Source organism: Lutra lutra, chromosome 6, assembly GCF_902655055.1.
Source record: "Lutra lutra chromosome 6, mLutLut1.2, whole genome shotgun sequence".
In the NCBI taxonomy this organism is placed as follows: Eukaryota; Metazoa; Chordata; class Mammalia; order Carnivora; family Mustelidae; genus Lutra; species Lutra lutra.
In genome coordinates, this window is record NC_062283.1 from 129,976,878 (window position 1) to 130,245,235 (window position 268,358).

General features: G+C 39.3%; 1 protein-coding gene and 1 non-coding gene across 4 annotated transcripts; both read left to right on the plus strand.

Annotated features, from left to right (window-relative positions):
- Positions 1 to 2,743: 2,743 nt before the first annotated feature.
- AFG1L (AFG1 like ATPase) lies at positions 2,744 to 234,382 on the plus strand. Of its 3 annotated transcripts, XM_047734093.1 has the most exons (14): positions 2,744 to 2,827; positions 2,952 to 3,095; positions 46,438 to 46,661; positions 79,866 to 79,917; positions 92,810 to 92,911; positions 94,092 to 94,222; positions 110,487 to 110,586; positions 138,652 to 138,710; positions 174,342 to 174,424; positions 199,889 to 199,959; positions 200,216 to 200,316; positions 228,234 to 228,374; positions 231,697 to 231,810; positions 233,999 to 234,382. In XM_047734093.1, the coding sequence occupies exons 2-14, from the start codon at positions 2,960 to 2,962 to the stop codon at positions 234,125 to 234,127; spliced, it is 1,443 nt and encodes a 480-aa protein (XP_047590049.1). In that variant the 5' UTR covers positions 2,744 to 2,827; positions 2,952 to 2,959; the 3' UTR covers positions 234,128 to 234,382. The 3 variants fall into 3 exon arrangements, 2 of the variants coding, with proteins under 2 accessions (XP_047590049.1, XP_047590048.1); XR_007128171.1 differs by lacking the exon at positions 233,999 to 234,382 and adding an exon at positions 207,188 to 207,317 and having other exon boundaries at positions 2,770 to 3,095; positions 231,697 to 231,808; XM_047734092.1 differs by having other exon boundaries at positions 2,773 to 3,095.
- A 26,218-nt stretch (positions 234,383 to 260,600) lies between these two features.
- Positions 260,601 to 260,703, plus strand: LOC125103423 (U6 spliceosomal RNA). The gene has a single exon (XR_007128413.1). It is a non-coding gene; the product is annotated as a U6 spliceosomal RNA (small nuclear RNA).
- The last annotated feature ends 7,655 nt before the right edge of the window (positions 260,704 to 268,358 follow it).

Genomic DNA, 268,358 nt, shown 5'->3' on the forward strand with positions numbered 1-268,358 from the left:
GGAGTGCTGGGTGAGACAATTTTATATAGGTAGCCAGGGAAGGCCTTAAGGCCTTAGCTGAGAAGATATAAGGAAGTATGGACATGTGGAAGTGAACTAAGTAGATCTCTTGCAGGACAGCATTCCAGGCAGAAGGCATAAGAAACGCAAAACCTCTAGGGTGGTAAGCAGACTTGTGAGTTCCAGGAATAGCAAGAAAGCCAATGTAGAATGACTGAGGGAAGGTAAGGAAGAGTGGCATGAGATGAGATCACAAAGCTGGTTGGGGGCCAAGTCATGAGGCCTTGTAGGATGTTTTAATAATTGAGTGACAGGGGAAGGCATAGTGGATGTTAAACACAGAAATGGCATGATTCAAGTTAACATTTTATTTTTATTTTTATTTTTTTAAAGATTTTATTTATTTATTTGACAGAGATCACAAGCAGACAGAGAGGCAGGCAGAGAGAGAGGAAGGCAAGCAGGCTCCCTGCCAAGCAGAGAGCCCGATGTGGAGCTCGATCCCAGGACCCTGGGATCATGACCTGAGCCAAAGGCAGACACCCAACTGACTGAACCACCCAGGCATCCCTTATTTTAGATTTTGATCTTATCCCCTTTCAGTTTCTGTTTACAAGTATATTTTATTAACCCTTTGTGAATATACGTTATCTCATTTAATTCTCACAAAACCTCTGGAAGGTAGTTAGGATAGACATTATCTTAATTTTATAGATGAGGAAAACAAAAGCAGAGGTTAATTTAGTGACAAAATCAGAACCCAAATATACCTGACTTCTGTCATAGTATGTTTTCTATTAACCAAACCACTTTCTTTCCCATTTCATTCATTACTTTATTTGTCCTTCTCTGGGTACTTTCAGCTTGGTTTTGTCCTTGAGATTAGATGCCAGAATACTTGGCCTTTTCTCTAGGGAGGTTTTTAAAATAAGGATAAGATAATGTTTTCTGGTTTTCTCATTTGCTTCTATAACTTTTTCTGATAATGTTAAAAATTACTTTCATAGTTATTTTTGCTTTTTCATTTGTTTTAGCAATTGCAGGAAATGCAGGAATACAGGATTGATGTTTTAATAAAATGGTTTACAATGGCTACTAAATTAGTCTTCTAGTCATAGTGAATTCTCTTGAATACAACAAATGTAATCTAAGTTACCTCATACTGGTACGCAATAAAGTTCATTTGCCATGTTTCTTTTCTGTTCACTTGCACAGCCATGTGAAAATTTCTTGTAGATGTTCCTGCCAATTTGTCATTATATTGTCTTTGAATGCTGTTTCACTTCCTAATTGTTAAGTTGTTGGAATCCCTAATAAAAAGTAATTTCATTGACCAATGCAAGCACCTATTTTCCCAAAGCAAACAAAATGACACATAGATAATTTCTGAAAGTGCTGAGTGTGATCGATATGTAAGTCAAGGAAGAATAGTTCAACCTTTCCAAAAGGTTTTTCACAGAGTGTCATACCTCAGATTAATAACAATAAAGAAATAAAGAAACATTCACTATAGCATGGAGGAATAGTCATGTCAGACAATAGAATTAAAGATGGAAAACGAATAGTGTAAATTGACTTATTTTGAAAGATACAATCAAAATAACTTTTCATAAATTGACAGTAGAGTCTTCAAATTATACTGTGATATGCTCTCTTTTCCCTGTTTCTTTGGAATTTTCTATTGTGGACGAACTGCTTAACTTCCTGGAATTCTTTCTAGGGTAGTTGTTTTAGTTTTCACTCAACTGGATTGTGGCTTTGTCCTTCTTATAATTCAGACTTTCTTGCTTGACTGCCTGCTCAGTCTATTTCCTGTTCTTGAAGGGTCTTCATCTCCTGTTAAAAGTAAAGCTTCTAGGGGCGCCTGGGTGACCCAGTGGGTTAAGCCTCTGCCTTCTGGGATCCAGCCCCGCATGGTGCTCCCTGCTGAGCAGGGTGTCTGCTTCCTCCTCTCTCTCTGCCTGCCTCTCTGCCTACTTGTGATCTCTCTCTGCCAAATAAATAAAATCTTAAAAAAATAAAATAAAATCAAAGCTTCCAGAAGTCCTTCCTGATTCCCCAAAGTGCTCTCCTTTCATTGATTCCACAACATCTGGTAGAATCTTTTGTTGCTTTATTCATTCCTCATCCCGGATCGCCAGCCTCTTCTGGACTCCAGTTTGTATTCTCAATGCACTTATACTAACTCAAATATTTTTTTGTTTGTTTGTTTGTTTAATCAAATTAGGGCATCCACTTAGGATTTCGTTTTTGGATACACTATCCCATGGCCACTCCATCCACTAATTGTCCATCTCGGGCCATTGGCTTTCCCATGACAGTTAGAAATACTTTAAAAACATGTGAGTGCATACCATATTGAAAGTGATTTATGCTTTTCAAATATAGAAAGTAAAAGTGGAAGGAGCACATTTCAGATACTCTGCCAAAGATGAGTTGGGCGCTGGAGGCAAAAAATTCGGGCTACCATTTAAGGAGTGTGACCAGGTAACACCAATATTTCCTTAAAATATGAGTGCTCAGTGGGTCACCCACATTTTATTTAGGTCTCGAAATCTCGGCCAAGTACTTAAACTGAGAAGACTCAGGCGTTACGTGACTACACATCATAATCACGTTCCAAATCCCCGAAACGTTTTTGGGATCCTTCGCGGGGAATTTGGGCCGGCGCTGGGCGCAGGATTGCCCTTCCCCCAAGCCCATCCTTCGCCGGCTCCCCTCCGCCCACGGCGCTGCCGCACTGCATGCTGGGAGTCGTAGTTCCGCCTGGAGGCGCCCAGAAGGACGGAAGGGCCTCGGAGTCTAGCCAGCCTTCTCGCTAGTAGAGGTCCGGTCCTTCGTCTGGCTCCCTTTCGTTCTCTGGGGGTAGCCTTCTGTGAGCACGCCTTTTTTTGTCTGTGCCACCGTTTCTGTTTTGGGTTTCAATAAAGTTTTCTTCTTCCCTTGTACAGATCTCAAGATGGCGGCCTCCTGGTCGCCCTTGGTTACCCTGCGCTTAGTGCAAAGCCGGCTGAGAGGGAGATGTATTGGGTGCGGGGCCCGGGCTGCTGCTCTCGCCCCTCCGGCCACCGCCCCTGGAAACACCTTTTGGAAAGGTCAGTGACTGTGCCATGAGTAGGCGGAGCCCAGTGCAAATGACCGGGGAAGCCTCGGGTCAGTTACCCTACCTACTCTGTTTTCGCCCAGTTGCCTCCTGGTTTCACGATTTTTGGAGCTAGGGCCCCTTGGAGAGAGGAGTTTCAGCCTCTCTTGTCCTGTCTGGCAGCTGATGAAGGAGCCCTGAGTACTGAGGAAGCTGACCCAGGACGGCTTTCATTTTGGGATCAGAGGTCCACTAAGAGTTTGTTCCCTTCAGGCAGTTAGAGTTAACACCTGCTGAGCCCAGTTGTGGGAGTGCCTGGCTGAAGGGGTGTAACTGTGGGATAGGGGACTGGGGGCCCTTATAGTTGGCCTTCCCTGCTCTCCCGAATGGTGACCCTGCAAGGCATCTAAAAGCCAAACCTCAGACTTCTGCTGGCCAAGCTGGCTCTTGGGGGTTCTGGGAATGCAGGTGTGCAAGTATTTTCAGATTGAGGAATCAGTTCTTGTTCTTTTCAGGTCACTAGAGGCTTCAGTGGGGTGTATTTTGTCACTAGGCTTGCTCCACTCATTCATTCAAATCGTTACGTGTTCATGAGTGAATGGTCATATGTTGTCCCATTAAACTGCAGGATACTCAAAAGCAAGGACCAAGTGTCTTGTTTATTCAGCACTTGGCTCAGTGTTTGGCGCCTGACCCTTAAGGTCTATTTCCTGAATGAATGAATGATGTTATTCTTATTGTCTTTTCCAAGCATACTTATGTTTTCTTTTTTCTTAATTCCAGCACCCCTTCTCATTGGCTTATCTGGCTAAAACCCTATCAGTCTTTAATTATTACCATCAATAGAGTTGAAATTAATACTAGAACTCTGATTAAGTCACCTTAGATTTTTCTGCAAAGTCTAGCATAATTCACTATATATAATGGGATATTTTTGGTATCATAAGGGTTGAGTCATAATATAAACTTTATTTTTTTTAAAATTTGTGAAACAGGTAATAAAAGCAAATGATACAAGAAAAAATATGGTAAAATGTTCCACCCCTATCCCTTGGTAGTTTTCCTCCCTAGAGGCAACCTCTGATATTAGTTTCTTATGTATTCTTCGGGACATTCTCTGTATGAACAAATATGTATGTATTTAAGTAAGTGTCTGTATTTTAAAAAGTGGTAACGTACATATCCTCCTGTACCTTTCTTTTATTTTTTGTTTAGTATATCTTAGAAATCGTTACATATCAATACATAGAGAACTGCCTTATTTTATTTTTTAAAATTAATTCATTTGATAGCATAAGCGGGGGGTGTCGCAAGTGGGAGAAGGAGAAGCAGGCTCTACACGTAGCTGGGAGTCTGATGTGGGGCTCCATCCCAGGACCCCAGGATCATGACCTGAGCCGAAGGCAGTTGCTTAACAGACAGAGCTACCCAGGCACTCCTAGAACTGCCTCATTTTATTTATTTTTTTATTGAACTTTTAAAAAAATGTTTTTTATTTGTTTGACACAGAGAGAGACAGCGAGAGAGGGAATAGAAAGAAGCAGGGGGAGGGGCAGAGGGAGAAGCAGGCTTCTCGCTGAGCAGGGAGCCTGATGCGAGGCTCGATCCCAGGACCCTGGGATCATGACCTGAGCTAAAGGCAGACGCCTAACGACTGAACCACCCAGGTGCCTCATAGAACTGCCTTATTTTAGATGGTTAAAATAGAATTCTATTCAATGCATATACCATAATTTATGAAAATTTAAGATTTAAGGAATGTCATCATAATAACATAAGATTTACTGAATGCTTATTCTGTGCCATGCGGTATGCTAAGTGCTTTCTACACACGTTATCTTATTTAAATTCCTATTATCCTCATTTTGGGGATGATGGATCCAAGGTTGCAGAAGTTATATAGCTAGTGAAATGTCAGAACTTTTGGCTTCAAGTAAAGGCTATACTTGGATTTACATCTGACCATAAAGGCTTTGCTATTAACCTGTACTCATATTTTTAAAAAATTAAATCAAGGTATTATTGCTTTCAGAATTATCTCTTAGAATTTCAGAACTCACCCGAAACCAAAGGGTTAATGGAACTAATTGCAGCTGCAACTTTTCCTCTAAACCTTTCTCATTTGCCTTTAAATTTCTCTCCTACTTCAGAGATGTGGATTTGAGGCTTGTTTTCCCATCTTCTCCTTTGCCTGCCTCTCCAGTAAACCCTTTTCCTGCTGCCTACTTGATGCTCAGTGATTGCCTTTGCTGCACATTGGGCAGCCAGACTTGGGTTTTGTTACAGATTTGGCAAGCTAGCCAGGAGTTCTTTGCCTGCCTGTGGGTGGTTTGTTGGCCTGCAGTTGGGGATGGGGGCCTGGCGACAAGTCCAAGCAGCTGCTCAGGTTCTTTGCCCTAGGGACTGTCCCTGGGGCCCCATCCCAACTGGGTACCTTTGAATTTCAGCACCTCATTTAACCTTTGTGGCAGGGAAACGTTTCCTTGGATTCAGTTTGGACAGATGTCTCTTGGTGAGTAGTATTTCTTGTGTGATGGCATGTGAGTTTATTTCTTCCTCCTGTTTGGTTTGGCTCTCAGATTTCTCCTCCCATTCAGTTGCCTTCAAATAGTGGGTTTTGGTTCTCTTAGTCTCCTTTTCTTAAGAAAAGGCTTGGCTAGGGAGCCACTTGGTTCAGTCTGTGGAGCCCCAACTTTTGGGGAAGAACGAGGTACTCTGGGCTTCATTTTGTTGTTGTTGTTGTTGCTAAAGCTTTTGGTATTTTAGAATAAAACAAGCTGTGTTCTAATTGGAAAATGGGAAATGACAATTTCATCTCCACATGCAGCCCTTTGGCCTGTATTCTCCAAAACTGGGCAGTCCTTTTTTGGCAACACTGCTTGGCTGCGTCCATTAATTATAATACCATCTTGCAATTAGATTTGTGTTGTAAAAGGGGGATATCTAGAAATTGGACCTTTAAGATTTTGTTTGCATCTTGTGTATTTGTGTGTCCTTGTATGTTGTAAATGTGAGATATTTTCTCTACCTCTGGGTGTTATTCCTAAACTTAATTTTGTGGAAGAGCTTTATTTAGTTGGTTCCAAGGCAAGCACTTGTAAGAATTGGGCATTCTGAAACTGAGAAAGATGGAAACTAACCCAGCTGTTTTTTAAGTTCACATGATCTTGGAAAATATTCAGTATTAAGGCTAATTCAAGGTTATTGGTTTAAATAAAAGGGACACGTCTTTAGAATTGTTAGCATTAAATGTAAAGGTTTTATTCTGCCTGTCTTTACTGAAAGTCAAATAAACTCATGTTATCACCATTGCAAAATTTGTTAGAATTTCCTTAAGAACTTGTTCTTATTAAGTTGTATGGGCGATCTAAGAATGAATAAACAGATGTAAGTACTTTTAACAGATGTAATTAAGACTACTGGAAATAATAAGGGTAACAACTCTATATGCCAGGAAAGTGAGCCTGGTTACGTAAAGAGGACAAAATCTGAATGTGAAAAGTAAAATTGTGAGATGTTGTGAGAAGTAAAGTTTTAGAAGTTCTGTGAGAAGGGGATTTTTGGAAATGAATTTTGTGGGGATTAGTTTTTTAATGGAGATTAATTATGGAGATTAGTATTTAAGAAGTTTGTTAGTGATTAACACCAGAAAAAGAGAAGGGAGCATAAAAGAGCAAGAGTAGGCAGAAGTTGAGCAGTGATATGATATCAGCAGAAGCCTTAACTGATTCTCTTGAGGAGTTCCAAAAGTTGGTTATCCTTCAGAACCATCCTAAATTGAGACAAAAGGGCTGGACTTTTGTAACAGTGATTGGACATGACCACTTGGGAAGAGGACATACCCTTGGTAAGGCAGCTAGCTGTCTTCAGTCAAGACAATCCTGATGGTGTCTGAGAGCTGAGGACTGTCCGGAGCATTCCTACAGCTGAGAGTCCTTCGTTCCTGATGGAGATATGTTTATGGATGGGAGCAGTTTTATGGATCAAAGACAATGAAGAGCTGGATGCAATGGTGACCATAAACTATTGTCCATTGCTGAGGACACCAGAAATTGGACTGATTGCTCAAGGGAACAATAGGCAGATTAAGCTGCCAGTTTGGCAAAGACTCCAAAAACCTTTTGTAATGACTTTAGTGCCAGACATGGGTTTAACTAAATATTAACCCAGTTTTCCTGGGAGGACCTCAAAAGAGCAAGAAATGAGAATTTTTTAAAAAATTTTCTTTCTTTCTTTCTTTTTTTTTTTAAGGAACGGGAATTTGGCACCAAATTGGCACTAAAGCCTGTTGGAGCTAAAATGAATCCTTATCCCAGAACATCTTATGGAAGAAATGATTAACCATATTCTCCAAAGCACCCATTATGGTTAAAATACTACTCTTTTTTTTTTTTTAAAGATTTTATTTATTTATTTGACAGACAGAGATCACAAGTAGGCAGAGAGGCACGCGGGGGCGGGTGGGGGGAGTGGGCTCCCAACTGAGCAGAGAGCCCTGAGCAGAGAGCCTGATGCGGGGCTCAGTGCGGAGCTCGATCCCAGGACCCCAGGATCATGACCTGAGCTGAAAGCAGAGGCTTTTTTTTTTTTTTTTTTTAAAGATTTTATTTATTCATTTGACAGAGAGAGACCACAAGTAGGCAGAGAGGCAGGCAGAGAGAGAGGAAGAAGCAGGCTTCTGAGCAGAGAGCCTGATGCGGGGCTCGATCCCAGGACCCTGAGATCATGACCCGAGCCGAAGGCAGCGGCTTAACCTGCTGAGGCACCCAGGCGCCCCGAAAGCAGAGGCTTTAACCCACTGAGCCACCCAGGCGCCCCAAGATACTATTCTTAAGTGGATCCATAAGTATATTGTGGGTCCCAGTTTTCAGAGCACCATTAAAAAATGTGACATTTGTGCTAAAAACCATTCTAAAACCGGCCCCCACCAGTTTTAAAAGGTATACAATTTAGAGGTACCGAACCTGGAGAAAATCGGCAGGTAGACTTTACTATTATGCCAAAACAACAGGTAATTTTCAATATTTCTTAGTCTTTGTAGACACCTTTACAAATTGTGCTGAAGCTTTTCCATGCTGTTCAGAGGAAACCTCAGAAATTGTCAAAAACACTTAAAAAAAAGATTTATGTATTTGAAAGAAATTGAGAGATTGAGAAAATAAGTGGGAGGAGGGGCAAAGGGAGAAGCCGATTTCCTGCGGAGTGGGGAGCCCGACGTTGCAGGTTGCCATCCCAGGACCCTGGGGTCATGACCTGAGCCAAACGAAGGCAGACGCTTAACTGACTGAGACATCTAGGTGCCTTGTCAAAAACACTTTTAAGTAAGATTATTGCCAGGTTTGAATGGTCACTAACAATTCAGAGCAACAATGGAGTGGCGTCTGTGGCAAAAATCATACAAGTAGTGTTCGGTGCCTTGGCCATTCAGTGGAAATTACATGCTTTCTGGAGAAGCCAACCAATTGGAAAAACAGAAAAAAATGAACTTTGGCAAAAATATGCCAAGAAACCAACTTAACTTGGGAAGAAGCCTTGCTGGCTTCTCTGCTTTGGCTAAGAGTGGCCCCTGGAAGTAGGCTTGGTTTAGGCCCTTATGAGATGTTATATGGAAGACTCTACACTCTTCATGACTTAGGAGTTCCTGATGAAGCTTATGTTAGGGAATTGAATACTACTGGCTATGTTCGCTGTGTAAGTTTGCTTCGAGGTTGTTGTGCCCTTACACTGCCTGAATCCTGGAGACTTGATGGTATTAAGGACCTGGAAGAAAAAGCACTTGGAGGGCCAGCTCCATCCTCATTAGACAGGACCTTATGAAGTACGGGTGACCACCCATTCTTCAGTGAAACTAAAGAGAATTAAGCCATGGATTCATTACACTCGAATTATAAGAGTCCACAGGTTCCCTATACCCTGTCACAAGGAGAACATCAAAAAGAGCCCTGTTTGGACTGGCAAGCCTTTGATGGACCTGAAAATACTTTTTAGGGGAGCTGGTCTGAAGAAATCCATAAGTATTACAAGCTGGTTGGTTACAACAAATCTCTCCTAAGGTCTTGATAAAATATAGTACAAGAACTAATAACCAAAGTACACACATCTTGGTAATGTAGGATGTTGGGTTTCAACCTGGAGCTAAAGAATATTTCTAGATTGCTGCAGAAAGGTTCCATTCCTCTAACCCTGATTTTTACTTCCGTGTCAGCAGGAAGTAACTAGGATGCTCATCATCCCATTTCTCTCAAGAATGAGGAATGATCAAAAGTGGGGATTGAAACCAGTAACCAAAGGGTTAATGGGACTAATTGCAGTTGTAGCCTGAAAAGTGCAGCAGCAACGTTATACCCAGACCTTTTTTCCTTTACCTTTAAATTTCCTTCTCTCCTCCTCTGGAGAGGCGGATTTGAGGCTTGCTGTCCTGTCTCCTTGTTTGGCTCCATCTTTAATAAACCCTTTTGTTGCTACATACTTGGTACCTCAGTGGTGGTCTTTGCTGGGCATTGGACAGGTGAACATGGGTTGTTATAATACTGCCTCCTATACTAAAAATCTAGCCAGTTTTAGGGTTAGAGATTTAATGAAAATACAGTTAAGGTAGAGGTTGATTTAATTGTAAGTAAAGGTACTCCCTCCCTCTCTTTAAATAAAAAAATTTAAGTTGAAATGCTTTTCAGTATTTAGAGTTCAATTTTATTTATTTATTTATTTTTAAAGATTTTATTTATTTATTTGACAGAGAGAAATCACAAGTAGGCAGAGAGGCAGGCAGAGAGAGAGAGGAGGAAGCAGGCTTCCTGCTGAGCAGAAAGCCCGATGTGGGGCTCGAACCCAGGACCTGGGATCATGACCTGAGCCGAAGGCAGCGGCTTAACCCACTGAGCCACCCAGGCGCCCCTAGAGTTCAATTTTAAAATGGGCCTTGTATCCCTCAATTTTGGGGGAATATTTACTGTTTACATTTATATTTGCATTTTTTTCATCTTTTCAAGTGTACTCTTTACTACAGTGTAATGTGAGGGAAACATTGACTTAATGTTAAACAGAAGAAGGAAATAGACCAAGGAAAGGAATAAGGGGAAAGGAAGAGCATGTTCATTGTTTTTATGTCTCATCTAAGCTTTAGTGCCAGCCCTGGCTCCAAGATGTTTGGGAAGCCGAACTATGAAGAATTTAGGGGTCCTAAAAAGCTCTTCATGCAAATCAGCCTACCTGATTGCCCAATTTAAATTCCTTAGGAAATAGAACATTATGAATTCCATTTTGGGATATGTATATTTCCATTATTTTTTTGTTTTTGTTTTTCGTAAGATTTTATTTATTTCACAGAAAGAGAGAGTCCAAGCAGGGGGAGTGGCAGACAGAGGGAGAGGGAGAAGCAGGTTCCCGCCGAGCTGAGTAGGGAGCTTGCTTGATCCCAGATCACAACCCCAGCCGAAGTCAGATGCTTAATCGACTGAGCTACCCAGGTGCCCTTTTCCATTAGTTTATTAAAAATTTAAATTGAGTGCTCCATATCACTCGGCATCAGGGAAATACAAATCAAAACCACAATGAGATATCACCTTACACCAGTCAGAATGGCTAAAATTAACAAGTCAGGAAATGACAGATGCTGGCGAGGATGCAGAGAAAGGGGAACCCTCCTACACTGTTGGTGGGAATGCAAGCTGGTGCAACCACTCTGGAAAACAGCATGGAGGTTCCTCAAAATGTTGAAAATAGAACTACCCTATGACCCAGCAATTGCACTACTGGGTATTTACCCTAAAGATACAAACGTAGTGATCCAAAGGGGCATGTGCACCCGAATGTTTATAGCAGCAATGTCTACAATAGCCAAACTATGGAAAGAACCTAGATGTCCATCAACAGACGAATGGATAAAGAAGATGTGGTATATATACACAACGGAATACTATGCAGCCATCAAAAGAAATGAAATCTTGCCATTTGCGACGACGTGGATGGAACTAGAGGGTATCATGCTTAGCGAAATAAGTCAATCGGAGAAAGACAACTATCATATGATCTCCCTGATATGAGGGAGAGGAGATGCAACATGGGGGGTTAAGGGGGTAGGAGAAGAGTAAATGAAACAAGATGGGATTGGGAGGGAGACAAACCATAAGTGACTCTTAATCTCACAAAACAAACTGAGGGTTGATGGGGGGAGGGGGGTTGGGAGAGGGGGGGTGGGGTTATGGATATTGGGGAGGGTATGTGCTATGGTGAATGCTGTGAAGTGTGTAAACCTGGCGATTCGCAGACCTGTACCCCTGGGGATAAAAATATATGTTTATAAAAAATAAAATTTAAAATAAGAGGAAAAAAAAATTTAAATTGAGGGTCACCTGGCTGGCTCGGTTGAGCGTCTGCCTTTGACTCAGGTCATGATCCCCCAGGGTCCTGGGGTGGAGCCCCAGTTGGGCTCCTTGCTCAGCAGGGAGCCTACTTCTCCCTCTCCCTCTGCCTGCTGCTCTGTCTGCTGCTCTGCCTGCTTGCGTGCTCGAAATACACGCTCTCTTTCTCTCAAATAGATAAATAAAATCTTTGGAAAAACGCTTTAAGAAATTTGAATTGAAATTTGGTGTCCTATATTTTAAGTATAGATGCTCAAATTTTATTTTATTGCCCATTTTCTTTTCAGCCCAAGTGTATCTTCATTTAACGTAATGGTTGCTCAACTTCCAAATAGTGAAGGGGAAACATTAGAGATTAGAATGGCCACGGTGTGGGGTGGAAAGTGCCTCAAATTGGCTAATTCAGTTGAAGCCTTGTATTAAGGGTATGTGTGTGTGTGTGGTGGTGGTGGTGGTGGTGGTGGTGGTGGTGGTGGTAGGGGAAGTGAATGAAATTGAGCCCCAGCCCTTGAATAGCTCACAGTCTTGGAAGAGTGATGAAATGATAATAGCTAACATTTATGGACCTCTTTCTATGTTCCATGTGATCTGCTAGCAGTTCCTTTCTCTTCCATAATTTAATCTTCATAAAAGCCCTATAAAATACTTGTTACCTCCATCTCATAGATGGATAAACAGGCATGGTCACCCAACTGGGATGTGAAACCAGGCACTTTTTGCTCCAGAACCACAAACTTCACCATTGTCTTCTAGCTCCTTAATATAACAATGGACATTGATAACCTATCCTGTAAGCTCATCTTAAGTGTTGCAGGGCTGTGGAATGAAAGCAGCTCTGCTTGGAGAGGGGAGGGTGTGGCAGCACAAGTGTAGAAGTGGCTATAGATGGCCCTTTTACTGGATTAGGGGCCCTCAGGGAGAGCAGCTAGAGATGAAGCTGGGAAGTTGGCCTGGATCTGCTTAAAAGTACTGTATAGTGCGTGAAGACGTCTAGGCTCAGCAGGGTGCTGGTGGAGGTTGTTTTTTTTTTTTTTAAAGATTTTATTTATTTATTTGACAGAGAGAGATCACAAGTAGACGGAGAGGCAGGCAGAGAGAGAGAGAGAGAGAGGGAAGCAGGCTCCCTGCTGAGCAGAGAGCCCAATGCGGGACTCGATCCCAGGACCCTGAGATCATGACCTGAGCCGAAGGCAGCGGCTTAACCCTCTGAGCCACCCAGGCGCCTCTGGTGGAGGTTTTATAAGAAGAAAAGTTGTATTGGTTTTAGCATGGTTATTCCTATTGCTGCCTGAAATGCAGATTGGAAATGCCTGGGTGGGGGATACTGGAAACTCGGTGGTGATTTAGAAGGAAGTTGTAGTTCTGGAGAGAGCGGTTCGGTTCGTAGCCTGAATTACTGCTGTGGTGAGGTGGGAAGCAGGGCAGCAAGGGAGGGGATTCAGAGACTGTTCTTCTGTAGAGTTGCCAGGTTTTTTGTGAGACAAGGAAAGAGAAGAGTTAGGATCAACTTAGGTTTCCTAGTTTGGGTAATTTGATGGGATCACATCCGCCAAGGTAAACAAATCAAACACACAAAAAAGTAGGGCCAGAGGCATTTTAGGGAGAGCTTCCTTTTTGGACTTGTTAAATTTGAGGTGGTTATGACAGTTCTGGATAATTAAGTTTAATTAGTTGTAGGAAATATGGGGGTCTGAGACTAAAAAAGGAAAAATGAGGTGTCGAGAGCTATGAGAGTGGAAGAATTAGCCTGGGAATATTTGTAGAGAGAAAAGGAGAAAACACCGACGGTGAGTCCTTGGTCAATAAAATTGACATTTTATGAGAAGAACATGACCTTGTCGGAGAACATTAAGAGAGGCAATAGGAAAACTAGAGGAGAAACCAAAGAGGAGAATGTTTCTAAGGTTTTCTAAAATTGAACATTAGCATATCTGAAAATTCTATTTTATTTAAACTAGCTTTTATAAATAAATTGTTTCATGGAGGCAAGGTACTGTTAGAGCCACATCTTGTGATTTTTTTTCCATAGTGTCTTTCTGTATCTCAATGTTGTATTTTTATTATTTATTTATTTATTTATTTTTTTAAAGATTTTATTTATTTGTCAGAGAGAGAGAGGGAGAGAGAGCAAGCACAGGCAGACAGAATGGCAGGCAGAGGCAGAGGGAGAAGCAGGCTCCCCGATGAGCAAGGAGCCCGATGTGGGACTCGATCCCAGGACGCTGGGACCATGACCTGAGCCGAAGGCAGCTGCTTAACCAACTGAGCCACCCAGGCGTCCCTCTCAATGTTGTATTTTTAGGTGTCTTTATTAAATGATGACTCATGTTCACCCTTGGTTCCACAACCTCTTTACTATATGTATACAGGAGATCTCGATTAGGCATTGATATGAGAACTAATGTACCTCAGCCATATGAATTGATACAATTTATTGTTAATATATATTAGTGGTTAAGAAAATGGACTTTGGATTTTACTACCCAATTAGATGAATACCCTTATGCGTAAGTTCATGTTTCTTGGATTTTCATTAACATCTATTGTATTAGAAAGGAATGTTCTTGCCTACTACTGAGACTGATAACTTCATGATAATTTATTTTCCAATTAGTGTTTGAAAAGCATAGCACAGCTTATTCCATAGGCAAAGCTGGTGCCCTAGACATAGTTCTAGGGGCTGGAGGGGCAGATAACAAAGAGTGGGTCTAAGAACAGAACTGATAGGAAGGAATGTAAGAGGTCCAGAAATGGGTGATTGATCTACTGTAGATTAGTACTACTTTATACCTCAATAGCTTCATTTTCTTTGTTTAAGAAAATCATATTGAAATAGGGGTATAACTGTTCCTTTGATTTGTCTTTTTACTAAAAGTACTGCAGAAATAGTAGGTGTTAAGATTCTAGAAACTGGAAGGTCAGCCTTGGGCCCAGTGTAGTAGTATGTTCCATCTATAAATTCTCTGACAAGTGATCTAGCCTCTGCTTGAATGTATCTAGTACTTGTTTTCCTAGGTCACTCATATTTTTCACTGACCTGTAACTAAGATTTTTTTCTAATTTCTCTCTTAAAAAACCTTTTTGATATGTCTGTTCTTCCTGCTGTGTTAGGTCTTCCTTCCCTAAGGTCCTCAACTGAGGTCCCGTTTCTGCATCTACTTTCTTGGAGGTTCTGATATTTTAATCTCCAGAATCTTTTTCATAGCTTTTGTTCACTGTCCTGCTCCTGCCCCCTTATTTCTTCTCTTCATGGAGCCCATTCTAGGAGTTACTTTCCAACACATCATCTATTCGTATTCTTGCCAGGGTAGCAGTTTTCAACAACTTTTAAAGCCTGAATAGGTAATCCTTAGAATAGTTCCTTCATAGCTTCATAATGCAACTCCATCTTAAATGTAAACTATGTAGATTCCATTAAAAAATTCTTATGTGTATGAGTATAGAAAAAATTTAAATGAACCTAAAAAACGTTATTTTTCTTTAGCACTTGAAAGAAGATAGATCCCTTAGATCTCATTATTAAATAGTGTATGAACAGGGTGAATATTAAAGAGTTACTCAGTATGCTAGGCCATGCCTATAATTACTTCAGAATAGCTTTATTCAGATTTTTAGGCGGTATTTTACTGATTTGTTATCATGAAATTTAAAGCACTATTTTTTTCCTTTTGTAAAGTTATACACTGGCACATTAAGATTAACCAGCTTCGAAAGGAAAAGAATGATAACCAGCAAGCATTTAGTTTTAATTTTCATAATTTTTCTATTTAAATCAAAAGCACCCTTTTAAAGCCCCCAAATCAGCCTTTTATAAATAAAGTAAATCATCTTGTGATGCATTCCTTGATGATGGCTTATGTTGTTTTTCTAAAGAAAGAGTTTAATTAAGATTTGATTTTCTTCTATTCTGCACTTTGTTTATTCATCACTGAATCAAACATAGGTCTTTAATGTCACTGGTAAGTCTAACTTTTTGGGTCATTGATGACCATTGCAGTTTTCAAAAAAACAGCTGAATATTTATATTTGGGGTATGATTAGAACATAATAGAGCATAAATGGGCTGCCTATGACCTTAGTATGGGCTTCTGTCATTGTAGGAGAACATTTCTGGTCAGTGGCCACTGTTTACAGTTTGTTAAAATCAACACAAATGTACAAATAACTCATGAATAATTGTGAACACAGTATTTGAATGGATGTTTAATAAATATGCATTAAAAATCTAATTACAGTAATGAAGTTTACAGCTGAAATTTTAATCCAGCCCTTTAGAAATATTAAATGTGCTTTTCCTGATTGTGCATTTTTCTCACAGCAGTTGGGTAAACATTTTAAACTGGAAATCTAAATTCCTTATATAATTTTGATTTCATTTAACTAAGCATGTGTTCTTTTTGGCAACAATCTTCTTCCTCTTTGTGAAGAAGTGAACCTCCTTTTATTCCATAACTGTTACTTTGAAGAATTTTGATCAGTTCTATCTTAGGACTGATGAACATATGGGATACCAGATGAATAATAAAATGTGACCTGCAAAGACTGGATTGTGATTTTGGTTTCATTGATCGTATTGGGACAGTCATTTAATTTGTCATTTCCATTTTCTCATCTGTAGAAATGGGATTAATTATCCTAACTCTCCCTTCCCTGTAGGTCATTTACGAGGCTCAAATAAGTTATTATGTGAGAAAGTATTTTGAAAACGTTAAGAATTGTTATATGAATGTGGAGCTATGCTAGGAGTAATTTAAATATTAAAATGCCAGAGTTGGTAGATTCTAGTCAGTGAGTAGAAATGGAATGAATTCAACTCTATACAGAATTACTGAAGTAATTTTAACTTTGCGGGGGGCAGGGGGGAGGATTCATTAAATTAATGGCAAAGGACCCAGTCTGATTTCAGTGCTTTGAATTCTAGAAAATGCAGTTTTGATTTTCTTTTCTTTTTTTTTTTTTTTTTTTAGATTTTATTTATTTGTTAGAGAGAGAGAGAGAGAGCACGTGGGAGCAGAGGCAGACAGAGTGTCAGGCAGAGGCAGAGGGAGAAGCAGGCTCCCTGCCAAGCAAGGAGCCCGATGTGGGACTCGATCCCAGGACCCTGGGATCGTGACCCGAGCCGAAGGCAGCTGCCCAACCAACTGAGCCACCCAGGCGTCCCTGATTTTCTTTTTTTTTCTTTAAGATTGTGCAAGGGCCTCTGTAGGTAACCAGTGATGGTTTTTGTTCTTCTGGATTTAACTACCTTTTCTCTGGATACTCTGAATACGCAGAGGTTCTTTGTCACGATGTTTCAATGAAAGCTGTGAAAGTTTGATTTATAGTATGCAAGTGATATATCTTCATTTATTTATTTATTTATTTATTTATTTATTTATTAAAGATTTTATTTATTTATTTGACAGAGAGAGATCACAAGTAGACGGAGAGGCAGGCAGAGAGAGAGAGAAAGAGAGAGAGAGGGAAGCAGGCTCCCTGCTGAGCAGAGAGCCCGATGCGGGACTCCATCCCAGGACCCTGAGATCATGACCTGAGCCGAAGGCAGCGGCTTAACCCACTGAGCCACCCAGGCGCCCCTTCATTTATTTTTTTTTAAAGATTTTATTTATTTATTTGACAGACAGAGATCACAAGTAGGCAGAGAAGCAGGCAGAGAGAGAGGAGGAAGCAGGCTCCCTGCTGAGCAGAGCCCGATGTGGGGCTCGATTCCAGGACCCTGGGATCATGATCTGAGCCGAAGGCAGAGGCTTTAACCCACTGAGCCACCCAGGCGCCCCTATCTTCATTTAGTAAAAAATTGATACTGTTGGCGCCTGGGTGGCTCAGTGGGTTAGAGCCTCTGCCTTCAGCTCGGGTCATGGTCCCAGGGTCCTGGGATAGAGCCCCGCGTCGGGCTCTCTGCTCGGCGGGGAGCCTGCTTTCTCCTCTCTCTCCCTCCGCCTGCCTCTCTGCCTGCTTGTAATCTGTCTGTCAAATAAATAAATTAAAAAAAAAAATTGATACTGTTTTCAAAAGTAACTCAAGTATTTGTGAATTATTTGCTGTGCAGAAAGATATAAAGATAATATTTTATAGAGTCAAAGAATATTAAAGCTGAAGAGGGCCTGGGTCATGTAGTCAAACGATGTTATATAGGTGTGTAGTTTCTGCCTTAACTGTTTCTTTCATTTTTGGGTGCCCTACAGTTAGAAAAGTGTTTTTTTTTTTAAATTTGATTTACTTATTTTAAGTAATCTCTGTACCCAGCATGGGGCTTGAACTCACAACCCTGAGATTAAGAGTCTTGTGCTCTTCAGACGGAGCAGCCAGGTGCCCCTAGAAAATTCTTTAAGTAGAATGAAATTCGAGCTTTTCTTTACCTTCTTTACATTCATCTTGAAACTTTCCTCAGGCCCAGCATATATAACTCTAGTCCGGATTGCACATATGACAGTTCTTTAAATATATCAAGATTGATAATATCATTTACTTATTTACTCATTTATTCATTCATTCATCATCCTTGTCCTAATTCCATTTGACAACCTTTCAAATATTAAAGACTTAGATTTAATTAATTAATTCATTCATTCCCCAAACGTTTCTTGGTACCATCTATATGCTAGACATAGGGTGCTGGGATATTACTATGTCTCTTCTCAGTGTCAGCTGCCCCTTGTCCTGTTAGTCAAATCTCATGACATGGTTTCTAGATCCCTAGAACTACTTCCATTCTTGAGATTACAATCACTTTCTGAATATCGCTCTGAAAATATGGCCCCCATATCTCAATATATTCCTTCAGCTATGTCTGGCTAGAGGAGTGTTGTAGTTACCTTTCCTGTGTCCTGTGACATTCATGTCTCACCTTAAGACTCCTAGGGCTTTTAAGATAAGATCTCTCCAATTTGTATTCGATTAATTTTTTTCTTTTTAAAAATAAATATTATAAAAATAGTACATGTGCATAGTAGAAAATACAGAAGAGACAGCTATTAAGTATACTTAAAAAATTAAAAAGTTGTGGGGCGCTTGCCTTTGGCTCAGGTCTTGATCCCAGGGTCATGGGATTGAGCCGTGCATGGGTTCCTTGCTCAGCGGGGCATCTGCTTTTCTCTCTTTCTCTGCTTCTGCCCCTTCCCCCACTCATGCTCTCTGTCTCTCTCCTAAATAAATAAATCCTTTTAAAAAAACTGAAAAGTTATTGAGGTATGATGTTCATTTAGAAAAGTACACATGATAATTGTAAAGCCTACCGAATTTTCATAAAGAGAATAGATCTGTATAATACAACCTAAATCAAGAAATAGAACATTTAGAATGCCTGAGGCAACTGTTGTGCACTCTCTGAGTTGCTAGCCCTTTACTTTGCAATGGTAATCAACATCCTGATATATATTACTATTAATTTATTTTGCCTGTTTTTAAATTTTATATAAATAGAATCATGATCCTTGTTTATTTCACTGGACATTATGTTTGTGAGGTTCATCACTTCTCCGTATAGTAACAGTTAATTCATTTTGCTGAATACAATATGACATATACTTAGACCACAATTTTCTTTAAAGTAGCTTCTTTCTCTCTCTTTTTTTTTTAAAGACTGTATTGTATTTATTTATTTGACAGACAGAGATCACAAGCAGGCAGAACAGCAGGCGGGGTGGGGGGGGAGGGCAGGCTTCCTGTCGAGCAGAGAGCCCAATGCGCGGGCTTGATGCCAGGACTCTGGAATCATGACCTGAGCCAAAGGCAGAGGCTTTAACCCACTGAGCCATCCAGGTGCCCCAGACCACAACTTTCTTAAAGGTCTTTTTATTTTTTTAATTGCAGTATAGTTCGCACACAACATTACAATAGTTCAGGTGTATACCCCATAGTGATTGGAGAACTCTGTAGGTAATGCTGTTCTCGCCGACAGTGTAGCTACTGTTGGTCACCATACAACGCTATTACAGCACCATTGATTGTATTCCCTATGCTGTATCTTTCATCTCCATAACTTACATGTTCTGTAACTGGAAGCTTGTACCTCCCAATCCCCTTCACTCATTTTGCCCGTCTCCTACCTCCTGCTGCTTTGGCAATCACCAGTTTGTTCTGTGTTTTATGGGTCTGTTTCTGCTTTTTTTGTTGTTCATTTGTTTAGATTCCACACATAAGTGAAATCCTATGGTATTCGTCCTTCTGTCTGACTTATTTCACTTAGCATAATACTTTCAGAGGTCTATCCATGTTGTTGCAAATGGCAAGATATTCTTTTTTTTAGAGCTGCACAGTATTCCATTGTACATATATACCATATCTTTTTTATCCGTTCATCTGTTGATGGACACGTAAGTTGCTCCATATCTTGGCTTTGTAAATAATGCTGTAATAAACTAGGGATGCATATATTTTTTTCCAAATTAGTTTTTTTTTTTAATTTTTTTTTTTATTTTTTCAGCATAACAGTATTCATTATTTTTGCACCACACCCAGTGCTCCATGCAATCCGTGCCCTCTACAATACCCACCACCTGGTGCCCCCAACCTCCCACCCCTTCAAAATTCTCAGATCGTTTTTCAGAGTCCATAGTCTCTCATGGTTCACCTCCCCTTCCAATTTCCCTCAACTCCCTTCTCCTCTCCATCTCCCCTTGTCCTCCATGCTATTTGTTATGCTCCACAAATAAGTGAAACCATATGATAATTGACTCTCTCTGCTTGACTTATTTCACTCAGCATCATCTCTTCCAGTCCCGTCCATGTTGCTACAAAACTTGGGTATTCATCCTTTCTTTCTTTCTTTCTTTTTTTTTTTTTTACAGCTTTATAAACATATATTTTTATCCCCAGGGGTACAGGTCTGCGAATCGCCAGGTTTACACACTTCACAACACTCACCATAGCACATACCCTCCCCAATGTCCATAACCCCACCCCCTCTCCCAACCCCCTCCCCATCAACCCTCAGTTTGTTTTGTGAGATTAAGAGTCACTTATGGTTTGTCTCCCTCCCAATCCCATCTTGTTTCATTTACTCTTCTCCTACCTACCCCCTCAACCCCCCATGTTGCATTTCCTCTCCTAGTTTTTGTTTTTTTTGTGGTAAATACCCACTACTGGCTTTACTGGATTGTACGCATTTCTGTTTTTCATCTTTTGCGTTATCTCCACGTTTCTGACAGTGGGGGCATGAATTTATATTTCCCCCAACAGTGCATGAGGGTGCCTTTTTCTCCACATCCTCACTTAACACTTATTTCCTATCATTTTGATACTAGCCCTTCTGGTGTAAGGATTCTACCACAATTTTTTTTTTTTTAAAGATTTTATTTATTTGACAGAGAGAGAGAGAGATCACAAGTAGGCAGAGACAGGCAGAGAGAGGGGGAAGCAGGCTCCCCGCTGAGCAGAGAGCCCAATGCGAGGCTTGATCCCAGGACCCTGAATCATGACCTGAGCCAAAGGCAGAGGCTTTACCCACTGAGCCACCCAGGCACCCCCTACCACAATTTTTAAATCCATTCTACAGTTTTAGGTATTAGACTTGTTCCCAATTTTTGGCTACTGCTATTTATAATACTGCTATGAAAGTTTGTACATATATTTTGGTGTGCCTACCTGTGCTTTCTGGTGGGCAGATACCTGAGAATTGCTAGATCATATAATATATGTTCATCTTTAGTAGACAAGACCAGTTTTCCAAAATGGTTACATTGAAATATATTTCTACTAGCAGTGTATGAAATTTCAGCTGCCATGTGTCCTCATCGATAGTTGTATTCGGTTGTAGTCACTCAACTAAATGTGTAGTGATATCTCATTGTGGTTTATTTTGCTTTTCCCAGATGACTTTTGAGGTTGACTACATTTTTTTTACATATTTATGGGACACTTGGGTAGAATCTTTTGTGACACACCTTTTCAGGTGTTTTTGTCTTTTTTCCTAGTGCATTTTTTTGGTCTGTTAATAATTGTAATTCTTTATATATTCTGGATATTAGTCCTTTGTCACATGTATAAATTGCAAATATTTTCTCATGGTCTGTGGTTTGCATTTTAGGTTTTTTTTTTAAATTAGTTTTTTTAGTGGAGTTTTTTCACAAACAGCACTTAATTGTAATGTCTATTAGTCTTTTTTTTTTTTTTGTATCCTATTTAAGAAATCTTTGCTTACCTTAATGTCATGAGGATATTCTGATATCTTTTAGGAGTTCTATTGTTTTACTTTTCACACTTAGATCCGTGGTCCATCTGGAATGCTACTTGTATGTTATGTTAAACTGTAGTCAAGGTTCATTTTTTTTTCATGTGGGAAATTTTTTGCATTTTTTACCAGGCTACTGCAGCACTACCTTTGACATAAATCCGTGACTCTATGTATATGTGGGTTTCTGTTTTTTTCCTTTGGTCTGTTTTTGTGCTGATACGACAATATCCTAATTCTTTAGCTTTATAATTTTAATATCTATCTGTATGAGTCCTCCAACTTCACTCTTTTTCAAGATTAACTAGACCTAAGTGAGCTCTCTGGTATCAAAACCACTAGCCACATGTGGCTAACATGATTGGGGAGGTAAATCTTACATTTTATTTAATTTTAGTTAAATATAAGTATTAAAAAGGATACCAGATTCAGATATTGGGAAACATTTAAAAAAAAGACTTTTAGGGCAGTTTTAGGTTCACAGCAAGATTAAGCAGAAGGTACAGAGATTTCTCAGATACTTCCTGCCCTCACACTTACATAACTTTCTTCATTATTAACATAAGTATTCTTGGAACAACTTAGGAATATGAATCTAATTTCTCAGCTATAGATTTTGTGAAGTCTAAGCACAGATAAAGTATTTCCAGTGAAAATTTAGCATCCAAATTGTGATATAGTCTAAATGCAAAATACATACTGAAAAAATAAGATCTATAAAAATGTAAAAATCGGAGTACGTGTTGATTACAGTTCTTTTTTTTTTTTTTTTAAGATTTTATTTATTTATTTGACAGAGAGAGAGATCACAAGTAGGCAGAGAGGCAGGCAGAGAGAGAGAGAGGGAAGCAGGCTCTCTGCTCAGCAGGGAGCCCGATGCGGGACTCGATCCCAGGACCCTGAGATCATGACCTGAGCCGAAGGCAGTGGATTAACCCACTGAGCCACCCAGGCGCCCTGATTACAGTTCTTGATGTCAAGAACTGTGAAGGATCTGAGATTTTATCCTGCTTGCAAGAAACACGTTAGCTTGTTAGGATTTCGTGAATGTTGGCAGAAGATGTGAAACCCTGGGTCAGAAACAAAGAATTTTATTACTCATGACCCAGCAGGCAATGTGAGTGTCATGTTTGCCTCCATTCCCCTTGCCCCTCAAGCCCCATGGGGGTGATGCAGAGATTGGCCCAGGTGATGCTGGCATACTCATACTCAGTGGCTTTGTTTCACAACTGAGAAGCCCTGAGCTTAGAAAACCCTATCTTTTATAAGGGTGTTGCAAGCAAATCTTAGGTTTTTTTTTTTTTTTAAAGATTTTATTTATTTATTTGACGGACAGAGATCACAAGTAGGCAGAGAGGCAGGCAGAGAGAGAGAGAGGAGGAAGCGGGCTCCCCGCTGAGCAGAGAGCCCGATGCGGGGCTCGATCCCAGCACCCTGGGATCATGACCTGAGCCGAAGGCAGAGGCTTTAACCCACTGAGCCACCCAGGCGGCTCCAAATCTTAGGTTTTGACCTGTAGGGAGACATTATTATACTAGACAGCAACTACTATTGTTGAAAAACTATCTAGAACAAAGGCTGTCTGTGCCTCTACTCACAGGTGTGCAGAAATAGAAAAGATCTACTATAAAAATAATCTAATAATTGAATTAATATTTTGGATATGTTGGATGAAATAAAATGTATGATTAAAATTAGTTTCACCTCTTTTTTTAACATAATATTTTTAAAAAAGATTTTTTAAATTTATTTGACAGAGAGATCACAAGTAAGCAGAGGGGCAGGCAGAGAGGGGGGAAGCAGGCTCCCCGCTGAGCAGAGAGCCCGATTCGGGGCTCGATCCCAGGACTCTTGAGATAATGACCTGAGCTGAAGGCAGAGGCTTAACCCACTGAGCCACCCAGGTGCCCCAGTTTCACCTCTTTTAAAAAAAACTTATTTTTTAAAAGATTTTTAAAAATTTATTTATTTATTTGTAAGAACACATGAGTGCATGAGCTGGGGGGAGGGGCAGAGGGAGAAGCAGACTCCCTGCTGAGCAGGGAGCCCAATGTGGGACTTTATCCCAGGACCCGGGGATCATGAACTGAGCTGAAGGGAGATGCTTAACTGACTTAGCCACCTAGGCACCCTTAAAAAACTTTTAAAAAAATGTAGCTCTTAAAAAAATGTGAATTCTATATGTTCACATTATATTTCTTTTATATAGCATTAGTTTAGGGTATTCTAGGTCCTGTGCATTGCTATATAAATTTCAGAATTGATTTAGGAATATCCTCAAAAAATGTTTTGGGATTTTTTAAAAAAGTGAAGTAAAATTGACCTAGAGGAAATGCACAGATCTTAAATGTATATTTAATGAGTTTTAGTAAATGTATTCACTGTTACTTGCACTCAATGAAGATGCAGAATAGGGGTTGACATACTTTTCCTGTAAAGGGCCAGATAGTAAATATTCCATGCTTTGTGGGCTGTAGGGTCTCTATCACATTTTATTCTTGCCATTGTGGTGCAAAAGCAACCATAGAAACTGTAAATGAACACTGCTATGTTCCATTAAAACTATTTATAAAAACAGGCAGTGAGCTGATTTGGTCCATGGTCTATAGCTTGCTGACTTTTTTTTTTCCCCTTTTTAAAAAAGATTTTACTTATTTGTCAGAGAGAGAGAGAGAGAAAGCCCAAGCCCAAGCAGGGGGAGTGGCAGACAGAGGGAGAAGCAGGCTCCTCGCTGAGCAAGGAGCTGGATGTAGGACTCATTCCCAGGAGCCTGGGATCATGACCCGAGCCCAAGGCAGATGCTTAACTGACTGAGCTACCCAGGCGTCCCAGTAGCTTGCTGACTTCTGATAAAGAACATTTCCATCACCCTAGAAAGTTCATTCTTTACCGTTTTATTCATTCTTTGTATCCTATAGGTGATCACTGTTCTGATTTCTGTCACCATAGATTAATTTTTTCTATCACAATGACTTTTTCTGTTCTTGGAATTTATAAATGGAATTATATAGTATATATTTGTTTGTGTCTGGTTTCTTTCACTTTACATGTTTTTCAGATAAACTGCTAAAACGTGAAATCACATGTGTTTATTTTTATTGCTGAGCAGTATTCCTTTATATGAATATACTACAATTTGTTTATCTATTCTTCTTTCAATGGACTTTTGAGTGTTTTCCAGCTGCTACAGTCTTGTATTAGTTATTTTGGGGTATTTTTAGATTTCTCTTGGGTATATTCCTAGGAATGGCATTTTTAGTTCATATAAGGAGTATAGTTTAACTATAAGAAACTGCCAAACTGTTTCTAAGTGATTTTACTATTTTACACTCTCAATAATGTATGAATGTTCTGGTTGCTATGTATCTTTACCAACAATTGGGGTTGTCAAGGTTCTAAAATTTTCCCATTTTAGTGAATGGAAACGGTATCTTATTATGGCTTAAAGTTGCATATACTGGGGCACCTTGCTGGCTTAGTTGGTAAAGCATGTGACTCTTGATCTTAGGTTTGTGAGTTTGAGCCCCATGTTGGGTGTAGAGATAACAAAAAAAAAAAATTAAACACAAGAAAAATTTGCATCTACCTAATGACTAAAGATGTTGAGCAATTTTTCATGTGTTTATTACCATTAATGTATCTTATTTTGTCAAGTAATTGTTGATACTCTTTTCCTTTTATTATTTATTTACTTATTTTATTTATTTATTTGACAGACAGAGATCACAAGTAGGCAGAGAAGCAGGCAGAGAGAGAGAGAGGAGGAAGCAGGCTCCCCGCTGAGCAGAGAGCCTGATGAGGGGCTTGATCTCAGGACCCTGCGATCACGACCTGAGCCAAAGGCAGAGGCTTTAACCCACTGGCCACCCAGGCGCCCCTACTTATTTATTTTAAAGATTTTATTTATTTATTTAGAGAGTGAGAGTGTGAGTGGGGGGAGGTAGAGGAAGAGAGAGAATCTAGAGCAGACTCTGCAGTGAGTATGGAGCCTGATATGGGGCTTGATCTCATGACTCTGAGATCATGGCCTGAGCCAAAATCAAGAGTGGGCCGCTTAACTAGCTGAGCCACCCAGGTGCCCCACTTCTGTCCCTTTTAAAATTGGGTTGTTGGGCTTTTTGGGAAATAATCTTTATATTATACTGGGTACAAGGTATTTTTTTTAATACATATGTATTGGGAATATTCCTGTTAGAATTTTCCTTAGAACTTTTTAATTAAAAAATTCATATTCCCTAAAATTCATAATTCATATACCCTAAAATTTATATTCATATTCCCTAAATTTTAGGGAAAAATTTCTGTTTTTCCCTAAATAATTCATATTCCCTAAAGTTTTATTAGGGAATTCATATTCCCTAAAATTTATTCCCTGAATAAAGGGAATTTTATTCATATTCCCTAAAATTCATCCTGTTAAAGTGTGCAATTCAGGATATTTAGAATACTCACAAAATTGTGGAGACCTCAGCACTAGCAAATACTCATTAGGGGCCAATACCTGTTCCTCTCCGTCAGCCCCTCCTCCACTGCCCCCAGCCCTTGCCAACCACTAATTTACTTTATGTCTGTATGGATTTGCCTACTGACATTTCATATAAATGGAACCATAAAAACACACGGTCTTCTTCTGCCTTCTTTCTCCTAGCAGAATTATTTTGAGTTTTATCCAAGTTGTAGTATCTATCAGTACTTCATTCCTTATTATGGCTGAATAATATTTCATTGTGTGGATGGATATACCATGTTTTATTCATCAGTTGATGGACTTTTCACTTTTTGGCTAATACGAACAATGCTGCCATGAACATTTTGTGTATACAGTGTGTGGACGTGTGTTTTCATTTCTCCTTGGTGTGTACTTTAGAAGTAGAATTGCTGGGTCATGTCATAACTCTTTTTGAGGAACTGTTACTGTTTTCCAAAGTACCTGTACTATTTTACATTCCCACCAGTAATAGGTTCTAATTTCTCCATATCCTCTTCAACACTTACTATTGTCATTTTGATCTTCACTCTCCTAGTGGGTGTGAAGTATCATTGTTTGTGGTTTTGAATTGCATTTCCCTATCGATTACTCATGTTGAACATCTTTTCATGTATTTATTGGCCATTCGTGTATCTATGTCTTTTCAAATTCTTTGCCTACTTAAAAAATTGTGTTATAAAATTGAGTTGTAAGAATTTATATATTCTGGGCGCCTGGGTGGCTCAGTCAGTTAAGCATCTCCCTTCAGGTCAGGTCATGATCCAGTGTCCTGGGATTGAGTCCCACATTGGGCTCCTTGCTCAGTGGGGAGCCTGCTTCTCCCTCTCCCTCTGCTTGCCTACCTGCCATTCCCCAGCTTGTGCTCTGTCTCTCACTATCTCTCTCTGTGTGTCAAATAAATAAATAAATAAATAAAAAATCTTAAAAAAAAAAATTATATATTCTGGAGCCAAGTTCCATAGCAGATACGTGATTTGCAGATATTTTCCTCATTCTAGGGGTGGTGTTTTTCACTTTCTGGATAATATTCTTTGTATAAAAGTTTTAATTTTGATGAAGTTCAGTTTATTTTTTCTTTGGTTGCTTTTTGATGTCATTTCTAAGAATCATTGCCTAATATAAAGTTGTAAAGATTTACAATTATGTTTTCTTCTGAGTATTTTATGGTTCTTTACATTTAGGTTTTTGATCCCTTCCTACTGGCATATATATATATATATATATATATATATATTTTTTTTTTTTTTTTTTTTTTTAAGATTTTATTTATTTGACAGAGAGAGACACAGTGAGAGAGGGAACACAAGCAGGGGGAGTAGGAGAGGGAGAAACAGGCTTCCCACTGAGCAGGAAGCCTGACGCAGAGCTTGATCCTACCCCAGCTCAGGACCTGAGCTGAAGGCATATGCTTAACAACTGAGCCACTCAGGCTCCGCACCCCCCACTGGCATTTAACTGGAATTCATTAAGTCTGAGTTTCACAGGTGATTGTGATGTCCAGACAGGATTGGGTTTAGAAAGTCCACAGCTATTAGGAGAATGGATCAGAGATTGCCAAACTTTTTTTTTTTTTTTTTTGGTAAAAGAGCAGATAACAAATATTTTTGACTTTGCAGGCCATATGGTCTTTGTTGCAACTACTCAACTCTGGTATTGTAGTGTGAAAACTGTCATAGACAGTACATAAACTAATGGGAATGGCTGAATTTGGTCTGTAGGCCATAGTTTGCAGATTTAAATACTAAATAAATATTCATATGTAGTTTCTTGTTTGAATATAATATTTATATTTTAAAACCACCTGGAATTTATTTAGGTATGTAGTATGAAGGGATAATCTATTTTTTTTCCGTTGTCTTCCAGTGGTCAGGATGTTACTTGTTGACTAATTTGTTGCTTCCCATTGCTTAATTTATTTATTTAACAATTATTTATTGTTGTGCCTATCATATGCCAGGCATTGTCAGTGCTAGGAATGTAGTGAATTGAACAACCTATCCTCGTGTAGCCTGTAGTCTATTTGAGAGGGACAGACAAGATGAATAACAAAAATGTAAGTTAGATGATACAAGAGCAGTGATTTATTATGCTTCCCTCTTTTATTATATATTTATGCCATGAAGACTTTTTTTGAGTATTCTATTCATTTTTTAAAAGATTTTATTTATTTATTTATTTATTAGAGAGAGAGAGAGAGATCACAAGTTGTCAGAGCAGCAGGCAGAGAGAGAGGGGGAAGCAGGCTTCCTGCTGAGTAGAGAGCACAATGTGGGGCTCTATCCCAGGACCCTAAGATCATGACCTGAGCCGAAGGCAGAGGCTTAACCCACTGAGCCACCCAAGCACCTCTCTATTCATTTTTTTAAAAGATTTATTTATTTTAGAGAGTGAGCGTGTGAGTGCATGTGTGCACATGTAAGGGGGGAAAGGGCAGGCGGGGAGGGAGAGAAAGAATCTCTAGCTGACAGAGCAGAGCGCAGATCCTGAGGCGGGCCTTGAGCTCAGGAGCCCCAAATTGGACTTGAGTTGAAGCCAGGATTTCGATTCTTAACTGACTGAGCCACCCAGGCGCCCCTATTAATTTATCTTTTGATCATAATGTTTTATATTTCACATCTGGTAGGCAAGATTCCCTCATTACTTCTTCACAATTTTCTGAGGATTTTTTAATTTTATTTTATTTATTTATTTGACAGAGAGAGATCATAAGTAGACGGAGAGGCAGGCAGAGAGAGAGAGAGAGGGAAGCAGGCTCCCTGCTGAGCAGAGAGCCCGATGCGGGACTCGATCCCAGGACCCTGAGATCATGACCTGAGCCGAAGGCAGCGGCTTAACCCACTGAGCCACCCAGGCGCCCTTTTCTGAGGATTTTTAATGGAACTGTATTTAATCTGTAAATTGTGAAGAATTAAAGAATTGGCAATGTTGGTAAAGTTGTGTGTGTTTCTAATAATATCATGTCTATTTTTCCAAATTTTCTTTTATGCCTTTGAGATTTTTTATATAAGTCTTACAAAGATAATACTCATCTTTTTCCTAGACCTTTTATTGTAATTGTAAGTAGGATCCTTTTTTTTCTATTGTATTTTCCAACTGGTTATTGCTAGCATGTTAGAAAGATAAAACTGTTAAGATATTTTTCCAGTGAACTTTTTTTGCTTAAGAGGGGACATAATCCAGCTACTGCATTCTTTAAAACTCATAAGTAGCTTCTTACTGTCTTCAAGGTTAAATTCAACTTGCTTATCATTCAAGGCCCTGTGTCACCTGGTTCCTTTATAATTTCTCTAATAGCTCATCTCTTGGTTGGTTCCTTTCCACTTTGTAGCTCAGTCATACTGAACTTGTTTCATTTTCTCTAGTGTTGCATTGTGTTTCAGAGCCTTCTTTCAGGCCAGTGCCTCTCATTCCCTCCCTCCCTACCTCTCTCCCTTGCCTGGCTCACATCCATTTGTCCTATTACTCTTTTTTTTTTTAATTTTTTAAAAAGATTTTATTTATTCATTTGACTGATCACAAGTAGGCAGAGAGGCAGGCAGAGAGAGAGGAAGGGAAGCAGGCTTCCCGCTGAGATCAGGACCCTGAGATCATGACCTGAGCTGAAGGCAGAGGCTTTAACCCACTGAGCCACCTAGGCGCCCCATGTCCTATTACTCTTGACTGAAATGTCGTTTCCTCCGAGTACCCTTCCTTACGTCCCTAGGTTAGATTACTAGCTCCAGCTCTATGATCTCCTAGCATCCTCCTCTTTCCTTTACTACCTCCTATACTTCATTAGACATGTTGATCTGCCTGTTTGTATCTCTCCCAGTGCACTGTATTCTGAGAGCAGTAACTGTGTCTTTCCAGCTCACCCCGGATTGTATTAGAAGTTTTTAGCACAGACCTTTGCACTCTATAGATGCCTTATAAATATTTGTCTAGCTGCTGACTGAATTCAGTTCTTTTATTTCATAGGTTTCTCATTGATTCTTTTCAGTCTAATTAAACTTTTGAACTTAAATGCACCTTAGTTAAATTTTATGTTGGGAGTTTCATCCAATTTTTGTAGCACGTCAACATCCTCTTGAATCAGGATTGTAATCCAGCACAGATTTGTGTCCCAGCTTTGTGTCCTCTTCATGTTTGAGGGCTAGGCCATTGTCTTATTTAGTGCCAAATATATTCATATTTTGTCATCAAAGCTCAAAAAGGTTTACGTAAGTCTGGTTTGTCAAAACCATAGAAGCCAACAATGTGAAATATAAGGGCTTTTTGATTCATAGAGGGAGAGGAGTTCTTTCCTCTAGCACTTCAGTTTGGGGCATTTAAGATTTTATTTATTTATTTGAGAGAGAGACAGTGAGAGAGAGCATGAGCGAGGAGAAGGTCAGAGGGAGAAGCAGACTCCCCATGGAACTGGGAGCCCGATGCGGGACTCGATCCGGGTCTCCGGGATCATGACCTGAGCCGAAGGCAGTCATCCAACCAACTGAGCCACCCAGGCGTCCCCAGTTTGGGGCATTTAATAGGAAAAGCTGCTGCTGGTGGGTTTTGGAAGTCCTGTTTCTGAGCAGAGGCAGGCTGACCCTAGCGTGCATTCGGGGCAGGGCTCTGGCTGGGCTTGAGGAGGATGGAGATCCAGGAGGAGAGGGTGTTGGTGGTTGCTCCAAGAGGCTTGAGTACTCAAAGTGGAAGGCCTGAAAGAGGTTTGTGTTTTGATTTTCTGTTGCCTGGCTACGATGAGTGGGAGCACAGCCTTCACTTATCGATGGCATTATGGTTAATGAGAGTGACATCCTGGTGGTTTGGGTCACTTAGCTTCAGATCCTGGCTTGAGTTTTCTAACCTTTTAAGTTATTTTAGTTTCCTCATTTGTAAGGAATAACAACAATAGCTACCTCAGGTTTTTTTTTTAAAAGATTTTATTTATTTATTTATTTATTTGTCAGAGAGAGAGAGAGAGAGAGAAGCAGGCTCCCTGCTGACCAAGGAGCCCAATGTGGGACTCAATCCTAGGACCCTGGGATCATGACCTGAGCTGAAGGCAGTTGCTTAACCGATTGAGCCACCCAGGCGTCTCCAGATTTAAAAAAAAAAAAATTATTATTATTTTTTTACCTCAGGGTTTTTTTTTTTTTTAAGATTTTATTTATTTATTTGACAGAGAGAGATCACAAGTAGGCAGAGAGGCAGGCAGAGAGAGAGAGAGGAGGAAGCAGGCTCCACTGAGCAGAGAGCCCGATGTGGGGCTCAATCCCACAACCCTGGGATCATGATCTGAGCTGAAGGCAGAGGCTTTAACCCTCTGAGCCACCCAGGTGCCCCTACTTCAGTTTTTTTTGAAGAAGATAATGTACAGAAAGTGCTCTGTGCTAAGTACATAATAGGTACTTCATAGTGTTAGTTTTCTTTACCGTTCAGAATTCTGTCACTTGTGAATTTTTTTTTTCACTCATGAATTTTCTTTTTCTTTGCTTTTATTTATTATTTGAGAGAGAGAATGAGAGGGGGAGAAAGAGAGCATGAGGGGGAGAGGTCAGAGGGAGAAGCAGACTCCCCACTGAGCAGGGAGCTTGATGTAGGACTTGATTCTGGGGGTCCAGGGTCATGACCTGAGCCAAAGGCATTCGCTTAACCAACTGAGTCACCCAGGTGCCCCTCACTCATGAATTTTCAAACGAATCCAAGTTTTACAAAGAAAACTTAAAGCTGTTAAAATGAACAACTTATCACCTCCCAGTTTAAAATGTCCTAATGGCCAGCACTGTCTAGATCTGCAGTTGGGCTCAATGCATTCAAGCATCAGTACCATCTCCTTTGATTTTTAGTTTTAACTTTTTCCCAGAAAATCTGCTTAGTCTGCTACCATAGCCTCTCTGCTTCCTGTAATAAGGCTGATGCGGCGAACAAAGGCAAAAGAAAAAAAATTAAGTTTCTTGAGATAGGCAGAATGACCTTCGTCTAGGAACTCAACTGCCTCAATGTTAATACTTTGCTAAGGACAGAAGTCAATCTCAACTTAACATTATCCTGACCTCCAGGATCCTAAAAGTCTGCTTTAACATACAAAAATCCCTTTGGAAACTTCCTTTTTCTCTACCCCTCCCCCCCAAGATATATGTTAGCAATCATCCTCCAAGAGTATGGCCTAGTGATATACATCTGAAGGGTCTCATGACTAAGGTTTTACTAGACAGTAGTAAAGGACCCCTCAAGGTTCTGAAAACCTTGCTTCCAAATTCCTTCGAGATTTACACCATCTGTAACCCCCTCCCAATTTGAAAGTATATAATCAGCTACTCCTCACGACCCCAGTGCAGCTCTTTCCTGCCTACGGGTCCTGTCCCTGGGCTTTATTTAATAAGACCACCTTTTTGCACTGAAGGCATCTCAAGAATTCTTTCTGGACTGTTTGCTCCAAACCCCAACACCTCCACATCGAAGGCCACTTTCTCTGGGTATACAGAGAATCTTTGCCCTTTTTGTCCCTTGTCACTCTGTGCCCCACTTCTTATACGAAACGTCATGGTTTTGGGGAATGTTCACCATGTTTGTTTGCTGGGGCACTATTAGCAGGGAAAGCGACTGTTCCCAATTTCTTTTCCTTGGTTCTAGTTCTGCTTTGATAGAGTAACATTTAAAAACAGACAGATATCCAGGGAAAAAAATAAAGCAGTATAAAGTATTGAGAGCATAACTGTGCTTTAATCTGGGTCTTCAGTTTCTAATTTAACAGCAATCACACTTCTCAACAATGTCCACAGCTCTGCAAGCACGTGCAATGGTGACATTAGAATTATCTGGAATTGTCAAATACCCACTCTATAAATTCACCCTGTGCTGCATCTGGGTTTTTCATAAGAATTGAGGCATATCTACGATTCACAACTAGAGTCAGGTTTCTGAAGACTGAGATATGAAACACTGCCAAAATACTGTCAATTTGCTTCTCAAACGGAGTTTTTAAAAAAACAGCATAACTTATTCTTTAAAGCAATTTTATGGACATGGGCAGTCTAATTAACTTCATAGTGATGTTGGTTGACTATGATACAAAGGAAACAAGTATTTTCTAGGACAATGGGATAGGTAAAGGACACTAAGAATTCATGGCGGGGGGGAGATAAAACCTAAAGTTTTTCAGATATTTTTAAAATTTCTAAAAAACCTTTTGTTCCAAAATTAATTGTTTAACTATGGTATATAAAATATATTGACTGCATTGCCTGGCATCAAGATGGGAAATCCTCTAATTTAATAAAATTGTCTTTTCTGGTCCATCTTGCCCAAGTCCCAGTTGTCTGAAGACAGACTTCTCTTGAGGGGCCTGCAGTTGTAATACAAAGCATTGTGTTCATCTACTGGTTTGTATTCTTGTTCAGTTTCAGTTAGGAAGCCACGTCTAGAGCCACTTCCACATCCTGATCCAGAGCCAGATCCCAAATAGTCCTCAGGAAGAGGGAAGACATCATTCCAGCTCCGGGATCTGGTCATTGAAGAAGGGTTGAGGGCTTGGAGGGAAGATTCTGTTGGATTCACCCAGAAGTAGGTTGAGTATCGGTCCGTCTTCATCAGTGCAGTTTGCAGAATTACTTCTAGGATTGCAGCATGCCCGCTGGTAGCTGGCTCTCTGCACAGGAGAATCTCTCTCTGGCTCTTGTCCCTGTCTGTGTCTTGGCCCCGAACTGCATTGCCAAGGATGGGGGCAGAGCAAGAGTTGGGTTTCTTCTCCGCCAATTCTTAAGTTTTCATTTTAAAGCTAATTTGGAAGAAAAAAAATTCTTCTGAAGTTCTTCTGTCAACAAGCTAATATGCTCTGGTTAACTAATCTCACCACGTTAATAAATAATATACAGTCATGCTTGTCTTAATGGCACATGGGAGCCTATAATGCAGAAAGAAGAGTCAACTGAACAGCACAATTGTAAAAGAAATTAGAAAAAGGCAAATTGTCACCAATAGCCCTGGCAAAAGTTGTTATATAACATACAGTTCTTTTTTTTAAAAAGTCTTAACATATGATCCATGAAGGTCTGGGAGCCTACTTAAAGAAAATTATGTGTATGTATATGAGTTACTATGTATTTTTTCTGAGGCAAGATCTCTAAATATATTATAGCCTCCTTCAGATTTTCAAACAAGTTTGTGAACAAAAACTGGTTAAGAACAACTGTTTTAAAGAACTGCCAAAACTTAGAGTTTTAGAAGGAAAATCTATTAAAAGTAGCTCACTTTTATTGAGCAGTCACTGTGTGCCAGGGACTAGGGTAAGTAATGACATAATTATATTTATTAATCCTCATAATAACCCTATTATACAAATAACCAAAAAAATCCGTGGATAAATTTGTTCACTCATTCACTGTTTATTGAAAACCAACTATATCTAAGGTACTATCAGTGGAAAAAAAAAAAATTCTTTTCCTTGTGGAGCCTTCACTCCAGTCAAGGGGAAAGACACAAAAAATTAAAGAAAGGAACAGACAGTGATCAGTATATTGATGAAAATAAAAATGATATCCTAGAGTCACTGACCAAGAGCATGGGCATCCCCAGGGAGTTTAACAGACAAACAGAATCTCAGGACCCACATCAGGGGTCTGAATCAAAATGTGCAGTATGACAAAAAACCTGGGCATTTCATCTGCACATTAAGGTTTAAAAAGCACAATGCTAGGGAATGGCTGAGGACTCCTAAGAGTTGTAAGAAAAAGCCTTCCTATGGAAGGGACATTTACCTTGACACCTGAATGCCAAAAGGAGTCCGCCCTGAGAACGATCTGGGAAAACACCCCCAGATAGAGAGAAGAGCTCTGGCAAAACCCTTAAGTGAACATGGAAATAAGCTTTACATTTTTGAGGGAGAAAACATAAGTTTATGTGGCTGATTTACATGAACAAAATGGGATACATTTTAAGATAAAGTCGGAAAGAAGAGCAAGGACCAGATCATTTAGGATCTTATAAACCATAGTAAACAGTGGAGACTTACAAACAGGAGTAAGAATAAGTAGGTTTTGATCAACAGCATGACATGATTTTTCAAAAGATTACTTCTATAGAAATAAGATGGTAGGAATGCAAAGTAGAAGCAGAAATGGATGGATTGTATGGTGTGTGAGTTATGGCTCAATAAAATTATTACATATATATTTTTTAAGTAGAAGCAAAGAGACCAGTTTGGAAACTGAAGACCCAGATTAAAGCACAGTTATGCTCTCAATACTTTATACTGCTTTATTTTTTTCCCTGGATATCTGTCTGTTTTTAAATGTTACTCTATCAAAGCAGAACTAGAACCAAGGAAAAGAAATTGGGAACAGTCGCTTTCCCTGCTAATAGTGCCCCAGCAAACAAACATGGTGAACATTCCCCAAAACCATGACGTTTCGTATAAGAAGTGGGGCACAGAGTGACAAGGGACAAAAAGGGCAAAGATTCTCTGTATACCCAGAGAAAGTGGCCTTCGATGTGGAGGTGTTGGGGTTTGGAGCAAACAGTCCAGAAAGAATTCTTGAGATGCCTTCAGTGCAAAAAGGTGGTCTTATTAAATAAAGCCCAGGGACAGGACCCGTAGGCAGGAAAGAGCTGCACTGGGGTCGTGAGGAGTAGCTGATTATATACTTTCAAATTGGGAGGGGGTTACAGATGGTGTAAATCTCGAAGGAATTTGGAAGCAAGGTTTTCAGAACCTTGAGGGGTCCTTTACTACTGTCTAGTAAAACCTTAGTCATGAGACCCTTCAGATGTATATCACTAGGCCATACTCTTGGAGGATGATTGCTAACATATATCTTGGGGGGGAGGGGTAGAGAAAAAGGAAGTTTCCAAAGGGATTTTTGTATGTTAAAGCAGACTTTTAGGATCCTGGAGGTCAGGATAATGTTAAGTTGAGATTGCCTTCTGTCCTTAGCAAAGTATTAACATTGAGGCAGTTGAGTTCCTAGACGAAGGTCATTCTGCCTATCTCAAGGACTTGTCAATGGGCCGTAAGTTATAAGGAAACTTAATTATTTTTCTTTTGCCTTTGTTCGCCGCATCAGCCTTATTACAGGAAGCAAAGAGGCTATGGTAGCAGACTAAGCAGATTTTCTGGGAAAAAGCTAAAACTAAAAAGCAAAGGAGGTGGTACTGATGCTTGAATGCATTGAGCCCAACTGCAGATCTAGACAGTGCTGGCCATTAGGACGTTTTAAACTGGGAGGTGATAAGAAGAGAAAGGGTCAAATGACCCAGTTCTAAGTTTCATGTCTTGCTTAATATGAAGACAGTAAAATCTTGAGGTTATGTTCACTCCCCCCCCCCCAAAAAAAAAAGTAATCACAAATGCAGTCAAAGGCTGGTGAAACTATTTTTCTTGGGGGTGGGTGTATGTAGATGGAAATAATTGTCAAAATACTATCTAGGAAGTTGTGATCATTCAGACAGGAGGACATCATGATATCGACTTAAGTCTTGCGGCACATGGGCTTTGGAGTTTCGTGGAATCTTCCTAAAACTTATTTAGGAGAAATTAGTAAAATAAGGTACAAAATTGAGATAGTAGCCTGTGCAGGCTTTATGGGCCTCTAAAATCTTCCATTTATGTTTGTAGATCAATGTGTGGAGCTTCAGAATGGCATTTGCCCACTGTCCATTTGGAGTACAATAAGACAGATTAATACAAATCAAAATAATATGGCAGCAGCATCCCATAATTTGTGTACACTGATGTAGTAACAGATTTCATTTAGTGCCGCTTTTGAGAAGTCTTTTGTGTTTCAATCTTTACAGCTGCTCTCCAAGCCTAAGCGGGCCAATCTCTCAGCCTTGAGTGTCTTGTCTGCCTGATTTTCTCTTTTTTAGACTCCCCCCTCCCCCACAAGGTCAGTTTTAGATTCATAGCAGAATTGAGAGGAAGCTACAGAGATTTACCATATTCCTCCTACTCCCCTTCCCCCAAACATGCATGGATTCCCCCACCAGAGTGTTAACATTTGTTAGAACTGATGGATCCATGAGGACTCATTATTAATAATTACCTAAAGTCCATGCTTTACCTTTGGGTTCACTCTTGAACAAAATGAATGAAGTGTAGCCATCGTTACAGAATCATACAGAGTATTTTCACTACCCTAAAAATCTTCTGTGCTTTGTCTTTTCCCTCCTCCCTGCCTCCCACCCTTTGTCTACCACTGATCTTTTTACTGTTCCCATCGTTTTGCCCTTTCCAGAATGTCATATAGTTAGAATGTCTGACCTTGGGGCGCCTGGGTGGCTCAGTGGGTTAAGCCGCTGCCTTCGGCTCGGGTCATGATCTCGGGGTCCTGGGATCGAGTTCCGCATCGGGCTCTCTGCTCAGCAGGGAGCCTGCTTCCCTTCCTCTCTCTCTCTGCCTGCCTCTCTGCCTACTTGTGATCTCTCTCTGTCAAATAAATTAAAAAAAAAAATCTTTAAAAAAAAAAAGAATGTCTGACCTTATAATATCCAGCTTTTTCAAATTGGCTCTTTCACTTAGTTATAGGCATTTAAATTTTCTCCATGTGTTTTCATGGCTTGGTAGCACATTTCTTTTTAGTGCTGAATAATATTCCATTGTCTTGATATACTAATTTATTTGCCCATTTGCCTACTGAAGGATGTCCTGATGGCTTTCGAGTTTTGGCAAATATGAATACAGCTCCTGTAAACATCTGGAGGCAGAGTTTTTTGGTGTATTTAAATTTTTAACTCCTCTAGGTAAATACCAGGGAGCATGATTGCTGGATTATATAGTAACAGTATGTTTATTCTTGTAAGAAACTGCCAAACTATCTTCCAAGGTGGTTTTAGGATTTTGAATTCCCACCAGGAATGAATGAGAGTTTCTGTTGCTCCACATTCTGGCCAGCATTTCTCAGTGCTCTGAATTTTGGCATTCTAATAGGTGTATCGTGGTTTGCCATTGTTGTTTCAGTTTGCATTTCCTTGATGACATACCATGTAGAGATTTTTTCATGTGCTTCTTTGCCATCTGTATATTTTCTTTGCTGAGGTGTCTGTTAAAGTCTTTGGCCCATTTTTATTTATTTATTTAAATTTTATTTATTTATTTGACAGAGATCACAAGTAGGCAGAGAGGCAGGCAGAGAGAGAGAGAGAGGAGGAAGCAGGCTCCCCACTGAGCAGAGAACCCAACGTGGGGCTCAATCCCAGGACCCAGGGATCCTGACCTGAGCCTAAGGCAGAGGCCTTAACCCACTGAGCCACCCAGGCGCCCCATTTGGCCCATTTTAAAATTGGACTGTTTGTTATCTTGTTATGAGTTTTAAGAGTTCTTTGTATATTTTGTACAACAGTCCTTTATCGGATGGGTCTTTTGCAAATATTTTCTCCCATTTTGTGTCTTGACTTCTAATGATGCCATGACATTGGCTTTCACAGAACAAAGTTTTAAATTTTAATGAAGTCCAGCTTATTGATTATTTGTTTCATGGATTATTCCTTTGGTGTTGTATCTATACAAGATTATTTATGTAGGTTTCTTCTGTGTCTTTTATGTTTCTCCTATGTTGCCTTCTAGGAATTTGATAGCTTTGTGTTTTAGGTTTAAGTCTATGATCCATTTTGAGTTGGAAGGGTGTTAGATCTTTTACATTTTTCTTCAGATTTCTTCTTTGACCCATATGTTAGAAGTGTATTGTTTAATCTCCATATATTTTAGAATTTTCCTGTTGTTTTTCTGCTACTGATTTCTTGTTAAATTCTGTTGTTGTCTAGAGCAGACATTGTATGATTTCTTTTAACTTTAAGATGTGTCTAACAGCCTGGAATGTGGTCTATTTGGTGAATGTTACATGTTATGTGTTAAATCAATTAAGAATAAGGAAAGTAGAAGTTTTATTTTACCTTCACTTATTCCTTCTTAAACATTCTTTCTTTATGGATCTGGCTTTCTGACTCATATTATTTTTATTCTTTCCGAAGAGCTTCATTTAACATTTCTTGCAAGGCATGTCTTCTGGCAAAAAATTCCTTTAATTTTTTTATTTGAGAAAGTCTTTATTTTTCCTTTACTCTTTTTTTTTTAAAGACTTTATTTATTTATTTGACAGATAGAGATCACAAGTAGGCAGAGAGGCAGGCAGAGAGAGCGAGGAGGAAGCAGGCTCCCCGCCAAGCAGAGAGCCCCACGTGGGGCTCGACCCCAGGACCCTGGGACCACGACCTGAGCTGAAGGCAGAGGCTTTAACTCACTGAGCCACCCAGGTGCCCCCCTTTCCTTTACTCTTGAAAGGTAATTTTGCAGGATTCAGAATTCTAGGTTGGTAGGTTTTCTTCTACCAATAATATTTCACTCTACTCTCTTCTGGCTTGAATAGGTTTCTGAGGAGAAGCATAGGTTAGGTATATTTTTCTTCGGCTTCTTTAAGGATTTTTTTTCTTCTTTCTTTCTTTTTTTTTAGAGGGGTGAGGGGTAGAAGAAAAGTGAGAGCGAGACTCTTAAGCAGGCTCCATTCCCAGCATGGAATCCTGTTTGGGGCTTGTCATGACCCATGTCAGGATCATGACCTGAGCTGAAATCAAGAGTGAGATGCTTAACTGACTGAGCCATCCTAGTCCCCTAGGACTTTTTCTTTATCTTTGATTTTTCTGTAGTTTAAAAAAGTTATATGTCTAGGTATAATACTCTTGGCATTTATTCTACTTGGCTTCCTGGATCTGTGGTTTGGTGTCTGTCATTTATTTGGGAAACTTCTGTTATTATTGTATCCAGTATTTTTTCTGTTTCTTTCTCTTTCTTCTTCTTCTGGTATTCCCATAATGTATATGCTACACCTTTTTTTTTTTTTAAAGATTTTTATTTATTTATTTATTTGATAGAGAGAGATCACAAGCAGGCAGAGAGGCAGGCAGAGAGACAGGAGGAAGCAGGCTCCCTGCTGAGCAGAGAGCCCGATGCGGGACTCGATCCCAGGACTCCGAGATCATGACCTGAACCGAAGGCAGCGGCTTAACCCACTGAGCCACCCAGGCGCCCCTATGCTACACCTTTTGCAATTGTCCCATAGTCCTTGGATTTTAGTCCCTGCCGCCCCCCCCCCCCCCAGCCTTTCTTTGCCTCAGAGTTCTGAAGAATTCTATTGATACGTCCTAAAGTGCTAAGATTCTTTCCTCACCTGTGTCTAGTTTACTAATCTCATCAAAAGCATTCTTCATTTCTGTTAACAGTGTTTTCAATCTCTAGCATTTCTTTTTGGTCCTTTTTTTTCCGTAGGATTTTCATCTCTCTACTTATATTGCTCAGATGTTTTTGTATGCTATCCACTTTATATATTAGAGCCCTTAGCATGTTAACCATAGTTGTTTTAAACTTCTGGTCTGGTAATTCCAACATCCCTGCCATGTCTGGTTCTGATGCTTGTTTCATCTCTCCAAATTGTTGTTTGCCTTTTAGTATATCTTGTAATTTTTTCTTGGGCATGATATACCGAGTAAAAGGAATTGCTGTAAATAGGCCTTCGGTAATATGGTGAGACGTGGGGAGAGGAAGTGTTTTATGGTCCTATAATTACATCTCCATGTTTTAGGGAGCCCATGTGTCTAGATTATGAGCTTCAGAAATGTTTTTTCTTCCCTCTTTGGTGTGATAGCACGAGTGGGCCGGAGTTGAGTATTTCCTTTCTCCCATATGGAAGGCTAGAGTTGAGTGGAGTTGGGTATTTTCCTTTCCCCCCAGGTCAATAGGCTCTGACAATACCTAGCAGGTTAGGTTCCTTAACTACCTTCCCCCAAGGGCAGGCCTTGTTAGGAATAAGAGAGTGCTCTGGTATATTTTAAAATGGTTTCAATTGGTGGCTCAGTTGGTGGAGAGTGTGATTTTTGATCTCAGGGTTGTGAGTTTGAGCCCCACACTGGGTTTCAAGATTACTTAAAAATAAAATCTTAGGGATTTCTGGGTGGCTTAATCCATTAAGTGTCTGCCTTCAGCTCAAGTCATGATCCCAAGGTCCTGGGATCGAGACCTACATCAGGCTCCTTGCTCAGAAGGGAACCTGCTTCTCCCTCTGCCTATTGCTCCTCCTGCTTGTGCGTGCTCTCTCTCTCTGACAAATAAATAAATAAAATCTTTATTAAAAAAGTAAAATCTTTTTAAAGAAATGTTTCTTTTCCCCTGTCTTCTGTCCATGCCAGAAGCATAGGGGGATTTTCCCATACTTCACTAAGAACTGTTGAATTCCTATAGATAAAATTCAGAAAAGTGTGAGTGCCCCTCTATAACTGGGTACCACTGGAGTTTTTAACTCTTGAGTTGTCCATATTGAGCTTCTAGCAATTTTTCAACTAGGTTTTAGATTTTCCTGCCTGGTTTCCACTTACGAGTCTCTGCTTTTATAAGCCATTGCTGTCTGTATTTGCCTGTACTTCTCTTTAATCTGGGGGGCAGTGCTTTGCCCTGAATCTTCCCTTGTCTTATGGAGCTGAGAAGAGATGTTGGTTTTTCAGTCTGTTCAGCTTTTTCATTGTTAGGATGGAATTGCAACTTTCAGGCTCCTTACATGCAAAACTGGATAACCGCTATTTCTCTTTTTATGTCTGCTGACTAGTTCAAGTGATGTCTTATCTTCAGTGTGCCTTGATTTCCTTTTTTAAAAAAATGCAAATGAAGTATATAGTACTAAATAAAGATGTTAGGCTAGTAAAAAATAAAAGTAGAAGCAAAGAACAGTAATCCTCTCTAAAGGCAGATGCCAAGAGAAACAACATACTTTGCTCGCAGTCCTGATCTTTCCAATGACTAATTTTAAAAATTAGCTATTTGGTGATTGTGAAAAGGAAATGAAGACTGAGGAGCAACTTCTGGGTTTGGCAACAGCAGGTCTTGGATGGACTTGACAGAAGCTATCTCAGTAGAATCTTGACCATAGTGGGTTGGGAATTGAGCAGGATGTGAGGGAGTTGCCAGAAAAAATAAAGGTAACTTTTTCAAGTGATGTTGCTGTGAAGGAAAGGAGGGTAGAGCAGATGTCTCATGACTGGGGGATCAATGAGGTTTTGTTATTATAATTTTAAGACAGGAAAGGGTTGAGTTGGTGTAAAAAAGCGGGTAGAGAGGGGGAAGGTTGATGACATAATACAAGGCTGTTTAATGAAGAGAATGACATCTCTGGAAAGGTAGGAAGGGAGGGGATTCAAGATCATTTTTAATAAGCACCAATTATGTACCAGGCGCTTTTCACTGGGCAATACAGCATTGAATAAAGCAGACAAAAATTCCTGTCCTCAAAGAGCATATACTCAAACATCTACTCTGGTGGGGACAGACAGAAAACAAAAAGTACAGAAGTATAATATATGGCATTTAATATAACTAAATCTAGTGGTTCTTGGCACAGATATATGTCATGTATATAAGAATATATATAGTAAAATATACATTAAAATACCAGAGTATATCATACATAGTTTTTTTAAAAAAAGTTTTTCTTTTTTTTTCAATTTATTTGACAGAGAGATAGAGAGCAAGCACAAGTAGGCTGAGCAGCAGGCAAAGGGAGAGGGAGAAGCAGACTCTCCACTGAGCAGGGAGCCCAACATGGGGCTCGATCCCAGGGCCCTGGGATCATGACCTGAGCTGAAGGCAGATGCTTAACCGACTAAGCCACCTAGGTACCCCTTGCATAGTTGTGTTTTGTGTGTGTGTGTGTGGGGGGGAGTTGTTGTTAACCATTTCATACTCTTACTAAATCGCTTATTTCATGAAATTTGTTTTTCAGTTGAATATATGTGTGTGAATACTCAGAAGGGTTTCAAAATTTGAAGGCCACTGGTTAGAGGATAAGGAAGCATCAATATCCTTGCTGGAATGGGCAGTAACTCCAAGGCTAAGGAAAGAGAAATGGATGGGGCAAATACAGGCGAGTCTGGAGGTTTGATATTAGGGAGCTGAGGGACTTTGAAGGATGGTGAGATTTTGTGAGGGAGAAATTAGGCTGGTAGAGATTTGAAGAGGAGGATGTCCAAGTCAGGGAATCTGTATGAACAAAGGCATGACTATGAAATGAAGGAATTGAAAGTGTTTGGGACACAGTAAGTCATACTTTTGACTAGAAGGCAACTCACATTATTGAAGCTACCTTTGCATTTTTCCATTCTTACTAGCTTCCTGACATTTCTGCTCTTGCCCAACCTAATTTGGGCCTTGATTATTTCCCACTTAGAGTAGTTTCATAACCAGTTTCTCTGTATCCAAATTCATTTTACTTGCTAATGCCAGTTAATCTTGATACATCATTACTACAGTTTTTTCCTGCCACCCCCTCTTGAAATAACAATAAAAAAACCCTGGCACTCTCTATTACCCCATTACACATTACATGTGGTAGACAATCATTTCTTGTATCAATGGCTGCTTTTTGGAGAGTAGAGGGGAAGTTGTCTGGAAATACAGGCTGGGGCCCTATTATGAATTTCTTGAATCCTTGAATGAGGACACTCTTTTTGGGGATCACCAAAACTACCTCCAGGTTTGATGATTTGCTAGGAGGATTCACAAGACTTAGCATATAGTTGTATTTGTGGCTATGATTTATTACGGCAAAAGGATATAAACACAGTCAGCCAACGGGAAAGCCATGTTGGGCAAAATCTGGAAGAAACTAGGTCCAAGCTTCTAGGAGTCTTCTAGTGGAGTCACATAAGAAATACTTAATTTCTCCAGCAATGAACTATGACAACAGATGTGAAATGTTGTCTATTAGGGAAACTCATTAGAGACTGAATGCCTAGGGTGGTGGTGGGGGTTGGTGGTCTCATAGCTTCTCTTTGCATAGCATGTATTAAAAATCTGGCCGTATAGAAGGAAACTAGGTGTTCAGCATAAACCACGTAGCTTGTACATGGTACAAACAGTGTAGGCACAGTAAGTCACTCTTTCCATTTCTGGGATTGGCGGGAACCCTCTTGGAATCCAAGTTCCCAGCCAAGAGCCTACCTTGCAAGCAAACCCTTCTAAGGACAGTAATCTCAGGTCTGCTGTGCTAACTCTTTTCTGTACACTGTTTGTACTTAATGTGCTTCTATCAAGTGGAAATGGGGCTTCAGGGGCTTCTTTGGAAGTGGGGGTGGTACAGTTGTAGAAATGAGGGAGATGTGAAGAGCATGGGATTTTGTGCCCCCTCTCCCGTTTTTCTTTTTAATAAATTCAGGATTGTGTGGAAAGTTTTGTGTATAAAAAAAAAAAGAAAAAAGAAAGAAAAAGAAAAAAAGATGCTGCTGTTAAAATTATGTTTGATGTTTGAAAACCACTCCTTTAAACAATGAGATGAATTTTAAGAAAAATATTAATAAAATCCCAGTTTGGATTTTAGCAACATCATCTGTGTAGTTGATGGAAGGTATTTTCCAGATCGTTAGTGGTAAATTTGGGGCAGTGGAGGTGATCAGAGGCAGGGAGGCCAAGCCAGAGATCATGAGAGCCCCAGCTAGGGTGGTTAGCATGAGGAAGAGTGGGAGGGGATGGATTAGAGATTTGCTCTACAAAGTGAGTAGTATCAGTGGATGATTGGCTGAGGACCTGGTTGAAGAGCAAGAGAGAAGTTTATTTATTTATGTAAAAATCCAGTAGGTGGCCCAGGGCTGGTTTGGCAGCTCAGCATTGTTGGAGAACTTTGCTCTGCTTTGCTCAGCATTCTGTGGGCCTCTCCTTGCCAGGCTGGCTCTTCCAGCTGCAGGCGTCACACTTACATTCCAACTAGAAGATGGGGAGGGAGGGGAGGAAGGCAAGCCTTTCTCTTTAAGGGCATGTACCAGAGCTGCACATGTTTCTGCTCACATCCCATTGGTTAGAACTGGTCATAGGGCTGTGCCTGGCTGCTGGAGAGGCCAGAAATGGGTTATTTAACTGGGCAGCCTTGTACCCAGCTAAAACTATTCAGAAAGGAAGAATAGCTATTAGAAGACAGCCCTGCCCTCTCCCCAACACTCATGGTTTATTTAGGATTTTCTTTCCTTTCTTGGGAAAAAGATGGAAATAACATTGACTGTTAATTTCCCCCCTAGGGTATGTAATTTTCCTATTACTGAAACAACGGAAACACGGTATTCAGTGAAACAAGGATAATAATGGCAGTGTATCTTTGCAAAATCTTTGATTCAAAGAAGGGCGCCAGCCCTGTCTAAAAAAAGTGCCAGGGGGCGCCTGGGTGGCTCAGTGGGCTAAGCCGCTGCCTTCGGCTCAGGTCATGATCCAAGGGTCCTGGGATCGAGCCCCGCATCGGGCTCTCTGCTCTCTCGGGGAGCCTGCTTCCTCCTCTCTCTCTGCCTGCCTCTCTGCCTGCTTGGTGATCTCTCTGTCAAATAAAAAAAAAAAATAAAAAAAAATAAAAAAAGTGCCAGTTTTCTGCTATTTATTGTTGCTTCTTAAAACTACAGAGAGAGATAGTCAATAATATTATAACAACTTTAAATGGTGGCACGTGGTAACTGCACTTACTGTGGTGAGAGTGGTGTAAGGTATAGAATTGTTGAATCACTGTGTTGTCCAATGGAAACTAATAGAACATTGTATATCAATTACACTTACATAAAAGAAAAAATAAAAATAGAATGGGAGTTACTTGCTCGTTGTACCTGGCCCAGATAAGGAATAGAGTTATGATTGATCTTGCCATGGCCAATCATTTCTCTCCCAGGAGAGGCTAAAAAAGGATCAGAAAACCTCACTGCTTTGAAACAGACACTCTGCTGTGTTTCAACTCTTTGTGTTCAACTTAAAAGTCATGGCCAAGGAAAGGAATCTTACAAGCATTGAAATCAGTATAATATTGGAATGCTGTATGGTTTCCGGTAGGGAATACAGGGGCAATAGAAAACCCTTTGTGACTAATCTCTGTGTCTGCCTTGATACTTAAGAACCAGAATGAGGCTTAACTCAAAGGTGCCAGCCCTGCTGTGGGGGAAGGATCTGATGAATGCAGGTGGCCCATTTAATGGAGTGGAGGCAAAGCATTCTATATAGCAGGTTAGGTTTTCTAGAAGTGGAGTTACAATGATAGCTTAAGGGTTTGAGATTTACTCTTTTATTAGAATGAGATAATTATATTCATTGAACAAAACGTGTTCTATCTTTTTTATTTTTTTTAAGTAGTTTCCATGCCTAAGGTGGGGCTTGAACTCATGACACGGATATCAAGAGGCTCACCCTCCACCGACTGAGCCCACCAGGTGCCCCCAAATGTGTTCTATTTTTATCAGAATGAGATTTACAATAACTGTTCACATGTATATACTTGAAAAGGAAAGGTTTTAATGTGACCATTAAGAAACTTATGGAGTTCTATGCAATCTCTTTATTTAAGGGAGTCTAAAATTTTATGTATATTTTTATTTATAGCCTATACAGTTCAGACACCTGAGATTACATCTCCGATTGCGGCTACAGAGGTTTATTCAAAAGCTTTGGCTGTTTGCCATGGCCCACTGGACCACTATGACTTTCTGATCAAAGCTCATGAGCTAAAGGAGGATAAGCATCAAAGAAGAGTCATACAGTGTTTGCAGAAACTACAGGAGGACCTCAAAGGATACAGGATAGAGGCAGGAGGCCTTTTTTCAAAGGTGAGTTTTGTGTGATATTAAAGAAGGAACAGTTAAAAATAAGCATTTTATAAAATGGATTAAATAATGCAGTCGGTATAATCATGAAACTGCTTAAAATTTCTCACCGGTTCCTTTTCTTTTTTTTTCCCCTTAAGATTTTATTTATTTATTAGAGCATGAGTGGGTGGGAGAGAAAGAGGAAGAAGAAGCTGAGCTGGGAGCCTGATGCAGGGCTCCATGCCAGGACCCTGAGATCATGACCTGAGCTGAAGGCAGACACCTAACCAACGAGCCACCCAGGCACCCTTCTCACCAGTTCCTTTAAACAAGCTCTGTTAGATCCCCATTCCTGACCTTTTAATGCTCCATGGCTTTCTTTTACCTTTGGGGGAGGGATTCATATACCTTCATATTTAGGTAATGATTGACGCCATCTAGTCTAAATGAAGATTGTACAATTTAAAAATTCCCCCTCCCTCTAGCTCAGGCCTGTCCCAGGATCAGTAGCGCAGAAGGTGGGATGATTTGTTCTTCCCCTTTCCCTCCTCCTCCTGTGTCTGCTTGCCTGGCTTCTCTAGGGTCAGGATGAGAGGATGGAAGATTAGAGCAAAACAGCAAATTCTTAAGTGAACAGTTAAGGGCCTTTTGTGTGATAGACACTGACATGCTAGCACTTTGTTGAGGGGCTCACTGGTGGGTTCTTCTGGGCTCCCATGGGGACCTCCCCACCGTTCTGCTTTTGGACCTCTTATGAATCTGCTTGAGCCCCTTGCTCCACTGCATTCTGCCGGTAGCCCTTGCCTTTGCACTTAACCTTCTTGGCTGGGCTCCTGTCAGGGCAGCTCTACCCAGTACACCTTTCATGGTATCTACTTAGACCACAGGAAGCATAACACACAGCATAGCATCTCCTATTTCCAGTCCCTGTTCCAGCTTCAGTTAGCTCATGGAGACCTACAACAAGTTCTTCCATGGAAACTTCTATAGTCTGCTTTGGTAACTGTGTGTGGATTTCCTCACCTAAACAAGCATCCCGCTGGAGAGGGGGATGCCCATCTCATCATACACTCAATCCTAATCTCTTTGGATGCTTCCCTTGGGGTCCAGCTGCTTTTGGCTTGAGGTTTATGTGGGGGAGATGCTACCACATTCCTTACTTAGCTAACAGCTTTCTACCTCGATTACTTTCTTCAGTTCTACTTTGGTTTTAGGGCTGTTTTTGCTTCTTTTTTTTTCTTAAAGTAATTCCTGTGTGGATATGACTAATACCTTTTTTTAGAATGTAGGGGAACTTGTTTCTCCTTGTTCTTAGCTTTGAGCTTTTACTGAAATTCTGAGATAACAGGAAAACTCCCATTCCTTTTTTAAAAATCTTTATTTTTTAAATTTCTTTTCAGTGTTCCAGAATTCATTGTTTATGCATCACACCCAGCGCTCCATGCAATACGTGCCCTCCACAATACCCACCACCAGGCTCACCCAACCTCCCACCCTTCTCCCCTCCAAAACCCTCAGTTAGTTCCTCAGAGTCCATAGTCTCTCATGGTTCGTCTATCTCGCCCTCCAGTTTTTCCCAACTCCTTTCTCCTCTCCATCTTCCCATGTCCTCCGTGATATTCCTTATGCTCCACAAATATGTGAAACCATATGATAATTGACTCTCTCTGCTTGACTTACTTCATTCAGCATAATCTCTTCCAGTCCTGTCCATATTGATGCAAAAGTTGGGTATTCATCCTTTCTGATGGAGGCATAATACTCCACTGTATATATGGACCATATCTTCTTTATCCATTCATCCGTTGAAGGGCATTTTGGTTCTTTCCACAGTTTGGTGACTGCGGCCATTGCTGCTATGAACACTGGGGTACAGATGGCCCTTCTTTTCACTACATCTGTATCTTTGGGGTAAATACCCAGTAGTGCAATTGCAGGGTCATAGGGTAGCCCTATTTTTAATTTCTTAAGGAATCTCCCACTCTTTTCCAAAGTGGCTGCACCAACTTGCATTCCCACCAACAGTGTAAGAGGGTTCCCCTTTCTCCACATCCCCTCCAATACATGTTGTTTACTGTCTTGTTAAGTTTGGCCATTCTAACTGGTGTAAGGTGGTATCTCAATGTGGTTTTAATTTGAATCTCTCTGATGGCTAGTGATGATGAACATTTTTTCATGTATCTGTTAGCCATTTGTATGTCTTCTTTGGAAAAGTGTCTGTTCATGTCTTCTTCCTGTTTTTTGACGTGATTATCTGTTTTGTGTGTGTTGAGTTTGGGGAGTTCCTTATAGATCTTGGATATCAGCCCTGTCTGTAGTGTTATTTGCGAATATCTTCTCCCATTCTGTGGGTTGCCTCTTTGTTTTGTTGACTGTTTCCTTTGCTGTGCAGAAGCTTTTGATCTTGATGAAGTCCTAAAAGTTCATTTTTGCTTTTGTTTCCTTTACCTTTGGAGACATGTCTTAAAAGAAGTTGCTGTGGCCGATGTCAAAGAGGTTACTGCCTATGTTCTCCTCTAGGATTCTGATGGATTCCTGCCTCATGTTGAGGTTTTTTATCCATTTTGAAAACTCCCATTCCTTATCCCATTGTAGAAGCCACTGTCATCAGCGGTGTCTTCTTTAAATTATGAGGTATTAATAGTAAGAAGAGTTAGAATATGGTTCAACCAAAGTAACTAGTTTTCCGCATGGAGCACTGGGTGTTATACAGAAACAATGAATCATGGAACACTACATCAGAAACTAACAATGTACTGTATGGTGACTAACATAACATAATAAAAAACAAAAAAGAAAAAAAGAATCTAGTTTTCCTTTAATTGACTGGCCAACCATCCTCACCCACATACCAATATCCTATTATTACGAGGTCTTTAGAGGAAAGGTAATATATAACAGGTTAGTAGTGCTTGATTTAAAAACTCGAATCGAAGTTATTTTACTTTTTAAGAGGCATGTTAGAGTATACTTACATAGTTTTATTTTTATAGAAAGAAAAATGCTGTCATTGCGTTAACATCTTTTGGTTCAATGGGCTAGGGATTCATCTAGGTTACAGAATGAAATGGAGATTTAAAATAGACTACATATGCAAATAATAGTGAAGGGCTTCTCTCTTATACAGCCAGGTCTCCCGGGGCCAGAGCCTGAGGCTCTGCCTCAGTCGCTCTGAGAGCGTTTGTGACTAGACTGTCAGGAGTCACAGGCACCTGCTGATTCTTACTCCAGTGCTCTTCTGTTCATGTAATTTGCTTACTCTGTTGTTCCTTCCTCTGTGTCTGTTTCTACTTCCGTTTGTCCTACCAATCTATTCTTTTTCTGTATCTGTGGTTTAAATTCCCTGATGGGAAACCCAGTCGCTTTATCCCTGTTTGGGCAGAGCTTCATACCAGGTTTTTTGGAGGCTATTAGCCAGTGTAAAGATAGATCTCTGCCCAAGGTACCATTCAGGGCTCCCGTGATTATGGAGGTTCTCTCAGAAGTAGACTGTGAGTGTGATGGCCGCTAAGACAGGCCAGCCCAGCGTCATGGTTATAGGAACTAAAAAGGAATTATCCCTTTTGACGGCCACCTCTTCTTTGTTAAACACTTTTTCCAAAAGTTTATAAGCGAGTAAAGAACAGAAGTTTGGAAAACGTAGACTGCCTATGTATTGTGTCCCTAATTATAGTTTGTAATACAGATGGTCTTCCAAATAAAATATTGGCTTGCTTCTGCATCATAAGCCAGGAAGCAGGATCTTTTACTTAACTGGGTTTTTGGTTATCTGAGAATGAAATTACTTTCACGAGTTTTCTATTTTGTTCTCTTTCTGATCCTCTCCCTTTTAGAAATACTGTCCTTTTTCCCTCCTCCCCACTGTTTCATCTCTAGGGCTCATCTTCCTGTGATTGGTGAACTTACAGCCAGTGAAAAGTATCCTTTAGTCATTTAATGTATCTGGTTGCCATGGGGGCACCTGGGTGGCTCAGTGGATTAAGCCGCTGCCTTCGGCTCAGGTCGTGATCTCAGGGTCCTGGGATCGAGTCCCGCATCGGGCTCTCTGCTCAGCAGGGTGCCTGCTTCCCTCTCTCTCTCTCTGCCTGCCTCTCCGTCTACTTGTGATCTCTCTCTGTCAAATAAATAAATAAAATCTTAAAAAAAAAATGTATCTGGTTGCCAATTCAACATTTTTTTTTTTCTTTAAAATAATTGTTTGGCTCTTCTCAGGGGTAATCTCCCATACTTCCTCCTTTGACTTGTAAGTAAGTAAGTAAGTAAATGTAATATTTACTACCTAGAGCCCCTGGTTTTAATGTGTAGTTGTAATCTTATATAAGTAAGAGATTTCACATCTCGGGTAGTTTTAAATGTGTCTAATGAAAGCTTATATTTGTTTGATCTTAATGCATATGTGATTAAGTCTTTTGTAGATAGGTCAGCATTTCTATGTGGTAGAGTATGTCCTGTAGATTCTTAAGCTTGCCAAATCTTTAACATTGAAAAAGACCCACACACCTAATGTAATCTGAGCAAAATATATATAAAAGCTTTAGTTTTTGTTTGTTTTTTTTAAGGAGATAGAAGTTTATTGAATAGAGGAGAGGAAAGGGGTCCTTTGCCCTCACAGGCTTGGGCAGTGTGACCTGTTTGCCCTCAGACCTTCAGATCACACCAGGGAGCCACCCTGTGGCCTGAGATCTTCAGTGGTCTGAAGAGTACTCTGGTTAGATTGCTGGAAGGCTGGAAAGAGAAAGGAGAGGAAAGGAAGAATCCTTCCCAAGAGCAAGAGGGGAATCCCCTCATCTTTTTGGGCAAGGGCAGTGTAGCTGTTTCCCCCTGGGGCTTTGGATCCTCATTCAGGAGTAACCTTGGCCAGGCAGTGGGGGCACAAAGACTCCCGTATGGGCCACCTGATGTGGTCTCTCCCAGTCAGATGGGAGCCCCCAAATGTGGGGCAGCTGATGAGGTGGAAACCGGCAGTGGGCGGTGAAAGACATCACCTGAGCAGAACAAAGAAGATCAAAGTTTACTGAGTACATTGCCAAGGGAGTGGTCGGCAGCATAGCAAAGCCGCGACTGTCTGCCTAAAAGCTTTAGTTTTTGAAGATTGTAAAGATGCCACACACCTATTTCTTTTTTTTTTTCTCCAAGTTTTTATTTAAATTCTAGTTAGTTAACATACAGTGTAATATTAGTTTCTGGTATAGAATTTATTGATTCAACACTTAACATATAATATCTGGTGCTCATCACAACACCTCCTCTTTTTTTTTTTTTTTTTTAATTTTATTTATTTGTCAGAGACAGAGCACAAGTAGGGGAACAGCAGGCAGAGGGAAGAAGCAAGCTCCTTGCTGAGCAGGGATCCTGTGTGGTACTTGATCCCAGGACCCTGCCTGAGACATGGCCTGAGCTGAAGGCAGATGCTTAACTGCCTGAGCCACTCAGGTGTCCCAACACATGCCTTCCTTAATCCTCATCTCCCGTTTAACTCATCACCCCCCTTCCTCCCCTCTAGTAACCATCAGATTATTCTCTATAGTTGAGTCAATTTCTTGGTTTGCCATCCCCCCCATGCTCTTTTGTTTCTTAAATTCCGCATACGAGTGAAATCATATGGTATTTTCTCTGACTTATTTTGCTTAGCGCTATACTCTCTAGTTCCATCCACATTGTTGCAAATGGCAAGATTTTATTTTATTTTTTTTATGGCTGAGTGATATTCCATTGTGTGTGTGTGTGTGTGTGTACATATCACTGTTATTTACCTGTTTGTCAGTTGACGGACATTTGACTCTTTCCATAATTTGGCTGTTGTTGATAATGTTGCCATAGACATCAGAGTGCTTGTATCCCTTTGGCTTAGTATTGTTGGATAAATACCTAATAGAGCTTTGCTGGATCATATGGTAGTTCCCTTTTTAACTTTTTGAGGTACCTCCGTACTGTTTTCCAGAATGGTTGTACCAGCTTGCATTCCCACCCACAGTGCAAGAGGGTTCCCCTCTCTCCACATCCTTACCAACACCTGTTGTTTCCTGTGTTGTTAATTTTAGCCATTCTGACAAATGTGAGGTCATATCTCATTGTAGTGTTGATCTGTATTTCCCTGATGATGAGTGATGTTGAGGATCTTTTCATGTGTCTGTTGGCCATCTTGTTGTCTTCTTTGGAAAAAATGTCTGTTCGTGTCTTCTGACCATTTTTTTTTAAACCATATTATTTGTATTTCGGGTGTTACTTGATAAGTTCTTCATGTATTTTGGATACCAGTCCTTTATTGGATATGTCCTTTGCAAATATCTTCTCCCATACTGTAGGTTGTCTTTTGGTTTTGTTGATTGTTTTTTTCACTGTGCAGAAGCTTTTTATTTTGATGAAGTCCTAATATTTTATCTTTGCTTCCCTTTCCCTTACCTTAGGAGACCTATCTATTAAGAAGTTGCTGTGGTTGATGTCAAAGAGTTTACTACCTGTGTTCCCCTCTAGGATTTTAATGGTTTCCTGTCTTACATTTAGGTCTTTCATCCATTTTGCATTTATTTTTGTTTATGGTATAAGAAAGTGGTCCAGTTTCATTCTTTTGCATGTAGCTGTCCAGTGTTCACAAAACCATTTGTTGAAGAGACTGTCTTTAAAAGAGACTGGATATTCTTTCCAGCTTTGTCAAAGATTAATTGACCATGTAATTGTGAGACCTATTTCTTCTAAAAGTAAACACTGATATGCCAAGTATCAGAGAAGTAAACTTTGGGCTACTAGGTCTTTTTTTTAGTGAAAGGAGAACTTTATTTTTACATTTATTGATTTTGGAAAGTAAGATTTATGATTTTATTTTTTTCTCTAAGATTATTGAGAAATTATAGATCTAGGGATACAATATGATAATTTGATACTCATTTATTGCAAAATGATTACCACAATAAGGTTAGTTAATATCTCTATCCTCTCACATAATTGCCATTTTTTTTGTGGTGAAAACATTTATGATCTACTATTTTAACTTCTCTTGAGTATATGATACAGTATTTACAAAAATTTTTTTAAATTCAATTTAATTAACATAGAGTGTATTAGTTTCAGAGGTAGAATTTAATGATTCATCAGTTGCATATAACACCCAGTGCTCATTCCATCAAGTGCCCTCCTTAATGCCCATCGCCCAGTTACCCCATACTCTCACCCTCCTCCCATCCAGCAACCCTCACTTTGTTTCCTATGATTAAGAGTCTCTTATGGTTTGTCTCCCGCTCCGTTTCCGTCTTATTTTTCCTTTCCTTCCCCTATATTCATCAGTCTTACTTCTTAAATTCCACATATGAATGAAATCATATGATAATTGTCTCTCTCTGACTGACTTGTTTCACTTAGCATAATACCATCTAATTCCATCCATGTCATTGCAAATGGCAAGATTTCATTCTTTTTGATGACTAATATTCCATTGTGTATATATATCACATCTTCTTTATCTATTCATCTGTTGGTGAACATCTGGGCTCTTTCCATAGTTTGGCTATTGTGGACATTGGGGCAATAAACATTGGAGTTCATGTGCCTCTTTGAATTACTGTGTTTGTAACCTTTGGATAAATACCTAATAGTGCAATTGAAGGGTCATAAGGTACCTCTATTTTTAACTTTTTGGGGAACCTCCATACTGTTTATAATATAGTATTGTTAATTTTATTTATTTATTTATTTTTAAAAAGATTTTATTTATTTATTAGAACGAGCATTGGGGGAAGGGGCAGAGGGATAGAGAGAAACAGACTCCCCACTTAGCAGGAACCCTGATGTGAGATTTCATCCCAGAACCCGGAGATCATGACCTTTGTTGAAGGCAGCCACTTAACTGACTGAGCCACCCAGGTGCCCCACAATATGGTTAATTTTAGTCCTCATGCTGCGCATTAGATCCCCAGAACTTATTTATTCTATAGTTGGCAGTTTGTGTTCTTTGACCAATATCTTGTCATTACCCCCAGCCGCAGTAATCACCATTCTACAAATTTGGCTTTTTCAGAGTTCTGCATATAAGTGAGAAAATACAGCATTTGTCTTCATTTGTCTGACATATTTCACTTAGCAATATGGGCATTTGTGTGTTTGTATGTTTCTTTTAATATATGGTTTATGCTCACCATGGAGCTTAAAACTCATGACCCTGAGATCAAGAGTTGCACATCCTACTGGCTGAGCCATTTAGGGGCCCTTGGGCATTTAAAAAAAAAATATTTATAGGGCGCCTGGGTGGCTCAGTCGTTAAGCGTCTGCCTTCAGCTCAGGTCATGATCCCAGGGTCCTGGGATCGAGCCCTGCATCGGGTTTCCTGCTCAGCCGGAAGCCTGCTTCTCCCTCTCCCACTCCTTCTGCTTCTGTTCCCTCTTTTGTTGTGTCTCTCTCTGACAAATAAATAAATAAAAATCTTAAAAAAAATTTTATTAGAGAGAGAAAGAGAGCAAGCGCACACACAAGTGGAAAGGGCAGAGCATGAAGGAGAGAGAATCTTAAGCAGACTCTCTATTAAGTATGGAGCCCAGTGTAGGGCTCAGTCTCAACCTGGAGCAGAAACCAAGAGTCAGGTGCTTAACATACTGAGCCACCCAGGGGCCCCTTGTGCATTTTTTTTTTTTAAGATTGTATTTGTTTATTTGACAGAGATCACAAGTAAGCAGAGAGGCAGGCAGAGAGAGAAGGGGAAGCAGGCTCCCCTCGGAGTAGAAAGCCCGATGTGGGCCTCGATCCCAGGACCCTGGGATCATGACTTGAGCCAAAGGCAAGAGGCTTTAACCCACTGAGCCACCCATGCGCCCCTGTGCATTTGTTTTTAATGCAGGTATTTAAACATTCATTATAGTGAATGTTCGTTTTTTTTTTTGTTTGTTTTTTGTTTTGTTTTTGCCATTGTACTCCTAAGGAGCTTGCTGTAAGGCTAAGGTATAATACTAAAATAAAATGCACCTTTACAACATGTCTGAATTATTGATGAGAATAAAACTGGTACCAGTCTATGAGGCTGCTTTTACCTATCTGTATAACAGTGTTCCCTCTAATAAAAATTTGAAAGAGTCATGAGCAGATGACCATGCTTTAGAGGCAAAAACTGTAAGGAATGAGCATTTATGAACACTTTACCTTTGTTATCAAATAAAACTTACAACCAGGTTAATCTGACACATGTAATGTATGCATAATTGTTATTGTGCTGTGAGATAATTAGGCATAAATGGTAAGTAGTTCATGTAAATCACTATAATTAGAATTACTTTTACACAGCCAAATCAAGCATTCCTAGAGTCAGGGAGGGAGAGAATTAGAGTGTGGAGCTACTCTGCAAGTCTCTGTTTCCATTAATCAGGCTATACAGGCAGCCAGGTTTTTCCATCTCTTGGGAGGCGACATCATAGCCCAAGAGGCTTGGGAATAGGAGTGGAAGGCATAATATTCCTTTCCTTCTCCTCCTGCTCTCTACAAAACAATTTTTAGTTTTTCCCTAATAGGAAATTATTTTCAACTTCCTTTTACATCCTATAATTTTTTATTTGGACACCTCTGCTTACCGTCCCAAGAACAGTATGTACATCACATGGAAAAGACCAGTGTTGCCTTTAAAGTCAGCTAATCTAAGGTCTTCTTACTTTCCCTGTTCTGGCTTCTAGCACCTGGGGGCTATGAACAGGATACCTGCAATGTTACTTGTGGCTTTTTAGGAGATGTGGGAGGCCTGGTCTAAATGCCTTTAATTATTAACCCAGGACTAAGCTCAGTTCTCTCCTTCTCTCTTCCATCTAAGGGCCTGAGCACGGATTCTCTCCATTCCTCTTCTTAGAACTGGCATTTCCTATAGGTAAAGTAGGTCGAGCAGCATGATTGAGGTAAAGCTTCCCTGAACCCTTTATCCATTAGAAAATTATAAGCAACGTTGACTATAAAATGGACAATATCTATAGCTACAGTTTTATTAAAGACTAGAAAATTTTAAAATTTATTTAAGTGTCTACATCCAGTGTGGGGGCTTGAACTCATGACCTGAGATCAAGAATTACATGTCCCACCAGCTGAGCCACCCAGGCACACCCCAAGACCAGGAATTTTTTTTTTTTTTTTAAGATTTTATTTATTTATTTGACAGAGATCACAAGTAAGCAGAGAGGCAGGCAGAGAGAGGGGAGGAAACAGGATCGCCACTGAGCAGAGAGCCCGATGGGGGCTCAATCCTAGGACCCTGAGATCATGACCTGAGCCGAAGGCAGAGGCTTTAACCCACTGAGCCACCCAGGCGCCCCGACCAGGAATATTTTTTTAAAAATGTTTCTTTTATCAGATTTTTCAGACAACTGAAGCAAAAGCATTATATCCTAACCCGAGGATGGCATTGTCTATAAGAAGTGAGATCAGGAGTGAAAAAACCTTGTTTTTTTGAGGACTAATACATCCCAGACTCATTGAAAGTCTGAAATTTGAGAAACAGAGTGTAATAGGCCTGTTTCTCTCTCTAGAATAATTAACCAATGTATTCAATTACATTTTAAGTTTTGTCATAATTCCTAAGGTTAAATTATGCCATCAACATAGATGAGAATGTCTTTAATAAGTCCTTTGAAATGAATTTATTTTTTTAAGATTTTATTTATTGATTTGAGAGAGAGAGAGAGAGAGAGAGTGATCTCTCATGAGATCATCACATGGGAGGGGAGAAGGTCAGAGGGAGAAGCAGAGTCCTTGCGGAGCTGGGAGCCAGATGCGGGACTCGATCCCAGGACTCGGGGATCATGACCAGAGCTGAAGCCAGTTGCTTAACCAACTGAGCCACCCAGGTGCCCTCCTTTGAAATGAATTTAAAAGAAAGGCTGTAGCCCTATTTCATAATGTTTAGGATTGGAATTTTTTTTCTGTCTTCATCAGCCAAAGCTGACTACTTTGGTTATGAAAGCAAAATAACATAGGCTGTGAAGAGGCATCGTGCTGAGATTATAGTCAGAGCTCTAGATAGGGGTTAGTAAATATTTTCTTTCCAGGACCATGTAGGAAACCTTCTAGGCTTAGGGGGCCATGTGATCTTTGTCCTGCCCTCAGTGTTACCACTGTAGTCAAAGCAGTCACAGAAGTACATAAGTAAATGTACTCCAACAAGTATTTATTTACAAAAACAGGTGTCAGGCTGAGTTTGGTCCACAGGCCATGATTTGCTGATTCCTGCTCTAGATGACTGCTGTCTGACCAGATTTTGAAGGCTGGCTGGCAACAATTAATTATATTCAGGGTTCTGTTTGAACTGTATTTAGTCTTAGTCTAGCTTTCCAATCTAATTTCCCATTACTTTTTATATATCCTTTTTTAAAAAAAGATTTTATTTGTTTATTTGACAGAGAGAGAGATCACAAGTAGGCAGAGAGGCAGGCAGAGAGAGAGGGGGAAGCAGGCTCCCCATTGAGCAGAGAGCCTGATGCGGGGCTCGATCCCAGGACCCCAAGACCACGGACCTGAGCCGAAGGCAGAGGCTTTAACCCACTGAGCCACCCAGGTGCCCCACTTTTTATATATCTTTTATATCTATCATCATATATATATATATATATATATATATATTCTTTTTATATATTCCTGCCTCTTGTCAACAGAACCACTCAGTGTTCCATTATATAGACAGACAAGACAACGTAGAAAGTTTGGAACTTGCATAAGGACTTGATACACCATCAAAGTGGCCCTGAAAATCAGAGTGGGGGAAAAGATGGTGTAGTTAATAAACAAGGATGAGACGATTGAGTATGTGAAAAGTAAAATAAAATTAAGTACTTTTTTCTCATAAACTAAATTACATAGAATTAATGTCCTATACTTAAATTTCTTGGAGAAAATCTAGAGGAATATCTTTATGAACCTGAGTGAGAAAAGGAAGAATTTCTTATATAAGATATGAAAGCCTAGGGACATCTGGGTGGGCTTAGGCAGTTAAGCATCTGACTCTTGGTTTTGGCTCAGGTCATGAGCTCAGGGTCATGGGATGGAGCCCTGCGTCGGGCCCCATGCTTAGTGCAGCGTCTGCTTGTTCCTCTCCCTCTGCTCCTCCCCCAGCTCCCACTTGCACGCTCACTTGCTGTCTTTCCTCTATCTCAAAAGAAAAAAAAAAAAAAAAAGAAGAAAAATGGTGATGAAAGCCTAAATTCTGACGGTAAAGATGGATACATTTGGTTATACTAAAATTTAAAACTTTTAGCCAAGAAAAAGCGTCATAGGAAAAGTGAAAAGGCAGAACACAGACTGGGAGAAAATATTTGCATCAAAAATGACTATGTATTGTTTTCTAGAATGTATAAAGAACTATCAAAAATAGGAAAAAAACTGAGTAGAAGAATGGATGAAGAATCTGTTTTTGGGGCATAACAAGCAGATGCCACAAAAATGGGTACATAAATCAGAATGTATTGCTGAAATGGAATGTTGCATAGCATGAGATGATTTCAAAATCAGGATTAAAAAAAATTTTTATTTATTTATTTTATAAGATTACAAGTAGGCAGAGAGGCAGGCAGAGAGAGAGGAGGAAGCAGGTTCCCTGATGAGCAGAGAGCCCGATGCGGGGCTCGATCCCAGGACCCTGGGATCATGACCTGAGCCGAAGGCAGAGGCTTTAACCCACTGAGCCACCCAGGTGCCCCCAAAATCAGGATTGTTAACGCTGAGGAAAGAGGACACAAAGGGAGGCTTCAGCTGTACCTAGTGTTTTACTAAAATTTTGAAGTATGTCGAAATATAAAGATTTGATAAAGTTGGGTGGTAGGTAACTAGTTATTTAATATTCTATCCAATTTAGCCTGTTTATTGTATTCTATAATAAAAATATTTTTTAGTGTAATTGTTAGTTATTTCAACAGATTGTTTTAAGTCATTTTGAGGAAATTACAACTTGATAATGTAATTTTAGACTTGTTCAGCATTTGTTTCTTACAAACAGATTGAGGAAGGGGAATTATTAGCACAGAGCTCAGCAAGGCATAGAAAGTACCTTAGACTTTTCAGCCATGGAAATTTTTTCCTGAAATTTCATAAGCTGAATTTTTTTGACCTTAAATCTTTTTCATGAATGCCAGATGTTTCTGAATCTGTATGTGTGGATATGTGTTCATTTAATGTTGGATTTAATCTGAACTTACATTCAGTAATATTTTGTCTTTTTTGAGTAATGTACTCCTTTCAGGTACTGGACAAATAATGAGCTAAATGTTTTCTTGTCTTTTAAAAGAGAATTAATAAATCTCCACAGTGGGCACTGGGGAAAGTAGTTCTGTTACATAGCTGGGAAAAGCAAATTTTTAGTTTTATAGAAAACTCTATCATGCTTAGCTAGAAAATGTATCCCTTTGCTTTTTGGAGGATGCTGGATTGTTCTATATAAGTTCAATTCAACAAAAAGAGAGTTGGTCTTCACGTTGTGCTGGGCTTTGTGCTGGAAGCCTAGGATACAGATGTGAATAAGAGTCATGGCTTCTGATTTCAGTCATACCTTGCTCAGTAGAAGAAATGATCATAGACAGTTACAACTCAGTGAATTAAATAAAAATTCATGTGGGTATGAAATACATATGGGAACAGTCTTTGAGAGCTGACTAAATAAAAGGATTTAAAATTTATTCTGTATTATCACTTCACTTGTGGCTTATAATTCTGACTCAATTATAAGGAAATTTTATGAATCAAAGTACTATTTTAAAAAAATATTTTATTTATTTATTTGAAAGAGAGCACAAGCAGAGGGGGCGGCAGGCAGAGGGAGAGGGAGAAGCAGGCTTCCCTCGGGGCAGGGAGCCTGATGCGGGACTTGATCCCAGGACCCTGGGATCATGACCTGAGCCGAAGGCAGATACTTAACTGACTGAATCACTCAGGTGCCCCAAAGTACTGTTGATTTACTCTTGAAGGAACAGATTCCAAACGTGGATATGTACATTAAAATCAACAGCATATGGGAATTTTAGCAATAGAAAGCCCACTTCTCCCTCTGCTTGCCACTTCCCCTGCTTGTGTGCTCTCTCTCTCTGGCAAATAAATAAATAAAACCTTAAAAAAACTTAAAAATAAAATCAACAGCATAAAACCCATGAAAATATACGGTACAAATTCATATATTTAAGTTTATGTGTATTAACTGTGTACTCCTGAGAAGGATCAATGTTACTATATTTAAAATACTTTGTTCAACATGTTCAAAAATATGCCAGTTAAAAATATATTCAAATTGCTTTCACATTTGTGTTACTAAAATAAATGAAGATACTGCTGTAGGCATATGATACTGGCTTTACCATATCAAATGTTTCCACTTCCCGAATTGGTCATGTGACTGTTTCAGTATTAAATAAATTTAGTAGTATTCTTGTAATCATTATTAAGTTTTACTATTAAATGCAATATTTACTATCTACAGAGAATAAAATGTAAATAATGCTTAATAAGTTATTATTATTATTAAGCTGTGATTAATAAATACTTTATAAAAGACCTCTGAGAACCATTCTGTAAAGCTTCCCTTTGTGCTATTAAATAATAGCAATTTTTGAAACTAAGGTTGAGAATTCAAAATTAAATTTGAAGAGAGACAAAAAGAAGTCCCAGATTTCTCAGATTCAGAATTTTCAGTAGATTTTTGTGAAGACTGAATGAAACCTAAAGGCAATCCTATCATTTTCAGGATGTGGGGATTGTGGGGGAAAGTTCAGTACATAGAAAAGGAAAATCAGGATGGATAGATGGTAGGCTAGGAAAATCCTTTGGCAGAAAGTATTCATGGACGGCGCCTGGGTAGCTCAGTGGGTTAAGCCTTCGGCTCGGGTCATGATCTCAGGGTCCTGGGATCAAGTCCCGCATCGGGCTCTCTGCTTGGCAGGGAGCCTGCTTCCTCCTCTCTCTCTCTCTGCCTGCCTCTCTGCCTACTTGTGATCTCTCTCTGTCAAGCAAATAAATAAAATCTTTTTTTTTTAAAGATTTTATTTATTTATTTGAGAGAGAGACAGTGAGAGAGAGCATGAGCGAGGAGAAGGTCAGAGGGAGAAGCAGACTCCCCATGGAGCTGGGAGCCTGATGTGGGACTCGATCCCGGGACCCCGGGATCATGACCTGAGCCGAAGGCAGTCGTCCAACCAACTGAGCCACCCAGGCATCCCACAAATAAATAAAATCTTTAAGAGAAAAAAAAAGTATTCGTGGAGAAAGAAAACTGAGGTCTCAATTTTAAGAATGTTCACTTAGATGCACTGGCAATAAGGCCTTTGGTCTGGAGGAAGCCGTGGGGAGGAAAGCATGGTAGCAAGGGTGAGAATCTAAGTAGTGGGAGAGATCTCTTTGCAGATGAAGGCCAACTCTTGGGTGAAGGGCACACTCTAACTGGAAAAGCCATGTGATGTGGTATTTTGATTTGTGTTCTAGTAATTTCATTGTTCCTGTAAAGTCACCAGTTAATCTGATTCTGAATTGTTTAGATTTTCCTTTTAATTTCAGTTGTTTTCTCACAAAATCTATTTCAGCCTGAAGTTTTGAGTTGTCCCTCTGAAGCTCTTCACTGGTTGCTTTCACATTTGCTGTTCCAGAAGATTCTCTATGAAGGCATCATCTTTGAAGGATAACTCTAAGAAGTTATTCCCTTTTAACCATATTAAGCCTTTCAAGAATTAGATATTTGCCTTCATTTAATTTCTTAAGTTGAATAGTAAATGGATTTTGCTTTATACATTTTTTTTTTACTGAGTGAAAGCCTTTATTCTGAAACAAGAGGTGGTAGAAGAAAAACTGAGCAATTGCAACCCGTGCCCTCATCTCTCATGGAAATGTTGGACGTACTGGGATCTGAACCCATGTTTCAAGCCACACTGCCATGCCAGGTCAGTTTCTCTAAGAGAAGTCTAAAGCACAGCTCCAAGGCAGTCTATACCTCCTTCATGGCAACAGAGACCACCACAGAGCTGCCTTCAGTTGCCTTTGCCTTGGTGAATGACATAAATGGCCCCACAAGTATTTCTTCCTGGACCACATTTTTACATGGCAACTAGAATGCCTTGTCTGTGGAGCAGATGTGAGTGGCAGTGTCCTTGCCTGTAGTTTTCTCCCATTCAATGTATTCACTAATGTATCAAGACCCATAATTCTAACACATAATCTGACTGTTCCCTTCTTCTGTTTAAGTACCTTCAAGAGGGGGGCGCCTGGGTGGCTCAGCGGGTTAAAGCCTCTGCCTTCGGCTCAGGTCATGATCCCAGGATCCTGGGATCGAGCCCCAAATTGGGCTCTCTGTGAAGCAGGGAGCCTGCTTCCCTTCCTCTCTCTCTGCCTGCCTCTCTGTCTACTTGTGATCTCTGTCTGTCAAATAAATAAAATAAAATCTTAAAAAAAAAAAAGTACCTTCAAGAGGAAGTACAAACTCAGTACCTTCAAGAGGAAGTACAAACTCAGTGTGTTCTACAAGGTCCTTGAGAACCTGGTCTCTGCCTCTTGCCAGCTTCATCAGTCTTAGTTCTCTGCTTGTTAATGAAACCACCAGCTGTGACAAACTGCTTGAAGATCCTCGGCAAGACCCCAACCTTCTCTTGCCTCTGGGTCTGCCAAGGCTACCCCTCACTCCATCCTTTTATCTCATTCTTCTCCTATTGCCCACCTTGTAATCACATACTCCTTTAGGAAATACTTTGTTTTCTGGATATCTTAGGTCTGCAGAGCCCAGCTTACTGCTGGGTACAAAGTAGGTGCTCAGTCCTCAATCCATGTTTGCAGAATACATGAAAAATGAATAACAAAACCATCCCTGAAGATTCACAAAACAACGTCTGCTGACTCTGGAGGCTGTCAGTCTCTCTGCTGTCTGCCTGTCTATGTGTCTGTCTCAGAGTGTTGGTGTCTCTATGGGTGTCTATATCCATTTGCCTCTCTGTGGATGTGTCTGGATTCTCATTCCCTCTGTAGCATCAGTTCTTTGATAATCCAGGAGAAGCCTGGAAGGTCACTTTAATTCCTCAAATTCAGAACCTCAACCAGGTTCAGAATGAAGGATATTTTCACTTTTTTTTTTTTTTTTTTTTTGATGAATTCCAGATTGGTTTGAGAATTATGCTTATGTCTTGGACATCCATCTGAACTAGTTAGTGGACTGGAATAGATCCCACCTAGTATAACTTTGTCCAAGCCAGTCCAGAATCAGAATATCAGTAGGAGTGAGCCAAACATGGAAGATTGGCTAAAGAAACTGCCTCCTGTCATTTGTCTCCTAGTGGCACAATAGACACTTACAAATGCTTGTTGCTTGAATGCGTGAGGCATTAAAAAGTCATTTGCATCTTCAGACTCTGTTACAATCAGAAATTGAGCCATTTCGTACGCTAGTTGTTCAAGTTTAAGCTCACCCACTATACACACATGCTAGTTATTTAGATACTTAAATAGGCTTAATTATACTAGTAAACTGAACAGTTTGGTGTACTTTAGGTTACGAAGGTTCTTTCGCAATTCAGCTGAAGGCATTTATTTAAAAGAAGATTTTTATTTAAAGAGAATTTTTATTTAAAGAGAACTAACATATAGTTCAGTCTTTTAGTTTTTAAAGATCTTCTTAGAACCCTGAAGTGATCTACTTTTATCAGAAAGTGGTCTATGTTGAGAATGATATAATGCTAGTTTTTAAAAGATGTAATTATGCTCAGCATTCCAGCTGGAATCATTGTCTCTGATTCTATCATTTTTGGAGATAATAATGGAATGATGAGGGGAGTGGGGGGAAACAGGAAAAGTGGTATTCCTGCATTTTAAACAAATTGAAAACAACTCTTTTTATTTTAAAGCATCACCCTTATTATCTAATTGTCCTAATGGAAATTATGCTGGAGTAGCAGGTGGATAGTAACCCAGAAAGGTGGAGGACATGCTGTTTAAATTATGAGTTTGATGGGAGTCACCTTGGATTACTTTTTAATACTGAAATGTTAATATAAGGAATAAAACATAAGTTAAAATGATTAAATCACAATATTCTGAATGAGGATGACAAATATTTACTTTGCAGCGGTTAAAGGAATACTTTTGGCAACAGTTTCAAAAGCACTCATCTGAAATGTAAATATGCAGATACTTTTAGAATAATTTTAGACTTGATTCAAAAGTGAAAACAATTCACCAAAAAAGTAAAAGCAATTTAGTAGTTAATCACCACATTTTCCCCCAACTTAAAAAAATTTTAAATATATACTTTATTATCTAAATTCATTAATTAACATAAAATGTATTATTAATTTCAGAGGTAGAGGTCAGTGATTCGTCAGTCTTTTTTTTTTTTTTTTAAAGATTTTATTTATTTATTTGACAGAGAGAGATCACAAGTAGATGGAGAGGCAGGCAGAGAGAGAGAGAGAGGGAAGCAGGCTCCCTGCTGAGCAGAGAGCCTGATGCGGGACTCGATCCCAGGACCCTGAGATCATGACCCGAGCCGAAGGCAGCGGCTTAACCCACTGAGCCACCCAGGCGCCCTGATTCGTCAGTCTTAAATAATACCCAGTGCTTATTACATCACATGCCCTCCTTAATGTTCATCGCTCAGTAATCCCCCCTCCCTTCCAGCAACCCTCAGTTTGTTTCCCATGATTAAGAGTTCTCTTATGGTTTATCTCCCTCTCTGATTTTGTCTTGCTTTATTTTTTCTCTCTTCCCCTATGATCCTCTGTCTTGTTTCTTAAATCCCACATATGAGTGAAATAATCTAATTGTCTTTCTCTGACTTATTTTGCTAATATAACACCCTTTAGTTCCATCTAGTTCTGTCCACATCACTGCAAATGGCAAGATTTCATTTCTTTAGATGACTGAGTAATATTCCATTACTCATTACTGTGTATGTGTCTGTGTGTGTATATAAATATATATATAACGCATAGTCTTTGTCTATTTCCTCTGTTGATGGACATCTGGGCTCTTTCAATATTTTAGCTATTATGGACATTGCTGCTATAAACATTGGGGTATACATGCCCCTTTGGATCACTACATTTGTATCTTTGGGGTAAATCCTAGTAGAGCAATTGCTGGGTCATAGGGTAGCTCTGTTTTCAGCTTTTTGAGGAACCTCCATACTGTTTTCCAGAGTGTGTGCACCAGCTTGCATTCCCACCAACAGTGTAGGAGGGTTTCCTTTTCTCTGCATCCTTGCCAACGTCTGTCATTTCCTGAGTGGTTAATTTAAGCCATTCTGACTGGTGTGAGGTGGTATCTCATTGTGGTTTTGATTTATATCTTCCTGATGCCAAGTGACGTTGAACATTTTTTTTCATGTGTCTGTTGGCCATTTGTATTTCTTTCCTGGAGAAATGTCTGTTCATGTCTTCTGCCCATTTCTTGACTGGATTATTTGTTTTTTTGGGTGTTGAGTTTGATAAGTTCTTTATAAATCTTGGATACTAGCCCTTTATAAGACATTTGCAAATAATCTTCTGCCATTCTGTCATTGTCTTTTGGTTTTGTCTACTGTTTCCCTTTGGTGTGCAAAAGCTTCTTATCTTGATAAGGTCCCAGTAGGTCATTTTTGCCTTTGTTTCCCTTGCCTTTGGAGACGTGTCTAGCAAGAAGTTGCTGTGGCTGAGGTCACAGAGTTTGCTGCTTGAATTCTCCTCTAGGACTGTGATGGATTCCTGTCTCACATTTAGGTCTTTCATCCATTTTGAGTCTATTTTTGTGTATTGTGTAAGGAAATGGTCCAGTTTCATTCTTCTGCATGTGGCTGTCCAATTCTCCCAACACTATTTGTTGAAGAGACTGTCTTTTTTCCATTGGACATTCTTTCTGGCTTTGTCAAAAGATTAGTTGACCATAGAATTGAGGGTCCATTTCTGGGTTCTCTATTCTTCTGTGTGTCTGTTTTTGTGCCAATACTGTACTGTCTTGATTACAGCTTTGTAATAGAGCTTGAAGTCCGGAACTGTGATGCCACCAGCTTTGTTTTTTTTTTTTTTTTTTTCTTTCTTTCAACATTCCTTTGGCTATTTGGGTTTTTTCCTGGTTCCATACAAATTTTAGGATTATTTGTTCCAGCCCTGTGAAAAAAGTTGATGGTGATTGCATTGGATTTTGATGGGGATTGCATTGAATGTGTAGTTTGCTCTAGGTAGCATAGACATTTTAACAGTATTTGTTCTTCTAATCCATGAGCATGGAATGTTTTTCCAATCTTTGTGTCTTCTTCAGTTTCTTTCATGAGTGTTCTGTAGTTTTCTGAGTACAGATCCTTTGCCTCTTTGCTTAGGTTTATTGCTAGCTATCTTACAGTTTTTGATGCAATGCTCCATTGGATTGATTCCTTAATTTCTTTTTCTTCTGTCTCATTGTTAGTGTATAGAAATGCAACTGATTTCTGTGCATTGTTTTTATATTCTGCTGAATCCTATGATTTCTAGCCATTTCGGGGTGGAGTCTTTTGGGTTTTCAACATGGGGTATCATGTCATCGTGAAGAGTGAGAATTTGACTTCTTTGCTGATTAGGATGCCTTTTTATTTCTTTTTGTTGTTTAAGGCTAAGGCTTCTAATACTGTGTTGAGTAACAGTGGTGAGAATGGTCATCCCTGCCATGTTCCTGATCTTGGGGGAAAAGCTCTCAGTTTTTCCCCATTGAGAATGATATTTGCTGTAGGTTTTTCATATTATGGTTCTTATGATATTGAGGTATGTTTCCTCTATCCCTACACTGTGAAGAGTTTTAATAAAAAAAGGATGCTGTACTTTGTTAAATGCTTTTTCTGCATGTATTGAGAGGATCATATGTTTCTTGTCCTTTCTTTTATTAATGTATTGTATCACATTGATTGATTTACAGATGTTGAACCACACTTACAGCCCGGGAATAAATCCCATTTGGTCATGGTGAACCCTGTTGGCTAGAATCTTGGTCAGAATTTTGGCATCCATGTTCATCAGGGTTATTGGCCTGTAATTCTCCTTTTTGGTAGGGGTTTTTGTCTGGCTTTGGGATCAAGGTAGTGCTGGCCTCATAGAATGAGTTTGGAAGTTCTCCTTCCATTTCTGTTGTTTGAAATAGCTTCAGAAGAACAGATATTAATTCTTCTTTAAATGTTTGGTAGAATTCCCCTGGGAAGTCATTCAGCCCTGGATTCCTGTTTGTTGGGAGATTTTTGATTACCGCTTCAATTTTCTTGCTGATTTTTGGTCTGTTCAGGTTTTCTATTTCTTCTTGTTTCAGTTTTTATAGTTTATATGTCTCTAGGCATGTATCCATTTCTTCCAGATTGCCTAATTTGTTGGCATATAGTTGCTCATAATATGTTCTTATAGTTGTTTGTATTTCTTCAGTGTTGGTTGTGACATGATTTTATTTATTTGGGTCCTTCATTTATTTGAGTCCTTTTCTTTTTGATAATTCTGACCAGGGGTTTATCAATCTTACTAATTCTTTAAAAGAACTGGCTCCTGGTCTTGTTGATGTGCTCTGTTCTTTTGGTTTCTATTTCTATTATTTCTGCCCTAATCTGTATTCTCTCTGCTTGGTTTAGGCTTTATTTGGTGTTCTTTCTTCAGATCCTTTAGGTGTAAGGTTAGGGTGTGTATTTGAGACCTTTCTTGTTTCTTGAGAAAGGCTTGTCTTGTTATGTATTTCCCTCTTAGGACTGCCTTTGCCGCATCCCAAAGGTTTTGAACAGTTGTGTTTTTATTTTCATTTGTTTCCATGAGTTTTTAAAATTTTTCCTTAATTTCCTGGTTGACCCATTCATTCTTTAGTAGGGTGTTCTTTAACCTCCATGTATTTGTGGTACTTCAAAAATTTTTTCTTGTGGTTGACTTCAAGTTTCATAGCATTGTGGTCAGAAAATATGAATGGTATGATCTCATTCTTTTCATATTGGTTGAGCTCTGATTTGTGACCCAGTATGTGATCTATTCTGGAGAATGTTCCATATGCACTCAAAAAGCATATGTATTCTGCTGCTTTAGGTGAAATGCTCTGAATATATCTGTTAAGTCCATGTGATCCACTGAGTCATTTAAAGCCCTCGTTTCCTTGTTGATCTTCTATGTAGATAGTCTGTTCCTTGCTGTGAGTGGGGTGTTAATGCCCCCTACAACTATTGCATTATTATTGATGTATTTCTTTAATTTTGTTATTAATTGGTTTATATAATTGGCTGCTCCCATGTTAGGGGCATAAATACAAATTGTTAGATCTTTTTGGATAGACCCTTTAATTATGATACAGTATCCTTCCTCATCTTTTATTGCAGTCTTTGGTTTGAAATCTAATTTGTCTGATACAAAGATTGCTACCCTAGCTTTCTTTTCCTGTCCATTAGCATGATAAATGACTTTTCCACCCCCTGACTTTCAGTCTGGAAGTGTCTTTGCATCTAAAATGAGTCTTTTGCGGGGCACCTGGGTGGCTCAGTGGATTAAAATGAGTCTTTTGCAGACAGCAGATTGATGGGTCTTGCTTTTTTATCCAATCTGATACCTGTGTCTTTTGATTGGGGGCATTTAGCTCATTTACATTCAGAGTAACTATTGAAAGATATGAATTTAGTGCTGTTGTATTACCTGTAAAGTCACTATTTCTATGTATTGTCTCTGTTCCTTTCCGGTCTGTTACTTTTGGGCTCTCTCTTCACTTAAAGGATCTACTTTAATATTTCTTCAGAACTGGTTCAGGGATCACATTCTTTTAGTTTGTTTGTCCTGGAAGCTTTTTATTTCTCCTTTTATTTTGAATGACATCTTTGCTGGATAGAGTATTCTTGGCTACATATTTTTCTCATTTAGCACTCTGAATATTATCATGCCAATCCTTCCTGGCCTGCCAGGTCTCTGTGGATAGGTCTGCTGACAGTTTGATGTTTCTGCCCTTGAGGTTATGGACCTCTTGTTCCTGAGTTGTGTTTAGGATTTTCTCTTTGTCTCTGAAATTTGCAAGTTTCACTATTCTATGTTGAGGTTTTAGCCTATTTTTATTGATTTTGAAGGGGGTTCTCTGTGCTTCCTGGACCTGAAAGCCCATTTTCTTCCCCTGATTAGGGAAGTTCTCTGCTGTAATTTGCTCTAATATACCTTCATCCCCCCCTTCCTCTTCTTGTGGAATCCCAATTATCCTAATATTGTTTCATTTTATGGTATCATTTATCTCTTGATTTCTCCTCTCATGACCCAGTAGTTGTTTATCTCTCTTTTTCTCAGCTTCTTTATTCTCCGTCATTTGCTCTTATTTTTTTTAAAAAGATTTTATTTATTTTTTTATTTGACAGACAGAGATCACAAGTAGGCAGAGAGGCAGGCAGAGAGAGAGAAATGGAAGCAGGCTCCCCGCTGAGCAGAGAGCCCGACGTGGGGCTCGATCCCAGGACCCTGGGATCATGACCTGAGCCGAAGTCAGAGGTTTTAACCCACTGAGCCACCCAGGAACCCTCGTCATTTGCTCTTCTTTATCACTAATTCTCCCTTCTGCCTCATTTATCCTAGCAATAAGAGCCTCCATTTTTTATTGCATCTCATTAACAGCCTTTTTGATTTTGACTTGGTTAGATTTTAGTTCTTTTATTTCTCCAGAAAGGGATTCTCTAGTATCTTCTTTTCAGGCCCATATTGTATCTTTGTAATCATTATTCTGATCTCTAGTTCTGACATCTTACTTATATCCATACTGATTAGGTCCCTGGCAGTCAGTATTGTCTCTTGTTCTCTTTTTTTGAGGTGAGTTTTTCTAACTTTTCATTCTGTCCAGAGAAGAATGGATGAACAAGAGAACAAAATACTAAAATGGCAACAATGACCTCAAAGAAATATACACGAAATCAGAAGAGACCTGAAACTGGAAAAAAAAATTAAAAAAAAAAAAAGAGAGATAATATAATCACACAGGTGAATAGAACAGAGCAATACAGTTGATCCAGTGTATATTTTGGTCTGTTTGTTAGAAAACTAGATCCCAAAATCATAAAGAAAGAAAAAATTATGTATGTAGAAAAATAAAATTAAATACATTGAAAGAATAGAATGTAACTGTAAAAATGAAAATTAAAAGAAAAAAAAAGGAGGATAAACAGGGGAACAGAACAGAGCAATACACCATATCCTGAGAATATTTTGGTGTGTTAGAAGAAACTACATCCCAAAATTGTAAAGAAAGAAAAAATATATATATATATATATACACACACAAAAACAAAATTAATTACTTCGAAAGGATAGAAAGTATAAAGATGGAAATTTAAAAAGACTCTAACAAAAAAAAAAAGGAAGAGAAAAAGAATATGATCAAACAGGTGAAGAGAACAGAGTAATACACTAGATTCTGGGTGTATTTTGTCTGTCAGAAGAAACTGCATCCCAAAATTGTAAAGAAAGAAAAACTTCTATATACAAAGATAAAATTAAATACAATGAAAGGATAAGATGTAAGTGTAAAAAAGAAAATTAAAAAAGAATTTTTAAAAAGAGTTGATAAATTGGTTGAAAAAGGAAAGAGAAAAAAATTAAAATTGAAGGACTAAAGAATCATGGGGAAAAATTCATGTATTCTATATACTTTTTTGCCCTAACGTTGGAGTTTTGCAGTCCTGTGGGATCAGTAAACTTGGTCTTGTCCAGATGTTCTTGCTGATCTCAGGGAGGGGCCTGTTGTGCTGATTCTCAGGTGTCTTTGTCTCGGTGGAATTGCACTGCCCTTGTCAGAGGGGCCAGGCTAAGTAAGGTACTTGGGATTGCTCTATGTGGTGTTTGTTCCCTGAAGGCTTTCTGAGACTCTTTAGGGGATGAGAATGAAAATGGCAGCTTCCCAATCTCCAGCCGTAGAGCTGAAAGTCTGGGGCCCTACTCCTCAGTACATCCTTAGGGAAAAGCAGTCCATCACTCCCGTCTTCCTGGTCTCTGCACTCCATGCTCACCCAGCCTGTGATCAAGGGTTTCTATCTCAGGCATGTGATCCTGTTCAGAGTCTCCAAACCCTGCAAACTCCTGTGGCATGCACCTGCACCGTTTGTCCCTGGGGAAAGTAGGGAAGGTCTTTTGGTAATTCTGTTGCTTGCTGGGCCCCTGCTTGGAAAGTGGTGGTGCTAACATGCTGGTTGGCAATTTATGGCATAAACAGAGCTCACTTCTGGGCTCACTGATTGCAGCTGTCTTTCCCACTCCATGCCTGGGGCTGTGCTACACTCAGGCATCCCCAGTCTTCCTGTGTCCCCGGGGATTATGAGACCATGCTGTCCCACCTAGGAGTCTGCCTTGCTTTGCCACCTGAGCGTCTTTCAGGCAGGGCTGTCCCTCACAGGAGCAGACTTTTAAAGTTCTTATTTTGCGCTCAGCAACTATATCACTTTGCATTGCTGGCTGATGGAGGCTCCCTCCCCCCCGGGGTTATCTATCCATTTACCACCTCAGATTCACTTCTCTACATCTCCTACCTTACAGAAAGTGGTTGCTTTTCAATCTCTGGTTGAGTTCACAGGCATTCAGAATGATTTGATAGCTACCTAGCTGGATTCCTGGGACCAGAGGAACATATGTTCTCCTATTCCTCCGCCATATTGGACTCGTCGAATTCCCTTCCCCATTTTATTTTGAAAAATTGCAACAATACACTTAAATTCATGAATGATTAACATTTTGCCCCATTTTCTCTCTCTCTCTCTCTCTATATATATATATATTCTTTAATTACCTGAAAGTTGCAACATAATAACACTTAACCCTTAAAGACATCATTATGTATTTCCTAACTAGGACATCCTCTTGCATAACTGTATTACCATTATCACACCCAAGAAATTTAACATTGTTATAATAATATTATCTAAAATAAGTTGCCTGATTTAGCAAAGAAAAATACAGGATATCAAAATAAGTTTGAATTTCAGATAAATAATACTTATTTAGTATGTGTATGTCTCTTGCAATATTTGGGACATACATATACTAAAAATTATTTGATGTTAATCTGAAATTCACATTTAACTGGGCGTCTTGTATTTTATCTTGCAACCCTAAGTATGAAGCCCACATTTAAATTTCATTAGTTGTTCCCTAGATATTCCTTTGACTGTGTGTGTGTGTTTAGACTCACACTTTGCATTTGATTATGTCTCATAAAACTTTGATAGATTGATTGGATATTTACTTTTTAAAATATAAATCCTATGTTCAAAAGATTCTTTGGGTGGAAACTGGCTTTTATATACTGCCTATGTAAACTTCAAAACATAAATTTTACTAAACTTAGTAGTTTGGAGTGTATCACCAAATGCATAATAGCCAGGACCCCAAACATTGATGATATCAGCACAGTTCTTTTATTTCCTTAAGATTTATTCATTTATTTATTTGAGAGAGAGACCAAGCATGGTGGGGAGAGAGAGGGAGAATCCCAAGAAGACTCTGCACTGAGTGCAAAGCCTGATCTTATGACCCTGAGACCATGACCTGAGCCAAAACCAGGAGTTGGATGCCTAACCCACTGTGCCACTCAGGTGCCCCACAGCACATTTCTTTATTAGACAGTTGTTAGTTTAGCCATATTGTTTTAAAAAATTTTAATGACATTCTTTTGACACCTGCTTTTCTTATCCTCCCTTCTTTGATTTAGGTTACTACAGTAAGCTCCTAAACTTGAGGAGGCTCTCTGACTAGAGAGTTCTAGGAGTTTTAGTTTTTGGTTTTTGTTTTAGATTCCAGAGGTAAGTGATATTATTTGTTTTATGTCTTTTTTTTTAAATTTTATTTTAAATAATCTCTACACCCAGCACAGGGCTTGATCTCACAATCCCAAGATCAACAGTCATGGGGTCTTCCAACTGAGCCAGCCAGGCACCCCAGTATATGTTTTTTTTTTGCCAGATTTATTTCACTTACTATAATGCCCTAAAGATCCATCCATGTTGTTACAAACGGCAAGATTTCCTTCTTTTTTATACCTGAATAATATCCCAGTTACCCTAGCATATATATTTTCTTTATCAATTTTCAATTGTTAGACACTTTGGTTGTTTTCCTGTCGTGGTTGTTGTAAACGGTGTCACAATAATATGGGGGTGCAGGTATCTTTCTGAGCTAGTGTTTTGATTTCCTTTGGATAAATACCCAGAAGTGGAATTACTGGACAACTTTTGGGGTATCTTCAAAAGTATACAGTGTGACCTCCCCAAAGGGGAGGACATTAAAATTCACTGCTATGAAAAAAAAAAAAATTGCAATGATTCATATTCTTACTAATTTGTGAGCCTGCCTGTCTCCTTACATTTTTGACAATACTGTATTCTCTCAGACTTTTAGATTTTTGTCATGGCAATATTTTGTTGTTATTTTAAAACACACCTTTTATTGTGAAGGAGAATAAGTATTCTTTCAAATGTTTAAGCCACTTGTGTTTGTTTTCTTATTGTTTTATAAAAACTCCTGTTTACTAAGGAAACAAATTCTTGTCTGTAATATTGCAGGATTTTTTCCTTGCCTTTTCACTGTTCTTAGCATTTTTTTTTCCAAACAGAAATGCTTAATTTCACTGCCTTTAATGTTTCTGTCCTTTCCATTATAGTTTTTGGGTTTGTCTCTTGCTTGTAAGACATTACACTTAAAGATTTTAAAAATAAATTCACCGAAACACATTTATAAAGCTGTTGATGAAAAGGATTACAAGAGAAGTGAAACATTTAATTTGATGGACATCTTTCCTGGGAAGGGTGTAGGGGTGATGACTGAGATCCAGAAATTGATGGAAAGTTACATAGGAAGAGGAATCATCTTTGTCACAGGTGGGAGAGAGGAGAAAATGAGTGCAGATATGGGACAGATTGCAATTTCATATAATAATAGGAAGTTGAAGGAGTTCCACCCCAATGCCTTCTGTTTTTCTCTCTAAGAAGTAGGAGACACCTGCTGAAAGTGATGGGGGGAAGTGTAGTATGGCTTGAAGAGGGCTGAGAGGGTTCCAGAGAACTGTTGTAGAAACAGAGAGTGAACTAACCAGTAAAACAGAATTACTGGCAATAGGAAGGGACTGGTGAGAGCGTACACTCCGAAGGGCTTTTCAGACTTGTTTCAGCAATATTCCGAAGTCTGGGTGAACATGATGGGAAGGTTGAATTCTTAGTATGAGATTTTTCTTATTTTTAGCCATCCTTCCATCATTAATTTCTAATTTTATTACACTATAGTTGGAGTACACTATATTGACTATATGTGAAATGGTGCTACAAATGTATATTCTTTATGTGTTTGGTATAGTTTATTAAATAGATAGAAAATAGTTTGAGTGCATATTAGTGTTGGGATCTTTGAGAGGGGTGTCTTATAGGGCGTGGTGTTTCTTTCTTTCTTTTTATAGAGCCTAGGTTTTGATGGGAACAGATATCAGTGAAACATGAAGTTTGCAGTCTTCAGCATGAGTGAGTGGACCTTGTGATTAGTTACAGAGAGCTGGGCAGTGAGTGGGAACTCCCCTGTGCTCTGCCCTGCACCTAATAGATAAGGAAATGGCAGGTTGTTGAGTTGATATGGCTTACCCAGGGCCACAAAGCTAATAAGTAGTAGAACCAATATTTTTGCCCAGATCTTTTGAGTTCAGTTCCAGTGCTCTTCTGCTCTGTTTTGTACCAGTGGAGATAGGTGGTAGGTTACCACTACCTTTGAACATCATCTTTAAACTTACCATCTGCACAGTCTATAATATAGTGTCATTGGATCCTTACCAAAAATCCATTAGAGATAGTGCTGTCATCCTAATTTGCTAATTCCCAAAGATACAGCTAACATAACAAATCTTACAACTGTTCATTAAAGAAACTTGTTCATGTTCAGAGTTTCAAGCCTTTGTCTTGCTTAAGTGTGTGCATTTTAAGGGTAGGGTGTGCATCAGAGTCCTGGCAGGAAACCGTTCACAGGCAGATGTTTCAAATAAAGACTGAATCATGATGACTAAGTCATGGGCAGGGCAGGCCTAAGACAGCAGACAAGGGATAGAGGGGTGAAGGGGGAGCCTGGAGTGGGCTGGAGCTGTGGCGTGAGGCCTGATTGATGGTCCTGGAGGGATGCAGCTCTGCCAGAGACGGAGCACTGAGGCAGGGAGGGAACAGGAAGGAATGGCCCCATTTTTCTCTGCTCCCTCCCTTCCATCTCCCGCAAGTAATGTGTCCCAGGGCTGAGGCCATTTAGCAATGGGCCAGCTAGGGTAGCCCTCCTGGGGTGTAGAGCAGGAGGGAGAAGACAGTGGGGGAGAAGCAAATGGAGAGTACCAACACTGAGGAATGATACCAGGGTGGAGTTTTCTGAGACCCAAGAACAAATATTAGAAATTAAAACATTAAGAAAGGAAGTTTAATGGAACTGAAAAATAGGGTAAATTGTGAGAAAATGTAAATTAGGAGCGTGTAAATGATGTGGGTTCCTGTGTAAGTTAGTTATTTGGAAGAAAACTGTGAACCTTCCCTTCCCTGAATTCGCTACTATGAATACAGAATTTTAAAACTTCTGTAGGATCATTTTATAATCTTACTTGCCATTCAATTCTGATTTTCTCCCTTAAAATACAGATTTTTAAATCCCTTGACATAATTTCAATAATTTTTGGTAGACTGAAAATAAATTAGGAGAAAATTAGCTTACCTCTCGAAGTAAAAATAATTGGAGTATATATTCTTTAGGTTGATGGTATCTAACATGTTACAGTTATATAATTATAGTTATATAATTAGAAAATATATATGTAATGTATAGTGTAATATATTTGCTAAAATGTTCCCTTCCAAGATAATTGAGTTAGAGTGGGTAAAACAGGAGATAGAATCAAATAATATTTTTTTGGGACAGTATTGTTTGAATTCTCTCTGTGTCATCTTTTTTTCTCAATCTTTGTTAAATTTTTGCCTTGAACTTCATTTATTTAGCATTTATTAATGATATCATGTGAATAGTACTAGAGCAGACCGAGGACTCTTCCTACAAAATGTGCTGTGAAGAATTATGAATTACTCTGACACTTCACAGAATACAGAATGTTGCTTTCAAAAGATTTCTAATACATAGAATATACTTAGAGATTATGAGGTTCTATGCAAGTTTTCTAATTTGAACTGTTCTAAAATTATTTAAGAGCATAATGCTTTTTTCTGGCAAGTTGAAAATAGAATAACCAGTGTACAAGAATGGCTCATATAAGATTTTTAAAACAAAACAAATTAAGAGGTTTTGGCAGGAGTAGAATCTGTTTTCCGTTGAGATTTAAGAATAGATGGAGAGTTAATGTGCAGAGGAACACAGGGAAGGCATCCAGCTGGCAGAATCAAAGCAAAGAAGATCCTTTTGCCTAAACCATGGGGAAGGTTCTTTGGGAAAGGGCGTGTTGGAGTCAGGGCCTGGGTTCGCAGAGAAAGCTAAGAGGAGCAGGAAAGCTGGAGAGGTTTCTGAGATATGTTGGAGTGAGCCCACAGATTAAAAAACAAAAGCATTATGAACTAGATTATATCATAGCCTTTGAGAATGTTCCCTGGCAAAATCCTGACTGCTCTGGTTTGTGCCAAGTGGCATAACTTTCACTTCTTTCTGCTGTTACCCTCTCCGAATTCTCTCTGCCCTGGCTTACCTTGGCTTTTGCGCAGGTGTCTAGGAGCTGTTACAGAATTTGAAGGTTACTCTTCTAAGTGAACCAAAATTTAGGATGGTTATTTGGGTTGATAATAATATCAGGCAAAGAGAAGTTCCATTTTTTGGATTCTTCCTTGGAGCCCTCCATCATCCTGTTTTTGGTCTAGACTTGATTGCTTTCTTGATCTGTTTGTGTCCCTGTGCTTCTAGAGCAACCCTCCATCTTACTGGGGATTCCTTTCCAGGATCCTCTGTCTTACCTGGAGCCAAGGTGTTCCTATTTCTGTTGGGGAGGTATTTTTAATACCTTCTATGTATGGAATGCCAATTTTGCATTTTTGTACTTGATGGATAGATTAGATGGATTAGATTAGAAATCTTTGTCCCTCAAGTCTTATTCAAGTCTTTATCTGTTGTGACCTGTTCCCCTACCCCTTTGTCATCCTCTCCAAAGGCCACCTCAGATGTTTGTAGGATGTTCTTTATATCCCTGGTATCTGAAATTTCAGGATTGTGACTTGGTATAGGTTTTATTTCCCTCCCTGTGCTGGGTCCTTACTCTTTCCTCACAATCTAGAAATCAAGTCCTTCAGATTTGAGAAAAATTTTGGCATTATTTCTTAGATAATTTCCTCCTGTCCTTCTTATTCTATTTTCTTTTTCTGGAATTCTCTTTTTTTGGTCAGATATTGGACCACCTGATGAAGTAATCCAGTAATATTCTTATAGTTTCCATCTGTTATTGTTGCTGTTTATTTGTTGTGTTTTTTTGAGACATTTCCTCAAGCTTATCTTCTAATCCTTTTTCTGGAATTTTATTTCTGCTACCATATTTTTTTAAAGATTTTTTTATTTTTAAGTAATCTCTACTCTCAACATGGGGCTTGAACTCAAAACCCTGAGATCAAGCGTCACATGCTGTACTGACTGAGCCAGTCAGGCGCCCCTCTGCTACCATATTTTAAATTGCAAAATGTTCTTTTGTTCTTGATGTTCCTTTTTCAAAATTGCATTTTGTTCTTGCTTTACAATTTTAATAGCTTCTCTTATTTTCCTCAGCATGTTAATTATATTGATTACAGTTTTATTTTTAAAAGATTTTATTTATTTATTTGAGAGAGAGAGAGAGAGAATGCCTGCACATGAGCAAGGGTGGGGAGAGGAGCAGAAGGAGAAGGACAAGCAGACTTTGCACTGAGTATGGATCCCCATGCGGGACTTGATTCCGTGACCCTGAAATCATGACCTGAGCCGAAATCAAGAGTCGGTCACCTAACCAACTAAGCCATCCAGGCACACCAGATTATGGTTTTATTTTGAAGTTTTCCTTTTGTTGTTTGTGTAGTCTCTATTTCCTCTGAGTTTAAAAAAAATATTTATTTTTAGAGAGCGCACATATGTGAGGCTAAGAGTGGGGAGAGGCAGAGGGAGAGGGAGAGAGAGACACTCAAGCAGAATCTCCATTGAGGGTGCAGCCCGTCTTGGGGCTTGATCTCATGACCTTGAGATCATAACCTGAGCTGAAACCAAGAGGTGGATGGTTAACCAACTGAATCACCCAGGTGCCCCTGTTTCCTCTGAGTTTTTATCCCCTCTGTACCCTTGCTCTGGTCTCCAATTTTCATCTTGGACATTTTTCTTTTCGAGTTTATATTGATTCTTTTTTTTTTTTAATAAAGATTTTTTTTATTTATTTGACAGACATATCACAAGTAGGCAGAGAGGCAGGCAGAGAGAGACAGGAGGAGGAAGCAGGCTCCCTGCTGAGCAGAGAGCCCGATGTGGGACTCGATCCCAGGACCCTGAGATCATGACATGAGCCGAAGGCAGAGGCTTTAACCACTGAGCAACCCAGGTGCCCAGTTTATATTGATTCCTATGTGTCAACTCATTTTAGAATCTTTTCAGATACTAACAAGCAAACTGAAGGTTCCATCTTTTTTTTTTTTTAAAGATTTTATTTATTTATTTGATAGAGAGATCACAAATAGGCAGGGAGGCAGGCAGAGAGAGAGGGGGAAGCAGGCTCCCTGCCGAGCAGAGAGCCCAATGTGGGGCTCGATCCCAGGACCCTGAGATCACGACCCAAGCTGAAGGCAGAGGCTTAACCCACTGACCCACCCAGGCGCCCCTGAAGGTATCATCTTAAGAGGTTGGTTGACTGGTGTGCTCCACCTTAAGACGATCTAATAGAGACCAGTTATTTCTTTGGGAGAAATCCACACATAAGTACCTTCAGGTTTTTTTGTTTTTGTTTTTGTTTTGTTTTGTTTTGTTTTCCAGGAGACTATTCAGTGTCTCTAGAAAAATTCTTCAGTTCTCTTGCTGGGAATGAGCGAGGAGGCTCTTACTGTATGGGGAGCCCATTGAGGAAAGAGGGGGAAGATTACACAGTTACTAAATGATGTAGGGGATGTAAACTCAAGTTATGTGACTTCAGAGCCCTTGCTCTGGGCTGCTATATGATTCTTACCTCCTATGTTAAAATGTAAATTGGGCTTTGTAGCCTTTTACATCAAATATTTTGTACTTATTGTGTACAATAGCCCATTTTAGTCCTGTATCTGACAGGAACACTATGTATATGATGATATTTAATTTTTTCCATGTTAGAGATTTATAATTTGTTCTTAATTTGCAGCTTTTTTCAAGGAGCAAACCTCCAAGGGGCCTGTATGTTTATGGAGATGTTGGTAAGTGTGTTAAAGTAAGTTTTGAGTGGTCCAAACAGGAGGTTCCTGGCTTTCATTCAGGGATATTTCTGTTTCCACCCCTCAGTCCACTACCAGCTAGGGAATAGGATGAGGCAAAGTAAAAGGGGGAGTAGGGGAGAAGGGGGTAGTTATTTTAGTTTTCATTTTTACCTTTCACAGGGTGTGACAGTAGTTTAAAGCAAGATTACTTAGCGTGCTAGGGTGCAGACATTGTTTAGTGTGTAAGCTGAGTTGATCTCAGGGAAGGTGATCATCTACAAATAGGTTCTTAAATAAATCAGAATCTCATTGCTCACTTGTTTGACTCAGCTAATCCTTAAAAAAATAAGCTGCTCTTTTTTATTTTTTATTTTTTTTAATTAGCATGTAATGTATCATTAGCCCCAGGGGTACAGGTCTGTGTCTTTTTTACTTTTAATGTCCACTCATATTTTACTCACAATTTAACCCTTGTCCTCAATTTAGTTATTATTATCTTTAGTTATTAGTGAATATTCTTAAAGAATGAGTGGTTACGTTTCCTTGGTCTCCCACATCCATATATTGGGCACAAAGACTCACCTTTTCTTAGAAACCTTGTGAGCTATTGCTTACTTTTTAGATTTTCCTAATCGGTGAATGTCTTGCTTCTTTTCCGACTTCATTCTTGGTGAAATTGTCTGTTTTTTGGCGTCGGTGTTTTGCTTTCAGTTTCCTTCCCTCTTAGTTCTAAACCTCTCCCTATTTACCCACCTTCACTGACGTCATGACGGTAACTCTTACTTTATTTGGTCTTATTGCTTATCAATCAATTCTTTTATTGGCTTAGTCAAAAAACAGACATTTACATATAGCAAAATCAGTATTGCTCCTCACGTGATAAACCTCAGGCTCCCCTTACAGCCATAAAACCAATTTGCAATATGAGGAAGTTGTGGCAAAGGTTCTTAGTAAGAATTTCAGGACAAGAAAAACAATAGGAGCCTAGTAAGTCGTTACAGTGCCTTAAGGATCCAACTGTTCTTTCCTGGGTCCTCCCTCTTCTTAGTTGTTTTTGGATGCCTGTTTTATACTTACAGATTTAGCAAGTCTAATAAAAAGAATTGGTGAGCTCATAAACAAGTGAATGAGAGAGCTTGCCCCTTAAGATTCTTTATGTTCTTGGAGCTTACAGATTTGAAAACTGTCAAAGAAGCTCAAGCTGTTCTTTTTCTTAGTTCATTGGCTAATTGGTATCTTTGAGAACAGTGCAGGCTTTCTTCTTATTTAGAAAGCAATTTATACCAGGTGCTTAAGCAGTTTTATGTGTCCACACCTTTGGGTACTGCTAACAGCTCTCATTCTGTTGTCGTCTCCCATTCTTTGCCTCTTTGGAGAACATTTACTTCCTATACCTTCACTTTCATGTGTAGTCATTGCTAAAATCAACATCTTTGTTTCTCCTGTTACCTCAGCCACTTAACCATAAATGGAGATGGTTAGTAAAACACAACTGTTTCTACTTCTGCAAAAGGACTTAAAAAAAAACCCCACCCAATAATACCTCAAACTTATAAAAGTTATTAGATTTTAGTTTGGAAAATACAGCCATGTGCTAATGAGTTGAGGGGAGGTGTGATAGATGTAATTCAGCTGAGTGCTTGAAAGAATTAGAGAGGATACGGTAACATCTGTGGTTGTTCACAGACCTGGGTGTGTGGCAACCTTTGGTTAAGAATGTCTTTACAGTGCAGAGAGGGGAAGAGAAAGGAATTGTACAGTAGGAAGGGAAGTGAACATTTTGATGACTGCACTCAATTTAGTTTAGAATACTTACAAAACGGGTGGTAAAAGAGGTCAGATTCTTATTTTGCGGGGGAGGGGGTGTTATCTCTCTGGGACAATACCCTCAGGATGTTCTCACAAGCTCGTTTGTGTTACGATTTTCCATTTTAGACTTGGGAAACAGGTGTTCAATATTGAAGACTACTCAATGGGAAAGATGTCTGTTCTGTAGTACCCCCTTCTGCTCCTTATTCTGTACTTGCCCTGGGCTCCGTCATGATGTCATGAGATCTGACTCAGATGGATCCTGGGAACCCCAATATATTGAATTGATATGTAAACTGGAGGCATTATCATTAGTGCTTCAACCTTGAAATGTTTTCATTAATAACGTGCTTAGCGTGTTTCATGCAGAAGCCAAACACTGCAGTAAGAGTGTTTTGTGGCTTCATCCTTATCCTATAGTTGGCTTTCTTTTCTTTTCTTTCTTAAGACTTTATTTATTTAGAGAGAGAGAGAGAGAGAGGGAGAGAACACAAACAGGGAAAGCAGCAGGCAGAGGGAGAAGCAGGCTACCCACTGAGCAAGGAGCCCAATGCAGGACTCGATCCAGCCACCCTGGGATCATGACCTGAACCAAAGGCAGATGTTTACCGACTGAGCCACCCAGGCGCCCCAGTGTGGTTGGCTTCCTTACACCAAAGTTCCAGCTCTTGACTGCTGTGGTGATGGCAGGGTTACTGATGCCTCCTGCACATTTGGAGAGAATCAAAGTCCATTTTTGTTTATGAGTCCCTTTTCTGCTGCCTCCTGGTTAAATTCTGGGCTTGGGTGTGGGAGGACAGCATTTACAGCTCCTTCAGCAGGAGGGTTGGCTGTGAAAAAGGTACCACTGGGAGGGGGATGCTCGAGTGGTCATTTTTGGCTTCATATCTCTATAGGCTTGAAAATTAGAACTTAGAAGAGTTTTAGGTTTTAAAAATTACTCCTTTAAATTTAAAAATTTACATTACTTTAATTTAAAAATTAAAAAAAAATTTTTTTACTAAAAAAAAACAAAAACTTCTCTTGAGAAAAACAGACGGTTTTATTTAGGATACTATAGAGACCAAAGCAAAATTGTGAAGTAGGTAAAATTTAGTGTTGGTTTCTTCCCCACAGTTTTTCAACATCTGCCCATTCTTTTTTTTTTTATTTTATTTTATTTTATTTATTTATTTGACAGACAGAGACTATAAGTAGGCAGAGAGGCAGGCAGAGAGGGGAAGGGAAGCAGGCCTCCCGCTGAGCAGAGAGCCTGATGCAGGGCTCTATCCCAGGACCCTGGATTCATGACCTGAGCCGTAGGCAGAGGCCTCAACCCACTAAGCAACCCAGGCATCCCGACATCTGCCCTCATTCTTACGCTCACTTGACAAAGGTTATTGAGTATCTGCTGTGTGCCAGGCATTGTGTTGTTTCTGCGGATGTAATGGTGAATAAAAGCAGACACAGCCTTTGCTTACCCAAAGCTTATAGATTCTTGTGATGGCTCTGAAATATTTTTGAACATGACCCACAGTAAAAATATTTTTACATTCTGACCTACATATGTATGTGTGTCTACAGGTACACAGGTGCACACACACCCCTGAAAAATAATTTTATGAAAGAAAACTTACCTTTATATGTGATACATTTGGATATTTTCTATTCTGTTCTAGTCTGTGAAAAAACAATTCTGGCTGTAGAGACAGTTTGAAAAACACTGGTCTAGTGTCTCTAATATGCATTACTAAATGTTGGCATGCTAGGTTTTGTTCCTGCCTCTTCATCTTTTTGGGCCTTAGGATTTCTCATGCTGGACCTTCCATAGGACACAGATTTCTCCTCTACTAGTTAAACTATAAACTACTAGTTAAAATATAAACTAGTTAAACTATAAACTATTAAACATATTATCCCAGGATCTGCCCTCTAGCTAAATGTCTGAACTACTTCTAAGCTGTTTCTATCTAAACTATTCTAAATTACTTGCTAAAATTTTAATGGGTTCCATTGGTTGAGTAGGTTCCATCACCGATACATTTGCATATAAAAAGAGTCTTCTAGTGGCGCATGGGTGGCTCAGCTGGTTAAGCATCTGCTTTCAGCTCAGGTCATAATCTCAGGGTCCTGGGACTGAGCTCTGTGTTGTGCTCCCTGCTCAGTGGGGAGCCTGCTTCTCTATCTCCCTCTCCCTCTGCCCTCCCCCACCCCCGCTGTGCTTGCTCTCTCTCTCAAATAAATAATCTTTAAAAAAGAGTTTTCTAAGAGTTAGCATTTCACTGAAACTTGGTATATATGAAATGGGACGTAGTGATCAAGCTGACCACTTGGTGATTTGGGGCAGAGAAATCTTTTAGCATCTCTGAAATCCATCACACACAGGCTCGTGCCTACCATACTAAATCTAATGGTGCTTAGTGTAGCCACATTGAAAGAATTTTACATTTTAGAAGGATCTTTGTTACCTTTTTCTTTCTTTTTTTGGTAGTGTCATACACTTAACATTTCCCTCATATTCTCCCTAAACACTGGTGCGGAGGAAAGTCAAATATTAACAATTACTTGGGTATATCTACTAGTCTCTGTTAGAAGTAGAAAAGAAAAGGCATTGGTAGAAATAAGAGAAAGAATGAATACAAAAGAAGTAGAAATTTAAGTACATACCATTTTCACACTCTAAAAATTAACATTATTTTTAATTTCATTAAGTAGTTACTCAGATTTCTAATTATGTCATAATGTTTATTTTCAATATGATATTGTTAAGTCTTTAGTCTCTTTGTGTGTGCGTGATGTCATACCACAAAGATGCATCAGTAAAATTCACACTGTTACACATATATATATAGACATACATATATAAACTAATTTGTCCTGTAGGATTTCCTACAACTTGGGCTTTGCTGATGCATCCCTGTGGTGTAATGTGAGTCTTTCAACTCTGTCTTTTTCAAGATTGTTTTGGCTAGAATAGAATAGAATATGACTTTTGCATTTCCACATATATTTTACAACTATCTGGTTAATTTCCTTAAAAAAAATCCTCCTGGGATTTTTTTTTTTTTTTAAAGATTTTATTTATTTTTATTTGTTAGAGAGAGAGCATGAGCACAGGCAGACAGAGTGGTAGGCAGAGGCAGAGGGAGAAGCAGGCTCCCAGCTGAGCAAGGAGCCCGACGTGGGACTCGATCCCAGGACGCCGGGATCATGACCTGAGCCGAAGGCAGCCGCTCAACCAACTGAGCCACTCAGGCGTCCCACCTCCTGGGATTTTGATTGGGATTACATTCAATCTATAGATCAATTTAGAAAGAATTGATAACTTAAAATATTGATGTTTTTGATAAATACTGATTTTTTTTTAAATAAAGATTAAGTCTTCCAATCTATGGGCATGGTATGTTTCTTCATTTTTAAAGATCTTTAATTTCTCTCAGTACTGCTTCATAGGTTGTAATGCAGAGTTCTGCCATATCTTTTGATAAATTTATTCCTATGTATTTTATGTTTTCTAATGCCACTGCAAATGGTATTGTGTTTTAAAATTTTAATTTCCAACTCATTGCTGCTAGTATGTAGAATCAATTGATTTTTTTTTTTTTGTGACCTTGCTATATTCAGTTATATACTCTAGTGGTTATTTGACAGATTTTTAGGAATTTTTATGTATACAATCATGCTGTTGCAAATAAAGATGATTTTTCCTTTACAAGGTGCATGTCTTCTGATTCTTTTTTTTTTTTTTTTTGCCTTATTGCACTAGCTAGAAACTCCAGTATAATGCTGAATAGAAGTAGTGAGAATGAATGTCCTTGCCTTGTGTGAAGTTTTAGTCTTTCACTAGTAAGTGTGATGTTAATTGTAGGATTTAAAAAAATATATTAATTTTTCTTAATGTGGCAAAATAAATAACGTCAAATTTACCATTTTAGCCACTTTTACTTATAAAGTTCAGTGGCATTAAGTACCTTGGCATTGTTTTGCAACCATCATACCATCCATCTCCAGAACATTTTCATCTTCCCAGACTGAAACTCTGTACCTATAAACAATAATTCCCCATTCCATATGCCCCTCCCTCCCAGGCCCTGGCAACCACCATTTGATTTTCTGTCCTTGTAAATCTGACTACTCCAGCTATCTCATATATGGTGGAATCATATATTATTTAAATTTTTGTGTCTAGTTTAATTCACCTATTGTAGTTTCTTCGGGGTTCATTTATGTTGTAGAATGTGTCAGAATTCCATTACTTTTTAAGGCTGAATAGTATTCCAGCATATGTAGCCAATTTTTATCTGTTCATCTGTTGATGGATGTTTGGGTTATTTCCATCTTTTGACTGTTGTGAATAATACTGCTATATCTGTTTGAATCCGTGCTTTTAGTTCTTTTGTGCATATACTCAGAAGAGGAGTTGGTAGATTATGTGGCCACTCTGTGTTTAAGTTTTTGAGCAACTACTGTACTGTTTCCCACAGCAGCTGCACTATTTATATTCCCACCAGCAAGGCACAAGGATCCTCATTTTTCCATATCCTTACCAATATTTGTTATTTTCTTCTTAAAACGGTAATAGCCATTTAATGGATGTTGAAGTGTATCTCACTGAAGTTTTTGATTTGCATTCCTCAAATGATTAGTGATGTTGAACATCTTTTCATTGTAGGTTTCTTCTTGTATTTGTCCTTTATGAGTTTGAGAAGTATGCTTCTTTTCCTAGTATACTGAGAGATTTGATCACAAATGTGAGCTGACTTTTGTCAAACATTTTTTCAAATGTGATGATTATATGGTTTTTATATATATTGAATTTTATTTTGATAAGGAGTTATTTACATGCCAGCTTGATTCATTTGAAGTATTTTTTTTTAAGTAGGCTCCATGCTGGGAATGGAGCCCAGTATGGTACTTGAACTCACGACCCTGGGGTCAAGACCTGAGCTGAGATCTAGAGTAGTATGCTTAACAGACTAAACCACCCTGGTGCCCCAGAAGTATTATTATTATTTTTTTAAATAGAGATCACAAGTAGGCAGAGAGGCAGGCAGAGAGAGAGAGAGAGGAGGAAGCGGGCTCCCCCCTGAGCAGAGAGCCTGATGCAGGGCTCAATCCCAGGACCCCGGGACCATGATCTGAGCTGAAGGCAGAGGCTTTAACCCACTGAGCCACCCAGGCACCCCCTGAAGTATTTTTTTTTTCAAAGATTTTATTTATTTATTTGACAGAGATCACAAGTAGGCAGAGAGGCAGGCAGAGAGAGAGGAGGAAGCAGGCTCCCTGCGGAGCAAAGAGCCCAACTTGGGATTCGATCCCAGAACCCTGAGATCATGACCTGAGCCGAAGGCAGAGGCTTAACCTACTGAGCCACCCAGGTGCCCCTGAAGTATTTTTTTAATTGAAGTTTTTATTGAGATAATTATAGATTCACACTTGTAAGAAATAATATGGAGATATCTGTGTACACTTTACTCATTTCCCCTCAAAAGTAACATTTTGCAAAACTATAGTATAAATATCACAAACAGAATGACATTGATACAGTTCACTTATCTTATTCAAATTTCTTGTTTTACTTGTACTCATTTATGTGTCCGTATTTAGTTCTGTACAATTTATCACCTGTGTAGGTTCATGTATTTACCACCATAGTCAAGGTACTGACCAGTTCTCTCACCAGGAGTCCCTCGTGTTGCTCATAATTTTGTAGCTGTACCTACTCACCCTCTCTAAGTCCTGGCAACCATCAGTCTGTTCTCCATTTCTAAAATTCTGTCATTTCAAAAATGTTATATAAATGGAAAAGTACATAACCTGTTGAGATTTTTTTTTTCCCCACTGAGTGTAATTTCTTAGATCCAAGTTGTTGCATGAGTTTAGGATCTCTGGAAATTACTCATTTTAGTTCCCTGGTGGCCATTCTTTACCTCACATCATAGAGTATCACCCCAACATGACCAGCTAGTATTCAGCCAAAGACTTAAGAGTACCCACATGTTGATTTCTGGAGCTCTTCTTCATAGATAGCTTCCTCCTCCCTGGCACTTTGCTTTGCAAATTTCACCAGCATTAGACTCCCATAATTCTGATCTCTCATAACCCAAATCAGCCTGAACTGGGTGTTTTCCTTGGAGTCCTGTGCAGCAGGAGTTCTGTGCAGCCATCTGTCTGCACAGGGTGCCTCCAAGACCAAAGCTGTAGGGATACAGGGCTCATCTTGTTTTTTTCTCCTGTCAGGGATCAGAGTCTGTATTTTTATTTTCCAGTGTCTGAAAATATTAATTTCATATATTTCATCCAGTTTTCTAGTTGTTTATATTGGATAGCAAGTCTGGGAACAGTTATCCTCACACAGTCTCTCAAAAGTTTTCATTTTCTTGATACACATTGCTAAGCTTTTCTTACTCCAACGTGATACAAGTGTTCACACATTTTACCTTCTGGGTTTTTCATATTTTTTAGCACCTTTGATTCATCTGAATTTAATTTTGGTGTGAAATGTGAGGGTAGGAATCTAGTTTTTTTTGTTTTTATTTTTGCAAATGGCTGAGCATTTGTCTTTAGCAATTATTTTTTTCATATACACTGTTATGATATATCCTTTGGTCTGCTTAATTGGTTTAGTTGATTTTTTTAAAAAATCCAGTATCAGGGGCACCTGGGTGGCTCAGTGGGTTAAAGCCTCTGCCTTCGGCTCAGGTCATGATCCCAGGGTCCTGGGATCGAGCCCCACATCTGTCTCTCTGCTAGGCGGGGAGCCTGCTTCCCTTCCTCTCTCTCTGCCTACTTGTGATCTCTCTCTCTCTCTGTCAAATAAATAAACAAAATCTTAAAAAAAAAAAACCCAGTATCATTCAAGTATAATTTCTCTAATTTCATAACACATTTTTATTGTGTAGTTTCTCTTCTTTTCCTCCTTGCCTTCCCCCCCTCGATTACTTGCTACTTATTCTTGATTCAGAGTATTTTGGGCACTTTTAATTTTTTTATTTTAAGGTTTTTTTTTTTAAGATTTTATGTATTTATTTGTGGGGAGAGGATAGAGAGAGAGAGAGAGGAAGCACAAGCAGGGGAGCAGCAGGCAGAGGAGAAGCAGGCTCTCTGCTGAGCAAGGAACCCAATGCGGGGCTTGATCCCAGGAGGTTGGGATCATGACCTGAGCCGAAGGCAGATGCTTAACTGACGGAGCCACCCAGGTGTCCCTTTTTTGACACTTTGGAAAGAGGGGCGCCTGGGTGGTTCAGTGGGCTAAAGCCTCTGCCTTCGGCTCAGGTCATGATCTCAGGATCCTGGGATCGAGCCCCACATCGGGCTTTCTGCTCAGCATGAAGCCTACTTCCTCCTCTCTCTCTCTGCCTGCCTCTCTGCCTACTTGTGATCTGTTAAATAAATAAATAAATAAAATCTTAAAAAAAAAAAGAAATTAGCCACTCAGGAGAATTTTTTAAAGTGTGGGTGTTTTTATTTTATTCAAATGTTAAGTATTTTATTTTTTTCCAGTTAATTGTGGTTCTTAGATATCATGTAGTATCAGAACATACTGATCCCCTTCATTTATTTTACTGGGTATATACTATTTTATTATATGAATGTTACCCAATTCACTTAATCAGTTGCCTATTGCTAGACTTTTATTTATTTATTTTTTTAATCAGGAGATTGACTTTAGGATCATGTTGTTGAGTTATTTCTAAATTTATTTATATATATATATATATATATATATATATATATATATATTTTAAAGATTTTATTTATTTATTTGACAGGCAGAGATCACAAGTAGGCAGAGAGGCAGGCGGAGAGAGGAGGAAGCAGGCTCCCTGCTGAGCAGAGAACCCCATGCGGGGCTCGATCCCAGAACACTGGGATCATGACCTGAGCCGAAGGCAGAGGCTTTAACCCACTGAGCCACCCGGGCCCCTTCTAAATTGATTTTGATTGGGATTCCACTGAGGTTTAAAATAATTTAGGGAGCAAAAATATCCTTACAGTATTGATTTTGGTTCTGAGTATTTTTAAATACTTGTCTACCTTTTGATTGACATTGCCAAACTGATTTCCAAAACTGTTGGTTTTATACGATCACCAGAAGTATGTTAGAGTGTTTTCTTACATCTTCACCAACATAAAAATGGTATATCATGAGTGTTTTTCACTTGTATTCCTTTTATTTCTGGTAGAATTAAACTTTTAAAAATGTGTTTAAAGCTATTTATATTTTTGTGTGACTTGAATACTCATGTGTTTTTGTACATTGATCATCTTTTTATCTTTCCCCTGTTGAATCTGTCCTGCTTGGTATTCTTTCAGTTGTAGTGGGGGGTGAGGGAAGCTAGTTGAATTAGCTGAACCAGGGGAGAAATTTAATGGCTGGTTTAATTATGAAGTTGAATAGTGGTCTGATTCAGCTGTCGGCAGATCTGTATTTAATATCTTAAGTGATATTTTTGGAATCTCTCTCCCTTTCCCTCCATTTCCCTTTTCCTTCACCTTTTGGTTCTGCTTTTCATTCTCGTTCATAGTTTTGTTATTGGCTTCATTCTTGGCCCAATTTTTTACTGTTATAGAAAATATTTCTGGAGTTTTCTAGGTTGCTCCTTTAAAAAGAGAAGAGAAGATTCTCATTTTCAGAATTCACATTAACTGCCTCCAGAAGAACACTGACCTAACTGGGTCATGTGCCCCTTACAGGGCCAACTACAGTGTATATGGTATAGGGGTATTTTGATTAGCTCATTCTGTGATTGATATTCTCGTAGAATCATGCTAAGTAGAGAAATTTTCAAAAGTAAGAGATTTAGGACAGACCAAAAAACCCCAAAAAACTCCAAAACACCATTGTAGTTTTTAAGAGCTCTTCATATTTAAAGATATGTAAGGTTAGTCTTTCAAGTTGCATGAAGACAGGGATTTTTGTCTGTTTTGTTTACTTCCAGATCCTGAGCACCCAGGATAGGTCCTCACATGTGGTATTCAGTAACAATATATTGATTAATAAATAAGGATATTAATTTTATTTATAGTGATTTTGCTATTCAGAAGGTTAAATTTCATGTAGCCATTTTTGCCTTTATGATTTTTTTTTTTTGCTTTTATCTCTAGAAGTTTTTTATATGATGGTCTTGTTATATTTTAGGCCTGTTTTTTTAAGGAGGAACACAAAGATTACACTCAAATATATATTATTCACATTTTTGGTTAGATCATGACTTTTTTCCTGGATCTACAAGTATACTGTCTTTCATGCAGAAGATTTAAAAATTTTATTAAATTTTTGCATTAATGTAATGATTTTTTTTAAAAGATTTTATTTATTTATTTGACAGACAGAGATCACAAGTAGGCAGAGAGGCAGGCAGAGAGAGAGGAGGAAGCAGGCTCCCTGCTGAGCAGAGAGCCCGATGCGGGGCTCGATCCCAGGACACTGAGATCATGACCTGAGCCGAAGGCAGAGGCCCAAACCACTGAGCCACCCAGGGGCCTATATTAAATACTTTTGCAAAAAATTTCCCTTTAAATCAAATTGGTTTCTTCATTAATGACCAGATGTGTTTGGTGAATTGTATTTTCATATACAAAAAACTTTCTGGTGATTCAGATAAGCATGGGCTCAAAGTCCTGTGGAATGGAGGAAAGCCAAATAGATTTAAGACTTAGGTCTCACATCTTGAGCTACCTGTGACTACTCGCAGCTCCTGTGAGGTACAGATGAGCACTGGTGTGGGCTGGTGCTGGGGGAAGCCGTGAGGATGGGGGACAGTACCAGCCTGTCCTGGCGTGGCCTGCCGAGGAATGCTGGGTCTGACCCGAGCTTGTGTACTACCAAGGTCCCCAAAGTTCTGGGCTTTCTGTGAGGGAAGAAGACTTTCTGTGCATACTTTGTTAAAGTGACTCTTTGATTACTAAAGCAATCACAATGGCTAAAAGTTTCGGTGTTGAAAATTAGACAATGAAATTACAAGGTTTAATGGTTTCAGTTTCTTTAAGTAGGTCTCAATTTGAAAGATTAATGTTCTCAGCTTTTTAAGAAAGTGTTTTATCTTAAGGACACGTTCTTAAAACCTAAAACAAAGGAAGCATAGGAAAAAAAGTGACAAAGCAAGAAACAGACTTTTTTTTTTTGGAAGATTTATTTATTTATTTATTTATTTGACAGAGAGAGAGAGAGAGATCCCAAGTAAGCAGAGAGGCAGGGAGAGAGAGAGGGGGAAGCAGGCTCCCCACCAAGCAGAGAGCCTAATGGGGGTCTTGATTCCAGGACCCCGGGATCATGACCTGAGCGGAAGGCAGAAGCTTAACCCACTGAGCCACCCAGGCGCCCCAAGAAATAGACTTTTAACTATTGAGAACAAACTGATGGTGGTCAGAGGGGAGGTTGGTGGGGGATGGGTGAAATAGGTGATGGGGGTTAGGGAGGGCACTTCTCATGATGAGCACCAGGCCATGTATGAAGTGTTGAGTCACTATATTGTATGCAGAAAAACTAATATTACACTATATGTTGACTATACTGTAACTAAAATAAAAAACTTAAATAGAACATAGTATCAACATTGATAAAGGAAATATTGTAGGATACACAAGGAGAAATAAAGATAACCTACCCAAAAAAGTGTTAAAATTGGCAATTCTGCAGTTCTAACATACAACTATTATTTATTTTCAGCATTTATGTTAGATACTAATCTTTATTTTTTTATTTTTCATCTTTGAATTTCCCAAAGACTGCTCCTCTTGCTTATTATGGCCCAATAAATATTTACTTAATTGATTAAGTTATTTTATTCAGATTGGTGTCTTTTGGAAGAGCAACTAAAGAAAGAATAATCTGTAGCTCTTGCTGGATTTACACAGTTCTCTGGGGGAAATTGTCCCTGTAATGTTAAGTAAATGTTGTGTTTTCTAATAACAGGATTTTGACAAAAAAGAGCAATATCAACATTTTATTTTTAGCTTCTTTAACATAAAAAATAAACACTCCTTTCTAAAAAAGTAACATAGTCTTAAGCTTTCCAGTAGAAGAGTGTGGTTTCATTATCCCAAAGCTAATGAGCAATCAGTACATACTGTTTAATAGTTGTTTTTTTTTTTTTTTAAGGTACAGGGAAAACAATGGTGATGGACATGTTTTATGCTTATGTGGAGATGAAGAGGAAGAAGCGGGTTCATTTTCATGGTTTCATGCTAGATGTTCATGAAAGTAAGTGAAATGGTCTAAAAGAAGGGATTTTTAAGTGGGCAAACACCGCAAAACAGTTTTATCATCTTTCAAAAAATTCTTAATCTTTCAATCTTTTAAAAAATTAGTGTGCTTAAAGTGAGGGTTTATTTGGTTTCGTTTGTTTTGTGCTATCACGAAACAACTCGTGGTGTATTTAACGTTGGTTTTATTTATTTATTTTAAAGATTTTGTTTATTTATTTGATACACAGAGATCACAAGTAGGCAGAGAGGCAGGCAGAGAGAGAGAGGAGGAAGCAGGCTCCCCGCGGGGCAGAGAGCCCGATGCGGGGCTTGATCCTAGGAGCCTGATGCGGGGCTTGATCCCAGGACCCCGAGACCATGACCCGAGCCAAAGGCAGAGGCTTTAACCCACTGAGCCACCCAGGCGCCCCTTAACATTGGTTTTAAAGACAACTTCAGTACTTCCCATTAAGAGAAGAGAGGTTACTACATGAAGGTCGGGTATTTTCTCTTTCTACTAAGGATCAATAAGAAATGTTAAAGACTCACTTATTTCAAGAAATCCTTCTAGATTAGGTCCTTTCGTCTTGGTCACCATGGCAGGTAGGCATTCATGTGTGTGTATGTATGCCTTACTGCTTTGTCCGTGTCTTCAGGTTATTTTGGTTGTGCGTTGTCTACCCGCTATATTGTAACCTCTTCAGGGCATTAGAAGAAAAACATTGTATTTCTCTTCTAATACTTCCAAGGTTTAGTACACATACAGAGAGTGAAGTGGGATTGCCTAGAGATAAGGGAACATCCTGATCACGTATGCCAGACGTAAGCAGGATCACCTCCTCTGCCCGCATCCCTGAAACCCTCGGCAGTAAGGCTGATGATCTGTTGATACGTCTAGTTACCATCTTGTCATTAGGCTGTCACTTTGTCATCTCTGAAGTGACTGAAGGGTGGGGATGGAACGACTGTAAAGTATCCTTGCAACCTCGGGAATGCATGAAGAAGTGAACAACTTATTTTGAGGTTGAGAAAATACAACTAGTTTTCAATGATCACATTTGATTTTATGTGGCCTTTAAACTTAATTTTGGTGTTCACACTAAGGCTTCATTTAGAAATTTAAAAGATACATTATAGTTGCCTAAAATGTACAATTTATACAGTATTTGATTTGTGTTTAATTTCATCCATTAAAGGAATACACCGCCTTAAACAGAGTTTGCCAAAAAGGAAACCGGGATTCATGGCTAAATCATATGACCCAATAGCTCCCATAGCTGAAGAAATCAGCGAAGAAGCATGTCTCCTATGTTTCGATGAGTTTCAGGTAAGGTAGAGATTTTCATAGTTGTGGAATCGTATTCTGGATGACATGTGAAGATTTAAATTCTGTTCCTGAGTTTACGGTTGTTTTATAAATTGCTTTGATACCGCTTATGACTTCATTTTACTGTGTAGTCCAGGGATTAGCAAACCATGGCTCACACAGAGCAAATCTGGCTCATCTGCTTTTATATGGCCGGTGAGAAAAGAATGATTTTTATATTGTTAAAGGGTCTTTTAAAAAAGAAGAAAATGCAACAGAGACCGCTAGTGGCTTACAGAACCTAAGATATTTACTACTCAGCTTTTTATAGGAAAAGTTTGCCCACCCCTATGTTAGAATCATGGATTTACATTGTACCTGAACCACGGTGGTGATAATGTCATGATCACAAAATAATGTCTTTAAAGATGTTTGTGGTTTTTTTTTTTAAGTGTTATATTAAAAAAAAAACAAGTGATTAACACATCTCATTTAAGTCTCACAACTTGTTTATGATGACAGGAGGGAATTAGCCTTAGTTGAACTTTAAGAGTTTCTGCTAGTTTTAGGATTCTCTGAAATTGTGCATTTAAATGGGTAATAAGTTATTTTCTGATTTTTATTTCTTATGAGAGCAAATATGGCATGCAGGCAAATGCCAGGTCTTACGGCTTTTTCTGTATCCCAGTGTTTAATAATAATAATAATAATAATAATAATAATAATAAATGCTCTAGGTTAAGAATTTATTTTTAACCTAAAATTATTTGCTTTATTTTAGTGGTTCTGAAATGTAGTAGTTGATTTTTCTATAATGCTTACCATAAGAGCAACTGATTTTTGGAATGAAAATAGAAAAATCCACAACTACTGAATATAAGCTTAAAAATAGGGCTTCTCAACCAGAGCTTTTGAGTATTTCTGGAGCTGAGTGCTGTGTCTGATTGCCTAGAATAAAGATCCAGAGAACTTTGAAGGGGTAGGAAGCTAACATTTATTTTGTGCCTATTCTGTGGTGGGCCTTGGGTGAGTCACACATGTTATTTAAGCTTCACAACACATTTGTGATGAAGTAAGGGGACTGTCCTAGTTGAATTGTAAAGCTTCTTAGTTTTAAGAGTCTCTGAAATTATGCATTTAAACTGGTAGCAAGTTATTTCTTATTCTTCTGTGTTTAAAAACCTGCTTTGTTGGGAAGATAAGATGGCCAGGTTGTCTTTATCTCAAATGAGGCACGATAGGTCTCCTTTAGCAACTTGATGTAGTTACCTAACAATGGTCTTGATTTATGACAGATGAGAAAGAAGAACTTTCACCAGGAATGGTGTTACGCTGAGCCATCTGGGGAGGAGGAATCTTTCTTTTTTCTCCTTTCAGTCATATTAAGACAGCCTGACATGGGGCGCCTGGGTGGCTCAGTGGGTTAAGCCTCTGCCTTTGGCTCGGGTCATGATCTCAGGGTCCTGGGATTGAGCCCCGCATCTGGCTCTCTGCTCAACAGGGAGCCTGCTTCCCCTTCTCTCTCTCTGCCTCTCTGCCTACTTGTGATTTCTCTCTGTCAAATAAATAAATAAAATCTTAAAAAAAAAAAAAAGCCTGACATTCACCACCTTTTTGTGTTTTTTAAAGATTTTATTTATTTATTTATCAGAGAGAGAGTGAGAGAGAGACAGCACAAGCATGGGAAGTGCAGGCAGAGGGAGAAGCAGGCTCCCCACTGAGCAAGGAGCCTGATGTGGGACTCGATCCCAGGACCCTGCGTTCATGCCCTGAACCAAGGCAGATGCTTGACTGACTGAGCCACACAGGCATCCCACCACCTTCTACAAAGGTCTTCCAAAGAAGGGCTTATGTTCTGCTCTGAAGAAGTGTACCAAGCACACTAATGTGTTGCATAAAGAGAAGGGCCTCGTTTAGTACTGAGTTAACAGTTATGTTGTCGACAGTAAAAGTCAGTGATAAATCAGTGAAGGCCATCTCTTGTTTTCTCATTATGATCTCTTTTTTTTTCAGTATATATCTCTATTTTTATTTTTTATTTATTTTTTATAAACATATAATGTCTTTTTATCCCCAGGGGTAAAGGTCTGTGAATCGCCAGGTTTACACACTTCACAGCACTCACCATAGCACATATAACCTCACCCCCCTCTCCCAAACCCCCTCCCCCCAGCAACCCTCAGTTTGTTTTGTGAGATTAAGAGTCACTTATGGTTTGTCTCCCTCCCAATCCCATCTTGTTTCATTCATTCTTCTCCTACCCCCTTAACCCCCATGTTGCATCTCCACTTCCTCGGAGATCATATGATAGCTGTCTTTCTCCAATTGACTTATTTCGCTAAGCATGATACCCTCTAGTTTCATCCACGTCGTCGCAAATGGCAAGATTTCATTTCTTTTGATGGCTGCATAGTATTCCATTCTGTATATATACCACATCTGCTTTATCCATTCATCTGTTGATGGACATCTAGGTTCTTTCCATAGTTTGGCTATTGTAGACATTGCTGCTATAAACATTCGGGTGCACGTGCCCCTTTGGATCACTACGTTTGTATCTTTAGGATAAATACCCAGTAGTGCAATTGCCGGGTCATAGGGTAGTTCTATTTTCAACATTTTGAGGAACCTCCAAGTTGTTTTCCAGAGTGGTTGCACCAGCTTGCATTCCCACCAACAGTGTAGGAGGGTTCCCCTTTCTCCACATCCTCGCCAACATCTGTCATTTCCTGACTTGTTAATTTTAGCCATTCTGACTGGTGTGAGGTGATATCTCATTGTGGTTTTGATTTGTATTTCCCTGATGCCGAGTGATGCGGAGCACTTTTTCATGTGTCTGTTGGCCATCTGGATGTCTTCTTTGCAGAAATGGCTGTTGATGTCTTCTGCCCATTTCTTTTTTTTTTTTTTTAAGATTTTATTTATTTATTTGACAGACAGAAATCACAAGTAGGCAGAGAGGCAGGCAGAGAGAGAAAGGGAAGCAGGCTCCCCGCTGAGCAGAGAGCCCGATGTGGGGCTTGATCCCAGGACCCTGGGATCATGACCTGAGCCAAAGGCAGAGGCTTAACCCACTGAGCCACCCAGGTGCCCCTTCTGCCCATTTCTTGATTGGATTATTTGTTCTTTGGGTGTTCAGTTTGCTAAGTTCTTTATAGATTTTGGACACTAGCCCTTTATCTGATATGTCGTTTGCAAATATCTTCTCCCATTCTGTCAGTTGTCTTTTGGTTTTGTTAACTGTTTCCTTTGCTGTGCAAAAGCTTTTGATCTTGATGAAATCCCAATAGTTCATTTTTGTCCTTGCTTCCCTTGCCTTTGGCGATGTTCCTAGGAAGAAGTTGCTGCGGCTAAGGTCAAAGAGGTTGCTGCCTGTGTTCTCCTCAAGGATTTTGATGGATTCCTTTCTCACATTGAGGTCCTTTATCCATTTTGAGTCTGTTTTCGTGTGTGGTGTAAGGAAATGGTCCAATTTCATTTTTCTGCATGTGGCTGTCCAATTTTCCCAACACCATTTATTGAAGAGGCTGTCTTTTTTCCATTGGACATTCTTTCCTGCTTTGTTGAAGATTAGTTGACCATAGAGTTGAGGGTCTATTTCTGGGCTCTCTATTCTGTTCCACTGATCTATTTGTTTTTGTGCCAGTACCATGCTGTCTTGATGATGACAGCTTTGTAATAGAGCTTGAAGTCCGGAATTGTGATGCCACCAACTTTGGCTTTCTTTTTCAATATTCCTTTGGCTATTCTAGGTCTTTTCTGGTTCCATATAAATTTTAGGGTTATTTGTTCCATTTCTTTGAAAAAAATGGATGGTATTTTGATAGGAATTGCATTAAATATGTAGATTGCTTTAGGTAGCATAGACATTTTCACAATATTTGTTCTTCCAATCCAGGATCATGGAACATTTTTCCATTTCTTTGTGTCTTCCTCAATTTCTTTCATGAGTACTTTATAGTTTTCTGAGTATAGATTCTTAGCCTCTTTGGTTAGGTTTATTCCTAGGTATCTTATAGTTTTGGGTGCAATTGTAAATGGAATTGACTCCTTAATTTCTCTTTCTTCTGTCTTGTTGTTGGTGTAGAGAAATGCAACTGATTTCTATGCATTGATTTTATATCCTGACACTTTACTGAATTCCTGTATAAGTTCTAGCAGTTTTGGAGTGGAGTCTTTTGGGTTTTCCACATATGGTATCATATCATGTGCAAAGAGTGATAGTTTGACTTCTTTTTTGCTGATTTGGATGCCTTTAATTTCCTTTTGTTGTCTGATTGCTGAGGCTAGGACTTCTAGTACTATGTTGAATAGCAGTGGTGATAATGGACATCGCTGCTGTGTTCCTGACTTTAGCGGAAAAGCTTTCAGTTTTTCTCCATTGAGAATGATATTTGCGGTGGGTTTTTCATAGATGGCTTTGGATAGTATTGAGGTATGTGCCCTCTATCCCTACACTTTGAAGACTTTTGATCAGGAAGGGATGCTGTACTTTGTCAAATGCTTTTTCAGCATCTATTGAGAGTATCATATGGTTCTTGTTCTTTCTTTTATTAATGTATTATATCACATTGATTGATTTGCGGATGTTGAACCAACCTTGCAGCCCTGGAATAAATCCCAGTTGGTCGTGGTGAATAACCTTTTAATGTACTGTTGAATCCTATTGGCTAGTATTTTGGTGAGAATTTTTGCATCTGTGTTCATCAAGGATATTGGTCTGTAGTTCTCTTTTTTGATGGGATCCTTGTCTGGTTTTGGGATCAAGGTGATGCTGGCCTCATAAAATGAGTTTGGAAGTTTTCCTTCCATTTCTATTTTTTGGAACAGTTTCAGGAGAATAGGAATTAATTCTTCTTTAAACGTTTGGTAGAATTCCCCCGGGAAGCCATCTGGCCCTGGGCTTTTGTTTGTTTGGAGATTTTTGATGACTGTTTCAATCTCCATACTGGTTATGGGTCTGTTCAGGTTTTCTATTTCTTCCTGGTTCAGTTGTGGTAGTTTATATGTCTCTAGGAATGCATCCATTTATTCCAGATTGTCAAATTTGTTTGCGTAGAGTTGCTCATAGTATGTTCTTATAATTGTTTGTATTTCTTTGGTGTTAGTTGTGATCTCTCCTCTTTCATTCATGATTTTATTTATTTGGGTCCTTTCTCTTTTCTTTTTGATAAGTCTGGCCAGGGGTTTATCAATCTTATTAATTTTTTCAAAGAACCAGCTCCTAGTTTCATTGATTTTTTCTATTGTTTTTTTGGTTTCTATTTCATTGATTTCTGCTCTGATCTTTATGATTTCTCTTCTCCTGCTGGGTTAAAGCTTTCTTTCTTGTTCTTTCTCCAGCTCCTTTAGGTGTAGGGTTAGGTTGTGTACTTGAGACCTTTCTTGTTTCTTGATAAAGGCTTGTACCGCTATATATTTTTCTCTCAGGACTGCCTTTGCTGTGTCCCACAGATTTTGAACCGTGTGTTTTCATTATCATTTGTTTCCATGAATTTTTTCAATTCTTCTTTAATTTCCTGGTTGACCCATTTATTCTTTAGAAGGATGCTGTTTAGTCTCCATGTATTTGGGTTCTTTCCAAATTTCCTCTTGTGATTGAGTTCTAGCTTTAGAGCATTGTGGTCTGAAAATATGCAGGGAATGATCCCAATCTTTTGATACTGGTTGAGACCTGATTTAGGACCCAGGATGTGATCTATTGTGGAGAATGTTCCATGTGCACCAGAGAAGAATGTGTATTCTGTTGCTTTGGGATGAAATGTTCTGAATATATCTGTGATGTCCATCTGGTCCAGTGTGTCATTTAAGGCCTTTATTTCCTTGTTGATCTTTTGCTTGGATGATCTGTACATTTCAGCGAGAGGAGTGTTAAAGTCCCCTACTATTATTGTATTATTGTCGATGTGCTTCTTTGATTTTGTGATTAATTGGTTTATATAGTTGGCTGCTCCCACGTTAGGGGCATAGATATTTAAAATTGTTAGATCTTCTTGTTGGACAGATCCTTTGAGTATGATATAGTGTCCTTCCTTATCTCTTATTATAGTCTTTGGCTTAAAATCTAATTGATTTGATATAAGGATTGCCACTCCTGCTTTCTTCTGATGTCCATTAGCATGGTAAATTGTTTTCTACCCCCTCAGACCCCTTTCAGGTCTGAAATGAGTTTCTTGTGGGCAACATATAGATGGGTTTTATTTTTTATATCCATTCTGATACCCTGTGTCTTTTGGTTGGGGCATTTAGCCCATTAACATTCAGGGTAACTATTGAGAGATATGAATTTAGTGCCATTGTATTGCCTGTAAGGTGACTGTTACTGTATATTGTCTCTGTTCCTTTCTGATCTACTACTTTTAGGCTCTCTCTTTGCTTCGAGGGCCCCTTTCAATATTTCCTGTAGAGCTGGTTTGGTGTTTGCAAATTCTTTCAGTTTTTGTTGGTCCTGGAAGCTTTTATTTATTTATTTATTTATTTATTTATTTATTTATTTATTTTTAAAGATTTTATTTATTTATTTGAGAGAGAGACAGTGAGAGAGAGCATGAGCGAGGAGAAGGTCAGAGGGAGAAGCAGACTCCCCATGGAGCTGGGAGCCCGATGTGGGACTAGATCCCGGGACCCTGGCATCATGTCCTGAGCTGAAGGCAGTCCTCCAACCAACTGAGCCACCCAGGCGTCCCTGTCCTGGATGCTTTTAATCTCTCCTTCTATTTTCAATGATAGCCAGCTGGATATAGTATTCTTGGCTGCATGTTTTTCTCGTTTAGTGCTCTGAATATATCATGCCAGCTCTTTCTGGCCTGCCAGGTCTCTGTGGATAAGTCTGCTGCCAATCTAATATTTTTACCATCGTATGTTACAGACTCTTTTCCCGGGCTGCTTTCAGGATTTTCTCTTTGTCACTAAGACTTGTAAATTTTACTATTAGGTGACGGGGTGTGGACCTATTCTTATTGATTTTGAAGGGGGTTCTCTGCACCTCCTGGATTTTGATGCTTCTTCCCTTTGCCATATTAGGGAAATTCTCTCCAGTAATTCACTCCAATATACCTTCTGCTCCCCTCTCTCTTTCTTCTTCTTCTGGAATCCCAATTATTCTAATGTTGTTTTGTCTTATGGTGTCACTTACCTCTTGAATTCTCCCCTCGTGGTCCAGTAGGTGTTTGTCCCTCTTTTGCTCAGCTTCTTTGTTCTCTGTCATTTGGTCTTCTATATCACTAATTCTTTCTTCTGCCTCATTTATCCTAGCAGTGAGAGCCTCCTTTTTTGATTGCACCTCATTAATAGCTTTTTTTGATTTCAATGTGGTTAGATTTTAGTTCTTTTATTTTTCCAGAAAGGGCTTTTATATCTCCTGAGAGGGTTTCTCTAATATCTTCCATGCCTTTTTCGAGCCCAGCTAGAACCTTGAGCATCGTCATTCTGAACTCTATATCTGACATATTACCAGTGTCTGTATTGATTAGGTCCCTAGCCTTCGGTACTGCCTCTTGTTCTTTTTTTTGTGGTGAATTTTTCCGCCTTGTCATTTTGTCCAGATAAGAGTATATGAAGGAGCAAGTAAAATACTAAAAGGGTGGCAAAGACCCCAGGAAAATACGCTTTAACCAAATCAGAAGAGACTCCAAATCGTGGTGGGGAGAAAGGGGATGAAAAGAGGTTCAGGAAAAAAGAAAAAAAAAGAAACAATTAAAAAAAGAAAGCGAATAAAGAAAAAATATATATTAGATAAACTAGTTAAAAAACGTTAAAAAAGAAAAGGGTAAAAGTTTAAAAAAATTTAGCAGAAGAAGTAAAGAAAATGAAAAAAAAAAACAAATTAAATTAATTGCACGACTAATGAATCATGGGAGAAAGCCATGAGTTCAGAGTTTTGCTTTCTCCTCCTCTGGAATTCCGATGCTCTCCTTGGTATTGAACCTGCACTCCTTGGTAGGTGAACTTGGTCCTGGCTGGGTTTTTTGTTGATCTTCTGGGGGTGGGGCCTGTTGTAGTGATTCTCAAGTGTCTTTGCCCCAGGCGGAGTTGCACCGCCCTTACCAGGGGCGGGTCTGAGTAATCCGCTCGGGTTTGCTTTCGGGAGCTTTTGTTCCCTGAGCGCTTTCCTTAGAGTTCCGGAGGGCGGGAATGAAGATGGTGGCCTCCTGGTCTCCGGCCCAGAGGAGCCGAGAGCTCGGGGCCCTACTCCTCAGTGCGCCCTCAGAGAATAGCGCCCAATAACTCCCGTCTCCCTGGCCTCCCGCCTCGCTCCGAGCTCACCCAGGCTGCGACCGGTTCAAGATAACCCCGAGCTGAGAGTCACTCCTCGGCTCTATCTCTGCAGCCGGCTTCCCCGGTCTAAAACCTGTAAGCTCTGCGACACTCAGACACCCCCGATCCTTCTGTGACCCTGCGGGACCTGAGGCCACGCTGACCCCGCGTGGGCTTAGCCTCTGGAGCGATGTCCCTCAGCGGAACAGACTTTTAAAAGTCCCAATTTTGTGCTCCGTTGCTCTGCCCCTTGTGGGAGCTGGCCCCTCCCCCTGCAGTCTATCTTCCCGTAGCTTTGGATTCACTTCTCCGTCAGTCCTACCTTTCAGAAAGTGGTTGATTTTCTGTTTCTAGAATTGCTGTTCTTCTTCTCTTCGATCTCCCGTTGGATTTGTAGGTGTTTGCAATGTTTAGATAAGCTATCTAGCTGATTTCCTGCTACCGATGTAGCCCCAGCCTGCTACTTCTCTGCCATCTTGACTCCTCCTCCTCCTCATTATGATCTCTTAATCACATTATCGCCAAAATCTTGAGTTAGCACAGTTAAATTTTTGATTAGGACATTGAAGTTATTTTTTTTAATATTAATACCTAGACTTTGTAAAATGATTCATGGTTTACAAAGTGTTTTTATGTCTATAAAATCGTTATTCATTTAATTCTATAAAGTAGGGATGCCTGGGTAGCTCAGTCATTAAGTGTCTGCCTTTGACTTAGGTCATAATTCCAGGGTCCTGGGATCGAGCCCCTCATTAGGCTCCCTGCTCCTTCCTCTCCCATTCCCCTGCTTGTGTTCCCTCTCTCACTGTATCTCTCTCTGGCAAATAAATAAGTAAAATATTTTTTAAAATTCCATAAAGTAGTTATTATATTCATGTAGATGAGGAATATTGAGGCATCAGAATTTCCTTGGTATCATATAAAAATCATGACCTTTAGCGTAAAAAATGCAAATTTTAAAGCATTTGGAGTAAAGATTCATCTGTTGCTGTGACACGCAGATCATTGGCAAGACTATTTAAGAAGGTTAAGACCCGATGACAATTTGATGGTGCAAAAGAGATCCTCAGAGAATTAATGGCAAGCAAGGCCAAATTACCCATTAGGTGTATTAGGCACAGAACTTAGAGACCATGATACTTTCAGGGGTCCATGAAAATATTTTAATTTCTTTTAAAATTTGTAGAAAAAAATGAACATATCATAATGAATTCAGCCTGTATCTCTATATATTTTATACCAACCCAGTCATAAAATATTATTTATGAATGTAAACACACATATTTTCAAATGCATTTTCTTCTTTTTTTTTTTTTTAAAGATTTTATTTATTTATTTGAGAGAGAGTGTGCCTGTTTACATGAGTTGGGGAGGTGAGGGAGGGGCAGAGGGAGAGGGAGAAGCAGACTCCCTGCTAATCACAGGGCTCAATGCTGGGCTTGATCTTAAAAAAATTTTTTTTAAGATCTTAGGACTCCAGGATCATGCCTTGAATCAAAGTCAGACACTTAACCGACTGAGCCACCCCTCTTTAGGTACCCCGCAAATGCATTTTCTCATTGAGGAAAGGACTCATGAAGGTAGAAATGCCTAAGACCCATGAAAGTCATAATGCTACCCCAATATTGAAGCCCTAACAGAAACCTCTCTGGTTGCACTGGGTGTTCTCCATTGAGTTCAGATTTCAGAGTGTCAATGCGTGGTTGGGAAGAAGGCAACAAAAGCAACTCTCAGAATGCTCATGTTCTAAATGAGTGAGTCTTGCAAAAGAAAGGCAAGCAATAAAAATGATTTTTGAAATTACATATTAACTATAAAGGAGATCAGGGGGGGATAGGCCCCTCAGTTGTAAAATGTTGCTTGCTAACAAAGAGAGAGTTGATATGATCAAGTGGTCATCGCCTGCCCCGTCCAAAGTTGGTTTGATGTTCATTCGTTTACTCATCCATCCCAGTTGCCTTAAATAAAGAGCCTTATCCCATACTGTAGGACACGATCTGACCCACAGTCAAATGGACCATGTCTGGACATCTGATCTATGAATACCAAGCCTACAAGCTTGCCAGCAACATTGCACTTGTATGGTGGGCGCCGGGGATTGGGCCCGTCATGTCCTCTGTCTCGTGTCTTTGAACTAAAAGCCACTGAGGTGGGGCGCCTGGTGGCTCAGTGGGTTAAAGCCTCTGCCTTTGGCTCGGGTCATGATCCCAGGGTCCTGGGATCAAGCCCCGCATTGGGCTCTCTGCTCCGCAGGGAGCCTGCTTCCTCCCCTCTCTCTCTCTGCCTGCCTCTCTGCCTACTTGTGATCTCTCTCTCTCTGTCAAATAAATAGTGTCTTAAAAAAAAAAAAGGTAAGGTCAGGTCCCACATGATAATGAAGCAGGAACAAAGACACATAGGAAATAACTGACTCACATTAGGGGGGAGGGCTACAAGGCTGCTTCTTGGACAGCTGCTGAGGTCTCCAGAGCTACCTCGGCTCCCGTTGCCAGCAGGTGTTATCCGTGCTGTTGGCATCCTGGAGTTTCCAGTAAACCCCTTTACTTTGGCTCAATCTCCTGTGCCTATTGCTTGCAAACAGCCTTGATGGGGCTGGATCTGGGAACCATAGCTAATAGTGGATGTTATACCAAATGCTTCTTTCCCACTAGGCCTCTGACAAAGATATGCTCAGAGATACTAAAACCAGACTGAATATCAAATTGATTGCTTTGATTTGATGACAAGTGCTACTGGAATGTAGCATTCTATTACGTTAGAGTTGACAACATGAGAGAACCCTCTGCCTTTGAACAGAGTTGGCCTGCGTGTCCTAGGATGAAAAATATTAGTAGTTTTGTTCTTTTATTTCCTCTGCAATTCCAGCCTCCAAGCCTGGAGTTTACCGCTGTATGTGAGAAAAGGCCAATTATCTGTATATACCCGCTGTTGAGAAGAACCAGAGAAACTAAGAGTGTAAGGGCAAGAATATGTCCACTAAGGACAGAGGTGATCCCTGAGCAGAACCTGGATCTCCAAGTTCAATATCTAGACTGTCTTCTACTGCTTTTAGAAAAGCTCCTCTAGCATACCAAAACTGGATTTTTTTGCTAATCTAGATCTCTTCTTGTCTCCTTTTTCTAAAATTCAGAGGTAAAAGGATACCCCCAAAATATTGCTGTAGCAGCACTCTGGTTCCCAACATCCACATACCTTAGAACAAAAAAGCAGAGCCTTTGCACTGAAATTTCTGCCTGGGGCATTCTCCCCCAGACCCCCTCAAAGAGTCTCTCACTTCTTTATATCTTTCCTTAGTTATCTCCTTAACAAGGCCTAGTCTTACAAAATTGTGGCTTGCCATTAACCAAAGTCCCTTATTGTCCTTTTTAAAACCATTCTTTAAAAAAAAAATATATCACATTCTGACATGTGTATATATATTAATTATATTTACTGTTTATTATATATATTATATATGTATAATAATGTATTCTTTTTTTTTTTAAAGATTTTATTTATTTATTTGACAGAGAGAGATCACAAGCAGGCAGAGAGGCAGGCAGAGAGAGAGGAGGAAGCAGGCTCCCTGCTGAGCAGAGAGCCCGATGCGGGGCTCGATCCCAGGACCCTGAGATCATGACCTGAGCCGAAGGCAGCGGCTTAACCCACTGAGCCACCCAGGCACCCCAATAATGTACTCTTGAAAGCAGAAATCTTTGTTTTGGTAATTGATGTATCTCAGATGTCTAGAACAATGTTTGAGGATGAGCGAATGCGTAATAATGAGTGAAAGAATGAATGAATAAATCCTAGTACCAAACGATAAATATTGAAGTAGTCTCTCAAATAAGTCCCACTTCCCATATATAGAATAATATCTCATAATTTTCCTGTCAACGTTTTGATTTATCTTCACATTTTTTGTCTAATAGATGAAAAATGGTAGGTCGTTGTTTTAATGTATATTCCTTAAGTAATAATATAGTTGAAATTTTTCTACATTTGTTTAGTAACTAGTTAAAATTCATCTTTTATGAACTATTTGAGACAATGCCATTTATTGGAATGCTTACATCCCACCTATTATGTATATTCTGTTATAACATTAGTTACTGTTTTTTTTTTTTAAAGATTTTATTTATTTATTTGACAGACAGAAATCGCAAGTAGGCAGAGAGGCAGGCAGAGAGAGAGAGAGGAAGGGAAGCAGACTCCTTGCTGAGCAGAGAGCCCGACTCGGGGCTCGATCCCAGGACCATGGGATCATGACCCGAACCGAAGGCAGCGGCTTTAACCCACTGAGCCACCCAGGCGCCCCTAGTTATTGTTTGTTGAGTACTATGTGCCTATGTTCTTAACTACTGTGCTGTGTACTGTTCCATCGACAGCTAAAATTCAATACAGCTTTATATAGATAACATGTAATTATACTAGGATATATACCATACACAGATAATAGTCCTAGCTAACATTTCTTGAGGACTTACTGTAAGGATCATAACAATTTTGCAGAATAGGTATTATTACTACCTTCATTATACTGATGAGGAAATAAAGGGTCAGAGAAGTTAACTAACTCGTCCAAGGTCACACAGCTGGTAACTCAGTTTGAATTCATCATTAGTGCTCTAATGCACTAGTAGTAACAGCAATGTTACATGTTCTCTTTGGCATATGATGTCTTGTATTATATATTTAAATATACAGATCTGGAGCTGGATAGACTTCTAGTAGATGTTTTAATGATAGGACCTAAAAATTATCCTTAAGCCCTATTAATCCTGCTACAGTACACTGCTGATTTACTAGAAAAGAATTTTTTAGGCGCTTTACTCTTAACAATTGTATGTCTACAATCACCACTTCACTTCTAAAATTGAGTCCTCTTAGTTCTTGATTTTTAACTAGGCATTATTGGCCTTTAGGTGGTGTTAATTAATATAATATTTATTTTACTAGGGAGCTGAAAGAAAATTATTGCTGCTTAAAAACAAGAATACATGTGCTCTTGAATTTGGGGAATTTTTGTGTTATGTTTTGACAGCATTCAGATTACATTTGTACAATGTTCCTCATTAGCTTGGTTATTTCACTAAGTATAGCGTTTCAGTTTTGCCAGATTGTCAAATATACTACATTCTGTTTGAGAAATTTGTTTTGGTAGGTTGTTTTTATGTGTTCTAGTTGCTGAGATAAAAGAGCAGCTTTTCCTCAAAGTTTTCTTTAGGGTCTTTGTTATGTTGACTTTGAATATTTACATTTTTTTTTTTTGTTAAAACATTTATGATTCTGAAGGTATAATACGGAAAGAAACTGATTTTTTTTCTTGGAAGTTATTTTTTCCTGTCTCTTTCAGGGCCATTGGATAGATGCTTTACTAATAGAGTCTAAAAAAAAAAAAAAAAAAAAAAAGAATTCTGATGAGCAGAATATCATGCAAAATTCTCCTCTATAAGCTATCAATATCATTTAAAAAATAGTTTTGACCGTTTTTGTAAAACAGGAAAGCTATTAAAAACTGCTAATAAAAAATAGGTGCTTATTTTTGTGCTAATACTAATTACTGATAATGCATGCTTATGTTTGTCACTCATTACATGGCACTGTACCAATCAGTGGGTGACTGAGACTCAGGCACTTACATATGTAAATTAACCATTAGATTTTTTTTTTTTTCTTTTTTACTTAAGTGAGTCATAATGGAAAGCAACTCTAGGTCATAAAAAATCTTTTCTCTTTAATGCTAATGAAATGTCTCCCCCTCTCTGTATTAGCAGACTACCCTTATTGGTAATCTGTAGCCTTCTCTTTTGTTCTTGGTGGTAATGAAATGCCGGGTGCTAAAAAAGCCGGCTCTCCAAGAATGTGTGGCCAATTGTCTTCTGTTCACTTCTACTGTAAAATTACTGTTCCCCAGCAAAGCTGAGCAAGTGCAGGGACAAGATCAAAAGAGTATACATTGGCACCCGGCTACCCCAAGTGACTCCTGCTTTATTAATTAGCCATAGCTTCTCCAAGTTAATTTACTCTGGTAGAGCAAAGACATTTTGTAATACAAAAACAACAAATTATGATTCAACCACAAGTCTTTATTGTTTGCTTTTCTTCAACTTCCAGCTTAAACCTTTGCACCGTTACAAGCTAAATGTCTCTTCACTTTTCTAAACCGTAGGGCACGAAAGCTGTTTTTAATTTTTTTTTTTCAAAAACATTGGTGAGATAGTCAAATGACCATTTTTATTTTCTAAAATTGGGCAACTTTTAATTGATAGCATTCTCTTTCAAAGTCAGTGTATTGGGAATCCAATTTAAAAGTGCGCTTGCTTCTAAAATTTGCAAGCTTGTTTGCTTTCTCATCAGAAATGCCACTGGTGTCTAAGCATTTGAAAAGGGCCTTCTCTGTGAGTATTTTTGCGGAAGCAAAATTTGACAGTGATCCTAAGCTCCAAATTAAATATCACTTTCCTAAATAATTAAATAGTACGACTTTCCTTTTCATTTTAATCACCACTCTGTAATTTCCTGAAGTCTTTTTAATTTAAGGAATCTTCAGGAGTTTTCTAGTTAATGTTTTAAAGTTATAGCCTAAGACAGCAAAAAAAGACAAAAAAAAAAAAAAGGAAAAAAAAAAAAAGCTCTGCACATCCCTGTTTTCTGGTTTGGTTTGGTTTTTGTTCAAGTGGGAAAGGAATAATGAAACTTTTGCATAAAACATCAGCTGAAAAGCAAAAACTGACATAGACCTGAGTAAGCCAGGTGGTTGGTTGTTGTGTTATACAACCTCTCAGTTGGTAACTTTAAGTATTTTGATCTAATTTGAAAGAATTCCCCCAATTTCTATGCTCTAACATAGTTTAAAAATAACAGTGATATTTATTGTATATGTTTTGTGAATATAAAACAGATTTTATTATGATGATCTAAAATGCTATTAGAGATCAAAATATTTTTACTCGAAAAGTATCTAAAACCCATATTATTATTTTTATAAGGGAAGGTGCAATGATTAATATCTACCTTTACTATACATTTGTTTTTGAACTCAACTTCCTTCCCTCCTTAATTTCTCTATTTCTTTGTGACTTTAAAGAGCTTTTTAAAAAGTTAGTAAGCTTACTTGTTAATTGCGGATTTTTTAAAAAATTTAGAAAAGATATATGCATTTCTGTAACTTAGATGGAGTGGTTTTATCTATATTACACATTTCTGCTTTTGTTAGAAGTAATTTTTTAAAGTCCTGCATGAACCATGCTTGTAAGGTTTTTCTTTCTTTCTCTCTCTTTTTTTAATAGAAGGAATATTTGTGTTTGCGAAGGTTAGCAGAGGCTGGCTGTGCTGGAAGTGACTGCAGTGCCTTTTGATTATTCATGGACAGTAATAGAAGGCACTTAAAAAGAACAATGAAATTGCTTATTTTTGTGATGGGCCATCTGTTGAATTGTTTTGTGCAACAATTGCACAATAGTATCTATGTCATATCATTCTATTTTCAACAGCAGCTGATTATGTCTCACTGGCTATTTGTCCTTATTTCTAAAGTCCCATGACCATTTAAAGTCACCTTTTCAGGGACCTTTGCCAGAAAGGTATTAGAAATCTCAATTGGCTTGTTTATTATTCTTTTTTCTTTTTTTTTTTTTCCTTTTTTTTCCTCTTTCTCCTCTTTTTGCCCTGAGGGGCGGGGGGTTGGATGGAGTGTGTGATGGGAGTAGAAGGAGGGATTTGGTCATGTTAGTTCTAATTAATCAGACTTCCTAAATGTTTAGGACAATTATCTGTGCTTTCCACCTGTAGTTTATAAAAGAAGTTAACATAGAACCATTTGATAATTTGCTTAGAAATGATAGGCTTGCAAGAAAGAGTCAAGTTTAAAAGACTACCATACAGTCTTTCATGCTTTTAATTATCTACTGTTTTCTTCATGGTGATAATTAGAATTTTTCTCTTGGATTCACTTCCATCCTTTAAAAAAAAAAAAAAGATGAGCCATTAGCAAATTTGTTAGAGCAGAAGTGAAATTAAAATAAAACAAATGTGTTGTTGTCCATAGGTCACTGACATTGCTGATGCCATGATTCTGAAACAGCTTTTTGAAAATCTGTTCAAAAATGGGGTCGTCGTTGTGGCAACATCCAACAGGCCACCGGAAGGTAAAAACAAACATTGTGCTAATCTCTTCCAATTAGGTGGAAACTAATAAGCTTTGAAAAAATCTATACTTTCTATATTCATCTTACTGTGTTAATAAAATCTGATGACTTTGCTTATCATTAATTTTTAAAGGACTTAATCTAAAAAATCAGTTGGTATTCTTAGTGAGGTAAATCCATGTGATCCCCTGTGTTCGACAGACTTGCTGTTTTTCTCTGAGTGTTTGATTTAAGTTCATATCAAAAAATGATGTTGAAGACCTGGAGGGGGTCCTGTAGGACTAGCCAAGAGGGTCCTTGGCTTTGTGCAGGATGCAAATGCAAAGCAGCAAGAAGTGAGAGCAGAGTTTATTGAATGTACAGAGAGGGCAGATACAGACGAAGCGACTGGGAGACATGGAAAAGAAAGGAGGATGAGTTCTGTCTTTATTTGGGGTCTGGCATTTTTTATTAAGGATCATGGTGTGGTGTATGTGTCCTCTCAGGCATTCAGGAGCCAGTGAGAATGAAGATGAGCCCCGGGCGTTATTCCTTGGAGCCGAGGTGTCTTGGTGTTGAGATGTCTAGCGCTGGTGGTCTGGAATACACATTTGACAGCTTTGTTCAGTCATTGTCATCTGGTCCTTCCTTAGATGTTATTTGTTTTGAAGAAGTCATGAACTTCTTGTCCCTTACAAGGAGGACATACACTATTTGCATTCTGAGGCATGTGTAAAATGGGGTGGGGGTCCTAGCAAGAATAGAAGCAGGAAGAGGAGCAAAAAGAAGATTTTTATGGAATTGTTCAGTTTCTCTGTCTCAGAAATACAAGCCTTTCTAATAGCTTTTTAGGGGTCATAAAAGAAACTCAATGAAATAAAAGATAGAAAACTCCTAACTGAATCTTAGAAAAAGACTTAACTCTTGCTTGCATATAAGTAGTTTCTAATACTTAATCTCTAAAGAAGCACTTGTGGGGACACCTGGGTGGCTCAGTTGTTAAGCGTCTGCCTTGAGCTTGGGTCTTGATCCCAGGGTCCTGGGATCGGCCCCGCATCAGGCTTCCTGATCGGAGGGGAGTCTGCTTCTCCCTCTCCCTCTGCTTCCACCCTCATGTTCTCTCTCAAATAAATAAATAAAATCTTAAAAACAACAACAACAAAGAAGCACTTGTGGGAGACATTAATTACTTAGTACCTTTTTAAAAAAAGATTTATTTATTTTAGAGAGAGAGTGTGAGTGGGGGGTGGTGCAGAGGGAGAGAATCTTAAGCAGGCTCCCCGCTGAGTATGGAGCCCAGTGCAGGGCTCAGTCCCACAACCCATGAGATCATGATTTGAGCCAAAACCAAGAGTCCAATGCTTAACCGATTGAGCCACCCAGGCACCCCAATTACTAATATCTCTGAATCCAGTTAATTCAAACAAGTGTAATTATACCTAATCTGTTATACTACAAGAAAATTGTGGGACGCCTGGGTGGCTCAGTTGGTTAAGCAGCTGCCTTCGGCTCAGGTCATGATCCCAGCGTCCTGGGATCGAGTCCCACATCGGGCTCCTTGCTTGGCGGGGAGCCTGCTTCTCCCTCTGCCTCTGCCTGCCATTCTGTCCGCCTGTGCTCACTCTCTCTCCCTCTCTCTCTGACAAATAAATAAAAAAAAATCTTTAAAAAAAAAAAAAAAGAAAATTGTGAGTGATTCTCTCAGGGGCATTTATTAAAATTTATATGAGTTTATGGAGTGCGTTCTTATGATTTACCAGGGTGGCAACCTTATGAGACAAGGTAATGAGTTTTTTCATATTACATCATTTATCAAGACTCTCCTTTAGCTGACTATTGACCTAATAATGTCATCAGTATTATCTTTAGACACTCAGTGACAAGCTATGTTTATAATTAGCAAGGTGCTAGAACAAGCTTGCCGCCTCCCTTACCACCAGTAAAGACCGCTGAAAAGAAAATTGCAGTTGGCTGTGATAAACTGAGGAAGGACTGCCACAAGGAAATGTTAAGGAACATTCTGGAGCTCGTAGCTTTGTAGAGTGAGCAAAGTTACAGGCCCACCAGGGTAGCATGTAGAGCCACTTTTCCAGAGAAGACTGAAAGGTTAAGATGTGGAATTGAAAAAATTGGGCATTAACCACAAATGTGAACCATAGAAGGGATACTGTTACATATTTGGTTTTTTGGTCACGGCAGACAAGTGATCATCATGAATGGCTTAATATTTTAATATAAAGAAGATGGCATGTATATATATGCCAGGTAAAGATAAATGTGTAGGACAAAGAATAAATAGGTCAGTGGAAGGCATTTGACTGCAAAGGGGCAAAATGAGAGATTTTTTTTGGGGGGGTGGTGATGGAAATGTTTTGCATCCCGATTGTGGTTGTGATTACATGTATTCAAACTGATAGAATTGTACACCAGAAAAGTTAATTGAAATTAACAACAAACCACATGGATAATCAATGGCAGAGAAGAGGTTAGAACCTAGATATTGTGACTCTTTAACACATTGTCCTCTATCATTTCTCCTTGTTGGTCATCCCTGACCTTTTTGTACCCTGTCCTAGAAAAAGGACCAACAACTTGGTTGATTTCCAACCAACAAAATGCATTCAACTTTTTTTTTTTTTTAAAGATTTCATTTATGTACTTGACAGATCACAAGTAGGCAGAGAGGCAGGCAGAGAGAGAGAAGAGGAAGCAGGCTTCCCGCTGAGCAGAGAGCCCAATGTGGGGCTCGATCCCAGGACCCTGGGATCATGACCTGAGCCGAAGGCAGAGGCTTTAACCCACTGAGCCACCCAGGCACCCCTACGTCACAGCTTTTAATCTAGAGCCCCAACATAGGTTGTTAACTGTTTTAAAATAGCGTCTACTTTCTCCTCTCTCTCTCTCTGTCTTTCTCTCTGCTTACTTGTGATTTCTGTCTGTCAAATAGATAAATAAAATCTTAAAAAAAAATAAAATAAAATAGTATCTACTAATTCTTGGAGTGTTACAAGAGGTGGGGGAAGAATCTTCTCGCCAGAGAGTTCTCCCAGTAGCTGGAGAGAGCATGACGCATGTGAGTAATTGAAAGGTAGCCAGTGTGGCGGGAGAACCGGAGGAGGGGGGAATAGGATGCAGTGAGGCACAACGTGAATCTGGAGAAATGAGAGCTAGACTTTATAAAGCTGTAATAAGGACTTTGGATTTTATTCTAAGAGAAATGGGAAGATACTGAAGTACTTTAAGTGGGGACTGACAAGATCGGAGGTGGACTATCACTGGGTGTAGTGTACAGAATGGTTACAGAGTGGGGTGCGTTAATATGGTGGCCTCAGTGAAGACATCTTAGGAGATCTTGCAGTACACTGGGTGAGAAGTGGTGCTAGCTTGTTATAAGGCAGTGATTGTCACCTAGGAGGCTATTTGGCAATGTTAAGGTAGTTTTGGTTGTCACAACTAGGCAGGGTGGTGTTGGGTACTGCTTTCGGCCTCTAGTCATTCTATAGAAGCCAGAAATTCTGCCAAAATGTCATATAATATGCATGGCTACCCCCCACAACAAGGAATTATTTAGCCAAAAATGTCTGTAGTTCGGAGGTTCAGAAAGTCTGATATAAGGTGATACCTATGGATATGAAGAGGATAGATCTGAAAGATAGTCAAGAAGTAAAATGGATAGCACCTGGTTATAGGTTGAATACTGAGGAAAAGAGAAAGGAAAATGTAGAAACTGCTTTAAAATTTCAGGCTCGTAAAACTAGGTGGTGATGTCTGTCATTTAATAAAGACAGTGTAATCTGGAGGTTGAAGATTCAGAAGATAGTGCTCAGTGAGAAAAACATTTTTCCCCCTTCATTAATTTTTTTGGCTTCTCTATTTAATTTTCTTCCACTTCATTCATTTCATTGCCTCCATTTCTAGTTGTAAAGCATCAACTTCATGAACAAGAATGGGGATTATTGTTGTTGATGGAAGCTACTCTCATACCCTCATCTCTTAACAGCCTATAACTTAATTGTCAATTAATAGACAAATTATTAATTTTAGTAGAAAGTGATCAGGAACATTTAATAAGGAACTAATATTTTTTACTTAATTGGTTTGTTTGTTTATTTATTTATTTATTTGAGAGAGAGAGAGAGCATGAGAAGAGAAAGGTCAGAGGGAGAAGCAGACTCCCTGCCGATCAGGGAACTCGATGCAGGACTCATTTCTGGGACTCCACGATCATGACCTGAGCTGAAGGCAGTTGCTTAACCAACTGAGCAACCCAGGCGCCCCAGCAATCAGTAATTTTAATGGGAAAAAAACTGATAGCCAAGTGAAAGCAACACCAGAGTTTAGGAACCTAAGAGAGAAAAATCCTGTAGAAGAGAAGAAAAGGATGCAAAACTTGGGGGTGGAGGTGAAGGGAATAAGGTACCAATGAGTGACTGCCTGTATGTCCTACTTTTGAATTCCTGTCTTTCTTGGGCCCAAGGCCTCACCTTCTATACCCCCATGTAGTTGTTAAAACCCCAAACCAGGGCATGTCTTGTGATGAGCACTGGGTGTTATAGGCAGCTAATGAATCTGTGAACATTACTCAAAAACTAATGATGTACTATATGTTGGCTAACTGAACATAATAACTATAAAAAAAGAACAACCCAAACTTAAAAAAAAAAAAAAAAAGAAAAGAAATGGAAGGAAAACTTCTAAATTAATTCTGAGGCCAGCATAACCAGATAGCAAAACCAGGTAAAGGCTCCACTAAAAAATGAGAACTACAGGCCAATATCCCTGATGAGCATGGGTGCTAAAGTTTTCAGTAAAATACTAGCAAATTGAATCCAACAGTACCTTTAAAGAATCATTCACTACTCATGTGGGACTTATTCTTGGGCTGCGGGGGTGGGTCAATATTTGCAGTTCACAATACCAGTTTATATTTATCTCACAAACATTGTCAATAGTGTATTTGTTTATGTTTCCCTTTTCATGTTCACTGCTAGGAAGCTTAGATTCAAACTTGTAGATGACCCAGAGCAAATATTTAAGTCATTATACTATGCAATTTGGGCTTTGTTCCCAGCTTCATTCAGTATCCTCTCATTTTCTTCTTCTCTCATCCTCCTTTTTTTTTTTTTAATTTAATTTTTTTCAGTGTTCCTACTTTTAATCTATGTTCCTTTGTTGCATTTTATTTAATCTCATAAGCTTCCTTAAATCTTTCTTTTTTGGAACCTGGGGATACAAACAAATATAAAGTTCATAAGCAAATGTATTTCAATAAAGCTTGTATCTATTTTTGCAAATCCAAAAACAAAACAAAAACAGCAAGCAAACAAAAAACCCAAACCAGTATCAGCTGATGATTATTACTGCTTTAGCTTTTAGTCTCCTATTTGTTAGTCTGTAGGGATTTTCCTAGTTTCTTGCAGGCTTTAAATATGGTTAGTATATTTTAAATGAAGTTATAGTGTAACATTTTTAATGCTACTATTTTATATTTTGTTGGATAATCTGGTTAAGGCTTTTGAAAGTGAAACAGAGAGGATCTTGGATCAGATCCATAGGAATAGGAAATTGCTAGAAAATTTTCAGATAAATTAGATCTAGATCTACTTTGTATTTAATTTCTTATTTTTGTAAAATCTCACTTAGAAGATTTATTTGTCATTTTTATCATTTAAGGAAATAGTTTATGTGGCCCATATACAAATAGACAGTTTTACTTTTCAAAGTTTATGCCGTCAGGTCATTAGAAAAGCCTAAAACAAAAATCTACAATTAAAATTTCACATATATGCTACTCAGTTTTTAGGTTCTGCAATAAAACGTTGTTAATTAAATGATATTCTAATAGAGAAAATACATATTTAAGAACATGAGGACCCTAACAACAGATTGATAATAGGCAAGTAAATGAAATTATTTAAAATGTAAAATTATAAGTTTAAGAACTTATTCAATCAAAAAATAAGAATACATTTTTATGGGGAAATAGAATATGTAAATTCATTTCAACTGTTCTTCTTTGACAGTAAAACACAGAGTGGTAAAAAAAAGAAAGTCCCCTATTGACTGAAGTTTAGGACTCAGAACAGTGCATTCTGGTCTTTCTAGTTTTACATTTACTGTTTATTACAATAAAAATGCTGCAGGCAGCATTAGAATGCCCAAGAATGATCCTGTATTAGATTAACAGGCAACAACACTATGTGATCCTTCCTCAAGCAGCACATCCACAGTAAATAAAAAGCTGGATATCACTAGAAAGTTGGCTAGCAGTTATGCACACACATACAATAAATGTAATATATTGTATTAATATTTCTAGGGAGAAAAAATCCAGTTGTGTTAGCCATAAAGGCTATAAACTTTGGCAAAATTCAGCATCTTTCTTGATAGAATCACTTCCTAAAATATAAATAGATGGGTAGTTTCTTAATATGATATCAAATATGGGTATGTCAGTTCAAAAGTCAGAATTATGCTTAGTGGGGACACTGGTATTTCTGTGGTGAGTATGAACAAAGGAAGGATGCCAACTATCACTTTTTAACATTGAACTACAGTAGAGACAGAGACATAAGAACAACTAGGAGGTTAGGGAGGGGAACCAAGGAAAAACCACATATCTTCATTTTAGGGATTCTCCAAGATTAGTCATATCACTCCTTTTTCAAGGTTATATAAAAAGAAAATACCATAATATGGGAACAATAAGTAGAAAAGAGAAGTAAGTATTAGAAAATTTCTGTGTTAGAGTCTTTAAAAATCAAGAAAACATAGACTGTAATATAGAAGATCTAAGCAGAGAGAAGACAGATTGAATTGAAAACCTTTTTATAAGAAATTGGCTAAAATAAAAGAAAGTTAAATGAAATAAAAAAAGATTAAATTAATTTAAATTAATGAAAGCATTAGAAGCATTAACTTTTAGAATTGAAACTACAGAAAATGAAATCAGTGATGTAGGAAAACAACATAAGAGGTATGTAGAAATAGAATAAAAGAATAAAAGGATGAAAAAAATAAGTGTCCTGGAGGAAAGAGGTCTTAATGTGAACTTACTAAAAAGAAATGCTTGAAATAAGAAAATTGATGATACCAATGAACCGAATGTAATTGAATATTTGTAGTTACTGCTTGCTTAGATATTTGTGAATTGTGTTCCCCTTTGAAAGAGTGTTTGCTGATCCTGAGTGACAGCATCATCATTTGTTGTACTTATAACTAGGGAAATACAGAGTCAGGTATTTTATTTTATTTATTATTTTTTTAGATTTTATTTACTTATTTGACAGAGAGAGAGAGCATGAGCAGCAGAGAGAGAAGGAGATTCCCTGCTGAGTAGGGACCCCCCCCCCCAGGTGGGGGCTCGATCCCAGGACCCTGGGATCGTGACCTGTGCCAAGGGCAGATGCTTAACCAACTGAGCCACCCCACAGTCAACTATTTTAGAATTTAAGATACACCTTCTACTTTTCAAATAACTAGAGAAAAGATAAAAGAAAAAAATATCTCTTAGAGCAAAAACTAGAAAGCAGAAGAAACAGCAACAAGTATGGGTAAAGAACGTAAAACAAGATCAGGCATGCTGACAGAAGATATAAATGGGTTACATTTCTCTATTAAAAATGAAAACTTCCGGGATGCCTGGGTGGCTCAGTGGGTTAGGCCTCTGTCTTTGGCTCAGGTCATGGTCTCAGGGTCCTGGGATCAAGCCCTGTATCGGGCTCTCTGCTCAGCTGGGAACCTGCTTCCCCCCCCCCCCCCACCGCCTGCCTCTCTGTCTACTTGTGATCTCTCTCTCAAATAAATAAATAAAATCTTTAAAATAAAATAAAATAAAAACTAAAACTTCTGATGTGGCTGAGTAACCTCCTAGCCAAATGGCCTTCTTTGAGACAATATGGAAAAAATATATAACACAACTATCTGAAGGTCTTGAAGAGTAAAAAATGTCGGGCAGATCCTAGAAGGGCGATAGACTTAGAAGAAAGTCCAAAATTGGAGAGAATATCTTTTCTTTTCTTTCTTTCTTTTTTTTTTTTAAATAGCTGTCATCTTTAAGGTAGGTAAAGTCAGTGCTGCATTGAATGACCGAAATTCTGATAAAAAACTCACAGTCTTTCTGGCCTAAAGAACCAGATGGTGGAGTTTGGGGCAAGCATTACTGCAGGAAAATGAGAAGTTAACCCCAGAGTGAACTAGATGGATATAGCCCCAAGTTCTATGTATAAATCTTGCCCAAACCTCTGACTGACCTCTGAACCAATACATTTGCAAGGTAGATCACAAACTTCCTACTAAAGATAGGGTACTGAACTAAGCTTTCAGTTTGTAGTTAGAGTCATCCAATTCTTGCTAAAACAAAAATACTGACACTCTTCAGAAAAAAAAAACCAGAATCCATAAGGTCCAGGATACAATCTCAGAATGAAGAATGAGGAAAATATGACCCATCCTCAAGAGAAAAACAATCAACAGAGATCAATCCTGATAGGACCCAGATATTGGCATTAGACTTTAAAGCAACAATTAAAACAATAATTGTAGAGAAATGAGGTAAAGAAAAAATATGTTCATAATGAAAGAAGAGATAGGAATTCTCAGCAGAGAAACAGCAATCATAAAAAAGTACCAAGTTAAGTTTTAGAATTAAAAAAGACAGTGTCTTAAGTAAAAATTCACTTGATGAGCTTAATAGCAGAGTGGAGATAACCTAAGATCATTTCAGTAAGAGGGCATCTTTTGTCTAGTACCAAAATGAGCATGTAAATTTCCTAGTCTGGGATATAGCTGCACAAGAATGATTTTCTGCTTTACTAGAATGTACTATTACAGTTACTTCAGCTATAATGACTTATGATACCAACAAGAGGAAATATTTTCAACATTAAGGAATCAATTAAGAGGTCTTTGACAGCAAGGCCCATCTAATTTTGTAGTTGACATTGTAGGAAATAAGTGTGATTTTATCATAAAAAGAAAGTCGTGAAGAGAGATGCTAAGGACTCCACTGACTCATTCATACAGTTTTTGTAGAGATCAGTACAAAAACCACAATGAACTTAAATGAACTCTAAAGAAGTTTGTCAAAGAATTCCATTCATTCACACTAATACTCCATCTGGTAGTAAGAACCTCAGAATACAAAGACAACTTTTATTTAGAGTCCAAGTGAAAGCTGTTGTTAACTAAGCCTCAGCCACTCACACTAGATAATGAAATAGATGGTTCTAAAAGTTAACAGGAGAGTTGGAGTCTCTGCTACTAATTTTTGCCTGGCTCATTTTGGATGGTCTTCATGCATAAAAGGTACCCAGAAATATAGATGCTCTGTTCTCTCATTGAACACTTAAGTCATGATATTTAAATCTATTGACTTCCGTTAGAAAAAGAAGCTCAGGTATGAAAAACTACTTTATTGATGTTTAACTTTACCAAAAATAAATATGTAAGTATATGGATGGTAGTATTTTTGTAATAAAGATTTTATGTAACATTTTGTGAAGTTTCTCTTTCATGGTGCCTGTAATTTCCTTGGATTCCCATTATCACTCTAACAGGGGATCATATCCTTTAAAATGTTGTAGGATATCTAAAGTGAGGGGCTGGTAATTTTTATTTAAATAAAAAGTAGATTTAATTTACAGGACTATTTGTAGGATTGATTAGAAGGATTTCATCTTCCTGCCATCATCTCTGTAGCAGTTTTCATTGAAAATATTAGCTAAGGATATATGCTCTAACACAACGTCAATAATAATAGATGTGTAGATCACCCTAACTTTTCTTTCTGATTTTTTGTGTACGACCAAACACATTACTGGCATTAAAAAAAAAAAAAAAAAGCTCTTATGGTTATGGTAGTGGTGGTACATAACCTCTCTAGAATAAATTTAGTTTTATTTGTTGCTTTAAATTTATGGGCGATGATTAAAAAGGAAGGAAAAAATAAAAAGAAAGAACTAAGAAAGGAAAAAAGTAAACTAAATAATATAAATGTTAATTTTATATTTAACTCAGATGTTTTGTGAAGAACAGATAGTTAAACATTATCTAGTATGTGTAAAGTCTATGTGAGATCTGTACTTGTGGTTTTATAAGTTCTATAAATACTTTTATAAATCTGTAAATTCTAAGTTTCATCCAAAACTCCAAAAATGTAAATGTCAAAACAAGTATTACTAGAGATTAAGAATGACATTTCATAATGATAAAAGTCTGTTTATTAGAAAGCCATGACAATCTTAAATGTATACACCTAATAACACATCTTCAAATTAAACGAAGCAAAACAGACTTAATGAGTGAACTAGACAATTGAATAATCATAGTTGGAAATTTGAACATCCCTCCTAAAGCGGTTGAATGAACAAAAATTTATAAAGATACAGATAATCATCTGTTTGACCTAACTAGTACTTATTGAACATTAAACCCAGTAACTGCAGAATTCAGTCTTTCTTTCTAAGTACACATTGTATGTTCACCAAGACTGAACATATGCTGGGCCATAAACCAAGTCCCAACAAATATATAAAGTTTGAAATCATATAGAATGATTCTGACCATAGTAGAATTAAATTAAATGTGAATAACAATGAGATATCCAGAAAACTCTCAAGTATTTGCAAATTAAATAATACATGTAACTAATCCATGGATTAAATAAGAAATCACAATGAAAATGAGAAAGTGTTTTGAAGCAAAAGAAAATGAAAGTGTAACATTGAAATTTTTAAGATGTTACTAAACAGAACAGTTCTTTGAGGAAAATTTGTAGTTAAAAAAATTTTTTTAGAAGAAAAAAGTCTCTAAAATCAGTGACCTTGGGCTGCCTGGGTGGTTCAGTGGGTTAAGCCTCTGCCTTCAGCTCAGGTCATGATCTCAGGGTCCTGGGATCGAGTCCCGCATCAGGCTCTCTGCTAGGCAGGGAGCCTGCTTCCTCCTCCCTCTCTCTCTCTCTCTCTCTGCTTGCCTTTCTGCCTACCTAACAGGTTGCCTGTTGGCTTCTTTTTTTTTTTTTTTTTTAAGATTTTATTTATTTATTTGATAGACAGATCACAAGTAGGCAAAGAAGCAGGCAGAGAAGGAGGAGGAAGCAGGCTCCCTGCTGAGCTGAGAGCCCGTTGCGGGGCTCCATCCCAGGACCCTGGGATCATGACCTGAGCGGAAGGCAGAGGCTTTAACCCGCTGAGCCACCCAGGCGCCCCTGAATATCCATATAGTTTTTAATGAAATCTGATTTGTTATAAAAACTTTCTCACCAAAAATTTAGGCCCAGATGGTTTCACTGATGAATTCTATCAAACACTTAAGGAAGAAAGAGCTGCAGTCTTAACATAAACTCTTTCAGAAAACAGAAGAATGGGAAACATTTTCCAACTCCTGTTATGTGTTCAGTGTAGCCATAACAGCAAAACTGGACTGAGGCATTCCAAAGAAAGAAAACTAACAAGATAATATTTCTCAAGAACATAGACATAAAAATAATTAACAAAATATTAGCAAAGCAAATTCAGCAGCATATAAAAAAAAGGATAATAATACATCATGACTATTTGGGGTTTATTCTATGAATGCAACATTATTTTAAAATTTGAGAATCAGGGTGCCTGGGTGGCTCAATGGGTTAAACCTCTGCCTTCGGCTCAGGTCATGATCTCAGGGTCCTGGGATTGAGCCCCACATCGGGCTCTCTGCTCGGCGGGGAGCCTGCATCCCCCCTCTCTGCCTGCCTCTCTGCCTACTTTGATCTCTCTCTGTCAAATAAATAAATAAAATCTTAAAAAAAATAAAATTTGAGAATCAATCAGTGTCATCTATATTAACAGAATAAAGGAGAAAAATAATACCTCAACAATTATGGAAAAAACATTTGACAAGATCTAGCTCACATTCATTATTAAATGCTAGGGCTAGCATTTTACTAAAAAAACAATCACCAATGAACTAGGAATAGAAAAAACTTAATTTTTTTTTAAAGATTTTATTCATTTATTTGAGAGAGAGCGTAAGCGAGAGAGCAGGAGAGGGAGAGGGAGAAGCAGACTCCCCACTGAGCAGGGAACCCGATATGGGGCTCGATCCCAGGACCCTGAGATCATGACCTGAGCTGAAGGCAGCCGTTTAACTCACTGAGCCACCCAGGCGCCCCTAGAAAAAGCTTAATTTGATAAAGAACATCTATCAGAACCATCCACCAAAACCAGTAAGTGTATTTAATGGTGAAATATTGGACATTCTTCCCTCCCTCTCATACCAGGAGCAAGACAAGGATGCTTACTCTTTCCACTTCTGGTCAACATAATACCAGAGGCCCTAGTAACTGAAATAAGGGAAAGAAAAAAAACATGGAATGGGAAAGAAGGACTAAAATGATCTATTTTTACAGAGGACACTGTTTATATAGAAATATCTTTAAAATCTTCAAATAAGCTCATAGAGCTACCATGTGAATTTAGCACAGTCACAGGTCATATGGTTAGTGTACAAAAATCAGCAAGGCATTGGGAAATGGAATAAAACCCCCAGATTTTTAATAATATCATCAAAAGCATAAAGTAATTAGAAATAGGTTTAACAGAAAACCTGTAATACCTCTCTAAACTGAAAACTAGAAAACATTGCTGGGAGAAATTAAAGACATAAATAAATGGAATGATACACTATTTTCTTGGATTGGAGCATTCAGTATTAGAGAAAATGTCACTTCCTCTTAAATTGATTGGTAGATTCAGTGCAATCATAATCATAACCCCAGTATGCTTTGTTTGGGGGGGTAGAAATTGACAAGTTTAAAAAAATATTTATTTATTTGACAGACAGAGATCACAAGTGTGCAGAGAGGCAGGCAGCTGGGGGGGAAGCAGGCTCCCCTCTGAGCAGAGAGCCTGACTGGGGGCTCGATCCCATGACCCCGAGATCATGACCTGAGCCGAAGGCAGAGGCCTAACCCACTGAGCCACCCAGGTGCCCCAAATTGACAAGTTTTATATGGCAATGAAAAATACCTTGAGTAAACAAAACAGTCTAAAAAGAATAAAGTTGGGACACTTGGCTGGCTCAGTTGGTAGAGCACATGACTCTTAATCTCAAGACAGTGAGTTTAAGCCCCATGTTGAGTACGGAGTCTATTTAAGAAAAAATTTTTTTTAAGATTTTATTTATTTGTTAGAGAGTGAGAGAGAGCTGCACAAGCAGGGGGAGTAGTAGACAGAGGGAGAAGCAGGCTCCCCACTGAGCAAGGAGCCTGATTTGAGACTAGATCCCAGGACATTGGGATCATGACCTGAGCCAAAGGCAGACACTTAACTGACTGATCCACCCAGGCATCCCCACCACGCCCCCGCATTGTTTTTTGTTTTTTGTTTTTAAAGAACAACAAAGCTGAAGGGCAAACAGTTTCAAGACTTACTAGAAATCTATAAAAAATGAAGGTGTGTGGTATTGGCATAGGATAGAAAAATTAATCAGTGGAGTTTAATGATTGGAATGGAGAATGGAGAGCTCAGAAACAGATAACTACTTATCTAATAATTTGACTTTTTGACAAAGGCAGTGGACAGTCTGTTGGGGGAAAAATGATGCTGGAATATCTGGATATCATTATGGGAAAAAATGAACTTTAACCCCTACCTCAAATATCATAAAAATTAATTTGAGATGGATCATAGACCTAAGTCAAAAAAAAAAAAAAACAAAACTATAAAGCTTTTTGAGGAAAACATTGAAGTATATTTTCATGATTTGGGGGAAGGCAAAGATTTCTTAAACAAATCCTAGAAAGCGATACTATAAAAAAATGATAAATTAGATTTCAACAAAATTAAAAACTGCTGCTCCTTTAAAAAGCACCTTAAGAAAATGAATGGGCAAACCACAGACTGGGAAAAAATATTTGTAAATCTCATATTTGACAAAGGAATAGAATCCAGAATATACAAAGAATTCTTTTTTTTTTTATACAAAGAATTCTTAAAAGCCAATAATAAACCAACTAATAAGAATTGGGCCCAATTTTTAAACAGGTACTTCTTTTGGCTAGGAAACACATGCAAAAATACCAGCTTAAATAGTCATCAGCCAAATGCAAATTAAGCACAGTGAAACATCATAATACGTACTCACCACAATGACTCAAATTAAAAAGACTTGCAAAACCCACTACTGATTAAGCTGTGGGGCAACTAAAACTCTCCTACACTGTTGATGGCAATGCAGAGTGTAAGATACTTTGAAAAATGTTTGACATTTTCTTATGAAATTAAACTTACTTCTAACCCTATGACCCAACAGTTAAACTCCTAGATATTTACCCACAGAAATGGGAAGAAAAAAAGTTGACAAAAAAATCTGTACAAGAATGGTTCTATCAGGGGCGCCTGGGTGGCTCAGTGGGTTAAGCCACTGCCTTCGGCTCAGGTCGTGATCTCGGAGTCCTGGGATCGAGCCCCGCATCGGGCTCTCTGCTTGGCGGGGAGCCTGCTTCCTCCTCTCTCTCTGCCTGCCTCTCTGCCTGCTTGTGATCTCTCTGTCAAATAAATAAATAAAATCTTAAAAAAAAAAAAAAAAAGAATGGTTCTATCAGTTAACATATAGACTAAGTGAACATAAAAAAAAAAAAAGGATGGTTCTTGCAGCTTTATTTATAATAGCCAGTAACTGGAAACAACTCAGGTTTTGTCAGTCAGAAGATGGATAAAGAATTTGTAACATATGAATAAAACGGAACACTACTCAGCAATAAAAAGGGATAAACACATAACAACATGGGTACATTTCAGAAACAGGCCGAGTTAAAGAAGCCTTATACAAAATAACATATACTCTATAATTTCACTTTTATGAGGTTTTTAGAAAAGGTTTTATGGTTTGCTTTGGGGATTATCGTATAAAACTTTATCAGTCTACCTTTAAGTGATATTATACCACTTCTAGTATAGTGTAAGTATGTAACAGTATGCACCTATTTTTATTTATTTATTTATTTATTTATTTATTTATCTTTTTTAAGATTTTATTTATTTATTTGACAGAAATCACAAGCAGGCAAAAGAGGCAGGCAGAGAGAGGAGGAAGCAGGCTCCCTGCTGAGCAGAGAGCCTGATGCAGGGCTCGATCCCAGGACCCTGGGATCATGACCTGAGCTGAAGGCAGAGGCCTTAACCCACTGAACCACCCAGGTGCCCCAGTATGCACCCATTTTTAATATACCCATGTTATACATGCCAAAATATACTGTTATATTTGCTTTAAATAGTTACCTTTTTAAAAATTTTTTTTTAAATTCTTTTTTTTTTTTTTTTTAATTTGAGAGAGAGAGAGCATGTGAGCAGGAGCAGAGGGGAGGGGCAGAGAGAGGGGGAGAAGCAAGCTTCCTGCCAAGCAGTGAGCCCAATGCAGGGCTTAATCCTAGGACCGACCCTGGGATCACCACCTGAGCTGAAGGCAGACACTTAACCAACTGAGCCACCCAGGCACCCTTATTTATTTATTTATTTCTAAAGATTTTATTTATTAGAAAATGCGAGTGGTGGGGGAGGTGGGGCTTGGAGGGGCAGAGGAGGAGGGAGAGGCATAACCAGACTCTGCACTGAATATGGAGTCTGGTGGGGGCTCCTCTCTCTCCTGACCCTGAGATCATGACCTGAGCCAAGCCAGGAGTCTGCCTCTGAACCAGCTGAACCACCCAGGCTCCCCTAAATAGTTATCTTTTTAAAGGATTTAGATAGGGGTCATCTGGCTGGCTCATTTGAAAAAGCATGGAACTCATGATCTCAGGGTTGTGAATTTGAGCCCCAGGTTAGGTGTAGAGATTACTTAAAAATAAAAATCTTTTTTAAAAAAGGACTAGGGGTACCTGAGTGGCTCAGTTAGTTAAGTGTCTGCCTTTGACTCAGGTCATGATCCCAGGGTCCTGGGATCGAGCCCTGTATCAGGCTCCCTGCTCTCCTCTCTCTCCCTCTGCACACCTCCTCATGCTTTCTCTCTCTCTTTCAAATAAATAAATAAATAAATAAATAAATAAATAAAGAAAGAATGAATGAATGAATGAATGAATGAATAAATAAAATCTTTTTAAAAAAAGGATTTAGGGGTGCCTGGGTGGCTCAGTGGGTTAAATCCTCTGCCTTCAGCCCAGATCGTGATCCTAGGGTCCTGGGATTGAGCCCCGCATTGGGCTCTTTGCTCAGCAGGGAGCCTGCTTCCCCTTCTCTATCTGCCTGCCTCTCTGCCTGCTTGTGATCTCTGTCAAGTAAATAAATAAAATCTTTAAAAAAAAAAGAAGCATTTAGATAACAATAATAAAGTTTCATATTTACCCATAATTGCCATTTCTGTTGCTCTTAATTCCTCTGTGTATTATGGGTTTCATCTAATATTTTTTTGGCGGAGGACTTCTTTTTAAGATTTTTGTAGTTCTGGGGGCACCTGGGTGGCTCAGTGGGTTAAAGCCTCTGCCTTCGGCTCAGGTCATGATCCCAGGGTCCTGGGATTGGGCCCCGCATCGGGATCTCTGCTCAGCGGGGAGCCTGCTTCCTCCTCTCTCTGCCTGCCTCTCTGCCTCCTTGTGATCTCTGTCTGTCAAATAAATAAATAAAATCTTAAAAAAAAAGATTTTTGTAGTTCTGGTATTCTGGTGATGAATTCTTTCAGCTTTTAAATGTCACAAAAAATCTTTTTCTGTTGTTTTATTTTTATTTTTCATTTATTTTGTTTTGCATTTTTTTAACTTTAATTTTTATTGTGTTATGTTAGTGACCATACAGTAGTACATCATTAGTTTTTGATGTAGTGTTACATGATTCACTGTTTGCATATAACACCCAGTGCTCCATGCAATCCATGCCCTCTTTAATACCCATCACTGGGCTCACCCATCCCCCCACCCCCCTCCCTTCTAAAACCCTCTGTTTGTTTCCGGGAGTCCCTGTGTGTCATGTTTTGTCTCCCCCTCCTGATTCGCCCCTCCCCTCCCAAATGAGGCTTTGTGCCCAGTGTGGAGCCTGAATTGGGGCTTGAACTCATGACCCTAAGATCAAGACCTGAGCTGAGAGCAAGAGTCCCAGAGCAGAGCAAGAGTTAACACACTTAACTGACTGAGCCACTCGGGTGGCCCAGAAGTCTGTATTTTTAAAGATACTTTGGGGGCACCTGGGTGGCTCAGTGGGTTAAGCCTCTGCCTTCAGCTCGGGTCATGGTCTCAGGGTCCTGGGATCGAGCCCCTTATTGGACTCTCTGCTCAGCAGGGAGCCTGCTTCCCTTCCTCTCTCTCTCTGCCTGCCTCTCTGCCTTCTTGTGATCTCTGTCTGTCAAATAAATAAATAAAATCTTTAAAAAAAAAAGATACTTTGGATCAGGATAGAATTCTTTGTTTACGGTTTTTTTTTTTTTTTTTAATTGTCCTTTAAAGGTATTCCTTCACTGTGTTCTGGCTTACATTGGTTTCCAGTGAGAAGGTGCTGTCATCCTTATCCTTATTTCTCTATATTTAATGTACCTTTTTTCTCTGGTTGCTTTTAGGACTTTTGTTTTCCTTTAATTACCATTTTTAAGCAGTTTGACTATAATATGCCTTGGTGTTGTGCTTGGGCCTCATAGAGCAAAGAAGATCTGTGGGTTTATAGTTTTCATCAAGCTTGGCAATATTTTGGCCATTATTTCTTCAAGTTTTTTAATATCCTCTACTCTTCTCTCCTTTGGGTAATGCAGTTACACAGGTATTAGGTTGCTTAAAGTTGCACCGCTGCTCACTTATTCTGTCTTACGTTTTCTTACCTTTTCTTTCTCAATGCTTCATTTTGGCTAGCTTCTGTTGCAGTTATCTTCAAGTTCACTGATTTTTTTTTTTCTGCACTGTGTAATCTACTGTTATTTCTTGCCAGCATATTATTCATTCCACATACTGTTTTCATCTCTAAAAGTTCTGGGGAGGGAGACAAACCATAAGAGACTCTTAATCTCAGGAAACAAACTAGGGTTGCTGCGGGGAGAGGGGAGGGATAGGGTGGCTGGGTTATGAGCATTGGGGAGGGTATGTGCTATGGTGAGTGCTGTGAATTGTGTAAGACTGATGACTCACAGACTTGTAACCCTGGGGCAAATAATACATCATATGTTAATTTTAAAAAAAGTTCATCTTAGGGTTTAAAAAAAAAATATTTTCCATGACTCTATTTGATTGGGAAAATCTTTCTTCATGCTGCTTGAACACATGGAATACAGCAATAACTGTAATGTACTTGTCTTCTAAATTTATTATCTGTGTCAATCCTAGGTCTGTTTCTATTGATTGCTTTTTCTCCTCATTATGGGCCTTATTTTCCTTTTTCTTTGCATGCTTTCATCATTTCTTATTGGATGTCAGACAATGTAATTTTTACTGTGTTGAGTGCTAGAGAGTTTTGTATTCCTATAAATACTTCTGAGCTTCGTTCCCATTCTTAGAATTGGTATGATTTTGGGGGCTATTGTCTCAAGCTTTGTATAGCAGGACAGAGCAGCATTTAGTCTCAGACTAGTTTATCTCACTGGTGAGGTGAGTACTCTACCCAGTACCCCATGAATTATGAGGTTTTCCAATCTGACTGGTGGAGACAGGCATGTGTGAGCCCCAATGGTGGTTTTCTCTAGTACTCCCAGATATCTTTTTTGCCTGGCTTTCGATAGTTTCCTTCCACACATGTCTGATTAGTACTTCATTGAGGACTTATTAGGGACCTTTAGCAGATCCCCAGAGCTTTTTTGCTAGGCAGGTTTCTTTTCTCTGGTACTCTGCCCTGGGAACTCTACTTGCTTTGTCCTCCCAGGACTCTCATCCGTCTCCATTCAGGAAGGCTGCCAGATGCTGCCTGGGCTCCCCCTCTCTGAGCAGAGTGCTGTCAACTTTGCCCAGGCACTAAGCTGGGGCAACTGTAGAATTCACTGCACTTGATTCCTATTCTTGGGGATAACTGTCCTTTGATCCTGGTGTCCAATGTTTACACCTAAGTATAATATCAGGTCTGGGGTTTAGGGAGGGCCACTCTAAAAGTTTGTCAAGCATGGTGGGTTTAAGAAAGTTTGATTCAGAATGTGTTATTTGAACAATAGACTGTATACTATTAGAAAAGAAAGTAGAGTCATGAACTCATACTGACTCTTGTGCCTAGAATATTCTTCCTTCCTCTCTGCTGGGTGGCACCCTGCTTATTTTTCCAAGGTTGTCTAGTGCCACTGTTACCTCTGTAAAGCTGCCTTTGAACCATGATAAAATGAATAGCTTCTTGCTCTGTGTATTATATTTATACCTCTGTCCCTTTTTACCTTGAATCGTGGTTATAATCTGGTTGTGTCTGTCGGCTGTGATAAGCCGAACAGAACGTGGTTCTGAAGAAGTCCACAAGTTTTAACATCATTCAAGACCTTGACTCCTAGGTATACCTATTACTGGCTGGAAATTTGGCAAATTATCTGAAACTATGAGGATCAGTCTCTTTTCCTGTAAAAGGGAGGTAGAAGTATCTGCTTTGTAGTATTACTGTGATTTGTATACATTGCCTGGTGAATTGCCTGGCTCCTAGTCAGTATTCTGTAAATCCTAGTTCCCTTTTTTATTTCTCTTTTGTCTTCAGCACTCATTTCAGCATAACTATATGTAGGAATTCATGAAAGTATATTGAAATGAAAATAAAATGATAATATTTTTAGCTTCTTGAGGAACCTCCATACTGTTTTCCAGAGTGGTTGCACCAGCTTGCAGTCCCACCAACAGTGTAAGAGGGTTCCCCTTTGTCAGCATCCTTGCCAACATTTGTTGTTGACTTGTTAATTTTAGCCATTCTGACTGGTGTGTGGTAGTATCTCATTGTGTTAAAAGGAAAACTCCTTCTAATTATCAATCTTGAAAGTTTTCTTTCTCTCGACAGACACGTACTTATATAAATAAGCATTACACCTTGTTAGTTTTGACACTTTAATTTGTTTTTTAGGTTTTTATTTTAATTCCAGTTTGTCAACATATAATGTTATTTTAGTTTCAGGTATACAATGTAGTGATTCAACAATTCCAAATATCACCAGGTGCTTAGGTGCTCATGATGACAAGTGTACTCTTTACTCTCCATCACCTATTTAACCCATCCCCCCAATTACCTCCCCTCTGGTAACCATCAGTTTGTTCTGTGTAATTAAGGGTCTGTTTCTTGATTTGTCTCTTTCTCCCTTTGCTTATTTGTTTTGTTTCTTAAATTCTACATATATATGAAATCATAGGGTATTTGTCTTTCTCTGACTTATTCCGTTTAGCATTATACTCATTGGCTCCATCCATGTCATTGCAAATGGCAAGATTTCATATTTTTTATGGCTGAATAATAATCCATTCTGTATATATGCCACATCTTCTTTAGCCATTCATCAATTGATGGACACTTGGGCTGCTTCCATATCTTGGCTATTGTAAATAATGCTGCTGTAAACATAGGGACGCATGTATCCCTTTGAATTAATGTTTTTATATTCCTTGGGTAGATACCCAGTAGTGTGATTGCTGGATTATAGGGTAGTTCTATTTTTAATTTTTTGAAGAACCTCCATACTGTTTTCCACAGTGGTTGTACCAGTTTGCATTCCCACCAACAGTGCACGAGGGTTCCCTTTTCTCCACATTCTTACCAACACCTGTTGTTTCTTGTGTTGTTGATTTTAGCCATTTTGACAGCTGTGAGGTGATAGCTCATTGAAGTTTTGATTTGTACATCACTGTGATATTGAACACCTTTTCATGTGTGTGCTGGTCATCTGGTATCTTTTTGGAGAAATGTCTGTGTGTATATTTTGACCATGTTTAAATTTGATTATTTGGTTTTTGGGTGTTGTGTTGTATTAGTTATTTATGTATTTTGGATCTTAACTCTTTATCAGGCACGTCATTGCAAATATCTTCTCCCATCCCATAGTTTTTCTTTTAGTTTTATTGTTTCCTTTGCCGTGCAGAAGCTTTTTATTTTGATGTGGTTCTGGTAGTTTGTTTTTGTTTCCCTTGCCTCAGGAGACAGAGGTAGAAAAATGTTGGTAAGGTCTATGTCAAAGAAGTCACTGCCTTTGTTCTTTGCTAGGATTTTTATGGTTTCAGGTCTCAAATTTAGGTTTTTAATCCATTTTGAAATTATTTTTGTGAATGGTATAAGAAAGTGGTCTAGTTTCATTCTTTTGCGTGTTGCTGTCCAGTTTTCCCAACCCCATTTGTTGAAGAGACTGTCTTTTTCCCATTGAATATGCTTTCTTCCTTTGTCAAATAGTATTTGACCATATAGTTGTGGGTTCCTTTTTGGGTTTTCTATTCTCTTCTGTTGATCCGTATGTCAACTTTTGGGCCAGTACCATTCTGTTTTGATTACTACAGCTTTGTAATATAACTTGAAGTCTGGAATTGTGATGCCTACACCTTTGCTTTTCTTTTTCAAGATTGCTTTGACTATTTGGGGTCTTTTGTGATTCCAAACAAATTTTAGAATTGTTTGTTCTGGTTCTCTGAAAAATGCTGTTGGTATTTTGATAGGGATTGCATTGAATATGTAGATTTGGGTAGTATAGACATTTTAACAATATTTTTTCTTCCAGTCTATGAGCATGAAATGTCTTTCCATTTTTTGTATGTCTTCTTCAATTTATTTCAACAGGTCTTTTACCTTTTTGGTTAGGTTTATTCCTAGGTATCTTACTGTTTTTGGTGCAGTTGTAAATAGGATTGTTTTCTTAATTTCTCTTCCTGCTGCTTCATTTTTGGTGTATAGAAATGCAACAAATTTCAGTAGATCCTGCAACCTTACTGAATTTAACAGTTTAGCAGATTTTTGGTGGAGTCTTTTGGGGTTTCTATGTATAGTATCATGTCATCTGCAAATAATGAATTGAATGTTTTACTTCTTTCTTACCAATTTCAATGCCTTTTATTTCTTTTTGCTATATTATTGCTTGGACTTCCAGTACTCTGTTGAATATAAGTGGTCAGAGTGTACATCTTTGTCTTGTTCTTGACCTTAGGGGAAAAGCTCTCAGTTTTTCCTGATTGAGAATGATGTTTGCTGTGGGGTCTTTCATATATGGCCTTTATCGTGTTGAGATATGTTCCCTCTTGGGGCACCTCGGTGGCTCAGTGGGTTAAGCCACTTTGATAACTTTGATGGTTATCAGTCTATTCAAATCGTCTATTTCTTCCTGTTTCAGTTTTGGTAGTTTAAGTGGGTTATGCCTTCGGCTCAGGTCATGATCTCAGGGTCCTGGGATTGAGCTCCACATTGGGCTCTCTGTTCAGCGGGGAGCCTGCTTCCTCCCCGCCCCCGCCCCCCCGCAGTCTGCCTCTCTACCTACTTGTGATTGCTCTCTCTGTCAAATAAAAAAGTAAAATATTAAAAAAAAGAGAGAGATCTGTTCCCTCTAAACCTATTTGTTGAGAGTTTTTATCATGAGTTGATGTTCTGCTTTGTCAAACACTTTTTCTACATCTATTGAAATGATCATATAGTTCTTATCCTTTCTCTTATTGTTGTGATATATCAGATTGATTGATTCGTGAATATTGAATCACCCTTCCAATCCAGGAATAAATCCCACTTGATCATTGTGAATGATTTTTTTAATGTGTTGTTGGATTCAGTTTGCTAGTATTTTATTGAGGATTTTTGCACCTGTGTTCATCAAATATATTGGCTTGTTCTCTTTTTTGTGATGTTTTTATCTGGTTTTGGTATCAAGGTAATGCTGGGCTCATAGAATGAATTTGGAAGTTTTCCTTCCTTTCATATTTTTTGGAATAGTTTGAGAATTATAGGTATTAACTCATCTTTACATGTTTGGTAGAATTTGCCTGTGATGCCTTCTGGTCCAGGACTTTTGTCTGTTGGGAGTTTTTTGATTATTGATTCCATTTCTTTGATGGTTATCAGTCTATTCAAATCATCTATTTCTTCCTGTTTCAGTTTTGGTAGTTTATGTGTTTCTAGGAATTTATCCTTTTCTTCTAGGTTGGCCAATATGTTGGCATATAGTTTGTCATAATATTCTCTTATAATTGTTTATGTTTCTGTGGCATTGGTTGTTATTTTTTGTCTGTCATTTGTGATTTTATTTGAGTCCTTATTCTTTTTTTTCTTGATAGGTCTGGCTAGGGGTTTCTCAATTTTGTTGATTTTTTACAAAGAACCAGCTTCTAGTTTTGTTGATCTGTTCTATTGTTTTTTGTTTTGTTTTTTAGTTTCTATATCATTTATTTCTACTCTAATCTTTATTTTTCCTTCCTTCTGGTGGTTTTTTATTTTGCTTGTTCTTTTTATAGCTCCTTTAGATGCAAAGTTAGGTTGTTTGAGATTTTTCTTCTTGAGGGAGGCCTGTGTTGCTATAAATTTTCTTCTTTTTTTTTTTTTTAAAGATTTTATTTATTTATTTGACAGACAGAGATCACAAGTAGGCAGAGAGGCAGGCAGAGAGAGAGAGAGGTGGAGGCAGGCTCCCTGCGGAGCAGAGAGCCCAATGTGGGGCTCGATCCCAGGACACTGGGATCATGACCTGAGCTGAAGGCAGAGGCTTAACCCACTGAGCCACCCAGGCGCCCCTATAAATTTTCTTCTTCTTTTTTTTTTTTTTAAAGATTATTTATTTATTTATTTGACAGAGAGAGATCACAAGTAGACAGAGAGGCAAGCAGAAAGAGAGGAGGAAGCAGGCTCCCCGCTGAGCAGAGAGCCCGATGCGGGACTCGATCCCAGGACTCTGAGATCATGACCTGAGCTGAAGGCAGCGGCTTAACCCACTGAGCCACCCAGGCGCCCTATAAATTTTCTTCTTATGACCACTTTTACTGCATCCTAAAGGTTTTGGACCATTGTATTTTCATTTTCATTTGTTTCCATGTAATTTTTATTTCTTCTTTTATTTCCTGGCTTACTCATTCAGTGTTTAGTAGCAGGTTATTTAACCTCCATGTATTTGCGGTCTTTCCAGATGTTTTCTTGTTGTTGACTAGTTTTATAGACTTGTCATCCCAAAAGATTCATGGTATGACTTTAATCTTCTTGAATTTGTTGAGGTTTGTTTTGTGAGCTAAAATATGATCTGCTTTGGAGAATGTTCCCTGTGCACTTGAAAAGAAGGTAGGGGCGCCTGGGTGGCTCAGTGGGTTAAAGCCTGTGCCGTCAGCTCAGGTCATGATTTCAGGGTTCTGGGATCGAGTCTTGCATCAGGCTCTCTGCTCAGCAGGGAGTCTGCTTCCCTCCGTTCTCTCTCTGCCTACCTCTCTGCCTACTTGTGATCTCTATCAAATAAATAAATAAAATCTTTTAAAAAAAAGAAAAGAAAGTATTTCTACTATTTTAGAATGGAATCTTCTGAATATATCTGTTAAATCTATCTGGTCCAGTGTGTCAGTCAAAGCCATTGTTTTCTTGTTAATTTTTTGTTTAGGTGGTCTGTCTGTTGATGTAAGTGAGGTGTTAAGGTCCCCTACTGTTACTGTATTGTTATCAATTAGTTCCTTTATTTTTGTTATTGTTATTATTTTTAATATTAACTGTTTTATATATTTGGGTGCTTCTCTGTTGGGTGCATAAATATTTACAATCATTATATCTTCTTGTTGGATTACCCCTTTTGTTAGTATATAGTGTCTTTCTGTGTCTCTTGTTATAGTCTTTTGTTATAAGGTCTGTTTTGTGCAATATAAGTATTTTTTTTACTCTGGCCTTCTTTTGCCATCCATTTGCATGATTGCTGTTTCTCCATCCCCTCACTTTCAATCTGCAAATATCTTTTGGTCTGAAATGAGTCTCTTGTAGGCAGCAGATAGATGGATCTTGATTTTTTTTTTACATTCTGTCACCCTATGTCTTTTGATTGGAGAGCATTTAGTACATTTACATTCAAAGTAGTTTATTGATGGATATGTATTTATTGTCAATTTGTTATTTGTTTTGTGATTGTTTCTAAAGATGTCCTCTGATCCTGTCTTTCTTTCATGTTTTGCTTAATTGTTTAGGGATGTGTTTGAATTTCTTTCTCCTTATTCTTCGCATATTTATTAGTGGTTTTGATATGTATTTACCATTATGTTTTTGTATATAACCTCTTCTGCAATGCTTGGATTTTTAAGGAAGAAAATCTGTATATCCATGTATATCTCCGAAGTATTTAGGTCCTTGTTATTCCTTTAAAAATCCTCTTTGCATGTATTTCATCTGTAAGTATTATTATAGTTATTCACTGTGGATAATGTAGAAGTCCTTATTACCAGTCTTGAAAAATGAATGTGCCGTAATTTCAGTACTCTCTCTTATATGACCAAGTGCTCATTTAACTCTGTTTAGAGATCATTAAAAAATTGTAGGCAAGAACTTCTACTGAATTTTTAAATAGTATTTAGTAAACAATGACAAATGTTGATATAAATGTATTATAAAATCTTTATGTCTGAGAAAAAGAATATTAAACAACTACTATGAAAAAAATGGTAGCTAAGTAACATTTCAGAAGATCTATTGCATTGATAATTAGCATAATATTTGAATTGCAAAAAAACTCTTCAATTTAATGAGTACAGTTCTTTTTCAGTTAAGTGTCCTGTAAAAACCTAAAGGTTTTCAAGCCAAATGATTTTGTTTAGAATTCTGTTTAGAAAATACTTCTCAGAGCATAAAGTTCGGATTATATATCCTTATAAAGGCAGAGTGTTTTTAAAGTTAACCCCTTAAAAAATTAACTCTTGAAGCCTAAAAGGTATTACTTGATTTTAACTTTGCTGATGAGTGGAAACTTTCAGTCAAGAATATTACAAGTGGGCCTTTTACATCTTTCATTGTCATGAACCTACTGAAAGGTACACATTTGTTAAGTTAGACATCTCAGAGCTTTATATGTCCATAACAAAGATATTATTCTGTAAGTGAGACCAAAAGGTTACCTTAATATAGATAAACTTTCATTAGTGTAATATGAACACAGTGTTCTTTGATATTCACTTTGGCATTTTCCCCAATAAATTTTAAAAGAACTTATTAATCTATAATCGATATACAATAAATGGCACATATTTAAAGGGTACAATTTGAAAAATATTGGCATGTGCATGTATCTGTGAAATCACCACCACAGTCAATATAATGAATATTTCCATCACACTCAAACTTTCTTCTTTCCTTATTTTCATCTCTCCTGGTCATTGTTTTCCTGCTGACCCTTTCTCTAGGCAACCACCAATTTGCATTGTTACTGTAGCTTTAGTTTGCTTTTTTTAGAGTTTTATATAATTAGAATCAAACAGTATGTACCTTTTATTTTTTTTTTTTTTGGTCTGGCCTCTTACTCTGCATAATTATTTTGAGCTTCATCTTTTTTGTTGTGTGTATGGTTTCTACTTTTTATTGCTAAGTAATATTTCATTATACAGAAAAGCCACAGTTTACTTATCCACTCATGTAATGATGGTCATTTGGATTGCTTCCAGTTTTTGGCTATTACAAATAAAGCTGCTGTAAACATTGAGTATATTTAAACGATCTTATTTTTTGGGACACCTGGCTAGTTCAGTTAGTGGAGCATGTGACTATTGATCTTGGAGTCATGAGTTCAAGCCCCATGTTGGGTGTGGAGCCTACTTAAAAAATAAATAAATAAAATAAGAATATTTTATTTTTGAATGTTACCACTTATTAGCAATCATGGCTGTGAACTCTTATCATACAGTAGTGTTTTTTGTACCTTCCCCAACAACCTAATAATTAGGGAAGATTATGAAAACATCTAACTTAATAATCCACTTCCTGCATTTTACCTATTTACTCATTTGAGGTTATTGATTATAGGAAAGGAAAGATCTCATTTTGGATTTGAAAATTCCAACAGCCTGGCCAACATTATCTTATCTTTTGTAATATCCCTAAATAAATATATTAAATGAAACTGAATTAAAGCCTCTTGTCCTTAATTAACCAAAGAGCTTTGCAAATACATTCTACACTATAATGATGTTAGGATGAATATTTTTCTAAAGAGAATAAATGTTTCCTAATGACCATATTTTCTTTCCATAAGTAAATGTGGCAGTTGAGGTCTATCTCAGTCATCAAATTTTCTCTAAACAAGGAAATATAGGAAGGAAACTCTAAAGCATATTTTAGAAAAAAATCAAGACGCATAACCTAATTCACGGGTTTTATTATTGAGAAGACTTTTTACTGTTCTCATTTTTATACTCTTTTAAAAAAATCTCATTACTTTAGATTTTACTTTTAAAAGGGATGCTTTAGATGCAATAACATTTCAAACTCTTGAATAAAATTCCAAGTCCTTTTTTTTTTTAGGAAGAAAAAAAAGAGAAAATGAAGAAAAATATGGAAAGCTTAAAATTTGCTACCTCTTTCCACTTCTTTGCTCTTGACAGTGTTTGTTCATGTGTCTGAACGTACATGCACTGTGACACGTGCATATTCTAAAGCAAAAAATACTAGCTGTTTATTATTTTATAACTATTAAATTTATAGTCTTTTGAGAATGGAATTTTAATTCTTAGGTAATTTCTCTTAAAGTAGAGTGGCCTTAGTGTCATTTACCTTTATGTTAAATATGTAATCTTGATACAAATACATGCACAGTTCTGTCTTTTGATGTGTTTTCTTAAAAGGCTAATCTTGTTACACATTTTTAATTGTGTACTGAGAATTTTTACTATAGATTGAGATAAAGGGCAATATAATTCCTTTCCCAGTAAAATTCTATATGTTGAAATATTAAGTACTTTAAAAAATATCTGATGTTGAGTTATTGACTTAGGATTATTTGTGATCTCTTCCAAATTCTTTTATTCCTTTTTTTTTCAACCACAGTTCAAAGCCAATTTGATTGAATGTCTTTTGATTTTCTTTCATAATTTTGTCAGTTCTTCTTCTTATTAAGAATATAATGAATTTTGTGTAGTACCAGAATAGAAATCAATTGCGGTTATTTTTCTTTTGCATGTTTATCTTTTTTATAAATAGAAAGCTTTATTTTCTAGACTGAGATATGAGCTAACATTAGATTTAGGCTAAATGAAAAACTAATAGCAATTTTTTCTTTCAGATCTCTATAAAAATGGACTCCAAAGAGCTAACTTCATACCATTCATTGCTGTCCTAAAGGTAAGGAAAATCACTTACTTGTGTTCACTGATTAATATCATATTCACTGATAATTAAGGGCTTTTGTAGCATTGCCATAGCCTTGCATTCAAGCAAAATTAATTTTGAAACTAGATAGTTACAGTCAAAGACATTAAAGAAGAAAGAATTTTTTTTTATATAGTATTCATCAATGTGTACACAGGAGGAATTATAAAATATAATCTAAATTATTGTCTAACTGAAACATTTGATAGTTTGCATTTATAAATTTTAATTTGAGGTTTGCTTATAAATATTATAGTGGAATGTTTAACCTTATACATTGATTTCTGAAAAAAATGTTTAGTGTTCTCTGTTTCTTTCAGGTTAATGGTCTTTAACATGTTTTCTCAGCTATTAAAGTTGCTATTCTAGAGTAGCATTATTACAAAAATATTCTAATATATTTAAATGTGATTGCCATCAAGTTATCATGAAATTATGTCAAGTTGAGGCACATAAATAGTTTAAATATTTGTGTGTATCATCACTGCATAGAGTTTGAAATAGTCTTCATTACAATCTGATTAGGAATAAAGTAACCTCCTTTTTCACTGTTAATTTAAATATTTTTTACACAATTTTTCAATAATTATATATCCTACCAGTATTTATTGGGAACCTACTATGTGCAAAGTGCTACATTAAGCATGATGGGTAATGCAATCATGAAATAGGCTATTTTTCTTACTTATAAGTCATTTATATTCTAGTTGGGCATATAGTACATGCACAAATATCTATAACACAAAGCAAAATGAAGTACCAAACAAAAATGTACCAAAAAGAAGCATATGTGCCAAAATATAATCCCCATAATTCTCAGTTACATATTTTTCCCAGTCTATAGCAATATAACTGAAGAAGGGATAAAGTTGTATTATTTTTTAAAAACCCAATAACCTCAAAAATTCTTATGAAGAAAGCATATAATTATATGCCCCATTGCATATAATGGGGCACCTGGATGGCCTAGTTGGTTGAGTATGGACTTTTGATTTTGGCTCAGGTTGTGATCTCAGGGTCCTGGGATTGAGTCCATCAGCTCTGCGCTCAGTGGGAAGTTGCTGGAGATATTCTCCCTCTCCCTTTGCCCCTCCCCCCAGCTCACACGTGCATGTTCTCTTTCCCTGTCTTTCAAATAAATATTTTTAAAAAGGAGAAGAATATTTTTTCTTCAAGTATTCTAAAGATATAGTCAGACAATATTTTTGAAGATGTTGTTGGTGCCAAACTTTATTCCCTGTGCTATACTTAGGAGAATTAAAATATGTATTTTCTTGACCAATTTTAAGTTCCCAGACGTTTTTAATTTCTGTGAGATATTTATAGATGTAAGGCGAAGTACTCTTTGAAGATTTATGCCGTTAGTATTTTTTTCCCCTTTGCATTCATGTTTTACATTCAGGGAGAAGGTAAATCTGCAGTGTTTTCTCTATGCTGGGAATCCAAAGTGATTTGGTAGATATAGATATCAAAATATAAATAGGGAAGCTGAGAAAAATGGGTGCTAAAAATAGTACCTTTGTGTAGCAGAAAATATATAAAATATAAGAGTGAAGGCTCACATAATGAAACAAGTTAAAGGTTCTCAGGGAACTTTGTAGGTACATTTTTTTTTTTAACCGCAAACATTTTTTGGCCAGTAATTTTTTGTACTTTAATATTTAATAACATCATTAATAAGCAACTAAATTGGCCAGATTTAATTTAACTTTTTTACCCTTTTCACCTTTAATTTTTTTTTTTTTTGTAGAGAAAGGAACACTAAAGAGATAAATAATCCAAATTTGAAATTTGGAGAGAACTGAGATAATTTGAAATTGAATAAACTAAATAAATAAACTAAATTTTAATTAGTTAATTTGAATTAGTTAATTTGAATTTTAATTAGTTAATTTGAGATAATTTGAAATTGAATAAACTAAATAAATAAACTAAAATTTGTAGGGAATTAAATACCAGATTGGATGAGAAAATATTTAAAATGTCTCATTTATTCAAAAGACTTTTCACATGTAACCAAACAGCCTGATAAATATATGCTGTGGCTGGTTTCCCTGGAACTTTTTTGGTGGGCATATGTAGTTTCCCTTGTAAGAAAAGGTTGTTTCATATTTATTTAAATGATATTTTGCCTATTTACATATGCTACCATTACCCTTGCAAATTGGCCTAGCTGAGAGAGATATTTAGCAGAAGTCAATCTTAAAACAAATAGAGTATCTTGGTTTAATCCCAGGGTCCTGGGATTGAGCCCCATATTGAGCTCCCTGCTCAGCGGGAAGCCTGCTTCTCCCTCTGCCTGCTGCTCCCTGTGCTTGTGCTCTCTCTGACAAATAAATAAATAAAATCTTTTTTAAAAAAAGAGATTATAGGGGTGTCTGGGGGGCTCAGTGGGTTAAAGCCTTCGCCTTGGGTCATGATCCCGGGGTCCTGGGATTGAGCCCCGCATCGGGCTCTCTGCTCAGCAGGGAACCTGCTTTTCCCCCCTCTCTCTGCCTGCCTCTCTGCCTACTTGTGATCTCTGTCAAACAAATAAGTAAATAATCTTAAAAAAAAAGAAGAGATTATAAATCAAATAGAAATTTATTTGGGAAAAGTACAGTGTAAAATCCATTTTTTCCCTTTATATCCTCTTCTATAAACCAAGTGATAACAAGTCTAATTCACTACAAGAACTTGTGATTTATTACTTGGAGTATTGCAAAAAAAAAAAACCAAACAAACCCAAGAGCTTATAAAAGCTCTTAGTAAATAATAATATTGTCATAAGGTAGAAATGATGAGGAAGACTAATATGCCATTAAAAAACAAAATGTGGTGGGATGCTTGGGTGGCTCAGTGGGTTAAGCCGCTGCCTTCGGCTCAGGTCATGATCTCAGGATCCTGGGATCAAGTCCCGCATTGGGCTCTCTGCTCAGCAGGGAGCCTGCTTCCCTCTCTCTCTCTCCCTGCCTGCCTCTGTCTACTGTGATCTCTCTCTGTCAAATAAATAAATAAAAACATTAAAAAAGATGTGGTATATTCAAACAATGAGTTATTGTTCTGCCCTAAAAAAGGAATGAAATTCTGACATATGCTACATTATGGAAAACCTTGAAAACATTTGAGAGAAGCCAGAAACAAAAGGACAAATACGATATGATTCCACTTGGAAAAGGCATATTCAGAGAAACAGAAAGTAAAATAGAGGTTACCAGAGGCTGAGAGGAGAGGGGAATGAGTGGTTATTGTTTCATGGGTAGAGTCTCTCTTTAGGATGATGAAAAAGTTATGGATATAGATAGTGGTAATGATTGCATAACATCGTCAGTGTACTTAATGGCATTAAACTGTACATTTAAGAGGGTTAAAATAATAAATTCTATGTTGTGTATATTTTACCACAATTTATTACAAAAAGAAAAAAGTCATAGTACTGTAAGGGATTTATAAAGTGTTCAGGTACATTTCCTGTAGGAAGTCTTCCTAGAATAACCCCTTCAAACAAAACAAAGCAAAACAAAACAAACAAGAAAAAACAAACCGTTATATATAACTTCCACTCCCTTTTAAGTAGGGAGGCTCCTATTTCACTCTTACTTGCACTTTCTTTGAGTTTATTTCAATGTTCTTTTTTTAACTTCCCGAGATTAATTTTTTAAAAATCTCATTTCGACCTTCATTCCTAAATGCATTTAAGGCTATTTATTTTCCTTTAAATAGCTACATTCATTAAGTTTGATAGTATTTTCACTGTTAAGTTCAAAGTATTTTCTCAGTTCTATTGTGATTTCTACTTTAACCCATGAATCACCTGGAAGTATGTCTCTTAATTTCCAAACAAACATAAAAAATTTTCTAGTTATGCTTTTGTTATTCTTTTCTTTTCTTTTTTTTTTTTAAGATTTTACTTATTTATTTGAGAGAGAGAATGAGAGAGAGAGCATGAGAGGAGAGAGGACAGTGGGAGAAACACTCTCTGGCGATCAGAGAGCCTCATGTGGGACTCGATCCCAGACTCCAGGATCATGACCTGAGCAGAGGGCAGTTGCTTAACCAACTGAGCCACCCAGGAGCCCCTTGTTATTATTTTCTTAACAAGTGCTTGATTGCATTGTGGTTGGAGGATATGGTCTGTGCAATCTAAATCCTTTGAAATTTGTTGAAACTTGCTTTATGCCCTAATATGTGGGCAATTAAAAAAAATTCTCTGTATTCTTCTTTTTAAAAATATTTTTAAAAGTTTTTTTATTTAAGTAATTTTTACACCCTATATAAAAATGACACCTCATGACCCCAAGGTCAAGAGTCACATGCTCTTCTGACTGACGCAGCCAGGCACCCCATATACTCTCTATATTCTTAAAAATAGTGAGTATTCAAATATAGTTGTTTGTGCTAGTATATATAAACATTATACCCATTAAATTAGAATTTTTAATTATAATGTTCCAATTTTTATTGTTTTTCCCATCAAGTACTACGAAGCTCATGGAAAATGTCACTCATAATGATTGTGAATTTGTCCATTTCTCTGATAATTTTGTCATTGACCTTACATATTTGGAGGTTATGTTGTAAGTTACATGCAGAGTTGAAATTATTAAATATTGCTTGTGAACAGAACTTCCTTAATGACATTTTTAGGAAAAACCTATCATTTATTTATTTATTTACTTGAGAGAGAGAGAGAGAGAGATCACAAGTAGGCAGAGAGGCAGGCAGAGGGAGATGGGGAGGCAGGCTCCCTGCTGAGCAGAGAGCCCAATGGGGACTCCATCCCAGGACCCTGAGATCGTGACCTGAGCTGAAGGCAGAGGCTTAACCCACTGAGCCACTCCCTTAATGACATTTTTTTACTAAGTAGTAATAGAAGCTCCTTTGTTTCAAGCGTAGTCATATGCCTGTTGAAGCATTTTTTTTCATGTCTGCTTTGAATTGCACATGCATAGGGTAATTTTATTGGATAATTTTAACATCTCTGTCATCTTGAAGTTGGCATATATTGATTGTCTTTTTACATTCCATGTGAGATCTTCCTGGTTTTTGGTATGAATGAATCTCATTGGAATCTTGAACATTTTCATAATTTGTCATAAGACTTTAGATCTTATTTTTTTAATCTTTTTTTATTATGGTAAAGTACATGTAATGTAAAATTTACTATTTTAACCATTCTTAAATGTACAGTTCGGTGGCATTAAGTACATTCACACTGTTGGACAACCATCACCACCATCCATCTCTAGAACTTTTGCATCTTCCCAAATTGAAATTCTGTACTCATTAAATAATAACTCTCCATTCTCTTCTACTCCCAACTCCTCCTCGTCACCATTCTACTTTCTATCTCTGTGAATTTGCCATTTTTAGACACCTTATGTAAATGGAATCATATAATATTTGTCCTTTTGTTTCTGGCTTTTTCCACTTAGCATAATGTCTTCAGGGTTCATCCATACTGTATCATGTGTCAAATTCCATCCCTTTTTAAGAAATAAAATTCCATTTTATGTAATACCACAATTTGTTTATCTCTTCATCTGTTGATGGACATTGGGTTAATTCTACCTTTTGACTCTTGTGAATAATGCTGCTCTGAACACTTCTGTGCAAATATTGGTTTGAGTCTTTTTAATTCTTCTGTATATATACCCAGGAGTTGAATTTCTAGGTCATATGTAAATTTATATTGAAGTTTTTGAGGAACTGCCATAATGTTTTCCTTAGGAACTGCACCATTTTTTTTTTTTTTTTTTTTTTTTTTTTTTTTTTTTTGGAACTGCACCATTTTATATTCCCGCCAGCAATACACAAGGTTTTCAGTTTCTTTACATCCTTGCCAAAACTCATCATCGTTATTATTATTATTATTATTATAGCCACCCTAACAGGTGTAAAGTGGTAGCTCATTGTAGTTTTTTTTTTTTTTTTTAAAGATTTTATTTATTTATTTGTCAGAGAGAGAGAGAGCACACATAAGCAGGCAGAGTGGCAGGCAGAGGCAGAGAAAGAAGCAGACTCCCTGCGGGGCAGGGAGCCTGATGTGGCACTCGATCCCAGGACTCTGGGATCATGGCCTGAGCTGAAGGCAGCGACTTGACCAACTGAGCTACCCAGGCATCCCTCATTGTAGTTTTGATTCATATTTCTCAAGTGATTAGTGATGTGTACCATCTTTTTATGTGCTTATTGGCCATTTGTTTGTCATCTTTATTTCACTTTTTTAAAAAAGATTTATTTATTTATTTTAGAGAAAGAGAGAGAGAGAGAGCACAAATAGGAGGGGCAAAGAGAGAGGGAGTCAAGAAGACTTCACACTGAGTAGGGAGTCCAGTGCATGGCTGGATCCCATGACCCTGAGATCATGATACAAGCCAAAATCCAGAGTTGGTCCCTCAGCCAACTGTGTCACCCAGGAACCCATTTATCATCTTCAAACTTTAGTTTTAGATGGCTTTTTTGGACACTGTTCTGACAAAGGTTAGGCACCATCTCTTTATTGCCAGATACAGGTAGAAGCCCAGGTTCTTTATTCAGCATCTGTTGAGAAGATGCACCTTGTTTCTGCTGGTGGAGAGGTTCCATTGATGTCATCAGGGGAGGGGAAGGGTGCTCATTTTTGACTGGCAGGGATGGAGGTTTCAGTTCCCTACTTGGTCTTCTCTGACATTACTGGCAGGAGGGTTAGAGTGCCTCCTAAAAGCTTCTGAGAATATACTTCTAGACTCCTCTTTTGACTGGAATGGGTGGAGGTGTCACCAACAGTACATGTATTTTCCCTGCAGTGTTTGCTGCAGTAAAAGTTATTGTCAAAAAGTTGTCTCTTCTCTTATGCTGCATTTTCCTGATCCTTTCGCTTAAGAGAGCAGACTTTTGTTGGGTCTTCATTTGTCTATAAAATTTAAATTAAGAAGAAAAGCAGAGAACTCACTGTTCTTTTGAACAGGTCTTGAGATCCCGAGCTGATCCCTAGCTGTTCTTTCTTCTTTCCACTTTTTAGTATATTTTTATGTTTATTTTTTATATAATCTCCAGGATTTTCAATTGTACAGAGCAGGAGGGATAGGGAAAGGGCATCTACTCCATCTTCCCAGAAGTGGATGTCAGTTTGTTAAATGTCCTTCTCTGCTAATTCTATTATTTCTGGTTTTGTTTTTGTGGTCTGGTTTTCTCCCCCTGGTTTTGAGTCCTACTTTCCTGCTTCTTGGCGGATTTAATAATTTGTGATTGGATGATGGACATTGTGGGTGATTATATTGAGTGTTACTTCCTTTAAGGCTGTTGAGTGTTTATTTTGGCAAGTAGTTACATTTCTTGCAGATCAGCTTTATCCTTTCGAGGCTTGTTTTTAAATTTCAGTAATGTGTCTAAAGTAGCCTTTACTCTAAGACTATTTTAGCCTTTCTTTTACATGTGACCCTTCTAGGCTCTGTACTGAATCTCCTTAGTGTCACTGACATCTCTCTACTCTGGCTGTTCAGAATGCTGTCTTCCAGCTTTGTGTGGATTGCTCTTTCCCCAGGCTTGTGATGTTTCACATTATGCACGTGCAATTTAATATTCAGCCAAAGATTATAGACATTCCCTATGCAGATATCTAGAGCTCTTTCTCTGCATATTTCCTTTTTTAGTGAACTCTTTCATGCAAATCCCAACTGCCTCAATTTCCCTAAACTCTGGTCACTGTCTCTTTAACTCATTTAGACTGCTGTGTTACAGTCTAGAAATTGCCTCTGAAAGAAAGCCATGGGAAATGTAATGCTTGCTTGCCTGGTTTATTTCCTACATCTCAGGGGTTGCTATCCTCAGCTACCCGTTGTATTACATCTGATAGCAAATGTTTTACCTGTTATGTCCAATGTTTTATTGTGTGATGGCAGGAAGGTAAAATTGAGTTCTACATACTCTGCTTTGACTAAAAGTGTAAGTCTCTTTCTTAGTTTTCTTTTAAGTATAATTAACATACATTTTTAAATTGAAGTATAATTAACATATATTAGCCTCAGATATAACATATTGATTCAACAATTCTGTACATTACTCATGCTCACCACAATAAGTGTATTCACCATCTGTAACCAAACAGCAGTATTACAGTATTATTGACTATGTTCCCTAAGCTGTACTTCTCATCTTCCTGACTTACTTATTTTATAACTGGAAATTTGTACCTCTTAATGCTCTTTGTCTGTTTCACCCATCCCCCACCTGAGTGCAACCATCAGTTTGTTCTCTATATTTAAGAGTCTGGTTTTTCTCGTTTTTTTTTTTTTTTTTTGTCTGTTTTTTGTTTTTTTGGATTCCACATATGAGTGAAATCATACAGTATTTGTCTTTCTCTGTCTGACTTATTTCACTTAGATAATACCCTCGAGGTCCATCCATATTGTTGCAAATGGAAGGATTTCATTCTCTTTAATGGATGAGTAATATTCCATTGTGTATATATACCACATCTTCTTTATCTTTCCATCTGTTTAGGCACACTTGGTTTGCTTCCATTATCTTGGCTATTGTAAATAATGCTGCAGTGAATACAGGACTGCATGTATCGTTTTTTTTAAATTTCATTTCATTTTTTCAGTGTTCCAAGATTCATTGTTTATGCACCACACCCAATGCTCCATGCAATACGTGCCCTCCTTAATACCCACCACTAGGCCCTCCCAACACCCCACCCTTCACCCCTCCAGAACCCTCAGTTTCTTTCTTAAGGTCCACAGTTTGTTTCTTAAGGTCCTCTGATTTCCCACAACTCACTTTTTTTTTTTTAAAGATTTTATTTATTTATTTGACAGAGAGATCACAAGCAGGCAGAGAGGCAGGCAGAGAGAGAGGAGGAAGCAGGCTCCCTGCTGAGCAGAGAGCCCAATGCGGGGCTCGATCCCAGGACCCTGAGATCATGACCCGAGCCGAAGGCAGCGGCTTAACCCACTGAGCCACCCAGGCGCCCCTCACTTTTTGAATGAGTGTTTTTTGTTCTCTTTGGGTAAAAACCAGTAGTGGCATTACTGAATGTGAATATGCTATTTCTATTTTTAATTTTCTTTTGAAGATTTAATTTATTTATTTGACAGAGAGAGAGAGATCGCAAGGAGGCAGAGAGGTGGGCAGAGAGAGAAAGGGGGAAGCAGGCTCTCCACTGAGCAGAGAGCCTGATGCGGGGCTCCATCCCAGGACCTGGAGACCACTACCTGAGCTGAAGACAGAGGCTCAGACCACTGAGCCACCCAGGCGCCCCTCCATACTGTTTTCCACAGCGGCTCTGCCAATTTACATGTCCACAGCAGTGTACCAGGATTACTTTCTCTCTACATCCTTACCAATACTTGTTTGTTCTTTTGCTCTTTCTCTCTGTCCCTCCTTCCTTCCTTTCTCTCTTTCCTTTCGTAGGCTCCATGCCCAGTGTGTAAGACTTGAACTCACAACACTGAGATTAAGAGTTACATGCTCTACCAACTGAACCAGCCAGGCATCCCATTACTTGTTATTTCTTGTCTTTTCGATTCTAGCCATTCTGACAAGATGTAAGGTGATTTGTGGTTTTGATTTACATTTTTCTGATGATGAGTGATGTTGAGCACCTTTTCTTATGTCTCTTGGCTGTCTCTTTGTCTTCTTTGGAAAAATGTCTATTCAGGTTCTCTCCCCATCTTTTCATCCATTTACTTGGGGCTTTTTTTGGTGTTGAGTTGTATAAGTTCTTTATGTATTTTGGATATTAACCCCTTATTGGATATATCATTTGCAGATATCTTCTCCCACTCAGCAGGTTGCCTTTTCATTTTGTTAATGGTTTCCATTATTCTTGGCTTTTTTTTTTTTAAAGATATTATTTATTTATTTATTTGACAGACAGAGATCATAAGCAGGCAGAGAGGCAGGCAGAGAGAGAGGAGGAAGCAGGCTCCCCGCTGAGCAGAGAGCCCGATGCGGGGCTCGATCCCAGGACCCTGAGATCATGACCTGAGCCGAAGGCAGCGGCTTAACCCACTGAGCCACCCAGGCGCCCCCATTATCTTGGCTTTTAATTGTAAAGAAGAAAACAGGATATTTTGTAATTTAGAAACTCAGAACCATATTTTTTTTCCAGATACTTTAAAAATATAAGTAGGATAACTATTTTAAAAAGCAGTGATGGGAACATCTTTCCTATGTTTAGAGGAATGATTTTAAATGATGGTACAGTCACATGAAGGGATATAGTATACTTACTTGGAATGATATTTTCAAAAAGCTTTTGATAATGTATAATAATGCTCACAAATAATGTGGGTGACAAAATATGATGCAAGAGTATATCTGTAACTCTTAATTATGGAGATAATATACACACATAGGAAAATAAATCCTGGTAATAAGTAATCCCAAAATGTAACTAGAACTTTTTTCTGGATGATAAGATTATAGATGATTTATATTTTATCCGTTAGGCTTTTCTAAGATTTCTAACATTAGACTTTTCTGGAATGATCTTGTGTTATTTTTTATAATAAAACCCACTTTTTTTTAAGCAGGTTAATTTTTGCCTACCCTTCTTAGGAAGGAAGTCAGCAGATATGGATAGGACTACTCACATTAGAAGTCAAGAAATCAGCAAAAAGCAAAATGGAATGAATATAGGTCATATGTACAGAGGCTATCATGAAAAGAGTGGAATGGTGGGCATAGGAAGGAAGCAGCAGGAACAGACAGGAGAAGTAGATACACATTAATAAGTAAAAGCACATGAAGGTTATACTTTGGAAGAACTACCCCCAAGAAATGGGAAACTTTTTCAGATAAAACTTTTCTGTATTTTAAAAGAAATGATAGAAGTTATGGGTACCAATGAAATATGAAAACAGAGATAAAGTAACTATAAGATTGGATGGAAAGTAAGGTGGCAGAGCTAAGAAAAGTGAGGGGAGACCCATTAAAAAAGTGAAGAGCATCGTAAAAAAGCAAGTTAAAGAATAAAAAATGCTAAAAATAAAATTAGTGATAAAGAGACCCAACTTATGAAAAAATCACACAAAAGGAAGCTGGAAGAGTCAGAAAACTATTGTGAAAATGCTAGCTCTGGAAAGTAGATGACAGAGATCAAACATTCACAGAATTCATATTTCTTTTTTTTTAAAAAGATTTTATTTATTTATTTGACATCAGAGATTACAAGTAGGCAGAGAGGCAGGCAGAGAGAGAGGAGGATGCAGGCTCCCCACTGAGCAAAGAGCCCGATGCGGGGCTCGATCCCAGGACCCAAGCTGAAGGCAGAGGCTTTAACCCACTGAGCCACCCAGGCACCCCCAGAATTCATTTTTTTTTTTTAAGATTTTATTTATTTATTTGACAGAGAGAGATCACAAGTAGACGGAGAGGAAGGCAGAGAGAGAGAGAGAGAGGGAAGCAGGCTTATTGCTGAGCAGAGAGCCCAATGTGGGACTCGATCCCAGGACCCTGAGATCATGACCTGAGCCGAAGGCAGCGGCTTAACCCACTGAGCCACCCAGGCGCCCCCAGAATTCATATTTCTAAGAGAGAAAAATAATATAGAGGAATAATACATTTTTCTGGTGCATAACTGAATTTCAAGGATAAAGGAAGAGTCCTATGGTTAATTAGAAGAAAATCAGTGGGAAAAAATCAAGCTGGATTGAGACTTGCTACAAGTAGATGTAGAATAAAATAGTTTTTACTTTGTTAAAAATAAATATATGCCCTCTTGTTAGCTAAGCTGTCATGCAAATCTAAGCCTGTAGATACATATTTTTGGATCTGTGGTATCACAGGAGTGTACAACTCATGAAACTAATTGAACAAACTACTTTAAGATTAGGTCAAAATTAATAACCTGTAGGTGGAGATATTATGGTAAGAAAACATTGGTGATGATCACTGAATCTGATTAAATATTGTCTTACTCTGGTCTGCAAGTTAGTAAAAGTTTTTCATAAGCAGGTGGGAACTTCTGTAATTGAGTTAACTGCAGAATGCTAAAGAATATATAGAAAAGGGGCCCCAACCCACACTAGCCATATGAATGGAGTAGCGGTACATATCAGGAATATTCCCAAAGAACAAATGATGCTTAAATGAAATAAGCATAATAATAAAATTTACCAGGCAAAGTGGGAAAGAGCAGTCATCATGGAGAAGAAAACTCAAGGAAAAGACAGAAGCATGAGAGTTACCAGTTTAAGATTTTGTGATCAGTAATTCTTTGAGGTTTTCATAAAATAATAATGATCACTGTCCTTCTGTTTGCTTGAAACTTGGAAATCTATTTAAAAGTCAGATATTTGTTGGGCGCCTGGGTGGCTCAGAGGCTCAGAGGCGCCTGGGTGGCTCAGAGGCTCAACTCTGCCTTCGGCTCGGGTCATGGTCCCAGGGTCCTGGGATCGAGTCCCGCGTCGGGCTCTCTGCTCAGCGGGAGCTGCTTCTCTCTCTCCCTCTGCCTGTCATTTCCTCTGTTTGTGCTCTCTCTCTCTGACAAATAAATAAATAAATAGAATCTTTAAAAAAAAAGTCAGATCTTTGTATTATTAGTTATTGTTGTTAATCTCTTATTGTGCCTAATTTATAATTTAAACTTTATTTTAGGTATGTATATATAAGAAAATCTAGTATATATGGGGTTCAGTACTATCTGCAGTTTTAGGCATCTTGGATTGTATCCTTCACAGATAAAGCCAGGGCGACTACTGTAAATTTTAAAAATACAGTACTTAATATCCCCTCTGTCTATAAAAAAAAAAGGTGGTCAATACTATGATTATTGTACCTGCTTCAAATTTGAAACCCCTGACTGACCATGTGACACAATATCCTGATTTTGCTGATTTATTCTTAAAGAATTAAAGAATCTTTGTTGTGATTTTTAATAAGACGTAGGCAGTTCTTCTAAGTAGATGAGCAGACATAATTGTGAAAGCATGTGTTGGTGTCTACCTAGCACTATCCTATAAAGTTAAATACATCTGTCTCATTTCGGCCCTGCGGAACTGTGATAATCTATACCAGGAGTATATATCTATATATATATATATATAGATATAGATATAGATATAGATATATAGATCTCTATATAGAGATCTCTAGATCTCTATATAGAGATCTATATATAAACTATAGCCAGTGGCCAAATCTGGGCAGCCACCTGTTGTAAATAAAATTTTATTGGAAAACTTCACGCTTATTCATTTATGTATTGTCTTTGGCCATTTTCACACCGCAGCAGCAGAGTTAAGTAGCTGTGGCACGTATAGCCTTCAAATCCTAAAATATTTACTATCTGGCTTTTTACAGAAAGTTTTCTTATCCCTGATTTATACAACATGCAAAGGAAAGAGAGATAAGTGTTTAAAAGAAAATATGTATAGGGGTGCCTGGGTGGCTCAGTGGGTTAAAGCCTCTGCCCTTCAGCTCAGGTCATGATCTCAAGGTCCTGAGATCAAGCCCTGCATCAGGCTCTCTGCTCAGCAGGAAGCCTGCTTCCTTCTCTCTCTCTGCCTGCTTCTCTGCCTGCTTATGATCTCTGTCTGTCAAATAAATAAATAAAATCTTAAATAAATGAACATATGTATATAGCACTTCTTTTGTATAAAATGCAACTTGTTTTATGTGATAGAAATCATGTGTCCCACATAGATTCATTACATTTGTAGGTCTTGCAGAAAGTGGCATTTTAAGAACTTGCTATATTTGGTTGATAGAAGGGATGAAGCTTGGGGAAGCAAAAGGTAAGAGGGTGGTTCAGTATCAGTTTCAAATAATTTGTTAAGTTGAGAAATACCAGTTTTGTTAGGATCAACTTTCTTGGAAATATCTTCACTTTTACACACTTAAGAAAATAACATCTTAAATGTGTGTTCATTGTATAATATACATTGAACATAACCTCATCCCATTGTAAACTTTATTTAAAATCATGTGGTTGAAGGGAAAAGAGGACCAATTGGTATTTAATTTCAACTGGACGATTATTATTGGCTTTCTTGATGCATAGATTGCCTGGCAAGCACTGCTCTTCTCATCTGACCAAATTCCAGCAATCCATGGTATTTTGAACAGTTGTATATTTGGGTAAAAATCTGTCTCTCTACTCCATCACACTTAAACACACCATTGTGTCTGATGCATTCCATAATGAGCCCTTTAAGAAATAAATGCTAATCATAATTTTAGAGTTAAAAAAAATTCTCCATCTGAATTTTAGAGAATTCCAAAATTTTGGAGAATTCCAAGATTCAGATGGAGAATTTTAAAAAAACTTTTTATGATTTTTCACAGACCTGTACCCCTGGGGATAAAAATATATTATATGTTTATAAAAAATAAAAAAACAAAACAAAAAAAACTTTTTATGATTTTTTTTAAAGACTTTATTTTTAAGTTAATCTCTACATCCAACATGGGGCTTGAAATAACAACCCTGAGATCAAAAGTTGCATGCTCTAACCACTGAGACTACCCACATGCACTACCCCTTTTTATGATTTTCTTTTCTTTTCTTTCTTTTTTTTTTTAAAGATTTTATTTATTTATTTGACAGAGAGAAATCACAAGTAGGCAGAGAGGCAGGCAGAGAGAGAGGAGGAAGCAGGCTCCCTGCTGAGCAGAGAGCCCGATGGGCTTGAACCCAGGACCTGGGATCATGACCTGAGCCGAAGGCAGCGGCTTAACCCACTGAGCCACCCAGGCGCCCCTCTTTTTTTTTTTTTTAAGATTTATTTTTAAGTAATCTCCTCACCTAACATGGGACTGAAATGAACAATCCCAAGATCGAGGGTCTCATGCTCCACCGACTAAACCAGCCAGGCACCACTTTATGATTTTCTTAATCAGTTTCACGGTATGGACAGATCTATAATAATCCCCCCATGGGAAATGTTCCCATGCAATATTTTACATAGTGTTTTGCCACATGGTGATAGATTCTATTATCAATAATATGGTATTTTAACTTTAATTCACACTAACACCTTAACAAACTATTTTCTTTATTAAATTCAAAATCTTCTATTTAAAATTAAAGGAGTTAAAAATTAAATTAAATTAAATGAATTAGGTGATTAGTAGGTTACCAAAATCACACTGTAAGCTGGTCAGAAATATCACAAATCACACTGTAAGCTGGTCAGCAAGGCATTCTACAGTATCATTTTCTCTTCGACGAATGTTAGGTGGTGAAACAGAAAAAGAAGATACTGCATTAAGTCTTATAAATATGAATTTCCGTTTTCCTGATAAAGAGTTGTCCATTTGGAAAACATCATAATCTGATTTGGTTTAACATTTGTTGGGTGTAAATATGCAACACATAAAAACGCTTTATAATCTGAAGTAGTAATAGCTTTGTTATTATTACTGTTTTTATAGTATTTGTTTAATATTCAGGTAATAACTTCATGTCTTCTACTTGGTTGTTAATGTTTCTCAGTTGTTATGCATCCTTTATCTAAAACTTACACAAAAAGCCATGAATTAGCCTTTGGTTTTGTTTCCTGAGGGATTTTTTTTTTTTCCCTAAGAAAGCTTGTATCTACAGTAAACTCTGAGAATATGTCCTATGTGATGTCTAGTTATAAACTTGAGAAAAATTGTTTATAACCCTTAGGTAAGACACTTTAATGCTCAGACTGCCCACTACCTACATTGGGATTTATAAACTTACTAAGTATATATTTGCCATTTCTTCCTGCCACAATTTTCATGTTACTGTTGAAATTGATTTGTCAGTTTGTTCATTGTAACTTGCAATACTGGAGCTTTCAGATGTTTAAATAATCAGAAGCAGCCTTTGAGGTCAGTGTCAGCCCCACTGACAAACCTCCACTGTGTTGTCACCTGAGTCAGTGTAGCAAGGATTAACTCTTCATTAGGGCAATGTAATATCTTTATTTATGAGTTAACTTATCACTTAAGATCGGAAGAAAGAAGATATAGGAAAGTAGTAGTCTAGAATTGAAAAGAGTTCTGACTTCCCCCACAAACTACTAAAGTGTTCATTTGAACTTTAGTATTTAATGTTTTAAGAAACAAAAGTAACTGTTTGACTTGCGGAACATTCCTGTATTTTGCCATGTTAGGCTAAAGAAATGAAGGAAATCTATTTTCATAAGCCTATTCCATATGTATTTGAGAGAATATATTTAAACAAATTGGCTCTTGTAACAGGCACTAAACTTTATTTGTGGTGGTGTTTTTGTGCTGTGTCCTTGAAATGAATAGATGTCTAGAATAAATTTGTTGTAGTGTGGATTTAAAATGTAATTCTTGTCTGTCTTCATACCAGAATGTACACTTTCTATTAGTCAGGGTCTGCCTATGGAAAAGTCATTTTGAGTGTATGCTTTGTATTTTCTGTAATATTCTTACATAAAATGAAAACAAAGACTTTCCACGAAATGTATAAATTATACATTTGTATTTTGGTAATATATGAAATATAAAAATGATATGTTTGCATCAAATAGGACTACAGCAAGCTATTGCTTATGTGTATTATATATAAAATATGTACTGTTATGTCTTGAATTCTCTTAGAATAATAAATAGTTATTTTTGGTTAAATTAGAAAAAATCAGTTCTTTAATGGTGAGAATGGTTGAAAGGAAGTGTCTTAAATATGAATTAGTTGTTTCTTTGACTCATGAGATAAATTAGTTTAATTACACGTGGCAATTTTCTTGGCTAGTGATGTAATGTGAAATCAAATTCTCCCTTTCCCCTCCCTGAAAACTCAAGCCAATTAATAGAACTTTTAAGCTCTTTGTCATAGGCCACCATGGAGGTCTGCAGAGAAGAACTTTAATCCAATAAACATTTCATTTAGATCATGAAAAGAAAGCATGAGGAGAAGCTCCTATAAGAGAGGGTGTTACTATGATTCCAACCATGAACAGATGTGAGGAATTTGCCAAATTAACCAAGAGGTCCTCATATTTAACGCATAAATGTGTCAAAACTAACAGAATAATTATTTAATTTGCTTGAACTTTATATTGAGAAAACTCAAAAAAGCCACAACTGTTTTCTTCAAAGCCTTCACTGTTGGGCTGGATGGACAGGGCAAAGGGAGATTGTGAGAAATCCAGATAGCAAATAACACTGGCCGAAGCTGGTCAGAAAAGGGAGTAGATAATTAGACGTAATTAGAGTGTATGAATTGTTGTCTCTCTGCCCTTAGCTTGAATAAATTTTGAAGAAAAAACCCTAGTGGTGAAAATCCTTTGATGTAGGAAGAGTCATTGTGGCTTGGCAGCATAAAGGCAGTGTTTTATACTTCTTACATAATGGTCGTGACACAGAAAGAGTGAATGGACTCTGCACCCCCCTGTCTGCTTTATAGCAAGGACTTTTGGATTCTCTTGAAACAAAATGCATCACAAGTTTTCAGTTGTTAGTAATGAGGTAGCGGACCTCATCAGTGCTCGGAGGAAGCCATCTTTAGCTTTTGTTTAAATCTTAATCACAGTTTTTTTTCTTTCTGGGAAATCTGTTTTCTTAAATCAACACTTCTTTTCCCTTCTTTGCTTGCACTTCCAATAAGAGGAAGGAATAATGATGCAGAAAGCTAAATAGAAGAGTTAAACAAAAATTATCACATAAAAGACATACATTTTTGTATGGCTTTTTTTTTTTTAAATACATTTTTGTGTTTTTAGTTCCATATGGGAAAGACGCTAGTGCCTTTTTGCCTCAGATTGGTAACATTCTAGGAAGGTCGTTTTATAATAAAATGTATAAGAAAACATATAGAGAGTGATTTTAGATTGGTTTTAGAAGGAACTTATTTTTCAAATTGCAATCACACAAAATAAAATGGTAAATATGTTCCTTTTTCACTATAGTTCACTTTTAAAAATCAGCTTGGTTAAAAATATCTCTCGGTAGATTTCCTGTAAACTTTACTTATTTGAGGGACGTTGTGAAAATATAGGTTTGGGAACCTAGCTGTGTGCAGATATTCCGTATCTAGTACTGAGAAGACAGGAATTATTCTTGAGAAACATTGCATTTATTTTGGAATCTTCTAAGAACCTGAAACAATAAATCACCTAAAATGCAGTATCAGTTTATTCTGATAGTTGAATTATGTTCACCTTGACTATCAAAAATATTTTTAAAAGTCTTCACCAAAAAGAGAAGTTAACTATTTCAAAACTCTAAAGTAAATCATGAATGGGGGGAGGGGAGTTACTGGTGTTAAAAGAGTTTGCATTATTATCCTCCATAGCAGAGTAGTATTTCTAAGTAAGTTTATATTTCTGATAAGTTTCCATCCTCTTCCATAAACTGTTAGGTGTCACAATAAAAAAAAAAAAAATCTACCCTTTAACTGCTCAGATTTCCTTCTAATTAACATTCTTCTTTTAACATATTTTAATGATAAGACTTTCTGCAGTAGTCATCAAGATCCATGTGTTAATGTGTAATCTATGAATCTATTTTTATAAGTGTCACTTTGCTTTAGCGTATTTTTGTTCTGACGTTTTGATTCTGGATAGACTTCTTTCAAGCCACAATGCTCTGAGATGCTTTTGGCTACTTAACCCATTTTGCATATTGTGCCATTTGTAGAATAAAGTAGCCTTTTATACTTGAAGTTGATTTGAACTCTGAAAGGCAACACCTGAACATCTCACAAAACTGGATAATTATGGCTGATTGTGTTTTTCAGGTATAGGTCACAGGAAATTCATTTGGGGTAAAGTATGTACAAAGCTAAGAAATATGCAGATTTTCTGTTGTAGGATTGTGTAAAAATTATTTACAGTTAATACTTGCATAAAGGTTAGAAAGGTTGATGAAGTGATATTTAGTTTTGCTTTACTATTCACTGCATGTCAGAATGTAATTATGACTGATTCATGAAACTGTCTTAGAAACGAAGCATCTTTATTAAAATGCTGATCAAGATAAGAGCTGACAGTAATAAAGAATAGAACATTTTAGTCTTGTTGCTTTTGAATGATTGCTAATTACCCCAGAGGTCATGTATAGTGCTTGGTAGGATTCATTGACATTATTCCTTTTAAGTCTGCTGTTTCAACAACATCTGAGCATGAAGACACAAACTGTGTGCTGCTGAACAATAGTTTGGCCAAGTTTTTGAGGCTTCAGGATATCCAAGAAACCTTTTTCTGCTTTAGTGAATTTAGCTTTTCTCTCTCAAAATGATAGCATATTAGGGGTGCTTGGTACAAAATACTGTGTCTATTCTTTTACTATTGACTGTATCTACACTTCCCATTTTCAAGTTCATGTTAAATACTATACAGCTTATTGAGACAGTATCCTCTCTGAATATACACAAGCATAAAATAAATAACAAAATGTAGATTGGCCCTAAAATTAGAAAGGGCTTCTTAATGGATAATTGGAATGTACTTTCAGTAGTGTTCGGCTTGTTTTTGTTTTTGAATAAATGTGCACTTGGTAATCTGTCTCTGAAGACATGTGAATGTTCTTATAGTGTATTCCTCAGTCAATAATGATCATTAGGATTCATATATTATAAAGATACGGTTGATTAGCTGATTAAATTCTGCCATAAAATCTTTTAAAATTCTTAACAGCTGAAAGCAAGAAGAAGCCACACAGTCATTTCACACATATTTTTGTGGTGTCCATGATACAGCAGAGGAACCATGGTTTAAGGAGGCAGTTCTTTCTAAGCCTAGCTCTTTTCCTGACTTTGGGCAAGTCTCGTGAGTCCACTTGAGTTTACATTTTTTTCATCTGTAAATGATGGGATCGGACTGCAAGATCGCTAAGACCCTGATATATATAGTGCTATAAGTTTTCAAAAAGATTGTTTCAGAAGTTGACTTATAAATTATTTTTTTTGAATTATGATAGATTTCTCCCCCAAACATTTTCTAAGTGTGGTGTTGCAGTCCTAGGCTAGCTATCTATGAAAGCTTACTTGCCCAAGTAGCTCAAATACTATACCTTTGTAAGGTAAAATAGAAGAAAAACAACATTCATATTTCAATATGCATTTATTAAGTGCTTAGCTGCTGTGATAAAGCTGTCCTGAAATGAATCCTGCCATCAAGGAAATCAGGATGTTCTAGTAGAGCAAATAGGCACACCAGCAAATAATTATAGTATAGGAAAAGTATTATACTTCAATATAGAATGAGTTAGGAGTGATTAACTGTGTGTTAGAAGATTACAGTGCTAAGAATTATTAAAAAAAAAAGTGATAAACCCACACATTTTAAATAATTTTTCTGCTTTCTATAATGCTGGTGATTGTGGGGGATGAGTGAATGAAATGGAAATTTATGTGAATTCTGAATGGATTCCTGTATGTATCTGCAAATTTCAGAGGTTGATGAAACTGAACCTTTTGTTTGTTTGTTAGGCCTTTTGTTTTCTTCACTTAGGTGTATCCCTGCCATCTCTCTTGGTTTAATAGTCATGCCTATGGTTTTGTTTTGCTCTAATTGGAATTAAGTGAAGATTTTCCTGAGAAAGCTAGACAAGGCTTAGAAGGGAAACGCGAGGGCAGAGGAAGAAAGCAAAAATTTTCAGTGTATATGGGAGAAGACATCTGATTAGCACTAAGTTATGAATAGTGAGAGCTGAGAAATACAGAGCAAGGACTATGTTGAAGCATCCTTAGAAATATTTATACCATCACTTTATACGGTATGAGCAGTTGAGGTTCATGTCTAAGATTGCCTGGCTAGTGGCAGAGCCAAATCTAGAGCCCAGGTTTCCTACTTTTTTATTGAGCATTCTTTCCACAAACCATGTTGCTCAATATGTGTGTGCACATGTGTACGTGTCTTTAACATCGTATATTTGTTATATTTACATGTTGTAATCTTGTCTTTGGGTAGAATTAATTATATTCTCATTTGCTTTTATGAACAAAGAATTCTTTTTCTTTTATAAAAGTATAATCTACTTTATTAATCTACCTTTAGTTGTACACAAAGATAAATATAGCGTGTTCAACCTTGTTTTAGCTAATAGCTTAAAATTTATTCTTCAGATCTTTTATCAGAGATTAGAATAAGTTAACAAGATTGACTGAATTCATCTTCTTTCTCTTCCTCTTTCATCTTTCAATAAAAGTGCTAATGAACAGTGAAGTGGCAAAAAGCTGAGCAAATACAAGGCAGGAAGAACAGAACCAGAGTTGAGAATATTTCTATATGCTATCCTGGATGCTAAAAGTCTTAACGAGGTCTCTGAAAATTATTTTTTAAGCTAAATATTTTTAGATTCAGTTTTTATCATTCTAGAAGTTGTGATTACAGTATAAATGAATCACATGTATTATGTACTTCGTGTATTTATATGGTTGTTTTTTTTTAAGATAGAGAAGTTATTGTTTACCCCTGATTATTTGTATAAAAGAAGGAAAAAACTTGGGAGTAAAATTTACTGGATTTTCAAAAAATGCATTTTGCAGAACTGCAGATGTAGTGGGAAGTTCCCTTTGGCCGGAGGGTAGATTGCACAGTTCCTTTTTGTGGGAGGAAAAGAAAGCTTACAGGTGTCGCAGTTATGGGTTGGTAGCATGGTTATAAAAAAGATTTTCAAAAGGCATATACATCAACTTCTTTCCAGTCTGTGATGTCATTTTTATGTTTTTGGTTTTTGTTTTTTTTACCTCAGGAATGAGGACTCTGGTTTTCTTGGATAAAGTAAACAGTGGGAGAAGAAATGGAATATTAATTAAAGTTCTGTTGGTCATGACAGAGCTGGAAATGCATAATGGCTATAATTTCAATAACACAGCTATCAGATTTTTCCATATACCACTATTTTGGGATGATCCATGGAGTTCTCTAGGATCTTTCGTTTTATAAAATTTCATGAGAGAGAAATGAGGGCATACTATATTAAAAAATCTGAATGCCACATAAGTGTATATTTACTAAATATCGGATGCCCCCCCCCCCACTACTCTCCCCTCTCCCCATTTCCTCCCCTCCTCCATCCTATTTCATTCCTGCTTCCCTCCTTAGGAGTAGCTGCTGTTAAAAATTTAATGTAGCAGAGTGACATCAGTATCAGGATTGAATAAGACATCTCTTATTCATGGTCCCACCACCTCCCCCCCAACTAACAATAATTTGGCATCTATTCACAGACAAAAATGACTTTATGGGTGGTGTTGGATTTACCATCATATGACAAGGCACCTGGGAGGAGGCTTGCCTACCCATGTGTCAGGTAATAGGAATATAGACCTCGTCCTGGGTGTGACCTTGCAGTGGTCTGTGAACCAGCACTAGCTTCTCTCAGTTGTGGTCTGAGAGTCCCTGGAAACCCTATCTTAAAACAGTCACCCAAGGATGAGAGAGCCTTTGTAGATATCCAGGTTTCTAGTAGAAGAGTTCCAACATACTGTTGGAGCAAAAAACAAACAAAACCTGGGTTTGGACACATTGGAGAAGGTAAGAGGAACAGTTTGATTTTACCTGCATCAACCTTCCCCCAAGGCAGCACAGCTTAGGGCCAAGAGAGAACTTCTTGGCCTGTGATTTCTCCTGTAGGGGACCGTAAGAGGAAGTGAGTGATCACCCTGCTTCCTCAGCTGTGTGGGATGCTGCCTGAGGCTCATTTCTCTTTTGCCCCATCCAGAGTACTAAATCCTGAGCCGCATGGCTGGAGGGCAGGAAGAGGCTAGGAGAGGAGCACTCTCTTTGAAGGCATTAAAGAGAGGTGGATCCTATGAATTGTTTCACACACATCAAGAAGCCTGCTCACAAGCTGCTGGGGACCCTCGCCCAGATCCTCTGTTGGCTCAAGGGCATCTCCTGTGCTCTGCGTTATCACACACATGTGTGCGTGCGGACACCCCCCCACACACACACACACCCTCACTTCATGGCTGATGCCCTGTATATGCTCCCAGTGGCTGTGATAAGAATGAGCCTCAGCAGATGGCTAGTGAGCATGTTCAGAAAACCAGCCAGAATCTGCACACGAGGGAGAGATTACAAACTTGAGCTTTAGTGCGCCGTTTGGGAAAATAAAAGGAAGGTTATTAGACTCAGGATATTGCAGGATTGAGAGAAGGCATATAAGCTTAAGAATTCAAGAAAGAGCAATAATTGTGGAGCACATATATTCATAGAAGGTCTGAGAAAGTCCCAAAATCCCTAGCCGGCTGATGGAAGGTATTTCTTTCCTGAAAGTTATTAGTAAAAACAGGAGGAGGGCTGCTACTTCAGATGTGAAGACAATAGTACAAAAGTTCAAAGAATATGAAAAATCATGGAATCACAGTTGTCTCCCAATAACTGATCCCAAAGACATGGGCGTCTGGGATTTACCCCATAAAGAATTCAAAATAGCTGTTTTAAGGAAACTTAATGTCTATAGGAAAACACACAAAAATAGTGCAACAAAATCAGGAAAACCATATACAAACACCATGATAAATTTAACAAAGAGAAATCTTAAAAAGAACCAAATGGAAATTCTGAACCTGAGGAATACAATTAATGAAATGAAAAAAAAATAAAAGCAATCGAAAGCAATCAACATTAGACTTGAATAAGTGGAAAAAAGAATCAGTGAGATTGAAGACAGGAACTTTAAAATTATCCAGTCAGAGAAGAACAAAGAATAAAGGCTCAAAAAGAATGAAGAAAATTTACATAAACTATGAGATACCTTCAGAAGAAACAATCTGAATTATTGGGGTTCCAGAAAGAGAAGAGAGGGAAAGGGGGGAGAAAGTGTATTTAAAGAAATAATGGCAGAGAACTTCCCAAATCTGGGGAGAGATTTGGATATCCAAGTTCATAAAGCTTATAGGTCATCCAAAAACCTCAATTTTTTCCAAGGTACATTATAATAAAACTCAAAAGTCAGAGACAATGAATCTTAAAAGCAACAGGAGAAAAGAAACTTGTTATTAGCACACTATAAGTCTATCAGATTTCTCAGCAGAAACCTTACAGGCCAGAAGAGGCTAGGATGATATATTCAAATATAACTTAAAAAAAAAAAAAAAACCACCAAAACCCTGCCAATCAAGACTACTCTATTCAGTAAAGTTATCCTTCAGAAATAAAGTATAGCAAAGACTTATCCAGACAAACAAAAGTCAAAGGAGTTCATCATCACTAGACCTACTTTATAAGAAGTTCATCAAACTGAAATGAAAACAGTAATAAGTAACATGAAAATATGAAAATATACAATACACTAGTAAAGGTATAGTCAAATTTAGAATAGTCTAACTTTGTAACATGGTGGTGCATTAGCTACTTAAATCAAGTATAAAGGTTAAATTTTAGAACAAGAGTATTAAAAATAACTATAGCTATAATAATTTATTGATGAATACACAATATGAAAATGGCTAAATTGTGACATCAAAAACAAAAAAGGGTAGTAGAAGGGTAGAGTTTTTGTATGAGATTGAGGTTGTTGTCAGTGTAAAATATATGTTATATTCATAAGGTAGTTTATGTAAGTTTATGTGGTAACCACAAAACAAAGACTGCAGTAGATACACTAAAGATAAAGAGAAGGGAATCAAAGCCTACCACTATGGAAAATTATCTGTTCACAGAGGAAGGCAGCAAGAGAGAAAGAAAGGAACAAGGAAACAACCAGAATAAAACTAGTAAGATGGCCTTTGTAAGTCCTTACCTATTGATAATTACTCTAAATATAAGTGGATTAAATTCTCTAATCAAAAGGCATGGATTGTCTGGATAGGTTAAAAATAAAAAGGAATTCCTAACTCTGTACTGCCTATAAGGACACATAGCTTTAAGGATATAAAGTGAAGGGATGAAAAAAAGAAATTCCATGGAAGTAGAGACCAAAAGTGTGCAGGGATAGCTATACTTAAATCAGAAAAGAGAAGATAGACTTTAAGTTAAAAACTGCAATGAATCAAAGAACACTACTGTATAATAATAAAGGGATCAATTTATCAAGAAGGCATAACAATCATAGGTGCACCCAGTATCAAAGGACCTAAGTTTATTAAGAAAATACTAACAGATCTAAAGAGAAAAATACACAAACAGCACAATAATAGTAGGGGGCTTCAACAAATGGGCAGAGGAACCATATAGACATTTTTCGAAAGAAGACCTAAAAATGGTCATATGTGCATGAAAAGATGTTCAGCATAACTCATCATCAGGAAAATGTAAATCAAAACCACAATGAGATGTCACCTCAGTCTGTTAGAATGGCTACCTCAAAATCACAAGAGATAGTGTTGGGAAGGATATGGAGAAAAAGAAACCCTTGTGCACTATTTGTGAGACTATAAATTGATGCTGCCCCTAGGGAAAACAGCATAGAAGTTCTTCAAAAACATTAAAAGTAGAGCTAGCCTATGATTCAGCAATTCCACTTCTGAGTACATATCCAAAGGAAATGTAATAATTATCTTGAACAGACATCTGCACTTCTGTGTTCTTTGCAGCATTATTCACAATAGCCAAGGTGTAGAAACAACCTAAGTGTCCATCAATGGATGAATGGATAAAGATGTGGTGTGTACACACACACACACACACACACACACACACACACACACACACACACACAATGGAATATTCTACAGCCATGAGAAGGAAACACTGCCATTTGTGACAAAATAGATGGGCCTTGAGGGCATTACGCTAAGTGAAATAAGTCAGAGAAAAACATATCATTTGATATCACTTATATGTGGAATCTAAAAAAGCTGAACTAATAGAGATGGAGAGAGTAGATTGGTCATTGCCAGGAGCTGGGGAGTGAGGGAAATGGAGAGATGGGTACAAGCTTTTGGTTGTAAATGATTAAGTTTTGGGGATCTAATGCACAGCATGGTGAATACAGTTAACAATACTGTATTATATGCTTGAAAATTGCTAAGTTAGGTCATAAAAAAAGATATGGTAATTGTGTGAGATGATAGGGTACATATTGCAAAATGATAGGTAATCATTTTGCAGTATGTTAAGTTTATCAGTTGTACACCTTAACCTTACAAATGTTACGTCATTTATATCCCAATAAAGCTGAAAGAAAATCTGTATCTTTCAAGGATTTTTCTGTACATTTATATGCATACAGATCTCTATATATGCCTAAGCATATAGTTTTGTTGTAAATTAATGGAGTAATAGTTAAATCTTAATCTGACTTGTGCTTTTTTATACCTTCAAGATACCCTGGAAATCTTTTTATATCAGATATAACTCCAGCTCTTTTTTTTTTTTTTTTTAATGGCTGCTTTGTATTTCTGCTAATGGCTACAGACCACTGTACTCCCTTACCTGATCAAACCCCTTTAAAAATCTCTGGGCCAGGGAGATACCTTGTGCTTTTTTATACCTTTTTTTTTTTTTTTTACAGCTTTTATACCTTTTGTCATTAGTAATTTTAAACTAATCTGTTATTTTTGGATACTTAGGTTTACTATATTTCTTTTCAAATAATGATTTAAAAAGCCTGTTTACAAATGCATTTTTAGTCACAGGAGTTAACGTTTTTGAAGCATAGGATCCTAGAATTGGGATTTCTGGGTCAACAGTTCTGTGTAATTAAAGCTCATTAGGTTTTGTCAATTTACACTTGTATATTAGATAACATTGAAAATTAAATGGTGAAATTAAATATACAAAGAGTAAGGTGATTTTTTTAAAGAAGCCACATGTACCCTCCCAGAGCACAGTAGGGTATAAATAAATAAGTGACAACAAATCATGTGGCGTTAATGTGGGGTACTCTGGGAATTTTACGGATGTTGCTTGGACATACCGAGTTAGTATCATGTTATTGCAAAAATCATGGTGGCCTGAATATTTAAGGGTGGTTGAATTATTGAACTGTGTGAATTTTGTTCTGTGTCTTTTTCTGAATATAGAAGATATGTGCAGTGCGTGGTCTGCAGACCTGAGTTTCGTCTCTTCCCCCTAAGAGCCAAATAACTCTAGACAAGTAGAGAGCAAAATATTTGCTCTTTTTGAATTTTAAGTACTTCATTGGTAAATGGAGGCCAGTAGTCCTATCTTTAAAGGTTGTTGTAAAGTTAAGTGCTCAATAAATGGTGGTTATAGTTATTTTTATTCTTTTGTGACAGTTTTATAAAATATAAAGATAACCATGATTAAACATTTATATATAACATTTGTATGATTAAACATATATATATGGCAGTGAGGCATCTTCTATTACAACAAGCAGAAAACACATAAACTCTATGTAGCATCCTATGTCTCAAGGGTTACCACTATTTTGAGGAACAGAAACATCTCTTCATATAAATGTTAGGATTCTTTGTTTTGTTTTCCACCCCATATATGCCAAAACAATTTGATAGTGTAAGGATGCGACTTCGTCAATTCTGATGTGCTCCCCACCCTGGCACATAACTATTTAAGTTACAAATTGGTATCTTAGATCATTCAAATTAAGTCTTATCAGGAAACCAGTCTACTAACAGTAGCTAAGGTCTTGACCAAGTTGACAGAGGCGTTCTTGTTCTTTATAATTTCCTACTTCTTGATAGTCTAAAGATGACAGTTACCACACTTTAGTATACTAGAGTCCAAATATTTTCTAAGAATCGATATGTCTTAGGGAAAGAATATAGAAGGGGAAGTTAGTCATTGGCCTTTAGAACAAGGTCTCTGGTTACATAGTAGCTGTTGCCACAGCCAGATGTTTTACCTTTCCTTCTATAGATGATGAGAGTGGAGGTTTGTTTTTGAAGGGCCACGGTTTCATCTCAGAGTTCCAAATACTGACAGGAAGACCCTACAACTGTTGTGCTGGGCTTCAGTGCTATCCCTGCTAAGTTTGATCAGGTATGACTCCAGATGCTGGTGCTTTGCCTCTTTTTTTTGGAAAATATTTTTAGTGAATTATCCAGGAACTCATTATTTCAGAGAACTATTGGAATGATCCAAATCATAGTGGTGCTCAAAAACATAAGAATGTAGCTTCAGGAGTGCCTGGGTGGCTCAGTGGGTTAAAACCTCTGCCTTTGGCTCGGGTCGTGATCCCAGGGTCCTGGGATCGAGCCCCGTATCAGGCTCCCTGCTCAGCGGGGAGCCTGCTTCCTCCTCTCTCTCTCTCTGCTGGCTTCTCTGCCTACTTGTGATCTCTACCTGTCAAATAAATAAATAAAATCTTAAAAAAAATAGTGAACTGTGAGTTAAGTAGACACTTTAAACATAGAAAACATCCTATCTAATGGAAGACTACTATACTACCATCCAGTTGGGTATAGAATTTAGTATAGGTTGAACATACCTCGTACACAGTTTTGCACTAAATACATAAAGGAAACTATAATGGAATCATACAGTATGGACCTCTAGAAGAGCAAGTAGCATATGTATGCTGTGTGGAGGTAATTGACTTGGGATATGGAAGGAGGAATCGGGGAGCAAGATATCATGTAAATTGTATGAGGCTAAGGACAAATGATCCTGTAGCTACTGTGTAATAACTCAGTGTGGCATGGTGAGAAGGTCACGGATTTGTGGTCAGGAGTGACCTGGGCAAATCATGGCTCAGTCGCCTACAAACTATGTGGTCTCTCTAGAGCTCTCTGAATTGTGAAATTACTATGTTTTCCCCTCCAGCTGTGACCACAGAAAGAGGCAGTGTGTGGCTCACATTATAAGCAGGTGTATACAGCGGGGCTTTTTAGCTTCGGTCCTGGCATTTTTTTTTTTTTTTAATGTCACAACTGTTCTTTCCTTTTTTACTGTTTTTAAAAAATGACTTTCTGTATGCTTATTACAAGAGTGTTAGTATTGTATTAGTATGCTTGGGCTCTCATGACAAAATACTACAGACTGCTTGGCTTAAACAACAGAAACGTATTTTCTCACAGTTCTGGAGGCTAGAAGTCCAAGATCAAGGTGTTGGCAGGGTTGTTTTCTCCTGAGGCCTCTCTCCTTGACTTGCAGATGGCTGGTCTTTCCCTCTGCCTTCACTTGGTCCTTCCTCTTTTGCATGTCTGTGTTCTAATTTCCTCCTCTTATGAGTACACCAGTCATATTGGATTGGGCCTACCCTCATTTTAATGTAATCACCTCTTTAAAGGCTGTCTCCAAGTACAGCCACACTCTTCAGTACTAGGGGTTAGGACTTTAACATACGAATTTGCTTGGAATACAGTTTAGACCATTGCAGTGATTTTTAAAAAGTAATCTCCTCCGTAAATTTCCTCAACTGTAAAATGGGGATAAAAAATTACTCTGTGTATGATTAGTTGAGGATTATGTGAGGTAAGTTCAAGTTATTACACGTTAACACTAGTGAGACATAATAGCACTTGGCAATGGTTAAAGTATCTTACTTTCCTGCTTTTTGGAAGGGAAAAGAAATTCTGAAATTGCTTGATAAAAAGAAGGGATACAAACCTTACCTACTAAGGTGGGAGGGTGTGGGTATTTTAAATGAGAAACAAGTAGGGTAGCCAGGGAAGTAGGAGTGGGGCAATGGGAAAAAAAATTTTTTTAATGTATTTTGGAATAGATGAGCAAGAAAGCAAAGGAGGCAGAGTGGTTTGTGGTAGACTCTGAGGCGGGGGTCTACTTCAGAACTAAAAAAGCCTGAACAAGAACTTAGCTGTAATAAGTGTGAGAATTTCAGGATTGTATTAAGAATTTTAGACTGAGGGGTGCTGTGGGTGCCTCAGTTGGTTAAATGTTGGACTCTCAGTTTCAGCTCAGGTCATAATCTCAGGGTTGTGAGATCAAACCCGTCATCGGGCTCCACACTTGGTGCAGAGTCTGCTTGGATTCTCTTTCCCTTCCCTCTGCTCCTCTCCCTGCTTGTGCACATGCCTGCACATTCCCTCTCAAATAATAAATGAAATCTTTTTTAAAAGATTTTATTTATTTGCAAGTGAGAGTGTGCACGAGTGAGGGGAGGAACAGAGTGAGAGCGACAATCTCAAGCAGACTCCCCACTGAGCATGGAGCCCCACTGGGGGCTCGATTTCACAAACCTGAGGTCATGACTTGAGTGGAAATCATGAGTGGGCCATTTAACCAACTGACCCCAATAAATAAAATCTCCAAAAAAAAAAAAGAATTTGAGACTGAAAGAGATTATAATTCAATTCCTTTATTTTATAGAGGAGAAAACTGAGGGGGAAATTAAGTAACAGGCTAAAATCGCACTTCTGGGAAATTGACAAAGAAATTATCAACTTTGAAAAATGAGATCCGTGAGTGGGAGAAGAAGAAAATAGTAACTTTGAGGCAAATATCTGAGTTCTACCTGGCTGTCAGAGCAAAAGCTTATTTAATACTATATTTCTAGGAACCAGGGAAATACCCAGTATATAGTGTTCGGTGTTTGTTAAGTTAATCCAAAGTAGATACTGAATTTACAGAGAACTTGTTAAACCATAAGTGTGTATTTTTTTGTGATATAAAACAATGTAGCATATTTGCCAAAAATAGGGGACATCTCTAGTATCATCCTGAAAAATTAACATACAAAAAATATTACATTAATAATTGAATTTCTAAGACTGATGGATATAAGCTGAGTATTCAAAAACCAACTGTATTTCTTTCCACTAGTAGCAAACACATACTTGGGAGTGTAGGTTGTGCATTGGCTTAGAACCCTGACAGTGTTTACTAAAGCTAAGTGGACGCTTACCCAATGGCCAAGCTGTTACTCTTCTAGGTGTGTATCCAACAAGAGCATGTGCATGTGTGCGTCAAGACTCACATACAGAAGTGTTCATGACTGCGTTATTGGAAAGAACAAGTAACTAGAAATAACCCAAATGTCCACCAACAGTAGAATGAGTTGATAGATTGTGGCTTATTCACATAGTGGCTATGACACACCAAACTGTAACTATAGACAATATGGGGATCGGTGAATCTCACAAACATAAAGGAGCCCAGTCATAAAAGAATACATACTGGATGGATCTACTCAAGTAAAATTCCCCAAAGAGGCAAAATCCTGCATTGCTAGAATCAGAGTACTGGTTACCTTTGAAGAGGTAGAATCAGAGTACTGGTTACCTTTGAAGAGGTAGAAGAGGCTAGTAGGGGGGACTTCACTGGTGCTAGTAATGTTCTGTTTCTCATCTGAGCTGGACATTTATGACTTGTGTGCTTTTCTGCATTTATGTTATATTTATATCGCACCAAGCTTAAAAATATGTCCAAATGTAGCATGTGTTGAATTTTTATGTATCATTGCTTTCGCTTAAAAGCGGTAACACATGATTGTTTTAATGTGATTGATGCAATTATCTTAGAATGTACACCTGCTTCAGCATGTATATCTGGATGTATGTCCTGCCTCAAAAAGAGACCCTCCCCTCCGAGTCTCCTTTTTTCTTTTTTGGCTCAATATCTTTCTTATACTCTTACTTGTCATTTACTTATAGAATTACATTCTTAGCAAACAAAACAGTACAGTGCCAGTGTAGCTTTCCTATATTTAAATCTAGTTATTTCTCTCATAGAACGTTTAAGATATTGGAAAGAAGGGCGTCTGGGTGGCTCAGTGGGTTAAAGCCTCTGCCTTCGGCTCAGGTCATGATCTCAGGGTCCTGGGATCAAGCCCCGCATCGGGCTCTCTGCTCAGCAGGGAGCCCGCTTCCTCCTCTCTCTCTGCCTGCTACTCTGCCTACTTGTGATCTCTCTCCCTCTGTCAAATAAATTAAAAAAATCTTCAAAAAAAAAAAAGATATTGGAAAGAATTAAGCCTAGAACTGTGCGTATAAATAAGATTGCAGCTTCTCTATCATCATCTCCGAACATGTAGAAAAAACTTGAAGGATATCAGCTATAAGCAAACTTTTTTCTGAGAAGGGGATAGACTTTCATTTCTACTTTTACACTTTTAGTATTGGAATTTTTTACAATGAGCGTGGATCACTTTTTAAAATGATATGGTTTGAAAGTACTAAGTTAAAAGACAGATTTTGGTTATTTAAATATTTTATTTCCTGCAACTAGAAAGGCCTCCACCATATTTTCTTTTAATGCTTACTTATTAAAAATGTATAAAACTGACCAGTTTAGTATTGTCACAAAACTTCAATAGTGTATATCTTTTAAGTTCCTATTCAATATATTCACTTAGATAAGACATAAAACTTTGAGTTATGTGTTTTTTTCTCTTTTTCCAAATTTTCCATTGTAAGCAATATTACTTTTTAATAAAGTATTTAAGGTAGGCAAGAACTTCATTATTTCAGTCTTTGCTTACGAGGTTAATATGTTGTGGTTTTACAGGATTTTCTCCCCAATATTTATTGTTCTTTTGTTCCAACTTGGAAGGGAAAAGCCAGACTAGAAGCTATATAAAGTTATTTTGTGAGATGGCTATTTTTCTGATGATACCATTCATAGTTGCTAAAAATACACACAATAGATCTTGAGGAAAATGCAAACTGCTAGAAAATGGTTCTTTTAGTAGCACATTTTTCCTTGCAAAGTCAAGGCCTTTCACTCATGCATATGCTCCCACGGGTGTGTTCACCTCCCTCTGTTTCCTCCCCAAATTTCCTAATTGCATTTTTAGATTGTATAATTGTGTTTGTCCTTTGTATATGTAAATATACAAACTATTTTAAAATAAATTTCTTTTGGTAGCTGATTAGTTTTATTCATTGCAATTGGACGGTGATAAGAGGTCACAGGTCTTGCAACTATCCCTGGAAATTAGGAAATTAAATCATGCCCTTGTGACTAGATTCATCAACTTGGAAATAGCTTAGCTTTCACCCTCCTCCATCCTTCTGCAAAGTGTTCTGAAGAACTTAGCTTCAGTGAATAAAATCTGAAAATTTGAGGTTTATTTTTCTTTAAAAGTATAAACGGAGTGTTAGTATTTTTCAGACAATTAAGAGCTAAAATCTGAGGGCTTTGGTTGTAGTTCTTTTTGCTGCTGATTAGGTATTCCTTGGTAGTGATTAGTGAATGTACAAATGCAATCATTCAGTAGGGCTTAATCACCCCTATGAGAGAGAAGTTAGTTACCCAGAAAGAGAAATTGAAGCTTGTATAACTTCCATTAGTCTTATTTTTTTAATAGCAAAAAAATAAAGAAGAAAAAGTTTTGGCTAAATTAGGAATATTGGGTCATGTAAGATAAACTGTGGGTTTAAAAGAAATGGAGAGCCTGGGTAAATATGCTTACATGAATATATTGCCGTGCGATTTATTGTATTGTCTGTGGTACGACTAGCTTGTGAAATACCGGCCCTTATGGCGGCCGGACAGGTTTCTCTCGGACACAGAGTTTGAACTGCTAGCTAAAACAAGAGTATCTCCTCCCTGTCCTGGGTGGCTGGGCCCCCAAAAGCCTGGGCAAAGGGGAGGAGGTCTCTCTTTTCCCAATTTTGGTACATTACTCAAAGTTGAGAAGAGAGATACACGGCTATAGCATAAAAACAAATAAACAGAACCAAAAAAACTGATCATCTGAGGCAAGGGGAGAGTGGAATGCGTGTGCATGTATTTGAGCGATACCGTATTCCTTTCTGGTGAGATGGGTTACAGGCCCGAGAGAGAGGCCTGGGGAGTGGGTTTGAGCCACTTGGAATGGTGAGCTGGGCAGGGGGGTCTATAGGGAGGCCCACCGGCTGCTCGGGTCTAGCATTGTAGGGTGGCATGACTTTGTTAGTTCCAAGGGTTGTTTGTCACAGGTATGGTTCAAAAGCTCTGTTTTGCAGACTTCCCTAGAGGACCATCAGGGATTATTTTATTTCATTTTTTAAAAGATTTTACTTATTTATTTGAGAGAGCTTGCGCATGCGTGCTTGGGCACAAGTTGTGGGAGGGAGGAAAAGCCAACTCCCTGCTGAACGGGGAGCCCAACGCTAGGCTCGTTCCCAGGACCCTGGGATCAAAATACTACAGCGTTCCCGTCTAGATTTCTGGGTTATTCCTAACGTGATCATCTGTCCCAGTTTGCCCAGGACTGTCCTGATGTGAGCACCGAAAGTCCTGCATCCGGGGAAACCCCTCAGTCCCAGGGGGATGGTTGATTGCCCTATTTTCCCTTCTTGAGCCACTTAGCAGCTGCAGCACGGAAGGGGGAAAATGTATTCTCCCTGCCCCTGTGCTCAGTCTCTTCCCTGCAGTGCAGCGGATAAACAGCCCTCGGCTCTTGGGTCGCAGTTCAGCCCAGGATGCACTTTCAGAGAGGAAGAATGTTGCCACATTTCCAGTGTGCCCAGATTATCTATTGCTGTGTAACAAATGACTGAAGACATTAGAGGCTTAAAACAACATTGCCTCATTATTTCTCCTGGTTTCCATGGGTTAGGGATTTGAGAAAGCCTCAGCTGGCAATTCCGGCTCCCTTAGGACCGCAGTGGCAACACCTGGAGCAGCTGGGGACTGGTCAGACGACACTTCTGTTTCATGTCATCTCGGGGCCCCTCCAGGCCAAGTCTCTGTATGGGCTGCTTTGAGCTCTCTCCAGTAAGTTTGATGATTACCTTACAGTTCCGGGTTCGGAGCAAGTGTTCCAGCCAGCGAGTAAGAAGCTGCCTCGATGATCACATAGGTTCTATCGCAGAGCATCCTCTTGCCTAGTCACAAGATTCGGGGGAGGGGGAGCACAGACCCCACTCCCTGATGGTTGGGATAGTAACATCACAGCATGTTGGCATGGGGAGATTACTGGAGCCATCTTTGGAAAACACAGTTTGCCACAATTACCTTGGCCCAAAAAAGCAGTTTTTCACTAATAAAGGTAATGAAGTTGTTAGAATACAATTTTTTCCTCATGAATTTTCATAAAGCAATTTTCATTTAGGATGAAAACAAAAAGATCAGCCTGTAAATGTTTTCTTGAATTGTTCTGAAAACCCTTGCTCACCATTGTTCTACTGGAATGAATATGTGTCTATAATATATAATATATATGCCCCCCCTTCCCCCTAAAAAGAAAGCCGACTGACCGAGATAGGTGTAGCAAAAGTTCATAAGCTTCCATAGGAGGAGTTTCAGCGTGTGTGTGTGTGTGTGTGTGTGTGTGTGTGTGGTGTGTGAGTTTCCATGCACATGTGCAGCCTGGGCGGGGCGGGGTGGGGGGAGATGGAAAGGAAAGAGTGATTGGGAGAGTGGAAGGACAAGGGTGGCATGGGACTCCGGCTGAAGGGAGGGTCTACAGCAGGAAAGAATTCTAAAGACATTGATGGCTGGAGGTGAGGGACTCTACAGGATACGGGCAGTGGTGGTCACTTACGAGTGAAGTGCAGGTATAAAGAAAGCATCCCTTTAGTAAGAGCATTTGGTTTAAAATGTGGCTACGACGTTCAGGCCCAGCTCTCTCCCATTGTGATGCTGAAGACACACGAGTTTTTTTTTTCTGATAGCTTCTTACTTAATGGTAACAGAAATTGGGGTTTAAAAAATGTTTTAATGTAGTGCCATCAGGTGGGGAATTTGCCAGTTAGCATTGTTACAGCAAAGTTTCAGAAAGGCATGCTGCTAATCTTCACTTTTTTGAACTGATTTCTTTGGGCTTGATGTATATTTAATGTTCAACTTTTATGATTCTTACTTGACGTCTCTTGTTTTGTCCTAAATGCGTTGTTTTCCTGAGGAAAAAGTTCAAAGATTAAAAAAAGAAAAAGGATAGCCAAGAGATCATAATTCTGAGCCACGACTTGTTTGTGTTTCTGGGTTGCAGAAATACTGTAATACGGTCCAGCTCGATTCCGGGATCGACTACCGGAAAAGGGAACTTCCTGCTGCAGGAAAACTCTACTATCTGTAAGTTTTTCTTTGTTTAAATGTAATTTTCTAAGTTTAATATTGAATAATTAATCAGGAAAAGATGAGAAAAATAAGTAGGGTAATTATTAGAGCAGGAAAGGCTAGTTCTGAAGCCTGTGATTCTTAGAATACAAAATGTTATAATGTTAACTTCTCTAAACTGTGTTTTTTGCCATCCACATTTGCATGATTTATAATGTGTGATTGGATGAAACCCTAATTAGTTTTTTGGGGAGGAGTGATGACAGATGGTTAGAAAGTAATGAGATCCTCTTACGAGACTCTAGGATTAAGAGAATATCTTTATTGTGAGAAAGTAATTAATTATTTGTGGACATCTCCTGACAAATGTGCCATTTCAGTTCCCCCAAAATTGTTGTTTTATTTTGTTTGACAGTCTGTTGTATTTATTATTGTTGACTGACTTCCGTACATAACTATGTAAAATATATATACACAAGTACAGCTGGATATATTTTATCCTTTAGAAACAAAGGCTCTCCTGAGTAGGAGCTATTTGTAATAATAGATGTATTCAGCACGTGCAGCTAATGCTGACAAACAAATAGTTGGTTTTAAAATGTCATTTGTGAGAACCTGAAAAGGGACAAGTGCTTTACAAATGTAATCTGTTTAGCGTATCCCGCCAGCGTTGGGCACATAGTGGGTTCTCAATAAATAGGTCTAAGTGCTAATTGTGATTTAACTCAAAGGCATGTTTCTGCTAATTTAAATTTTGATGACAAAAGAGGTTCAGCAAAGTTCTTGTCTCTGCCACCTTGTAAGCAGAAGTACTTTACTGTTTTTGAAGCAGAAATTAGCTAGAAAAATCACATAATTAAAATTGCATGCTTTACAGTGTACCAAGGGGGACAATTTCGGTTTATTATTCAGATTCTGATGATTATTATAGAAGGTTCTTCATGTGCCCTTAAGTACTTTGTCTTTAAAGTACTTTATAATTTTAAAAAATTCTTATAACACTTCTTTCTGCTTTAGCTTGGACTTTTCCCCCTCTGTTCCTTTTATGTTTATATTTGCAGGTTTTTAAAATTTTTCTGATATTTGCAGTCTTTCCTGATTCTTTGCTACCAATTTCGTGATATTCCTGATGTGTGGTACCTAGAAATTAGCTTCTTACTATTCTCTGCATTCTTTTTCAAAGGGGGCAGTCTTTGTCCCCCGTTTTCCCACAAAATGTATCCTTATGTGGAGGAATTAAAACACTTTCCTAATGGGAAATTCCTTCAGTTGGGATGGTAGTCTGGGTCTACATCATGAGATTTGTTTCCTACTGCTGGAGAGGTCTCAGTGGAATTTACAGGATGTGGAAAGCTGCTTTTGTTGGGAGGATAGCCATTTTCTCTCCGACCTTCTCTCTGAGGCTGCTTCTTCCTTTTCCTGCTAAAGTGCAGTTTTACACACAATGAAATTCAGGTTTGTATTTAAAATACTCACTGGAGGAAAACAACAGCTAACAGCAACCCAGAGTCCAGGAACGGCACTCTGGATCAACTTTCTTAAAAATATATGTATTCCTTTAATCCTCAAGGAAGGTAGGTTTTGTTTGCGTATTTAACAGCAAAAAGAGCTTTACTATAATCGGATAACCAAAACTAGAGAACCTAAAGGCACAGCTCACTCAGCGGTAAGGCAGATACGTGTTCCTGAGGAGAATCAGGAATTAAAATCCGCTCGGGAGTGGGAGAATACTATTTGCTAAGGCTATAATTTATATTGTTTCACAGGAGTCCTTAGGAAGAACTTCTTTCATGACAAAGAAAATTTCCTAGGGTCATGTTAACATTTCTGATTTAATTAGGTTTCTTTTGCTCTTGTTCTTTTAGGGAAGCTTAATTAATTTCCCCCATAACAGATTTTAATGCCCCATACTATATATTGCCCTATTACAACGTGCGTTTCTCTTTACTACCCTCTGCCTAAACATCTGGCAATTTGTACCTGAACATACAAGTTCAGATTCCTCCTTTGCCCATCTCATTGCCCACCGCCCAGCTGTCTGAAAAGAAAAACAAAATTCTAGCTTCCCTTCAGGGGAACATGAAGCATTATCTTAGGATTTCATACAAGCAGAATCCTACATATGATCTTTAATGAAATAGAAATATTCATTAATTCAGTATTTTATTAGTCAAACTTTCCAAAAGCTATTTCAGAATGTCGCCAAACACAATCCAAATAATATCAAGAATTATCAGAGATCTTACAACGTACCCAAAAAGTTCACATGGGAACATTTTCTATGGTTCATAAGGTTGTCCGGGTTGCAAAATAACTAATTCATATGTGACATTATATGTTTGTATGTAATCTATTTTAGTTGTAGTTTTACATCACATTAGATGTAGAAATCTTACAGTATATTTATAAAATAAGTTCCAGATGTTTTTGGCTCATCCGAAGTTCTTAATCTCATACAAAACAAACTCAGAAACTTGAAAATTAGCAAATGACAGAAAGCTTAAGCCCAGATATCTGAACTTTGCAGAAATTAAAACACCCCATGTTTGTCCAATTTTTTATTCTGTGGTAACTGCATGATCACCCCAGACATGAGCACGATGTCATTCTCTTCCTTGTTGCTTGGTGGATTGGGTTCAGTAGGCATCCCATGTGGGGAATATAGTTTGCCAAAATCTAAGCAGGTCAACTAAGTATTGGGCTTCCTGTTTGCATTTGGGTGGGGGCTTGGATGAGTAATTTTTTTGAACTGCCTGGTGTTCGCTAGTGGTGGCCGTATCCCATGCCCTCCAGAGAATTTCACTGCTTCAAATTAGTTCTCTAATTGGGGGCTGAGGACAGTGGAGGTTTTCATTTTCTATATGCAACGAGACTCTCTTTTCAGACAGGAAACACCGCTGCTGAGGGGCCCATGGGATGTTGCCCCAGGCTATTTTGCTGTCACTTTTGTGAAGAGTTATGGTTTTCCATGGTGAGAGGAGATCAGACCATGTTGGGCTCTCCCTTGTTCTTTTCTCTTTTTCTTTTTCATTCAGGAACGAGTAGTACAGGTTCTTTTTCTAAGTTTGTTGAAGGAAGTAGGGCTTGGGGGTGGGGAGAGGGTTCCTAGTCTAATACCATATATTTGTCATGCTCCCCTCAGAGTACTCCACCGCTAGCACAAAGGCCATGGCCGCAGTGGAAGACTTTAAACTGAACCAGAAGGGATGGGGGGAAGGTATTGGGCCTAGATTTGATTTTACCCAACTTACCAGCTAATAGGTTTGCCTGTTACTGTTTCATGGATGCAGGCAGAAGCAAGAGAGACCTGGGTCAGAGACAAAGGATTTTATGACCCTTGGTGTGGAGAACATGTTGTGTCCGTGCCCTCCTTGCCCTGTGGTTCCATTGTCGGGGGCACGGGGAGTTTTGGCAAGGGCCCAGATGAATACCTTCATAGACAATGAATTGTAGTATAGGACAGGAACTCTGAGCTTGGGGAATCTACCATTTTATAGCCAGAAGTAAACAATCCTGTTTTTTGTCTCAAGGGAGACATTGTCTTGTCCCTCAAGGTTTCTTGTGCCAAATACAACCTTGAGAAATGGCTGGGGCCACGCATTCTTGGCACGCTTGGCAAGATGCGCAGATGAGTGAGAGACCCATTTTGGACTGTTTCTCCCAATAGGGGAGGGACACTGACCAGACTTTTAACCTTAAAGAAGCCCGGCTTTCTCCTTTTATTTCCTTTTGGCTCTTATCCATTGAGTCATCCACTGCTTCTGCAAAATTATATCTGAACCTGTTATTCAGTTATGGAATATTTCAGTTAAATTATCTCAAGACCATTTCACTTTCATGTATGTGGGAACTATGGGCCATACTGAAATGATTAAAAATTTGTCACAACTTTTAGATAAAGCCCAAATACTCACATATTTTGCCTGGCTTTTTACAGTACATATATTCACCTGTCTTTTGAGCCGATCTCAAGAAGAAGTTTCTTTTTACCTTTACCTATTGAAGTTTCATGTCTGAAGTACTCTTAATCTCCACTTGGGAAATATCTACTCCAAACAGAAAATAATTTTTGAGAATATATCTTTGAATATTAAAAAAAAAAAAAGTTTGCTGGCTAACACCACACAGCTCTGTTTTAGAAGAAAGGTCTGTGAAAACAAAGACTGGAGCTCATACATGTTAAAACATCCCCACAGTTAAAAACTTCATGTTTCTTTCCTATGATAGTCCCTACACACTCCCCCTTCCTCAACTGAGAGAACCAGATCAATGAAAATTTAAAATATTTCTTAACTCGGGGCACCTGAGTGGCTCAGTGGGTTAAAGCCTCTGCCTTCGGCTCAGGTCATGATCTCAGAGTCCTGGGATCGAGCCCCGCATCAGGTTCTCTGCTCGGTGGGGAGCCTGCTTCCTCCTCTCTCTCTGCCTGCTCTCTGCCTACTTGTGACCTCTCTCTCTCTCTGTCAAATGAATAAAAAATATCTTTAAAAAAATATTTCTTAACTCAATTGTCACATTTTTTCATACCTAAAACATTGGCAGACATCTGTCTTCTGCCTGGAAGTTCCCCATTTCTAGTTCACCAGTGTCTCTAGGACATCTTGGGACCTTCTCCCCAACACAGCCCCCATCATTACCATTCCAGGTGTTTATGTCTTAGACATTGGACTTTACAGTGTCTGTCTTAGTTTTCTTACCAGTTAGAGTACCAACCCGGTCGGTCATTTCCTGTTCTAGTTCCCACTGGAGAACCTCTGAAGCATCTGCCAATGAAATTTGTCAAGTCAATGGAAATTGTCAAGTCTAGTTCCTTTCCTTTTAGACTGTTTCATTTCCTGCCTGCCCAGAGTCCTGTGGCAAGCTGTGTGCATACCCCATTGAAACAATTTTTCTCTCATCATCTATAACAAAGATTCTATGGTAGAAAGCCAAATATGGGTGCCCTATATTCTTTTCCCTTTAATTCCCTGAATTCCCTCATGCATCTTTTAGAGTCTATTACATTCATATTATTCCTACTCTGACACTAGTTTTCATGGTGTCACAATGGAGTAATGATGGTATTGAAGGGAAAATAGCACATAAGTTAAAGAATGTAAAATGTGTTTAGCAGCAAAGGATATAGAAATATACCTATATGGTGATAGTGACACAAAAACAGAGGATGACATAGCATATTTTCACTTGAAGTTGTAAGGTTTTTTGAGGGCCCATTAGCTGACAAAAGTAGCACCTGATCAGGATAAGGAGCCCGTCAGGTCACCTTCGTCATTCTTGGGTTGGTAGGTGGGTGGGGGAGAAGGGAGGCTTACACCCTCCCACTATACATATTTTGATTGCTTTTTCTGCACATCTGGCTCTGAAAGCTATGCTTAGTATTAATGTAGCTACATCAGTTTTTTAAAAATTCACATTTCCATGATCTATTTTTTCCCATCCTTTTGCTTTTAACTTATCTGTGTCCTACTTAAAATGGTTTCTTGTGAGCAAGACATAGTCGGGAATTTATTTTTACGCAATCTGACGTACTCTTTCTTTAAGGGGGGGTTGTTCAAACCATTTAAATTTAATGTGTTTATTGGTATGGTTGGATTTGGTGATATCGTTTTTTTTTTCCTGTTCATCCCATTTACCTCTTTTTCTGGCTTATTTCATTTTTAAGATTCCGTTTTCTCTCACATTAGCTTATTTACTATACCTTCTTCTTTTTGTTTTTGTGGTTGCTGCAGAGTTTAGAGTAAGCATCTTTAACTTATAATAGTCTGCTTTCAAGTAACATTATACCTCTTGATGTACAATATAAAAACCCTACAACAGTGTACTTCCATTTTCAGTATCCTGGCCTTTGTGCTGTTATAGCCCTACATTTTATTATGTAATTATGTATTTTATTATGTAATATTATATGTATTTTATGTTATATACTACACAATATGGTGTTACTTTTTTTTTTTTTAATGTATTTGACAGACAGAGAACACAAGTAGATAGAGAGGCAGGCAGAGAGAGGAGGAAGCAGGCTCCCTGCTGAGCAGAGAGCCCGATGTGGGGCTCGATCCCAAGACCCTGGGATCATGACCTGAGCCGAAAGCAGAGGCTTTAACCCACTGAGCCACCCAGGCGCCCCTGGTGTTACTATCTTTGCTTGAACAGTCAACAAACTTTTAGAGATTTTTTTAAATACAAAATTCTTTTACATTTATATGTATACCATTAGATGGATCCCATTTCTTATGCTGTTCATTCTGTTGTATAGTTTGAAATTTCCATTTGGTTTCATTTTCCTTCCTTTTGAAAGTCTTTAACATTTCTTGTAGTGGTATTCTGCTAGTGGTGAATGTTCTCATCGTTTATATGTCTCATGTGTCTCTAAAGTCTTTTGTTTTTATTTCTGAAAGACATTTTTGCTGGCTAGAAAATTTGTGGTTGACAGATTTTTTTTCCCTTTCAGTACTTTAAATATTGTTGCTTGATTATCTTCTGACTTGTATTGTTTCTAATGAGAAATCTATCATTCTTTGTCCTTCTTTACATAAGATGTCTTTTCACTAGCTGCTTCTACAGTTTTCTTTTCGTTATTGGTTTTAAGTTGTCTGTTTATGATGTGCCTTGGTGTGATTTTGTTTGTTTGTTTCTTTTTCTCAAGGTTGGTTGTACTTCTTGGATCTGTGAATTTATAGTTTTAATTAAATTTGGAGAGTTTTTATTCCTTATTTCTTAACATACTTTGTCCCTCCTCCCCCTCTCCAATTTCTGGGACTCCAGTTATACCTATATGAGACCTCTGTATGTTGTCTCACAGCTTCCTGATTCTCTGCTCATTTTTTCCCCTAATCTTTTTTTCAATCTTATTTCATTTTGGGTAGTTTCTTTGGCAGTGTGTAATCTGCTGTTAATCTTATTGCATGTACTGTTCATCTCAGACATGGTATGTTTTTGTTTCTAGAAGTTCAACTTCTAGAAGACTTTATATCTTCTTTCTCTGTTCTTAATATCTTTATACCTTCTGGGGTGCCTGGGTGACTCAGTTGATTAAGCGTTTGTTTTAGGCTCAGGTCTCATGGGATCCTGGTATCAAGCCCAGAGTCTGCTTGTCCTTCTCCCTCTGCTCTCTCTTGCTCTCTCTCAAATAAATAAATAAAATCTTAGGAAAAAAAAATCCTCATACCTTCCTCTAGCTTAGTGAACATACAGAGAATATTTATAATTACTGTTTCAATGTCTTTGCCCCCTAATTCTACCATATATGTCATTTTGGGGTCTATTCCTACTGATTGATTTTTATCCTTTTTATTTTTAAAGATTATTTATTTTATTTTGGAGAGTGTATGCAAGTGGGAGGAGGGACAGAGGAGAGGGAAAAAAATCCTCAAGCAGACTCCTCACTGAGTGCGGAGCCCGGCATGGGACTTGATCCCAGGACCCTGAGATGACCACCTGAACAGAAATCAAGAGTCAAATGCCTAATCAACTGAGCCACATAGGTTCCCGGGTTTTTATCCTTTTTAGAAGTTATATTCTCCTGCTTCTTTGCATGCCTGTTAATTTTTATTGGAGGCCAAATATTGTGAATTTGGGCTTTGTTCTAGGACACAGTTAATCACTTGGAAATAATTGTATCCTTTCAAGGCTAAGCTTTGTAAAGTGGGACCAGAGTAATCTTTATTCTATGGTTAATTACTCCCACTATCGAAGTAATACTCTTCTGAGGACTCTACTCGATGCTCCATGTGTTAGTAGGGCTATCTACTATGACTGGAGGAAATATGAACTATTTCTGGCCATTAGGAGCTCCAAGAGTAATGCTATGTGATTCCAGTGCTGTTTGTTGTTGTTTATTTGTTTGGCCCAACCTCTCTCCCCGCCCCCTTACTACCACCCCACTCCAGAGGCCTGGGGGTACAGGAGACAGTGAAGCCAAGAGTCCTCTCATTGGGTACTTTTGAGCACTCTGACTCTCAAATGGCAGGCCTCCTGGTGACAATTACAGTCATCCATTTTCCTGTTCTTTGCTCTGCTTCACCAGTGGCATAGCCTGCCTCTGGCCTTGAGTCATTTCTTCTCATGCATGGACAGATAACTATTCAGTTCAAAGACCTGTGAGGGACCCTTTGCAGATCATGGAACCTTTGTCTTTGGGTGTAGCTCTCTCTTCAGTATTCTGCCTTGCAAAAACTAGCTGCCATGGCCTCCCCAAATTCTGAATCTGTTTTCTCAACGCAGAGACCACTGGGATCTGATTAGGTTTCCTCTTCTGAAGCCTGGAAGCTCATCTCATTTGTTTTCTTTCCCTCAGGGATCACTGTCCTGTGCTTTCTGTGATCTAGTGTCTGAAAAAACATTGTTTCATACAGTTTAGACAATTTGTAGTTATTTAAGGTTGGAGGGCAAATCTGGGCCCTGTTACTTCATTAAGGTCACATCTGAAGTGTAAGTTTCCAGTCCATTATAGTGAAAACCGGTAAATAAAAGAATCAGGTATCTTTCCTGCCTGTTCTAAAAGAACTGATTTTTAGTATAACAAAATAGTTGATGAGGGATGGTTATCTTTATAGATGTTTTCTAGATAACAGATGAAAAAAGAGTGAAAGAATTAGAATATCACCATTTTGTAAAACCATCACCGTTTAATGGAACTAGTTAATGATCTTAAGTTCTATAATAATTGCAGTAGAAATGGAACCTGAGTTTGATCCATTTACGGGAAATATTAAGGAGCAATGGAATATGTTAAATAACATCACCGGAATATATTCTTCAAAATGTAGACTGCATATTTTTTTAATGACATAAATAACTTGCTTCTTGAACAAATAAGAGAGAGAACCTATAGATTAAAAGAGACTTAAGGAACTTAGCAACCAATTCTGTGTGTGGACCTTACTTAGGTCCTGAATCAAACAAACTGTAGGGACAAAAGCAAAAATAAAAACAGTATGAAACGACAATCAGAGACATTCACACACTAACTGCGTATGTCTTGACATTGAAGAATTAGTGGTAGCTTTTTTAGGTGTGATAAGGATATTATACTTATTTTTAATAGCTTTATTGAAATAGAATTCATATGCCATATAGTTCACCCGTTTAAAGTGTATAGTTAATGACTTTTAGTATATTCATGGAATTATGCAACCAGAACCAGTCTACTGTGGAGTGTTTTTATCACTCAACCAACCACCAACCAACCCAGGCAACCACTAATCTACTTTGTTCCTCTCTGTATTTACCCATTCTGAATATTTCATTTCAATGGAATCATGTAAGATGTGTTCCTTTGTGATTGCCTTCCTTCACTTAGCATAATTTTTTAAGGATTCATATTATTATTGCCAAACAATATCTCATTAAATATACAACTTTTATTTGCAGTCAAATGCTCTACCACTGAGCTATACCCCCTAGAACTTTTATTTGTCCACTCATTAGCTGATGGACATTTGCGTTGTTTCTGCTTTTTGACTATTGTAAATAATGCTGCTGTGAACATTTGTGTACAAGTTTTTTTTTTTTTTGTGGACTTACATTTTTATTTCTCTTGTGTAGACCTAGAAGAGGAATTTCTGGGTGTGGTTAGTTCTACATTTAGTCTTTTGAAGAACTTCCAGACTGTTTTCCAAAGCAGCTGTACCATTTTATATCTCCATTAGTAGTGTATGATGGCTCCAGTTTCTTCACATCTGTGACATTGCTTGTCCTTACCTCTGTTATTGTAGCCTTAGTTTCCTAGAGATGTTGTTACAAAGTACCATGATCTGGGTGGCTTAAAACACCAGAAATGTATTGACTTGCAGTTCTGGAGGCAAAAAATCCAAAATCAAGTTTTCAGCAGGGCCTTGCCTCCTCTGAAACCTCTAGAGAGAATCTTGCCCTTACTTCTTCTCATTTCTGTTGTTTGTCATCAGTACGTGGTGTTCCTCGACTTGCAAATGAGTTGATCCAGTCTCGGCCTTTATTGTCGCACGGTCCTGCTCTGCGTCTCCTCATAAGGGTATTGATCATATGGGATTAAGTGCTCTCCCACTTTACCAGTTACATCTATAAAAACCCTATTTACAAATAAGGGCACATGTTGAGGTGCTTGGACTTAGGACTTCATATCTTTTGGGGGTAACAATCCAACCCAAATACAATCCTAGCGAATGTCAAATGGTATCTCATTATGGTTTCCATTTGCATTTCTCTGATGGGTAATGACATTGAGTATTGTTTCATTTGCTTGTTGACCCTTGTGTATCTTCTCAGGAGAAAAGTCTATTCAGATACTTCGCCCATTTAAAAATTGTGTCATTATTGGATCTTAAGCGTTCTTTATACATTCTAGATATAGATCCCCTGTCGTATATTTTCCATATTCTGTGGTTTATCTTTTTATTTTTGTTGGTGATGTCCTTTGAAGCAGCCAAGCTTTAATTTTGATGTTGTCCAATTTATTTTTTTCTTTCATTATCAAACTTTTGGTGTCCTATTTAAGAAACCATTATCTAATCCAAGGTTGTGAATATTTATACCTATGTTTTCATCTATAGTTTTACAGTTTTAGCTCTTATATTTAGGTATTTGATTAATTTTGAGGTAATTTTCCTATGTGATGTGATATAGTGGTCTATCTTCATTCTTTTGCATGTGGATATCTAGTAGTCCCAGCATCATTTGTTCAAAAGACTATTCTTTCTGTATTGAATTGTAGCAATACCATTGTTGAAAATTAATTGACTGTAAATATAAGGGTTTATTTCTGGTCTCAATTATATCCCATCAATCTGTTTGTCTATCTTTATGTCAGTGTCATCCTCTCTTGATTGCTATAGCTTTGTAGTAAGTTTTGAAATCAAAAAGTCTTCTTTTTTTTCTTCCCAAGATTGTTTGACTTATTCTGTATTCTTTGAATTTCCATAAGAATATTACAATCCTCTTGTCAATTTCTACAACACAAAGCCAGTTAGAATTTTTATAAGGATTGTATTGAATCTGTAAATCACATTGGGAAATACAGTATCAAACATTCTGATTCATCCACGTGAAGTATTTTACTAGTTTCTTAGGGCTACCATACAAAGTGCCACAAATTGAGTGTCTTGGAATAGCAGAAACTTGTTCTATCATTGTTCTTGAGGCTAGCAGTCCAAAATCAAGATGTTAGCAGGTTGGTTCCCACTGGGTACTCTGAAAGAGAATCTCTTCCATGCTTTTCCTGTAGCTTCTGGTGATTCCTCGGCTTGTAGGTGCATCACTCCAATCTCTGCCTCTATCTTCATATGCCATTCTCCCTATGTGTCTTTGTTTCTACATTTCCTCTTCATATAAGGATACCAGTCATTACATTAGAGACTATCCTAAAGTAGTATGACCTCATCTTGATTATATCTGCAAAGATCCTATTTCAAAATAAGGTCACATTCGCAAATATTGGAGGTTAGGTGTTTAACATTTTTGAGGACACAATTCAACCCTTAACAGCTATCTTTTAATTTATTTTGGTCTTTTGTAATTCCTTTCAACAGTGTTTTATAGTCTTCAAAAAAAGAAACTATTTTTGCATATTGATCTTGTAGCCTGCAACCTTGCTGACATTGTTTATTTGTTCTAATAGTTTCCTATAGTTCCTGATAGTTTCTAATTCCCTAGGTCTTTCTAAATATAAGAAAGATAATTTCTTCTGCAAATGGAGATAGTTTAGTCCTTCCTTTCCAGCCTGGATGCTTTTTTCCCTCCCCAATCTGGATGCTTTTTATACTTTCCTTGTCTGATTTACTTGCATAGAACATCTGGTACAATGCTAAATAGAAGTGGTATATTCCATTATAGAATGGACACCCTTGTCTTGTTTCTGACCTTAAGTAGGGAAGACTTTATTCTTTAACCATCAATTATGATGTTATCTCTGGGTTTTTCACAGATGCCTTTTATTATATTGGACTTTCCCTTCTATTGTTGGTTACTGAGTATTTTTATCATGAAAGAGTGATGGATTTGGACAAGTGCATTTTCTGTGTCTATTGAGATGATCATGTTTTTCTTGTCCATTCTATTGATAAGGTATATTTCATTAATTAATTTTTGGATTTTAAGTTATTTCTGGGATAAATCCCATTTGGTCATGGTATATAATCCTTTTAATATGTTGCTTGATTTCATTTGCTATTCTTTTGTTAAGGATTTTTGTGTTTATAGTCATGAGGGATTTCATGTCGTTGTCAGTTTTTGCTATCAAGGTAATACTTGCTTAATAGAATGAATTGGAGAGTGTTCCCTCTTCTATTTAGATTTTCTTGGTAGTTTGTATCTTTCTAGGAGCTTGTCCATTTCATTTAGGTGATCTAATTTGCTGGTATATAATTGTTAATTGTATTCCCTTATAATCTTTTTTATTTATAATATTCTCTCTGCCATTCCTGATTTTGATAATTTTTGTCTTCACTCTTTCTTCGTCTGTCTAGGTAAAGATTTGTCAATTTTGTTCACTTTTTCAAAGAACCAACTTTAAAAAATAATTTGCTGTTTTATTTTTCTATTCCCTATTTCATTGTTTTCCACTCCAATCTTTATTATTTCCCTCCTTCCACTTATTTTAGGTTTAGTTTTTCTTCTTTGTATAGAATCTGATGGTGGAAGGCTAGGTTATTGGTTTGAGATTTTTCTTCCTTTTAAATTTAATCAATTAATTTATTTATTTGAGAGCGAGAGAAAGAGAGTGAGAGAGAGCATGAGAGAGAGAGGTCAGAGAGAGAAGCAGACTCCCCGCAGAGCTGGGAGCCCGATGCGGGACTCCATCCTAGGACTCCGGGATCATGACCTAAGCCAAAGTTAGTTGCTTAACCAGCTGAGCCACTCGGACTTCCTTTCTTCTTTTTTTAAAAATGTAGGTATTCAAAGTTATACGTTTTCTTCTAAGCACTACTTTAACTGTGTCCCATAAGTTTTGGTTTGTTGTGTCTTCATTTTTGTTACCTGAAAATATTTTCTAATTTTCTTTTGTTTTCTTTCTTTTTTTTTTTTTTTAAAGATTTTGTTTATTTATTTGACAGACAGAGATCACAAGTAGGCAAAGAGGCAGGCAGAGAGAGAGAGAGGAGGAAGCAGGCTCCCTGCGGAGCAGAGAGCCCGATGTGGGGCTCGATCCCCAGCACGCCGGGATCATGACCTGAGCCGAAGGCAGAGGCTTTAACCCACTGAGCCACCCAGGCGCCCCTCTTTTGTTTTCTTTCTTTCTTTTACCTATTGGTCATTTAGGAGTATGTTTAATTTTCACATGTTTGTGAATTTCCAAAATAACTTTCTGGTATTAATTTCTAATTTCATTCCATTGTGATAAGGAACAGACTTCATATAATTTAATCCTTTTTAATTATTAAGGCTTGCTTTATGACCCTAGGATATGATCTTTCCTTGAGAATGTTCCATGAACACCTGGGTGGCTCAGTCGGTTAAGCCTCTGCCTTCAGCTCAGGTCATGATCTCAGGGTCCTAGGATCGAGTCCCGCATCAGGCTCTCTGCTCAGCAGGGAGCCTGCTTCCTCCTCCTCTCTCTCTGCCTGCCTCTCTGCCTACTTGTGATCTCTGTCTGTCAAATAAATAAATAAAAATAAAATCTTTTAAAAAGAGAGAACAAAGAAAAGAGAATGTTCCATGTACACTTGAGAATAATGTGTATTCTGCTATTATTGGGTGGAGTATTTATATAGATGTCTCTTAGGTCTAGTTAGTGTATAGTCCAAGTTTTATATGGCCTTTTGGTCTTTTGACCTAGTTGTTTAACCTTACTGAAAGTTGGGGGGTACCAGGCTGCCTCAGTTGGCAGACCATGTGACTCTTGATCTTTGGGTTGTAAGTTCAAACCCCACTTTGGGTATAGAGATTACTTAAAAATAAAATCATAAGAAAGAGTTGGATATCGAAGTCTCCAACTGTTATTGTTTCTGTCTTCATTTATGTCAGTTTTTGCCTCATGTATTTTGGGACTCTGTTGTTAGGGGCCTATGTTTGTAATTGCTATATTATCCTGATGGATTGAAACTTTATCATTATGAAATGTCCCTTTTAATCTCTAATCACATTTTTTATCTTAAAGTCTGTATTGTCTGATGTTAGTAGTGGTGGCTATTTGCGTTAATATGTCTTTCTTCTTGTCCTTTACTTTCAACCTAGTTGTATCTTGGACCCTGAAGGATATCTCCTATGGACAATGTATTGTTGGAGCTTGCTTTTTTATTCGGTCAAACAACCTCTGCTTTTTTTTTTTTTAAGATTTTAGTTATTTCTTTGAGACCAAGAGAGAATAAGAGAGAGCATAAGATAGCAGGGTGAGAGGCAGAGGAAGACACAGACTCCCCACTGAGCAGAGAGCCTGACGTAGAGCTCGATCCCAGGACCCTGGGGTCCTGACCTGAGCCAAAGACAGATGCTTAACCATTGACTGAGCCACAAGCGCCCTGGGCTCGATGGTGGAAAAGTATAGTTGGTTCTCAAATGCAGATGCACAGTATCTTTCTTATAAGAATGCCTATTGATAGTTTATGAATGAGTAAGGCACTGTGACATTACAAACTTACAATTTTACATTAATAAACAACAACTTTCTCTTTATATCTTGTAGGGCAGAGTCGGGTAGGCTGTTTATCATGTCTGTTAAAAATCACAAAATTGTATATTTGACCTAATTCAGGTGCACATTAAAAAATTTATTAATCCTGTCTTAACTTAGGGAGTACTGAATTAATAATTTCAAGAGTTTGAAGCTATTTGAAATACTGCCTAAGAATTCATAACAGCAGCCAAAGAAGTTCATCTTGTATGGACTTTACTCTCAGACTCCATCAGTCAGCTCAGCAGACCTTTTATCTTCCATTCCTTTATCGAACAGTCATTTGACAATAGCATATCACAGTGTTTATTTCCAGCAGGCCAGACAAGGACCAGAATAGAGCTGGCCCACCATTTCCCACTGAACACACTGACAAAGTATTCAGCAGCACGGCTCTAATCATCTAATAGGGTGTAAATAAGCTAATACCCAATATGTACGTGAGTAAATGATATGTGTGCTTATACATATAAAAGTACAGAATAAAGTTCTTAGATTTCCTTAGAATTCTTATTTCATCTTCAAATAGATCACATTTGAAATAAAGGTCATTTATAAATTTATAAATAAAGGTCAATCTTCACCATTATAAAAGCTGATCTGGCAAATGCCCAAGGTCTTTAGTTCCTTGCTGTGTACTTTTTTAACCATTAAAACTCCCTTGGCTTCTCTTTCCAAGGTGGATGGGACGATTCTCTTCTTCTGAAAAGGAGTCAGAGCTTCTTACTCTCTAGCCTCCTTCTCATTTTTATTTATTTATTTTCATAATCTTCAGTCCATTCTAGCTTTTTTAAAAGTTTATGAAAAGGAAATATTATTGTATCTACCAAGTTGTAATTCTGCATGTTCCACCACTGACTTACTAGGTGGGGGGTGGAAATGCTATATTTAGATTTGGTAGAAATTTTATATGGAGTTTGGGGCTGAAAAGAGGGAGTGAAGGTCTGGAATTTGAGAGCAAAAGGTGCTAGGTCCCACTTTCTGCATTATACACAGGTCAAGATTAATGGAACCAGGTAAGTTACTCTCCTGGTGACTGAGAACGGTGGGAAATTTAGAGATTGAAATAGATCTCTGAGCAGTCAATTAAGCCTTTGAATGATTGAGAAGATAAATAGTAGGACCAAATCCATTCTAACAACTGATTCCGTTATGTAAAACAAACCTACAGGATTTGAAATGCAACCAAGTCTGTTTTATATTAAGGCAAATATAAACCAACTTAATCTTAGACCTGCCTCCAGCCCCAGATTATGTTTGGTAAGAGCACAAAGAGCTGTACAGCATGAATGCACAAGGAATCAGTAGAGTGAGAGGGCTCCCTGCCAGGGCAGTTTGGCGCAAGAACTCTAAGAGGAAGGGGAAATTTCTCCCTCGTTGAATCAACTTTGGCTCTCTGGAATAGAGAACATGGAGAGAGAGGGACCAAGGAAAGCCAACCCTATTCTACTTGTTGATACCCTAACAAGCTGTTGATTTTAAAAAGGGGATAAAGGGGCAAAGTGTGGGTAGCATTCTGTTCCTCTGAGTCAATCCTAATGAAGTGGGAGGTTCTTGAAGAAATTAATTTCCATTTAAATTCATGTGTGACCCTCTTCTAGAAACCTCCACTTCTTTTGGGATTTTTGTTGAGAATTTCAAATGATCCAACAATAATAAGGTCTTTTTTTGGACATGTTCTATTTCTCCGTCTAAGTTTTGTGTTGAGTGCCTGATTTCAGCTATAGAAATTTTCTTAAAATTGGAATGACTGATTACTTTCCTCTCTGTTTACTAATTTAATATGGAGAAATAAAGCATGATTCTCATACTTCCAAAAGCAATCAGGCTTTTAATCCAGTGTACTGTACTCACAGGTTTCCTGTAGGAGTTGATGCCAAATTTCCTGGCAACGGAACAGTGGTTGATTCCAGGGCTTTTCTGACTTAAAGACACAGTGGTACTACTTAACAGAAAATAGAAACCTGCCCGTCCCCTGCAGTTTCTGAGCTTAGCAAAAAGAGACAGAAGCAGTGAAATGGGTGTATTTTACCAGGGCATTACAGAACAAAGAAAAATGGTCTGCACTCCACTTGGACCCCATCCCCTCCACCCCCCGAACAAAAACCATTTGGAAAGAGTGACTTTGCTTTTTCTTCAGAAATGACTTTAATTCTCTTACTTTTGATTATCAATGGGCAGATTTTCTGTTTCACATTTTATCCGCCCCAAACACTGCCACACAGTAGCACTGCACTGGTGGGGGAATGACCCAGAATCGAAGGAAGTCACTTAAATTCTTTATCCCTGCTCCATTGTAGGAGCTTATGTTTCTGTTCTCCTAGAGGCAAGGGGCTACTGTTCATAGCCTCTGAGCTTAATTCCTGTATTTTCTCCTGATCATACTGATGCTCCCCAAGGCACTCTTTCTTAAGATATGCCACTTTGTGGTTAACATTGAACTACACAACGCTGAACAGAACATTTTCTTCCTCGCTATGTGACATGATATTCTTGTAGCCCGGAAAGAAAGCTCTGAATTTAGCTTCCCTTCTACACTGAAAAAAAAAAACCCACTTAATTTAGCGCCGTCTTTAGGCTGCAGCTTTCTCATGCAACTGCTCTTGACTTCTAGTTAGGCTGGAATAATTTTAAATTATGTTTATAACTTAATAATCGCTGTTTGTATTTTGTATGATTGATATCCTTGAGTGTTTTCTGTACCTTTCATTTCTGAATATGCCTGTTGCCAACCGTGGGTCTTGTGTCCCAAACACTTGATTTTTCTTTAAAACCATCTGACCCTGGTCCTCCTTTGGAGCTTCACAGGCATGGTTGTATTTTTGAGTATAGATTTTTAGTATAAGGTAATGTTGCTGCCTTTTTTAATTGTTTCCCTGGAAAACTGACTAGTAGGGCCCTAGAGTCGTAGACTCATTCCCATTACTCCAGTTTTTCCTCCATTTTTAAATTCTTTTCCTATTTTGAGGTTAAAGTCATTTTCTCCAGCTGAAAATTTTGCAATAATGTTATGTTCTTGAAATTTCCTACTTAAAAATGTCAAGAGATCTTAGTGTTTTTAAGAGTGGTTTTTAAATTTTATGTCTATCATAATGGCATCTTACTAAGAAAATGCTTCTGGATTAACTGTTGTGTTAATTATATTTGTATTTTTGTGACCCATGCATTTCTAAAAATAATTTGAGGCAACTAACCTTAAAATCATTCTTAATATGTCCACTAAAATTACTAAAATGGAAGAAATGGAAAAAGGAAGTGTAGGCAAGGATGTGGAACAAGTAGAACTTTTTGTACATGCTGGTAAGAGAGTAAACTGCTACCACCACTTTGGAAAATTGTTTGGCAGTATTTACTAAGCTGAACGTTGGTATACCCTATGAGCAGTAATTCGGCTCCTAGTTATACACCCAACAGACATGTATACAAAAGTTTACTAAAAGGCATGTGCTAGGATGTTCACATAGCCCTATGCATAGTAACCCTGAATTGTAAACTACGGAAGGGCTCATTATTTTTTTTTAAACATTTTATTTATTTATTTGACAGAGATCACAAGTAGGCAGAGAGGCAGGCAGAGGCGGGGGGGGGGGGAAGCAGGCTCCCCGCTGAGCAGAGCCCGATGTGGGGCTCGATTCCAGGACCCTGGGATCATGACCTGAGCCGAAGGCAGAGGCTTTAACCCACTGAGCCACCCAGGCGCCCCAAGGCTCATTATTAAGGACTGAATTATATTCCCTCAAAATTCATAGGTGAAGTCCAAATCCCCAGTGAGACTGTGTTTGGGGATAGGGCCTTTGGGTAGATAGTAGTGAGTAAACAAAGCCAGACACATGTTAATAAGGGAAATGAGTTTATATAAAGCAGTATGTACCCTAATGCCCAACTTGAAAATGATTTAGGATACACACTTAATGATTTGATCAATGTCAATGCCAAATGACATTTTCCTGTATCTGGAATAGTTGTCAACCAGCAGAGATCAGGACTATCTGATATGATAATTATGCTGTGTGTTTTAAAAACCTTTAATTTGAAAAATAACTTTTCTATATTAAATATTGGAGGTACTTAAATTTTAAAATAATTTTATCTTGCATTTATTTTGTGTTAATGTTAATATGTTATGTTATGTTAGTAATGTTAATATTTACTACTATCAAAAATGTATCTGGTAGAGATCATTTTTATCTTATTGAAATATATCACAATATACATAGTACAGAAATACATGTCATAGTATATTGATTTGTAATAGTGATGAGCCATGAATTTATTTTTATGCCTTTTTTTCCATAGAAAACTGCTGAAGCTTTTAGTATAACCCCGTAATAGAAAAGTGATTCACTGTTTATTAGTATTGTGATATACAGAATAACTTATGATTTCAGGAATTTTCAAGATTAGTATCTTCCGGGACTTTGGAAACAATTGTGGGGATTCCCCTGGATTTCCCACCTGTGTGGTTACCCCCAGCCGGCCTTTGGTTCTTCAAGCCAGGACTGCAGGTTTTCTGTTGGAGTTGGAGATGCCCTGAGCAGTCCTGACTTGATTGACTTCAGTCTGAAAGCTGTAAAATGGGTAATTCACCCCGTTTTTCCCTTCTCTCAAGTGTCCACTCTCTTCAGTTCTGTTCACTGCCCAGTGCCTTCAGGTCACCTGTTTTTGTATTTTGTCTGTTCGTAACAGCTGCCATAGGCAGGAGGGCCAATGGCAGGTAGAGCTTATTAGGTCCTACTAGACCCAGAACTCTTCTCCCTATTCTGAGAGAGCCCAACCCACCTAGTATCTTATGAAGAAGGCTGGATGGGAAATAGCTTTTTCTGAGAATTCACCTGCCCAAAAATGTCTTTATTTTGCTCGTTTGATAGTTTGACCTGGCATGGTTAGTTTGACGATAACTTCCCTTTAGAAAATTTAGACGCTTACCGTTCTCTTTGTGCTTCCATTATTACAGATGCAAAGTTTCATGAGCATGGATACAAATCAGTTTCTTGACCTTTTATATCTAACCTGTTATTCCTCTTGAAGCTTCTAGGATATTCTTTCTTTATTCCTGGTTTCTTAAGTTTCCTGCTAATATGCCTTGGAATGGAACCTTTTCTCCCATTCTTTGTCGTGGGTGTCCCCTGGACTCCTTCACTGTAGATATTCATGCTCTTCAGTTCTAGGCAACTTAGAAAAATTGATTTTAGAATTTAATTAATTAAATTAATTAAGTTAATCTTAGAATTTAATTTTTTCATTGCTGCTCCTTTTATTTTTTTTCTCCATAGTCTTTGGAGCTTCTCCTGGTTAGATTTTGGACCTTCTGGATGTATTTTCTCATTCTTCTATTTTCCCTTCTGTTTTCTAGTTTTTGTTCTTTTTGTTCTATTTTCTGAAAGATTACTTCAACTTTTTATTCTAATACTTTTCCTGAATTTATTTAACAGTCATATTTAGAGCTCTCTCTTACGCACTAATTGTTCTTTTAGTTTATAGCACGTAATATCTTCTTCTCTTTAGGTGTATTAGAGTGTATTTGTCTTTGTTTCCTCCAAGATCCTCTTTTTCTACCCTTTTTCATCCTTATTTTATATCTTACGGGCTTTCCTTAAATTCCTAGAGATAGTTGGTTATCCATTCACAAGATTGAAGCATTAAAAAGCTGATTAGAAGTTCCGTGTGCATGGATAGGGTTTTGCTGATGGGTAGGCTTCAATGGAGAGTGGTAGATGGTGTGGCAGGTCAGATTTTCCATTGAAGAGACCCCAGATGTCAGTATCTGCAAGTCTTTCTTTGGGCTATTCAGAGTCCTCCAGAGTGTTTCCTTCAATCTTTCTACTTCCTACGGTAGAACTTTGGCTGGTAGGGTTCTGGGTACTGAAGAGGGAGGGACTGTTGGTTTCACTATTTATTTAATATGTAGGATTTCAGTATGGTATCTCTCCCCCTTTCTTCATTGTTAAAATTGACCCAGATGATGAACTTACCAGTTTCAGCTGGAGTGGGGGAGGTGTTCAGGACTCTTGCTGTCCAAGTAAGGGCAGGGCATCAAAAGAACTGCCTTTGTCTTATTTTCCAGTGAACCCCCCCATTTCCAGCCTGTCCCCCCTCACCTGTAACTTCAAGTATATCTAGCAGTGCTAAACCTTTGGAGGATTTTTAGTGAGAACTGACTTGCTTCATGTTGGCTTAGCACCCCACCTGCCACCTTCTGATTTCTCAATCTACCAAGGTTCTGCTCATCCAATTAAAGACAACAATGCCAGATTCTTTTTTTTTTTTTTTCAGACTCCCCTAATCTTTCCAGGTGACTTGTATAGAGAACCCTTTCCTCCCATCACTTGTCTTTGGGGGAAGGTAAATCACCCTCTTCTCTCCTAAGGGGAAGGCACTTATGTCAATATATAGATCATCTAAACATAAAATCAACAAGGAAACAGTGGCTTCAAATGACACCCTGGACCAGATGAATCTAATGGATATATTCGGAACATTCCATCCTAAAACAGCAGATACACATTCTTTTCAAGTGCACGTGGAACATTCTCCAGAATAGATCACATATTAGGTGATCAAAACAAGCCTCAAAAATTTCAAAAAGGTTGAAGTCATACCATGCATCTTTTCTGACCACGACACTATGGAACTAGAAATCAACCTGAAGAAAAAGTCCTAAGGGGAAGAAGGGGAGAGAAAGGCTCTTATCACAGACACTAGACATAAAGACTCCTGATTCCTTTTCTCCTTTTAGGAAGACAGTGTGGTATGGTAAAGAGGAGGGGCTGGTGAAGGAGAAGGGTGTGGCATTTGGAATAGGGCTGGTTCTCTTCATGATTTAACCATAGGGGCAGGAGTCTGGATCCAGCCATTAGTGGCACACTCGTGCCTCTCTTTAGAAACTTGGGGCCACTAAGCACTTCTAGCCATCAACTTTGGACCTTAACTGCAGTTCCAGGACAAGAGGGAAGAGTCGTACTCAAAAACTGCATAATGTTTCATTGTGTGAGTATATTCAAATGTACTTCTTAGTCCCCATTGTGGGACATAGGGTTTTTTTTTTCCTCACTTTTTTGATGTTAGAAGTGTCACAACGAACATCCTTGTAGTTGTTAACCATTGTTATTTCCATAGGTAAAATCCTTATGAGCGGAACAGCTGGGTGATGTGGTATGCATGTTTTAAATGTTTTTGTCACATATTATTCGGTTGCCCTGAAATCTTGTACCGATTTTATACCCCTCCCAGTAGTATGTGAAGAGGCTCTCTTTTCCCCTTAAGTATGCTTGGTCTAGATTTTCCTCATCTCTGCCAGTTTAGATAAAAGAATAGTATTGCATGATTTTACTTTGCATTTGTTATCACTAGTGAATGAATGGTTTTACATGATGGCTTCTTGGCCATCAAGCTATTTTTATTTTTATTTTTTTTTCATCGAGCTATTTTTAAATGCAGTTTTTCTTTTCAGAACCTTTGTCAGTTTTTCTATTTGTGTTATTAACATTGTATTAATTTTTAATACATTGATAATAAATGCCATACATGTTGCTACTGTTTGATATGCCTATATATTTTATTTATAATACTTTGTTGTACAGCAATTTAAAAATTTTCTATATTCAGATCTTAGATAAGTGAGGGCTTAATTCTCTGAGTCTCAGTTTTCTCTTCTGTAAAAATGGGATAATAGCAAATACTGCGTGGGAAGGCGGGGTGATATAGGTGAACTGTTGCATACTAGTTGCTTATATAATACAGCTTTTTGTTAATCCCTGTGTGACACAGGGAAATCGTTCAGAATCATCTACATTTTTAAGTAGAATTACAAAACGTACTCAAAGATGTTTAAACCAGATACAAACCTGGATAATGAGTAAAAATCTGAATCTTTTAAGCTAATATGGACAGGTAAATTTTAATTTCTCCTTTCACTTTCCTAATTCTCATCCTTCAGAAAAGTTCATGAGCTCTGATTAATGCGTCCCCTTAAGTAGGGAAATCTGTCTGAGTAGAGTATGAAAAGTCTAGTGTTTTCTTGTGAAGTATCGGTTAAGGGATTATGAATAAGTTCATTTCTTGTAAGGATTTCTTTCACAGCATCCTCATCTTATCTCATGTCAATACAGAGATATAGTTAATAAAATCAAGACACATACTAGCCCCTCCCACTTTTAAGACAATATGAAGCTGAGGTTTCTGCCCTTCAACTGGTCAATAGAACTTACTCCCAGAGGTCAAGTACAATTTGGCTTAGATGGATAACAGACTGTTCAGTTGTAGGTTACATAAACTACTTTTGCAAATATTTCTTTTTAGTCCATTTAACACCAGTAAAAATTTTTATTTTGAATCTTGTAACTTCTGGGTAACTTTTTATGATAATTTAATAGAATTTTATTTATTTATCTATTTCTTTTTGAGAGAGAGTGTGCGCTGGTGGAGGGGCAGAGGAAGAGAGAAAGAGAATCTTTTTTTTTTTTAAGATTTTATTTTTTTATTTGTTTGTCGGCAGGAGAGTACACAGGCAGGCAGAGTGGCAGGCAGAGGCAGAGGGAGAAGCAGGCTTCCCCGCCATGCAGCGAGCCCAATGTGAGACTCGATCCCAGGACACTGGGATCATGACCCGAGCCGAAGGCAGCCGCTTAACTGACTGAGCCACCCAGGTGTCCCAAGAAAGAGAATCTTAAGCAGACTCAATGCTCAGTGTAGAGCTCCACATGGGGCTCAAACTCATGATCCTGAGATCATGACCTGAGCCGAAACCCAGTCAGATGCTAGATCGACTGAGCCACCCAGAGGCCCCATTTAGAATTTTTTACTATAGTAAAATAATTAGGCCATTTCACATATAATCTCACTATAAGTGAAATCATATATAGTAATTACATAGATGATGTAGAAGGTGTGGCCTGACTGAAGTCTTGTGAGCCACATTTTAATTTTATAGTATATTAGAGCACGGTGTAAAGGGGAAATCACCATTGAGGATGTTCGTAAGCTTTTGTTTGTTCACCAAATATGCTTTTAGAAATATAACTGTGTTCTGTCTTAGTTATTTTTCAGAATTCATTTCTCCCCCTCTGTCGGGTAACATGCCTATCTGAAGGAGAAGTTAACTTTCTGAAAGCCAGCAGATAACCTGGGTGGCTGACTTTGCTCCTTCTGTTTTATATCCCTTAAAAATTTTAGTACCTTTGGTTCTCCAATAGGTGTGTATGTTTACACCACCATTACAAGGTGGAAACAATTTCAAATAAATTCTCAAGAATAATACTGGCGAAGCCACGTAAACATACATGTGCTTGGGATGGCCCTGACATTTACATTGGCTTGTGTGATTTCTTTGTACCTTTAAAATTGTTTTTTGTCTAGGGTGCCTGGGTGGCTCAGTGGGTTAAAGCCTCTGCCTTCAGCTCGGGTCATGATCTCAGGGTCCTGGGATAGAGCCCTGAGTTGGGCTCTCTGCTCAGCAGGGAGCCTGCTCCCCCCACCCCACCCTTGCCCTCTGCCTGCCTCTCTGCCTACTTGTGATCTCTGTCTGTCAAATACATAAATAAAATCTTTTAAAAAATTGTTTTTTTGTCTCTATGATCACTTTCTGTAGTGTCATTTTATTATTGTAATACTACCCTATTCAAATGTCATACAAGGCTTTCCCTAAGTCAAATAGAATTTCCCCTGCAAAGTTAACCATTGCAGATGATGTTTTTAAGATTCTTTGAGGTGGAATGGTTATCACTTGGAAGGTGACATTTCCAAACCCTTCATAGTGACAGTGTGCTATTCTGCATTTTAAATGCATTTGCTGTACAACAGTTGAAGAATTAGGTGCTTGTGTGTTAAATGCATGCCACCTGATAATTATCTCAAGGGAGAAATGAGTTTGGTTTTGTTTGAACTTAAAGAAAAAATGATTTGTCATCTTGGTTTTCAAAAAGACTTCATTAAGGTGAATGTCCAGAATTGAGTTTATTAGCTTCCACCCCTAGATATGAGTGATTTGTATTTCAAAATTAAGCATATTGGCAGGTCATCATTTTAAAGTTTGTATGTAAAGTTGAAGAAAACTTACATTTACATTTGAAGTTCTTTTTTAACAGCATTTATTTCTTCTGCCAGTTATTTTATTTTATTGACAGTTAATTTACAAACCCCTTTTGAAAAAAAAGTGATAGGAAGAAAGGGCATAGTGTTATCACATTAGTATTTGTGGGTTCCCTAAGCCATATGGTGATTTGTAATTAGAATACAAAGGATTCTTTGATGAGGCTAACTTTGTAGGAGCTGCAGCGGTAGGCATTGGAGAAGGAGAGAGTTTTCCTGAATTTCTGACGAGGACACTTTGGAAAGAAACTGTGTGGTCTATAATTGTCCCTGTACTCTAAGTCCGATAAAGTTATTGATGTGCAGATCAACTCGGTATTTCGAAACTGGTAATTTAATTCTGGATGTTTGATCCTCTCAGTCAGTGGCTTGACTTGATTTTTTTTTTTTTTAAGCAGCTTCAATATTTAATTTCACATGTACCCTCTCAGTAGAGATTTCAAAGGATACTTTGCTGGATGCTTGACTGCCTTGTCTATTTGCTCTTGTTTTGCATGCAAGAGAGAGCCAGAAGCCTTTCTTCTCATTGTGTACACATAGTATTAATGGATTTACTCTGCCTGTATCGTCTCATTACTGGAAACAGCCAGAAGCACAGAAGTCTTTCAGTGTATGCAAATAAGGCCGAATCATCTACCTGAGAGTTAATATTCTCTGCTTTTAAGTGTATTCGAAATCTAATGTTTGTATTTAGAGCATAACATCCTGTTCTCTTTTTTTATGGGCAAAAAGCTAAGCAGGCTGAGACAGCTGTTTGATGTGGCTTGGAGTGTTATTAATTTCATATTCTATTATTCTTTTCACTGTAGCACAAGTGAAGCTGATGTGGAGGCTGTCATGGATAAGTTGTTTGATGAGCTGGCTCAGAAACAAAATGATTGTACGTAAGTTAATTTCTCTTGAAAGAGAATACATTTAGAACACAATGCCCAATCTCCACTGACCAATTAATAAGTTCCATTGCTGTATATGGGTTGATGCCACGCTCAAGTGGCAGTCATTGTATCAGCATTTTGTCTAATTTATGTGTTGAATCATGTGCTATTATTCATCAAGCTATGCATTTCCTATCTGTAAGAGATGAATTTTATAGTAATTATCCAGACAAGATTGAGTCTTTGTTCATGTTCCCATAGTAACTAGACCAAGGATTCTAAAAGTGCAAGGCAGAGAGCTGCGGCTGAATAAAGCCTGTGGAACTGTTGCCGACTGCACATTTGAAGAGCTGTGTGAGAGAGTAAGTATCCAGACACGTCCAGACTCATTGGCCTTTTCACATGTTAAAATACTTCATATTTTCCTCTCTGCCTGTTTCACATTTTAAAAGACTGTTCACAGACTCGGAACTCATTTAACAGTCTCATGAAGGGAAATACTCGTCCGTATATGTCATGTGCCTTTTATGGGCCTTGGCTCGAAATTTGCACTTAGAAGGATGCTAAAGCAAAACTGGAAATACAGAGAGGACTGTCAACTGTTGCTGGAAGCAGAACAGAAACCAGTTTGAGGGATGTTTTGTGAAAGTCACACAGAAGAGAATTAAGTTTTTTTTAAACTGAGGGGAGGTTAGTATGTGGGGCAAGGAAAACGAAGTAATACTACCATGATCCAAGAAAGTACGATGTGAGAGAATTTCTAGCCCTAGTACTCATTGCCCACCTGTGATTGCCATTTCTGATCTATTTGGGCAACAAAGTGAATTTCTGTAACCGTGACATCTGTATTATATAATAATATACTCAACAGAGGAAAGAAATATATATAACGTGCACATTCATATAAATGAGAAAGACCTTGTTGCAAATTCAGTATTGATATGAATTCTTTTTTTTTTTTTAAAGATTTTATTTATTTATTTCACAGACAGAGATCACAAGTAGGCAGAGAGGCAGGCAGAGAGAAAGGGGAAACAGGCTCCCTGCCAAGCAGAGAGCCTGATGCGGGGCTTGATCCCAGGACCCTGGGATCATGACCTGAGCTGAAGGCAGAGGCTTTAACCCACTGAGCCACCCAGGCACCCCGAATTCTGTCTTTTAAAAGCTCTGGGATTCTCGTTACTCAGTGGATATTCAACATATTTATTGACTGTAAATCTTGAGACAAACCCAAATTAAATATAACTTTTAGGGCGCCTGGGTGGCTCAGTGGGTTAAAGCCTCTGTCTTCAGCTCAGGTCATGATCCCAGGGTCCTGGGATCGAGCCCTGCATCGGGCTCTCTGCTCTTCGGGGAGCCTGCTTCCTCCTCTCTCTCTGCCTGCCTCTCTGCCTACTTGTGATCTCTGTCTGTCAAATAAATAAATAAAATCTTTAGAAAAAAAATATATATAACTTTTAGCGTAATTTCTTAATCGTCCTGTAAGTGGTCTCTGACTTATCTCAGTTTTTAAGATAACTAAAAAAGAATCATTTTTCAGTGAGGGGGAAGAGAAAGTCTTTATTTATAACTACCAGCCATTTTGTGAGTACTTTTCTCAAAAGCTAATGACTTACTTACTTAGAACTAGTTTAGATTTGTAATCTTTAAACCAGAGAGATGAATCCAGTCTGCAGTTGTTGTTAGAGAAATAAAGCTCTTCAGATCGATAAGGTTTAAGATCAACTAAGATCCTCTGACAGGGCAAAAATGTCATCCCTGGTAGTAGGGAAATTCATCCTGGGTAATAGGGACTCTTGTCAAGGTCCCAGTAACCTATCATCTCTATTTGAAATTCTGCTAAGGCTTCCACTTAAGTTTTACTTACTTTGCTTGAGAAATAAACTTGAGAAAAATCTTGTGTATTGAAAAGATGAAGCTCCTCTTTCTTCCATGGAAGGGGACCTTGTGAGGAAAGGGGAAGGATAGACCTGTTGTATCTTGGGCGAAGATGGTCTCTTGGAGCAGACACTGAGTATTTTTTATTTTTTATGTGTTTATTATTTCAGGAGACACTTAACTGTTAGGAAAAGACCACTACTCAGGGGCCCAGATCTTCATAGCCTACTCTGGGAAGGTGGTGGGGAAGAAGATTGTTACAGAGAATTCTTTTTCCTTTATTTACAAAGTTTCAGAACAATTAAATAAATTCAGGCAAAAGGTTGCTAGTGTATATTTTACCTTTTTAAATCAAATTATGGTATAGGTCAATCAAAAGATTTTATTCTACCCTTTTTATATAATTCTCAGGGCCCATGTGAAGCAGGGTGGGTCCAGATATGTGTGTTGAAATTTTACATTTAAAGGCATGTGTCCTGAATTCCTTCTCACGCCATTCTAACTGCATCCTGCAAATTGGCCTTGAAAGGCAACTAAAAGACTAGAGTTTGTAGGGAGGATTCAGGGCCGGTTGAACAGGTGGATAAGATAACTCTCAAGATGTCTTTCAACACCAAGGTTATGAATGTTTAACTTAAGGGTTGATGAGGACTGTGAGGATGAAAAGAGAGGATAGAAAGATTTAAGGATAATTTTTGACATTGGATTCACATCCTCCCTCTAAGGATCTGACCCATTGTCTACTAAACTCTTCTTCATCTCGCTTCTGCCATACCTGTCCCCTATGCTTTAGCCAGGCCCACTGCCTTATTTGGACATGGTGTTGCCCAAGCTCAGCGTATTTGGGAAACTGGCACACACAGATGGGCAATGCTGCAGGCATGGTTTTGCTGCTGGGAAGGTCAAGGGCCAGGGAGATTCCTGGGCTGCCTCAGTTCTGGTGATTAATGCCCTTATTCCCTGATGCTAATCACCACTGTTGGCATCCAGACACCATCAGCCTTGACTCTTGGCCAAATAGTAGAGATAAAAGCTATTCATCCTTTAGTATTGACTGAGAGTGTACCAAGCACGGGACACAAACCAGAAGTAGTTCCCAACCGGTGGTTTCATTTGGAATACGTGAAAAGAAATAAAACATAAAATAGAGATGGAGAAGCAAAATGTTTTTTAACAATTCCCCGAGAGATACTGTTAGATACATTTATGTCTAACACATATGAACTATTTTGATATAATCATTATTAATGGAAAAAAATTAAGGCCAAACCAAAACACATATCTGATGGATCTCCATTCCTTGAATACTAATAACCAAAGAAGAAAAAAACTAATAAACAAGAAGTTGACAGTGAACATGTGTATACCCATGCATATGCATCAACTGATACATTTCTCTGCTTAGACTTTTTACAAACACACCTGGCTACCTGTCATTATTTTTAAGACACAAATAACAAACTACTCTTGCAAATAGTTACTTGTGAGCACAGTTATCAGTTGAGGAAACAATTTTCTGCAGGTGTAAAAATTACATTTTTCAATAAGGAAAATTTAGGTATAGTCAGTTTACTCATTAAGCCTTTAGAATTCGGTTTTGGCTCACTTTCTTTGAACAGTGTTCTTTCATTTTTGGTCTACAAAAACTTAACCCTAAAGCAAGTGGTTCTCAAACTGTTTGGTTTCAGAACCCCTTCACACTCTTAAAAATTATTGAGGAACCCAAAGAGCTTTTGTTTATGTAGGTTATCCCTCTTAATATTTACTCTATGTATTAGAAATTAAAACTGAAAAAATTTTTAAGTATTTATAATTGATTTAAAATAATGATAAAACCCATTCTATTCCTCCTATCAAATTAGCATAAATATCACTTTTGAGAAAAATATTTTCCAAAGTGAAAATAATTCATTAAGAAGAGTGACATTAGGGGCGCCTTGGTGGCTCAGTGGGTTAAACCTCTGCCTTCGCTCAGGTCATGATCCCAGGGTTTTGGGATCGAGCCCCGCATTGGGCTCTCTGCTCAGCAGGGAGCCTGCTTCTCTTCCTCTCTCTCTCTCTCTGCCTGCCTCTCTGCCTACTTGTGATCTCTGTCAAATAAATAAATAAAATAAACTAAAAAAAGAAGAGTGACATTATATTTTTTGTAAAGCTCTTTAACATCTGGCTTAATAGAAGAAAGGGACATTCTCCTTTCTGCTTCTGCATTCAATCTATTATGATGTGTTGATTGAAGTATAGAAGAAAATCTGGTCTCATAAAGATGTATAGTTAGAAATGGAAAAATATTTTAATAGCCTTATCAGATAATTGTGGGTGCTCTTTTTTGATGCTACATGAAAATTCAATAAGAACTTCCTTCCAAAGAGCGCAGTATGGGAAGGGGGGGAAGAGTAACTTTCTTTTAGAGAAACCTGATAAACACCATCTCAAACAAGTGTGATCAACATTCATATCAACAGCAATGACTCATGTTGGTAGCTATGCCCTTTATATGATGTGAGGAAAATAGCACTTGACCTTTGTGGTCTGTCTCCCACTACCCATAATTCCAGTCTAATCATGAGAAAGGCATCAGGCAAATTCTAGCTGAGGGACATTCTTTTGTAGAATAACTGGCCAGTACTCTCCAAAACCGCGAGGATCTTCAAAAATAAGGAAAGTTATGAGAAACTGTCACAGCAGAGGGGAGCCTAAGAGCCATGATGACTAAAAGGTAATACGGTATCTATCCTTAATGGGATCATGGAACAGAAAAAGGACCTTAGATTAAAAGTAAGGAGCTATGGTGAGTGCTGTGAAGTGTGTAAACCTGGCGATTCACAGACCTGTACCCCTGGGGCTAATAATAAATTATATGTTTATTAAAATTTTTTTTAAAAAAGTAAGGAAATCTGAACCAAATAGGGACTTCAGCTAATAGTATATATCAATATTGGTTTATTAATTGTAACAAATATGCCATGCTAACATAAGGTGTTAATAATAGGGGAAATTGGATTTGAAAGTGTTTGAAAACTCTGTACTATCTTTTCAATTTTTCTGTAAACCTGAAACTATCCTTAAAAAGTCTTATTTAAATTAAAAAATTTGACAAGAAGTAGATTTTAAACTCTTAGTTACAGTGTAGAATCTGAGACAGTAACAGTGTATTTTTGACATACTATTATTAAAATCCATTAATCCTTCTTTTTTAAAAAATATTTTATTTATTGGGGCACCTGGGTGGCTCAGTGGGTTAAAGCATCTGCCTTCGGCTCGGGTCATGATCTCAGGATCGGGTCACGATCCTCAGGATCTGGCTCTCTGCTCAGCATGGAGCCTGCTTTCCCCTCTCTCTCTCTGCCTGCCTCTCTGCCTACTTGTGATCTCTGTCAAATAAATAAATGAAATCTTTGAAAAAAAAAGATTTTATTTATTTATTTGAGAAAGAGAGCATAAGCAAGAGAGTACAACCAGGGGGAGAAGCAGAGGGAGAGGGAGAAGCAGACTCCCTGCTGAGCAGGGAGCCTGATGTGGGGCTCTGTCCCAGGACCCTGGGATCATAACCTGAGCCAAAGGCAGATGCTTAACTGACTGAGCCACCCAGGTGCCCTTCCATTAACTTTAACATCTGGCTTAATAGAGGATAGGGATATCCTCCTATCTAACTTTACTTCTCTTTTAAAGATTTTGTATTTATTTGAGAGAGAGTGTGTGTGAGCAGGGGAAGGAGCAAAAGGGGATGGGGTAGTGGACTCCCCACTCAGCAGGGAGCCTGACTCATTACTCAATCCCAAGACCCCAAGATCATGACCTGAGCCAAAAGCAGACATTTAACTGACCAGGCCACCCAGAAACCCCTCCTTCTTGAGCTTTAAATGGATATTTATGCAGTGGTTATTAGAAAATATTGGTTGACCGAATTATATAGATCTTCTACATGTTGCCACATTTAATTCTAGCATTAGATTAGATTAGATTAGATTCACATCTAATCCAAAGCATTAGATTCCTTAATATCACCATCAGTCTCATCAGAAAAAAATTGGAAGGCTGTCGAGTTCATGATGGCAGCAGCAAGTTTTCCAAAATTCTAATTTTCCCTTACTTGCTCAAATCTTATCACTGGCAATGAATTACTTTTAGTTGTTTTCCTTGAAGTGGAAGTCTTACTTGGTTCATTTTCAAGAAACTATCTGTGGAACATTGTAAGAAAATGTCTGCCCAGTCTGAAAAACCATAGTTTACCTGTAACTTAGTCTTTCAAATAAAAAGGATGCTCCATGATAAAAGTGGCTAGTTCAGCTAGCAACTCAAACAACCACACAAATGCTTTTCCTCAAGACAACCATTATATTTGGTATATAGCAGAAGTATTTTATGTGTACTTCCTTCACCACAAAGAATAATAAAAAGATGTGTTCTCAAGGGTTGAGATTTAACAAAATCCTTCTTCTTGGTTCTCTAAGGATGTTTTTAAGTAGAACTGGATTTATTATTATTTTTTTAACTGGATGATGGAGAATACAAATGGTTTGGGGCCATTGCTTTGATTCATGCTTACTAACACTTAAGCTTTGATTCATGCTTAAGTGTCAGCAGTTTTACCCACCATTGCTTTTGTACCATTACTGCAAACTATTTACCTTTTCACCACAGTGGAAAAGGTAAATAGTATCCTAGTATTATTATAGAAAGTTTTGACCTCAGGGACCCCTGAAAGGGTCTCAGGGACCCCCAGAGATCTAAAAACTGTATTTTAAGAGCCACTGACTTAAACAACAGTATCTCTGAGTTCTTCATTGCCCTCTACTTGAGCCAAGCAACCATGTCAAGGAAACCTGAAAGCCTAAGGCTTAAAAGGTCACTAGCCTGGAGCTATAGGGCCTTCCCAGCTTTTAGGAGGACACAGGAATCAGTAACACAGTACTGGATGGCATGGTTATGCCAGGCCACATGAGTTGGAGTTCTGTCCTAAGGGTCTCAGCACAGAGGGAGCTCTCTCACTGGAGGATGTCTGCTCCCCAGCCACCTTCAGGCATGGGAGCTCACAAAGTATCTGATTGTATTTCATGATCGAACCAGAACTGAAGATTTGATGTAACTTATCCAGAACATTTTCAGATAGAGTATAATAATGAAAAGCACACAGTCTGATTTCTGGACTACCAAGGAGTTCAAGCCCCAGTTCTGCCACTTGCTAACCATATGATCTTGTGAAAGTAACTGAACATGTCAGTACCTCAGTTTCTCCACCTATAAAATGGGCACAATAATAGTGGCTATGTATTGTAGATATTAAATGAGCTAATACATATAAAGTGCCTAGAATAATGCTTGATACATCGCAGTGTGTGCTTTATTATTATGCAGGTACTATGGACTCTCCTAATTGGGTCTGCTTTTCTGGGCATGACAGTACTGAATTGTAGACTTGCAGAGAAAGAGAATCCCGGAGATACCAAGAAGCTAGATGTTAACCTTGGAGCAGGGAAGGAGAGAGGTATGCGAAGATGGGAATGATCTGGGCTTTTCTAGTTTTAGATAATGGCATACATCAATGGCTTACAGTCAAAACCTTCTTTTATCTATGATGGCACTAATAGACAAATTTCTACCTAATATAAAACTGTAAATATATTATTTTTTCCTGGAGGGGGCCACGGCTCAAAAATAATCTTTACAGACCGTCAACATATTCACTCCTTGCCAAAGGTTTTGTTTCATGGTGGTGTCAGGTGTGGAGGTTGGATGAGCCTCAATCTTTAGGAGCCTTCCAGAAAACTGTGACATCTAAAGCTGAGACTGTCCTGCTTTGTTCACTGGGGGTTAGAAATGGTTTTTTTCTTTACTGAATTTTTTTTAAAGATTTTTAAGATTTTGTTTATTTATTTGAGAGAGGGGAGAGGGGTAGAGGGAGAAGCAGACTTCCACTGAGCAGGGAGCCCAGTGTGGGATTCAGTCCCAGGACCCTGAGATCGCGACTCAAGCCAAAGGCAGATGCTTAACCAATTGACCCACCCAGATACCCTGAGTGGTTTTTGTTTACTGAACTATTTAGTCTGACTCAGAAGGTCATTATAATTAAGAATTTTTAAGGGGCACCTGGGTGGCTCAGTCATTAAGTGTCTGCCTTTGGCTTAGGTCATGGTCCCAGGGTCCTGGGATTGAGCCCCGCATCAGGCTCCCTCCTCGGTGGGAAGCCTGCTTCTCCCTCTCCCGCTCCCCGTTTGTGTACCCTCTCTTGCTGTCTTTCTCTCTCTGTGTCAAATAAATAAAATCTCTATTAAAAAAATTTTAGGTTATATCTAAAACTGAATGATTTCAAGAGTCTCCTTCATGCAAGTATTCAGTATCTGAATTGCCACAGTTTTGTATATCAAGTAATTCTTTGATTTTTAGCTTTCAGGTTTTTTTCTATTTCCCACCACAAAATACATGATTTGATATACTCTGTAAGTACCTTTCCTTAGATTAGGTCAGTTGACTGAGAATTAGTCATTACTCGGTACATTGGTAATTAGATATTTAGTAAGATATATCCCATTAGATATATTGACTTTATTTTTTTTTAAGATTTTATTTATTTATTTGACAGAGAGAAATCACAAGTAAGCAGAGAGGCAGGCAGAGAGAGAGGAGGAAGCAGGCTCCCTGCTGAGCAGAAAGCCCGATGTGGGGCTCGAACCCAGGACCTGGGATCATGACCTGAGCCGAAGGCAGCGGCTCAACCCACTGAGCCACCCAGGCGCCCAGATATATTGACTTTAAAATCTGTTTTGTAGAAAAAAAAGTTTGAGAATTGTTAGGATACACTATTTTTGTTTCTTAAGATAACTCAGTGAAGATATTAAGTCAGGCAAAGATTTTGAGAAAAAGCTAGAAATGAGTTATAATATCAAAAATTGTAGGATTGGGGCACCTGGGTGGCTCAGTTGGTTAAGCATCTGTCTTTCTTTTTTTAAAGATTTTATTTATTTATTTATTTATTTATTTATGCATGCATGCATGAGAGAGAGAGAGAGGAGGAGGCAGAGGAAGAAGCAGACTCCCTGCTGAGCAGGGAGCCCAATGCGGGGCTCGATCCCAGGACCTGGGATCATGACCCAAGACAGACACTTAACCGACTGAGCCACCCAGGTGTCCCAAGCATCTGTCTTCAGCTCAGGTCATGGTCCCAGGATCAAGCCCCACGTCAGGCTCCCTGCTCTGTAGGGAGTCTGCTTCTCCTTCTGCTCCCAACCCAGCTTGTGCTCTCTCTCTGTCTCTCAAATAAATAAATAAAATATTTGAAGAAAATTTATTTAAAAAAATCGTACAATTTCTGTGTATTTTAGGATCAAATGTTACTTGGCTCTTTTATCTTTTATTGTTAATCAAGAAATATATGTTGTGTAAGATTCCCCTTTTCCCAAGATTGTTACATTGATTCAGTGGCTAGCAACTATTTCTTAAGTGCTTCCATAATGGTATACCACTATGTTTTGAGGAGTATAAAAGAAGTACGAGAAGTTTCTTTCAAAAAGTTTATAATTTAGTAAAGGAAATAACATGAAGAAATACCAGACAATGTTGTAGAGTGGAAAGAGGTCCAAATGAATCAAGAAATAGGAATTCCAATCAGCTGAGTGGCCTTGGACAGATTATTTAACCTCTCTGGGTCCAAATACCTCATCTGCAAAATGTGGGATGTGATCAACTGAATTCTTTCCTTGGTTTGAGCTATAACAGTCTATTTTGAGGAGTTGTGTTCATTAGTACATATAATGAGTACATCAGGAGTGAAAAGTAAGGGTAGTAAGGATTGGGAAGTCTCTGAAGAGACACGAGATTTAAGGAGGAAATTGATCTTGACCTTGATAGGTCAGTAGAATTTAGATGAGCACAGTGAAGGTATTTCAACCATGATCTGAAGCCAAGCACTGAATGTTCCAGGAGAAACAGAAGATACTTGCCTACTGAGAACAGAATACCTGTTAGAAAAGGGAAATAAGAATGAAAATCTCAGACAGATCCTCTATAAAAAACAGGCAGAGAAGTTTAGACTTCTTACCATGATCCACAGAAAGTCATTTTAGTTTGAACAGGACCGTGGTACATAAAGTAATAGGATGATGAATGGGGCAGTATACTCTAGGAAAGTTTGTAATTTCCACTGCCATGTTCCAGTGGGTCATCAAATAGTATCTCCTCTTGGGAATGCCCTCCTTTCAAGAAGGAGAACTTGGTTAAATAAACCAACATGCTAGATAATTGTTTGTTACCTTTTATGCAAGGTAACAGAGAGAACCCTACCCTTTTTATATTTTATGGTACTTCTTTCTAGTCATTCAACAGATATTTACTAAGTACTTAATGGAAGGCTGGCATCATTCTACGTGCTACAGGGGGTACCAAGATGACTCTGATGTTGGAATGTTTCATGGTGTTTTTATTATTTATTTTTATTATTTATTATTTATTATTTATTTTCCTAATTCTGTTTTTGTGGCTTCTAAGTTGTTTGTTCCAGGCTTCCTCCTGATCCTTTTTTTCTATCTGTTTGTCCTCCAGATCACCAATTCTATCTTCTGCCTCAGTTACCCTAGATTTTAGAGAATTTAGATTAGATTGGAACTCATTGAGAACATTGTGAACATCATCCCTGGTGGCTTTCACTTCTGCCCTAATCAATTCCATTTTGTCATCAAAGGCTTTCTCCAGCCTAGCTTTTTCCTGGATAATTGTTATCCTGAATTCCCTTTCTGACATACTGTCTGTGTCCATATCCAATAGCTCTGATGCAGAAGGCCCAGTCTCTGAATTTTCTTCTGTTGGGCATTCCTCCTCCTCATCATTTTGGTGAGAGATGGTTGAATGGATATGTAGCTGAATGTATCGACCGTGGTGCACCCTGGAACCCTTCTGCCCACTGGTGTCTTCTGCCCCCATAGAGATCCAGAAGTGTATAATTCTAATCTCAGGCTGATTTCATGGGTGATCAGAATTCTTTGGTAGGTAATCAGTGCACTTTAGGGGACAGGTTGAAACAGCACCTCCTCCTACTCCCCCGCCATCTTGTCTTCCCTTGATGTTCATCAGGGGGTACCAAGATGGATAAGAATTAGTTTCTACACTCATAAGGTCTTCATTTAGAAGAGAAAATACCATCAGTATATAGATCACTAGAATGTAAGGTAGATTATAATTAGTATTACAGGATCAATATAAGCAGAATGCTTTGGGTAATTAAAGAGGAACTAGGCCTTAAAGGCTGGAAGGTTGAAGATTCTGCTGGTGGGGGAGAGTGTCAGGGTGGCCGTTTGGTTGTTCCTAAGAATAGGGGATCAAGAGGGCAACCTTTGATCTTTTCCTCCTTTGAGGTTTTTTGTTTTTATGAAAAAGCACAGGAATAGGAAATTACATAGCATATTTAGAGAATTGAAGACTCAGGAGGTTTCTAATTCCATTAATGATAGAGTAGCATCTATTTGACCAACCCACTTTTACTTATTATTATTTTTTAAGTAGTCTCCACACCCAGCAGGGAGCCCAGTGTGGGGCTTGAACTCATGACCCTGAGATCAAGACCTGAGCTGAGATCAAGAGTTGGATGCTTAACTGGTTGAGCCACTGAGGTGTTCCCAACCCATCTTTAGATCATAACTGTAACTCTGGGCAAAATCTAAGAAATAACTCTGGAAGGCACTGTTGAGCAACCAAAAGCAGGGGAAAAGTGGAGCACAGGCCACACTGGAAGAAAGGATTGATGCTGGTGAATTTCTTTAGTTTTTTGCCAGAGGACAGATCATAGTTGTTCTCATATGGAACATCTAAAACTTAGTAGAAACCTACAGTATTCCTGGCCTGAGGAATGAGGAGAAAGTGACTATAGCAGCTGGAAAATAAGAAAATGAAAAGGAGAGAACCATGAAGGAAGAGCTCAAAACTCTTCACAGAGACTACCCAAATCGTGGGCTGACCTGTGAACTACACATGTGCAACTAAGACTAAGAATACTAAAGAGTTTTCAGTCTCTGCCTGTCACAGAGGAGACAGAATTCGGAGTTTGAGATCAGCCAAGTTAATTACCGGCTGAAATAGGAACAGAAAAATCAATATATTTTGGTGGAATAATATAAAAGAATTCCAAGTCTCCAACAATATATCATTCATAATATCTAGAATATAATCTAAAATTGCTAGATGTATGCAGACACAGGAAAATCTGATCCACTTTTAAAAGAGAAATGAATGATAACAGAAACTGACCTTAGATGATACAGCAGATGGAATTAGAGGCAAGTATTTCAAAGTAACTTTTATAGCTATACTCAAGGATATAAAGGAAAATACGCTGATAATGAACAAACAAATGGGAGGTGTTAGCAGAGAAATTAAAACCATAAAAAAGAACCAAATGGAAATTCTAAAACTAAAAGTTGAGAATTCTAGACTTAAAAATTTTGAAGTTTATTGTATGTACTTAATACCAAAGTGCAGAAAACAGGAGAGTCAGTGAACTTGAATATAGATCAATAGAAATTATGCAACAATCTGAAATACAGAGGAAAAAAAAATAAAGCAAAGCCTCATGGCAGAGGCTTTGGCATATCAGAAATCAAACTGTATCATTGGAGCCCTAGAAGGAAAAGAGAAAATGGGGTAGAAAATATTTTTGGAGAAATAATGGCTGAAGTTTTTCCAAATCTAAGATAAGATATAAATATACAGATCCCTGAAGCTCAACCAACCCTTAAAAGATAGAAAGAAGGGGCGCCTGGGTGGCTCAGTGGATTAAGCCGCTGCCTTCGGCTCAGGTCATGATCTCAGAGTCCTGGGATCGAGCCCCACATCGGGCTCTCTGCTCGGCAGGGAGCCTGCTTCCTCCTCTCTCTCTGCCTGCCTCTCTGCCTACTTGTGATCTCTCTGTCAAATAAATAAATAAAAATCTTTAAAAAAAAAAAAAAAGATAGAAAGAAAATCATTCCTATGCACATCATAGTCATTCTGTTGAAAACCAAAGATGCAACCATGGGAACAATAGTATGATTAAAGGCTGGTAATGAACACCTGAAAAGAGTGCAATACCATCGTTAAACTCCTCAAAGTAAAAAACACCCAACAATCCAGAATTCTTTTTCCAGAGACTTTAAGGGTCATGGGTGGAATTTAGATCATATGTAGGAGAGTGGTTTGCACTCAGGATAGATGGATTGAAGTCAGTACAAAGCGGCTGGCATATTAGGTGATAAATAGAGTTTAAATTAGAAACTTCATCGGCCTAAAACAAATGTCATTATTTTTTAACAGATCTATGTTGGATAATCTGGCAGAGCTGTGTGAGATTGACATTACTACCATAGATGGGGGCTTTGTGTGCCCTAGATAAAGCTCCCCAAGATGGGTGTGGAGCTAAGTGATCACATCATGCCTTTGTGTGGCCCTTCCTCTAGATGGATGTTGCCCTCTCACCAGGGTCCATGGATTGGCAAACAGAGACAGAATCTCTGTCCCAATTGCCCCCTAAAACAGGTATACATGGTATATTGGAAAGAACAAGGTAAACATGAGGGAAGTCTGTAGGATTGGGTGTAGAGAGGTCTCAGGACCAAGGACGAGCCACCTAGGGCTCTAACGTTTTCAGTTTGGATGACCAGAGGGATGGCAGGACCCTTAACAGATACCTGAGGTCGGAGAAGGGGACTTACAAACAACTGGGAATCTAAGACTGAAGATCCAGATCTGGAAGTCATTTATAGAGATGTATTAGTTTGAAGTTGAAGGGAGTCAATGAAATCACCTGAACTAATGCTGAAAATGGAAGAGATGAGCAGTGTGGATGGGATTGGAAATTTTTTTTTAAGATTTTATTTATTTATTTGACAGAGATCACAAGTAGGCAGAGAGGCAGGCAGAGAGTGGGGGGGGGAGCAGGCTCCCTGCTGAGCAGAGAGCCTGATGCGGGGCTCGATCCCAGGACTTTGCAACCATGACCTGAGCCGAAGGCAGAGGCTTTAACCCACTGAGCCACCCAGGCGCCCCAGGGATTGGAAAATCTTATTGTGGGATTTAGTGGAAGGAAACAGAGTCAGGATCCTAGTACAGCTGAATCAAAGTTACATTAGAAACAGCTAAAATTTCCCACCATTTTCTTGAAGAATTTTTAAAAAGATTTTATTTATTTATTTGAGAGAAAGAAAGAGACAGCATGCACAAGCAGGGAGGAGAGGGAAAAGCAGGCTCCACAATGAGCGGGGAGCCCAATGCGGGGCTCGATCCCACAACCCTAAGATCATGACCTGAGCCAAAGGCAGATGCTTAACCAACTGAGCCACCCAGGTACCTCCTTGAATTTTTAAAAATGGAAGTAATTTACTAGATTGGTAGCATCTTAGGACTTGGAGGTTACTTTGTAGACCTGTGTAATAGGCCTCTGCTCTTAATAACTTAATGTAACTATTTTCCAGCTTGGATGTACATGGAAAAACCTTAAAATATAAGTTATTAACATTTACATGGAGATAAAAAATTATCCTGCATACCTTTTCCCCGGGTTATTGAGAAATAATTGATGTATGTCACCATTTTAAGGTTGAAGGTATACAGTATGATGGTTTGATTTACACGGATTGTGAAATGATTACCACCGTAGGTTTAGTGAACACCCATTGTCTCGCATAGATAAAAAAGAAGAGTATTTGTCTCATAACTGCAAATTCCTACCTTCTGACCACCTTCCTCCATTTCCTCTCCTCCCAGCTCCCCACCTCTGGTAACCACAAATCTTTTCTTTTATTCTGTGAGTTTGGTGTTGTTTGTTTTTTAGATTCCACATAAAAGTGAGTTTAAGTTAGTTAACTAACAAACTTAAAAGAAGTATTGCTGTTTAGTATCTGAAGTTCTTACATTTTATGTCCCTTTACTATCTATTTAAAAGCAGACTAAAAACAAAATAAGCTTTAAAAAGAAATAGAAAAAGAGGGGTGCCTAGGTGGCTCAGTCAGTTAAGCATCCAACTCCTGATTTTGGTTCCAGTCATGATCTCAGGGTTGTGAAATCGAATCTGGTATTGAGCTCCATGCTGGGCGCGGAGCCTGCTTAAGACTGTCTCTCTTTCGGGGCGCCTGGGTGGCTCAGTGGGTTAAAGCCTCTGCCTTCAGCTCAGGTCATGATTCCAGGGTCCTGGGATCGAGCCCCGCATCGGGCTCTCTGCTCGGCAGGGAGCCCACTTCCTCCTCTCTCTCTCTGCCTGCCTCGCTGCCTACCTGTGATCTCTATCTGTCAAATTAAGAAAAAAAAAAAAATCTTAAAAAAAAAAAAAGACTGTCTCTCTTTCTCTCTCTCCCTCTTAAAAAAAAAAAAAAAGAAAGAAAGAAAGAAAAGAAATAGAAAAAGAATAATGCAGGCATGTATTTATTTATACCTTGGTTCCAAAAAGTATTACAGATACACATATACACTCACAAATAGAATTATGTAGATTTTTTGACAGTGGGGCAAAGAGAAAATAGAGAATTAAGTTGAAAGAAAAAGTTAGTATATATTAATATATGTCATAAACTCCTACAAGCTTCTCAAATTGACAGTTACATCAGCTCTCAGCCTTCTCTCAATCAAATAGGGAGAAAGACATTTAGTAAGTTCGAAGACAGAAAATCAGAAATAAAGTTCTTTCTGAAACTTGGACCTTGCATATAGGGACTTCTGAAAGATGCCAGCAGACGGTTTTCTCAGCATTATCCCTGCTGCCAATACAGGTGTCTATGGCACAGATTCTCATAATCAACCTGGGGGGCATAATAAAAAAGCACTTTTCAGTGAAACTAGTGCTACAGAGGTTAAAAAAGCACTTCCTGAGTAAGCTTTTCTATTTATTATCATGCTTGATCCAGAGGTCATTTAGAGGCTGGATAAATGCTTATAGAGATTGGATAGACTCATGTTCAAGCCTCTCACGAATGTTGTATAAAACTTTGGGCAGCAGATAATTCAAGGTTGTCTTTTTGGTAAGAAGGTGGAGTGAAAAATTCTCTTGGTCTACTCAGTTTGAAGGATTCGGGCCTTTGTGTATCCAGAAGCACAGAGAAGCATTTAACCTTGCTCTGATTAACTTTTTAATATCTTTAGAATATGAATTAGCATTTTTCACCAAGTATTTCCATGATTTGGAGGAAGAATAATTCTTTATAGCCATTTTGTTCCCAACTCTGATTAGGCTTTTTCAATATCCAAACCTAAGAGGACTGGGGAGACCCAATGAACTCTCTCGAGGAAAAGCAAAACAAAAACAAAATCTCTGCATTTCTAAGACTTTAACATGTTCAGAAGTGATCATCCTCAAGTTTAAATTAAGTTACTTGGTATTCTAAAGCCTCGTCTTGCTTTATAGTGTGTTGTTACTTTTTATGCCTCTTCACTTTGATTTCCAAAAGAAGTTTGCGTGGATGGACCTTTTTTTCCAAAGGCACAAGTAGGACCACTAGCGAAGGTGTAGAACCTCCTTTGGGAATAATCTTTCACGTTTCTCCTGGATCTTAAAACCAGGCAAATTTAGAACAGTTTCCTCCAACAGAGATGTAGCAAATACTGCCCTCTACTGAGCGGATGCTCAGGATGGCTTGATGATGGTAGTCTTCAGCTACTGATTTCAGTGAATTTGGTAGAATCGTGTTTTTACTAATTACTTCGTCATCACTGTGTACATTCTTATTAAAATCATTATATTCAAAAATAGACAACAGGATGGAAACATATTTCAGCCTTGGCCACATACATTTATTTCCTTCTGTAGTCTGTACAATCAGATATTATAATGTCTGAGGCATTAATAATAATGTTTACATTTTAAATTTCCATTTTATACTAGCTAATAAAATATTTTTTTGCCAGTGGGAAATTAGAAGGCGGTTGTTACAGCATTATTTTCATAAATGAGTTTGTAAAATAATTCTAGTAATAGTTGGGCTATTTTTCTTCCCCAGCAATATTTCTTTCAGTGTCTGCTAGATTGCTAATATCTAGATTAGTCCTTTCAAAGAACTGGCTGTTTGTGCAGCTGAAATAACTTTTCTCTCATTCTGTATGACTTGAATGGGTTAATTATATATGGTTAATTATCGGTAGAGGATCACATTAAATTCCTTCTAACCAAAAACTCCTTTAAAAAAACTAACCATTGAAATAGTTATAACATACTCACATACATTTGTATCTGGAATGTTTTTGAAAAGCCCCGTGCTATCTGTGTTCCTAGAGATGAAGAATTTGGGTTCTTTTCTTATGCTAAATGATCCATATGACACAATGCTCTACTAACTTGTTTAGTTCCCATTTTTCTAGACCTTGGTTTCCCTAGGGCTGGCTTGAAGCTAAACAAATTTTAGAAGCCACAAGAACTAAAACCCCTTAATCCAAAGTGTGCCCATGGCTTCTTATAAAATCTAAAGCTTAAGGTCACCGGTGGGCTCAGTTGGTGGAGCACGTGACTCTTGATCTTGGGGTTGTGAGTTCGAGCCTCATGTAAGATCTTGGGGTTGTGAGATTACTAAGAAAAATAAAACTTTTTGAAAAGATCTTAAGCATAAACCTCTTGTTATCTTAATTCAGAGATCTTAGATACTAGTAGGAGAGAACTAGTAGGAGAGTCTAGCCAGGTTGAATAATCTTATGGGGAAGCCAGGTTGTAGGATGAGGATAGCCAAGGTCCGTGAGGGAGGCTGTGAGGTCATTTCCCTCAGCCTTAAAAACCAAAGAAGCAGGCCTGTTCCTCATGGACTTGAGGCTGCTTTCTTACCAGCCCTCACACTATAGTTAAATTGAAAACAAACTGAATAAAATACTTGGGTAAGACTTTCTAATTCCAGAAGCATTTAGGGTTTTTCTGGGGGGAGGGATCTAAGGCACACTAATTTATTTACTGTTGTTCATTCCTTTGGCATGGTTGAACCCAGTCTATCCCACTTCCCCAAGAAGCAACTCTTGAGTCCCCTCAAGTTTTCCGTGTCTGTTAAACAATTGAGGACTCCGTCCTAGTCAGATGCCAGCTCCTCCTTAACAAGTTATGGTCTGGTTTACTCAGTCCCAGTGGTTAGAATGGTCCACGTCAGTAATTCCTGCCATCTCCTGGAGACACTTTTGTAGTTTTTATGTTATTTCCTTGGAGCTGTATTGGCACTTACATTCAGTGACGCTTCTTCATAATAATGATGAGTTGAACGATTTCCTACTTCTTCATGTTCTTCTAATGGTGTGTTTTTAACTTATCTCCACACTTTACATTTTGGCTTTCTGTGCTATAGACAATAAATCAGATGTCTTTGTGCCAGTTGTTGGGGTTTATTTTTCCCAAATGAACTGGAAGTATTCCTAGGGATAAACCAGCTCAGTGGTTCTGATATATAGCAAGCGTTTAACAGATCTGATTTGATGTGGTTTATGTTTTAAGAAAGTTGTCAGTTCTGGAATCTCCAGAATTGGATATCTCCAGAATTTGGAGATTTATTACATACACAAAGCTAGTCAAGTCAGGGTGAGGAAAGAGTGCAGTTGCCTCTGGTTTGCCACATTCATTTGTTGTTGTTGTTTAATCATTGTTTTTACAAATTCTGTTAGAAATGCGACACTCCTCCCACTCCCACAAAGAGTACTATATTTGGCCATCAAGGGGACAGGAGTTTAGTAAAGATCTGGTAGTTTTAGGTAAAACTAGCCTTCTACCATTGAGACTCTGTAAGTTAAACAGTAAAACTTTGCATCAGCCCACCAGAGAACACCTTCTAGAGTAGAATGTGTGTAAGAAATGATAGTAATTTCTGGAATGGTGAGCTATTTCCCAGTTGGATGTTACAGACTTCATAGTAATGAGATTTCTCATAGTAAGGGGCCATATTACGAATCTTGGGAAATTCTGTACTCTACAAATACACACATTTCACTGCGTTGTTTTTCCAATTATTATCTTTATTGATTTGATGCACCTAGTTCTAACAAATTCATACAATATTCTTAGTTTGTTTTGAAAAGAACGACTTCACCCTAATTCCGTTAAAGTGCTCTTTTTTTTTTCTATTAAAAAGTACTTCTCTTTAAAATACGACGTATTGTCATTTCTGTGTACACAAAGCAAGATGCCACACATACTTGTTTAATGAGGAGTTATCAGGGTGACACTATGAGGAATTTATAAAGCGGAGTCTATAAAGAGTAACCCTGAGGACAATATCATCTAGACAGCGCTTGAAGTAATAATCATCCTACTTGAGCCGAAATAATGGTGGCAGAACAAGCATTAGCCGGGCAGAGAAAAAAGAAACTCGAGCTGACAGCTCATTCGTGTGTGCTGGAGTGGATCAACCGCTCCTTGCAGGGCAGAAGGCAGCCCGATGGTGAGGCTCCTGCGTTTCACACTGGCGTGGCTTTGAGAAAATCCCCACTCCCGGCACCAGGGTCAGACCTCAGCGGACAGCTGTGCTGGTTCTCATGCAGGAGAAAGAAGACAGCAGGCAAGCTCTTTATTCCTCAAAGTTTGTTAGAGGAACTGTGCTACGTGTAATCCAGCTGTATACTCCCGGTAATTAAGGAAAACAAACGCTCTTTGCAAACTCATTATAGATTTAAAGTTCTTTAAGTTTTCATCAGGTTTCCCCAGAAACAAAGAGCTGGAAACAATAGTCGAGAATGCACAAAGCATCAAATAAGTGGGTTTTAATTGTTTCTGTTTAGAAAATTATTCAGATAACCAGCCACATCAAAGACTATTAAACTTTTTAATCGCTCAGGTAGAAAGACGGAGAATGTCATCATTATCTATCATAAGAAGAATCTGCATTAGATAACGCTCCTTGAATTTTGAGCTAGAATTACGTACTCAAGGATGATACCAACTGAAATGGCATTCGTACTCGAAAATAGTCACGTGCGTTAATTATTCATCGGACACAATGCAGGAATTTACAATACTAATTACGGTTTCGGAAGGTGTCTTGTGCTCTGGTTTACTTACAGAAGAGGATCAACTAACGCAAATGAAAGTATAAAGACTTACAACTGCTGTAGATACCCTGTGTGTGCAATTCGGTGGTATGTTGGGTCGAAAAAGTGGAGAAACGGGTCTTTTTGTTTTGCCAAGTTCTTGTAAGATTTAGTACAAACCTTGTGTTTTTTTTTTTTTAAGGTTTTATTTATTTGACAGAGAGAGATATCACAAGTAGAGAGAGAGAGAGGAGGAAGCAGGCTCCCTGCCTAGCAGAGAGCCTGATGCGGGACTCGATCCCAGGACCCTGAGATCATGACCTGAGCTGAAGGCAGAGGCTTAATCCACTGAGCCACCCAGGCAGCCCTCAAACCTTGTGTTTTTTAAGCAGTCAGGGGTTAGCATTGATTCTGAAGAAGAGATTGTGCTACTGTGTTCGCTTATTCACTAGTCCTGTATTGGGCAAGATCCCGGTCCCCCTTCGTCTAGGTGCTACGGACGCTCAGGTGAACGAGAGAGTCCTGACCTTTCCGGGACTCCCCGTCTTGGACAGTGGAGTAAATGACGGTGGCAAGGGCAACTTGGAATAGATTTGGAGCTCCTCGAGCTCTTCAGTATATGCACGTACGGTGACTGTTTTACACACTCACTCTTCCTTGTTAGGGGAGATGGAGGGGATCAGAGAGCTGAAAAGCAAAAACAAAGAGTATACTTTGGACTCAGTAAAGATCTTCGACATTGTCTTGCCACATCATTCTGTTTTTACTCTTTTGTCATAATAGATTTTGTTTCTCTCCCTTTTGAAAAATACAGAAAAATCTAAAAAACAAAGATGATAAAATATAAAATACAGTCCTCTAAGTCTATCACTCAGACCACTTAGAGATAACGATTGTTAGCATTTTTACATATTTACTTGGCCCTTTTCCTACGTATCTATTTAGAGCAAAATAGCTACCTTAGTACGAATATAATTTTGAATTATGCCTTTTTTTTTTCACCTTTATCGTAAGCATGTTTCCATGTCATAAAAAAACAGAAACATTGTTCTATATTGGTAATATATTCCATTATATCAGTGTGCCATAATTTATTGAGTCATTCCTCTGGTGTTCTATTTTAAAGTTGTTTTGGTTCGCATAGTTATAAATAATCCTGTCTATTGCCTTTGGTTGAATTTCTGATCGTTAACTACAGATTGATTTCTAGGAACATAACAGCTGGGCCAAGGTTATGACTTCTTTCAGGGCTCTTCATACAATCCAACAAATTCTCTTGGAACAACTAAACTAATTTACTTTTTTAGCAGCAATGGGTGTCTCATTACCTACTTGCCAGCATCGAGTAGTAATGACTTATTTTTCTTTGCAAAATTGCTATATGAAGAATGACACCTCACTCTTGTTTTGTCTTTCTCTGGGTGCCAGGGAGCTTGACTCTATTTTTCATTTGCGTATTGTGTTGCAAAACAGCAGAAGCAGGCAAAGCTTCTTGAAATCTAAGCTCAGAACTGGAAAATTGTGACTTTTGCCTCATTCTGTTGACCGTGATGAATTACAAGTCCAGCCCAGACTGAAGAGCTAGGGAGATGTCATGCCTTAATGGGAGAGTTGGAAAGTCACAATCCAAAGAGTGTAGACAAGGAGGCAAGAACAATTGGAGCCATTATTATAATCAGACTACCGCACATAGGCATTCTTCATTTTTCCAAAAATATTTTAAATAGGTTTAAAATTATCATAAGTTTTAGAAAATTTTTAACTTAATGCACTTGAATGCCCCCACACACATTTAAATACTGAATACTAGGGAAAGGGGGATCAGTAGTCCTGTGGCAACATACCATTTGGGTGGCACATAGGGCTAGATAAGATAATTTGTCAGCACCTATGCGTTTTGATGAAAACATTTACTAAATTTCTATGATATAATCAGAAGAAAAATAAACTTACAAAGATACATTAAATATAGCAAATATTGAATTTGACCAAAACTTTTAAATAAAATCTCTTCAAATTTAATGAGAAAAGTTGGCTCCGTGAACATAACTTTTTAAAAATCAGCTTTGATTTGAAGTGGCTAAGTGCAGTTCCTGATTAATAATTTTTAATGATAATAAAGTTTTTAAAATTTAAATTCAGTTAGCCAACATACAGTACATCATTAGCTTCAGATGTAGAGTTCAGTAATTCACCAGTTGCGTATAACACTGAGTGCTCATCACATCATGTGTCCTCCTTAATGCCCATCACCAAGTACCCCATCCCCTCTCCACCTCCCCTCCAACAACCCTCAGTTTGTTTCCTGTAGTTAAGAAGTCTCTCATGGTTTGTCTCCCTCTCTAATTTCTTCCCATTCAGTTTCCCCTCCCTTCCCCTGTGATCCTCTGTGCTGTTTCTTATATTCCACATATAAGGAGTAAAACCATGTAATTTTCCTTCTCTGACTTCGTTCACTCAGCATAATACCCTCCACTTCCATTCATGTTGATGTAAATAGTAAAATTTCATCCTTTCTGATGGCTGAGTAATATTCCATTGTGTGTGTATGTGTGTATGTATACATATATACATATGTGTGCATATATATATATATACATACATACATACATGTATATATATATATATATATACCACATCTTCTTTATTCCTTCCTCTGTCAATGGACATCTGGACTCTTAGTTTGGCTATTGGGGACTTTGCTACTATAAACACTGGGCCACTGGTGCCCCTTCAGAACACTACATTTGTGTCTTTGAGAGAAATACCTAGTAGTGCAATTGTTGGGTCATAGGGTAGTTCTATTTTTAACTTCTCAAGGAACCTCTATACTGTTTTCCAGAGTGGCTGCACCAGCTTGCATTCCCACCAACAGTGTAGGAGGGTTCCCCTTTCTCCGCATCCTTGCTAACACCTGTCATTTCCTGACTTATTAATTTTAGCCATTCTGACTGGTGTGAGGTGGTATCTCATTGTGCTTTGGGTTTGTATTTCCCTGACGGCAGGAGATGTGGAGCATTTTTTCGTGTGTCTGTTGGACATTTGTATGTCTTCTTTGGAGAAATGTCTGTTCATCGCTTCTGCCCATTTCTTGACTGAATTATTTGGGTTTTGGGTGTTGAGTTTGATAAATTCTTTATAGATCTTTATCTGATATGTTCTTTGCAAACACCTTCTCCCATTCTGTAGGTTGTCTTTAGTTGTGTTGACTGTTTCCTTTGCTGTGCAAAAGCTTCTTATCTTGATGAAGTCCCAATAGGTTCATTTTGCTTTTGGTTCCCTTGCCTTTGGAGATGTGTCTAGCAAGTTGCTGCCCCTGAAAGGAACATGATAATAAAAATTTTTAAGTATGATCTGAAGAAAACTTGAAGAGAAATTTTTGATAGCTACCATCTTGCGTGAACAAGAATCAAGCTTGCATGGAGAAAATTTGCTCAAGTTAAGACATGATATAAATGGAAGTGTATCAGTCTGGGCTGTGACATGGATTTTAACATCACTGAGCCTTTGATCTGGGGAACTCTGGTGCTTGACTGCAAGAGCTAAACGTGAGCTACTGGGGGGTGCTGCCTTTCACCTCCCCCCACTCTCTCTCTCCCTACCCTACCATGAAGAAGCATCAATTGAGCCTACTGTATAACCGAAATCAAATTTTACACCAAATATGAAATCCTTTATGCTTTTGTCAGACTATAAAGGAGAAAATACGTGTTCAGCCTTACGTTTTATTTTCTTTTTTAAATGTCTCTGAGGGGTGCCAAAGCCACCCAGGGACATTTAAAGGGGTTGAGGGCTCTGCCTTAGGCTCAGGTCGTGGTCCCAGGGTCCTAGGATCGAGCCCTGTATTGGGCTCTCTGCTCAGCAGGGAGCCTGCCTCCCCCTTTCTTTTTGCCTGCCTCTATGCCTACTTGTGGACTCTGTCTGTCAAATAAATAGGTAAAATCTTTTAAAAAAAGAAAAAAAATAAATGTCTCTGAAAAAACTCTACTTCTTCAGATTAAGAAAACCTTGGGGGAAAAAATGTCCATGACAAAACTCATGTTATGATCTCACATGTGCGAGATAAATGATAAGATACCCATTATAAAAATGACCCCCCAAAAAAGCATTATTGTTTTTGCTGTTTGAAAGTAATACAAGTTCATGGGGCAGGGGTGGGGGTGGCGGAGATCAAAACAGTGTAAGAAAAAAACAAAATTCATCTTTTATTCCATCAGCCAAAGATAACTGCTGTTCACATTTTGGTTTATATTTTCCTAGACTTTTCCTACGTACATACTAGGATATACAACAAAGGCTTGCCTTGGGAGTGGGGAGTTTGGGCCAAAGAAGAAAGAGTGGGATTTTTTTTTTTTTTTTTTTTTGGTTCAGTTGTTTTGGAGACAAATTGGTATAAAAGAAGGAATAAGCCTGCTCCTTGGGCTATGTTGGGTTTTATGCACCATTCATTCATTCAGTGAATATGAAGCCCTTCCAATGTGCCATGTGCTGGGGTAGGGGTTGTTCATTCTGTGGGTCTGGAGTCTTCCCCGACATGTGGTACTGGTGGTATTACCAAAGAAGTGGGAGGGAGAGGGCCTGAGATAGATGCTGTTTTTGTCATCTATAAATGACTTCATGGAGAGCTAAGGCACCTGGCTGACAGATATCTTGGTGGACCGGAGACAGCAGGAAGGACCAGAAGAAGCAGCTTTTACCTGCTGAGTACAAAGGCAGAAGCAGATTGGAATTAGCCGAATTGTTCACTTGTTTAGGCTGCGTGACTTCATCAGCTCAGAATTAGGTTATTTGATTAGTTAATAAAGAATATAGCTACTATATATTAAGTATCAGTCTGATGTATGCCAAATAGGTACCATGTGTATATTGTTTCATTTGCTTTTCACCAGAACTCCATAAATAGCATTTATTGAGCACTTAGTGTGCGACGGCCACTTTTAAAAGATTTTACGTGCAGTCAGTATTAAAAGATTTTACATGCGAGATCAGGACAAACCTGAGAATTGTCCTGCCATGATCCCCCATTTACAGATGAGGAAATGGAGTTTCAGAGGGATTGCTCAAAGTCACAGGACTGGAAGGGGCAGACCAATGATTCCAAGGCATCTTAACATAGTTTTTGCCCACAGTAGTTTGACTTATTTATGTAATGAAAAATAGCATTTCTGACTAATAAAGAAAACCCCCAATCTCTCACCAAAATCAATCCTGAAAGTTTGTTGAAGACACTCTTTTAGATACCTTCTAAAAGCTTTGTATTTTAAATTAATATTAATCTTATTGGAGCTGATTTCCTTGGGGGAAAAGACATCTTTCTTCAATTAATATATGTCATTCTTCCCATTTTTTTTTTTAAAGATTTAGTTATTCCAGGGGGCATGGGGCAGAGGGAGAATCTTAAACTCCTTGCTGAACACAGAGCCCCAGGAGGGGCTCGATCTCACGACCTTGAGTTCATGACTAAGCCAAAACCAAGAGTTAGATGCTTAACTGACTGTGCCACCCAGGCACCCCCATTCTTCTTATGTTTTTATTTTTATTTGTTTATTTATTTATTTTGAAAGATTTTATTTATTTATATGACAGACAGAGATCACAAGTAGGCAGAGAGGCAGGTAGAGAGAGAGGAAGGGAAGCAGTCTCCCTACTGGGCAGAGAGCCCAATGCGGGGCTCGATCCCAGGACCCTGGGATCATGACCTGAGCCGAAAGCAGAGGCTTTAACCCACTGAGCCACACAGGCCCCCCTCTTCTTATGTTTTTAAAGAAAAAAGTAATATTGTTATCCTTTTGTGGCCTAAATTGGGATTTCTTTGGCAACAAATAACATTTCTTAGTGTTAATGACCTTTTTTTCTGTTGTGGTGGTAAAATAATATATAATGTAAAATTTGCCATTTTAACCATTTTTAAGGATACAGTTCAGTGGCATTAAGTACATTCCCATTGTTGTGCAACCATCACCACTGTCTATTTCTAGAACTCTCTTCATCCCAAAGTGAAACTCGGGATCCACTGAAAACAGTAACCCCTCATTGCCCCCATCACCATTGTTTTTAAAGGAGATAGATAACTACATAAAGCTTAATTTTCTTTACGTGAATGAGCACATAATTGTTTTAGGGATGTGAGTGAAGGGGACATTTGCTAATATAACGGCATATGCAGAACCTTCTGACAAAGGTATATAATTTGTAAAAAGAGCTGAGTGGGCAGAATCCTGATTTCCAGTTGCCCCAGGCACTTCAGGGCTCTCCTGATGATGATTTTCCTTGGGCATGTAGTTATCCTGATAGAAATCACATCCGTGCATAAAGAACGAGTTTAATTATACATAACTATAGACCTGAGATGAGCTGTTGCCTTTTTGTACATATACTTTCTGATTTACAAAAGATGAGACACTAAATCCTGACTTATCTCAAAAAAAGTGGTACGTGTCACCCTCAGAGCCTGTGTGTCTTGTTGTAGGAGTTTTGCTGTTTCCCCAAAGAGGCCGTATGTGGCCTTCCCCCCCCACCCCCGCTGTAGGGAATTGTCTTCTTTATGTGGGATCCCACAGTCTCCGATGGTCCCTGCTGTGACCCTGAGGTCTGGTAGATGCACAAAGACTGATTTAGGGTTTTGGATGGGGTCGGTGGTGGAACATAACTAACCGGTCCTATTGAGAACGTCCTCAACTTGTCATTATTAAGCCTAATCATTTGGGCTCAAACTAATCAAAATAAAAAGCAGCCAAAGTGATCTGAGTGCCCAGGCACTGTACTAAAGGCTTTACATGTATTCTTTCGTGGAATCCTCACAATCCTGTGAGCGAGGAATCAAACTCCCATTTTATAGATAGGAAGACTAAAGGAAGAGAAAGATGATGTGACTTGCCAAAGGTACACCATTAGTAAGTAACAGACTGAGGATTCACTCCGGGTCCATAACAGGCTTAACAGCAGGGTTTTCTCCTAAGAGAGCCCAGGTTAGACAGACAAACCAAAACCCCCACACTCCAGTTCCTGTGTGGCCCAGTGAGTAGGGGAATCTCAGGTAAGGCCAGCCTGGAGGGAAATGGGAAATGGTTGGAGATAAAATGCAGGTAAAGGTTGCCCAGCTAGGAGAGGGACATGGGAAAGCAAGGGTCCCCTCTTCTGGCCCTATTTGTTACCTAGTTGGTGAGAGGAGATGGGAGGAAGGGACCTCTCTAAGCAGATTTCCAAAGGAGCTGGGTCATTCTTTGTGCTCTCTCCTGTTTCCTCCCCCTTTGCCAGGGTCTCGTAATTGCTGCATCCTTCTTAGAGCTGCTCTCCCTCGAGGGAACCACTTCCCCAGAGTTTGACTCTGATTTACTCTCTCCTCTGCACACCCGCATGAGAGGTCTCTTTTCCTGAGTGTGACTTGTTTCCGCTACTTGTTAGGAGAGTGTAGGCTTCAATGGTTGGGCTCTGCAGTGGGGATGATGGTCTCCCCTCCTCACAAATCCCTAACTCTCCCAAGAACATAGCCAAATCTGCATTTCTGGAAGAAGTTTTGATGCAAATGACTCCCCCAGGGAGGGAGACCTTTCTGGACAGGGAGCAGTGTTGACGGATTCTGCCAGAAATTGAGGGGGCTCAGCTGTCTGTGTCCCAGGGATGGGTCCTGGTGACCCAGGAACTTCCAGAAGTACCTCAGAGTAGCTCCTGGCCCACTCAGGCCCCGGTCTCATCCACGCTGTAGAAGGGCCAGAAACACTCATCCATGTGCAACTTAAAAAGACAGGTAACACTTGCTGGGAATGTTCCTAACCCCAAAGGATGTTTGCTGATAGCTTTCACAAATTTCATGATTTAAAGTCGTGTTTTGGGAACAAGTGCCTTATATCGTAGGTGGCGCCTTTGTGGATAATTTTGTGAACCTTGAGTGTTGTACCCTCCTCACAGTAAGAGGGAGCAGTATGCACCAAATTATGCTGCAGGCCCCTGTCTGCCTCTGGTCATTAACCTGTCTGGTATTTCCTACAGAAGTTAGCTATGTTCACGACACTGCACCTGAACAACTCTATTTCAAATTAAATGAGAAAGATTTTCTGATGATTTCACACTGGAACATAGTCTTTATTTCAAAATGGCGATAGAAGAGTTGGCACACCATGATAAGATGGCCCATTTAACAGCAGCGACAGCTTGCATTGGAGTCATAGGAAGGATTTTTTGGGGCATGTTTAGAGTTATGTCATAGAAATTGAAAAACAGAAGGCTGAGGTGGCTTGTGATACTCCCCACCACACTCTTGTCTTCTCTCTCGCCCCTTTTCTATGTCACTGTTACAATTACAGTAGATACCCTCCTTAGCCCACAGTGAAAACACTGCTCCGTTTGGCCAAGTCACACCAAAGCTGCCGCCTAGATCACACCATGACCAGAAAAAGAGGTGTTTTCAAATTCTGGGCCACTGGAATTGGCTTCGGTTTTCTAGTCTTCATTTTCATTTTAATTACAGCCACTTGGAGCCAGTGACTATCTGGAACTGTCAAAGAATTTCGATACAGTATTCTTACGAAACATTCCCCAATTTACACTGGCCAAGAGGACACAGGCTCGAAGATTCATCACTCTCATTGATAACTTCTATGATTTCAAGGTAAGGATGTAATGCATTTTTCTCAAGACTAAACAAGTCGGATGGCCTGGACTGGAATCCTGGGTTATTCTCTGTGCCTCAGTGCCCTCATCTACAAATTGGGGGGATAATAGTATTTCCTTCTGAGAATTGTTGAGGGCAAGATAAGCTAATCCATGAAAAGCACTCAGAACAACACTTGGCACAAGCCAAAGGCTGTATACATAATATCAGCGATAGCAGTAAAAGTAGTGGGATTGTCAGGCTTCCATCAGAAGACACTGTGATGTTAACGATGCCATCATAGACATAGAATGAAAAATGTGCATGCTTAGTGATGAACAACAGAATGCCTTACCTAGATCGAGTGCTCAGTCAGTTCACGAGTTGCATGAATAAATGACTGGACTGAAAAAATAATGAACAAATGAATGAATGATGAGGGATCCTCCTCACTATTGGAGCTCTCTCTCCCTGTGACCCAGAAACCCTCGCAACTAGCCTTGCATCATCTTTTTGTTTGTTTAAGCCATGAGCCCGTGTCCATTCATCAGATGCAGTATAGCCTGATTAAAGAATGGGCTTTAAGCTAGGCTGTCCGCCTTAAGGACCACCTTAATCTCTCGAGCCACAGTTGCCTTCTGTAGAAGAAGAGGGGAATAATAGTGCTTATTCCATATGGTTGTTGCGAGGATTAAATGACCACGTAAGGCACTTTCAGTGAAGGTGAGCCCCTATTAATAGTCTATATCTGTGGGGCACCTGGGTGGCTCAGTCAATTGAGGACCCAATTCTTGGTTTCAGTTCAGGTCATAATCTTGGGGTGAAGAGATCGAGCACCCTCGTCGGACACCACGCTCAACAGGGAGTCTGCTTGAGATCCTCCCTCTCCCTCTACCCCTCCCTGCCATGCTCATGCTCTCTCTCTCTCATAAATAAATAGATCTTTTTAAAAATATATCTGTAGGGCGCCTGGGTGGCTTAGTTGTTAAGCTGAGGATTAACAGCTTCAGCTCAGGTCATGATCCCAGGGTCCTGGGATTGAGACCCGCATCCTGCTCCCTGCTCAGTGGGAAGCCTGCTTCTCCCTTTCCCACTCCTCTTGATTGTATTCCCTCTCTCACTGTCTCCTTGGTGTCAAATAATAAACTCATATATGTATATACATATGTATATATATATATATCTATAAATACATATTTATAGTAAAAGCACAAGTATGACTTCAAAATAGAGTTAAATATCCATAGAGTTAAATATATTACTAGTAGTTACAATATTTCTCCTTATTGTACAGAAATAGAGCAGTGATTCTAAAATTGAAGGGATTTTGAGGGGAGGAGGAAAGTACCAGAATCCACTGGGAGGAAGAGATAAAATTTTAATGTTTCTTTTATTCACTCATTCAACAACCTTTCTCATGCCAAGTGCAGCGCTAAATATTAGAAGTTCAACAACAGGCAAAGCCAGATCTCGCGCCTGCCTTCCTAGAACTTACATCTAGTGTCAGAGAAGCATTCATCAAATACCCACAGAACTAAATGTGAAGTCATCCCTGAGGTCTAGTCTCTTGGAAGGATCGAGAGAGGAGTGTGGTGCCGTGAGGTCGGGGGGAGAGTAGACTGATCTCTCGGGGGCTGGGGCTGGACCTGGGGAAGTCCTGCTGAGGATGACCTACATCAGAGTCCCCCGGGCTACTTAAGATCCACGTTCCAGAGCCTACTCCACTCCCACTCCAGTAAATGAACCTGATCCTAGGGGATGGACCTGAAAACCTGCATGTTCGCAAGCTCCTCAACTGCTGCTTACAAGCGCTGAGAAGTGATGCCGAAACTCCGCCCCCTTTGCAGCAAAGGCCCAGTGGCAGGCTTGAGCATGGAGGGCACCTACCTTGGCTCAGGTCCAGTGCTGAGAGGAGTCTGCCATAGTGAGGGACATTCAAATGGGCTACACACACACTCCCAGAGGGCTGGCGTACATGGGCTCAGGGAGGCAGGAGAGGCAGGAAGCTGAGAACACCAGAACTCGGGGTTCAGGTCCTGTCACTGACCAGACCCCACTCTGAAATAATCATGTGGGGTCCAGAATGAAAGGAGTGAGCCTGGAGGTGGCCGTCTGTTTTTAGAGGGCTAATGCTTCAAGAAAAAGTGGTAGAGGGGGCATTAGTGTGTGGTTCTTAGAGTAGGAGGATTGATAAAACTCTCATCTACATGTCAGCTAGGAATACCTTAAAGACAACATATGGTCCCCAGTCCTCTGTCCCATCCCCCTCGTCCTGTTTCACACCCACCGTTTCACTTCTTAGTTAATGGGAAGGAAGAGTTCTATGCAGTGTGGCAGAGAGCCAGAACTGCTCTCCTGACATTTGCTTAAACTACATCACACATTTAGAGTTTATGTTGTTTGTTTAAAGAATAGTTGCAGTGATCTTATTTCAGAAGTTGGGAGCATCAAGTAGGCATTAGTCCGGAGTGTATTCATGGAAATTTGTGGAATCAGGGTATTCATATCTAAATAATGAAAATAGGGTCATTTGTGGTTAAAAGTAATGTCTAAGAGAGGGTAGAAGGCTATCCAGATACGTAAAAACAATTCCCAAATGTCATACATTATTTTAAGGTCTTGGCATCGTTGTTTAAATAATGATGTTTAAAAGGTAGCTGTCAATCCTGAAAACAAATTCAGAACTTACTAAACAACAAGAAGAGTATGTTTGTATTTTAACTGGTGGACGTGAAATTTATAAAGATAGAAAAGCTGTTTCCAATATATGGTCACATGTGCACACTCACTCAAACACTGTGTAATCAAGAAATATTCATGTCAAGCTTAGTCTTTTTGAAGAATGTCTTGGTAGAAAAAAAAATGTCTTGGTAGGATGCTGATACAAATGTGGGTTCTAGACAGTCAGGGTCTAATGAGAGTAGTGATGCATTGAACTCACCACTCACCTATGCACAAGATGGTAACCTCTTTGCAGTACACAGAAGGTCCTCCCTGCACACACAGGCCCCAGACAGCTGGGTGTAAATGGCCCCCCCAGGGTGTAATGGAAAGCCCACTGGACTTCCAACTGGGAGACCTGAGCTGGCACCATGAGCTGAGAGAGAGCTCTCCAGGCCTCAAGTCACCCAATAAAACCATTGCTCCCTACTCTATAGGTTGTCACAAGCTGTGTGGAAATCTTTTGAAAAGCACTCTGCAGTTAAAAAATATCCCATTAAAGAGACACAAACTTAGCACCCTGTGATGGCAAACAAATTTTATTTTGTGAAGGATTTGTTCCTGCTTTCAACGTGTGAAATGTAAGGAGCGCCACCCTTCAGGCCTCTTTCTCTTCCAGGTGCGCGTCATCTGCTCCGCAGCGACCCCTATAGGAAGCTTGTTTTTGCATCAACATCATGACAGTGAGTTGGAGCAAAGCAGAATACTGATGGATGATTTGGGGCTGAGCCAGGTAGGCAATATCACATGATCCCTTTTTATTATAAAGCAGCCTCGTTGTTTTTGTTTTTTTACGTGGCTACATTTTGAAGAAGGAACAGAGTATATATTTAACCATTGATTTGCTGCTTCCTCTTAAAGCCAATAGAGCAGACTTCTTCTCAGTATCACTAAATGTAAGGCATATAGTCTTAGGGCAGAAGGGATCTTCATGCTCCGTTTTTGCATGTAACGAAAACACAGCCCAGAGAGGAGGACCCGTGGGCCTGTGCTCACACCGATGACTAAGGGCAGGCCAGAGCCGGACACCAGGGCACCCATGTCTGGTTCTGGGCTCGTTCTGCTACACTACGTGCCTTTTCCAGATACTCTTCGTGTCTACTGGATTTGTAGAGCACGAGATACAGTGTCCAAGCATGAGGGATGGCTACTCCAGGACGGTGAAGTACCTAGCAAGGCCCTTGGCTTACAGAGAAATCCATTATTCATCTGCCAGCCCCATTCTGTAAACATTTCAGGAGCATCTGTGGTGCAGGGCTCTAGGGACACGCTGTGGAGAACGAGCCAGTGCTGGCCTGTTTCTTCTGGAGCTTGGGGTCTGGTGATTCGCCCCAGGCCAAGTGGAAGTGATTTTACATTTCCTCCTTCTGTCTGAACATTACAGGGCATATTTCTCAACAGTTGAAATATTAGTCAAAATTTTAAAGCTGTCCATAAACACTTACCTCCAGAATGAGGGGAGCCCCATTCTTCTAACCCCAGAGGTGAAAGGCCATTTGGAATGAGGAAACAGTTCCTTATTGACCTGAGTAGAAGTTATGCATTCTTAGGAGTCTGGGGGAAATGAGGCCTATAACTCATTTAAAAAGTGAACTTTCCAAATAAGACTACATAAACCTATGTGTAGAAATAAAGAGTTGCTTATAAACCCATATGCTGGTGGTTTCTCTAAGAGCAATACATCTATCCAAGTAATGTCTTTTACTGTTTGAAAAGACAGAGGGGCCTTATCTTTTCCATTTCTTTTTTTTTTTTTAATATTTTATTTATTTATTTGACAGACAGAGGTCACAAGTAGGCAGAGAGGCAGGCAGAGAGAGAGAGGAGGAAGCAGGCTCCCCGCTGAGCAGAGAGCCCGATGCGGGGCTCGATTCCAGGACCCTGAGATCATGACCCGAGCCGAAGGCAGAGGCTTTAACCCACTGAGCCACCCAGGTGCCCCATCTTTTCCATTTCTAAAGTTCCTTAAATCATTGATTCTTCAAGTTTCCTCCCTAGGATCAGGGCTCAGAAAGAGGGCCAAGCAAGCTCTGCATGCAGGGCTAACATTACACGAGGAACTGAGGGCTCGTGACCACAGGGTTCTGGGGCTTTGCGGTGGGTGAGCCCAGAAGGCATGAACTAAGGAGTCCAGAAGTTTTCTCTGAGGAAGCAAGCTAGCAAACTGCTAAGGAAAGAGACACAGTTGCTCTTTCTCATGTACTGGCCACAAGCCCACGTTGGTATCACCAGACTGTTTGCTGGCCTCACAGAGGGATTCCCAAACTTAACCCTAGTTAAGTAGCTCAAGACAGCTCAAGATCCAGCTCTCGGGCTGGATCTCCAGGCCCATAGACCTCTCTGCCCGCCAGTGCAGAAAAGGCTCTGCGGAGGCTTGGCCTCAGGGCCTCTTGTCGGGAATGTGGCCCAGCCCAGGGCGCTCTGGGGGAGGCTGTCAGCCTCTTCCTAACTTGCCCGAACCTCTGTTTGTTGGTGTTACTTATTTCTGGCATCCATTTTTGGAGAAAGAATTCTTTTTCTGTCTGACATTGTCCTTCCTTTAGGTCTTGCAGGAGATTTTCATCCTGCAAAATCTTTCTTCATGTAGAAATCTTCATATTTGGATTTTGGGGCAATGTTTCAGCATCAGTTATTCTTCTCATGTTTTCCCTATTGTTTTCTCCCCGGTAATATGTTCTGTCTATTGGTTATTGGTTTAAAGTAGTTGATTTTCTAGTCTAATTTAAGAGATTGTATGTGACAATACAGAACCTTTTATAATCCCAACCTAAAAAGGTAAACCTAAAATGTTGTTTTAAGCCTGTACTTAGTTCTGTAAATTTTTATTTGTGGTAGTTTTCATTGGTGCTGGGTTGGTTTGTTTTTGATTTTGTTTTTTGTTTGTTTCTTTTTGGTTTTTTGGTTTGTGTTTTGGTAACCAGGACTCAGCAGAAGGACTCTCCATGTTTACTGGAGAAGAGGAAATCTTTGCATTTCAGCGCACGCTTTCCCGACTCACCGAAATGCAGACGGAGCAGTACTGGAATGAAGGGGACAGAAGCAAGAAGTAACCATCGCTTTTGTGTGAATAAAACTCGGGACAAATGATTACGGCAGGGAGAACTCTTTTTTATGGGACTTGAAGGAATCATTTTTCTCATCATTAATTATGTACCTTGTCCTCTGGACCATTTTTTATCTCAAATTGCTGTCAAAGATGGAGTGGATTAGTTAAGTTAAAGCCATTGTTATGGGTTTACTTTTTGCCTGTTTATTTGGCTTTATTTCTGCACTACAAAATTAAAATCATCACTCCTGAAGATTAATGTAGGACCAGACATCTTGGCTTCATATTAAGCCACCTGAACAACACACACACGCACATGCACACACACCACATGCACACATGCACAAGGCACGATTAAATGCAGTGTCATTCTAGACATCTCCAAGCTTTGGCTACCTGGTAGCTGCATGTGACAAACACACCTTTTATGAGAGGGGGAACAAAACCCTACACTTCAGTACAAAGCAGAGAAACTTTCTGATTCCATTATAAACTAAAGAGAACCACATTTTAGAATATGGGCTTATACATGTGATTTGGGGGGCTCTATAAATTATACAAAAATCTCCTAGGCTTTCACAACTGGAGAGTATGTTTTTTTCACTCTGAGATCAAGCTTGGCAGGCAGGAGCGGATCTTACGTGGACACAGAGTTGCCTGAAAAAATTGGGAATTATGTCACCATAGAATAAGGAGCGAGGGTGTCAAATTCTAACCGACAGGCAGAGCCCACAATCTTGACCGCCGGCAGGAGGACAGATACCAGGAAAAGGTGCCAGTGAAAGCGAGTCAGGAGGAGACAGAGACCTGGGCACACCAACAGCAGAGCGGACTCCCTTTCACCTTAGCCAGCAGGACCCCGGGGGACACGAGGCTGCTTCCCACCACCTGGACGCGTTTGCTCTGGTTGTGGAACCCCACCCCCAACCCTTGCTTCTGCTTCTGCCATGAGATGGGTTTCGTGGTAAATAGGGAAGAACAAAAATCCGACTTGTCCTTCACTGAGGTCATTCCTTGATTCCTTCAGGCACCACCTGACTTGGCTCCTCTTTTCACAGAAGGGATCTTAGTTGAGGCTGTTAGGAGAGTCTGAATCCCTCTTCAAGCAAAGAAGGAAAAACGTGACATCTTTTACAGTGTTGTGAAAATCGGGTTTTTTTAGGGGCAGGCACAATTCCCAAAAAATGGTTACAGTTGTCAACATAAGTAAGCTCTTTGAATCAATTTCATTTGTAAGTGAATGATCTATGCACGTGAGTCTATTTTGGACGTTAACTGAAGTCGAGCAGCTAGATGGATAGGGCACCCACGTGTAGACAAAAGTTTAAATCATGGCTTCTGAAAATTAAATGTGGGTTTACAAACGTTGAAGTTTTCTAAAATTGAAGTATAGTTGACACAATATTACTTTAGTTTCAAGTGTACAGCGTGATTCAACTGGTCTATCTCTACACTGTGCTGTGCTCACCACAGGTGTAGCTGCTTTCTGTCCCCACACAACACAATCAAAGTACCATCAACAGTAGTCCCTGTGCTGTGCCTTTTTTTTAAAAGATTTTATTTATTTGAGAGAGAGCATGAGTTGGTGAGGAGAGTTGGGGTGGTGGGAGTGAGGGTGAAGCAGATGGAGAGGGAGGGAGAGGCAGACTCTCAGCTGAGCAGGGAGCCCGATGCGGGGCTCGATCCCAGGACCCTGGGATCATGACCTGAGCTGAAGGCAGATGCTTGACCTACTGAGCCACCCAGGCGCCCCTATGCTTAGCCTTTTAATCCATAACTGGAAGCCTGTATCTCCCACTCCCCTTTACCCATTCTGCCCATCCCCTTTCCCCTCTGGCAGCCATCAGTTCTCTATATTTATGGATTTGTTTCTGCTTTTTGTTTTGTTTTTGATTCCACATGTAAGTGAAATCACACGGTTTTTGTCTTTCTGTCTGACTTATTTCACTAGCATAATATCTTCCAGGTTCACCCGTCTTGTCGCACACAGTGAGATCTCATCCCCTTTTATAGCTAAGTATAAAAATATCTTTATTGAAGTGAAACAAAAAAGAGTTCAAAAGAGCCACACTTATTGCCAGACATTGACATGATCTCAGATAAAAAAAAAATGTATCCTTGAGAGTTATATAATTGTCCCTGTTTATAGATAAGGAACCAAGGCTTGGCAAAGTTAAGTAGCTAGACCTGAGATTCTCAGCTATAAAACTCAGGGACTGTACCATATCACCTCTATGGAAAAGAGATTATTTTAAATAGTCATTTTAAAAAAAAATCAGTGAAGATGAATTTACAACAGAACCATTGGCTTTGAACTCAATAAATATAAAATATGTTACTCGTTTCTATCAATCTTAGCTTTTGGCTTTTCACATTTCTTTGGCAGTTGTGCTGCACCTTAATAAAAAGACTGTATGAATGAATGGACAGAGACAGATGGACAGCCTGATTGCTAGAAAGAAGAACTGTCTCTGAGTGTGTTGGCTGTATGGGAAATAGTCCCCAGTCAGGTTCTATGGTAAACATTCACCTGAGGTCAGAAATTTGGACCTCGGTTTTAATTTTTGCCTGGAAACAATGATGTGATCTTGGTTAGACCTCTGGTTCAATGCACGGAAGCCCACGGGATTCTCACCGTAACTGCCCCACATTTTGGTATTAAGGAACTTAAACTTTTAAATATTGTCTCTGTAGGGCAAAACTGTAGTTTCGGTTTCACCTGAATGCTTGGATCATGTTCCCACTTCTGTCCCATCCCCTTTCCCCATGTCCTCCTGGGCCTGGGAGGATAGGCTATAGTGAAGGTTCTGAGCAGGGAGTGGGGGAGGGGGAATTCCATGGTGGCTGGAAATGGCCCATCTTTGTCTCCATCTCTTCTGCCCAAAGTCTATTTCGTAAAACAGCCTGCAAGAAAGAGAAATTAAAGTCATAAAGACTTTTGTCTTAAAAACAAAAACAAACAAACAAAAAAAACAATAAAAAACTGTTTCCAGGAAATAGTATGATACTAAAAGAAAATTAATGCCAAAATGAGACATGAAAAACAACTTTTAGATTGGAAAGCAGTATTTCAATTCATGTGTTTTTCTTCCAAGTCCTCTCCCTATTACATTCTCAGCATTCCAGTCTCTCTCCTTGGGGTTGCATGAAATCTCTCAGCACAAATGCTCTCTCTCTCTTTTTAATGCTTTAAATTGATACTTGAACACGGGGTTTGAGCTGAGGATACTCCTACTCACCTAGAAACTCAGACCGAGGAAATCTTCAGAGTGGGGAAGATGCCCAGGGCACCCTCTGCAATGACCCCTCATTTCCAAACTCAGAAAAGAAATTAAGTAGGGGGGAGGGAGGAGGAAAACTTTTTTTTTAAAAAGGAGAAAGAAAAATCTGATCACTGCATTATTCTTGCTGGATAGGCTTATGGGCCAACACCAGTAATAATGGAAAGAAAAACATGGTGGACCTAAAGAACTTTTAACCTATTTGTTTATAAAATGCAAAAGACCATAGGACCATTCTAGTCAAATTTATTCATTTTCAGTGGGATTTCAAATTTTGTCATAAGGAAATACTATAATCTTCCTGCAGCATATTTTTTGTACCCACAAGCGTACAAATTACATGATATTTAAATGACTTGGAATCCTGAAAAAAAATTAAGATTTCACCTGTAAAATATGTAAATGGATGTGCTCAGATCCATTTATTTATTTAACACATAGTGCTTACTCTGTGCTGGGCATGGTTCTAATGCTTTGTACATAAAACTCTTTTGATCCATGTAACAGTCCTGTGAACTGGGTACCACTCTTACCATTCCACACACAGAGAAGCCGAGGCACAGAAAATGATAAAAAGACATACTGAATTGCTAACATGTACATTGGAGCCAAGAAATAAGCCACATACTAATTTACGAAGCTTTCCACTTAACTACTTTGGTCCTGAAAACAGCCTCCCTCGCCCAGGTGCTTGAACCTACACTTGGAGCCCTTTCCTCTGGAATCGAAGCCCCCCGAGACAGTGGGGCCCTGGGGCCCTGACATTTGGTTTCCTGACTGATTGCCAGAATCTGGCAGCAAGTCTGTAATGAGTGAGATCGTGATCCTGGAAATTATCATCATCAGATCTCCTCACCTGTAAGACATCCCTTGCTGGTAGAAAAAGATTTTCTCGGGAGATGGGAGTTTACATGTTTAGAATAAGGCAGAATTAAGCTTTGTTTTTCCAATGGGCATAGCAGTTCATTTCCCTGGAACATAAAATTAAAACTAACCAAATCTGTCCTCCCTGTTGAATGTCTACTGACTCTGTCCAGCTTTGCACTGGAAACTTCTCATCTGTTACCTCAGCAGGCCCCTTGGCGTGGTCCAACGTGTCTACTGACCTGTCCTCTGTGAAAACATGAAACTCCAGAGGATATCTGCCTTTCCTGCTTGCTTAAGAAGTCTTCCAGAGGTTATCCTGAGAAGTTTCCTGCGTCAGGCTGTACTTTGGGTCCCCCGCTGGTCTCTATGCTCTTCTGCCTGCTCCTCTCATCCGAGCACAATGGGAAGGGTTCAGGATCTGGTCTGCCAACTTTTGCTTTGTGACCTTGACCTCATATTCTGAGCCTCAGTTTTCTCATATGAATGAGAACAGTAATACCCATTTCCTAGAGTTATTCTGAGTTGAATTGGTGAAACGTACTTTGCAAATGGGAAGCGTTAAGTGAAGAGGAGTTATCGATATTAATAATGAGGATTATAATAAATGCTGACTCTGCATTGTAGCCTTTGAGGAGTACAAACAGGAGATGGCACATCCCAGCCCAATACGGTTTCTAAAGAAGGGAAAAGAGACACATTAAATGGCTAGACCCATTAATTCTGGCTTAATGAGATGCAGTGAAGATTGTCGAATTCAAATATATCCTTTCAGGACTAGAGAGAAAATGGACTGGCGCCCGGTTGGCAAACATCGAAGATTTCCCAGAAAGAGGGCTCCATCTTGTGGTCAGTGGGATGAACTGACAGAAAAAAATCCAAGAATCCCGCAGGGTTGGAGAACCGGGGGCTCTCCAAGCGGCAGGTTCCCAGGCCGAGGTCCCACCCCCAGAGAGCCTGATGCACTTGGTCAGATGTGGGGTCTCAGGACCGTACCTGTTCATGTTCCCATGGGATTCTAATGGCCAGCGAGGGTTGACAGCTGTCCACGAGGAGCTTGTGCCCATGACCGCACAGCTAGAAAGCACGTTAAGAGTTGAGCCTACAGCTGGGTCTTCGGCCTCCCATGCCAGGCCACTTGCCAGGGAGCAAAAGCTGCTGCTTAGAGGTCCTGGAGCCCAGGCTGTAACATAGGAGGGCATCTCAAGGGCCTCCCTGCTGCCTCCCAGTGACTTCTCTCCTCCTTCCTCCTGTCATCTTATGCACTCCTTCTGTTGTGATGGGACACATCGTGTTGCTTCTGGAAAATTCAGTTGTATACTTGTGAGGGAAAGTGAGAAAGGTCCAGAGTGTCTTAGTGATATTCTGAAAAATAGTTTTGACCTCACAGACTCAATTGAATAGACTTTGGACTATTCTTGGCCAAGGTTGAGTTGATTGCTAAAGGGATAATGGGTTCCTGTGAGCCCCAATGGGGCCCAGTGCCCAAGAGCTGGTGTAGGGAATGGGACTGGGGAAGGCACAGAGCCTGGGAAGGGGTGGGGCTAAGCCAGATGAGAATTTGAATACAGGAGAAAGATGGTGGCCAGGCTACCTAATGAAACCTCTCCCTCTCTCTGGCCAGCCCTAACTTCCTGATCACCAAGGGCTGTAGTCGTCAGTCAGTCCCTCCTGCTGTTCTCAAGCACTTGGTGCTTCGCCACCTTGGCCCTACCCTCACAGCTCTCTCTCCTCCAGCTGCTTGGTTCTCTTCCTGCCTCTTACGTCCTCCTTCTCTGAATGCTTCTGGCTCCTTTTCCTTTTTCTTGCCCCTCCTCCCAGTTCTTTCTGGAACCCATTAAAAATGGTAACTAAAGTTTTGTTATATATTATAACATATATATAATTATATATGCATATAGAACATAAATATATATACAATCATACTATTTGTATCATATTATACAAAATACTTTTGTACGTATCATCTTCATGTTCTCTCCCTGACCCCCACAGCTATGAATACCCCCCAATGCCGGTAAATCCCAAGTGCGAAACCCCATCCCTGACTTTCCCCAATCTTCTGCTCTGTATGGCTGGAACTCTCCTCCTGAATGTTCTTTAAATTCGGTATGTCCAAAGGGTTGCTTGTTTCAACCCAGTCTTCCAAGTCCACAATATCTTCTTGCAATGATATCATCCCAGGCACCCATGCAGCCATAATACTCTATGTTTGGCAAGGGCCAGCCATGTTGGGAGCGGAAGTAACAGAGATAAGAAGCAGGTTGATACATGCTTGAGAAATGGTTCAAGCAAGTATTTGTGCAGGTAGATGGCCGGTTATCAGAATGAGTAACAAACCCAACAATCTGAAGACAGGAGTGATTGAAGAAAGCATAATCCCAAGCCCTCTGGGCCTATCCTGAGTTTCCACAGTAACTGAATTAGGTCTGGCATCTCCCCTGTCCTCCTCCTTCACTCTGGGGCTGAGGAGAGTTTGGAGTCTTACAGAACTATGCTGGCCTTCAGGAATATAATAGATGGTTGATAGTTCTCATTCCTCTTGCTCAGTCTCTAACTTAAGGAATTCTGAGTTTCTTATGGTGAGGCCCTCTGCCAGGTGCCATGTGGGATATGACGATGTAAATGCTTACAGAATTGTGGGTTTTTTTGGTAAGGGAGTCTATGTGTTGACTCAGATGTTCCTTAAGGAAATCTCTCTAGGTCAAAATAAAAACTAGCAGTGGGCAGGGATGAGCCATACTTGTTGAGTGTCCCCCAAATCTTAGCTAAGACAAAGACTTTGTGTTTGGGGATTCAGATAATAAACTCAGAAAATGCTTGGAATCTAGACAATCTGGCTTAACCCATTTCATGTTCTTATCTCCAGCCTGCATCTCCCCTTCGCTTCAGCTCCACCTCCACCTCCACAGTCCGGACACCGTTCTCCATCCCCTGCAAGACAGGGAGACTCTAACACAAAGATCCCTCCAAGAACTCCCTCAGGGAAGACCAGAAAGAACCTCGTTCTCCAGCTGTGGCAGATGTTACTAGAACCTGCCCATTGTCTAGTTCACTTTTCCTTCCAAGGTTATGGGAGGATCACATCTCCCGGCCCCTCCGAAGTTAGGCAAGGCCGTGTGACTAAGTTCTAAGCAATCAGTGGTGAGCAAAATGATGTGTTGCTTCCAAGGTGAAGAACTCAGTTGGTTTGAAATCTTCTAGATTACTCTTCTTTTGCCATGGAAAACAGGGAAATAAATTAAGATAGATACAGCCAAGATGAAAAGTAGCTTGAGGGCACCTGGGTGACTCAGTATGTTAAGCGTCAGACTCTTGATCTCCACTCAGTTTATGATCTAAGGGTTGTGGGATCGAGCCCTGTGTTGGGCTCTGTGCTCAGAGAGGGGATTCTCTCCCTCTCCATCTTCTCCTACTCTCTCTCTCTCTCTCAAATAAATAAATCTTAGAAAGGAAGGAAGGAAGGAAGAGAAAAGGAAAAGTAGCCTGGAATGCTGAACCACCACATGGAAACCCATGGTGAATGTTGCATGAGCAAGGAATACAATTACATTCTGATAAGCCACGGAGATTTTTGGTGCTGCCTGTGTATTGCACCATAAACCAGCCTCTTTTGACTAGGGACCAGTCATCCTCTGGGCCAGCTCTTTTCATTTTTGTTCATTGTCTGAGGACCTCACTCTTCCCTGAGAATTCATACTAAGAATGGCGTCTCTCTTCAGCTCCAGCTCCAGATTCCCCTGCCATGCCCCTAGGAGGGCGGAGCAATGTCAGCTTCTCTTTCTCTACTCTCCCAAACTCCAACATTCATACTTATGCTATAACTGCTCTCACCAGACCCACCTCATTCCTTAATTTTAAGTACTTTGTAAAATACTTGCTCTTTCTAATACTTTCTTCTTCTGTGTGTTCATGGCCACAGTGAACACATTAGGAGGACAGGTTCAAATTTATCCATCTGCTCAAGTAAAAGTCTGTACCAGGGAGAAACATTGGCAGAGATGAAAGCCACCCAACCAAAGAAGACTAGATAGGGCATAAAATCAAAAAGCCCTAGAACACATGTTTATGCTGATTCATACTGGGTCCAATCCCTTCATTCACCCAATGGGGTAGGAACCCAGAGGCCACCCAACAGAAGGGCCGGGTGGGGGGGAAGAAATGAGCACTGGTTAGGAGTCAGGAGTCCATCTGAGACCCCGTACTGCTACTGGGCATGCCTCTCCTTGGGTACGTTGCTTAATATTACTCTTTGGGACTCATTTGTGATGTTTTCCTCTGAAGCTCTGACATTTCATCATTTGGTTCAATAGTGTACAAATCTAAGTAGCCAATAAGCTCATGAAAGAATGCTCAAGAACTCATTAAGGAGAGGCAAATCAAGATCGCCATGATACCACTCCACCCCAGTGCGATGCTTAGAATCAAAGACAGAGACAAAATAACAAGACATAAGATTACCCCAGAACCCAGCAATTCTACTCCCCTTTGCATCTTCCCAAGAGAAATGAAAACATATGTCCCCACAAAAACTTGTACACGAATGTTTATAGATGGTCTCATTCGTATTAATCAGAAAGTGGAAACACAAATATCGACCCGCTGATGCATGGGTGCACATTACATGGTGCATCCCGACGAGGGATTGTTATCCAGCCTTTAAAAAATGAAGACTTTTTGCCCGCTACAGCACGGATGAACCTGGAACACGTTAGGCTAAGCAGAAGAAGCAGTCACAACGGCCATCTCTTGTATGGTTTCCTGTATGCGTAATGTTCAGAATCGGCAGCTCCATCAAGACAGAGAGGAGGGCCCAGGGCTAGTGGCAGGAGTGAGAAATAATGGATGATGGATACAGGATCTTCCCCAGGGGTAGTTTCAGGGGAGGCTGACTATTAGATGTCTGAATTCTTAGATGTTTGAAATTTAACTGTGGTCATGATTGCACCATTCTTTCAATGTGCTAAAAACTACTGAACTGTGCGCTTGGAATGGTCGAATTTTATGGTATGTGAATTCTGCCTCGATAAAGCTGTTAAAACAGTGCAGATAGGCACTAACCGTTCATTATTGCAGTCATCATTTGCTTGCTTTCTACTCTGTGCCAGGAGGTAGGCACACCAAGGTGAAGGAGACAAAGTCCCCAGCCATGATGTGTGTGCGCAACCTTTCGGGGACAACACAGGGACACCATGTAGGAAATGCCATGAGATCAGCCTGCCCAGGTGTCCCGGGAACACGGAGGACACTCAAGTCCGCCGGGTATTTGGTATCCTGTAGAATATTACATTCAACTGCTAAAAAAGTAGCAGATGATTTCTGTTGATTAGAGTAACCTGGTTTGTAGAATTAAAAATCATAGCTTACACCTTTGTGGTTGGTACTGATGGCATCGGGTTGAATGGCACAAAAATAATCCTGTAATCAGGATAAGGGAGCATGAAGTTTGGGGACAAGGAGACACCCAGAGCTTGGGTGAGCTACATGGTCCTGTTGGGACACCTGTGACCAAGTATCACAAGCTGTGGTCGGAGGACAGAGGATTCCTTCAGGGGGCATGGAGGAGGAAGGACAGGAGATCAACTCCCAGGTGAGCTGGTAGCCTTGTGCCCCGCCCCTGCCCCGGCTCCCCCCAAGGAACAAGGCCCACAGGAAGGGCCTGCAGGGGAGCGGGCTCTGGGAGGCCCTGGGAAGCGGCCTCAGTCTTGAAGCTGGGGCTTAGCCCTTCACTGTCAGGCTACCTGGAGAGCTGAGGGTGAAGGCCCAGAAACGTCTTCTCGGAGGAAGGTAAACACAGCCCAGGCTATACGCAGATCCTCTGAGGCCTTTGCATGGATCCTCCAGGGCCTTGAGGACCCCAGGTTGAGAACCCCCGAGTTACAGTCCCTCCATGGCGGTGGGCCCCGGCCTTTCCCAGGAAGGGAAGGGGCTCAGGGGCCCACCTGCTCTCTGAAAGGTACAGCCTAGAAATGTTGTTTTGAAATTTTCAGCATTGATTCCATTTCATGCTGATCACTTGATGGCACAGAATTCAAGACAACTGGAAATCAACGTTCTTCATCACTGCCTTCATACTTCATCCAGGAACCTTTTCAGATCGTTGCAAGGATTAATTTGCTGAGGATGGTGACAGTAGTGGTGACGGCCCAGGGGCAGCTCGGGAAGCCCCGGGTGCAGAGGAGGGAGTGCAGCCCTCCTGCCACACTGGCCAGGGGCCCCCACAGGCCACCCAAAGGTGTCTGGAACATTCGGGGAGAGTCTGGCCCCATGTCAACATTATAATCAGCAAGTTTTGAAGCAAAATCTTCCACTTTCTTCACGCTAATTTCCTCACTGAGATTTCAAGTCATCCAGCAAAGCATGGATACTGTTTTCTGGATGACCGGGGAGCGGTAAGTTACTGTATTGTCCCCAAACCTAGTGAGCCACACAACAGCCTGCAAAGCCTAATGCGGAGTAGTGGAGCCCGCCTCAGACTTCCAGAGTTTCAATCTTCTGGGTGGGGGGTGGGGGCTGGAAATCTGTATTTTAAATAACTTCCCTCAGAGAACCTGATGGTTAGTTGAGACTGGGAAACAAGGACTTAGGACACTTCACATTTCTAGAGAAATCGGTGGACAAATCAAATCCCCAAAGTTACAGCCTCAAAGTATTTTCATGTCTTTATTAGTTATACCAACTTTGTCTCTGACCAAAGTAAGGTATCTTTGAGAGGTACATAGAGACACAGTGAGGTATTTTGTTTGGTTTGGTTTGGTTTTTCACCTGAAGTAAGAGAAATAAAACAAATTAGATTTAAAAAGAAGTTAAACACAAGCTTTCTGGTAACCTCATACATCGGATTTCACCGGAGAAATTTCGACTTTCTTGTGTTCCTCCCTCTCCCTCCTTCTCTCTTTTCCCTCATAAATGGATTTGGGGTCATCTCAAGTGAAACTGTTTCACCAAACTGACTGACCTATAACAAGTTTTTAAGACAACCTGAGTGAAGTCTCTGACTCAGTATTTGTGGTCAGCAGCCCTGACCCTTGTGTGTGTGTGTGTGTGTGTGTGTGTGTGTGTGTTAGGGAGGAGGGGCACAAGCAGTTCAACTGCCGTTAAACTAAAACAGAAAACCTCAGGGCGCGCTTGGAGCTGGGAGCAAAGTGGGGAGGGCAGTACCACAGAGAGTGGCCTGCATCCCCCCGTTAGGTCCGAGAGGCCCTTGAGGAGGTCACATCTGAGTGCAGCCCTGAATGACACAGGGGACCACTAGTGTGAGCCTCTGGGGAGGGTGTTGGAGACAGAGGAAAGCCCCTGCAAGTACCTGAGGCAGGACCATGTTAGCCGTGTGGAGGGAACAGAATGAACATCTGTGAATCTGCATCTAAAGACCCCCCCCCTTTTTTTTTGCCTACTAGACAAAAATTTGTATTCAAAACCTAATGTATCTGGAAGACTGTAGGCGAGGCTACTGTATTGTTCCAGCCCATGACCGTGGTTTCTTGTGGTAAGTCTTTGAGGGTGACACGGTGAACTCTTTCTTCTCCATCTACACTTGCCCCAGACAGGTTCTTCTCCTTGCTGACGTCTCCTAATGGCCCCTTCATCGTCTTCTCTCATCCTCTCCCCTTGTTGCCGTGGTACAAAAACCAGTACACTGAACAGCATGCCGCCTCGTCCAGGAAGCCCTTCTCAATCCTTCTAGGAGAATGAACCAGAACCAAGGGTCCTTCTTCCACAGTCCTTTCTTGCATTTCTCCGGCAGCTCCTACGTCGTTCTGTCCTGGATCGTATGTCATTCCTCATTTACACATTTCTCAGCCCAGTACATGAGGAAGCCTCAAGAAAGGCAGTCTAGGCTTTCTTCATCTGAGCCCTACCCCTGCCAGGTTGAGGGGCATCTGTGCATCCGAGGGCTCATCATTGATGGAGTCCACTCATCCCGTGAATCCTGGGTCATGGAGCCCCTGAGCTTTGCTCTCCGCATGCCAGATTCTTGGGACGGGTGGGAGGGACAAGGCAGAGCCCTTGCTCTTAAGAAGCTTAGAAATCTCTAGTGGTGGTGGTGGAGGTGGGGGGACAGGCAGACTGGCCCCCTGGAAGTACTCTCAGGGGCAGTGGTCTCCAGACAGAGGAGGGCACACCCCCGCAGCACTGGACAAGCACTAGGACGCAGGAAGAAAGCACGAACAATTCTGTTTTGTTGTATTGCTGGTTACCGATTTAGAAAAAAATGAAACACTTAGAAATTAAAAATTGTGGTATCAATTTTCACTATCTGGGTGGCCCTTGGCACCTCTCTAGGCCCCTTGTCAGCCAGCCATGACCACATGACTCCTTGGGGAGAGGCGGCAGTGGAATGGGGAGCCTGGGCAGATCCCACTCGTCCAGCTGCCAGCGACGTCCCAGTCTAGGGGCTGCAGGAGGCCATCCGCATGGCTACTTTTACAAAGGCAAGACCTTTAAATAATAGGAACTTTATGGTACTTTGTACATGGAATGGTGGGGAAGAGGAGTCATGAACTTCTCTTGTGACATGTAGAGGTTTTGGACTGTTCCTGGCAAAGGGTTTAAAAGAAACTCTGGGGCGCCTGCGTGGCTCAGTGGGTTAAAGCCTCTGCCTTCGTCTCAGGTCGTGGTCCCGGGGTCCTGGGATCGAGCCCCACATCAGGCTCTCTCCTCAGCGGGGAGCCTGCTTCCTCCTCTCTCTCTGCCTGCCTCTCTGCCTACTTGTGATCTCTGTCAAATTAAAAAAAAAAAAGAAATTCTGGACTTAAAAATGGATGACAAATTTTTCCTTGACAGACGAATGGAAGAGGGAAACGTGACTTCTAACTGTGATGGCCTTTCCTGAGAAGTGATTTGGTAGCATCTGCCAATTGAACTAAAACACTGCAGTGTTTTAGTTCAGTCCCTTCAAGGGAGGGTTGAGGTTTTTAAAGACGTGTGAGAAAGACGTAGCCTTCCCACAGCCGTCGCTGCTGCACAAAGAGAGCATTTTGAACATGTCTGGGAATATTGTATCATGATAGGATTTGTGGCCAAAAATGATGTTAAGTGTCATTTAGTAAGAACGCTCACATCTGCACCCTTTGAGAAACAAAGTCTTCTAAATTAAGGGTTCATTTGTTTAAAAATACACAAAATAACATACCCTTTGGTGTCAAGAAGGTGGAAAGAAGCTCATGAGTGGTGGGTAGAACTGAAATACTGGTATCGTGAGTTAGTAAGTGCAGCCATCAAGACAATTTGCCTAATTTGAATCTACAATCTCTTGTTCTGTGACAGCAGCTTTTAAAACCAAGTATGGAAATAAACCCAAGACTGGGTTTTTGAATCCTAAAGTATTAAACTATGATTTTTGAAATCATATGAGAATAAAGCATTTCCAAACAAAAAAAAAATTTTTTTAATTGAGGTATAATTGACATCCAACATTATGTTAGTTTTAGATGTGTAATAAATGTATTTTTTAAAAAGAGTTTTTTTATTTATTTGACAGAGATCGCAAGCAGGCAGAGAGGCAGGCAGAGAGAAGGGGGAAAGCAGGCTCTCCTCTGAGCAGAGGTCCCGATGCGGGGCTCAATCTCAGGACCCTGGCATCATGACCTGAGCCGAAGGCAGACGCTTTAACCCACTGAGCCACCCAGGAACCCCTTAGGTGTGTAATATAGTGCTGTGTGTATATACTGTATTGTGAAATGATCACCATAATAAGTCTAGTTTATATCCATCACCATATATAGTTACAAAATTTTTTTTCTTGTGATGAGGACATTTAAGATCTATGACTCTCATAGCAACTTTCAAATATGCAACTCACTATCAATAACTCTAGTCACCGTGTTAGACATTACATCCCCAGGGCTTACTTATCTCATAACCGGAAGTTTATACCTTTTGACCGCCTTCACCCATCTTCTCCGTCCTTCAGACTCTTGCCTCCCCTCTGGTCACCATCAGTTTGTTCTCTGTATTTAAGAGTCTGTTTCTTGGTTTGTCTCTTCTCCCCTCCCCCTTTGCTCATTTGTTTCTGAAATGCCACATATGAGTGAAGTCATTTGGTATTATCTTTCTCTGACTGACTTGTTTCTCTTAGCATAATACTCTCTAGCTCCATCCATGTCGTTGCCAATGGCAGGATTTCTTTCTTTATTGTGGCTAATAGTCCATTGTGTATATATGCCACATCTGTGTCTATTAATCAATCAGGGGGGCACTTGGCCCGCTTCCATATCTTGGCTACTGTAAATAATGCTGCTATAAACATTGGGTTGCATATATCCCTTTGAATTAGGATTTTTGTATTCTTTCAGTAAATGCCTAACAGCAGAATTGCTGGATCATAAGGTAGTTCTATTTTTTAACTGTTTGGGGCAACTCCATACTGTTTTCCAGACTGGCTGCCCCAGTTTGCGTTCCCACTTGCAATGTGAGAGAGTGTGGCACACCCATATCGTCTACCCCCTAGCATCTATCCCTTGTCTTCCATAACATTCAGGGTCCAATTTTCTCTGGAGAATGCTCCCCGCCCCCACTCTGTGGCCATGTGAGACTGTGTTGTGTGAGACCAATTCCTCCCTAACTCCAGAGTGGACCCTGGTGGCTGAAGTTAGTCAGAGGATCCCAACCCCCTTTTGGGCCTTGTGACTGGCTTAGGAGTAAGAGCAGGACCGGGTCTGGTCCTCGCAGAGTTGGAGGGAAGTACTTACGAAGGGCTTCTGACCGGGAAGTTTCCTCAATCTTCTAGGCACTATTAGCAGAGAAGCAGAGATAGCTTGTCTGTCCCTGGGCTGTGCAGCGTGCAGACACGAGGCCTCACTGGGCACTGCAGCCTTGAGTTCCACAGCCTGTGGCTGATGCCAGTGTACAGAAGGCTCGGGGTAGAAAGAATCACACAGATGGACCCAGAAGGCAACATGAACCTCTAGATCAATCCATACCTGAAGTTTCCCCTTCTTTTGTTTTTTGTTCTTGTTTTCAGTTATATGACCAAGAAATTCCTTTTATTCTGTTGGTATTTTATGTTACTCAAAACATGAGAAAAGTCTCCATTAAAACATGTAGAGGGGCGCTTCGGTGGCTCAGTGGGTTAAAGCCTCTGCCTTCAACTCAGGCCATGATCCCAGGGTCCTGGGATCGAGCCCCACCTCAGCCTTTCTGCTCAGTGGGGAGCCTGCTTACCACCCCCACCCTGCCTGCCCCTCTGCCTACTTGTGATCTCTGTCTGACAAATAAATAAATGAAATCTTAAAAAAAAATTAAAAAACAAAACATGTAGAGAGTAGTCCTTTTAGCTGAACTGTGGAAGAGAGACATCGGAAGTGTTCCAGAACATCACTAACGGGAGGGTGCAGCGCTGGTTCAGTTAAGACTTGTTCGTAAAGCCTGTCTTCAAGCGTAGTTATCTCTGCGCTTTAGAGCAAAGTTGGGTTGACGGGAAGGCACCAGTTCTCGGGGTACCTTCTCTCCCCCATCTCAGCAAAAGTTCCACTTGGTAAAAGTTGGCATCTGATGTTTTCAGCCTCCTTTTTAAATTTTTTTAAAATTTTTAAAAAGATTTAATTATTTATTTGACAGAGACAGAGAGATCACAAGTAGGGCTGAGAGGCAGGCGGGGGGTGGGGCGCAGACTCCCCGCTGAGCAGAGAGCCCAATGTGGGGCTCAATCCCAGGACGTTGAGATCATGCCATGAGCCTAAGGCAGAGGCTTAACCCACTGAACCACCCAGGCATCCCCGGCCTCCTTTTTTTGATAATTTTACCATGCTTTCCAAAAATCAGCTTCTTTTCCCCTGTTTCAGACTAAGAAGTAAATGAATTATGGGTCTGGTGGGTGCTTACTCTCCTGGTGTGGATCGCAAGGGATAGAAACTCAGTCTCCTTTTTCAGCGTGGGAGATGAAGGTTGGAATTTGCATGTATGCTTGGCTCACATCCACAAGATGGCAGGAGGAGACCAGTAAAGACAGGAGAAGCCCCGCATCTTCGCGCTCTGCAGAAACGGCCTGGGAACTTTCGCTCCCTCCTGGCTCTCTCCACCTTGAGGAAACCACAACCGGCCAGTGCCTGTCCGGCTCGCACTCGCCTGACTTGGTAAGTTAGAACGGACAGAAATCAATTTTGTAGATCTAGAGTTCCCTGTAAAACAGTGAGAGGCACTGAGGAAAGCATAGAGGCCGTGGAGTTTGACAGTGACGGAAACCGGAGGGAGGGATGCGTGCTCCTGAGTTCTCTCTCCCTCTGCCTCTTTCTCTATCTGCAGAATCAGGGTTCTGGTTGTGAACTACCTCACTGTGATCAAAGCAGGTATAACATGCACAAAATGCCCCGAGAGCCCCAGAGGGAAGACGGTTCTCTAGAAAGACTGGCGTCAGGGGGCGCCTGGGTGGCTCAGTGGGTTAAAGCCTCTGCCTTCAGCTCAGGTCATGATCCCATGATCCCAGGATCCCAGGATCCTGGGCTCTCTGCTCAGCAGGGAACCTGCTTCCTCCTCTCTCTCTCTGCCTGCCTCTCTGCCTACCTGTGATCTCTATCTGTCAAATAAATAAATAAAATCTTTAAAAAAAAAAAAAAGAAAAAGAAAAAAAGAAAGATTGGCGTCAGGGCACCATGTGGGTCTGACCCTCCTGGAACCTTCTGGGCATGTGTAGTGTGGCCTGGCATTCTGGTGGCTGTGGGCCCTGGATGGTCTCTAAATGTGCCCCCATGTCTCCACCTAAGGAAGACAGTGACACCCACTGAGTGACAGACACTCGCGGGAAGGATCTGCCTCTTGAAGAGATGCCAGGGGTAAAGTTTAAGACATTTTCTTCATGGGGGAGGTTTCTGGGAGGGATGGATTTGGAGTCAGGTGCTGTGGTGAGTCCCCAGCTTCATTCTGACCGAATGTGGTTCTAGACCGCAACCCTACCTGCCCCGGGAAATGAGGGGATGCCTACCTCGTGAGCCTCTCACAGGGCTCGGTAGAGATGACAAGCAGCATTAGTTATGATCTGAATCAACTTTGTACCTAATTGTGTGTGGCAGTTAGAGACTGTCTCTGCCTGGTCCTTTGTGTTGAATTTCATCCTTTACTGCAAAGTTCTGACGGTCCTTATCAGGGACCCGTGGACTCCAAGTAACTCATTGCGTTAGAAGTGATAGGAGGGCATCATCTGGGGGTCCCCTGTCGGCCAGTTTGGGTTTCTTTCTTCTTCTACCGAGTAACTTCATCCTATCTCATAAATAGCCTTGTTCTTTCTTGGCATCTTAAGCTGGGAGATGAGCAGCATAACTGGGATCACGGTCTGTTTTCACTCTGGGCAGGACATTCTTCTTGAGACTTCTACTAAAGGCCTTTCTGTTCCCACCCTGCCCCTCCGAATGTGTTACACGTGGTGGCTGGGAGGTTGACCATGAAAAGGCACCATGGGGGACTCTGGCATTCCTAGGAGGAAAGCGCTGGGGTGTGTGTGGGGGAGGGTGCCCAGGCCTCCGAAGTGAGTCCTCTCATGCCATCTAATTTTCTCGGGGTGCAGCTGGGGCAGCCTTAGTGGCTCTCGGGGAAGCTGACCTACCTGGCCTGAGAACAAGCCTGTCTTCTTCCATCTGAGCTGTTCTGGAATGGGTATCAGGGAAGGTCTGGTGGCTGGAATGAAAGGCACTTGAGAAATAGAATTAAGGTGAAGACATGTCTGTTGGGTACAAAACGGGCTTAGGTGGAGGTAGGCTCTGGAAGCGCTGTGGGGCTGGAAGCAAGTGCTGAGCTCCTGGGCCTCCCCTGAGGGGCCTGCTCAGGGCCCTGGGGGGCTCCCTCATGGTCCTGATGGTGGCTCTTCTGCGTGGAGCTAGGAGACCCTGGCAGCTGGCGGCAGCAAGGGTGGGGAGTCCACAGCTGGGGGGTGGATAACGACAACCTACAGTGAGCCCCGCAGAGAGACCCACGTCGGACTGCACCTTGTGGAGGCCTCCAGCAGGCATGGCAGCCGCAAGGGGTGTCAGGACTCCTAGAACAGCACTTGGCTCAGGACACAGAGTGGATGCATCATCTACTCGGGTTCACGCAGGGGCCGCATGGGCCAGCAGCAGCGCAAGTACTGTCCGGAGGCCTCCGCGGGCAAGCCCCAGTTTCAGCTTTCAAGATTAGTCTGAAAAATGACCCTTGCGGGAGAAAAATGCTCCAGACTTGGGTCCCAGCCCTCACGTGACTGAATCATTTTGCAGCAACGATTCAGTTTTTTTAAAGAAAGGCAAGGAAGATGGTAGTGGTTACAAAGCCTAGAAGAGATGTTAGGGGCTTTCTTATGTAGCTCATCTCTTTTTATTTTTATTCATTTATTTTTTTTTAAAGATTTCATTTATTTGTTTGAGAGAGAAAGAGAGCATAAGAATGGGGAGGAGGGGCAGAGGGAGAGGGAGAAGCAGGCTCCCCACTGAGCAGAGAGCCTTAGGTGGGGCTCCTTCCCAGGACTCTGGGATCATGACCTGGGCTGAAGGTAGACACTTAAGTGACTGAGCCACCCAGGTGCCCCACTAATCTCTTTTTAAAAAGGGATTTTTTTTTTCTCTTTCCCAAGCTGAATCTTTGCTATGACAATAGATACAGGCCAACTAAGGCAGAAGTGTAAAGACATCAAGGCCATCCATCATCCGCTGATATTGGCATCTTTCCTTCTCCCAATCCCAAAAGAACAGGAAGTCAGGGATCAAGAACGGGGCTAAAGGGCCATCAGCCAGATAAGAAACATCTATTGAGATCTTTTGCCCAAACTTTCCATAGATGAGGGCTTCCTTTTAGTGTCCAAATGAACTAAGGCCTCTCCCATGATTGTGGCTCTACTTTACTGTCCATTCGTGCGGAAGAATTAATGATAAGTGTTTATAACAGTGCCTAAATACCATACAAAAATATTAACACATGGATGCGTAAGAGTGTTTTTTTTTCACTATCAGGCAATGGTTGGAGTATATTGGCAGAGCCGTTGTAACAGCTCCTGGAAACGCAGGAGGGGGAAAAGCTAAGCCATATCCCTACCCTTAAGAAATCTATCATCTAAGGGTGCCTGGGTGGTTCAGTCGGCATCTGCTGGAAGGCATCTGCCTTCCGCTCAGGTCATGTCCTGGGATGGAGTCCCACATTGGGCTCTTCTGATAGGCGGGAAGCCTGCTTCTCCCTTTGCCTGCCGCTCTGCTTACTTGTGCTCTTTTTCTCCCTGTCAAAAAATAAATCAAATCCTAAAAAAAAAAAAAGGAAAGAAAGAAATCTATCATCTAGTTTTAAAAAGGACCTCACAGCGATGGGATTAGCATGGCCCAGGGATACTGAGAGCTATGGGACAAGTCAGGGATTTACAAGGCATGTGACACAGTACCTTTCACCCAGAGTCCCCCCCCCCACCCCCCTCAAGCTGCAGCTAATGGCTGGGGATTGCTGAGCAGAAGCAGAGGGGATGGAGCACCTATGGTCAGAAGCTGTCCCAGGACCCAGCTCCACACTGGACAGAAGCAAGTGGCTGTCTGGCGGCTCCAGGTCTAGGACCTTCCTTCAGCACAACCACACCTCCACTGGCTTGAGAACTGCGAACTTTAGAGATAGAAACAGCCTGAAGTTAGCCTGTCTCCTTTTCCAGGCTCACTTGCGGTGCTTTGAAAAATAGAATTTGCCTTTCTACCTAGAGATTCTTCCTCTTCCCCTGGATACCTTAGAGGGAAGTGGTAAAGAAAAAGTAAACCAGCACCCTGATCCTCCAAGACCAGCCAGTGGTCAGACTTTTGGGGGTTGGGGGGGTGTGGAAGGTGACAAGTCTATTTCGTACCTCCCTGCCCCCTAGAGAGAGGTCCAGAAGTTGAAGTCCAAAGACTTCTTTCTCAGAAGGGAAGGGGTTGTCCTGTTGAGCAAACTAAAATTTTGTCTTTTACACTTGAGTTAGGGACATGGTGGTAACGAGGGGCGGGAAATGGAACTGGGGCATATTCATAAGTCACAGGTCACCAGGAAGTTCGGCGAGCCCAGAGCTAGACCCAGCTAAAGAAAATTAGACCTTCCTAAAGAGCACCTCTAAAACACACTCTCAGAAACTACCAGAAAGCAGGTTGCCTTACATTAATACCAATTCAGGAGAAATAAAGGATCTCCTAGAGCAGCCAATTTTCTGTGGTTGAAAGCCAAATGAGCCTGGTAATTTTATTATAATACTTCTCCCTTCTCCTTTGCCCTCAGGAAGACTTGGTGTCCTTTATCCAGGCCATGAGAACATTAGCTACTTGCAAAAAGCTTCAGTAAAAAAAATTTAATTTTGTACAACTCTGATGCTCTACTTACCAGCTCAGTAGAACGTCAGAGCTTGCTACCAACAGCACCCTCCATGCATGGGGTGTAAATATCCACTCTCTCTGTGCTCAGTGATGATCACAAGTATGGGAAGATTCCAAGTATCGGTCCTTCTTTTCTCTCTCTTGCTCTTCCTTCCTTTCTTCCTTCAACATTTATGGAATGTCTGCTCTGTGCTGGAAATACAAATTAGACACAACCCCTAGCCTCACTGAGCTTCCAGTCCAGTGGGGAAACAGCAAAGACGGCTCTTGCTAAAAGAGAACTAAATCTAATGGTTAGAAATAGGTAAACCATGAAGCAATAGCAACTCTCCACAGACGTGTAAAGAAGGGAAAACAAAACAGCTCTGTGGCTTTTTATCTGACATAGCAATGATACTGGCCAGAGGTTTTGTTTGTTAAAGGGTGCAAACAGAAGGCGCTAGATAAGTGCTTTTTGAAGAAATTAATTAACACGGTCACAGATGCTAGCACCACCAAGTGCCTCTGAGATTCTCTAGGCAAGCCTTTCATTTTAGGGAGGAGACATTGAGACATGGGAAGATCAAACGGCCTGCGTGAGACAAGGAAGGAGCCGGGAACGGTAACGGTATCTCCTGGTCCTTGGGCTTTGTCTGCCATGTTGCTCCTGGTGTGGGCATTCAACATATGGTTTTTTGTTTTGTTTGCTTATCTTATCTTGTTTTATTTTACTTTAACCACTTTATTGCGGCATGAGGACTGATGTACAAAAAGTTGTACATATTTAAGGTATATAAGTTGATGACTTTAGAGATAAGTATATACCCCTGAGACCATGAAGGCAATCAATTTATTCCACATCGTCTCTAAAAATTTATTTCTCCCCCGTTTCTTTCTTTCTTTTTATAAACTTTTTTTTTCTTTTGTGGTAAGAGTACTTCCCATAAAAGCTACCCTCTGAGCAAAATTTTAAGTATATGATACAGAATTGTTCATTCTAGTTCCCATGGTTGTATGGATCTCCATAATTTATTCATCTTGCATAACGAAAATTTTATCCCCTTTGACTGACACCTCCCCCACAACATGGGATTTTTTTTTTTTTTTTAAGGGATTAGAACATAGTCTTTATCTTCAAGTAGCTCAGAGTCTGGAAGGGAAAATACCACTGCAAAAGGACTAAGGCCAAGCTGAAGGAGAAGGAAGTGGGTTTCTGGGCATTAAACAAAACAGAATAAACTAGTTTTAAAAGTGTTTAAGAGGAATCCTTTATAACAAGAGGAATGTGGTTCAGCTGGGTCAGTGCCCCAGGAGCTCCTGTAATGTTCCCTTGAGGTGGTGGACTCTGTGAGCTAAAGCAGGTATGTCTGAGGTAAAAGCCAGGGCCTGGCACCCAGCGAGGGCCTGAGTTGGGCTCTGGGCAGCACACTTCCAACTCAGGCATCTGTCTTCCAGATTCTGGTGAGGGGAAGCGGAGGTCAGGGATGGAAACACAAAGGAACATGGAGAGAGCATGGTCTCTAAGTCAGCCAGACCTGGTTCTAGTCCCAACTCTGTCATGGCCTCTGCTGGGAAACTTCCAGCTTGTGGCTTCCATTTTCCTCATTTATGAAATGGGGAGAACATCATCTCCTTTCTAGGACTGTTGTGACTTAATGGTGATTAAATGCATAGGGAAGCTCCAAGGACAGGCATAGCTTCCTAGCAGATGCTCAGTAAATCTCAATTAAATCTAAATCGTTTATATCCATCAACACTAAAAGAAGAAAATAGGAAAGTTAAGCAGTTTGGCAATTTCAAGCACTGGTGAGAATGTGGACAAGGAGCATACTCATTAGTGCTGGTGAGAGTATGAAAAGTACAACCACCTCAGAGAACCTTCTAGCATTCAGTGAGGGCAAGATGTACATGCCTATGACCCAGGAACTCCTCTATTAAGTATATACCAAACTCATGCCCACATGCCTGGACATGTCAGAACAATGTTCGCAATTGTGCTAGACTGGAAACAGCCCAGGTAGCCATCAACATTAAAATAGATAAACTATTTATAGATTATAGCTAGATGGAGAGCTATTCACACAGTGGACACTACGGCAATGAAAATGAAGGTCAGCAGCACACAGCAACATAGGTGAATCTCACAAATATAATATCAAGGGAGCACAACAAGAGCCAAAAAACACAAAAAAGACCACATATGGGGGAGTTGGCTGGCTCAGTCTGTAGAGCGAATGACGACACTCTTTTATCTCAAGCTTTTGAGTTTGAGTCCCACAGTGGGGCATGAAGCCTACTTAAAAAAAAAAAATCATAGACCGGTACCCCTGGGCCATATAAAACATTACATGTTAATAAAAATAATTAATAAAAAAAGGAAAGAAAAGAAAAGATCACATAGGAGGTATGATCCTATTCATATGAAGATCAAAAACAGGCAAAACTAAAGGATTATGTTTAGGGATGCAGACATAGGCAGAAAGCAACACAGAAAAGCAAAGAAATTACTGCAAAAATTTGAGGTGATTACCTCTAGGGAGAGAGAGGAAGGCTCTGATGGGGAAGGGTACCCCAGGGATTTGTAGGGCACTGGTAATGTTCTGTTTCTTGACCTGAGTGTTCGTTATATGATGTTCTTTTAACAAGCGTTCATTAAACTGTACTGCCACATAAAATAAACTCTTCTGTTATTTTCTGCAGCATGTTATAGTTCTCAATAGAAAAGTGGAAAAAAAAAGAAAGCATATGTTAAAAAAGGAGATAGGCAAATCATCCTTATAGATACAGGACAAGTAGAAAATAAAGATGTCTCTAAAATAGAAATATTTTATATATTTAACAAAGTGCCTTTGTTTCATACTGGATAAATTGACAGATTTAAGGTTAATAAACTTTTTTTTTTTAATATCTGAGAGAATGAAACCATTAGGCGGGGCCACATGAAGGACTTCCAGAAGGGATTTTCCAAGCATTCTCATCTTCTGATTATTTCTTGAATCTAGAAGTTGAGCAACAATGACATAAGAATTCTGATTGGCCTGATTTCAGCATTAACAGACTACAACTATGAAAAAGGGAAGGGGGGGACTAACTTAAAACATACCCAGATAAACTAGTTCTTCTACTTTTGAGAAAGGAATGCAATTATAATTGTTCACTCGGGGATCAATTCATTTAAAAAGACAACTTCTTGATAATATTGTGTTTTTAGGGGGAGGGAGGAAAAAGGCCAAAATGACCATCTTCAGAATGAGCCTCATGGAGTTCTTCCATCTGTGGTTTCCCAACACGGGCTCTGATTCTTGGTGCAGCAGGTGAGGAGATGATTTCACCACTTCACGCAGAGTTGTCAGGTCTGGGGGGACAGCTGAGAAGGGTTTCTGAGGCCACTGACCTTCTCTTGACTGTTGGACTCCCCTTTCTCCTGCCTGTGCTCTGGAGAAAGGCTGGAGGTGCAGGCAGAGTCTCTCCCTTTTCTAGGCTCCCTGTGGGTCACAGCCCTTCCAATTGGTTGTCATGACAACCGAGGCACTCTGGAACAACATAGTTTCATAGCACAACAAATGAAAAATGAAGGGGGGGGGTTGGATTGGCTCAACCCTCTTCTAATTGGTGAGCAAAATTCCTACAAACTCCAAAGGGAGTTTCACTCTCCATAGTGAATAGGAAAGTCTGACCCAGAGTGATGGAGTTTGGTTAGTTCCCTACACAGGACAGGTGCCCTAGGGATTGTGGTTTTTATGGAATTATTCACTTGGTTTATTGGTTTCCAAAACACAGATTTTATAAAAATCATTTTAAGAGTAAAAAAATAAGAATAAAAAAGCCCTCTTCTCATTATACATTTGAGAACTGGAGTTGCAAAAGGGCTCTTTGTGCTGTGCAAACGTGTGAAGTTCAGATGTTACGCTTTCATAAAGGGACTCGTGTTTGGAGGCCTAGACACTTTTTCCTCACATCCGTCTTCTTAGCAGTTCTGTCACCCATTTTGTTGGCATCAGCTGTCTCTCCAGAATGGAGCACGAGTAGCCCCGAAGAGGGCCCAGACATGGGATATTAGAGGAGGACTATCCTGAGGGGCAAAGGAGTGAAGGTGAGACCTTTCCAAACATGTGGAGAAGAGTGGATGGAACCACCAATTGGAATTTCCTCTCTGGTGAGAAGCCAGGTGCTCAGGCCAGACACCCGGAATGTTCTCGGAGTTGGCAGAGAGACTCGGAGTGGACTCAGAAAGCCTGTCCCACTAACAGCACTAGGACACCTTGCTCAGACAGGCCACCAAGAAGGGGTCAACCAGGACCTGAACTGAGAGAAAAGTTCCTCCAACAAAGGATAAGCTTTCTTTTAAGGTATTTGAACCGTCACTAATGAATAACATTCAGACTCAAAGACACCATCCTTACGAAGCAACTGTGGGAGCTTACTTGGTACTTTTTTCTATGCTGGGGTTTGCTGTAACAAACAGCAAATGTGCAGGCCTCATACCTTACTAGTTTGAGAATTGTGAGCTGTCTACATCAGGCTTGCAAAATCTGTCAAACTTTTATATGTTTCCTCTGTCACCTTCCTGTTCCACAAGTTTACTCCATTTCCAGGTGGGGATGTAGGTTGAGGCAATAATCAGATCTAATGTCTCTTGAACTCTAAAACACACTCTGTGGGGGTTTTAGTATTAGGCTTCTTCTAGAAAACTTGACACACTAGTGGACATGCCAAATTGCACCAGGTAGATGTAATATAGTCTGAAGGGTAATGGATGGTTCCATACAGCCTTGATTCCTTTAAAGTACCACATCAATATTTTATTTTTTTATTTCTTTTAAGGTTTTATTTATTTATTTCAGAGAGAGAGAGAGAGAGAGTGAGAGAGAGCACTACCAGGGGAGTGGCAGGCAGAAAGAGAGGGAGAAGCAGACGCCCTGCTGAGCAGGGAGCCTGATGCAGGGCTCCATCCCAGGACCCTGGGATCATGACCTGAGTGGAAAGCAGGTGCTTAACTGACTGAACCACCCAGCCGTCCCTGCATCAATATTTTAAAGTAATTTGTATTTAAGATTCCAATTACTAGATATTTAAAGTAGATTTTCTAACAAGAAGACACAGACCCAGGCTTACTTCTCTAGTTTTCCCAAGATGAGAAAAGGAGTGGATGGACCACTTAAAAAGCCCAATGTCATCTCCAGCTGGATTAATGCAGGATTGCATTAATTCTGCCTTCATGCCTTCCTTTCCTGTAGAAGTGATTCGTTGGATCTTACAAAAGGATTTTTAAAACTGTGGTCACAAACTCCGTTCTTACTGTTCAAAAGAGTTGAGTACTTCCTTCCTTCAACCAACAAACATAGCATATAAAGTATTCAGCCTGGCCCCTATGTCTTCCAGGATCTAAAATCCGTTTGGGAAGAAAAATTACAAATAAATAAGAAGTACTTTCATTTCAAATCTATTTAGCTTTTTTTTTTAAAGGCTCTCATTCTCTTTTATTTCTTGAAATACATTAAACACACTTATTTTCTGTGTCTGCTTCTTCCAATATCCCAAATCTTTGTGTATCTGATCCTAACGTTTCTATCTGCTTTTGCTTATGGAGGCTTGCTTCCTTGATTGTTTTGTTTTCTGATTGTAAGCTTCTGTTCTTGAAGCTTTATCTGTAGGCATTCTTTGGGGCCCAAGTTCAAGAAAATCTCCAGAGAGCATTTGTGTTTGTTTTGCCTGGTGTTTGGAGCACCCCAATCTTGGACTCATTAAGTTTTAAACATTCCATGGTATCTTGAATTTAGATCACAATCTTCCATGCAGACCACACTATAATTATGAACCCGCGAGGAAGAGTCATATCTCCTTTTTGTTTTTCTCTATCCAGCACTAGGATTGATACAGGCAAATATTTCGGGGGTCCTCTTCTGCATAGCAAGTCAATTTCACTTTCATCTTGACTGTGGTTCTTTGGTATCCCAGTTTTATGAAAGATTTTTTTTTTAATATATGTATTTTATTGTAAATGAAATTATTTTCTCCCAACTTTATTGAGGTATAATTGACATGTGACACGGTGTAAGTTTAAGGTATACAATGAGTACTTGCTTTGGTAGCACCTACAGTAAAATTGGAATGATGCAGAGATTAGCATGGTCGTGTACAAAGGTTACATGCAAGTTTGGGAAGCATTCCATTTTTTTTTTTAAAGGTGTATAGTGTGATTACTTGATATGTGCATACACTGTGCCATGATTATCAACATTAGGTTAGTTAACACATCACCTCACATATTTACCCTTTTGTGTGCCTGTGGTGAGAACATTTAAGATTTACTCTCAGCAACTTCCCAGTATAAAATACAGTGCTGTTAACTATAGTCACCACACTGTACATCAGCTCCCCAGAACTTATTTATCTTGTGACTGAAAGTTTGTATCCTTTGACCAACAGCTCTCCGTTTCCTTTTTTAATTGTAAATTAAAATTTACAATTTTATTTTTTAATTTTTAAATTTTATTTATTTTTTTAAAAGATTTTATTTATTATTTGACAGAGAGAGATAGTGAGAGAGGGAACACAAGCAGGAGGAGTGGGAGAGGGAGAAGCAGGCTCCCTGTCCAGCTGGGAGCCCGAAGACATGGAGCTTGATCCCAGGATCCTGGGATCATGACCTGAGTGCAAGGCAGACACTTAATGACTGAGCCACCCAGGCGACCCAACTCCATATCCTTCACAAAAAGTCCCTGGCAACCACCAATCTACTCTGTTTCTATGAATTTGGAGAATTTTTAAAATATTCTACATATATGTGAGATAATACAGTCTTTCTCTGTCTGATTTACGTCACTAAGCATACTGCCTGCGAGTTTCATCCATGTTGTCACAAATGGCAGGATTTCCTTCTTTTTATGGCTGAGTAATATTCCATTGCATATATAGGCCACATCTTCTTATTCCTTTATCTTTCAGTGGACACTTAAGTTGTTTATATGCCTGGGAAACATGCCTTAGGTATTGTGAATTATGCTGCAATGAATATTGGGGGTGCAGATATCTTTTTGAGACAGTGATTTCATTTCCTTTGGATCTCTAGAAGTGAGATTGCTGGATCATATGGTTGTTCTATTTTTAATGTTTTGAGGAACCTCCTTGCTGTGTTCCATAATGACTGTGCCAATTTAAATTGGGATAGGTTCTTACTTTGCTTATGATGTTGGGTAGGCTTGAGGGTTTATATTCTGTGTCTCCATCGCTGCACACCTATCAATGTGGAAGTTCAAGGACACTGCAGTTTGATAAATATTCCAGGAGTTTGCTCACTTATTAGGGGTCCTACCTTAACTTTGTTTTATCCTCACTTTCTTGCCAGCTCGAGTCATTAAAATAAAAAAATAGTGAAAAAATCATATCCAACTTTGGTTTTCATCAAAAGGTTTGTTCTGGGTATCTATTTCACATATTAATTTGAAGTACTTTAAAAGTAAGTCTAGTGGGTACCTGGGTGGCTCTGTCAGTTAGGCATCTGACTCTTGATTTAGCCTCAGGTCATGATCTCAGGGTCCAGCCCTATGTCAGGCTCCTGGCTCAGTGGGGAGTCCAACTGAGCGAGGAGCCTGCTGGAGATTCTCTCCCTCTCCCTCTGCTCTTCCCTTTGCTCCAGGGCTTGCTCTTTCTTCCTCTCTAAAATAAATAAATTTTTTTTTTAAGATTTTATTTATTTACTTGCCAGAGAGAGAGACAGCAAGAGAAGGCACACAAACAGGGTGGGGGAGTGGGACAGGGAGAAGCAGGCTTCCCACTGAGCAGGGAGCCCGAGGCGGGGCTCCATCCCAAGACCCTGGGATCATGACCTGAGCTGAAGGCAGACGCTTAATGACTGAGCCACCCAGGCACCCCTAAAATAAATAAATCTTAAAGAAAGAGAAAAGGTTAGATGATGTATAATCAATTGCTTAGCAGGATTGAAGTAGTTTCTCAAATGCTTCTGTTCCCTTCACTTTCTATTCAGAACAAATCTTTGTCTTCAGAACACCAGACAGTGGCTGAGTGGATGTGCTATGGTGTGCTAGCAAACTGACCCCCAGGAAAAAGAAAACAAACCAAATCCACAAAAGACTTGATTGTTAGCTTTTGCCAATTTCTGTGGGGGTAACAACTCCCACAGCAGTCGGTTTCAAGTAACCAATTTGATTCACTGAAGGAAGAGTTGGGAAGGGACGAGCACAGCCGTTTCTCACCAGCTGCAATGAGCCAATCCCGCCATGGCCTGTAGAAGTAGAAGATACAAGTTAGGGAGGCTAAGTCCAAAGTCTAGTGGTCCATCAGGAGACATGCATGCATTGGGCCTGATGATGAAGAGGTGAACTGGAGAGCGCACGGCAGCTAATTATCGGCACATGTTACCAGATCTTATTTTTCAAGAAGACTGAGAAATCTGACTTTCAGGTGAAATGGCCTCCTTTTCAAATGTTGCCAATTGGTTAAAAAACTTAAAAACACATAAGAGATCCAAGAAGACAACCTGATAGATGTAGATTTGTCTAAATACCAGCTTTGGGTTGGTTGAGTTTGTCCTTGGGGTTATGTTTCTTTGTCTGGTTCCAGCTTTGTTTCTCTAGGCTAAAGGGCCCACAGAGGGAAATCCTGCTGGAAAAGTACTGCGGGGCTGGAGAAGGAACGCATTCGCGGATTTCCATAGCCTTTGGTTCCAATTCTGGGCCTGCCACTCATTGTGTGACCTAAGGCAAAATTATGTGAAGTGAGAGGGATGGTTCCTGATGGCGCAAGTTGTTCTAGAGACAAACTGAGATGTTATGGGTATGGGACCTGCCCCCTTTGTACATACTTAATGACGGTGTCATCATTCTTGAGCAAAAGCCAATAGTCATAGAGGAGGGCAAAGACTGGAGTATAAAGAAGAGACCTCTCATTCAGTGTTCTCGATTTTCACTGCCTTAGATTCACTTGGCAAACATTAAAAATAATAATAATAATAATAATACCTGTAAAGATTCTGATTCAGTTGGTCCAAGATGGAGCCCGAGCATCACTTATTAAAACTCAACACCTCCCAGTGTTCTAAGCCTAAATGCTTTAGCTTCATCTCATTTAACCTCATCTTTCCAACAACCCCCAAAAGTGTTATTCTCATTTCACGAATGAGGAACTGAGGCCAAGGGTTAAATAACAGCGCAAGGTGACATAGCTGGTAAGTGAGGGAATCAGACTTGACCTCAGAGCCTGAATTCAGAGCCCATGCCATTTAGCATTACTGTATCTGCCTCCGATGAGAGGGCAGATATAGGGCTTAAGTCCTACAAATAAAGTGTTTAGTTCAGGGCCCGGAAGTGACAAAGGTTAGCTATCATCATTACTTTATAATACCCAAACAGAGAATCCTTTCCATATTCTCTTCCCTATGCAAATCCCTTTCAGGTAAATCTTCAATCTTTTTTGGGTCCCCCACTTCTTTCCTGCTGTAAACACATATATTGTCCTCCAAATGAATCCTAGGACAGTCGCTGTAATGCCTGGGAAGCTCTGCTGGGGTAGATCATACCTGAAGAAGGCAAAGAGGAGAGAGGACAGGGGCTCCAGAGATTCTTGGGAGAGGGGTGATGAAACCTGCCTCAAAGAATGCCCTGGTAAATAACAAAAATTCAGTGGAATAAATTTGAAGATCCAATTGGCTTCGTTAAACCATTCATGAATTAAGCAGCATCCTATCTGGCAATAGGAAGGAGCTCCACCAAGCTGTAAAGAAGGAAAGGTTTTTAAGGGTGGAAGAGGAGTGGACAATGGAAATCACTAGAAAAGAATGCATTTGTTTCAGGCAAGGTTGCCTTCCTAAGGGGACTAGACAAGAGTCCATCAGGTTGGTTATCTCATCAGTACTGACCAGGTGATTCCATGCTGACTGGTTAAGGGTTATATTCCTGGGGGTGGGATGTGGTGGGTGTTGAACCTGCAGTTAGGTTAGGTATGAAGTCTTGGTTTTTTGATGTGGGACTTAGCATAAGTAACTTCATTTTGGGCCTGCTATCTCCTTAACACCCTTAAAGACAAGCCAAGTTCAAGCTCTTTAGTATATAGTATTCAGTATGTTCTTCCCGTGAGTAGTTTGCAGAAGAATGGGGAGGCAGAGGAAGGGACTAATGGGGGTGTCAGACAAAGGGTGGGGAGCAGCTATAGACCTGAACATTGGGGATCCTTTCTTGCCAGCTGGCTCACAAATTTTTTGGAGGCTTATATTGTATTTGTTTTCACTATTCACTGTTGAGTTGGATGTAGAAGTCAGTCATGGAGGGAAATGAGCACTTTGTTGGCAGGCAGCATGCTCAGTCCCTGGTATTTATTTAGGCTCTGGGGTCAGGGAGTATGTAGCTGACCTAGGTGAGGGGAGGATAGGGCAAGGATGCAGGTGCTTAGTGGTGGCCCCTTAGAAGCAGAGCTCCAGTTGTCTCACAATTAAACGTTGGAAATGGTGAATTTACTTAGCTTACTCAGGTAAAAAAAAAAAAAATTTTTTTTTAAAGGCTTATTTGAGAGAGAGAGAGCACAAGCGAGCATGAGGGGCAGAGGGAGAAGCAGACTCCCCGTTGAGCAGGGAGTCCAACTTGGGGCTCCATTTCAGGATGCTGGGATCATGACCTGAGCTGAAGGCAGACTGATCAACTGAGCCACCCAGGCGCCCCCACGTAAATGAAATCTTAAAAAACAAAACAAAATGAAGTGGACAATCACCATCTTAAGTCATTTGTAAAAATTAACAAGAAGTGAATTAAGAAATGAGGAAAGTTTTGATTAAAAATTCTCCCACAAAGATAATGCTGGCATTCCTTCTCGATCAACAACTGTTAACTTACTCAGCTTTCCTATACAGATCTTCCTCGACTTATTATTTTTTTAAAGGTTTTATTTATTTGACAACAAGAGAGAGACAGCGAGAGCAGGAACACAAGCACGGGGAGTGGGAGGAGCCCGATGCAGGGCTCCATCCCAGGACCTTGGGATCATGACCTGAGCTGAAAGCAATGCTTAATGACTGAGCCACCCAGGCGCCCCTCTTCCTTGACTTATGATGATAGGTTTATGTCCTAAAAAGAAAAACAGTGTACGTCGAAAATATTGTTGAGAAAGTATTGAACACACCTAACCTACCAAACATCATCGATTAGCCTACCTTAAACACACTCACAACACTTATATTAGCCTATTGTTGGGCCTAATCACCTAACACAAACCCTATTTTATAATCAAGTGTTGATTATCTCGTAATTTATTGAACACTGTACTGAAAGCGAACACAGAATGATTGTATGGGTACAGAATGGTTATAAGTCCATCGGTTGTTAACACCTGGGATCAGGTGGCTGACTAGGAGCTGTGTGGGGGGGCAGGGTAGGGAAGCATGGATTCACATTCAAAATTTGAAGTAGGGTATCTACTGAATGTGAATCAGTTCTGCACCACTGTAATGTCGAAAAATCCTAAAATCCTAAATTGAACAATCTTAAGTTGGGCATTGTATGTACTAAAAAGTTTAGAAAAAAAAATGGTGGATGGAAGAAATGAAGGACCGTGGAGGCCTTGGAGGGGAAAGCAAAGGTCAAAGCAACTTCAGGCTAAAATAAATCAATTACTGAGGTTCAACCTCAGTTTTCAAAGGTTTGCCCACAGGGCCAAATTACAAGGGTATAAACTTTCTGGGTATGATGCACATTTACCGAGCTGAATGCTTATAGTCATTGCCATTTGAAGTTTTTGTTGTTGTTGTTCTTCCATTTGAAGTTAAGATCCTCCAAACCATTTGAAATTTACCCAACACTACGCAAGATCTCTTGTGTTTTTGTCTTGTACTGCTTTTCAACTCCTGAAATACTGAACTTTTTGATGTCTATCCAGCCACGACTGTAAGCTCTTTGAGGGACATAGCTATATCATGTCCCCAACCCCCATTCCTCACCAAAGGGTCACAAGGAGCTCAATTAACCTCCGGAATCTTTAACACTTCCATTTTTTTGAATGCCCTTGGGATATGCATTCTGTAAATGGACACTCAACAGGTTTATAGTAAAAATCTAATGGCTGAGAGCCCAGCCAGTGTAAACACATTCTTTCTAAATCTGCATGTATTTTACCGACAAAAGATTGCTTACATTCAGAGAGGGAAAAGCGTGCATTTCTTTTACAGTGGGTTATAAACACTAAGAACAGAAAGTTCTCTGGATTTTATGCCGTATCAAGGTGCAAAGCACTGGGTGATGCGGCCTTAGGGCTCCTCCCGCAAACCTGAACACGACTCCCAATAATATGCCCAAAGGCACCCCCAGACCCCCTCCTGCCCCGTGCACTTCGAACCCGGATCTCCCCCCCCCACCCCCTATGGACACCTGCAGTTCAGGGTTGTCGTCCTGTATCAACGTCCACATTGCCATGCTATAAACCAAATGCAAAACTCAGGGCTCCTCCGAAGGGCAGACCCACAATAAGAGGAGAGGAGAGGAGCAGCAAGCACAGGAGCAATCCCAGCAAGCGGTCAGAGCCCCCTTTCCCAGAGTTCCCTTCCAAAGACAAGCCGAGGTAGCAAAAGCGTTGTACTTGGCAGAACTGTATGCCCAAGTGACGGGCGCATAAAGGGCTAGGGACGTTCTGAGCCAGGTTGCGAGGTCACAAACTACGCAAGATGATAACAGTCTACCTCGCGGCCCGGGTATAGTGTGCCAGGGAGTATGTGGAGCGTGTGAAATTGGCTCTGGAAACTGTGGCCGCGGAGCCCGGCCTGGCCTGGCCTCCAGGGCGAAGAGAAAGTAGGTGGCTTTGTTCCCGGAATGTGAATGAGGGAGTCGAAACCTGGCTTTAAAAAGGCAGCTTTCCGCGGCGGAAACGCGACATCTCCGTAGAGGCTTTGGCAGCGCGCGAAACTCGCCATTAGGTTCCCAGGGCCGAGCCAGCCGCGGCGCCGGAAGCCCGAAGTGGGGACAGCCCGGCTGGCCCGTGAGCAGAACCGGGAGAGGCCTCTGCGCCGGCCTGCCGCGTCCCCCAGCCAGCGCGGGCGGCCCCACGCGTCCGCCACTCAGCCGCGCGGCCAGCACAACATTCCATTTAAAAATAACACCCACGTGCGCTGGTAAACAAGCGCGCGCGGCTACCGCGCCGCGCGCCCCGGGCGAGCCAGTACGGCGCGCGCCCGCCCTCCTCCCGCACGTGTCTGCCGGCTCCGCCCGCGCCGCTCGAGCGCGGCTCGCTCTCCTCCCCCTAGGACGGCCGCGCACCGCCCCGAAGCCCGGAGTCCTGCCGCTCCCGGGCCCTAGCGTCCCTCCGCTCTGCCAGGCGCGCCCCGCAGGGTGCTCTCCAACTTTCTTCCCCCGACACCGCCACAGCGCGGCAGGACCCATCGCCCCAGGTCGGCTCCCCTTCTCCCCTCCCCTGTCTTCTCAAGTCCTCCTCCTTTGGACTCTCCCTCAGCGCGGAGGATTGGCTTCTGGGTCGCTTGAGTCTCTTTCTCCTCTCCTCCCTCCCTTTCTTCCCTAGAATTTTACTCGATTGTTTATTATTTGCTGGGGGGCGGGGGCGGGGGGCGGAGAGGGGTGTCTGGGTCCTGGAGACTGGTGGCCGTGGCCAGTCAGCGCGCGGCGTGGTTTGACGAGTAGGCGGCGCAGCGAATGGGGACGCGGCGCAGAGCACCCCGGTCACGCGCGTGTGGATACAATGACATCATCTGTTTGTACGCGTCGAACTAGCTTGGTGCAGGGGCGGGGCTTCACGTCACTTGAGTGACGGGCCCTGCGCAAAGCCCGGAGCCTGGAGTCCTGTGGGTGGGCGGACTCCCGAGTACCCTGGGTTGGACCTTTTT

Coding starts and splice junctions, on each gene's coding strand:
- AFG1L (XM_047734093.1), top strand. CDS start 2,960: ATGGCGGCCTCCTGGTCGCCCTTGGTTACCCTGCGCTTAGTGCAAAGC. Junction 174,425..199,888: donor GCAGGAAAACTCTACTATCT/GTAAGTTTTTCT, acceptor TTTTCACTGTAG/CACAAGTGAAGCTGATGTGG. Junction 200,317..228,233: donor TTGAAGAGCTGTGTGAGAGA/GTAAGTATCCAG, acceptor TTTTAATTACAG/CCACTTGGAGCCAGTGACTA.